Source organism: Ceratotherium simum, chromosome 37 (assembly GCF_057802395.1).
Source record: "Ceratotherium simum simum isolate JZ-2026a chromosome 37, ASM5780239v1, whole genome shotgun sequence".
Classification (NCBI taxonomy): Eukaryota; Metazoa; Chordata; class Mammalia; order Perissodactyla; family Rhinocerotidae; genus Ceratotherium; species Ceratotherium simum.
In genome coordinates, this window is record NC_141936.1 from 27683568 (window position 1) to 27971925 (window position 288358).

A 288358-nucleotide genomic window follows, 5' to 3' on the forward strand; every position below is an offset into this window, starting at 1 on the left:
TCCTAAAATTTACATGGAAGAACAAAAGACCCCGAATAGCTAAAGAAATCCTGAGAAAAAAGAACAAAGCTGGAGGTATCACACTCCCTGATTTCAAAATATACTACAAAGCTATAGTAACCAAAACAGCATGGTACTGGCACAAAAACAGACACACAGATCAATGGAATAGAATCGAAAGCCCAGAAATAAACCCACACATCTATGGACAGCTAATCTTTGACAAAAGAGCCAAGAACATACAATGGGGAAAAGAAAGTCTCTTCAACAAATGGTGTTGGGAAAACTGGATAACCATATGCAAAAAAATGAAAGTAGACCCTTACCTTACACCATACACAAAAATTAACTCCAAATGGATTAAAGACTTGAATGTAAGACCTGAAACTGTGAAACTTCTGGAAGAAAACATAGGCAGTATGCTCTTCGACATCAGTCTTAGCAACATCTTCTCAAACACCACGTCTGACCGGGCAAGAGAAACAATAGAAAAAATAAACAAATGGGACTACATCAAACTAAAAAGCTTCTGCACAGCAAAGGAAACCATCAACAAAACGAAAAGAGAACCTAACAATTGGGAGAAGATATTTGCAAACCATACTTCTGATAAGGGCTTAATCTCCAAAATATATAAAGAACTCATGCATCTTACCAACAAAAAAACTACCAACCCAATTAAAAAATGGGCAAAGGACCTGAACAGACATTTCTCCAAAGAAGATATACAGATGGCCAACAGACACATGAAAAGATGTTCAAAATCATTAACTATCAGGGAAATGCAAATCAAAACTACAATGAGATATCATCTGACACCCGTCAGAATGGCTATAATTAACAAGACAGGAAACAACATGTGTTGGAGAGGATGTGGAGAGAAGGGAACTCTCATACACTGCTGGTGGGAGTGCAAACTGGTCCAGCCACTATGGAAAACAGTATGGAGATTCCTCAAAAAATCAAGGATAGAACTACCATATGATCCAGCTATTCCACTGTTGGGTATTTATCCAAAGAACTTGAAAACACCAATTTGTAAAGGTACATGCACCCATGTGTTCATTGCAGCGTTATTCACAATAACCAAGACTTGGAAGTAACCTAAGTGCCCATCAAGGGACGAATGGATAAAGAAGCTGTGGTATATATACACAATGGAATACTACTCAGCCATAAGAAACGATGAAATCCAGCCATTTGTGACATCGTGGATGGACATTGACGGTATAATGCAAAGTGAAATAAGTCAGAGGGAGAAGGTCAAATACCGCATGATTTCCTTCATTAAGTAGTAGATAATAACAACAATAAACAAACACATAGGGACAGAGATTGGATTGGTGGTTACCAGAGGGGAAGGGGGGAGGGAGGAGGGTGAAAGAGATAATTCGGCACATGTGTGTGGTGATGGGTTGTAATTAGTATTTTGGTGGTGAACATGATGTAATCTATGCAGAAATAGAAGTACAATGATGTACACCTCAAATTTTTACAATGTTATAAACCAATGTTACGGCAATAAACAAAAAATTAAAAAAAAAAAAAAAGAAAATCAAGGTTTGGTCATAAACACAGTAACTAACCAACATGAATACAGAGACAAAAGTAATAAAATAATGTAGGGCATTTTTAATAATAAGGTGTACACTATGCAATAAAGATCTTACTGCTATGAAGATGTTTGTACTGAATAGAGTGTTGAAATTCAAACCCAAAATCTATAAGAAAAATAAAAGGAATACACAAAAACAAATAACTTTGCCTATCTCTCACAATGATATATCAAGTGAACAAAATAAATAAATATTAAGCACCATGCATTCCTTGTTTGTACATGTTCTTGGAAATTCAAATATATTCACCATATGTAAAGTCACCAAAAAATTTCCATTAAAATTTTAAAAGTACAAGTATTGCAGACAATGTGACTTTTTCACTATGCAATAAGACTAGAAAGTAATAACAAAACTCAAAAACAGTTAAAATCAAAACACCTGGAACTGTAGTGCTTTTTATTGAAGAATTATTAGATTAAAAATCAGGACTCAAATTCCAGATTACTTAGGAAATAACTAAACTGAAAACAATGGCAATAAGCATCTCTAAGATTCAGATAAAATGGTGGCTTAAACTAGTATTAGCTTTGAAAACATATTATTTATAAAGAAAGAATAAAAATAAATTAATAGAGCAATCAACAAATGATGTTATAAACAAAATATAACAATTAACTAAGAAAATTGGAGGAAGTAATTAGTCAAGTGAATAGCAGAAATCAATGACAGAAAAAAGGAACATAAATAAATCTAGGCAGGTTAATTTTGTGGGGGAGGAGGAAATAATGATAGGATACATAAACTGTTAGTTAATGAAGAAATAAAGGATGGGGCAGCACAAATATACAAAAGAAGGATAATAATGAGGATGCAATCACATGAAACATTTTTTAAAATATGGAGGTACATTGCTTAACTCTACACAAATATACTTTAAAGCTTAAATTAAATGAATGATTTTTCTAAAAAAAAAAATAATGTTCTAAAAATAACCCAAAAAGACATAGACAATCTAAACAGAACAATTACTTTAAATTATTTTCAAAAGCCATCCTCTTCTCAACAAAAAGCGTTGGTTCTGGACAACTTCACAGTGCATTGACACCATGTCTTTAATTTTTAAAGCCCTAGTATATCAGAGATATTAAACCAGACTAAGATAAAACAGAAACACTACAAGTTAATCTCATTTATTAATATGGATATAAAAATTCTAAATACAATAAGAGGAAATGGGTATTTTCTTAACATCATTGTGCTTAATGGAAAAAGCCTAGAACATCACCTTAAGATTAGAAACAGAACAAATATATCAGCTATCATTGCTATTGTTTATAAATATTTTGGAAGAACTAGATACAAGAAAGATGAGTGAAAAAAATTGAACAGAAAGGGAAAAAATAATTATTTGCAGATGAAATCTTAAAACACTCAGGAGAAATAACTGAAAAATAGCTATAAACAATAAAAGACTTCAGTCAGATGGCTGGATACAAAATCAATATATGAAAATAATAGCCTCAATATATGCAAACAAAAGTCTATTGGAGGATATAATCAAAGAGAATATGTCCTTTAAAAAAGTGATTGTGAAAAAATCACATGACTAGGAATAAACTAGAGAAAAGTACAAGATCTTTATGTAGAAAACCTTAAAGTGTTACTTTAAGTTTTGGGAAAGACCCAAAGAAGATTGGAATAAATGGATAGTAATCCTTGTTCTTGGATGTCAAACCTCTGTGAATTAATTTATAAATTTAAGGTGACCCCAGTAATTAAAAAACAAGCAGAACAGTGGAGAAAGGATAGTCTTTTCAATGAGCAAGGCTGGGGAAGCGATAAACCTTACCTCCTAATTCATACCATATGAGCAAACAAATTCTAGATGGATTGCAAATATAAATCTGAAAGAGAAAACTATAAAGTTTCTAAACTTAAAACATACGCAAATACATCATCACATTTGGGAAGGCAAAAATTTCTGAAATGGTGTACTAAATGCCCTGATCAAAAAGTAAAACACTATTAAATTTAACAGTTTAAATTTAAAAAGATTTATCAAAATACACCATAACAATTCTGAAAACAGCAAACCACGGCATGGGAGAAATTTGTAATACGTACACTCACACACATATTCAACTGTATTCAACAAGGGGCTCAAATCCAGAATATATACAGCACTCCTATAAACCAGTAAGAAAAAGGAAGATGACCCAATAGAGAACAGGTAAAACTCTTGAACAAGCAGTTCACAGTAAAGAATGTCCACATGACCAGGTAATGTATGAAAAACTGTTCAGCATCATTAATCATCACAGAAGTCCAGATCTAAACCATGCTGCAATATCACCACACATCCACCAGAATATCTAAGATACTACAAAAAATACAAACAAAAACAAACAAACAGTAAAACAGACACATTTTAGTGAGAGTGTGGAGCAAGTGAAACTCATTTACTGCTAGTGGAGTGTACATTGGTAAAACAAATTTGCAAACCCATTTGGCAGTATCTACTAAAGATGACCATATATGCATACTTTCTGACTCAGCAATTCTCCTTCCAGATAAATGCGCAACATAAATAAACACGTTTATCTGCCAAAAGACACGTACTAGGATGTTCATAGCAACATTATTCAGAATGGCCAAAAAGCAGCAACAATTCAAATGTCCATCAATAGCAGAATGGATAAATAAGGGACGGTATATTTCCACAATAGACTATGATTCAACAATGAGAATGAACAATCTATAGCTACACACAACAGCATGGATGAATATTATAAATATATTTTTGAGCCAAAGAAGCCAGACACAAAAGAATTCACGTGTATGATTTTGTTTATATGAAGTCAAAGCAGTCACGACTGATCTATGGCGCTAGAAGCAGGATAAGGGTTACCCTTGTGAGAAGGTAGAGACTGAAAGGGGCCTCTGTGGAGCTCGTAGTGTCCTGTCTCTTGGTCTGGGTGACGATTACGTGTGTATGTTCATTTTGTGAGAGCTTGTCAAGATGTATATTTATGATACGTACACTTTTCTATACATGAGTTATACTTCAAAAACAAAGTTTACTGAAGCAAACTTTTAGAACAAGATAAAGTAAACTTTACCTAGAAAAACTAACAACGTGAATTACCCAGGCGATAATGAAAGTTGAAGAAAAATGAGAATGGACCAGCCTTTCATTAAATCCTATTTCAGGGGCCATCCCTTGGTTTAGCAGTTAAGTGCACGAGCTCCGCTACTGGCGGCCGGTTGGACCCTGGGCCCACACTGATGCACCGCTTGTCCAGCCATGCTGAGGCCGCGTCCCACATGCAGCAACTAGAAAGATGTGCAACTATGACATACAACTACCTACTGGAGCTTTGGGGAGAAAAAGGGGGAAAAAAAGGAGGATTGGCAATAGATGTTAGCTTAGGGCCGGTCTTCCTCAGCAAGAGGAGGAGGATTGGCATGCTGTTAGCTCAGGGCTGATCTTCCTCACACACACAAAAAAAGTCATATTTCAGAGTTGCAGTAATTAAAGGCATGACAGTATAAACTGGTCATTGTCTATTTCCCCTCCAGATCCACTAACTGCATTTCGCTACCCTGCTCTGTGCCCCTAGGAGACTGAAACCCTGTGGAGTTATCACCAGACAGACTTCTGATTGGGTTCAACAATGGTGGGCACTAGCAGGAGATTGGAGGAAAGGAGGAGTAAGAAGTCAGGTAATTTTTCCCTCAGCCCCGCTCCTTCTGTGCCAGGACTGTAATTTCGGAAGTAGTCACATTTCTCTATGGCCACATATCCCTTTGTTCCAGGTATTTCCATGGCTGCTGTCTTCCCTAAGTTCCCTGTCTTGTCTCTTCAGGCCTATGGGTGGTAAAGCCTTCCCATTGTTTCTCCTCCCTGAAGGCTTCACTATTGCTTGTGGGTTTCCTTAACTTTGTCCACTCTTCTGTAAAGAGTGTCTTTCAGTAATCTCTTCAAATAACCCTTTGAGTGTATCATCTGTTTCCTACAGCAGTCCTGACCGATACACATTATCAATGTGAATAGAAATATAGCTCTCATGAACAGACAAATAGCTTGTTGGAACAGATAAGGAAGTCCAGAGACTTACAGAAATTTAGTATACGATAAATGTAGTAAACATATTAGTTGGGGAAATATGAACTATTCAATAAATAGTGTTGGGGTCTCTAGATAAACTTCTAGAAAAAGAGAATGTTGGTTACCTCCTTCAGTCTTAAATCTCCAAATGGATCAAAGACATAAATATTGAAAAAACAAAACTTGATACCATTAAATAATATAGTAAAACATGGGCTTTTCATAAATAGTAATCTCAGATAAACAAAATCTTTTAAGTGTATACAAAACCCGTACCATATACGAATTCAACAACTTAAAAATAGACTGTCCCTTCTTAACAGAGAAATAAATAAAAATCCACCACAGACAAACTCGAAAGTGAAATAACAACAAAACAACAAAATCAAAATGGGAAAAATAGGAGCTGACCCAGTGGTGTAGTGGTTAAGTTCACATGCTCTTCTTAAGCAGCCCAGGGTTCGTGGGGTCAGATCCCGGGTGTGGATCTACACACTGCTTATCAGGCCATGCTGTGGTGGTGACCCACATACAAAATAAAGGAAGATTGGCACAGATGTTAACTCAGGGACAATCTTCCTCAAGCAAAAAGAGGAAGATTGGTAATGGATGTTAGCTCAGGGCCAATCTTCCTCACCAAAAAAAAAGAGAGAGAGAGAGAAAAAAAAATAATTGAGATTTAAATAAAGGACAAAGGCATAACTTCTTCTGTATAGTAAAACTTCTGCAAGTTAAATTTTTTAAATGAGCATAGGACACAAAATTGCTCATCAAAAAGGAAAATAAGTTATAAATCAACATTACCTCAATAAAAATAAATCAATAAAGGAAAATATTCATATAAATATTTTCATCAAGAGGTGGTCTCTTTCTCCACTTCTTAATCTGGGTTTGGCCATGTGACGGGTTTGACCAATGGGATGCTAGCAAACGTGATGCCTGCAGAAGCTGAAAACATGCTTAAACATTGGGGCTTCTGGTTTTTGGTGCTTTTGGAACCTGGTCACCACGTGAAAAAACACAGGCTAGCCTGCAAGCTGCAGGAATCTCATGGTTCTGTCGCTTCCACTGGCCCATCAACCTCTAAGCATGAGAGTCAAGTCATCCAGGACCAAAGAGTGACCAGCTAACTGCAGTCACATGGAGAAATGAGGCAAAACCAGCAGAAGCACCCAGCTGAGCCTATCCCACAGTCAACCTACAGAATCATGATTATTGTTCTATCCATTGATTTGGAGGATGGCTTTTACACAGCAAAGACTAACTGATACAAATGGAAAACTTACAGGGAAAAATTTATCAATATCTATCAAAATTTGAAATGCACACTCACTTTGATCCAGCAACACAATTCATGGGAAATTATTCTACACACACACCCACACAGGTGTGGGCTATACTCACGCATGTACAAGGATATCATTACCATAGTGTTTGTGATAACAATATATTAAAAATAACCTGCAAGTTTATCAATATAGGAATAATTAAACATAACATGGCTTGTTTATATGGTGGTATTTAATGAAATCAGTAAAAAGAATGGGGTAATTCAATGTACAGCTATGGAACAATATCTAAAATATATTCTTAAGTGAAAATAGCAAGGAGTAGGACATGCATTAATGGGGGTTTAAAAAGTTTGTTGTAGGGGCTGGCCTGGTGGTTTAGTGGTTAAGTTCACGTGCTCTGCTTCGCCGGCCAAGGGTTCTGAGGTTCAGATCCTGGGCGTGGACCTAGGCACTGCTCATCAAGCCTTTTTTTGGCAGCACCCCTTATACAAAAAAGAGGAAGATAGGGACAGATGTTAGCTCAGGGCTGATCTTCCTCACCAAAACAAAAAAAAAATGTGTGTTGTAGAGGGTTTTGGAAGATGGCAGTATAGGAGTATCCTGAGCTCCCCTCTTCCCATGGACACAACGAACCTACAAATACATGTGGAACAAATTCATCTAAGAAAGATCTGGAAACTGGAGTAAAAAGAACCTCCACAGCAAGGGACAGCACAGAGAGGGATGGAAGAAGCAAAGATACAGTCTTGCTGAGGAGAAAGCCACACCCTAGCCACAGTGTTTCTCAAAGATGTGGAATTTTTCCTGAAGGAGCAGGAGATTCAAACTCCACATTAAGCATTCCAGCCCTTGGATCCAACGCAAGAGAGATAAGACTTCAAAACACCTGGCTTTGAAAAACAACGGGGAATATACTCAGAAAAACTATAGAACTTCAGGGAAAGGAAACCTGCTCTTAAAGGGCCCACATGAAGACTCACATGACCCAGAAACCAGCACAAAAACACCAGATAGAAAAGTACACAGTCCAATGTTAAAAAAGACTCACTTACTAAGATTGGAGTCCATTCCAGAGAGGCAGGAGGTAGCTGGACCCCCCAGTCCCCTAGGGACTGAGAAACTGACGCCAGCCATTTTTGTGACTTAGTTCAGCCATGCTGACACAGATGCTGGCAGGCAACATTTTGGAATCTTTCCTCTAGCCTGTTAGTGCAGGGGGCTGCCCTGCCCACGATAGCACCTGAGGCAATCAGGCGCAGGCAAGCATCACATGCAGCCCACCCCAGAGACCTGCCCCACCTACCCAGTGAGCCTGCAACACACTTGCACCACAGGACATCACAACCAGCCACACAAGGGATCCATCTCACCCACCAGCACACCTGAGGTGGTTGCACACTCCCAGGCCACAAAGCTAGCCCATGCCAAGGGCCTGCCTTGCCCACCAGTGTGGCCAAGGCATCTGTGAACTTCTAGGTTGCATAGCCAACCTGTGCTGGAGACCTGCCTCATCCAAGAGTGAGGTAGCAATAGCCATGGGGCATGAAGCCAGCTACACCAGGGGCCTGCCCTTCCCACCAGCATGCCCAAGGCAGTCAAGCACCAGTGGGCCATGCAACCAAGCACACCAGGGTTCTATAGCAGTTGCATATCCCAAGGCCTAGCAACTGGCCACACCAGGAGCCTGACCCTCCCACTAGTGAGCTTGCAGCAGTTGTGTGCCACTGGACTTGCAACCAGCTACACAAGGGGTCTGATCCACTACCAGCAAATGCACAGTAGTTTTATGCCACCAGGCCTCACAGTCAGCCATGCCAGGGGTCTATCCTGCCCAGTAACATGCACACAACAGCCACACGTGGCCAGGCCTCACAACCAGCTGGCCTGGGGTCCATCTATACCTACCCATGTGGCCACAGAAATAGCAGCCCATACAGAGGACACCCCTAGAGCATTTGGCATGGGTGACAAGAGGGGAGCATGATGCTGGGCCCTATAAGACATCTTCTATATAGAGCCACATTTCCAAGATCAGGAGATGTAGCTGCTCTACCTAATACACAGAAATAAGTACACAGAAGTAGGCAAAATGAGGAGACAGAGGAATATGCTTCAAATAAATGAACAGGACAAATCCTTAGGAAAAGAACTAAACAAAACAGAGATAAACAATCTATCCGATAAAAAGTACAAAGTAATAGTCATAAGGATGCTCACTGAACTGGGGAGAAGAACAGATGAACACAGTGAGAACTTTAACAAAGAATAAGAAAATATAAAAAGGAACCAATCAGAGTTGAAGAACACAATAATGGAAATGAAAAATTCACTAGAGAGAATCAACAGCAGAATAGATGACACAGAAGAATGGATCAATGATTTGGAGAAAAGAGTAGAGGGAATCATCCAAGCTGAACAGAAAAAAGAAAAAAGAATTAAAAAGAATGAGGACAGTTTAAGGGACCTCTGGAATAATATCAAGCATACTAACATTAACATTATAGGTGTCCCAGAAGGAAAAGAGAGAGACAAAGGAGCAGAGAATCTATTTGAAGAAATAATCACTGAAAACTTGCTTAACCTGGGGAAGGAATCAGACATCCAGGCATAGGAAGCACAGACAGTACCAAACAAGATTAACCCAAACAGGCTCACACTAAGCCATATAATTAAAATGTCAAGAATTAAAGATAAAGAGAGAATCTTAAAAGCTTCAAGAGAAAAGCAACAAGTTACATACAAGGGAAACCCCATAGGGCTATCAGCTGAATTTTCAGCAGAAACCTTACAATTTAGAAGAGAATGACACAGAATTCTGTAGTCCAAGTCACCAATAGTATGATATTGAAATAGATATTGAGTTTTTTGGCTTTGATGGAATTAGAAATGTTCCATATAGAGATGGAACTCTGGTTATTATATCCAGAGCAGAGAAGAAACATTAGCAAATTTTTTAATCAAAATAATATTTACATTTCTTTTGTGAAATATTCATTTCTCTGCTTCAAACAAGATGGATTACTTTCATTAAAGTCATTAATGCCCATGGAAATAAAAAGAAGAAGGGAGTGGCACAATATATTCAAAGTACTGAAAGGAAAAAACCTACAACCAAGAATGCTCTATCTGGCAAAGTTATCATTCAGGGTGGAAGGAGAGATAAAGAATTTTCCAGATAAGCAAAAACTAAAGGAGTTCATCACTGCTAAACTGACCTTACAAGAAACATTAAAGGGACTTCTTTAAGTGTAAAAGAAAAGGCCACAAATAGAAATAAGAAAATTATCAAAGAAAAAATATCACTGATAAAGGCAAACATACAGTAAAAGCAGTGAATCAACCACCTATAAAGCTAGTATGAAGGTCAAAAAACAAAAGTACTAAAACCATCTATATTTAGAATAAGAGTTTAAGGGATACACACAATTAAAAGAGGTAAAATATGATGTAAAACACATAAAATGTGGGAGGCAAGGGTAAAAGAGGAGAGCTTTCAGTATGAGGTCAAATGTAAGAGACCATCAACTTAATATAGGTTGTTATATACATAGGTTGTTATACATGAACCTCATGGTAACCAGAAACCAGAAACCTACAGTAAATACACAAAAAATAAAGAGAAAGAAATGAAAACATAACACTAAAGAAAGTCATCAAACCACAAGGGAAGACAGTAAGAGAAGAAGAAAGGAACAGAGAACTACAAAAACATCCAGAAAGAAAGGAACAAAATGACAATAAGTAAGTACCTGTCAATAAATTCTTTAAATGTAAATGGACTAAGTACTCCAATTAAAAGACATAAAGTGGCTGAATGGATAAAAAATCATGACCCATATAAATGCTGCCTACCAGAGACACACTTCAGGGTTAAAGATACTCACAGATTGAAAGTGAAGTTATGGAAAAAGATATTCCATGCAAGTGAAAACAAAAATAAAGCTAGGATAGCAATACTTATATCAGACAAAATAGACTTTAAAACAAAAACTGTGACAAGGGACAATGAAGGGCATTACATAATAATAAAGGGAACTATCCAACAAGAGGACATAACACTTGTAAATATCTATGTGCCAATATAGGAGCACCTAAATACATAAAGCAAATATTAACAGACACAAGAGGAGAAATTGACAGGAACTCAATAATAGTACAGGACTTTAATACTCCACTTACCTCAACAAACAGATTATCCAGACAGAAGATCAACAAGGAAACATTGGCCTTAAATGACACATTAGACCAGATGGACTTAATAGATATACACAGAACATTCCATCCAAAAATTGCAAAATACACATGCTTTTCAAATACACATGGAACATTCTCCAGGATGTTAATCACACGTTAGGCCTCAAAACAGGTCTCAATAAATTTAAGAAGACTGAAACAATATCAAGCATCTTTTCCAACCACCACAGTATGAAACTAGAAGTCAACCTCAAAAAGAAAACTGGAAAAGTCACAAATATGTGGATATTAAACAAAACGCCACTGAACAACTACTGGGTCAATGGAGAAATCAAAAAATACCTGGATACAAATGAAAATGAAAACACAACATAACAAAATCTATAGGATACAGCAAAAATGGTACTAAGAAGGAAGTTTACAACAATACAGGCCTACATGGAGAAACTAGAAAAATCTTAAATAAACAATCTAACATTACACCTAGAGGAACTAGAAAAAGAAAAACAAACAAAGGCCAATATCAGTAGAAGGAAGGAAATAATAAAAATCAGAGCAGAAATAAATAAGACTGATAAGACAATAGAGAAGAAGATCAAGGAAACTAAGAGATGGTTCTTTGAAAAGGGAAGTAAAATTGACAAACTTTTAGCTAGACTCACTAAGAAAAATAGAAAGAAGTTTCAAATAAATAATATCAGAAACAAAAGAGAAGAAATTACAACAGATACCACAGGAATACAAAGGATTATAAGAGAATACTATGAAGAGCTATATGCCAACAAATTGGATAATCTAAAAGAAATGGATAAATTCTTAGACTCATACAACCTTCCAAAACTGAATCAAGAAGAAATAAAGAATCTGAATAGACCAATCAGTAGTAAGGAGATAGAAACTATACTCAAAAACCTCCTAAAAAACAAAAGTCCAGGACCCGACAGCTTCCTTGGTGAATTCTACAAAACATTCAAAGAAGATTTAATATCTATCCTTCTTACATTCTTCCAAAAATTTGAAGAGGAGGGAATGCTTCTTAATTCATTTTATGAGGCCAACTTGCCCTGATGACAAAAACAGACAAGGACAACACAAAAAAAGAAAATTACAGGCTAATATCACTGATGAACATAGATGCAAAAATCCTTAAGAAAATATTAGCAAATTGAATACAACAACACATTAAAAGGATACACCAAAATCAAGTGGGATTTATTCCAGGGATGCAAGGATGGTTTTATATCCACAAATCAATCAATGTGATACACCACATTAACAAAATGAAGAATAAAAATCACGTGATCGTCTCAATAGATGCAAAGAAAGCATTCAAGAATTTATGATAAATTTCCACCCATTTATGATAAAAACTGAATAAAATGGCTGTAGAAGGAAAATATCTCAGTATAACAAAGGCCATATATGACAAACCCACAGCTAATATGATACTCAACAGTGGAAAACTGAAAGCTGTCCCTCTAAGGACAAGACAAGGATGCCCGTTTTCACTCTTATTCAACATACTATTGGAAGTCCTAGCCAGAGCAAGTAAGCAAGAAAAAGAAATAAAAGGGATCCAAATTGGAAAGGAAGAAGTAAAACTGTCAGTATTTGCAGATGACAATTTAATATGTATAAAACTCTAAAAACATCTGCAAAAAAAAAAACTATTAGGAATAATAAACAAATACGGTCAAGTTGCAGGACACAAAGTCAACATACAAAAATCAGTTGCATTTCTATACACTAACAGCAAAATAGCAGAAAGAGAAAATAAAGAATACAATCCCATTTACAATCATAACAAAAAGAATTAAATACCTAGGAATAAATTTAACCAAGGAGGTGAAAGACCTGCACACTGAAACTTTAAAACATTGTTGAAAGAAATTGAAGAAGACACAAAGAAATGGAAAGATATTCCATGCTCATGGATTAGAAGAATTAACATAGTTAAAATGTCCATACTACATAAAGCAATCTACATATTCAATGTAATCCCTATCAAAATCCCAATGACATTTTTCACAGAAAGAATAAAGAATCCTAAAACTTATATGGAACAAGAAAAGACTGAATAATCACAGCAATTCTGAGAAAAAAACGCAAAGCTGAAGGCATGACACTCTCTAATTTCAAAGCATACTAGAAAGCTATAGTAATTGAAACAGCATGGTACTGGCAGAAAAACAGACGTACAGATCAATGGAACAGAACTGAGAGCCCAGAAATAAACCCATACATTTATTGACAGCTGATTTTTGACAAAGGAGCCAAGAACATACAATGGAAGCAAAGTCTCTTCAATAAATGGTGTTGGGAAAACTGGACAGCCATGTGCAAAAGAATGAAAGTAGACCACTATCTTACACCATACACAAAAATTAACTCAAAATAGATTAAAGACTTGAATGTAAGACCTGAAACAATAAAACTCCTAGAAGTAATCATATACCGTAGACTTTTTGACACTGGTCTTAGTAGTATGTTTTTGAATATGTCTCCTGAGGCAAGGAAAGCAAAAGAAAAGATAAACAAATGGGATTACATCAAACTAAAAAGCTTCTGTATGGCAAAAGAAACCATCGACAAAACAAAAAGACAACTTACCAATTGGGAGAAGATATCTGCCAATCATATATCCAAAAAAGGGTTAATACCCAAAATATATAAAGAACTCATACAACTCAACAACAACAAAAATAACCCAATTAATATATGAGCAGAGGATCTGAATAGACATTTTTCCAATGAAGATATACAGATGGACAACAGGAACATGAAAATATGTTCAACATCGCTAATTATTAGGAAAATGCAAATCAAAACCACTATGAGATGTCTCCTCACACCCATCAGACTGGCTATTACTAAAAAGACAAGAAATAACAAATATTGGAGAGGATGTGAAGAAAAGGGAACTCTGGTACACTGCTGGTGGAAATGTAAATTGGCCCAGCCACTACGGAAAACAGTATTAAGATTCCTCAAAAAATTAAAAATAGAACTACCATATCATCAAGTATTCTACTTCTGGGTATTTATCCAAGCAACATGAAAATACTAATTGGAAAAGCTATAGGCACCCCTATGTTCACTGCAGCGTTATTCATAATAGACAAGACTTGGAAAGAACCTAAGTGTCTGTCAATGGATGAATGGATGAAGAAGATGCAGTATATATATACAATGGAATAATAGCCATAAAAGATGAAATCCCGCCATTTGTGACAGCATGGATGGACGTTGAGGTTATTAATGCTAAGCAAAAAAAACAGATGGAGAAAGACAAATACCATATGATTTCACACATATGTGGAAGATAAAACAACAACAACTAACAAACACATAGATTTAGAGAATAGATTGGTGGTTACCAGAGGGAAAGAGGAGTTGGGGGAGGGCAAAAGGGGTAAAGGGACACATGTGTACATTGGCTAGACTTTTGATGGTGAACACGATGTAGTCTATACAGAAGTGGAAATGTAATGATGTACACCTGAAATTTATGCAATGTTATAAACCAATGTTACCTCAACAAAAAAGAAAAAAAAAAGTCTACCTTTGAATATTTTCATGAAAGTAGCTGCTCTGGAGAGGAGAAACGACTATCTGGAAGACAGTTGTGGGAGGATTACACATTTTTTCATTATAGGTTCTGTTTACATTTTGAATTATGCACTGTGTGCATAACTTTCTTATCCTAAAAGTAAATTAATTAATTTTTAAAATCACAATGTTTTGTTTAAAACAATATCTTCCCATTGCTCTCGGGATATAATGTAAATTCTATTGTTGCCTGGCCTGATCTTCCTCTCAACCGGCTTGGTGAGGCTGTCAACAGCTTGAGTCCTCTTATTTGTTGAAAACATTTGGCTAGACTAGAATAATTATTTAACTCTTAATCCTAAGGCAACTGTCCTCTATCAAGATGGCCCAAGTCTCCAGGTTATAGAAAGCAGACTTCTCTACTGGCTGACCTGGCTGGTGAGAAAAGTCAGTCTTTCCCCCACCCTAAGGAAAAGACCAAAGCGTGGGGGTGGGGGGAATGTCTGTATATACTGATCATGTGTTTTATTGTCATCAACTAAGAGTGGTCTCAGTGGATAACTGATCCTGTCACCTAATTACTGTCAGAAGGTATGGCTTAATAATACCTACTCAAAAGCTTTAATAATCATTTGGCAGACTTCCTAAGCTTAATTGGCTTATAGTTAACAACTCAATATCATAGGTTAATTCATTTAGTTATCTAGGGGTATATTTTTGTAACCAGTTTATCTTGGAAATGTACCAGAAAATGTCTTTGATTAATATTAGGCATTCTGTCATTGCCTTATTAATATTTTTATGGCCACCATGAATAATTGGGAACACCTGCTTTGACTTTTTTTTCAGAATAAAATTATTATGACCGTATTATATAGTTCTCTGGCATAAAGTTTTGGGAAGTTGAACGCCCCTTTATTCATTTGTTGGAATAGACCTGACACTAAAAAATACTTTGGAATCATATGGCTTGTCAAATATTCTACCTAAATTCAGATAGCAATTAGAGGTGAAGAACAGCTCTGATCTTAATTAAATTTCTGTTTTCTAGAGTTTGCCTGAGAAGATATTATCAAATTATCTGATGTTTATTTTTTTTTAATTGTTTAACAAGAAATATAACTCAAAGAGGATTTTAGTTACCCATTTTCCAGATATTCCAAATCATATAACCTGTTTCCCATTGCCCTTAGAATAAAATTCACACGTATTACCATTGGGTACCATGGTTGTTTCTAATTTCATCTAAACTCCTCTTCCTCTCATTCCTTGTAGTCCATCCATATCAACTTTCTTGTCATCTCTCAACTCACCAAGATTGTTTCTTCCTTGGGGACCTTGCAATTGCTGTTTTCTATGCCTGTAATATCTTCCCTCCTAATCTTGTCCTGAGTGGCTCCTTCTTGTCATTTAAATGTGCCTCAACTACCATCTTTCAGAGAGTCCTTCCTCATCCTCCTAGTTATTCTCCATCATATAATTCTGTTATGTCATCTTCATATCACTTATCACTATTTGAAATGAGTTTAGTGATTTGTTAGTTTATTTTCCTAACAGTATGTCACCTCTGAGACCTTATCCATCTCATTCACCAGTCTGTCTCCAGTGCTTAGAACAGTGTCCAGCACTAGCAAGTGCTCAATAGTTTAAATATTTCTTCACAGAATAAGAAAAAGAATAAATACATGAATAAAGCAAGATTATCAGGGTAGTGACCTGCATCGAGGGACAAGTAGCCATAAAATCTATCTTTTATATTATATAAACAGTTTTGAGGCTTTAATCCACTATATCCCACAACATTCCTCTACATGATTTATAGGAGATATTTTATCTTGCATATTTATGCATGAGAGCAACTGGCAACTTGTGTGCTCTGGTCTGGGCTCATAAGTCTCTTGTACCCTATTTTGTTTCTGTCCCTGGCTACCAAGAAACACAAGACCAAATCTGAGACCCATTTCCAAAAGCCAGATAGAAATTTATGGTGCACATTTGGAGTCCTGAAGTCACCCTCTAGAGTCATTCATAGTATCATTTTTTTCTCTTAATGTTAATGTTGTACTGTATGCATGTCTATAAGTTGTCTCAAATTCTATTTGGAATGATACAAGTTAAAAAAATAACAAATATATAAAATATGCATGTCCGTTCAATGTTGGTAGGTGGCCTAGGTAGGGAACCCCTCCTCTCCAAATACTTCAAGTGCCTACTCTCCTCACAACTAGGGTGGATCTTAAAGTCCATTGGTAACAATTCAGCATTGGTCAAATACTCTCTTATAGTGTGTTCTCATTGTTTCATAACTATATCCTATAAAGTTTTAAGTTCTTGTATATGTTCTCCTCAGCACCTAGAATAGTACCTGCCACATAATAGGTGTTCGATAGACCTTTATTAGATTAATGAATGAGCAAATGGCTTAATATGTCATGTGGATCAATGAAGGGGTAAAATTGTTTTTAAAACCTCTAAAAAAGAACAAAATCAGTTCAGTCTTCCTAATGTTCTGAAATCATACCTATCAAAGCAATGGGAAATTAGGGAATTTTTGTCTAATAGCTTTCCTACAAGAACAAAGAAAGTATTGATCACGTTCAACTACACAAATATTAAGAGACAGTCTATACCATGCCTTCAGGATACAGAATTTTACCAGACACAGATTCGTCAGCTATACAATGCTTTTGTATTGATTCCAAAGTGCTTTTTAGATGAACTTTGAAAACCGTTTGCTGAGTGTGGGATTTTGTAGGCTTGGGGTTGTCAATAAATGTGTTTTGCTATAATTAATAACTCTGTGTTCTTGCACCTGTGGGGAAGATGAAGCATCTTTCTGATTTCATGTTCAGCAATAAACATGAGCAACTGCCTGCATGATTCCTCTTTTGATTCCAGCTGCCAACAGCTTGGAATGTTTCGAGTCCGGCAAACTCTACATTCCCTCATTAGCTGGTCTCCCTATTTATTTTTCTGCCTAAGTGGGTAGAGAAGTCATTTTGTTTAGCTCATTTGGATCTGTTGAGAAAGATACCAGCAAATCAACACCTGTCACTTTTCAGTAAATCCTAAGAGGAACTGGGGCTTTGTAGCAGATTTGGTTTGGCAGGAAACAGAATACTTGAGGATTGCTGTAAATGACTAGATTCTACGAATCTGCCATCACCTCCATTAAAGTGGAGAATGAGCATTGGTCTATTACGGATGTAATTAATCCAAATCACTTATAAGACAATAAAATTTAATTGTGGTTTCTTAAAATCTAAGAACCCACCAATTATTGTTAATGGGCTTTTTCTTGATCGTAGCTAGTGAGTTAAATTTTTTGAGGCTATTTTTCCAACAGTTAATTTTTTAATACCATTTTATTCTTAGTTAAGTAGCTTTGGTATAACATTGCTTTGTAGTGGTAGATCAAATATATCCCTTGACTTCATTTATTTCCTATATTTTGGAAAACAATTAGTTAAGAAGTAAATTCCTGGATGTGTCTTTATATAACTGGCATTCTCTGCACCTTAGAGAACTTCTATCTTTATTATCTGTTAAGAGAAGTGTTTCCCTCTCATCTCTGAGCAGCTGGATATCTGTCTCTACATTGATTTTTAGGTACCTCTGTGCTTGAGAGTACAAATATGGCAAAACGTTTCAAAATTCGTTCTGATTTTGTCAGATCCTGTAGTGGGTCAACTGTTGTGAGACCTTTATCCCCTGAAAGTGTATTAACAAGGACATTACGGATTTAATGATCCTTTTATCCACAAAGGGTTAAGCTGTCCCTAGAAATCAGCAGTTTATTCTTAAAAAGTAATTATAAAAACTACTATTAATTGAATTTTTGCTATATGCCAGGTACTTTTCCATAGCAGCCTACATGGATTATCTTATTTATCTGCACTACAGTTCTATAAACTAGGTACCATTACTGCTCTTTCTTTACCAATGTGGAAACTGAAGTAAAAGGAGTTTAGACGGCTTGTCCAAGGTCATGCAGCAAGTCAGTGGTGCAGATGGATTTTAAATCCAAGAAATCAGGATTTTAACCATTATACTCCAGTACTCTTAGCTGACTAGAGGGTAGAAGAGCATGTACACATACATGTGCACTCATTACTTTGAAGCCTATCATGTACTTACTGTTGCAAAGCGCTGTGGTTGATACCATAACAGCTCACATGCGTGTCTACTACATGTAGGTGTCTCTTTGGTAGGTCATGTCCAAAGAATTGGTTACTGCTAAGCAGACACAGTCTGTTCCTAGTCCTTCCTATGCAACTGCTTCAGAACTTCCTGCCTGTCTCTTTTCTAAACCTCATCCAAATAGATTCTTCCAGCAAAGATTCTCTGTTTCTCTTTTGAGTCAGTCAAAATTACTATTATTACAGACCTCGACCCCAGTTGACATTAAAGTACCACCTAGCCCTCAACAGCAAAATATTATTTTGTTCTGTGGGAGACCTAGGGATCTCTTCAAACAGAAAAATGTTGTTTGGTGCCACTGATGAGGTTTGCACTGTAAATGGTGTTTACAGCCATGTTGGTGACTGTGCACAGAAATCTTCAGACTTTTGGATCAACTGAAATTATTTGTAAGTTATCTAATCGGAGTTAGGGGTGTGTGGTTAATTATAATATGTCTGTAAATTCTTTGCTACTCCTCTGATTGAGAGGTGGAGTTTAATTCCTCTATCCTTGCATCTGAGCTGGCCTTAGTGATGTATTTGAACAATTTTGATGCAGAGTAAGTGACATTCTGGGAACTGCAAGGATAGGTCATAAGAAGACTTGCAGCTCTCACTTAGGTCTTTCAAAATGTTTATTCTGGGGGAAGCCAACTGCCATGTAAGAAGTTCAACTACCCTGAGACCATGTTGAAGAGGCCAGATGTAGGCACTCTGGTCAATAGTGTCAGCTGGACCCAGGCTTCCCCAGGCACTATACATGTGAAGTCCATTTTGGACCTTCAAAACCAGCCCAGCTACCATCCAACTACACAAAATGACCTCAACCAATGTCACAAAAGCAGAAGAATCATACAGCCAAGTCTAGGCCAAATTTCTCACCTACATAATTATGGGATGTAATAGAATAGTTGTGTCAAGACACAAGGTTTGGGGGTAGTTTGTGATGCAGCAATGGATAACCACAAGAGAATCAAACCTGACATTCTGATTTTATCATCACACAATCCTGCAGTCCCAGGCCCTCAAAAAGTCACTTCACACTTTAAGCCACATTTCACTTCCATATGAAGGTCCACCTAAATAAGCATGGACGTCTGACTCCCCCTGTAACTGGCCCCTCAGAGTGCATCTCCAGTGTATTCAGGAATGAGTCCATGCAAGCTGGCTGCTCTCCTGGAAGACTCCTTTATCCTCTGGGTCCATTGAAAGGCTACCAGCTCCGACAGCTTCTTGACTGTAACTCAAGTCTTCATCAACATCTTTGCAAGGACCCAAATATCAGTTCACGTGACCAAAGAGGTATTCAGACAACAACCAGCTCTGCCTTCCTCTGCTTGTCCCTTTCTCCTATCCTCTTCTCTCAGCTCTTTGATCTCCCCTTCGCTGTTGTTCACTCTCTCCCCTGCAACTCCATGTCTTTCCCAGACCTACTGCTTCTCTGCATCTCCTCCCTTCACCTCTACATGACCTTGGGAGATCAGTTTACCTCTCTTCACATCTGTAAATTATGCATGCTGTGAGTATTAAAATGAAATCACATAATTTAAATGCTAGCATAGCACAGGACACAGAGTCAGTGCTCAAAATATATTCACTGTTATTAATATCATTACTGTTACCTTTCAGCCTAAAGCAATAGTGGTCCTGCCAGTCAACTTTTACCAATAAATACCAACTCATACCAGTAAATACCAGACTCATACCTGTCTGACTACCAACTACAACATGCCATCACTCCTTCCTATGAAAATATAAATTCTATTTGGGCTCATTCTGGACCATCTCCACCATAATCAAAACCTTCAAATCAAAGTGACCACACTGCCCAGAAAATCACAGATGTCATAGTGTGAAGAAGTATAATGTCCAATCCCATCATACAAAGAAATTGTCCGCCAACCATCACTGAGGCCGTTCCAGAAATCCAAATTTGTGCAACTAAATTACTCTTTATAATTTTATGGTTCTGTTCAATATAATTATATTATTTCTAACAGATATATCAAACATTTTAAATTGGGTTAATCTGATTTTGCAGAATATTAAATGTGGCTATCTTAGTCCAACTAGTATAATATGGTACTGAAATACATTTTCTTATATATTAAATAAGAGAAACAATAATTTGCAATTTTGTCTTCCTAGAACACTCTTTTATTCAGGGATTTCTAAACATTTTAGCATTGATCAATTTCATTTTTACATTGCTAAGAGGTCAGTGATAACTATTAGAACTTCCCTTTTTAGGGTTCTTTATTTCCCAGAACATAATAGATATTTAATAAGATATGTACTTACTGGTAACCAATCTCTTTCCATTCTTTACAGCTGAATATACAACTGCTACTAGACATCTCTATTTGAGTGTTCCATAACAATTATAACAACAATAATAATCGCTAACACTTAGCACTTACTCTCTATCCAGCACTATTTGAAGTGCCTAATTTACATTTTTTAATCTTCACTACAACCCTATGAATAGGTATTATTATTTCCATTTTGCAGAGGAAAATGAAGTATGAATAATTTAAATAACATACTCAAGATCACACAAGCTACTGAGTGTCAAAGCCTGGATTCAAACCTAAGAAGACTGGTTCCAGAGTCTGACTTTTTTTTTTTTTTTTTAAGTTTCTGTTCTTTTTAATAATGCCATAAACCCATGTGAACAGATCTGGCTTTTAACCACTGATTATGTGCCATTTCCATTCTGTGTCTCATGTACACCTGAAACTCATGTGCCTAAAACAGAATTTATCATTTTCAACCATAAACCTGCTCTAATTCCTGGGTGCTCTGGTGCTGAAAATCATCACATGACCTCTTATCCATTTCCCCAGGCTCCACATTATTCCTCAGATTGGTTTCTCTTTCCTACTCTAGTCCAAGTGACTCTCTCTCTTTCCTGGGTCATCATAATGATTAGCCTCCCAACTAGTCTCTCTGCCTCCAATCCTGGTTCATTCAATCCATTCTCCATTCTGTTGCCAAACTGAGTTTTCCCAAAATGCAAAAGTAACTATGTCACCTTCTACCTTAACACATGTCAACAGCTTTCTATTATCCTTAGCAAAGTGTTCATACTCCTTAACATGGCTTACAGGGCTCTGACAATTTGGAGTGCTATTTCCCCAGCCTCACTATCAACACTGCATGCTCGATGCTCTAGTCCTACTCAGCTTCCTCCAATTCTTCAGACGCAGTGTGTTTTCCTTGCCTTGGGGTCTTCACGCACACTGTGTCCACTGTGCGTACACACTACAGAACACACCAAACTTCTTCACCGGGCAAATTCTTACTTATCCCTTGGTTTCATCTTAGATTTTAGTTCCTTTTGGAAGCCTGATCTGCCCGTGGCATGTGTTCATATAGCCCCTAAACATCCCTCCCTACAGCATTAATCAAGTTCTATTATAAAAGTGTTTTTTTAACTCTCTGCATTCACCACTAAACTATAAACTTCATAAATCCAAAACTGCTCTATCTTAAAGTAGCTACTCAATAAATATTTGTGAAATTAATGAATAAAGTTTGACACAAAAAGGCTAGAGAAAAGTGATACAGAGATATACAAGAAGCTACACACTTCTGAATTAAATTGTCTATTTTCTACCAAAGATAGATTTGCATGAATATTCTGAAATATTCTATTATAAGAAATTAAAAAGAAGTAAAAGGAGGGCCAACCCCAGTGGCCTATTGGTTATGTTTGGCACACTCCACGTCGGTGGCCTGGGTTTGGCTCCTGGGTGCAGACCTACACCACTCATCTGTCAGTGGCCATGCTGTGGTGGTGGCTCACATACAAAGAAAAAGAGGAAGATTGGCATCAGATGTTAGCTCAGGGTGAATCTTCCTCAGCCAAAAAAAAAAAAAAAAATAAGAAGTAAAAGGAATGGTAAGTGGACATGATAAAACTACAATGGAGAAAGAAATAAATAAAATAAAGAATACATAAAATATAACTTTCACAGGTCGATAAACACATGCTTATTTAATATCACGGGCATGGAGATATACACAAGCATTCATAAGATTACTGACAGGATAACTAACATTGAAGATAATTCTATTGATCCATGATAGTCTTGAAGAGAAAGCAGATTGAAGATTTGGGAAAGTTAATGTTTATCAGTGTTTCCTTTACAGACTGCTCTAGCCTCCTGAATACATGAAGAGCACAGTTAAGGCAGGAAGCCATGTGAACTGGATCGAGGTCCCTGCAGCCAAGAGAGGAGAGAGAAAACTGTAACTGAAAGGGAGGACAGAACATAATCATCCTGATCAAACACTTCTCACCACAATGATGTTTTAGAATCAAAATTTTGTGGATTCAATAGTTTTGAACACCTACTATTATTTAGGTTTTGAGAATACAACAATCAATAAGATGAATATGTCCCTACCTTCCGTAGACCTGTACAAGTACCAGAAACTCATGATTGGTTCTCAGCTCTAGGTTTTAGCTTGATGAAAAGGGATGCTGAGATGATCTGGAATTATTTATAGTGGGGGTAACCTTAATGGATCAATCAAAATCATCATTGGTTAAAACCAATCCCATCATATGGACATTAATACAGGTACAGTAACCAAAGAACCTGTGCGCTTCATGTACTTCTGAGAATATCAGTTTGTAATCAACCTCCCAGAGAGATTAGCATGGCAGAACTCAAGTAGGGTAAGCCAGGGACCATCCTCTGATGAGCCAGTCTACAAAGTATCATCTGTTTGCAATCAGAAGCCCCTGAGGCCCCCAGATCCACAGATTTCAACAGAACTGGGCACTAGAGTCAGTGAGTGACTTCTGAGGCAACAGGACTTCACACGGTACCCCAAGGCAGGTAATGATAGATTTAGCACAAGCTGGTTTTTTTCCTCTGGAGGCCTCCAATGTTGGGAAAATAAATTCAGTATTGCCTAATCTTCTTCTGATACAATGAATAAAGTGTGAGCCTAGTTTACATCAAATACTTATGCCTCATGGTTTTAAAAATCTCTATAAACTCCTACTCACTCACATTTTAACTGCAACAACACCATTTTTCGCCTGCAGCTCCCTATATATTTTAATTATGAGTGGGAAAGAAAGTATATCAAACCTGGCAAATGATACGACATTAAGTCCTCAATTTAACAAGAAAACATTTTTAAAAAGGATCCATATGTAAATCCTCTTGAATGGAGAGATTAAAATAAATGTTACAGTCTAATGAAATTATTCCATATAAATTTCATTTACAGCATTCTATGTAGAAATTTGTAAAGAGCTGTGAAAAACATTCAGCAGAATATTTCTGTTATGCTAAAGACCTCGAAGCTCTGTCATATTTCATCCTTCAGGATCTTGCATAGACCCATGGAAGAAAGGTTATGAAAGAGATTCCTGAATGCCCTTAAATTTCAGAAAGAAAAATATAGTCATCTAGACACTGGCTATTAGAATGTATCTTTTTGTTTTTCTTTTTTGTTCTTTTTTTTTTTGGTTAGGAAGATCAGCCCTGAGCTAACATCCATGCCAATCCTCCTCTTTTTTTGCTGAGGAAGACCGGCTCTGAGCTAACATCTATTGCCAATCCTCCTCCTTTTTTTCCCCAAAGCCCCAGTAGAGAGTTGTATGTCATAGCTGCACATCCTTCTAGTTGCTGTATGTGGGATGCGGCCTCAGCATGGCCGGAGAAGCGGTGTGTCCGTGCGTGCCCAGGATCCGAACCCGGGCAGCCAGTAGCTGAGCGTGTGCATTTAACTGCTAAGCCACGGGGCCGGCCCCTAGAATGTATCTTTATTAATAAAATACATACTTTTTTCCAAGTTATTTCTCTCCTTTAACAACATTTTTTGAGCTTATTGGATTCTCTCCCCTTGCTACATGTTGATACCTTGTCTGTCTTCATCATGGCTGCCAACAGCACTAAGCTTTGCAGAGGAAATTGTGATTTGGGGACACAAGCATCTTTGACTTTTTGTGAGACTGCTGGTGTTGCTTACTTGGGTAACAAAAGCACTTCTCTGTGGTTTGTGTGTTTCTTCTAGGGAACACCTTAAAAAAGTAATTAGCCAGACTGGTAGTTTCAGGAGAGAGAAAGTGGACCTTTATTGCTACCAAAAAAGCCTATTTTTTGTTTTGGTCAACAATCAATAATTTTCTTTGTGGATACAAGTCCCTTATAAAATGAAAGTTGTAAAGACTCAAAAAATTATCTTTAAGCAACAAGATGCATGCACAAATGGTGCTAATTTTGACCTGCTGAGGTTTTTTTTCTATTACTGCATTGATCTCAACAGCTGTAGGTACTTAAATTCTCTTTCTGGAACCCTTGTACCCTACATTATGCACAAGAGAAGAAGTAGGGACAATTATAACCAATTTTTCACAAAGCCCGGGGAGCCACTCAGGAGGAGCACAGACATTCTTCCTCCTGCCACATTACCTTCACAGTCACCAATTGCAACAGCTTCTCATAAAATAGCACAGTAATATTCATTAGGAAAAATAGAATTTTTATATATAAGAAAAAAAGGAAAAGAAATGGTAAGAGAAAGAAGAGAAAGAAAGTTGAGCTAGTCTTTTTCAAGCTAAGGGTATCTCAAATTACATGTAATGAAAGGTCTTTGTGGATTTGATTGGGTGTGTGTGAGCATTTATGGCACCTGTGCCTGTGGGAGGGCTGTACCAGCAGCCAAATGGTAACACTGGTGTGTAATTACAAAGCACTTAACTGCATTCAGCTATGGTTTGTTTCTCTGATAATTTCCACTTTCATTGTTCAAGAGGCTGTGGCCACCGTAGAAGCTGAGGTTCAAGTACCTACAGCTGTTGAGATAAGTGAATGTTGTAACTGTTTTTAAAAGTTTTCAGTAGGAACACTGCTTAAGAGGAAGTTTGACAGTAGTACAGTAAAAATATTCTCCTTACCTTTCCAAAGCCGTAAAATCCTAAATCTATAAATGGATCATTCTTTATTCCTCTTCATTTCACCAGCTGGCTGAGCTCCCTTTCACGCCAGCCAGTAGAGCCAGGCCTCCTCATATGCTATTAAATTCTCGGTATGGAGAAAGCTACTTCGATTTACTATTCAGCTCTACAGACATAGCCCCCTCTGTGTCTGCACTTGTAATATATAACAGATTCAGAGGTTTTAAAATGTGTTAACCTGTTTGTATGAAAGAATAAAAATGCCCCAAGAGGACAAAGCCTTGCCAAATCCTAACACAAATCTGATTCTATTTTCTTGCGTTTCCCTCCTCCAACCAAAGCTCTTGAATGCATTATTCATTTGTGTTTAAGTCTTCTTGAAGTTTGGAATATTAGAAGATAGGTAACAAAAACAAAAACTACTGTTAATTCCATTTTCAGCACCATGGAGAGAGTGTATCTTGTCTTCTGTTTACCAAAGACCCTTTATTTCATCAACAAAAATACAGAGTATATTTAGAAACAATGCTGATTATTATTACTCTTCTCATTTTTCTGTATTTTTACAAATAGCCTGTTCAAATTAATATAAACATTGAGAATCTTTATTAAATTCCCACAGTATAAAACTTAACTATTACTTCAAACTTTTGGTACTTGCAGCAAACAATTGTTTCAAACTATGAGTTATATTTCTAAATTGGTCATGAGCAGCCTGCTTATTTTTGGTAAAAGCGTACTTTCTCTTCCTCTATGTGTGTGTATGTATGTGTTTAAATAGAGAGATAGATGATAGATGGATGATAGATGATAGATGACGACGATGATGATGATGAAGATTAGATAGATGATGATGATGATAGATAGATAGATAGATAGATAGGTAGATAGATAGATAGATAGATGGTAAATAATAGAGCAAACAATAATAAATCAAACGGGGTAAAATATTACCAGTAGGTAAATCTGGGTAAAGAGTGTACTATTTTTATTTTTGCACTTTTCTTAAGTCCAAAATTATTTCCCCATTAAAAGTTTAAAACCTCCATGTGGTTTAAGTACACACAACTAAGAATCCAGTCTCAACTTCTGTCCATAGCCCTTTCTCTCCACACATACCCTGAGCTCCAATCATACCAAACTACTTGCAATTTCCTCAAATGAATGCCCTTAACCTCTAGTCTACCTGGGGAGCTATAACACCCTGTTTGAGAGAACACATGAAGCCATCTCCCCAGAAAAGCCTTTCCTTAAGTTCTTCAGGCAAGTTAAGTACTTTCTTCACTGTGAGAAATGATTTTTTACATGTCTGTCTTCCATTAGAATATGATATAAAAAAACGAGACTGCATTTTGTGTGACCTTAGGCACGTTACTTAACTTCTATATGCCTCAGTTTATTATATGGAGATGACAGCACCTGTTCATAGGGATATTGAGAAGATTAAATGGGTTAACTCATGTAAAGTACTCAGAACTGCTTGAGGAATAGCAGGTGATCCTAATGTTAGTTATTAAGATGATGCTGGTGGTGTGATGGTGATAAGAAGCATGGTATCAGAAAAATACTAGAATAAGAAGAGTAGGAGGGGTCATGGTATATCCCACACCAAACATTGCAGAAACTCATTAAATATTTTCAGGTGAATGGATAGATGATCAGGGAGTATATTATTATAACATTGCAGGGAAGAAGTAATGACAGTATCAACCACAGTTGTAATAAGGAAGAGAGGAGAAAAAGAATTTAAAAAGCCTTCGCGTAGATCTATAGCGAGTGGTAATCCCTTGATTGTGGTGTGAAAGAGAAGGTATAAAAGCTATCACATCACCATTATCTTAGGACTTTCACAAAGCCACACTTCAGTGGTATTCTTGGGATATGGTATCACCAAGGCCATTGGCACCATCTATCTCCATCAGACAACGTGGATCATCAGCCTCTGACTGGGTTCAGGTACTTTTCTCCATGTTATGCAAGGTATTTGTTTAAAGGTGTACTTTATAAATGTGTAGCAATCTTTAGTCAGTATGTGGTTGTAGCTATATATTTGAAAGGATCCAGATCAAAGGTGTTATATAACCACATAACCACGTGATAAATCTTTTAATGAGACTTATGAACAAGGGGGGACAAGAAAAAAGGAGAAAAATGTTAACAGCCTTGGCTTCAGTATTTTTAATATTAATTTGCTCATACCCTGTATGGATTTATATAGAAAAAGAAAAAGTGGTATAATCCTGGCCCAAAACTCTGTTTCATCAGAGAAGTGAACTGATTTTGTATATCAACGTAAAAATAAATAAATAAATGCAAGAATACAACTGTACTGCCTCTTCACGGTAGTTTATTTAAAAGTTCACAATTAGAGCACTTGTAATAACATAAAAAGTTTAAAAGCAACAAAGGCTGTCATGTAGGAAGGACTTTTCTTGTATGCAGAAGGAATGGGGCCCTTGTGCTTAAAATACATGGAACTCATAGTGCAGTGTGGGACTCATAGATCAACAGAATCCATAATCCGAAGGGAATGAGCAGAACGTCCAAGTTATTCCAAAGCTGGGGGACAGGATGGCCAATAAATCTGAAGATTTCACTTGGCTCAGGTTAAAATCCAAAGAAAAACAAGAACAAAACCACCTCAGCAGTATCTACCATTTGCTGACATACTCCAAAACACAAAACTGCAAACCTGTGTCCTTTAAAGAAACCCATTCTTCAAGATCTCTGTCACACTTCTCAAATTCAGTACTGCGGGAAGGAATAATGATATTCCTGGATGAGCCAGATAGAATGATTATTAAAAAGAAGGAATACACCAACATCACATGGAGGGGTTCATAAATTAAATCCATATTTCGTTTTAACAAATTTTTATAGTGTTCTGCCTTTGAAAGTGTCCTGAGTGTGGCAGATTCTACTTAAAAACAATGACAATAGTATCAGTAAAGTTGATATAGAAAGAGTTCAGAAGACGGTGCAGCAACTTTGTCTACCTTGATCATTGTTAATCAGCAGCACAAAATGTTAGCTGCAAATAAGCACATAGGGAAGCTTAGCCCACCAAAAGTAAGGCGTTAGGAAATGGATGAATGCTCAGGAAGAACAAGTCACCTAGGTTTTAAAAAAAGTGACTGACAACAATTTAACTGTGAAAGGAAAGAATATTAAGGCATAACTAAGTAAACTGAAATAAAGTTTGGTAGCAATATTCATCTCTCGGAAAGAAAGTTGGGAATTAGTTCCTTTATTCCAGTTGATTTAAGCATGGAGCTGGGGTGTCGACGTCCCTACGCGACTTTGCCAACACCGTACTGCCTGTAGTGGAAAAGACTCTTGGAGTCCACATCGCGAGATTTCCACACAGCTTCAGCAAAAAGTTTGGTCACCTGAAAATAGAAGGGCAGGAATATTAGCAACCCACATGACATGAAAGTGAATGTTTAATTAAGCAGGAGTGAACAGTCACAGCTTCTGCTCCCAATTTTCAAAAGGGCATGGGATAAAAGACACAAAAATTTTTATTTGATAGGGACTTTCTCGTATATCTCAGATGTCACTATGGGGTTTAATCCCCCAGAGGGATTAAAATTGACTAAGGGAAAAGAATATGATGGGCAGAAAGTTAATGAGTCTCAAAAAACTGTTCCTCTCCCTGTGATAAATCTGGTGGGTCACGTCCAAGTGGAACTGAACATCCCTCAGCCATCATTTTCTGTGAATTGGACAAGTACTTGCGCTATATCTGGCTTGTCAATTATCATTAACCTGTTGCTTTTCTGTGGGGCTTTTCATTCAGAAACTATGGGATAAAAGTTTGTTTTTTTTATTCCATGCCACACCACACTTTTTATTTCAAGGAAAATTGTAGGGGTAATGAGAGAACCATGGCTATCCCTGGCTTTTGATTATCTCAATTGCTTGATCACCAACTGTCCCAGGCCATGACCTACCATAATAGCATCATTACTTTAGATTCTATTTAGAAATTCTTCTCCATTCTGAATGTGACAAGAAGGAGAGAAGAGAGATGTGCACATATTGATGAACACTCTTAAGGGAGACACAGAAATAAAAACCCTCACGCAGGCTATATTTGAGGAAGAGAACGTACTTGGAAGTTAGTGAGGAGAGCAATTCCGCTGTCAACAGCTGTCCTCCGAATCACATAATTATCGTGGACAAACTTAGTGTTGCTATTGGGGAGGTTAATCACCAGGTCAATACTGCCATCTCTAATCAATCTGGAAGAATAAACAAAATAAACGAAAGTTTGCAGGTGACGATGTATATTTTATAATTAGTACCAGCGTAAATTACTCTCAACCATTCAAGTCAATGCCATACTGAGCTGACTGCCGCCTGCCTCCTCTATTCCTAAGTGGATATTCAAATTACACTCATTTGGGGGTATCATTTTTTTATTGTGTTCTTGAAAGAATTCTGGTGAAAGTCTAACTAATTGAATGGAAAGTTTTGTTTTCTCTTTAAAATTTTATCTATCCATAATAAGAATTGATAATTTGATAGATATTTACTTATTTTACAAGGAGGGGATTCCTCCAGCATCAAAGGCCATTCTATCTCCATACTCCCACTCCCAGATAAGCTTTACTTCACTGCCTGCTTCCCAGTGCCTTTCAGCGGGTATGAGAATGCAGGTCACTTGATTTTGAATTAAACTATTTCTCATTCTGTTGCTGCGCTGCCACACACTCCAGGAGACATTTAAATGTCAAAAGCATGAACTAGTGCTAATTATTGTTTTACAAAGCCCCAAGCAAGGGGCTTATAGCATCGTTGGAAGTCTACTAAGGTCTGAACAATTTGCCTTTCTTTTATTAATTTGATCGTGATTTATAGGTTACCTTCTGAAGAGCCCTAATAGTATACTGCATAGAATTTGGTATGACTTCATATTTAATAGGCTGTAATATCCTGGAGTAACAGAGAATTATCTTCTATGTACCCACGCCACATAGTTCAGTAAGTGTTGATGTAAGCATGTTCCTGAAGGCTCACATAGTGTGCTGAAATAATATGTCTGACAAAATCTAATGAAGACTTAGTCTAAGGCGTAACAGCCAACCTGATCAAAGAATGGTAAATTAGGTAATTCAATGGATGACATTATCATAGCACGCACCATAGTCTCCTGCTTGTAGCAAGTGCTCAATAAATTGACTAATTCATTAATGCACAACCTCAGTGCATTAATGCGGTGGTCAATCTTATACTTGATATACATGTTTAGTACATACAATGTTAGTTTAATGTGAACTATAGAGAGCTGCATTACATCCTTCGTGTCCGTGATTCTCATCACTGAGATCTTGGTGTCCATCAGGAAAGCACTCTTACTAGGAAATATTTTGAAAGAGGCTACATATCACTATGTACATATATGGCATTGTCTGTTCTATAGTAATAGCAAAGTTCACGGGAATGAAACCTCACTATCATCCACAAATTTACTCACTTTAAATTGGTTCACTAAGAGGACTTTTAGAAGACTTGAGTAGGTTAAGGCGAGGTATTCATATCATCTTAGCTCCCAGGGTTAACCCTCTATCTATTTTGTTATCTCAGAAAAGAGTCCACCAGTTCTTACTTTCTGATGGGAGAGAGGCTGGGATTCTGTCCTTCTTGAGATGGCCATGCCACTGGGGTGGCAGGGACGTTGTTGGCGTTGAGCCAGTCTGACGTGGCTTCCGTGGCAAAGAGCTGCATTTAAAATGGATAAGTCGGTTACTGTATCATAGGGAAGGCTTTCATGGAGCAAAGAAGCCTACTGGGACACACGTGTCATTTAAAACATAAAATAGAAGAAACAGGTGAATATGAGATGCAATATGATGCCATGAACAGAGATTTGGATTCAGTATCCAGAGTCACGCATATTTTAAATATTTTTAACATATTTGCAGTAAGGAAAAATTTAATAACCTCAATTATAAATGCTTCTGTAAAGGAGAAAAACTAAAGAATTATTCATGGCTCAGAATTCATCACTATCAGGTCAAGAAAGCCCATGACAATAATTTTGTTTTACTGAACTAGGCTTTGTGTGGAGGTATTCACCGCAAAGAAGTTTTGCCTCTAACTGTAATAGCTGGAAACCATGACTTCATATGGAAACAGGGAAAAAAAAGGGGAAAATATATAGAAATGCATTGTAACTTTGTCCAAATGCTGCATAAGCTAAACTTTCTAAGTGTTTAGCTGGCAACTTCCATGAGTTTGTGGAAATTTTATTAAAACTAGTCTTTCCCATTATTTTATTTATTGAAGTTTTGAAATTACCCAGTTAGTTATACCTTTCAGGTTGAAAGGATATATTTTGAACAATTTCATTCTCTAAGATTCTCCAATATTCTCCTTTGTCGATAGATTTCAATGCTGACAGAAAACAATTTGGAAAAAAATTAATATAACCCACCTTGAAACCTTCATTGTATAATTGTTCAGCCACACCAAGGAATCTTGGACGGAATGAGTGCTGAAATCAAAGGAATTTTACAAAATTCACTTTCTAGATATACATGCTCTTTATTTAGTCTTATGCAATACGGTATGGTCACATATCACCATAAAAGGCGATGCCATATGTTGCCAGGGGCCTTATATTCAAAGATGATAAGTTTTATCCTTTTATCTTCCTATAGTGAGTATGAGTTCTTAGTTATTTTCCAACATAGGTGAAATTCCATCCACATTATCTTGCTCTCTACTGTCTTACTTTTTCCCCTGTCCTCAAACGCCCTCACTCCCTATTTAATCCACTTAGTCTCTGTCCGTAGATTCATATGTACCCAGTTCTGCACTCCTCTCCTGGCCAAGGAGAATTTAAAGACACCCAGGTTAGGAGTCAACACCTAGTCAGCCTGGCTGGGTGTTTTGCCTGTTCAACCTCCTCTAATTGCTCAGTTCTAACTTTGCACTGCCCTTCAGTAACTAGGCCCTGTCCTCGTAGCTCACACACTGCTCCCTGAAATAAGTCACTCATTTGGAACTCAGTTTCGCATTTACTCTAAGGCAATGGAAGGTTGTGGTTGAAAGAATGGGCTCTGGAGTCACCAAGTTGTATTTCAAATCCTTGCTTTACCATTCACCAGTAGTGTGCGCTTAGAAAAATGAGTGTCTTTGAGTCTCCATTTCTTCATTTTTAAAACAGCAATGAGGATAATAGTGTATCTACTTCTTGAGGCTCCACAATAAAATGCGTGACCTTGAGCAACTTAACCTCTCTGTGACACCCTTTCCTCACCTATTAAATGGGAATAGTAACAGTATCCGCATCCTAGGGTCCTTGTGAGTATTCAAAGAGCTAGTTTATAAGTAAGCACTACTTAAGTGTTAGTACAGTAACTTAGCACAATTACTGGTCCATTCTATAGTTCTCATTAAATGTTAATTGTTAATCTTTGGCCAAGGTTAATATTGGCCAAGGTTAATGCATCTTTACCTCAAATTACAAAATTCACTTTCTAGATACACATGCTTTGTATTTAGTCTTATGCAACACGAGATTCTCGCATATCATCATAGAAGGCAATGCCATACATTGCCAGAGACTAGATTCCTGCCTCTGCACCCTAGTTTCCAAGCCTGGGTTCCTCTACTGGCTGTCACTCTTACAATACAAACCAACTTCCTCCTCACATATATTTTATTTCCAGACAGGCTTTCCTAATGTTCCATCTCACTGTTCAGATATTCTCTTAGAGTCCATCGCTATGACCTTCCTAGAACCCCAGCTGGATGCATCTAGCTTCCGAGTCCTGCCCTCCCTGAACTCCTGCACGTTACCATCAGGAGTCCCCAGTTCTGAACATACCTCCCTCCTGTGAGCAAAAGCCAGTATTTGCAAGACAGTGGTCAAGGTGAAAGAAAACAAAGCTAAATGGCCTACCCTAAGATCAACCCTTGACCCTATCCTCATTAACATGAGCATCTGAGTACCTGAGCTAAACAGACTATGCAAAATCACACGAAGTTAAAAACATACCCATTTTTCTTTAAATGAGGACATTTTGGCTGTTTTCTCTTGTAAAAAAATTTGTAAACAGATAACATAACTTGGTAACTCTAGTAAATGTTTTGTAATCTATTTAGAAACCGTATTAGTAATGGTGGAAAAACAAATCATGGATACGATCTTATTGCAGAGTTTCAGAGAAACCAAGAATTGTGATAACAAAACACATCAAGATCCTTGCACAATTTTGATAATGTTCAGCCCATAAAACCTCCTAATATTTTTTTGCAGAGGATTTCTGAGAACAGATCTAAATCCTAGGAAAAGATTCCAAAGACTGTGGTCAAATATAAAATTCTTTCAGATTCTGGCCCTCTCAATCCCAGAACTGCAGTTTTATGAGAGGAAACTATTGGCAAATAGAAAAGATAAATGCAGCTGGATGAATCCCAGCTAAGGCAGGCTCAGGGGTTATTCATGGCAGTCTTCTAGAACACAAATTGTAACCATGCCCAAGAGTAGCTTTCCATTCCCGCTTAGCACCCAACAGGAAGAAATGCATTTGGATGCAAGAAGCTCATGGCTAGACATAAACAATAAAATTTTTAAAGTAAGTATAAAAATAAGACAGTAACTCTTAGTGACATTAGTGCAATTTAATGAGGTCTTTGGCAGTCTCTTTAAGAATAAGTTACGCAGAAGAATAGGACAATTGTTCAAGTTTGATTCTGCTTGGAAAGCAGGTGGCTGAATTAGATGCCATTTTAGGTTTTCTTCATGTTTTAAGGTTCCTTGACATTCAGCAAATATACATGAAATATTCTAAATGAACTTCTGAATTTTGTCAAACCCGCCTAATATCTAACTTTATATCGTGACCTTCTGCTAAACATGGAACAGACTTAAGTAAGCACCAAAGCATGTTTAGAAGGTCAACACAAAGGTGTCCAACAAACACTTATTGACTAGTTGATACATGAACCATGTACTGAATGAACTGTTCTCAATCTCTTAAATTTTCTCCCAGCAAAACTCACTGATACTACATGGCTATGTGATAACCTAATGTTGAACCAGTTTTCTAAAATACCATTTCACAAATACAGCGGTTCGCAAAATGTGGTCCCCTGGGGAATCGGTATCACCTGGGAATTTGTTTAAAATGTAAAATTTGGGCCCCATGCCAGATCTTTGAAATCAGGAACTCTGGGAGTAGATTCCCATAATCTGCATTTTAACAAATGCTCCAGGTGATTCTGATGCACAATTAAGTTTAGAAATAGGAGGAACCTCCTTCCCTCACTTTGTAATTTGAGGTGAAGATGCATTAACCTTGGCCAAAGTCACAATGAAAAATGTGGAGGGAGGAGCACTAGAATGTAACTTTTTTCTTTGCCATTTTAAAGTAAAATAAGTCAGCAAGTCCTCTAAGACCTGAAGACACTAGTCAGAACCTCATTATGGAGCTGTTTCAGCCCCAAGTGGAAAAGATAAATATCTGACATGACAGTATTGGCAGTTCCCAGCCAGGGAAACACTCTGCCTCTGGTCTGGGGTGTTGGCTTTCATAGCCACATTATAAACTTCTATCAAACATGTATTGAACACTTGTGACACACAAAACAGCCTCTCTACAAAAAGAAATTACAGCTGTCAGCTTGCGTCTGAGTAGCCCCAGACTTAATAGCTGATTGAAAATACCTGGGCAAGGAACCATTTGTTACCAAAGGTGAAAAGTACAAGCTGATTTATTTCCTGGAAAATGTTTATAAGGAAGAAAATCCTTTAAAAATGAAAAATATATATATTTCCTCCAATTATCATTTTCACATTAATCCAACTTCTGGCTGCAGAACAGAAAGCCAAGGTAACATTGTGTGATGCCTGCGGACTCCACGGGGATGTCTGGATTGGCAACTCTATGCTTGTTCCTAATGACTCCACATTGAAGATAAAAGGTTACTCATGTCACTTGGAGTTGTCTTTTTCAAATAAAATGCTTGCTTTGTGTTTCTGAGCAACGCTGAGGCGCAGATGTCAGGATGGCGCTCGCCACTCCACAAGCACCACTGAATAGCCCAATCAGAGGGGAAAACAGTGAGCACTCTTGATCGACTCCGGAGTAAATCATTTATTGTTAAAAGGTGTTCCAGAAAACTTCACAACGAGCCAGATTGCCTACTCAGAGCAACCAAAAATAAATCCTGATGGGATGAAAGGAGACTGGAAACATTGCAGGAAAGTCAAAGATAACTTTGTTGCCATATAAACCTGCATTATGCCTTTCTTTTATTAGGATATATGCCGAAGGAAAGTAGAGACACGGTGCATGTAATAGTTAAGTTGACAAGGATCCTTTGACAAAATCTAAATCTTTATTTTTTTCCCTAAGTTCTAGTTATACAAGGTTAATGTTATGAATATTTCAAACTTCCCAGGTACTTTGGCCCATAGGATTTAATTTGGGGAGGGCAGAAACAGAGGGTATGTGTATAAAGGAGTAGAATGGGAAAGAGAAGAGAAATAAAAAGTTAGGAAGACTACAATATAACCAATGAGCACACACGTGCACACACACATGTACACACACACACTGTTTACTAAATGTTGAGAAGTGGCTAATACTTGCTAGTAATAAATTACTATTTAAAATATGTGTGAAACAACCAACAAAAGAAAACATGTTTCCTGGCTCAGAGTTTCTTTTACCTCTCCTCCATATTTCTTTTTTCTCGCAATTTTCTCTCACGACCTGTTGTGAAAAATTGAGCTAAGGTATCTTCATTAAATTCTTCTACTCATAGCAGGCAGCTGGATCAGGATGGGGAGACGAAGAGAAGACCTTTACCTCAAATCAGTGGGGTAGATGTTGACCATTCTCCCCATTTATATACGTAGGAATAATAAGGCAAGTTAACTCAATAGTGCTGGCTGCCTCTGCTCTTCTGCGAGTGAATTCTACACAGCCTCACACTATATGAATGATGATCTTAAGAAATCAAAAACCAATTGTGGACTTTCTTAGGACTTCATAACATCACTCAACTAAACGCCTTCCTTTCTATTTACTGGCACTAACTCCCATTTATATACAGTCATGCGCTGAACAACAATATTTTGGACAAGGTGGACCACATATACAACGGTGGTCCTGTAGGACTAGGACCATATAGCCTAGGTATGCAGCAGGCTGTACCATCTAGGTTTGTGTAAGTGCACCCTATGATCACACAGCCACAAAATCACTTAAGGACATGTTTCTCAGAACGCGTCCCTGTCGTTAAGCGACACATGACTGTATTAGCAGTACTACTTGAGGTACTTTTCAGTTCTGACTTTCTATGTTCGAAAGAGTCTATATAAATTTTTCTGATCAAGTGGAATCATGTTAAATAAAATGATAAAAAATACACTGTATCCTGAAATATAGAACGCTAATTACTTTATCCACAGTTGCTATGAATGTTGGGTAAAAGGTTGAGATTAGATTTGGTCTCATTCTACCTAAGAAGATGTCAAGTGAGTTTTATAGCTTTTACCTCACCAGTTAGTATATTCTGTTATATTGTTCAGTTACACTTATGACTACACATTTTTAAAAATCACTACAAATGAAAATCCTCCATATAGTAATGGTGAGACTATACATTAACTGTTGATGATGGAAGCTTTTCCTTTCTTCCCACATAAAGTAGGTCAGAAAATGATTCTTGTCAATTGTGGAGGCTTAGAGACCTGCTGATCAATTTTACCACATCTGTAAATATTTTATTAAATATGTCTTTAAGTATACTTTTTTTTAACTTTGTAATTAAAATACATATATATTTAAATCCCTAACACTATGTACTGATACACCAAAAAAGTTCTTTACAATAACTCGCATAATTGCTGGAAGATTGATTTCTTTAAAAAAAATACATTTAAAGGTAGAACTTCAATGGATAGAACCTCACTGTTTTAAGAAAGCTCTTTTTTCCCTATAAAACTCTTTTTTTCCTAAAAGCAAAAATTCTCTTCACCAATGCCAATATCACACAAATACTTCATAGGGATCAAATTAATTTTTGCTTCACATTTCCCTGCAGCACTAGAACCAAACAAAGCACAATTTTATATATCACTGCCTCCTTAAACTGATATTTTGAAATGTTAGCACTATTATGATTAGTTGTGAAGATGGGGACTAAGGGCATGGTCTCCTCTGAATGTCCCCAGGTCTCACATTAAACTTTAAGCTATAACTGGAAGTTGGGCAAATACTCTCATACTTGTGACTTAATAATACTTAATACCCATTTATAACATGATGAGTCTCTCATATGGTGTGATCTGTCTCTAAACTGCCATTAAGCTTCGCAATTGCAAGTCATCTTGTTAGCCTCTGCTCTGACTGCTCACCATCGCCCTTCTGGCACCTTTATGAAGTAAAATCCCAAGTTCCTCTTTGCAGAAACTTCTCCAAAGCCACTACCCGTCTCCAGAGCCTAATTTGTTGATATTAAGACACCCTAATGAGACAGTATCTGTAATAATCACCCACTGCCTTGAGAATACCTGGTACTGTTCTAATTATATTTTTATTGATTTTTATGTAAACATGCAGAGTTTGAGTTTATTAATAAAGTACAACAGGGGTCATATATAAGACCATCTATTGCTTTTATAGGATCTAAGAATTTCTATACTCAAATGAACATGAATGACCAGTTGGGAAGCATCTAGTATTTTTTTCAGAAAATTTATAAACAGAGCAGTTTGTACATTCTTGCAATAATTATTCCAAGGAGTAATAGAAGTTTCCTAGCTACCATTTGGCCCTAAGATTTACATTTGACTTGCAATATTAAACCAATAGTGCCCTTGTCGTTGTACGAAAATATTCACTTTTAATTATTTCACCCTGTTTTGACCTAGAACCTTTAATTATTTCACCCTGTTTTGGACCTTACTGAATAATAATACTTGAAGAACATCCACATTACACTGTGGGATATACTGACTTTCTTAAGCCCATTAAGTCACTGCCCTTCAAGAACTTTCAATTAGTTGCAGAGTGTCAGGCTAAGAAAATTTCTCAAATAATGCCCCTGTCTTCAACTTTGAATCTTTGACATATTGTAGAAATTGAAATGTGAATGAATGAATGAATATGAGGAAGAAAGGAACAGAGGTCAGGAGGGGATAATATGACTTCAGGTTGGGACATGCTGGGTTTGAGAGATCCAAAGGGAGGTATCCAGCAGATTGTTGGAAATATGAGATGGCAGAGGATGAAGATTTAAAGGTGATCATTACAGGTAGGACAGTGGATACTGTAGACGTGGATGAGCTGGCAAAGGGGAAAGTCAAGAGAAAGAGACAGACAGAGACAGAGACAGAGACAGAGAGAGAGACTCAACCTTATGGAAAGCCCATATTCAGGGGCTAAGGAGGAAAATCTAAGAGCTAAACATATAGAAAAAACATAAGCAAGGAAGAGAAGACATTCTTTTTTAAGGTTCCCTAAATCCCCTTCAGAAAAATTACTCCTTCACTAGAGACTTTCTCTTTCTGTTTTTTTATTTATTCACTTATTTGTATCGGCTGCTGCAATGGAAAAGGCAAAAATCAGAGTATATACAGAGAACAAATGTCCATTCTTTCTATAAACTGCTGTTTTCTTTGGTGGAACTTAAGACAAATCTCCCGACTTCTCTAACACAATTAAGGTCCCTCTCCCAGCCTCTCCCAGCATGTGCCTGCAGGCATACACACTACCACACACCACTTACCTGGATTCCAATCAGGATGCCTTTCTGGGGCATCTTAAATCCTGTGGAAAGCATTGCTTTTAGGAAAGCTGTATGAATATCTTCACCAAAGCAAGCCACCTGTTTAGAACAAATGAAAAAAATAAAATAAAAGGAAGCAAATAACAGTCAACCGCTCTTACCAAAAAACATACAAATGGAAAGCACTTTACTCATAGACTCCTTTGCTGGATTTTATTGAGTTGCCCAAAGACCATGCAATTTGAATCCAGGGATTAAAAGGCTGGCCAGGGCAGATGAATCTTATGTTTTTAATTAAGCATAATGAATGCAAAAGCAATTCTTTCTCTATCCAACAACACTCCATGGAGCCACATAACTGGATTCTATTGTGAGTTATTTGGATACAAATCACAGCTTCTGGTCCATAATGTGGTGAGTTACCAAATGTTAATATGACTTAATGTTTAAATAACAGTACAAGTCCCAAATGCTATGCAGCAGAGCATAAATTCTCGGGTCAGCAGCACAAACGCATAACTGCTGACAACCGGTTAGGAGTAATTTCATACAGCTTATGAGAAAGCCTTCTGAGAAATTCATGGATTTCTAATTCCTCCATATTTTCATATTTCGACAACACCAATCCACGAAAATCTCAAAGGAGCTTGTTTTTTGTTTATCATTTTCACAAAATGAACCAAATGAACCAAAATACCCTGTTACTAATCCTGAACACCATAGCCATATGCAAAAAACAATTTCAAACTAACATATAATGTTAGGATATGCAGAAGCTTTACCTATTGTAATTGTGCTACAATATACATGCGAGTCAAATGGCCACCATAACTATAGGACAAGTGGTATATCTGAGCACACTGGGAGTAGATTCTGCCATGCACATCATCATCTGGCACAGATACAGAACCACCATTATAGTAAGAAACGCTGAAGGCTAAATTCATTCTTTAAGCAAATGACTCCCTTACTGTGAAAGGAAAGTTCTCATGACTATGACCTTCAGTCGATCACCAGCACATGCTGCTTTTCATTCCATAGCGAACATTTTCTTTGGTCAAGTACTGGCCAACTAACTTACATAATGTCAACCTAAGTTAAGGGGACCCAAATTCTACTGAAAGAACCTAGGCAATCTCATCACATGTGCAGATACAACACATATAAGAGGCTTCAGTAGTTTTCTACAAAACATAGGAAGTAGGTAGATATTCCAGGACAGATTAGGACTAACATCCCCACCCCACCAGTAGGAAAATAAAACGCCACTTCCTAGATCATAAGCTAAAGGTTTATTCAATCCCACAAGAAGGCATTTGACAACTGAAAATGTCTCTTTGAAGCACAACTGAGATTTCACTAAGTTAGAATTATTATCCTGATTTCAGTTATAAAATAGACACTGCAACACCACACTTGGTGACACTTGGAAATATTACTCTAACAATGGAGGAAGAATTCTCTCTCTTTATACTTCGGAAACAGATACAACCAGGGGGAGCTGAATTTCTAATTCCTCCATATTTTCATATCTCGACAACACCAATAATGTATGTCTGGAGAAAGAATGGACATTGGCACTAAAAATAAATTTTCCACACTAAAGAAAACAGCAGGAAGGAAAACAGATCTCTCCCTGATCTGAATCCTGGACCAACTGAAAATAGCCCTACTGCCGAGTGACCATGGGATCAAGAAGAAGCTACGGAGAATCTCCCTAAACAGCCGAGAAATGTAACATAGGTCCCTCGTTTTAAACTTAGGTTTTCTCACCTATTAAACTAAAAGAAGCAACAAAGAGGCTCAAAGGAAGCAAGCATCAGTCCAAATACAAACACGATAGTCATTTATTCTTCAACGCCTGCCTGTCTGTCTCGCTTGGCTTCTCATCACAGATCTTTCTTGTAACCAGGCAACCATATACAGCATCACGTATCTGCTGCAATTAAATATTTTCCCCTTTCAGGTTTCCCTTAATACCAAGAGGAAACAGTGATGCCTCCCAGCCTGATGTTGCCATTTCCGTGTGCACTGACGAGAATCTGAAGGTTGTATCTGGTAAGTCTGTCAAGGGCCAGGTGATTCATAAAATGTCCTGACACTGACATGTAGGGAACTTTCTAGAATCTGACAGCTCTCTACAGAAATACATTTCACATTCTTGAAGAAACCTTCAGCTGACAGAGTCCCAACACAAGTGAAGAGGGACATCCAGTGGCCAGCTCCATTATAGTTTTTAGATGATCCCCAGGAGGTTAAAAGTTGCTTTGAAAGTGGTTCTAGGATTCTGCATATATCTGCAGATTCTACAATATTTAGGTACATGATCTCTCTAACACTGTGCATTCATTCTACATATTGCTAATAAAAATCCAAGGATCTAATTTCATATTAGCAAGTGGGGCAGTTGGGGGCAGTGGAGGAAGCGCCGTGACAGAGAGACCTGAGAACCTTAAAATAAAAAGAAATACCCAGAAAATATTTACTTAGATGTCTAGAGAAATATTTGAAAGATGTTCCAAATGTAGTGTGGAAATGAATTAGGAACACATGTATTATATTCACGTTGAAATATAAGTGGGAATGTAGACTCTGGTCCACAAAAGTAAAAGATTTTTCTTCAGTTCAAAATTCTTAAGCCCTTTCAGACTTGCTCCAATAGCAGAAGTTTGTGTCCCCCTTACTACTTATTAACTTACTTATATTACTATAGTCAGGTCTTAAAACCATAGATTTCAAACTAAATGAAAATGTTCATGGATCATTAACTAGTTACCTCTCCAGTGGAAGCCATTTCACATCGCAGAATGGGGTCAGCATCCCTCAACCGGGGCCAGGAAAACATTGGAGCCTGTCAGAAATAACAGGGAGAAAAAATGTGAGAGAAAGATATGAAAGGAATAAGAGAGGATAAATATATTTAGTGAATCATCTCTCATAGGATTCATTTAGCCTTGGTGGACACGTAAAAATAATCTCTTCGGTTCAAACATCTGACTTGAAAAATATCTTTACAACTCTGTTCCAAGAATTTCTTGAGCTGTTGGCCAAAAACTTGGGTTAAATAATCACAAATTATTTCTGTAAATAGGGGCCCTGTGACCAGTCTAGGCTAGTGTTTCTAATCTGGCCTACACATATTCTTATTGGAGGGATTTCAAACGAAGTCTACTGGGCATTGGTCTCCCCAAACACAGTGTTCAAACACATTTTTTTCTTGGTAGGCTTTTGAAACATTCCTCTCCTTGTTCTGATCATTTGAACTTCCAACAAGCCATCTTGCCAAAAATGTCTGTCTGGAAGCTGACTTCTGAGACATTAAATTGCTGTTGACACCTCTTAAAAGCTTTGATAAAGATTTTGCTTGGAAACATTTTTGCCCAGAATTTTCATATGAACTAGAACATAGATAGGAGTGCTTCTTTTTCATTTATTTTATTAGTGCAACTCACTAAGAACAAAATTCTTGTTTCTTGCATAGATCCATTTATCTAGTCTAGACGATTCCTCCTTGATTCCAAGTTATCATGGGAATTCTGGCTGGGGTCATTTCACTGGGGCTTCTTAGTCGAATTATTATATATACCTGCAATCCAATTTCTCTATACTCTCATCTCTTGATATCCACCCACCTAACTAGGGCTATATTAACATTGACTATGAATAAGTAATTTGAAGAAAAAGTCAAGATTTATATGCAATGATAACTAGGAACGAAGTAAACTAGAAGACACAGTGCATTTTGAAAAATGCATATCTATCCATCAATATTGTTTTAGTTGGAAATTGCTTCATACACGTATGTGTGTGTATATTCCTGTGTCTATGAACAAAAAAACATGAGTTTGAAATTCATGTATAGAATCTCCAGCATAAAAATATTTTTCAGGGCTTTCTATTTGTTGGTCCCAAACAAAAAAGTCCTACGGATATATATTCCCACTGAAATCTTTAACACTTTATGTTGTGTCATAGTCTCCAGGAATAAAATGCCACCCTCCCCCAACATAAAAAGTGACATTCCATCTCAGGGCACTACAAAATCCAAGGCATCCTAAATTATTAACTTAAGTAAGATTAATAAATATATTTTGATTTATAGCTTCAACTGAAAGCTTCCACTGTAAAAGTCAGAAGTCAGAGTCTCAGCTGTAACACGATCATGGTTGAAGTCACTAGTACCCATAGGAAGGGAAATTTTTTGAAGGCATTCAAAACATGTAAATGTCACATAAATATATCACACAATATAAATTAACTTCATTGTGTGATTCATCTAAAAAATTCAAATATATTTATATAATATCTTACTAATCCTCATGCCTGTCCAGTGACGTAGTGAGAGGTCATAATTATAAATACTCTGTTCGTGGGCATAGTGAGGCAGCTAGAAGAGCAAAATCACTTTATTATTAAGGTATTATTAGAAATATACATAGATACAGGAAATTAGTGGACAAACCTTACATTTTCCTGGTCATTCTTCATAAAGCTGCCATCAGTTTTATCACCCTCACAGCACCATTGTAAACAGCAACTGCTATCTCAACTTTTCAAGTAGAAAAGTTATGCCACTGAAGAAAATAGAAACTAAGCAAAGACGGCCTAGGTAATAAGAATTTAACCAACACCACAGAGTAAACTTTTACAAGATTCATGCATCCTGAAGTCTTGGTACAATTCAAAAGGGGCATAATTCAAGCCTTATCCTAACAAAATATTTCCAGAATTTCTGTTTACCGACTAAACTAGCACCATCACGCATCAGCTGCCTACACGTGGTTTATAACTCACTCAGCTAGTTGGTTTTGAAGTTAAGTAATTCTAAATTATTTTTTTTAATTTTTGAAATGCACAATAGTCTACATAAAGTCACCTGTAGTGCAAGTGCATTGCAGAATTCAAAGGAAACATGAATCTCTAGTCCAGCACCTTAGTTAGAAGGTTCATAAAGCAGCAAGATTATTTTTGATGAAAAATTATTCCTTTAATTTACTTGGAATTTACAAAATGGCTAACAGATTTCTGAACACGTTACCTTAATTGCAACATAGTCAGCAGGGATTATGGGATGCTCCAATGTTGGAAGAGGTTTCTCATCAACGTTCTCTCCAATCATCACCTTGGTGGCCACATCAATGAAGTCGACCCCCAGTGTTTTGGAAACAAATGGGAAGGATCGAGAAGCTCTCAGGTTACATTCAATCACCTGGAGAGAGCGCAAAATTCGAAAGGAGAGAAAAGATGGTAAGAGCCAAGGACAATAATGTTAATCTTCTCCCTGCCACTTGGTGTCCAGCTGTGATTGACTGGGGACCAGCTCTTGTTTGGCCAGGCTCTCCCTTCTCTCCCCACTGCTTGCACCTTCGCTAACTGGTTTCCTTTCAGTCAGTATCTTTAAACTCTGACTTTCTTCCATCCCCTTGCCACAATTCCATCCCCATGAACTGCTGACAGATTTATTCTAATGCAGAGCTCAGATAATGCCTGCATTGCATGTCCATTGGCCATCAGATTGAAGGTTAGCCCGTGAAGGCCTTCCACCCTCTGCCTCAATACACCTTCTCTTGTATCATTTCTTGGCCCCAATCTTACTTTCCAATTTACCTTCCACTATTTCCATGGAAAAAATGATCTTGCTAAACTGAACTCGTCACAATCTCCCAAAATGTGCTGAATTTTCTCGTAGATGTTCTATCTATGTGCAGCGTCCTTCCCAACTTCCTTTACTTGTCAAAATCCCAGCCATTCTTTAAGATCCAGCTCAAAATGCAAAATCTACCTTGAAGTCTTTCGCGATCCACTCCAAACCAGGCAGAGGACACTCAAATACATGCTCATGCACACACACACACACACACACACACACACACACACATACACACACTGGCAAACATGCTCTGTTCTATGACTCCAATACCATTTTATTTGCACATCCCTTCTATTATAATCTACCATATGTTATACTTATCTACAAATTCATCTTCTTCCCAGTCCTCACTAAATTAAAGATCTTTGCACGCAGACACGGCGCATGCATCTTTGTAGTCACCACGTGACTTTGCATAGTAGGTGCTGAATCAATATTGGTTACTCATTAGTTACATTAAATAGACTAAATTAAGACTAATCTAGTTGATTTAACTTTTTTTTTTTTTTGGTATATGGTATCCAAAAAGCTTTCTTCTCTGGGTCAAGAGTAAAGTAGAACTTCAGTGCACGTAATTTATGACTATTCTACACATTCAGATTACTTTTTGACAGTCACTGTATCCATCTACACTATACTGGAGAAGGCAGACAGTGATCTTTCCAGGGGTCAGAGTGCTTTACAAAGCTGTGCCTGACACACCAGTGCCCCCAGGACCCTGTGCCTTCAGACACAACAGGCATTATATGCTGTGTAACACACCACCCTCATACACGACCAGCCGCCAGTGCCTCAGTGGTTCTATGGTTATGTTCACAGAGAAGATGACCAGAGAGATGCAAACCAACACAACCTAACACAGCAGTGGTGTCCCCTCCATCACCTTGGCATTTCTTACCAAGACATCGTTTCCTCTGACAAGAAACTGGACATTGAATGGGCCAGAGATGGCAAAAGCCTTTGCAATCTTTCGTGTAGCATCCTTCACCTAGGTCAAAAGGACAATGACATAATGCTAAGCAGTACACCTTAGTTAAAAAACAAGGAAAAAAGGTACAGCACCCTAAATTTAGATTTCTCTTTACAGAGAGCTACATCTTCATTAATAATAATAATAGAGCCACTATTAGGCTTCTATTAACAAAATAATATATACTAAATATTCACAAGATAGTAGGGAAAAGAACAAATAATGTTATAGGATTATCTCTCTGCTGCATGCCCCTATCTACCTACAATTATATACTCTGGTTTTACTTTGAGGGCTAAATGGAATTCTCTTGATCCAGTTGCTTCAGCATCAGAAACTGTAGTCTGAACTCTACGTCAATCTGATGACCTACCTGCTGAGGTGCAGGCCCTGAGATTATAAGGTATTGCAAAGAGACCAGAGAGATTTCTTTTATGTTGCTTTTCTGTTGCCCTGGCCTCTACAAGGGTAGATATTATGGTCAGAAGGAAATTGTGTTTCCTTGCTGGGAGGCTCTGCTTGTCACACATAGGAATTCTCGTATCCTATAACCAGAGTCAGAAGTACCCACGCCAAGAGAGGGCACTGACTGCAAGAAGCAAGAGCTCCTCATTCACTACCCTTACCAGAGTGGTTCAGCAACTTAATTGGTTATAAAAGGAAGTAGCGTCCACGACACTTTGAGTGCTGAGAGATTTGGAAAAATCTGGGTTCTTCAGTTCATTTATCCTGCCATAAGAAACTGAAGTGCACTTGAAATCCAAGGATATTGTTCTTTTATGCTGCTGGTATTACAGAGCATCCTGCTACCATCACACTCTAGAACGAAGTAAGACTTTCAGAATCCAGCCCAATGTACAGCCAGACAGGCAGGCCTGCCTAGATGCTGGTGGCAGGATTATTGGAAAGTCTCACTAAAAAAGCCAAGCCTAATATACCTGAAGACTAAAGGAACACCCAAAACAACTTAAGATGAGAGTTTCTAAGAATACACCTAGCAGTGCCTACTGAGTGTGGAGGCAGAGGCATCGTTCTTGGGAGAATCGTTAAAGCAGCGGTTCTAAAAGAGGGGTCAGGGGGCCGGGCCGGTGGCGCAAGCGGTTAAGTGCGCATGTTCCACTGCGGCAGCCCAGGGTTCGCTGGTTCGGATCCCGGGTGCTCACCGATGCATCGCTTGGCAAGCCATGCTGTGGTGGCGTCCCATATAAAGTGGAGGAAGATGGGCACGGATGTTAGCCCACGGCCAGTCTTCCTCAGCAAAAAGAGGAGGATTGGCAGATGTTAGCTCAGGGCCGATCTTGAAAGAAAGAAAGAGAGAGAGAAAGAGAGAAAGAGTGGTCAAAAGAGACATATCAGAAAGCGATGGCGTGAGGTGAGGTTAGGGGTGGACAGTGAAAGCATCGGTTCCAGAAGGTTCCTGCATGACTGCTGTACACCTGTTTCTAACTGAGAGATATGGCTTTACATCCTGCTCACTTGTAAGCGGCTCTCAAACATTGGAATCCTCAGCAGCCATAGTTCTCCAAATGTGGTCCCCAGACCAGCAGCAACAGCATCACCTGGGGACTTGCTAAAAATGCAAATTCTGGGGCCTCACTCAGAAGTACAGAATCAGAAACTGGGGCTGAGTCCAGCCATCTGTGTTTTAATCAGTCCTCTAGGTGGTTATGATGCACACTGAAGCTGGAGAACCAAAGCACTAGTATCCAACCTCATGAGCCCTAAAGGGCAGTGAAGGAAATTATCTTTAAAATACCCAGCCTAATCAGAGCAAGGAAGTGCCCCTCATAACCAAATCGACCTGGGGCATGTCCTACACTGCTATCTAGTTAAAATAAATGTTTTAATCTTTGCTTTTTCCCCTTCCACTTTTATTTATAAATGATGACCTTTTCAATGGCTCCTTGGCTGATGGTTTGCGTGGGCAGCATCAAAGTAGCATCTCCCGAGTGGACGCCTGCGTCTTCCACGTGTTCAGAGATGGCATGGGAGATAACCTGGCCAAAAGAAGATTTTAGAAAGATTGTCAGGGGAAAGATTCAATGACAATTCAATTCTAACGTGTGCCTCGAGCACTGAGAGGTTCCTTTGCTAAGTCCCTGTTGAGTGTCCTTTGCAGTCCCTAACTGCACACATAGACTTAGTAAGCTTCCCTGTGCAGGGACAGGCTGCCTATAGAGGCAGTTAGAGTGGCTGAGAGCTTACCTCCCTCTTCCATTGATCAAAATGGGTAGAAATAATAGGAAAAGAGGACAAGTAAACCAACTCATATCGACTTTTAAGAACAGATAGGAAACTAAAGCGTTTGGGAGGCACTGGGAGTCTCTTTATCTTTTCCTTCAGGGTTAAGTTTTAGACACTGGAAAAGAAATGAACATGTGAGAGGTGAATATCTAGCTAGAAAAATGTCATAACTTAGTGGACCAGAAAGAAGACTTGAGATCTAAAGATCAAGAGATCTTTAAACCAAAATTTGAGAGAAGAGGGAAGCAAGAGGAAAATATTCTTGTCTTCTTTTAGAGGTAAGAAAACTAGGGTAAGAAAAATATAAGAATAAATAACCCATGTACTTGTGATTACTATGTGGCCAAGTTAGGATTCTGAACCTTATTGTCGGATTCCAAAGTTTATGATCTCAAACACTATAACCTGAATGTTAATAACGTGTGTGTCTTTAGGAAATGATAAAGTTGAGAATGGGGGAGAATAATTGGGTGAGTGTAAAAGACTTAAATAAATTCCAGAGGAGATTTCCTTATCAGATTTGTAGAGGACTTAAAGCAGAGTGACATCTGAGTCTCAGTCCTCCTGCTGTCACTTACGAGCTCTGTGACCTGGGCAGGGTACTTTATCTGCTTAGCCTTGGTTTCTGATAAGATGGGAATAACAATGCCATCTGTCTCGTAGAATGTTTGGAAAGATAAAGGAGAAGACACATATAGTGTCTGGCATGATATTTAGCACATAGAAAGCACTCAAGTTTTTTTATAGTGTCTAGAAATGAGGAGGCAATGGTCCCACTGACCTCTGAAAAAATCATAATATATCTGAAGTGCTACGTCCATTTCTGAGGGTGACTATTTAAAAATTATGTGAATAACCTGGAACATTTCCAAAAGGTGATGGTTGATGTCTGAGAGAAGCTTAGGCAAGAGCATGTCCTAGCAACCCGGGGCCAGCTCAGGCCGGCAGACCAGCACAACTCTCCCAGGACACAGTGGGAAAACACGGGGGCATCTCTGGGCCTGTCTTACTTGCTCTGCTGACACGTTGGTCTGGTCACATTCTTCTTATCTTATATCTCAGTCTCAAATACTTAACATATTGAAAAGGGGAAGGGAAGCCAACTTTCATTCCAGAGAAGAAATATATGAGATGTCCAAAAAAAAAACCTCCAAAAAACAAAATATAAATATATATACCTATAATATTACAACAGAAAACAGATGACCACATTCCAGGGATGCTGTGAAAAAAACTCTCATCCTTGGGGGTGAGGGGTTGAAATAAATTATTTCTAAGGGTGTTTCAATTCAAGGTTATATGATTCTGTGGTAAGAAGTCATCATTACTATATATTAATATATTTTGTAAACAATCCTACTTTAAACTGTTTATCTGGAAGACAAAAAAAGAAAGAAAAAAGATTTAACATCTTCAATAGTGTTCTGAAGTATCTGCAAAGTAGAAGATGAAGGAAAACTTTTTACTTTTTCTTAAAGCAAATAAAATGACATAGACTCACTAAAACATAACTTCATATATTTCAAGATAAACACAAATGCCTTATTAGCACAGCTAGCAAACTAAAGGAAAGCGATCTTCACATTTTCATTTCTCCCTGGAGTTGGAGGCAATCATTGTATTCGTAATATAAGATGTGATATGGTAAGCCAATTTTATCTTATTATCCTTATCCACCCTACTCTGTTTAGTTTCGCCTTTATTAACCTGACAAAAAAGGGGAGGGTGGAAAATGAAGAGAGAAGAAAAACTAGGGATTCAATTAGGAACTTCAGAAAGAAAAGTATTGGATGTTTTTATAATATCCATTGAAACATAAAAGGAAGCTCACAGACAAAAGAAAATGAGAGAGAAAATCTATTCAAAAAGAACGATGAGTACAGGATGATAATTAATTGTGAATATCATCAAAGAGAAATTCTAACAGTATGAAACACAAGAAATATGACACCCATGACACATCAACCGAATTGTCCGTGAATTTGAAAATTTCTTTGAACAGCTTGTCCACTATTATTAGAAACCTGTTTTGTAGAAATCATGAACTGTAATCTGCGTTATGTTTCAAAATCGCCAAGAAAGAATTTTTTGCGGGGAAGGCAGAGATCGGGGGACGGGGATAAAACACTTACTCTTCCGTCCTTGCCGACGGCGTCCATTTCTACTTCCCGGGCCCCCTCGATAAATTTCGTCAGCACCACTGGGTGTTCCTGCCACCAAGGAAAACAGAAGGACAGAAACCTTAGCTGAAATTGCATGTACAGTATCAAGGAAATCATGTGCCTATAAATACCAGGGCAATACTTGCAAAAAACTTAATGCTAAACGTACTACACAAACTTATTAGCCAATTTGTTTTGTAAGAACAAGGTCCTTCTCTGCTTACGGTGAGGCAGAAGGTCTTACTCCAATTTCTAGTCTTCAGTGAACACGAGTTTAGAAATTTCAATTATAGACTTCTAGGTGAGTTGGAGTAAAGAGGGGTCTCAAGAGGGGGTGGAATGTGGGTTCCTTCTCTGTTTTCAAAATCATGAATCCTTTCTATCTAGAAATATATATTATTATTGGTTTCGGTTCTTTCTCTCTTCTTACACGTATCTTTTCCAAGCACTGCAGTTTCCTAAATCAGTTCTCCACAGGAGAATGGGGAAAAAACGTACAAGGAGAGTAGCACTCTGTTTCAGTCTTATTAGGCAAAAGACAGAATCCTTTCCCTGGAATTGACATGCCTTAAACCACATGGAGGACGACATTTGCAACTGCAAAATCAAACATTTTTCTTTATGAATCTTAAAACGCCCTCAGCTGTTTCAGACCCCTTGTCATTCTTGAGGTGTTTCCCATACTCAGTTCCTCCATGACAGTGTCGTGATTCCCCCCACAACTGAGCACTAGTTGTGTTTTCCAGACGAAACGAAGAGCTTGAGTGAGGAGCTCCGGGTGTAGGTATCTCCTCTCCTCTGTGGCCTGGGCACCAGCAAGCTGCACCACGTGCTGTTGTCTTACAGACCCTGCCTTCACCTGTCCGCATGCCTCTCCTGACCCTGCCTTCCCCTGTCCGCGTGCCTCTCCTGACCCTGCCTTCACCCGTCCGCGTGCCTCTCCTGACCCTGCCTTCACCTGTCCGCGTGCCTCTCCTGACCCTGCCTTCACCTGTCCGCGTGCCTCTCCTGACCCTGCCTTCACCTCTCCGCGTGCCTCTCCTGAGCCTGCCTTCACCTCTCCGCGTGCCTCTCCTGACACTGCCTTCCCCTGTCCGCGTGCCTCTCCTGACCCTGCCTTCCCCTGTCCGCATGCCTCTCCTGACCCTGCCTTCACCTGTCTGCATGCCTCTCCTCCTGGTAAGCACTCCACCTCGCCTTCTCAGCTTCATCTTTCCAGTCTCAACTCATCCTTCAAGGCCTAGCTCCAACCCACCCCCTCCCTGAAGCCTTCTCTGAACATCCTTGTCCTCTGAACACAAACCCCTTCTGGCCACTGTCATGGATTCATCATCTTCTATGTATGTGTCAAGCTTAATATATCTTATCTCCTTTAACAGAACACTTTAAATAGAATGGAATTTTGCAGAAAATTCAAAATAACCAATGTTTTATGCTATAAGTAAGCTTCTCTCTTCTTAATATTTATTATTAAATAAGGCAAATTTCCACACTTCCTTTTCATCAAAAGCCTAATACACTAATACACAATACACAACTGTAATGATAATGGTATAACCTCAAAAAAGACCAAGCTTCTCAGCTGTCTTGGTCAGCTTCTCCAGCCCCACCTGAGTGATTTATTGAGGGAGCTAGAACAGCAGGAGGAGGCAGCAGGAAAGAGCTATTAAGTTTGTGGTCTCAGTGGAGACTGGATTCAGCCTTACCCCACCAGGAGCTCTGGAGCGTGAACTGCAGCACAGGGTAGGTCCCATCTTGAGGAAAGGTTTGTCCAGGGTTTGGAGGGTGGTGTGAGTTGAAGGCCCCTGCCTCCTGTTTGACGAGTCTCCCTTTGGAGGCTCCACTACGTTTTCCCGCTTCTTTCTCAGGTTCCTTCACGGTTCTTTCTTCTCTGTTTAGCCCTTAAATGCCAATATTCCTCTCATTTCTGTCTTAACTGTTCCTTTTCCTCTGCGCTCTCTCCTCAGTGACCGTTTCCAATCTCAAAGCTTCAGTTAAAATGATATGCTCTGTACTTCCAAATCTACACTTGCATCTCGATCTCTAGCCGCGATCCTGACACTCAATTCCGAATCTATATCACCCTCTGCTTTCAAAGCATTCCCGCTTAGACTCGTCACAGGTACCTCATATGGAAAAGGTCAAACATTAACTATATTATTTCACCCTCTGAAATTTCTCCTTCTCCAGTGTTTTCTATTTCAATAAATGGCACCACCATCTATCCAGTCGTCCAAGGCAGATACTCAGGAGTCACATCTTATCCTCTTTCACCCTCTACCCCCATCCATTCACTATTCCCTTCAGTGCATAGCCTCAATATTTCTAGAATGCATGCACTTCTCTCCATCTTTACTATCATTTCTCTGACCCAGGGCATTGTCATCTCTACCCTGAGCTACAGCAACAGCTCCCTACCCTCTTTCCGTGAATTTAGTCTTGCCCCAGAATTCACTCTCTCTACTACAGCAGAGTGATCCTTTTAAAATAGAAAATATGACGAAAATCCAAACTCATTATAACGATGGACAAGGTCCTCTCTATCTGCTTCCTGTCTAGCCTGTCTACTTCTCCATCGTCATTATAATCAACACTCCCCACCATGTTTGGTATCCTAGCATATGCCGGATGCTTTATCAGTTTCTAGAAACTCTAGAGCACTTTCTAGTGCTCTCTCTCATGTGGAGGCCTTTACACATGCTGGTCTTTCTTTCTACTCACACACACGATGTGAACTTTTCATCCAATTAACTCTGAATCAACCATTTTAAATCAATTTAAGAGGCCCTTCTTAAGTGACTGGACCCTGGACCCCAATACTTTTTGTGTGTGTGTGTGTGTGTGAGGAAGATTGGCCCTGAGCTAACATCTGTGCTGATCTCCCTCTATTTTGTATGTGGGTCACCACCACAGCATGGCTTGGTGAGTGGTGTAGATGCATGCCTGGGATCCAAACCCACAAATCCTATGCTGCTGAAGTGGAGTGTACCAAACTTAACCACTATGCCACCTGGTCAGCCCTGAACCCCAATACTTTTATACTCTCCCTCAGCATCCTGTATTTTCTCTATTGCAATGCTCATCATACATATTTAATTGTAATTATTTGATGTCTGACGTCCCTGGCAGAGAGAGTCCTCTGTGAGAGCAGAGACTACATCTATCTCTTCATGAGTGTAACCCTGACACTGAGAACAATGTCATTATACAGCAGGTGCCAAATATGAATAAATATATAAATGGATGAATGATTTATGGGGCTGGTGTCATTCAAGATTCATGGAATTGAGTATCCCAGATTCTCCTATAATTTGATGAGCAGACGTGAACCAGAAAATAATCAATCAGAACATCTCTACTATAAAGCTTTGGGTCTGTATGGGTTCTAGCCATACGCCAGCAGACAAAAATATCTTCAAAGATATTCTACCAAGGGGGCTGGCCCAGTGGCGTAGTGGTTAAGTTCACGCACTCTGCTTTGGCGGCCTGGGGTTCAGATCCCAGGCGCTCACCGACGCACTGCTCGTCAAGCCATGCTGTGGCAGGCGTTCCAGATATAAGGAAGATGGGCATGGATGTTAGCCCAGGGCCAATCTTCCTCAGCAAAAAGAGGAGGATTGGCAATGGATGTTAGCCCTGGGCTGATCTTCCTCACCAAAATATATACATATATTCTACCAAGTAGAGGCCCTGTGAGATCCAGGGTTCCAGGCAGAAAAGAGGACACCTGGCTCATCATTCACATGAGACCAGCTGGGTCTAGCTGCTGGTTTCTCAAAGGGGAGAGTGGCAGGAGCCCTGGCAGGAAATAAGATAGAGAGGGCAGTCAGCGTCCCACTCCACAGCACGGTAACGAAAACTGGCCCATTGGCGAGTTCCCTCCTCAGTTATCTGACTTCCACACCAAAGTGAATTCAAAAATCCACTTGGTGTTCTTTTTTTCAGACTCTTTGCCTCTTCTCCCTCTTTATCCTTATCCACTCTCTTCACTGACCAAATTTCTTTGGGGAGAAACTACCACACAGAAGGGAGGTCCCAGCTTCACGTGGGCAGGAATAATCCACGCTCTTTATTCCTCTTTGAAATGCCTCTGATTTCACTCCTCAACTCCCTCTAAATTCCACTTACCTAACATCAAGCTCTTCTCTCTCTCTCTCTTTTTTTAAGCCCAACTAGCTTTTGAAAGCTTTTAAAAGGAAAACATTACTTTCATCCTTTACAGTACATGGGCTGCAGATCAATAACCCCACCGGGGAAATCTTAAATGGATCACACTGAGGTAACGCCAAAGAAGGAAGTAAAAGCTGGGGGCAGTGGAGAGAGGCGGCTGAGTCACCACAAAATTATAAACATTTTTATTAACCGACAAATGGAATGTGCCAAAACGGAAAAAAATCAATAGGTCAGCGAGGGGATTTACTATTAAAGTTACAGGGTTGACTGAGGCGGTCTCTCCAGGTGCAAGAATTAGAAATCAGGAAAGCCTTCCCTGGTTCACGATGAGCATGGGTGGTCAGCCCTCGAGGCTGGGAATCCCACGGATAAATTGGCCAGCATCTAACTCATAAACAGACAAGGATGCTCCCCCAGCCTTGCTCCTGGGATCTAAAATCACATCAGTCTCTGTTGTGCTGATCGAATACGCACTTGTCTCCCTCTTCTTCCACTAACCCTGAGGATCTAAATATAATTAAATGCATTTGAGTTTTCTCAGTCCCATATGTAGGAGACTAGTGGGTAGAAGACAAAAGGAAAACCGTCCTAACAACGTGTGAAAAGAAAAACAACATATGAAATAAGGCAGCAATTAACAGAAGAGGTGAAAGTCACCAGGAGGAAATCGGATGCTACCTGAGAGACTCTAGTGGCTTCCTCTAGGAATTTCTTCATCTCATCCTCAGAGAATACCACATTCATGGCAGATCCACTGGGAAGGGAGGGGGTAAAAATAAAAGGTCAGTTTCTCTTACCACTTCAGAAATAAAGCATGTCAGACTTGATTACCTCTCAGAACAGTTCCAAGCAACCTCTAGTTCTAGTCTGGGCCAAGTAAGAAGGTGCCTTTTTCTAAATTTAGACTTGACTCCATTTAATCAACAGGACAATCAAGCAGACCAATACATTGCCTGAGTTGGGGATGAGGTACAGGGTGAGACCTGTGATATTGCCCAAAGAGAACCTCGGTAGCTCCAGAGATGGCACGTCAAGAAGGTTTGTCCTTCCTGGTTTACTGTGTAAACTCGACTGGTTCCAGGTAATTCTTAAACCTTGACAGGATGGATCCCAGGAGCTGCTTTCCTTAACCCTGTTTCTTCAGAGTTCCTTACCAACAGCTGGTCTTAACCCGTGGGCTCCCTGTCAAAGCAGCTCCTTCTGCTGCCTTAACCAGGTTACAAAAGAATCCATTGTTTTTTAGTAACGTGTGCAAATATAATGTACGGTATCTGAAATGTATTCAACTGTGTCCGCCTTTCTAAATACTAGAGAAAGAATGCTATCTGAAGTCAATTTACTCTGAATTTTGAGATTTTCAAAGTGGAATGGGAGGGGAGAAAGAAAGAGCTGGAAGGAATAAGCTAAGGGGAAGAAATAAGAAAAATATTACTTTCCACTTCCTATTAAAAAGTAGTATTTTCTTTGCCTTTTCTACTCTATTACAAATTTCTGCATAAAGAGCTTTCAATTTCTTCATCTATTTCATACAGAAAGGCTAAGGCAATAATGTGGATAAGTCACAGTATAGGAAACTGGAACACAGATACAGATAGATCGCAGAGATGAGAAAAGAAAAGGAACAGTCGAAGCTGCTTTCTGCAATCATCCCTTAAATGTCTGTGTGTTGTTTAAATTAACTCACATCAATACCCCAAAGAAGTATGCAGTATCATCAGACTGTGGTTTACACAAAATGTCATTCAAATAAAAAGGAAAGTTTTTCACCTCATTTGAAATTTTTCATTCTTTTAAAGGATCCCATCTCGAATTCCATTTACACTTTCAAATTGTGCACAGCAAGTTGTGTTTCTCTTATTATCCCCTGTTCAGTGAAGGAGTTCCTTACATGGGGTAACTTCTGAAGAGAGTAAGTAATAATTCACAACTTCTCCTCTGATGATAGAACTTAGTTTCAAAGTTTAATATAAAAAATCCTCACTGTCCACGTCCCTTACCATTATTACTCATCGATTAAAAAATGTGATCTCAAAAACTCAAACAAAGCCACCATCAGAACGAGCGGAACAGCAGTCGCAGATGAGCTATCACTTCTGGGTAATTAGAGAACAGATGCTGGTGAAAGGTATCCCACGGTTGCTTTGTTTTGTTTTTGTTTTTTGGTTTTTTTAATTATCCTCTTCTCCAACATAAAACTATCCTCCCTCACTTTGGCCAGGAGATGCCTTAAGCCACGTTTCTAATATGCAGGACTGCAATCTCTTCATCCTGAAGGAAGAGTGTTAAACTGAGGGACCGTGCACAGGTCCGCGATCCGGCAGTGTTGGTTTGGGGATCTTGATGGATTTACAAATTACTACACATCAAAGCCTAGTGCTATTAGCATGAAGCATGCAGTTCTCTCTCTCCTGATTTGTAAGTCACTGTTCTGGAAAACAACATATTACCTCAAAACATAGGAAGGTCTCAACAAGCAGGGGTAGCCCACAGACTTCGCAAATTCCAATGCCTCATTCTAATTAATAGAAATGACAAAAAAAAGTATGAATAGTTTAAAAGATTCAATAAAAACGTGGAACGGTATCATTAGAACAAGTGGTAACCCAACTCCTTTTATTCTTTCTCTCAAAAGACACCATTAAAATGTAAATTGGACATCGAAATACATAAAATGCCTAGTTTCTAATTCTAAATATCAAATCTAGTTCAAAAATAGTTTGAATTTCTTTTCATTGTCTGAATCTTAACGAGAATACTATCAGTTAATAACCAGTGTTTAACTGCAATCATGGAAATACAGCAACTTTAAAGTAAATTCACTAAGTGTAGTGCATTCTATCGGCCCTGTAGTTAACATCTGCAGTAGTTAACACTCAGGTTATGACTCTTCAAAAGTGAATATTAAAAACAGACAGGTGTTTCTCTCCTTACCAAAGTGTTAACAGCTTTCCATGGTGCCTGAGACACCTTCAGCTCATCCAAGACAGCGGAGAACATGGAGCGATCCTCAGCCCTGTCGATCTGCAGAGGGCTTGTGCCCATGATCTTGACACCATTCTTGTAGAGAGGAACTGCCAGGTTGTTGGGAATCTGGCCCCCGACTGATATGATGCAGCCACCGCATGCCTGGAAAAGACATCTTCAGCATCAGCCATGGGGTAACTTCATCATGAATGAACAACTTTGCTAATACTGTCTTCATTTCATTACTGAAAATGCTTAACATGACAGTGATAGTTTCATTTCTCCCACCAATGGGTAACATTAAGTTATGCCACAAAGAGATAAATGGACTTAGTTCTGAGTTTCCAGGCACTTACATGCTAAAATCTATCTAACATTCCATACAACTACACACGATCACCAAGTAACACTTCCACACGACTACATAAATGTGCAACATTCACATGTGGCAATTAGAAAAAGGATATCAAGACAACGAATGTTTACATCATGTACTCTACACTATAATAAGTTCATTCTTGGACTACTGTTGTGATTTCCTAAATGGACGCAGATCTCTCCTAACACTCACCTCTTCTGTTCCCCCACAGCCCAGCCCTTCACATTCAGATAAATCATCCTACAAGATTGCCTCACCAAGTTACTCCTATACTCAGAGTTCTGCAAAGGTTTTCTTTGCTGAAAGGATAAAGTGTAAACTCATTACCATTAGGGCAGTGAAGACTTTCCAATCTTACCCACCGTCCCTCCTCTCAGCCCCAAGACTACTCTACTCACTGTCCCCAACTAGGTACATTCCCCTTGGCGAGCTTCCTGCACCACTCAACCTTCCCCTGCCACTGTTTTCTGTCTCCTCCTCTCCTATCCTTTGTCTAAACTCCCCCCACCCCTAAACTAAAGTCCAGTCTAAATCCTACCTCCCGTTTGACTTCCTCTCTCCTTTATTGCCATCTGGCCACCTGTCTACAGTACCCAATAACTGAATTTAGTTCTATTTTCTCACTATTTGCCTTCAAGCAGTCTCTGGATCTCTAACCTTCATCTCTTATTAGCAGTCAGAATTTCAAGAGTAAAAAAAAAAAAGAAGGCCATCAAATCTCAAATTTTCTCAAGACTGGTGTTACAGTGGTGAGGGAGAGCCAATGTGGGATGGCGGGGAACTGGATTTGAAGTTAAAAGTCCCTTCTCATCTTGATTCCCTCGTGAAAGCCCCCTTGAGGTTCAGTCTTCTTGTCTGTAAAGTTAGGATAATATATCTTCCTGCTTCACAAGGTCACTATATAGATTAAATAAGATAATAAACATTAAAGGTCTTATACATTATAAGTGTGTAAATAAGACATCATTATAAATACTAGAAAATATTCTAATATCTGATATGCCATTGACCTTAGCATAATTTGTGTTTGCCCTAATGCCCTACTAATGAATATTAGAATTGCTGAAGTAATAGATATGTGTCAAATGTATTTCAGCATTGTTCAAAATCATTCTGAAATACTGCTCTTAGCAGGGATGAAGCTAATTTCTCTCTGCTGAGAGAAACGATAGTCCCCCTAAGTAAACGTCCTGCCTTAAGTGCTTAAATGCATTGTAAACAGTATTGAAAAGAACAGTCCACAGTTCTTCATGTTTATAAGTGCACTTACGCTACTTTTATCTTCATTTTTATATTCAATATACATTTTTTCTGAAGCTTTAAGAATTATTCTCTTTAATAATATTTTTATTGCTTATTATTTTTAGTTTATTAGCAGTGTTAATAGTTTAGAGGCTTAAAAACTAATTCTTCAATTAAATGAAAACAAAAAGTCTCATGTGAAAGAAGACTTCAAAATAACTTCTAAAATTAAGGGAGAAGTAGCAACCTACGAGCAAAAATTGAACTCGGACTAAACAGGAGCTTAAAGTTGAATAAAAAGGCTTCAATTAATAAATATACCAATATTTTTCAAAGTAGCTCTATGAAATTGATTTTTGTTTTTCAAGAAATTGACTTGCAAAACAATATAACTGCTACTGTTTATTAAGGATGTTACTACACGGCCTAGACCATCTTTTCTGACCTTCATAGCATCCCTCTGAGGCAGTTATTACTCTGCCCATTTTACAGCTAAAGAAACTGAGGCTCAGTGGAGGGGAAATGATGTGCCCACATTTCTTATCTAATAAACACAGAGCCAGTACTTGAACTCAATTCTACATATTGTAAAGCTGAGATGCTTAACTAACATACCAAATCTTTGAATCTTAAGCTTACTCTCTTTTTCTGGCTGGTTTCAAAGGTGGCTAATGCTAGAGGAGAGGAGAAGAGTTATTTCTAAAACATTCTTTCTGAAAAGTAGTAGATAGAAAAACTTTGACTGCAAAACCCTATCCTCATCATTGACTTCCAGAAATAAAGATCATCATTGGGAAGATAAATCCCACTCACAAGGATGTTTTAGAGAAATAGTGTGATGATATAGTGTAGATTTTGCCCAAATAGCAAAGGAATCCAGGAAAAGAGAACATGTTTGTAGGATAAAGTTAACATAGGACAGTTTCGTGGAGGAATTCTATCTTAAACTGGCACCAACTCCAAGCCCAGAACTTGTAGGAACTTAGGAAAGGGAACCTGACATCCCACACAGGAAAATTATCATCGTTGTCATAATCACTTACTCCTAAATACTTTCAAGTAATTTACTGAAATAAAATATTCTAAAATTCAGATATTGTTTCACGGATTTCTAAAATCTTTAGGCCTAGAATAATTCCATTAAGTCCCCAAAGTTCTGCTGATCTTACCTAGATATAGTTTGTACCTTTTTACCCAGCTTAGGTTTCTATGTTTTTAAACCTGGTATCACTAAGCTAACGTAACTCCACACAAGAATATTTCTTTTGTTTTTGTTTTTCTTTTGTGAAGAATATTTCTGAAACAATATCCAAGCTGAAATCATACCACAAATAAAGGAATTAAAAGAAAATACTTCAAACATTTTTGAGAATATCTTAAGTTCTCTTAGACTCTAATCACTTTGGACAGTTCTTATGTTTATGGACAAGTTAAATGCTGTATTGTAGATAAAGCAATGTGATAAAATTTGTCTTGCTAACAGAAATAGCATTTACTTCATTACAAACTGGCCCTGAGTTTTGCTATTTTATGTATTGTCTGCAACTTACAAACTCTGCTCTTTATACATCTGCCAAGGAGAATGATCATGTTTTATATTTTAGTAAAACATATTTTACACTTTAGGCAGAACCTTAGCATTATTTTTAATTACAGTTAAACCAAATGCTAGGAATGAGCCCCAATTCTAGTTCAGAGTCAAGCATTCTTGGATGGGTTTTACCTTCCACTAATTAATGTCTGTCACTCATTCATTGGTTTAACTCAAGCTGTGTTACAGAGGTACCATTGTCTACATATACATACAATATTAGTTGTTAAAAATACAATAATTAAATAGTTAATAAGAGTATATTTTTATGGGATATTATCCAATAAAGTACTCACTGTAAAAGCAAGAAAAATTATTTAAAAAGGACTCAAACCAGACAGAGACATCATAAGGTGTCAGACATGTGGCCTGGTATTTTTAGACTCAATCTGTTTTTTAATGAACAAATACGAAAAGAACTGAGGAATGGGTCCTACATGAGGCTTGAATGTAGAAGAAAACTAATGTTATTTGTTTACATAACTTTTCAAACCATGAGTCTCTAACTAATTTGAGAACATCTTTTCCCTCATAAAGAGTGTCCTAAGCAAAACTGTGAACTAGCAAAATACCATCTATCAAAGCCTTGTAGATGGCTGACCCAATGTCTCACTTTCTTGACCCTTCTCCATACTCACACATCAAAAATAAACAAACACTTTCTATTAAAAAAATAAGAAGAAGTGGGAAGGAGACTTCAGCATCCTACCATCCCCTCACACTCAGCCTCTGATCAAGATCCTCCAGAGCAGCCTGCCTCACTCACGGGCTCGTTACTTCTCTGACATCCCCTCAACGTTTCTTCAAAGGTGCTTCCGTGATGCCATGAAAACAGCCTCGGTCCTGGACTAGACCAAGAGACCTGGACCAGGAGAGCCATCACACTTTCTATCACCCCATGTAGCTACGTATCCGTGGGGATGCCTATTGCCCTTCTAAGTGACTCAAATGTGTGCTTTTGAATTAGTTTAGACGTGCTTCCAATTTTCTGCAATTTACCACTGAACGCCTCAGCGCCTTCAGCATCACTTGGGGCACCCAAGGTCGGATAAGGGCAGCCACCTGAAGGTCGAGGTACACCCATCACAAGAGACAAGGGAGCCTATGGATCCCGCTGTGAGGAGATACACAAGCACTTCATAAAAGGAAACACACACACGTATATGTACACGTGTGTATGGTGTGTGTGTATGATATGTAACATTTCCTATAGGATACATCAATGGAATATTGTTGTCATGTTCTCCAACAGAACATTTAAAATATATAGTAGCCCTATAAATGCCTATTAGCTTCAAAGAAGGCCAATTTATTTCTTTCCATCATCCTGAATTCAGTTATAATAAAAGGAATCATTAATATCCATGTGTAACTGCATCCAAAGGCAGTCATAGAGGTTTTTAATCTTTCCTTAAAGTATTTCACGAGGAAACAATTAATTGTGTGTAAATGCCTGCTGTTACTGCTTGTAATGCTTGTTAATATTTTTAAATCAATTACATAATTTTTCACATATTTATGTCCGGAGTCCCAGTTTTATATTAATAAATAAAATAAAGGAGTCCCTACTTGAAGGTAGGGACCTGGTTTTATAGCTCTCTATCCTGCTGAAGATGGTATTTAAAGGTGTTCAAGTGATATTTGTAGAACGTACTTGTTTTGATGCCAACCTACGTATCTGAAATGAGTATTAACAAATCATTAGAAAAACCATGTCAGAGATAGAACTAAAAATTGTGTATATTCTACCTAGTGGTTCAGTGTCATTATATTAAAAGATTAGTAAGCCAGACCAAAATAAACAACTATGGTGATATATCTATCCTAAATTTATCCATTCTTTTTTTTAAATGGTTAAATTGTTTTTTTTTTTTTTTTTGCTGAGGAAGATTCACCCTGAGCTAACATCCATTGCCAATCTTCCTCTTTTTTCGCTTGAGGAAGATTAGCCCTGAGCTAACATCTGTGCCAATCTTTGGTATCTCTGTTTTGTATGTGGGTCACCACCACAGCATGGCCGACGAGTTGTATAGGTCCACACCTGGGATGTGAACATGCGAACGCAGGCCACCAAAGCAGAGTACACCAAACTTAACCACTAGGCCACGGGCCTGGTCCCTATTCTTCTTTACAATAACAAAATCATCACATTGTTCAACCACAAATCTCCTGTCCCTTCACACTGCCTACATGCAGCACACTTTTACACTCACGTGATTCATTAACAAAAAAAGATGAAGTACAGAGAAGTTAAGTAATTTGCACAAGTCAACGAGTTCTCAAGTGGAAACCAGAATTTAAGCATTGTGGCTCCAGTTCAGCATCTTTTTTCTAAGTGACCATATTTTACACCTCTGGATGGTTCTCTGCTGTAGGGAGTTAACCGCAATCACACCAAAAGGCACAACTGCTGGACGTCACGCTGAAATTTTCCAGTAGTTCTTTCTGTTTTTTTTTTTCTTCATGAGGAAGATCAGCCCTGAGCTAACATCCGTTGCCAATGCTCCACTTTTTGCAGAGGAAGACTGGCCCTGGACTAACATCTGTGCCCATCTTCCTCTACTTTATATGTGGGACGCCTGACACAGCATGGCCTGACAAGCAGCGCGTGGGTCCGCGCCCGGGATCCAAACCTGCGAACCCTCGGCCGCCAAAGCGGAGCATGTGAACCCAGCCACTATGCCACTGGGCCAGCCCCCAGTAGTTATTTCTTTAATTGCAAAGATAATTTAATTTTTTCTACAGATGTAAGTAACCTACGATCATACGACTCCACAGTGAAGACATACTCAGTAATGTTGGAGTAGAGATGGAGGGGCAAATGTGAGAGAGGCTATTATAAAGGCACCAAATCATTCATTCATATCATTCATAAATTGAAGACTAACGGCTTCATCTGATAGCACCAAGAATTAACCAGTCCTTTATGAACAACTGACTTCTCTCCTCTGGGAACCGTTCATCACTGAACCGAAGCAGCACAGGACCTAGAGGGAGGCTGCTTACTGTATGTCTAGATGGCCAAGTAAATCATTCTGCAAAATGTTTGTCGGGGTTCTTGTGCCAGTTGATATGTGTCTGGCACACGTTACCAAGAAGAGTTTTCAGTCTAGCTGGAAAGCTTAGAGAGAAAAAGTGAATTTTATATGAAAAATAATCACTCTGTGGCAGGGCCTTGAGATTCTAATGCTGGGGTAATTTTTTTAGAGTTTCACGGCAAAATTAGACAATGGAAGACACCAGCAGCTCTTTCTCCTAAGGGGAATTAGAATATAAATCTATATACATGAATACACATATATAAAGTGTGCACAGTATATATTTTTCTTCTTGTTTTTCTCTCTCTTTTTTTTACCTCCTGATGGTAGATGTCTAGGATTCTCTCCAAAGACAACTCTTCAAAGTACAGTTTGTCACACTCATCAAAGTCTGTGCTCACGGTCTCAGGGTTGCAATTCACCACCACCGTCTTCTTGCCAAGCTGACGCAGCGTGCGGATACTGGAGACGGCACACCAATCAAACTCCACACTACTGCCTGCAGAGAACGCAAGATTGGGGAAGGGGTAAGAGAAGCGCGGTGTTACAACACAAAGAAAGGCAGAAATACATTGCCAGTCAGTCCAAGCCCAGGAAGCTAATGCACTTTCAACTCAATTTGTGTCTGTGTCTGTGTGTGTGTGTGTGTGTGTGGAAGACTGGCTCTGGGCTAACATGTGTGCCCATCTTCCTCCACTCCATATGGGACACCTGCTACAGCATGGCTTGACAAGTGGTGTGTAGGTCCGTGCCTGGGAGCCAAACCTGCAAACCCCGGGCTGCTGAAGCAGAACACGCGAACTTAATCGCTATGCCACCAGGCTGGCCCTCAACTCAATTTTTAAAACTCCAAAATATAAATTTCAGATCAATTATGCATACTATAATGAGAGTAATAAAAACAGGGGCTAATTAAACAACAATGACATGTTGGCTTGTTATATGCTAAGCTCTGCAATAGGTAATCTCCATATTTGAAGCATTCAGAACCTCAAAGTTATTATAAAGGGAGATAATTGTAATGATTAAAAAAAATGATAACCCTCCCTTACTGAAAAGAAACTCAAAGTGAACACACGGACCTCAGGACGTGAAAGGCGTTAAGCCGGTGATCAGAACACTGGAGCTCTGGTTTCAGTCCTTTCACTTACCCTGCTATCTGAGGACTAAACCCAATAATCCATCCTTGAGGTGCCCTGCAGCTCTGACATGTCTTGATTGATTGGAAAGTCCTGTCCTTTTCAAGCATATCCTTTTCAGCTTGGCAAGGCCACTCCACGCAGAGTGAGTGACCTTCTAGGAAGTAATTTGAAGTGTAATAATGGCCTAAATGCCTCAAAATATCACCTCTACTGGGATGTCATAGACCTTAAACTTCTGAGATTTGTACTAATTCTTTGCACTAAGACATTGTCTCCTAAAAATTCTTGCCAGAAGAGTAAGTTATTCAAATATAGTAGCATGCTAATTCTCATTACCAATTAAGCATACACTTGATTATCAGCTAGGCTAGTTAGTCTTCCCTGGGCCCTAAAGTAATGAAGAATTATTGCATAAATTAAGTGAAATCTGAAGAGGAAGGAAGACAAGTCTAGAGAGGGTATGTCCTGGTGAAGATGTTCAGGCCATTTAGCCATAAGGTAACTCAGGTGGGAAAAATATAAACACTTTTGGCCTACTTCAAGATTTGACCAAAGACTGGTAAACCAGTGTATCCTGAAGCACTCAGTTAACTGTAAAAACTAAAATAAACTACGCTTAAACTAACAGAGTAAGACTATATACATTTAAATCATATATTTCATCATCTCAATATTAATGAATGTTAATTGGAGACTAAATGCTAAATACACTTGTTGAGAAATATCATTGTCTATTTAAACATATACATTGTAACTGTAATAGATCTTGATTCATTATTAAATATCTAATTTTAAGTGGCCGGGGGAAATGTAACAATTTCTGGTGAGAATATTTTAATTAAATTACATAATGTTCTGCCTATGCACCAATGAGAAAAGCTCTCTGCATTTGATGTCAACAGGAGTCACATGTTAGGTCAGAAATTGTATTCACAAATGCAGTTTCTGGCTGATGTACAATGTTCTGGAGCAAATATAGATCTTTGTGAACAACTATGCTGGAAGGGAAAAAGTCAAGGTGTAATTCATTCCCCAACCCCAATGAGAGGCTCGATGTAGTTCATGAGGATACAAATGATAAAGGGGTGACATGATGAAATGAGAGGAGATGGAATTTGTGTTGAGACCTGCATTTGAGTCCCACTTTTACCACCTAATAGCTGTATAAGTTTGGGCTTCATCTCTCTGAACCTCAAGTTTCCAAATTTGCAAAATATTTAGTATAACAGCATCTATTTTACATAGTTCTCTGAATAGTGGAATTAATGTTCATGAGAAGTCCTATGTAAATACGTGATCACTTTACCAATGTGATAAGGACCACAGCCCAGCACCATCATTCCATGGTCATCAAAGTCGATATCATGCTCCTGAGGGGAAAAGAAAAAACACAGAAGATGTGGAAATTATTATGTAATTCTTCCCTCTAATTAAACTATGTGTCCTGTCTTTGGGTGTGTCTTTCTCATTCTTTCTCTCATTGACATGCATCCTCTCTTAGTCTCTGGGAACCCATAAGTATAAAGTGTTATATAAGTTCTACTTATTCATAAAAAAATAAGTTCAATATTTTTTCATTAAATAGTCATGAGAATACAGCATAATTGTGTGTTCATGTAACCATTGTCCTTATCATCTTTTCACTTGTGTGATTTCATCACTTTAACGCAGTTCTTGAAAGACTGAGTACAGAAATCCATCACATCTGACCCACATGATGTCACTTTTATCACCAAGATCATTAGGTAACCAAAGACACAAAATACATACATCCTCTCATGTAGATCATTTACTAAATGTGGAGCTTTCTGCATATGCCAGTTTGGCAGTTCCTACCTGACCATTGTAGGTAACATAGAGGTAGTTTGTTACTGACGGGTATTCTGCAGCCAGTGTATCAATCTGCAAGAGAAAACAAATAAATAAATAGGGATGTTACTCCCTTTGTCATAATTTTTTTCAAGAAGATTGTAGATTTTTTTGTGCTGCATTCATATTTTTTTAATGTCTATTACTGTCAAATATAAAGACAATAAAAGCATATGTACAATCCAATTGGTTTCTCATTCTGAAAATGAGAGGGGGCATAAAACAATGAAATAATCTAGCTATCACTTGAGCAATAAAAGACAACACACATCCCTGAGCATCGCTGGATCATTACAATAGCATCTCTCATGAACACGACCAAGTCAGTGGTCATATAGTCGACTGATTACCAGGAAAACTTACCCAGACAGCTATCTAAAGCAGCTGCATATAAAATCTACAACCAGAGCAAAGTGACCTACATGTAAGGATGTCTTTGGTTTGCAAATTAATGCACAGGACTTAAGTTCCCTATGGCACTGAGCAATGGGATGACACAAAGACCATAAAGCATGGAGAAGAGAGGAAGGGGACAAGATCTCACTGAACATATTTGGAAAAAGTAAATCAATTCAGCTCTCAAGGGCTGGGAGCCCAGCTTAGTGAGCAAGAATTCAGGGCCAACAGGGCAAGCTAGTGTAAGGCAGGTGAGAAGGGAGAGAGAGAATAATTGCTGAATAGAAAAAATTCAACGTCAAGCCTGAGACCTAAGAGTATGCATGTGCCCCTGAGCACACAGGGAAAAGTCAATGATTTTAAAGGACAAAAACCAGCAGGTGGTACTTTAAGCCAAGACATCTCTTCTACTAAAGGCCAAAAAAAAAAAAAAAATTCACAATGGTACACCTAGGAAAGTTCTTGTATGATTGTCACGAATACTAGACGAGCTCATTACACCCAACCCTATCACAATGAATACCAAATGAACCATAATGATGGGGCACTTAAAATAAAGTATCACCCTGTAACAAGTTAGTGCTAAAAGAGATAACTATTCTTTTCAAGAGGGTCAGCCATCACGTGAGGGTATTTTAAGTCCTTCTATTACACTAAGGACTTCTCTTACTACAGATGTATTTGCACACAGGTCAAAAAGGAGAGGAGAGGTCATTTTGATTTTTTTTTTCATCTAGGCCAAGAAAATCATGTAGTCACTCTTACCTTTACAACCCAGCGCCCTTTATCCTTTCCCTTTTAAGCATAAATCAATCCTGTACCGAATTAAATGGGTGACATCATAGGCATTGACCAGACAAGTGGAGTCACTTTGGAATTCCACCCCTCATTTTATTGACAATGGCTCTGAGCTGGTGCCTACACTTCACCCAAGGAATCCTCGGAAAAAAGAGAAACTCCTTTACCTGTTTAACCCAAGGGTGGATGTTTTTCTTTAACCTCAGCTCCCTTGTCTGGGCCTCCGTCAGCCCAAGGCATTTTGAAATCTGCTTGTCTGAGAATCCAATTTCCTTTGCCTTTTTCAGGGTTTCTTCTGTAATGGACTCACTAGGATTTAAAGAAAAAGAGAGATTTAAGTTTAGACCAAACAGAATACAAAGCAGCTAATTATTCAATTTCAAAGACACCAAAGGCTCCTTATTTTCCATCTGCAACATGTTTACATCTCCTGTCTTTTAAAAATAAATAAATAACCTACCAAATCTTCTAGCCTCAATGAAGTCTACTTTTTGCTGGCCTTCTCAAACATGTGGTTTCCTACTTTCATATCCTACGCACCCTGTTGTCTTCTTATTTCCTGAAAAATGGCTTCTGCATCTACCGTCCTCATGAATTTGCTCTTTCAAAAATAAGCAGGGACCTCCCTCTTACTAAATCCAAGAACCCTTTCTCAATGTTCATCTCCTCAACCTGTCCCCATATAACACGTTTGATGTTCTATTCTTTAAAAAGATATCTTCTTCTGGCTTCTAGTAAATTGCTTCTCATCCTACTTTATTACTCACAGCAACCATTTACTATTTTTCCCCCAAGGCTCTATCCTCTGTTACTTGCTTTCATCTGGCTATCTTCACTCCCTCTCTAAATGTAGCCACTGTGGTTGGCTCAAGGAGCATACCTAGTTGATAATTCCCAAATCCGTAGCCCCTTCTCCAATGTCTGACCTTGTGCTCCACGTCTTTATGTATACGAGCTTTAAGAATCATCTTCACCTGGGCATCCCAACATTGCATCAGACTGGATATCCTCTCCATCAACTGCCTCTATTTACTGATATCACATACCCGGCTACGTTGAGAGGATAGTTTTGTGGTTTTATGATTATTTGCCACTCCAGCTAGATTTCCCCATGCTCATTCCCACGGTATAGACTGTATTCTTGTTGTTTCTCTCACCTGGAGTGTCTCTGACATTCCTTTTGCCTACCAACTGCTCCCCAACTCCCAGCTACCCTTCAAATGTCAACGACAGTCAAGCATCATCAAAACCGTCCCAGTCTGCCCTCACCCACACTGATCTTCCTGGGCTCTTAACTGACTCTTTCATGTGGAGCCAGAGGCATAGTTGGAACCCTACTGTTTAGCATGTCATCATCACCTGATATTTTTAATGTTTCTTAGCTTTTACTCACCAACTAGACTTTTCGTCCTGCTAGATTCAAGTTCCACGAGGGCAAAGACTACAGTCGGCTCATTTACTAGATCGTTCCCAAAGCCGAGCACACTGTCTGGCCCACAGATAGCATTCAACAAATATTTATTAAATGAATGAAGGAAACTGTAACTCTGTAGCTTCTTTATTTCATAGAAAAGACAAAGAAGTTATTGAAATCAGCTTCTAACTAGAATTCAAAATGCACACAAAAATAATTTGTAAAGGGTCAAGCTACAGAAGAATAAGATATTACTGTAAAAGCACCTTAATCAAATACCTGTGGGCCAGCTATTTCAAGTCAAGCTATTTTAATAGTCAATACAATAAAATCCAGTTATAACAGTTTGATAGGCAATAAAATGAAATTAAAATATGTGTGTTGTCAGAAGATCTAATGATAAATAATTTTCATTGTAATTTTGTTAATAGAATACAGTTAAATCTATTGAATTTTGTTCATTCTATTCTTTAATCCTCTTTATTTAATTAATTCATAGTCTGAGTTTAGAGAAGAGAGAATCAAGCTGGTGTATTTAATAGCAATGTCTCTGGCTTTTTGGTATCAGTATTATTTTGGATTTTTCCAACTATAGCTCTTCCTAGTCAATTCACTTTTTCTATTGCACCTAAATTCCCTTCTGTCTCTCAAATCAATTTTTTTTTATTTCTCCCAATGAATTTAATTTCTTCTTTTTTATTCCCACTTTGAATTTTTAATCTTCCCAAGAATTTGACAAGCATTCTCCCAGAGCAACACATTTTCCTGTCAAATTTTTTAACACATAGTATTATGTGTTAAAACTATTTAACTAAATACTATTAGTCATTTGCTATATATGCCAAGCACTGTGCTACATGCTCTAGAACTATGCTGTCCAATATGGTAGCCACTAGCCACACATAACTATTTAAATTTAAATGTTAATTAATTAAAATTTTTTTTAATTAAAATTTTAGATCCACAGTCACACTAACCGCATTTCAAGTGTTCAATAGCCACATACGGCTAGTGGCTACTGTATTAGATGGTGCTGATTATAGAATATTTTATCATTACAAAAATTTCTACTCGATGGTACTGCTTAAGAAGATACAAAACAATACTTGAGACAATGGAATGATCGAGAGTGATTCAAAACATTTTATGGAGAGATAAGCTATGTGGTGCAAAGTGAGGTCAGAGGAAAGAGATAATAATGTGAGTGGCTGTAGCTGAGAAATACTACAGCAGTAGAGAGAAGAGAACAGAGCCATAAAGAAAGTTCAGCTTTACATAGATGAAGGACTTGATGGATGTACTAGAGGCAAGGGCAAGTACCTTTGCAATAATTTGAGGGCAGCAATGGGCCTGGCAGGTATCGGAAATATACTGAAGATTTGTAGCGTAAGCAGTTAGCAGGAAATTTTGGGTGGTGAAAGTGGAACAACATTCAATATCATTCTTTCACTAGTGTTTTAACACTTAGCGAATATGTGCTGTGTATCAAGCTCTGTGCTACCTATTTTAATGATGGAGAAGTAAAATATCAAATGTCTACATTCAAGGTCAGAGCATATTAGGAGGCAAACAAACGGCCATAGAAGTGCCTACACCATGAGAGGTGCTACGAGAGAAATGTATGCAACGGGAGGCTGTGCTCAGAGGAAACGCTCCAGATTCCACCGGGGAAGTCTGGAGAGGCTTTACCCAGGAGGTGACTGCCGAGCTTCTGAGGGCTTTTGTTTTTTTTTGTTTTTTTGTTTTTTTTAAAGATTTTATTTATTTATTTTCCCCCCAAAGCCCCAGTAGATAGTTGTATGTCGTAGTTGCACATCCATTCTAGTTGCTGTATGTGGGACGCGGCCTCAGCATGGCCGGAGAAGTGGTGCGTCGGTGCTCGCCCGGGATCCGAACCCGGGCCGCCAACAGCGGAGCGCGCGCACTCAACCGCCAAGCCACGGGGCCGGCCCTTCTGAGGGCTTTTGAAACACCCAAGTTTACGGTTGCCTTTAGTTTTGCAAAAAAAAAATTTGAGAAAAAAGCAGAGGAGGGATTTTTTTGTTATTATTGCTATTTGTTTTAGAAACGTATATTCCACTTTCCTTGCCAAGACTATGTTCCTAAACCAATTGTTCATTTCTTAATGTGCAAGTGTGCATTCAGCCTCAAAGTGAAAGTGCTTGACAAATAAGCTGTATTTCTAAATTAGAACTCTGGATGATGTTCTTTTTAACTAAATATCTTTAATCATGAGTTTCACAGAATATCTCAAACCATATTAAAGTATACGTGCGTAGGAAAAAGCTACACATTTTCTCTGTGATCTGCGATTTTATTAAAAACATAGGTGTGAAGCTTGAGTTAGGTGGAGGAGTACTGTGCATATAACATTGAGCCAATCTTACCCATAGATTTTTCTAGCTACTTGCTCGAACATTTCCCATCATTGTGGAACAGCAGTAAAAGAAAAGACAAGCAAAGAATAAATAGATCTTCAATAAGACATTTCTTTATTATTGCAAAAACTACCTGGAGCAAACCCATATATGTTATTATATCGACAACCACACTAACTTAATTGACTAAAATCCAAACCCTGAACAACAGAGGTCCGGACACACTTAAGAAACATGCCTTGAAAAGAACCATCACACCTATAATTATGACTATGGACTGGCATAAATGCAAGTTCTTCCAGCCCAAAGATAACCAGAAGTAATGTATTTATTTTTAGCTCTTTGGGTCATGTTTTTCTATTTGTTTTTTGGTGGGTTGTTTTTTGCCTTGAATGATTTATTTTTACTTCTTCTTATATGGAGTATCAGTCAGTTCTTCAAAGGTTGCTATGTTGTTTTAAATGGCAATTATATATAATGGTATTAAACAAACAGAAAAAGAAACCATTTAGATTTCTCATATTTCTATTAGGAATGAAATAAATTTGCATTTGTTTTGTCCACATTTAGCAATGCGGTCTTTTCTATTCCTGAAATACGCATAATTCCTCTTATTCTGTTCCACGAAAAGAGTCCAAGAGAGCATATAAAGACATCTCCAGCAAATATACCGTCTTCCTCCTCCACCCACCAAATAAAATTGGACTCTTACCAACAAACAAATAAAAAAAAAAAAAGAAAGAAAAAGGAAGGCTGATTGATAGAATTGGCCTTGTGCATAAAACAGTAAAGTGAATTAATTTTGTGCTCAGCTCTGGTGGCAAAAAATAGCTATCTGTCACTAAGACTAACTCAGTAGTTTCTGCTCCCCATAGTATCTCCACCCCAGAGACTTTTTCATTATTTAACGGGGGTGCCTGAGAAAAGCAGCAGTAAAAACAAAACAATGAATCAAGAGTGACAGAATTTCAGAATGGGGGTGGAAACTGTTCCTGCCTAGGCGCCTCCTCAAATCACACCAGGTGAGAGATCTGAAACAGATGCATCAAGCTAGACCTGCAGGGGGCGTGGTTTAAGCTCACAAGCTGACGCTCAGAATATTTTCTTGGTGAGCCAAACACTGCTTTAACTCTTGCGCAATGTTCAAATAACCAGATCAATAGCAGGATATATTTTTAAACGCCTTGAAAATTAGGGTGTATTAAATTGAAATGGCGTATGAATACACTCATGTTCATCTCTCTTAATTTGAATGCAAATATTGGGTAGGTATGCTCATATAAAGTTCGAAGTGACGTATCTTCTATAGTTTTTCATTCATAGTCTCTCTGGTTGTTAATTTCTACTCTTTAGACATGTTTATGAAATACTAGTGCAAAACACTTTGCAACCCTCCTCATCGAGAAAAACAGAGGTTGATTCTAACCCACTGCAGCAATTACAGAGACACAGACAGGTGAGATCCCTTCCCACATTCATGCTGCCCTAATTCTGTGGGGTACCCCTACAAACCAAACAGGGAGCAGGTTGCCTCTCTCTCTATTTCCCTCATTCGCTCTCTCTGCTGCTTCTGCACAACACGAGACTGGCTGGCATGTCATTACACACAGAAGAAAATTGACTTCATTCCCTACTTATTCTGATACAAAATTTTATTTTGAGTCCCATTATAATAAAATAAAAGAAGTGACAGTTTGAAGACACGATTCATTAGCTTTGAGCCGGTGATTTAGATAAGGTTAAATCTCTTCAGAGTCAAATACAAGATGAATAATCTTAAGTGATCATAAAGCTCAGTTAACAACATGGAGATTCAGACACATGCTCCTCATCTTTATCTGTCCATACGGGGCTGCCCTCCATTTTGTCTGCCAAAAAGAACTTCCATCAGAGTGAGATTTTTTCAAATCAAGCTAAGTTAAAGCTTATTTTGGGGACAGAGCCATAATATTTCTATTTTTCCAAAGGAAAATGAAAACCTTAATTTGGAACAAACTCAAAACAGAATAATTACTAAAAGAAATATAAACACTGAATTTGTAATTCAAAACTGCTTTTGAAGCCCCAGTAGGGAATGCTCCATTTATGTTATATTCTAAATCAAGGGAGCATTACACCAAGTGAGAAATGCGATAGCTGAATGGAGCGTATTGCACTAAAGCACGCAGTTTTAAAATATGTATAATAAATACATTATCCTTCTGTTATTTGATTTGTATTTGTGTGTACTAGTATGTTGAAGTTTGTCTTTACTCCTTTGAATATGAACACATTAAATCTATATTTCAGAGCTGTCCTCTAAAATATGCTATCTGTACAACTTGTCTTTCTCCTACCAGCTTTCCTGGCTTTCCGAGTTCAAGGGCAGACTCTTCAGAGGTTACACTTTCGTCATCGCATAATAGCATCTAAACCATAAAACAAAGAAACACCAAACAGCTGTGAGGCTGGCCTTTTCACAGTCTTCAGTTTCTCTCTACTTAGCAGCACAAAATGACAGTCTGAAATTTGAGAGGAGGAAAAACGTCTTAAAAACAGACTATCAGACTTTTCCACACTCTGCCCTAATCTTCTAACGGTGAGACAGCGCGGCTCAGCTTCTACTGCAGGAAGTCTCTAGGGTGCCCTCTGGTTTTATAGACAATGCCATCCTTTCTCCTCTCTCTCTTCGACTTCCAAGGTAGATTTTGTTGTTGTTTAAAATTCTACCCTGTCCTCTGAAACTTCTTCCACTCACACTTAGTCTTCAATAATAAATGATAAAAGGAAATGGAATCAATTCCCCTTGATGAGGAAATTTTCACCTGGCGTGGAGGAGCTGGGGAAATCTGTTAAGCGACTGGAGGAATGCCTGCAGCATCGCAATTACCAGGGGAGCCGGCACACTTCACACAGGCCTCTCTTCCACTTGACTGGCTTTTATCTGATCCCCCAACTCACAAGTAATACTAAACAAATTTCCCTCCAGATTGCACAAGCTCTAATGTGAAAATGAGCACTCCACTTGGCCTACAACTACGGGATGGGCTTGCAATTTTATTATCTTCTTTTTAAAAATTCCCCAAAAGGCAGATGCTGGGAAAACACCAGGCCTGATGCTCAGTAACAACCACACCTGCTTTACTAAGAAAAGAGGACTGAGTGAGACGCATGTTCTCTGCCCGAGACCCCTCACCAGCTCTCCCTGGAGTTTGCACGGCTTCGCTGATTCTTTTGGGCATTTCACAGGTTCAAGACCATGCCCCAATCACAATAATGCAATCAGTGGAGAAGTTATTTGTCTTCTCATTTTTTCTTTCAAGGATACAGGTTGTTACCTCTTTCCTTAAGAGAAATACAAAAGATATTTTTCAAAAGCAGCAGGAGTGTTTAGAAAAGCAAAGGATAAAACACAGGATATTGGGTAAATACTACTATTTTCTCTTAATTTTTGAGAGCACCATGCCTTGTTTCTGTACAGCAATGAGGTCCTTGGAGGAACTGAAGAAAACCTTGATCTTTATTGCTCATACACAGGACAAGCAATACCTCGATCCAATGATCATGTGAAAGCACGCCATCACAAAAATTATCTGTTAGGACCTGGTTCCACTCAGCACTATCACAATAATGCTGTAACATCACAAGTGTTGACTTTAAAGGGATGGCACACTTAAAATATATTTCACCTTAAAGGCTATTAACAAAAACAAATCAAAACGAAGAAGGAAACTTTATGAGAAATCGATACTGTAGATATTTTTAAGTAGGCAATTTTTAATGTCTAAATACTACGTTCATTTTTTACCAATCTTTAGTGATCCAAATAATCCAGAAATATTGCAACATTACTTTCAATCTAGTAAGGCCACTTATATACTATTGATTATAACATCATAATTATATTCAACAACTACCAAGTAAAAATCATGGGGAAAATAACCTAATATAGATTAAGCTAACTACAATTTTTGAGCCTTAATAAATCACATTTTGTATCTCAGTGATTCTTAATTGAAAATGCCGTGAGTCTCTCTTTCTCTGCCCTGGATTTGGTAACAATGAAAAACAAAACAACGAATCACAACAGTCACGTCTGTTAGTGTATAAGAAAGGATTCTGTTATACTCTGCCACATTCAAAAAAGCATGCTTCTATTAATCAAATATCTTTCACCTGATCAGACTGAACTAAAGGGCAAAGTCCATGCTATGGAATATTGCTTCTGCTATTTCTGATTACTAAATTTATTTATAATTTTAAATCCATTCAATGTATTCTTTCCCCAAAATTAAGAGAATGTATTAAGTAAGGAAAATCCTGGGTTTTCCCATGAATGTAGGTGTATTATATGTCCAGAATTTAAATCCAACAGACAAAAATATACTACATGATGCCTCAGTAGAAAAACTGAGATTGAATGAGCATTCTTTGATGTTTTAAAATCTGTTTTACAAATAAGTTTATTTGGAAGTCCTATATTTTAAAATCTCTCCATCATCTCTGTTTAAAGCAAGCCATGCTTCCAGAGTAGTTTTCCAAATGTCACATACGTTGTCCCAAGCAACAAATGTATAACTTTCAATATTTAACTTTCTTTGACTTCTAGAAGTCACTTATTTAGAATATTTAGAATCTTATTAAAATAAATTACTTAACTGAAGTCTCTCTACTGATAACTACTGCATAGATTTTTTTATTGCTAAATATAAAATATATAGGAATAATTTGGGACCAAATTTTTCTAGTTCTTGATTGAGAAAATGTAAGCCTTTTCTAGAAAGAGGGAAAATGTGAAGCCATTTCTAGGATGATGTGGAAAAGGTCTAGAATTAAGTTTCTGGTGACATGTCACATTAGATCTATGTTAATTTGAAGATTACCACCTACATGGAAATCAAACATCTTTATCACAGAGAGTTTATCAGAAGAAGACATATAAATGTGCATTAATACCCACGATAGCAAAAATTCTCATCTACTTCATACTAATGACTATATACTCAAGAACAAATTGAGTAGCTCACTCTTCAAGCTGCCTAGAGCAAAGGGTAGTCAATTAAATCAGTCAGTCCCTTGACTAAAGAGTAGGTGGTGCAATAGGGTATGAGGCAGTATGCGCAGTATCTACATGGCCATGTTGATGTTGATGTGACGGCCATTACATTATCACCTTTATATTTACACAGGCAAATAGTGCCTACCTGCTGACTTCAACCTCAGAGAGGTGAATAGCACTGGTGGGATCTAGAGTCAGGCTCCAACTACGCTGCGAACAAAACCTCACCGATCAGATGAGATGGTAAACGTGTAAAGCGTTTAGGACAACGCCAAGCAGACAATAAGTGCTTCATAAATGCAAATGCCAGAGGATGAGGAGAAGGGAAGGAGCAAGCACAGGAGAGGAGGAAGAGGAAGAGGAGTTAAGCGGGACAAAACTGGCAGGTCACCTACACGTGGCCCCAGCACCTCAGTTCTCCTCAGTCTCTTTGCTCTCCTCTGTAGCACACCTGTACCCATCCCTGGAGGTGGTGAGGGCCGTCAGACTGTACTCCCTGCAGCTCACAGCTGATTTGCTGGACAGAATGTGCACCAGGCATTTACTCTGCTGTGGGCAGGCATGGTCCCCACCTTACGCTCCTCGGGGTGGACATAACGGCTTCATCTCCAGGGCAGACGCGGGGGCTCTGTGCCCCCATGAAGGCATCTCAGGTGTGAACGAGCAGGGGAAAGAATTCTGGGGGGTCAGTGAGTAATTATCTAGCTTCCTCAGTTCAGGCAGCCTGTTTTGCCTAAATTTAACTTCCATTGTACACTTCAAAAGTTTTTTACTGATACCTGTATTAACATGGGAGATAAGGTATTTGCATTTTATTTAAAGAAAAAATATATTTGTATGTATGCATGTACATATACAGTCTTTTATTATAAATACTGTGAAATTTTAAAAGAAAATCCTCATCCTAGCTCTCCATACCCTGGAAAATTCTGTTTATGTCTTTTAAAGGTGACCCACCAGGGCTTTCTCACGCCGGCCGCGGTGTTTTCCTCACAAGGGTCCTAGAGAAGGGCACAGCTCTTACAATGCTTTGGCGCTAAGTGGGGTTAACAATTCAGGCAGGAAAACACACAGCTCACGACTTGACAGCTGAGGAGGACCTGATCTCCAGCTATCTGATTTACAAGTCAGATTTCTGCAAAGAAGCTTCTGAAAAGGGTTAGTGACTAGAAGGCAGAAGCCCTGGGCTAGACCCCTGCTTTCCTCTGACTGGGGTGACATGAAGTATGATACACACCTGAGTGTGACTCAGTTTCACCATCCACAAAAATAGAACAGTGATATTTTCTACCTGTATTGTAACAGAAGTGCACTTTAGAGTCACCAGAGAAATATAGATCTCTGTGTTATAAACACCATGAGTACATATGTTTTGCCTTAACCTTCTTTACTGGTTAATTAAAGCAGAGCCTTCAATACAGCTGTAAATATTTATGAATATTTCTCAGAAAAACTTTTCAGAAAATTTGCAATTCTGAAAACTCAGATAGATTTTTTTTAATCAAAACTATACAAATTTTGGCTTGTTCTCAACAGGTAATAGAGATTTTATAAAGTCCACATAAGTATTATGATGTTTACAGTGTATATACATATACGTATGTATATACATATATATACAGTGTATAGACATATACAGAGTATATGTTTACGTATACTGCCCTTTTATTAGAAAATAGTTCATTCAGTGCCTTCCTAGCTAATTAGTAGACATATAAGCACTTCAAAAAAGGAAAACCTAGAGATGCTGATTTACAGCACCAACACAGAGCGAGTTTATGTCTTTTATGACACATTTTTCAATTAATAATTTTGTGGGTCCCTTTTAGCAACCAGGAATTATAATGCATTTTCCTCCAGTCCAATTTCCCTTCTTTGCCTTGACTAAGAAATTCTGATTTTCACTTTCTACCAAGAATATCTCTTCATTTATTTAATGGGCATATTATCATACAAACATTATTGAGTGTTTACTCTGCGTAAGGCACTATATGCCTATTTCCAAGGAAATACATGGTAAATAAAGAATTGGAAGCCATCCGTATCTGCATCAGACCTGATGCTATGTCTTAGAATGGTGAGCTCTATTCTACACCACACAGATCAGCAAAAGCCCTTGAGAAAAGCTTATAGTAAAAGTATATGAAGACCTATGGTATTTGGAATTTACAACTTAATTGGAGGATGTTACTAGCATATATGTAATAATTACAGAACCATGAAGTGAAACTGTGTGGCTCCAACTGTTACACACGTTGAACAAATAGGTGGATAATAGCCAACCTAATTTCTGTTCATAGACTTAATTTCTTTACAGTAAGATTCTCATTTTTATGAAACATAGCAGAAACATAACAAAATAAGAGCAAACATGATATGTCACTTCCTAAGTAGAATTCATACATGTACATACTTCCTCTTTCTCATCATACATCTGGTCCTCAGTCTAGCTTCTACCGCCATCATCAAATTTGGTGGACTTGCTCAATTCTCTCCCTCTGCTCTCCTTAAACCATGCGATATTGTTGCAAGTGTCTTCCTATCTTGTTTATTTTGTTTTACATTCTCTCTTCCCTGGGCTCCATGACATTGGGATATTGAAGGAAAGAAAGCTGTCCTTAGATGCTGAAAGGCCTAAACTCAAATCTTGGCTCCATATGTACTACCTGTGAGACTTTGGAAAGGTTTCTTAGATGTTATGAGCCGTTGTTTCTTCTATAAAATATGGGGTAGGGATACATTCTAGGAGCTCAAATTGAGACTTATATGAGATCACATATGCAAAGGTCTTAGAGTTTTTGTTTTTAACTGCCATTCAACTTTCATGGCTTTGTGTTTCTGCCTGGTATGTCCATTAAAAGCATCCTGTCTTGTGTATGGTTATGTGTGTGTGTGTGTGTATATATATATATATAGATTACAAACCTACTGAAGGCAGGATAATGACTAACAACTATTCATCCACAAATGACATTGGAGCTGGTATGATGCCTTGCACATAGTAGGTACCCTATAAAAATTAATGACTGAATACACGAACAAATACCATTTGGTTTAAGAGCTCCTAATAAAGAGAAATACCATCAAGTAAACACATGACTCATCATGCTGATATCAGAGACACTGACATAGGGATAATCTATTAATTATTGTCTATTAATAGAAACATACATACAAATTCTGAGTATATGTCATTTTAAATCAACTTAAGGCATTTGGAACTATTGAACATATAATAATCAATATACAGAAAATATGTAATATAAAATTCATTTTATGAGTGATCTGAATATCACTCTGAAACATTTTAAGTAAAATACTCATATTGCTCATATCAGAATCATAAGTACTCTCTCACACTTTCAAAATGCACAATTATTTGTCAAAACTATGAAAACACTATTTAAATAATAAATTCTATGAGAGTTCTCAGAACACTAAATATTTGATGTAAAATTTTACATTATACCTGATTCAATAAATCATTAGCTAAAAAATTTAATGTAAGCCTATCAAATCTATGATATCACCTAAAATATACTATCTTATCACATGGAACACAGAAACAAATTAAAAAATAAAATGTGTTTTTGGCATTAGTTCACAGAGGCATGGAAATTCCCACAGTAATACTCCTCTTTTACAGAGAAAAAATATCTTTTTATGTAAGCTCCAATTTTTAGTATTCATGGAAAGGTTTATTAGATAAGTGGTTTAAGGTATGAAGACTAAAACCATAGAATGGTAATATGTACTAACTGATTGAATTATTTCCTCTAGAGTTCATTACTTCACACACAATATATTATATATTCATCTAGCTGCATGGCTGCCTAATGAAGGAAGAAAGGAGGTTTTTGTTTTTTGGTTGTTTTAACTAGGGTGAAACTGAGACTTAGAAACAGAGTGTGAGTTGGTAGTGAGGTCAGAGGACATGACCCATTTTCTGCAATTCAAATCAATGCATTCCACTGATGTGTCCAACCACCTCCATTCCCATTCTACATTCAAAATAATAAATACCCACATACTTTGTGTATATGTGAATGTCCACAGACTAGAGTGGGGAAAACAATAATTGGTATCACAAACATATATCATGGTAAAGTATCATAAAAATTATAACACATGATTATATGCTATATATATTATATATAAGAAAACATATTTTTCTTTCCCTATATTACTTCTATATTTAATACATTTTAAGGCTAAAGTTGTTCATTGTTAATTTTTTTCTACCAGAAAGTATAAATTATCATCAAAAGTCAAGTACTAACCCTTCTCTTTCTTATATCTAAGTTTTAACAACTTTTAGGTGACCCTTTCCCCCCGAAACCTTCAATCAAATATAAGCACAAAATGTTCCTGTCTGGTTTTGTCATGCCTCGTGAGCAAGTTAAATAAAAAGTCAATAGAAACTAACATGTGTAGGAGAGGACGTTCGGAGGGAGAGTTCCAGCTAAGGTGACACCTGCATTAATACATCTGCCAGAAGTTTGTGGCTGCAGGGAAACAGCCAGCTTTACGGAACTCAATTTAGCACTTGAATGCCCAAGTAAAACGCACCGGGCTCACCCTAGATGATTTTCCTGAGCAACAGGCACACCTATGATCTGTCAGCACTCACCAACGGACGCAGTTTACCACACCGAACATAGGATATTCAGATGAACATTAGGCCCTTCAAAAGTGGACTTTACTTTTTTTTACTGCATTGACGATAGCAGTAATTGGCAGTGAAAGGGGAAGAGAATGTTAATATTATCAGAATTAAAATAGTAAAAAAATCCCACGAAACTTATAGAATGTGGGACAAAAGCAATTTCTGGATAGTTTGCACATTAATCCATAGTGAATTAAGTTTATATCAACAATTAGTAGAGAAATAGACACAAATCTTGGCTTCCTATACTTATATGGTATAAACTCTATCAAAATGGTCATATCCCCTACTTTTGAACATCTAAAGTGTATGAAAACAGATTCCTTTTGAACAGCCATCTACAATGTTACTAACGTAAATAGCAGCATTGTGCAAAAAGAAGCAGAGAGCAGAATGGACCATTCCAAGAAAATTGCTCAAATTGAATGAAATGCGGAAGAACAAAGTCACAAGTGGTGGAAACCTTCCATTTGGTGATTTGACATGGTACAGCACAAGCAGAGGCTGGCTGTCTGCCTTAAGCTAATCACTTGAAGGAAGGATTCAAAACCTAACTCAACTTAGTTTTAGCCAGTGAAAGAGCAAAACTGTACAATTTAGGCAGGTATAATAAAATCCTTGAGCTAGATATGTCAGTCAGAAATAGCCAATAACCCAAAAATCAAAGTAAGGAAATAAAAAAATAAAGAGTTACAGGCAGAAGATAAGCAGATGATCAAAGCTAGTATTTAGAAATGTCACATTTTTTTCTTGCCTGTTCATGTTTCATTTTTAAGTATCATGATTGTCTTTCAGTCTAAAATTGCTAATCCAACTTGATATTATAAATAAAAGTGTTTGGGGTGTAATGTCCTGAAATAGTTCCAGCTCACAAACAAGCCTTATCACAGGTGACTTCCCTCCTTACTTATAGGAAAATGGGTACAGCTAAAAGGTCCTTGTACCTGTGCTTGTCTATTAATTACTAATATCATTGAAACTTTTACCATATGTGCTGGTTCTGCGTTCACAGGACTGTCATCCCTTTATTGACTATATTACTATACTTATTATATAAGTCTTATTTCCTCCAGATGTTATATAATTCACCTTTCCATGCCCTAAACATACATACATGCATATACATGTGTGTATACATGTATGTGCATATACATATGTGTGTATCCACATACATATACGTGAATATACAAGGGTGTGGACATACGTATACAAACACATATATAGCAGAGTAGTTAAACATCAAACATCTTAGACTCTGGAGTCCTGCTCAGGTTTGATGAAATTCTGTCATTTATCAGCACATAACATCAAGGAAGCTGCTAAATATCTCCGGGCTTCAGTTTACTATCTATAAAATCAAGATAATTACTGACTTCCTTAGGTTGTGGTAAAAATCAAATGAAATAATGTGTTTAGAACAGTGCCTGATGTGTAGTCAGCAAATTTGATGATTCTCATCTCACCCTTGGAAGGCATTCAGAATTGTTTGATTGAATCAAAATTCAAGTCTCTGTATTAACAGAGTTCTAAATCCATTTTTTTATTATTTTAGGAAATCAGCTATATCAGGAGAACCTAGTTGATGAAGACATTTGACATATTTATCTATTTGATTTATGGTACCTACACTTCCACCCTCCAGGCCAGATTTATTTGCATGACAAAAATTGAATCTGTGTACTAATGGAGGAAAGGATTACAGGTGAGATTTTTGTAATTTTTAATAGATCAAAATAAGCATATTTTTCTTCTAGTGAGTATTTATAGAAATGCTATATGGGAGGAGCATTATGTATGAAAGACTTGATGTTGGTAAGATGAGTGAGTGTGGGAGAAACAGAAATGCTAAAGTCTAGATAGATCAGTAGTGAAGGGCAATGGATAGAATTTATGCAAAGATTGCAATTTCACTAAAAATTCTGACAGACAACTTTTCTTAAACTTGCAAAGTGATCTGGTAACGTGAAGTTAATAGATCAAACATCTAAATCCCAGTGCATACGCATATCAGGCATTGGAATCGTACATGAAATCCTACACTGGAATCCTGCAACTCGCATCACGTTGAGTAAAGAGAAACTTTTCAAAACCTAAAGAAATCCACTGTAAAATATGTTATCACTGTAGGTCGATTAAGGCCACTACACCAGGGGCCGGCTCCGTGGCTTAGCGGTTAAGTGCGCGCGCTCTGATGCTGGCGGCCTGGGTTCGGATCCCGGGAGCGCCCCGAGGCACCACTTCTCCGTCCAACGTGAGGCCGAGTCCCACGTACAGCAACTAGAAGGATGTGAACCTATGACATACAACTGTCTGCTGGGGCTTTGGGGGGAAAAAAACTGAATAAATAAAATCTTTAAAAAAAAAAAAAAAAAAAAAAAAAAAAGGCCACTACACCAGCTTATAAATTTGGGGAACTGCCTAGAACAGTCAACTTTTCTAGCACGCCCTTGGGCAGCAATAAAGAATTTAAGAGGAAAAGGGGAAAGTCACTGAACTCAAGTGGAGAGGAGAAATTTTTTGCTGAAGCTGTCTGAATAATGGTTTTCACCTAAGCTGGTAAAAATGGATATTGTTCTGGAAGTCCCACGAGGGTTGCCATTACTATGCTCATATATTGGAGACCGAAAATTGAGTTCTGGTGGGAGCAAGCCCTCAGAGGCAGGATGCTGAGTTGATTGTTCTAACACCCGTCTGACTTGTCTCATCACCCTGAAGAAGGATGGGATTTCATACATCATCCTCAGCATGATACACGTTTATCTCCACCCTTCAAGGAAGGGATTTCTTCCTATAATTTCCACTTTCTCACAGATATGGAAAACCCATCAGTTATTTCCATAACGCCAACCTTGTTACAATCGTTATTTTGTTTTCCCCTTTCCAGCCTGTGGACATTCACACATATACTACATATGTGGGTATATTCAATTTGGGAGTCAAATTCTAGACTTCACTTCATGTATGTAAGTATAAGTCAAAGACTGGCCATCAATTTGAGTGATATTCTCATCCTCTACCAGGAATGTGTTCATTGGATTTTCGAAGAATTTTAGCATGATTAACAACAGTAGAGTGGGAATTTTTGTTCATTAGCATAATGGAGTGCTATTGATCTTTTGATAAGAATAGGATTTCACTAGCTATCATTGCTTCCTTTAAAAAAATAGGTCTCATATTAAAATAAGTGACAATGCATCATAAGGAAAATTAAGAAATGATACACTGCAAAATATATAAGCAAATGCAAATTGCCACTCTGAAAATAAGTCTTCAAATGCATATATCTAAAATCACAAAATACTCTTCATTATAACAAGTAGCATTTTCATTTTCAGGGGGAAAGAAGGAAAACCTTCTTGGGCACTCATCATGTGCTAGGAGTCCTTTACACTTACATCATTTAAGCTTCACAACAAAACTATAAAGTAGACATTAGCAGGAAGAATGTGAGGCTAGAGGTGGGGGAGGTAACACGCCCACGATTCACAGTGGGAAGGACCACACACCCATCTGTCTGAGGGACTCCACGGCCTGTGCTCTTTCCAATGCACAAGGAACCAGGTAAAAGTTAACCCACATCTAGCATTCTACATTTTATCCTCTCCTTAAGTTTCTCCTTTTCTCCCAATCGAGATCCCCATTGCCTATTTTCTTAGGGACCTATAAGAAAAGTGCAAAGGGAGCTGAGGACATTAGCACCAGAGACATGTTGAGGCAAGAGAACTGGGGGTCCTCTCAAATCACACCAAATAAATAGCTTCTTCCTGGGCCTATCCCTGAAGCCAGCCTTTCCAACACTGGAGCAGTTGACATCTTTAAACAAAGTGAACTACAAATAAACACAAGTGAAAAAGAACTGATGTTCGTAACCTTTCTCCAACCTGGCAATATATAATTCAGCCACATAATGCCAACTGTTAATAGACAGCCACTGTTACTGCCGGAGCAGTATACGCCTTGATGACTAAGCCTCCCTGGATACTTAGAGGCTGAGAAAAAGCAGAAGACGTTATAAACCAGGCTCATGGTGAAGATAATCAAAACAGGACAAGAAAACTCAAGTCCTACACACTTACATCCCATCAGCTGCCATATTCTCTCAACTTCAGACTTCTAGCTGTCACAGAATGATTGAGACAGGTGCCTTCAGTGGCCATGTATTCTTATTCTATTTATCTAACACCTCTAAATAACAATCATTATTGAATTGCTATGTGTGCATCTACGGCACTCCCCCAAAAATGAATTAAAGTATCACTCAGATCATAATGAGCTGAGAGCTTAGGTTTCCTAACACCAAGGATCATCTGTTGAGTTCTTGAAACAAGAGATAATTGTAAATATAATTTTTTAGAATCTTTTAAATTATTAAAAGCTTTATTTAAGAAGTGTTTAATGTAGATCATTATGAACAATAGAAAATATCTCTATTTACAAATATACTTATGCCAGAAAATGGAGACCGAAAGTGTCAAATTATCAGCAAATAAATGCAAAAGGATGTGGAAGTCAAAAGGATAAGTGATCTATAACAGTGACTCATTCTAATCCTCCAGGGATCTTTATCATTATCAGTATACACTTATTTCTGCTTAGCTAGAATCTCAACCTGCCTTCTGGTTGTAGCAAAAACTATTCAATTAAAACATTGAATTTGTCCAAAAATCAGAATGTATATCAAGTGGAAATTTAAATCACAATAACATCTGCTGTATTTCACCCCAGGTCTCTTCCACTGCTACAATTGGCATACAGTAAGTTTCTAGCACCCTCATGCAGCTTAATTGGAGCAGTTTCATAGGCATTTGAAATCAGTTGTCTGAAACTGAAAATAGTGGAACAGACTATAATTCAATGTGGAAGTTCTGCTGAAATCATAAAGCAAGAAAGGAAACTTCAAGTCAGCAAAATTCTAAGATGGATGTATAATGCTCGATTCTTAACTTCTTCGCTATCTACCGTTCATTTTGTGTGATCACGAGAAAGAATGAATTATACACAACTAGAGCTGGTCTCATTTTTGGCATATTGGGATCCCCAGTTTTCAAAACCAAGCATTTTCTGGGGGCAATTGTTGAATAGATGAAAAAGAACTTCATTTTGCTCAGAAAAAAAGCAAGTGTTTTTAGTGCCTAGTTTGTGTGTATCTTACTTAGGTAAACACAGCAACCCAATTATATGTTGCAGTTGCTAAATAGTTGAGAAATCAGGCCTTTGAGATCTTCCACTGTCCTCAACAACATTTTTAGTGATTAATTTTTCTAGATTTTCTCAAATCACTTGAGAACAATTTATATAAACAGAATTTTTCCCTCTCTAAACATATGCCCGGGCTTGTAGGTGAGATTTCTCTTCAACCGTAGTGTATTTCAGAGTGTATTTTCTTAAAGGGGAGAAGCTAAAGAGGATTATACTGTCTTCCTTAAATTGGTAAAAAATGCTTCTCTTATCAAAGATATGTGTTTAAAACTTCTCTGTGATTTCATAAACCTGAGGTACCCCAACAAATGGTCTTCTCACAAAAAATTTAAAAAGTAGATTTTAAAGCACTGACATTATCTGAATATTCTGAACATGAAATGAAATCTTAAAATAATTGGCCATGAAGGAGATAAAAATGTAAATTAGTGAGAGGTAAAGAGCCTATTAACAGAAACGTGAAGGTGGCTGATTTGTACGCCGGACAGGAAGTCCCAGTGTTAAAAACATCAGTAGAATGCAAGAGGCATACACTTGCTCATCAACATACAGCAGTGTAGGTTGATGTCAATGTAGGTTGATATTAAAAAACAAAAACAGACTTTATAACTCAGACAATGTATAGAAAACAGGAATAGCACTCAGTTATTGATTAATAAATTTAAACCTAGGTAAGGTTTGGTAATTAAATAGTACATGAATTCACAAACGTACACCCATTCTCATAAATTCAAAAGACCTAACAAAAACATCACTGTGTTTGATGGCAAGGATGGGGGTAGAAGACAGTTCAAAATATTAATATAAACCTTTCAAAAGGTAAACATCTAAAACTGCCATTTCTCCTGGCTATGGCTACTGCTTTCAACCTTGGCACTATTTACCTCATTGAAGAATAATTTTGGCCAAATGCTTACGAGCAAAAGGAAGACTATTCAAAAACTGTGAAGAAGATATCTGGAGTAAATCAGAGTAATACTGGCTTACCTGTTGAGCCCTTTCAGCGTCTTTTCCATGTTTAAAATGTCCCGCATCTTATACAAGAACCATTTGTCAATGGATGTGAGCTTCATAATCTCATCAAGAGATATGTTGTCTTCCAAGGCCTGCCAAAAGGAGAGGAGAGACTGTCTTGGGCAAACATTTTATAACTGTCTTATTTGGTTGACAACATAGCATCCATCCCTTGCCATGTTATTCAGAGAGCCTGAGGCTACAGACTGAGATATGAAACATGAAGCTGATATCATATCATTGACGTTTCTCCCGATAAACCTGCAGATACTGTCAACTCTATCCACAATGGCATACAGAGCAGGTCCCATGAGTTGATCAGAGCAGTGTGTGCTCAGAAAAATCCCCCTAACAGGCTCTTTATTTGACTGTTAGCAATTACATCCCAAATTTGGTACATCTCTTTGGAATTAAGGAGAATCTCTTAAAACAAGAGTTAAGCCAAATTGGTAAGAAAATCTAGAATCATTATAATGATCATTTGACTTGTATTTTGGATAATTACCCTTGAGCAAATAGCATATTTTTATCACTTCATTCCACAATCACACAAACTAGTCAGTGAAAATTTATGGATCAAATCTGGCTGGGTGTTATTTCTCCAGACTATTTCCTCACAGAAGACTTCAAACAAAAAATTATTTTGAATAAGTTACTATGACTTTTGCGCTAAGACAAGCATTTTACAAAATCCTAATATATTCCAAAATGATGTAGCAGTAACTTCAGTTTTGAAAGACAGCCCAGCCTTTTTCTCAAGCTTACTTTAGCAATTTCTCAAAAGTAAAATTATAAGTACAGGTCATTAGGCTGAGTAGAAAAAGCAAATGAAAGAAGAGACAAACTCTCAAAACCAAACCACCATTTTCAAAAGATGTCCATTCTTATTTTTTACCATTTTTAGATCTATATTGATACCCAATTAAACATAACAATCGGATAATATTCCAAAACAACATATTTTAGAATGGCATACTATATTTTTACATCCCATTGAGAAATATATGTGACTAGTAACTCTGTTGTTACATTTCAACCTAGGGAGCTTAATTTTCTTAAAACTTTTTTTTTTTTTTTTTTCGCTAAGGAATATTTGCCCTGAGGTAACATCAGTTGCCAGTCTTCCTCTTTTTGCTGAGGAAGATTCACCCTGAGCTAACATCTGTGCCCATCCTCCTCTATTTTGTATATACGTTGTCACCACAGCATGGCCGCTGATGAGTGGTGTAGGTCTGCGCCTGGGAACTGAACCCAGGCTGCCAAACTGGAGCATGCCACACTTAACCACTAGGCCACAGGGCTGGCCCAATTTTCTTAGAACTTTTACTTATTTCTAGTATCAGAGACCATGATTATAAGTGTTGAGATATAGCATATAATTCTGTTGACTAGAACAAGATGACATCCAATGGGAATACTCAAAGGCATGTTCATTTCATAATCAATTTATGTTTCTTTTGTTTCATTCTCCCTGTAATCATAGACAGGTTCCCAAGGACTTGATATTCTGCCTTATTTTCCAAGTGATTAAAGGCACAATTAGCTGTTGGCCATCAGCACTGTGAGGGGGGTAGAACCTTAAGTTAGCGACTCTTTTGACAGACCAGAGGAAGTTTTCACACAATCGCACATGATAATCACCCTGTGGCTGATGGAGGACCTAGAATCCTGTAGCCATTTCACTGCAAGGAAGGACAACTAGTCACATCCACAGTTTGGAAAGAAAGCAAGATCCTGCCAGTTTCAGGACTTTGTCTTCAAGCATTGCAGCCCTGCCACGTCACACAGCTGTAATGAAGTTCATAATGACCCCAAACAAGTTTGAGGCTACTCTAATGTTCTCCAGATCAAAAATAATGCCCTGTGTTCTCCCCAAATCAAAAGAGGTGATGATCCAGTCATCCTGAAATAAGTCTGCTGGAAAAATCACACCTCAGAGCAAGTTGCCCTTTTCTGAGAATCATGAAAGCCAGCGAAGATTTACACACTGCCTTCATTCTTCTTCCCCTTCAGCCCTCCTCAGTCCTTACACTCTCTGTCAAAAGCACTAAGCTCCTGGTTGCTGTGGAAATGAAGAGTAATGATGACCTCTGACAAACAGAAATCAGTGCCTTCCCCGGGCACTCTGGCAGACAATCATTTATACCTCAGACCTGCACTTCTTGATCCTACATAGGGTGCTCTGTGCGAGAAAGAACCTCCACATGTTTTCCCTGAATTCTCATCCTCCATAAATCTGTTAAAAAGGAATGAGAGATTTGCTTGACTTTTACAGCCTTGCTGGCAACTTGGAAATACTTCCCTTTTTCATCCGCCTCAAAATGGCAGAAGCACGATAACTAGACTTACGGAAAAAATCCATTTCCTGCCTTTTGTCTGGAAAAAAATTATATGTATATAAACATACACACACACACACTTGAATGTGATAGATTGCTTTTTAAACAAAAGACTGAAACAGGAACAATGAAGAAGGTGAAGTGGCTTTCTAGAATAACCTCTCATCGGTACTATCCACCACTACCATTCTCTATTACCTGGAAACTCAACATTGAGAAATGTCCGTCAAAAGATACTAGTACCTCCCAGAATTTCAATGGAAATTAAATATCCTGCATTTAGAAACTATAAAGGGGAGGAGAGTGTACATTATGTGCAATGAAGGAAGCATTCCCTCTCCTCCTTTGCCTCTCTGCCAGACTCTCAACATATGGGCATAAAGTTGCAGTGAGTTCAGAATCACCGATAGCATTTTTCTGTTGCAACAAAGGCAAATTACAAAGACGTATTCCCTCTTTAAAGATAAAATTCATATTTTCATCAACTCATCCCACATGCACACACAAAATGGTCAGCGGGGCTTTGAGGCTCCAGGGTGGTTTGGTACTGTTGGAGGATTAATGACTAAGCTTCCTTAAATGTTGAAAAGCCATTCCGGGATTTCTGACCAGACAGATCCCAGCTGCCCAATTCACCTTTTATAACATCAGATGAGTTGAAACTTCAAAACTCTAAGCATAGTCAACACAAAAGGAGATTAACATGACATTTAATTTGCATAAAAGGGAATTAGTGGGTGGAAGTGAGAAATGTGAGGCTTGTTTGTTCTAAAAGTAAGACCAATAAAATAATTACATAGAAAAGCCTATAATCATGGAAGTTCTGTATGGTCTGTTGCTGTTCTTGTTGTTTAAACACAGAAAAGAAGAAAATTAAAGATTATTCTAGAGTCTTAGAGTCTAAATGATACTATATTATGCATCTTCCTTTCTAAAACATGATTTTATACATTTTCAAGGAGCAAGTAATGAGAGTCATGGAAATGACAAGTCAATATAAGCAAATCTACTTAAGAGTATTGACGTTATATATACCAAAGGGGAGGAACATTTTATCTATGTGATCATCCTTAAAAACTGCAATGTGTCCAGACTTAAAGTCAAATAAAAAATGGTCATTTTTCATTAACTATAGAATAAGCTGATGAAATCCACAGAAGTCTCCAGGTTAATACTATTGAAGAGCCTTAAAAACTTTCCACAAATCTCTGAATTCAAGACCATTTTGTAATTCAGTTTTACTTTAAAGTCCAGCTGACTGTATTCTGAAAAAAATAGTAGCTCTGGGCCCCTTGTCACATATTACCTTGGCAATGGCATAGATGCGAGTGCTGGATGCGTCGGCCAGCTCTCTCCTGAGATCTAGGCTGGATGGCCATTCCTTGTTCATTGGGAGACGGGAAGTGAAACCATCTATGGACGGGTGACACATCCGTAAGGCCTTCTGGAAACACTCCTCAAAGGTGCGACCGATAGCCATGACCTGTAACACACGTTTAAGAGCTCCTAGTTAAAGAAAGAGCTTACATATTTTTAGTTTGTAACAGAACTAGGAATGGAATACTTTTCAGAAAGGACTTAAAAACAAGACATCTATCAGAAGAATACCACTCAAATTTAGGTGCCGTTATTTTTCTTCCTCTCCTTTTCTCCGTGGTTTATGTATAATGAGTCTCCAACATTGGGTTAGTCTTTTACCACGCTGGGAATTTAGCTGTATTTGCTGAAAGTGTTGAGTAGAATCACCTGGACCTGCTCTGGACCACAGCATTAAGATAAGGAATCTGTGGCCAGAGCATATGGACTCTTCCTTACTAAGATCTTCCTTTTGTGCCGAAGTCCTTTAGAATAGAAAGCAAGTGAAGAGAAACCACGAAAACAGACTATTTCTAAATGGGTAACAGTCAGTATCCAAGACAGGTTGGCTTCCTTTATAGCTAAGCATTAATATTAATAGAACCTTGAGACTCATAACAAATACCGACAGGTTCAAATTTTGAAGGTAGGCGGAGACTAAATTCCCCACGACAAATGCAATGTGTCTTCCCGCAATCTTTGCAGCTGATTGTACACTAATCAATTAGAAAAACCATATGGTTTCTAGTTTGGACAAGTTACCAGTCAGAACTAAAATTAAATTGACCTTGAAGCCAACCCAGTTATTTTCAGTGGATAAACACTGTCTTTGAAACTTTCTATGGAATAATAGATTGCTATGCATTTTTAGTCTCCAATTTAAAATAATAGGCATAATGCTGCCTTCAGTAAAATTCCATGATTCCTCAAATAGACCCTGAATTCCCATTAATGTCAGTTTAGTAATCTTTATGTCAATTGTGCGACAAGATACATATTCAAAGATCACTAAAGCCAAACAGATAACCTTTTCACACTGCTCCAAATTTAATTAGCAATAAGGGGAAATTCTCAAGGTCAGGGATAAACAAAATGTTAGCGCAATTCAGATATGCAATTTGTGAGGCACAGTGGTGTTTCAGGAGTTAGAGAATATGTTCATAGGCTTGCTAGCCTAGGCATGGGAGAGACTGCCAGAAATAAAACATTTTATGGTACTATAAAATTAAGAAAATATTTTTAGAATATTTAATAAAATTTGTATTACATTTAATTTGTATTAAATTTGTATTAAATTAAATACATTTAATTTGTATTAAATTTGTATTTAAAAGTTAGCCCTAAAGTAATTAGTTCTATAAGTAACTCTACATAAATTTTTATTATTTTTGAGTACACTGTTTTTGTTGTTAGTAGTGTAGAGTTGATTCTGACTCCTAGCAACCCTGTGCACAGCAGAGCAAAACCCTGCCCGGTCTTTTTGCACCATCCTCTCACCTTCCAGGTGCTCTATCAGACAATTCTCTGCTGCTATTAATAGGATTTTCATGGCTAATTTTTTTGGAAATGGGTGGCCAGATCCTTCTTCCTAGTCTTTCTAGTCTGGAAGCTCTGCTGAAGCCTGTCCACCATGGGTGACTCTGCTGGTATTTGAAATCCCAGTGGCATAACTTTCAGCAACACGCACCCACCACAGTATGACAACCGACAGACAGGTGGTGTAGTTCCCTGACCTGGAAATGAACCCAAGCCATGCGGTGAGAGCACCAAATCTTTACCACTAGACCACCAGGGCTGGGTAAATACACTGTACATAATGGTATATGGAATACACTTAATAAAAGAGAAGTATGCATATATATATAATAACAAAGGAATACATAGCTTTGTTTGCTTAAAATTTGTGCTATTTAATACCTTATGTTATTAAAATTCACATTCATTAGGTGAGAATTTTACCATTTTTAAGTAGAATAAGTATCATGGCTTTTCTTGACCCTATTCCACTGCATTCTCATAGCACCTGTATTTAAATACAGTATTTTAACTTTTACCACAGTTTAATTCCTATTATATTAGGTTCTGTTTATAGATTCTGAATGTACCCACTGCACATAATGTGTCACAGTTATCTTCATCTTACACACTGTTTTATCCACCTAACGTCTTACATGTAGTAAGAACTCAGGAAATGTTTACTAACCTAGGTTGAACTAAATGCAAGGTGTTAAATATTCACTGACAACAAAAATCCCTCACATAACAAGCCCTAAATGAAAACATTACAAAACTATCTCATATTCTTTGGCCTACAAATTTTACTGTGAAGATTATGAAAAGGACGCTTCCCATGAAATGTAAACTGAATAACAGTTGTTTATTTGGCAGAACCACTACGAACAAAATTTTTCATGGCATTTGAATCCTAATTCTGTTGTTCACCTTGAAGCATGATAGAAAAAATAAGATTTAAAACAACTATGACGGAGGTAAAACTACTACTTGGTGTTTTACAATCAGTAGGACATTTTAATTTAAAACGTCACATTGTTCCTTACCTGTCATTACTTTAAAACCTTCCATTAATATCTTGGAAACTAAGGAAACCAAAATAGTAATAATTCTGACTCTCCTGTGTGAATCTGATTGATATTAAAATTGATTGTAAACTTTTTTTTTCTTTTTCTCTGCATTGGTGATGGTTTTAAGTTGTATTTCCTGTGATTAGTGGCATGCATTTCTGAAGTGGCTAGTCTGAGTTTAGGTTACCATCTGTGTCAGGGGACAAATGAAGGTCAATATAGAACAATATGTCCTAAATAGTTTTTTGCTCTGTACTCTAACCAGCTTAGATACCTAGACATAGAGACTAAGAGCATTTACACTGGCCATATAGAGATAAAGATGAGATAAAGTAAGATAGATGATTAGATAGATAGATAGATAGATAGATAGATAGATAGATGATAGAGAGAGAGATAGATGATTAGATAGATAGATAGATGATAGATAGATAGATGATTAGATAGATAGATAGATGATAGATAGATAGATGATAGATAGTTAGATACATAGATAGATGATGGATAGATAGATAGATAGATAGATAGATAGATAGATAGATAGATAGATAGGTAGATAGATAGATGGATGATAGAGAGACAGATGATAGATATTGAGGTTCATGCATACCACTGGTACTCAAAAATTCTACCCATAAACAATGACAATAATACTGGTGAAATACACTCATTGGGTGTGTGCTATGAATCTATCTTAAAAGACATCACTAAACATTTACATACATTAATCCAAAACCTTATGAGAACTCCACAAGGTCGGTATTATCCTCTCCATTTTTCAGATGGAGAACCTGAGGCTCAGTGTCTTCCATGAGTGCCTTTAGCTAAAAAGTGACAACAATAACATCAAGAGTCAAACCCAAGTTCATCTAGTTCCAAGGTTCATGCTCTCTCCACTAAGCCAAGCCTCCTGGATGCAAAAACGAATAAGCTCCTTGGTGAGGGATGCGAGAGAGTGAATCTCAGAGGCAAGGATCTGAATTCCTTTCTTTCCTCCCGCACAGAGGAGCAGAGCATCTTTGAATATGGAATAATCAAAATCTAACTTTAATTTCAAATTTAAAATAGAACATTATGAAAAATCAAAAAGTGATAAAAGCTTAGAACATTTCAGTATAATAAAAAAGGGCTTAATATTCCACTGTGCTCTTCACCATTTAAAATTTTAGAGCTGGAAGGGCCATGACAGATTTTCTAGCCCAGCTCCTTTCTTTTATGGACATGGAAAGTGAGGTACACAGAGGTTAAAGCCACAATTTTCATGAATGGACTAAAGTTGAATTCTTAACCTCAGTTCAGTGGTCCTTTTGGTACACCATGCTGTCTTTTATATGATTTTATTTTCTTGATTTGGTTATAAAACACATTATAACTCAGTTATGTATACATTAATATGTATTTTTGTATATGTGTATATATTATATACCCACATATATGGCCTCTCCTTTTGAATAGAAGCTCTTAGAATCCATTAAATGGTCATGTAACAAATGCCTTATGTTAACAGTCAGAGAGATGTTGAAACATGAGGGAGAAAATGAAATTCCTATGTCCTCCATTCAAGAACCCAGTATCCAGGCAACCTTATGATTTTCAGTGATGTTAAGAATTTGACAAAATAACTGAGAACAACATTGAAATAGAAGAATAAACCAGAGACTCACCTCTCCTACACTTTTCATAGAGCTACCAATTCGGCTAGATGTTCCATGAAAACGATCAAGATCCCAGCGAGGAATCTTGGTCACCATGTAATCCAGGCTGGGTTCAAAGCAGGCTGATGTCTTCCCTGATACAACGTTCTGGATTTCTGGAAGTGGGATCCCCAGGGCAATCTTTGCAGCAATGAATGCCAATGGGTAACTACAAAGGAGGAGACAAATTTATTTTTTTTTCTTTCAGCAATAAGTATTAAAAACAGCGCAAAACACGAATTGGTCTTTCTTAGAAATTTTGGTAGCAGTCCACATCATGGTATAAAACACACCTTATTTGAATATTTAATAGCCATTTATAAAATAATATGAGTCACGATAAAATATAGAGACACCAATCACAAAAGAATTCACTCGCTACGCCTGACATGCAGAGCTAAAACTCCCAACCTTCGCTTCTTCAATCCAAAATCAATAGCTTCCTTGAGAAATAAAGTGCTCACTTGTGAATAAGCTCCACTAAGATAAAAATCTGCAAAATATACTTTTGAAAAAATATATACATGTTTGCACCTAGGAAGACAGTGGAGTTAGCTGGTACTATGGAGTATGTAATGGTCAGAAAATGTAGTCACGGCAAGTTTGGATCCTTGTTCTGTGTTCAAATTATCTTTGAACTTCAGGCTCCCTACAAAACTAACACTCTAGGAACTGGAAATCCTCCTCTGGCATTCAGTTTTGGTAACTGTATTTGAGAAAATAATTCATAGAGCTGTAGAATTACATATGAGTCTTCTAGTACAACTCTCCCATCTAAAGATGAGGAAACTGATAGAGACAATAAGCGATGTGTCCACATAGTCAATAGAAGAACCAGAAGGAAACTCAAGTGTCCTGACTCTTGCTTAGAGCAACACACCTTCCACCACTACCTGCAGCACAGTGTAGCTACATTAAAAAATCTTTAGAGGTAAATAGTTTGTTCGTTTAAATGTCATGTGATTTAAATGCCAGATGCTAAATATATTAATAGAAACAAAAGGTATTAATTAATTTTCCCTCCAATTATGCTTACTAGCAGTTGTTAAATGGATAGTAAATTATTTATTTGTTTACAATATTCACCTATAGAGTAACCCTACATTGTTTGGTCTTATGGAGTTTTGCTAAAATAAAATAATGTGTATTGAATGCTTGGGTCAAGAGAACTATATTGTTTGTCTGCGATTTGTTATACACTTGAAGAGGCCAGTTGAGGACTAAAATTAAGGATTAATTTGCACTTTTTAACAACATCTGCAAAGCGCAATTAAGAAGCAGATTTTTCACAGCCTGCATTGACCACCCAGATTTTGATTAGTTTATGATTAGCCAGCAAACAAAGCCAGCTAGCAACACCATTTGCCACAATCTGGCAGCAAGCTCATTAATAATCATGTCCTTAGGGTTCTAAATGATTTGGAGCCAGCACACAGAAATGGGGACTATATAGTTTGTAAACGCAGCACAGTCTTCCACTAGCTGTCTACTCTATCCGTGAAGAATTTTCCCACTCTGACTGTGAAGAATCTGCACACCGGTGGTCAATCGTTCTGGTCTTACCCAGTGGCCTTCGAGGCCAGGGCAGAGCTTCGGGACAGTCTGGCGTTCACTTCAATGATGCAGTATTCCATTGAGGTAGGGTGAAGGGCAAACTGAATGTTGCATTCGCCCACAATGCCCAAGTGGCGAACGACATTGATTGAAGAACGTCTCAACATCTGAAACTCTGCGTTGGAGAGCGTCTGGGCAGGGGCTACAACCACTGAATCACCTGGACATCCAAGAAGCACTCATTATTAGAGAGTATAGCTAAATAATCAACTTTAGTGACTTAATCTATTTGCATGATACAAGACACAGAACAGCGTAAGGGTTTGTTAGGAAAAGAATTACCTTAAGATAATACATATTACACACTTCGGGTGTTATCCACTCTGATGCTTGTTTTGCCCATATTACTTTGACATGCTATTTACAAAAGCCCTCTAACCTTTCCCAAGCTCATCTAGCTATCAAGGCTTCAGTCATCTACCTACTGGATCAACATTAACATCTTCAATTTCCCTTCTCTTCATCTCACATTCTTTCTCTCTCAAGTCCTTCCTTCCGTGAAATACCATCTCCTCTCCACCCACACTGGTTCATCCATCTGTCTTCTATCTTTCACCCCTTCCCATCTTCTCACTCCTCTCCAATCACAGCCCCTTGAATCTTCAATCACCTGGTCCTTAGTCACCATCCCTTCTGCCTACAAACATGCTCAGATCTCTACCAGCTCAAGAAGCCCCTCTCCCAACATCACCAGACAATCACAAGAACTAGCTCTCTCATTCTTTACAAGACTAAACTTCTTGAAAGTTTACCAGTTCTGCTTATCACTCATTGCCACATGATTCCCTTCAATATGGCTCACATAACCAACTTTGCATTGAAACTGTCCTCTTGAACATTCAAAAAGCCACACTAAATCTTCATTCTTGACCGTTCATACATCTAATACAGCCCAAACCAAAGCTTTTATAAAGTATTTTCTTGGATTGGCCTACTTGGTACTATACTAACCTGGTTTCCTTCCTATCACTCCCTTCGTTTTCATCAGCACAAATCCTTTCTCTTCCCTCTTCCCTGGAAATCTGTTTCCAAGATTCAGTCCTATCCTCTTTCTTTCTCTGCCTATGCCCTTGAACACTTCTTAGTCTATGCTGCCAGCTTCAGTTATTTCCTTTATACTAATGGCTTCCCATGACTTTGTATCAACTTCTTTATTTTAATCTCTTTTTATTAAATTCCAGTTCCACATTCTTAACCCTCTTCTTGAGAGTTCTGCCCACACCTCAAATTTAGCATTTCTAAATTCTAAGTCACCATCTTTGCCCTCTAGTCTAACTAGTTTCCCTTCCTGAGAAACCTATTTCTGTTACGTGTGGCTATTTTCTCTTTCACTTGGTGACTAACACCCCATTCTGCTTGAAGACTTCCTAAATTCACTCCTTACTTCTCAACACCAAGTCCTATAGATTTTACCTTCACTATATTGCTTGTATTTGACCCTTCCTCAAATGAAATCAAGATAATAATACCTGCCTGACTTCATAGGTTTTTTGTGAAGACCAGATTAAATGTGAGAATATTTTCAATACTGCACAATGCTATGTATGTGTAAAATTTTATCACTACTCTGTCAGCTAATAAAGAAAAGAACTTCATAAAGACTGCTATGGGCCATCAGAGACATGAACTGAAGTCATTACTACAATTCTTGAACATTCTCTGCATACCTGTATGAACGCCCATGGCATCAACGTTTTCCATGCTACAGACGGTGACACAGTTGTCATCAGCATCGCGGACCACTTCAAATTCTATTTCTTTCCAACCTGTCACTGACCTCTCGACCAGAATCTGGTTGGTCATAGCAAAGGCCTGGAGATGGGTGACAAAAGATATCAAAGAATCAGGAAAGGCACTTTAAAAAAGGTTTAAACATGGATATTTGGCAGAATTTCCTGGCCTAAATCCTGGTCAGCATCAAAGTCTCAGCCTAGTGCCCATCCTCCCCTACGCTCCGAAGGCACGATGTGTCAGGAAATCAGTGAGGTACCAGGAATAGCATCGCACAGTGAATATGCTTGATTTGCATTATTGAGGCTTGCCATTCAAAGTGCTGATATGACATTAAATCAAACTAATTTAGGAAAAAGAGAAAATAATTGAGCAATCAGGCAGAGAGAAATGAAATTATTTCAGCAGCTCAGCTTCTGTGAAACCAGAAAATGTGATAAGTGCGAATAAATATGGAAAAATAAGTCTAAAGACTCTGGCTTTCTCTAAAATAGCTGAGGGTGCTTTGTATAGTGACACACACAATAAAAGTCAGTGGATGTTGATGAGGAGAAGAAAGGAGATGATGATGGTTGTAAACAGTTAGCCAAGATGGCATACGAAACTGGGGAATTAGAAGAATCATATGCAACTATTATTATGGTTAATCACTGCCTAAGTGCTTAAATACTCTGAGTCATATATCATGTATGCCTAATTAAACAGATATGAATTAGTACAATTGTCATTTCATATTTACTGAGTACCCACCAGTGGGGAGAATACTGAACCCAAAATATGAAAGAGGCAATCTCTGACCTTAGGACATTTAGTGGCTGAAAATCCAAGACAGAAATGTCCCTTTGTCTCATAATATATTTGATTTTCGATGGCGGTAAAAGGAAGAGAAAGCAATTGGGGAAAGTAGTTTCAATTTTTTCAAATTATTAGCAGGCAGTATAATAAAACAATAACTCACTGTGAGTTTTTATGTAATGTCTCAACACTAATTTTTTTCACCTCAGTCAACACTGCAGGCTCTAGCTTGTGAAACTGAAAAATAACACATTTGTCCCCACAGCTGCCCGTGATGAGAGTTTCCAAGTGGGTAGGAAATTCTGCAACCAGTGTTAACAATTTAACAGTGATTAATTTGTCGTTAGGATTGCCTGCTAAAAGAAGAAATCTGGGAAACGAAGGGCGTGAATTAGGGGAAGCATGTTGCATTCTAATGGAGTAGATAGGATATCTGGGCACAAGGACGACGAAGAGCATCTTCTCCTGATGCCTCATCTTCCTGTTTTTCTTTCAAGTCTCAGATTTTATACAAAAGATTAACTTAGGGACCTGGAGGAGTTAATGCAGCTTCTAATGGTACTAAATATAATCTCAAGAGGTGCTTAGGATATAATGATACAAGTAATTATTCTCAAGGGAAAAGCCAGGTTTTTCAACAAAGAAAACCATTCAACAGCTATTGATTATTTTAGAGGAATGTAAATAAAAACTATCCCATTCCAAACTTGTCTTCATTGTAAATGTTTTTAGACAATTCAGTATTCAGAATGGTTTTATATACTGCACAAAATATGTTTTTAGTAGACAACATGTACATATTGGGGCCGTTCCCATGGGGTAGTGGTTAAGTTCGGCACATTCTGCTTCGGTGGCCTGGGTTCACAAGTTTGGATCCCAGCAGCAGAACTACACCACTTCTCAGCCACTCTCTGGTGGTGACCCACATATAAAGTAGAGGAAGATTTGCACAGATGTTAGCTCAGGGCTACTCTTTCTTAGCAAAAAATAATAATAATAATAATAAGTACATATTGTCACTATTGGCAGTAATAATGAGATTGCTAATAACAAAAACAGTGAGACACCTAATATGCTAGAGGAAAAAAAGAATCTTACACTTCCATAAACATGTTTTTTCTTTAAATACACAATTCAGAAGTCCAGAGTGGAAACAAGAAACATTTATATTAGATATGTTTCCCTTTTTTGGGTTTGTTTTGACAACTTGAGAAAAACTAAATCCAAGTCGTTGACATGTAAGTTTGTCATCATAGTTTTTCACATGTATTTAATTTTATTAATCTGTTCTCAAAATCCTATGTCAACAATTCAAGGGCCTCATTTTGTTTTACTCCAAAAAGTAAGTAATGATAAAGCTATAAGCTGTGCTTGTGCTGTTTACTCAGAACTCCCCAAAACAGCCCTCACAATAACTCTCAGATTCACCTCCACGACTGCATGTAAGTGATACGGGCGTCTCGGCTGCACACGCATCCACTGATTCAACAAGCAATTATCAACCCCCAGTGTCACCAGGCACTGTTCTATTCTGCGGGAATAGAGTGTGAGCAAAACTCTCTGCTTTCATGGAGGATGTTTTCTGTGTTAATCTCTAATTTATTTTTTGGAGCATATCTTAATTTTCCCAAGGTTTTCCCTTTAACACTTAAGAAAAGAAGTATTCAGTAATAAGTTAAAGGGATTTTGATAGAAAATAAATTATAAACACTCAAATCTCACTTTTGCCTATGTGTGGGGCGGTTGGCAGAGAGCTCACTCATTTATGTTACTGGGAGGTTTATACTGTATATAATTAATTCACCGAATTTGAGGTAAAGCTAAGCTACTCAATGTGTTTTGTTTCACTTATTGGTTGTCATCCATGTCATATTATTTCAAAAAATAATGGAAAAATGCGACACTATATTCCAGGGTTTTTTAACCACTAAAATACTTTAACATTATGGGTATTTTGGAGCAGATTTTGAAGCAGAGGGAAATGGAACCAGATTGACTTCATCGCACTGAAATCAATAGACAGGACAAAAAAGATGGGCTTTTAGGCAGAGCAACCATCAGTTTACCCGGGACTGTCTGGATTAACGCTGTGTTCCAGTGTAAATCATTGCACCGAATTTCCCTTTCAAAGGTGTCATTTCTTGGACTACACTTTTAGAGAACACGGCAGTGATTTAATGAATAGAGAAAAGCTCGTTTCTCACCTCTATAACTTTCTCTAATTGAAAGGGAATATCAAGTCAGTTTTCTTGGTTGGTAAGAATTCGGTCTATGAACATACATACCTTCGTGCTGAGGTCTAGTAAGGTCTCCTTATCAGGACAGAGGCCTGAGCCCAAGCCACCCAGGGCGTAGGCAGAGCGGATCATCACGGGGTAGCCAATGGAGTCTGCCGCCTTCAGCGCATCCTCGATCTGTCAACAAGAACAAGGACTTGAAGCTTTAAACACTGACACAGTAGCAGAAAAGACATACCAAGAGAGTCTGGCAATTCAGGCAAATCAGTTTATTCGGGGAGCATGACTATGAAAATGTTCTACTATCCCTTCATCTCCTTCTGAAAAACAAGTGAGGTTTTACAAATTTAAGTGAAATTCTAGGATTTTTTTAACATACAGTAAAGGCTCTTTTTCATCCCTTTGTGGTAAATTTTATTTTGCCATGTAAAAAAGAAAACGATGGCCAAAGCTGAAGTAATCATTATTAATTTGAGAGTGGAAGCCATAGCGAATTTTTAAATTCAGTTTCAAAGTCTTCACCTCTTAATGAAACAAAGTTTCCCACTGCTGAAACTAACTTGGTGTGACTGCAATAAGCCATTAGGAATACTATACAGAAAGAGATTTTTCATTTTTCCAGTTCAGTCAGAGAGTAATCCCAGAAGCTTGGAATTTTTCTTTTTTTCTTTTAAACTTACAGACTACAACATATGGTGGCTATATTTTTCTGTCATGGAATATTATTACACTACCAATGGGAATGTAATTACACCTTTCCCATATGCCTGTTTCTCGTCCTGAGGAAGCAAGGACATAATTAAATCTGGCAACGAAAGAATAAATGTACGGCAGAAGCTTTCCAAATATTCAGCAGAGCTATCCTGGGATGATTCCTGATTGACAGCTGTGTAACATGGTTCGCACTTGATGGCATTCTTTTCTGAAACATACATAGCCCATTTTTAGCTGTCCCATCAGTACTTGCCTTACCCCTAAGTATCTGCCAATTTCCACAATGGCACAGTTGCATCACAAACTGCCTCGAGCACCCCCACTCCACTGACTATATGCCTGAGATCAGGAATCAAGTCAGAGGCAAAAACGGATGTACAGCAAGCTTACTTTTTCCTGGTGCCTGGTAATCGCCTATCAATAGGCATAGGATAGGATGGGAAATAATTAACAGAAACGCAAAATAATCTGTCCTCCTTAAACATCTAAGCCACAGGTTTCTCAGTCATAATCTCACCGATTAGATCCAATGGCCTTTTTTCTAGATAATTTCATTTCTAAATGTTTACTCCATTCTAACAGGAAAATTTAAATCCAATCATTTCCCATTTGCAGGTGATTCACACATACAAGATGTGTGACTGATCACAGGACGAAGGTAAAAATTACTTTGGCTCTGCCAGTTGGTGTGGTTCTTAGTTTTAATTCAGGGGATTTGAGATTCAGTGGCATTTCAATCACTGATAAACCACTTCATCTCTGGGCTTATGCTTCTCTTCATAAAATAAAATATTAATACCTACCCCTAACATTTCAGCATTGAACGCTGCAATTAATACACGATGTCTCTGAGGTACTAACACATTTCTGGAAGAACATATATGTGAGAATAATTTTAACCATCATTTTTAGGCACGACAAATCATTCTCCCTATAATGCAAGACAAATAATGGCCTTGCTTCTCCAGAACAAAGGTTCCTTACCGATTCTACTGCAAAGCTGGGAGCAATCTTTTCATTAATCTCATTTAGTTTGTCCGAGAACAACTGCCTGTCTTCTGTGGCCATAATGGATTCCACCGAGGTCCCCAGAACTTTCACACCATACTCCTTGAGCACGCCTCTCCTGAATAGCTCCACTCCTACAGAAGAGCCAGAGATAATCAGCCTTTAAAATCTCAAACTCTTATGTCTTCTTTAATACAACTGTTTCTAAAAAAATCTTAAAATTAACTCCAAGGGGACAACACAGTCCACAATAGAATTGCACGTATGGTCAATAAAAATTTTGGAAAAAAAATTCTGAAGACATTACACAAAATATTTGCTGATATTACTATTACTTATATTACCATCTTCTCCAAATGATTTTTACTATCCTCCTTAATAAGAATCATAGGATTACAGTGAGCCTTAAGATTTTAATGTATATCCTTTCCTTCTAAGGTCCATTCCTATGAGACTCTCTTATTCAAATAATCCCAGTGATATGGATATCTATCTGGGTTAAAAATCATCAAAATTGGGGGCTGGCCCAGTGGCACAGTGGTTAAGTCTGCACGCTGCACTTCAGTGGCCCAGGGTTTGTGGGTTTGGATCCTGGGCACGGACCTACACACTGCTCATCAGGCCATGCTGTGGCAGCGTCCCATATACAAAACAGAGGAAGACTGGCACAAATGTTAGCTCAGGGACAATCATCCTCAAGCAAAAAGGGGAATATTGACAACAGATGTTAGCTCAGGGCCAATCTTCCTTACCAAAGAAAAAAAAATCATCAAAATTATTCGTGTTTCCACAACTTGCCATCTAACTTTGGCTAAGTCTTTTATATTTGACATACAAATTACATCACCACTGGTTACCCCAAATAGCTAACAAGATTCGCATTTATGATGTAGTTCCAAAGGTTTGAGGCATTTTAAAGGAGACAGAGCATTGGACTCTGCAGATGTATGCAGCTGTGGTAGAGCGACTGATCTGTTATCATGCAAATATACGTGAAAATCCAATGCTACAGAGCCGACACATAAGAGCACAGAGCACTTAATCAATGTGAATTCTCATTTTTCATTCATAATAGTTCTCAGGGCTTCAGTGGTAACCGAGGAAAGCAAGATCCTGGGATGGAGGAGAAGGACCCAAGAAAACTACATGGCCACCCTGGAGCATTAAAGAAAAAGGTTTCTTTTGGTCCCTCAGCTGGTCTGTGAAATAAACAAGTAATATTCATCATATGACGTTTCTGGGTGGCTGTTTGCTCACTGCTTCCTCACACATTAGAGGGGAACTTTTATGAACACACAGGACACAACTGCGAGACGGGATCAAAGGAGAAATATTATGCATAAGTGTATAGGCCAAAACTCGGCAATTAGACTTAAACCAACTCACCACAGTTCAGAGCTGTCTGGCCACCCATGCCTAGAATTAACCCATCTGGCCGTTCCGCCTTGATGACCTCTGTGACAAACTGAGGGGTGATGGGGAGGAAGTAGACGGTGTCTGCCTGTTTCAGGCCCACCTCGTTGGTCTGCACTGACGCAATATTTGGGTTCATCAAAACGGTCTTGACATTTTCTTCCTGAAAGAAACAGAATATATCCAGAATCTGAATATATGGTCAAAAGAAGAGAATGGCCATATTCAAATGAAGGGTATTATTGGGTAACAAAGGTTTCGGGTTATTCTGTGGGCTGTAGAGATAAGTAACAGTACTAGTGGATGGGAGTCAAACAGACACAACATTTGGTGAGAAGGAAGAAATTGCTTGAAAATACAACTATCCCAAAAGAACTGGCTGCCTCGTGAGACTCACCCTGAATTCCTCGCCACGGGAGGTATCAAGCAAAGCTGGAGATGATTTCTATTAGAATTTGACTAGATGTCCACCATACTACTGAACTTTACACAGCTCAATCAACCTTAAAAGAATAAAATATTCTAAAATTTTTTAAATTAATAAAATATAAAATGAAACTAAAGGCAATGTTAAAGCTGCTTTCCTTTCTAATGTTTATCACACATCTCTGAGTGTATGTTTAAAATGCAGGATAACGTGCTCCCTTCTTGCTGGAAGCACTGAGAGTCTTCTGTTGGTTTCCATTTTTTTAGATTTTCATGCCTGTGCGTTAACAAAAAGCATTATACAACTGTTTATACACATTACATAAAAAGAAAATGACCATATGGCAAAAAAGTAAAATAAATATTTGCGTGTGTGTGTGTGTGAAGGTATGCACAGCCTTACCTTGTTCCTGACATCTGGAGAGACCTCCAGAACAATGCTTCATGTAGGCTACTAAGGATAATAGCTTTATAAACCAGGATGAGGGATGACACTCAGCAAGATAATTATTATGAAATATGGCCACATGGTTCTTATCATTTTACCTATTAGCATGTCAATTTTGAACTCTTCTAAAATGTCAACAAAATATTCGGATGAAAGTATAGAAATCATCCTTGAAAGCCCTACATATCCTTGGAGGAGGATCTGAATGAAAAATTAAATATATTTCACACTACTTTAAATTCAAGTAGTGCCTTAAAACTTGTAATGTACTTTTTCACTAATTTGTCTGATTTTTATACCCAGACTATGAGAGAAATTTCTACCTTACAGATGAAGAAATTGAGGTTCAATAAGGTTATATGACTTATTCATAAGGGGATCGTATAGGGGATTAGTGCCAAAATTAGGCCTCAAATCCAAGTCTTGTTACTCAGGTCCTATGTCCTTCCCTCAATGTGAGTCATCTGTCAACATTTTAAAGAATTGTTTTAAAGGAGTATGATGAACAAAATATTGAATAGATACATACAGATAAGCAAATGCATTTAAAATATGGGTTGGAATTAAATACAGTCCAAACTGAGAACACATCCTCAACAGAAGTTATAGAAGATCTTGCTACCATAGATAAATACCAACAGACTTAAGCATATTTATAAGTATTTTCCTGAATGTGCTGTACAATAAATATGGCTATTTTTCTAAATCACATTATATAGGAAAATGTCCCATAAATGCATGTGATGAGCATCCATTCATTTTAAAACTTAGAAATAATTTCAAGCCATTTTAATAAATTTTGCATCATTTTTTTCTAATGTAATTCTAGCTGCAGAACATGAACAATCTAATTCTTTTTAAATATTTAGTTCATAAATTCATCTCTTTTCACCTCCTAATTAATCACAATACTATATCTAATAATTTGTATTCTTCGGTTAAAATATATAACTTCACCTACTTGGATGTAAAGCACATGAAAAATACAAGCTATGAAAATATTAATTCTTTATAAAACTACCAAATAAGACAAAAAAAATGTATGCTTGTTAAATGTATTCTAAACCCTGATCACATTTAGATTGTGTTCTAACCAATCTAAACCACTGGACATCTGCTAATTATCTAAAGATAAATTGAATCATAATGCAATGAAGTAGAGCATGCTTTGAAACTGTGTCTGAAATAACATGTGTATGTGTACACCCATGCGTGTATGGAGAAGAGAAGTAAATCGAAACAAATGGGAAGAAGACGAAGGGGCTGTGTTCCACCTATTTTCAACAGACATCTGTCAGGTGAAAATCTTTGTATGTAGAATACTGAATAAAACAAAAAGAGAAAAATTTTGGCCAACTGTCTCCTGCATTTTGTCCCGGTCTCCTGCTGCCTTCCCTACATTGCTCTCTCCTAGCCAGGTCTCAGATGAATGGTTTTACACTGCAGAGCCCAAGGCAAGGTCAGAGAGAGCTCACGTTGCCTCTGGATGGCCTGATTATCACCAAAATGGGGACTATCCAGGGAAAAAAAGGACACCAAAGAGAAGACAGTTAGGTCTTCAATAGAAATACCTTGCAGGTACAGTGGAATTTTTCTAAAGGTTTCTTTTAGTATGATGAGGGTTGGAGAGATCTCGAGAGACTTTGAAGAAGCAGGGAGAGTGTTCTTCCCAACTTGGGTATCAAATCCTCTTTTCCACTTGAAAATCCAGCCATACCATCCTGGTAGGTCATCCAGTCCAAGTCACAGATGGGGGAATTGGGTCCCTAGTGACAGGCAATAACTTGTAAAGCTTGAACAAAAGGCATTGTTGCCTTTGCTCCCCCAATTGGATCTTCTCTTTTCAACCACAGAGATGCCTAAAGCATCCTGTAAAACATGTGAGGATGCCCAAATTCCCTCTTTCACACAAAAGACAGGTAGATTTTAAAAACTCACCACCTCAAAAGGAATGAGCAACATCTATAAATGTGGCTTTGTATGTTCTCGATATAAATAGGTGAAAACATAGACGATTTTGGAAACCAATCTAACCGTCGTAATTTGCAGATGTGCACCTTTGAGAAAGTTAAAAATCTCGTCTGTGATCAAACTTTCTGTAACGTAAGATGTGTAAGGAACAGTTAAGGAAATTAATTATAGTGACTTTGAAAAGAGGTATTGTCATAAATCTAAATTATAAAATACTAATTAGACTCATTACAGGGAGTGTATTAATTCTAGCGAAGATCATATTCTCTCACCTTCATGGCTTTTACAGCTTGCGATCCCGAGTAATCAAATTCACCTGCCTGACCAATGGACAGACCTCCCGATCCTAGGATAAGGACTTTGGAAACCTGTAAGCAATAAGAAAATGGCATTGCTTTTATTATTAAGATGGGGACCTGAGACATTTTCAAGAGTGGGGAAGACAAATTATATTGTCTGGGTTTATGTGGTGATTTAAAGTACAATATTGTGAAAAATATAATATATGAGTAAAAAGACTGACAATTTAAACATCTCTAATTTTAAAGCAATTTCCAAAGATCATGAAGTTTTTTTCTCTTAAGCAAAAATTTTTGGAAGAGGTCTACATTTTATTTAAACATATATAAATATCTAAAAATAACTATATAAATAGATATGTAAATATATACATCAATGTAAATATATACATCTATACATGTGTGTGCATATATATTATTTTGTAGATAAGAATCTCCTTAAAATTTAATTGACTAAATTAAATATTCCATGGGTTTCCTCTGGACAAAGGATCAGCATAAATACAAAGGAACCCCAACACCTTCCTAACTGGTGAAGACAAAACTCAGGAGGTGAGGGGACATGGTACACCTTCATATTTGCATTTCGCTTTTACAGTTCAGTGCCAGAAATGTTTACAGAAAATACAATAAGAAAAGATCATGTCTCGGCAACATACTGAAATTTGTACAAATTGTGTATATGATGTAAAGCAAGTAATGATACGGCTTATTGTTGAGCCACAGCCGCCAAGCCCTTCAGAGGAGAAAGACGTTCTTAGTCACTGCAACAGACAGGGACTTGGGAAACTTGGCTGCTTCAACAAAAGTTATTGGGCACCTGCTATATGCAAGGCACTGGCGAATCCCAAATTACACCTTGTCCCTCACCATTTATAAAAAGAAAAGCATCTGAAGAACATGAGTTGATTTCTGAGAAAAACACTGTATAGTATATGGCTTCTTTAGCTACCAAAAACCCACTTTGATTCCACACTGAGTGGCTGGATTACCTCCAATCTCTCCATCTCAGGAAAACAGGTTGCCATGGGAATCCTCAAAACAGACCATCTAACTCAACTCATCGTTTCATGTAAACATATAAATCAATTATTTTTATTTATAAAAAGAATTGATATGTATATCTATATACTTGAAAATACACATACACCCGTCTAAATTTTATATAATAATGGTGTGCATACGTGTGTGGCTTAACTATGAAGGAAATGGGTAGAAACCTTATCATATTAACATATATACTCAAACAAATAAGGTTTCAAGTCTTATGCTATATTAATTCTTATTCATTTGCTCTTAGAGGTAAAATAACATTATTCCATGCATGATGTCAAATAATAATTCTTCTTTGTTGTTGTAAGTACCATCAAGTCGATTCTGACTCCTTGTGCCCCTGTGTACAGCAAAGTGGAGCTCTGTCCCATCTTTTTGCGCCATCCTCGCACCTTCTGGCGCTCTATCAGACTATCCTCTGCTACTGTTCATAGGGGTTTTCATGGCCAATTTTTTGGAAGTGGGTGGCCAGGTCCTTCTTCCTAGTCTATCCTAGTCTGGAAGCTCCTCTGAAACCTGCCCACCATGGGTGACCCTGCTGATATTTGAAACACCAGTGGCATAGCTTTCAGCATCACAGCCACACGCAGCTGCCACAGTGTGACTATCCACAGACGGGTGGTGTGGATCCCTGACTGCGAAACAAACCAAGGCTGCAGTGGTGAGAGCACCAGATCTTAACCACCAGACCACCAATTCTATCATTGACAGTGATTCTGTAGTCTGAACTGCATCTCAAGCATACATAAGGCTATGGTTTGTTAAGTAATGTAAAATATATACATTATAAACTAAGTTAAACATAATTCTTTGTTAAATTGTTTTATCACAAATATTCCAGAAGAAGTAAACTTTAAAAGATATGATTTTAGGTCAAAACATGAAAATTCCAATGACTATCATCAAGAACAGACCAAACAATTAGATGCTAAAATGATGGATGATTACAGTACTACCAGTCATCTTTCATAGACATTAAAATGGTTTACATAATGCACTTAAAACAAATCATCATATGATAGAGAAAATCCAAACTACATAAACCAAAAAGAAGCCCACATCGACTGACCTCAACTCGAGATGCAACTAGTCCCGGCTTCGGTAGAACTGATGTAATGGTGGTACCTTTCCCCTTCTTAATCAGTGAGAAGAAGGAATCAAACAGGTACTAGAAAAAATAAAATCAGCTAGTTAGAATTTTTAAAACTCATAAAGTTATCACATAAAATACAGTATGCCCGGTTAAATTTGAACTTTAGATAAGCAACTAATAATGTTTTAGGATACGTATTCCTAGGCAGTATTTGTTTTTTGGTTTTTTGCCAAATCTGGCAACACTATTTACTTCTATAAGAATCAGATCAAATAAACACTTCTAACTGCTCCCTTCAAATCCTATCAAAAGAAAGTCTCTAGCAGACAATGAATGTTTCGGATAATGTCTTCTGAGAATGTCAAGTTTTCAACCCCTTAATTATGAATCTTATTCTTCTTCTAAATAAAATTTAGTTATACAAAAAGAAAATGAAGCTATTTTACTTATGCCTCCTAAAATTAGAAATAACTGGATTTTAAAAATTTCTGTCAGCTCTAAAAATATCTCTAAAGATTATTCTTAAACTTTACCAATGAATTTACTTCTGTTGTAGCATTAGACATGACAAATTTCAACAAAGATATTCATTTTGCAACTATTTGGCAGGACAAAAAAAGTATTAAGTGATACTGGATATTACATTCCTTAATTTCAATGTTCCTAATCTGAAGTACTAATATAAGCCAGTAATTTAAATTTTAAATTTAAAAAAGTATTTAGCATCCATTAAGCATACGTGTATGTAACTAAGTTTTATTTATGAGTTTCATCGTGGTTAGGTAATGTTATACTGACTTTGGCTATTAAGAATCATTATTTCCTAATAATGTTAAAACAAGAACAAAATACAAATATCTGAAAAGGCAATTCAGGGATGAGGAAGTAAAGTTTACAGAGGGAAAATTCTTATTCTCCACCTTGTTGTACCAAGTGTCTCTTCTGAGAGCATCTGCTGACAAGGAAGAGTTGTCAGCATTACTCCTGGAGGCCCTAGGGTGTGGGAGAGGAAGAACCACGCCAGACTTCCCAGACTTTTCTGAGTGTCACCTCAAGCTCTTGTTTGGAAAGATGTCCTTAGCATTGAACCAATAGCTCGAATTAAAAAGCAAAAATATTTAAATTAAAAATAAAACTCCTCCAAGCAGTTCTTACTGTTCTTTTCTGATGCCATCTGACTCATATGCATGTGCATGGAGGCCCTCTCCTCTCCCCTCCCCATCCCCTACCATTCCTCCTTCTCCTCTGTTTATCCTCTTCGCGGCTACACAACCAGTTGCCATAAGGATTTTTGTAAAGTCACAGATGGGGGATTAAAATTTCATTTCAGTTAAGAGCACGAGAAAGCAAGAGGGAATTCATTTGCATAGTACAACAATTGTAAATTTCAGAACTAAATATATTAGAATAATAATGATTTAAATAAAAATAGCATCACATCAGGTTTCTTAAGGGGTTTCCCGCTTTAAATTTTTAAAAAGATAGACATTTCCTCCATGATGTTCATGGGGAAATTTTAATAGAAAATGTGTCTTATCAAAGCACTCTTCTTGAGGATGTTCTGTACAGGATAATCCAGGGTGATTATTTTAGTTTCTTGAGCATTCACATAAATACATTTCTGATTTTTTTTTTTTTAAAACAATGTAAGCATATAATAGGCCTCATCTTCTGACATACCTCAGTGTCTGTTGGCCCCGGGCTGACCTCTGGGTGGAACTGTACCCCGAAGAAAGGTTTGCTCTCATGCATAATCCCCTAAAGGAGTGGGAAATGGAAAGAAGTTTCTTCTGTTATAATCCCCAGACTACATATTATTCAGTGGACAATAAAGTTCAAATTAAAAAACTGAGTTAAATGCTTAAGAACATTCTCAGAATTAACAGTACTATTAAGTAACATAATTGGAGATCTTACAGACAGACATATCAGACCATTTGGTAAAAACAGAAAATACACCAATGAAGACTCACTAGAATGTGAGTCCCTTAATAAAAACAGCTGATTTGGTCTCTAGCCTTTGGGGCCACTCTAGGCTCTGTTCAGAGCAAACTCAAATCCTCTTCTTATCTCCAACTCCTTAGTTACTTCTCCATGGGTCTTCTCAAAGGCTACTTCAGTGCTAAGTGAGTCCCAGAGACCCCCATAGACTAGGCCCAAACAGATCTGGATCAATTGCTCATCAACAATGTGTAAGACAGGCATTGATTAATGACTCAAAGAGTAGATCTGAATGAGTCAACTGATGAGAGAATAAGACAGAGAGAAATTATATTTTTTAAAGCAGAAGGCTATGGGGAATAACCTATAAAAAGACTTCTTCCAGACGTGCCCCAAAAAAGCCCACATAAACAAGGGAAAGATGTCTATATAACAGAGTATTAAAAACCCCACATTTTTCGTCACCAACTGAACAGGTTTATTGAGAGCACTCACCTCATTTGTTTGATCATTGACATTCACAAAAAGTGGTTTCCAGCCAGCAGGGAGGGTGTTGTCCAGGGCATAGCCATGATTCTGAGCAGTAATGAAAGCCTGTCTGTTTGTGATGTTCAAAACAGGCTGATTCTGCCCTCTGGAGAGCAGAGGGGAACAAGAAGAGGGAAAAGGAACGGTGAAGAGAAGAATATGAACGCATTAGTTGTAAAATTGTGAACGAGAAAGAACTATTAAAATTGAGACGTTTCAACAGCTTCATGAAAATTACTCTGTAAGAAAAGTCACAGATTGTTAATCCCAATAATTTTAGCAACAAAAATCAATTCAGGATGCTTTGTTGTGTGTTAAATATCAGGTCTATTAAACTTCTATAATCGGTTTTAGAAAAGGAGGAATTGCACTCGTAACAAAAAGTTGAGTTGCTCACTAGCTTAACAGAGACAGACAAACATAAGCGACTATTTTAAGAAGCCACAGTAATTTTAAAGCCAGAGGAGAGTTCTTCAGGGACAACAAAGAGATGACCAGTCATCCCTGAGTCATTTTGAATTATACATATATATACACATATATATACTCATATACATTTATATACATATATATATGTGGAGGGTAGGCTGTGAGGAAACCTCCATGTTGAATAAATTAACACCATTTGGGGTGAAGGAGTAAACCCACTAAGAGGATCTGAAGATTTCTTGGTTCTTTAATCACACTAGGGTCTTACAACATCATCAGTACTCTGAAATCAAGCTTCAAATCAAACAATTTCCCTTGGAATATCATTTCATTGAGTATTATAACTTCAATTTATGCCAAGGGAAGGAAAATAACTTTAAAACTACAGCAAGGTTATCGTTAGAGAAGGCTGCCTTTCAAAATTGCAGTAAAAGAGGTATCAGGTAGTCAGACATCTGTGAACCGTGTAATAGTATGGTATCTACTTATTCTGAAGAAAATGGCTTGTAAGTTCTCTAAGTCTTCTGGGTTTACTAGCGGTATGTCGGAGCCAGTTTGGACTGTAGACAAAAGCACAACGGCCTTACCTGTTGGCCATGGGCATCTTGTAGGTTTGGGCACCAGCGGCCAATCCTGTTATCAAATTTCCTGTACTGATGCCAAACAGCGGCTCCTTGCGATCACTCTCCAAAACCTAAATTGGAGAGAATTTTTATTAACCCGGAAGTACAGTCCCAAAAAGTACTGCCTCTGAAGGAATAAAAATGAAGTATCCTGTTCTTTCTTGATTAACAAGGTAAAGAGAATAGTAATTGAACAAAAAGTTAAACTACCAACAAGGCCATGACTGACAAATTTGTAGCGTTAGAATTCAGTAAAATGTACTTAACATTCAGACTAAACTAAATCTAATTTAATATTTCTTTAGAAACTTGAAGGTCTTATAGGTCCTAAGGTCGTGGTGAGGAACCTGAGTCGTCATCTTACAGCTGTACAGAAAGACGCATTTGGAGACTGGACTCCAGCTCTCTTAACTTGAGACACAGTCCCAGCTACTCTGCCTGAAGAAACACTCTTTCCTCTCTCTTCTCATTGGTTCCTTCTATACAGTATCTGTGCTGACTTTGTCTCAGAGGTCACTAACAAGCGTACTAGAGAAGGCCTGAATAAATAAAATCTGTTAGCCTTTTCAGCAGTACAGAGCAGACACCCGCCGCCTCACACACAGAGATGCTACCCCAGGTTCACTGCACCTTTTTGACGTTCTGAATTAGTGGCTGTGCAAGAGCTGGGTTCCCAGGCCCTCCAGCAATTAAAAGTCCATCATACTCCATGTTGGTGAAATCGTAATTCCAGGGAACTACATGCACTTCAGCTCCTCTCTGGAAAAGACGCGAGAATGATCAATTTAATAACATTTCTCTTTGCTATAGTGTAATTTTGCTAGACCTACTCTTGACTCTCCCTGAAGAGGAGAGGAAAATAGTACACGATTCAAGTAATCAATGCTGAGCAAAAAATTCTTTGGTGGCTCATTGTATTTTGTGTAATGTAAATGCAGCCAATGGTCAATAGAAAGGGGAGGAAAAACACTATTAAATTTTGATCCTGAAAAGATAGGGAATGCCCTTTCCTGCACCTTAAGAGCTTTCAGAGCCTAAAGGCTTCACGACTGAGCACACAGGAGCAGAGGTATCTTCACTAGCTATGCGAGAGAGAGCTGCAGAAAAGATAAATCCATTTTCTGCAAAATTTAAGTTGGTCCACCTCTCACCTTTTTCAATTTTGCCTTTTTTTGTCTGACCAAATTTTGTGTGTGTGTGTGAGGAAGATTAGCCCTGAGCTAACATCTGTTGCCAATCCTCCTCTTTTTGCTGAAGAAGATTGGCCCTGGGATAACATCCGTGCCCATCTTCCTCTACTTTATATGAGATGCGCCACAGCATGGCTTGACAAGCGGTGTGTCGGTGCGCGCCCGGGATCCGAAACTGTGAACCCCGGGCCGCTGAAGTGGAACGCGAAAACTTAACTGCTATACCACTGGGCCAGCCCCTGAGCAAATTTTAATCGACATTTTTCCTAGGATTTTCTTATATTATCTATAGCATGTATATTCTGATAGAAAAATTAGAACACTTTTATATAAAAGTGGATAGGAGTAAGTCTTTCATGGTTTCTCTAGAAGCATTTCCTGAGACAAGGGTTTGAGAACAAGAAGTTTATTTGGAAGGATTTCCAAGAAACACCAGTAGGAAGCATCACTTTGAGACACCCGATAAAGTATGCATGATCAAGCAGTTACCACTATGGATGACCACAGCTTCGGCCCACTGGGTGACTCTGAGAGCCAGTGTAGAATATCCACCTTAAAGACAGCCTAGCCATGGGGCAAAGGAGCTGGGGTATTTATACACTGACCCTCTCTAGTCATTGGTTGGGGCTGCCATGGGGATCATTGATTCATTTCCTGCCTGCCAACAGGCTCCAACCAACCAAAGAGAGACCTCAAGCAATGACATGCAGATGCTTGCAACCAGAAGATGAGCAAAATGCCTTAAAATGGTAAAACAAGAGAGAGATATGGATAGGCCTCCACAGCATTTGCTGCTGAAGAGTCCACGCACATTTCATTCATAAAATTGACCAGAATTTGAAATCATGATTGGATATTGTTGACATTCTCTAACAAAGAAAGGTGAATTGAAGAATTTCCCTATGCCCATACTAATTTGATGTTATGCAAATATATCTCTGTGTGTGTGTGTGTGTGTGTGTGTGTGTGTGTGTGTGTGTGTGAAACAGAGACATAGACAGAGAGATAGAGAGAGAGAGAGAATGTGAGAGGAGGGAGAAGGAGAAATTCCAAAAAAAAATATTTCAGAAAACATTGTAGGGAGGCGGAGTCACGATGGCGGCGTAGGCAGACTCTGAACTCACCTCCTCCCGTGGACACATCCAATTTACAACTACTCGTGGAAAAATTACCCCTGAGACAGAACTGAAAACTGGATGAGAGGAACTCCTGCAACAACGGACAATTCTAACTGAGGTAGAAGAGGCAGAGACTCCCTTCCGGAGAGGAAAAACGCCGCCTTCACAAGCCGCCAGCTTCACGGCCGCCGGGAGCAGCTCACAGGTACGCAGCCTCCCTGGAGGCGCGGGGCCCTGAGCCGGGGAGCGCCCCCGCTGTGGGCATTTTGTGGACCCAGCACAATCGACACCAGCGGCATAATATCTGACTGTGCCTGCTACTAAAGCATTGGGGAGCACCCCCAGAAAACCCGGTTCACAAAGAAACTAAAACTGGCTCTTAAAGGGCCCGCGCACAAACTCACCCGTTCCAGAAAGCATCCTAAAGTCACCAGAAAGAAAGGTGCACAGTGCTGGGGTGAAAAGAGACTCACCTAATAGGCCCTGAGTGCATCTCGGTGAGGGGTGAGACCTCTCCAGGGACTGGGACATTGGCGGCGGCCATTGTTGTGGCCTGGTGTGGGCGTGCTGACACAGACGCCATTGGAGTTCTCCCTGAGGCCTGCTAGCCCAGGGTCTGCTCCACCCGCTAGAGCACCGATTTAATCCAGCTCAGCCAGGGCAGGCAGCCCACCCTAGAGACTGGCCCCACCCAACAACAAGCCCTCAGGCATCTTGTGGGCCTGCATAGATTGGTGACTGGATTCTCTGCAGCCTGGCAACTGAGCTGACTTGAGTGGGGCAGGGTGTGCACAAGGAGCGGGTGGAGAGTGTGGGGCGGTGGCAGAGTGTGTGGGGCTCCCGCCGTGGAGAGACTGGGTCCGCTTGGGGGTCGGGGCGCTCACACGGGGCAGGACTGTGTTGACTGTGTGTGTGGACCTGTGGGCAACAGGGCTTGTCAGCTGCAGAAGACTTGTGCTTCTCAAAGACCCACAAAGGAGGTTTGCCCCACCTTCCAAAGCCTGAAACAATTGGGTGCTCCTGTGCCTGAGGCCAGCCCCACCCAGCTGCAATTCTCAGAGAGCTGACAAGAGACCTAATAGGCTAGAGGCTTACGGCAATTGTAAGGCCCTGAGCCTAACAACCTGCCACACTGGGGGCCTACTCAGTTAAAAGAAATACTGCAACACAAATGTGGTATTAGAACTTACAGCCAACTGTGCTGGGGCTCCCCACACCTGATAAAGAGACTGAAGGGCCCACAACAACTACAAACAGCTGAGCATTACAACAGCCGGCCAGGAGCATAACTCAGCCTCCCTGGGCGCCTATAGGGAGAGCTAACAGGCCACAATAGAAGGACACACGTAGCCCACATAGGGGTCACCCCTGGAACATTGAGAACTGAGGGAAGCACACTGGAAACCTCCTAAGGCATCACTTACATAAGGTCACCTATCCAAGAGCAGGAGACGTAGCTGACCTACCTAATACGTAGACACAAGCACAGGGAAAGAGGCAAAATGAGGAGGCAAAAGAATACATTCCAAGTAAGGGAACAGGACAAAACCCCAGAAAAGGAACTAAGTGAAACAGAAATGAGCAACCTACCCGACAGAGAGTTCAAAATAAGAGTGTTAAGGATGCTCACTGATCTGGGGAGAAGAATAGATGAACTCAGTGAGAATGTCAACAGAGAAATGGAAGATATAAAAAAGAACCAATCAGAAATGAAGAATACAATACTGGAAATGAAAAATTCATTAGAGGGACTCAAAAGCAGAGTAGAGGATACAGAAGAACGGATCTGTGAGCTGGAAGAAAGACTAGAAGAAATTACCCAAGGTGAACAGGTAAAAGAGAAAAGAATTAAAAAGACTGAGGACAGTCTAAGGGACCTCTGGGACAACATCAAGTGCACTAACATCCGTGTTATAGGTGTCCCGGAAGGAGAAGAGTGAGACAAGGGGGCAGAGAATCTATTTCAAGAAATAATAGATGAAAACTTCCCTAACCTAAGGAAGGAAACAGACATCCAGGTACAGGAATCACAGAGAGCCCCAAACAAGATAAACCCAAAGAGGCCCACACCAAGACACATCATAATCAAAATGTCCAGAATTAAAGATAAAGAGAGAATCCTAAAAGCCACAAGAGAATGTCAAGTTACATACAAAGGAAACCTCATAAGGCTATCAGCTGACTTCTCAGCAGAAACCTTACAGGCTAGAAGAGAATGGCACGATATACTTAAAGTGTTAAAAGAAAAAAACTTACAGCCAAGAATACTCTACCCAGCAAGGTTATCATTCAAAATGGAAGGAGAGATCAAAATTTTCCCAGACAAACAAAAATTAAAGGAGTTTGTCACCAAGAAACCAGTGCTACAAGAAATGTTAAAGGGACTGATTTAAGGGGAAAAGAGAAGACCACAAATAGGAAAAATTATCTATTTCCATGATAAGAGGGCAATGGCTACAAATGCACAAAAAAGAGGTTAGACATGATATCAAAAACATAAAATGAGGGAGGAGGGGAGTTAAAGAGTACAGCTTTCAGACAGAGGTCAAACTAAAGTGACCATCAATTCTGTATAGAAGAAGAAAGGAACAGAGAAGGACTACTCAAACATTGAGGAAAAAGAAAAAGTTAAAAAATGGCAGTAAGTACATACCTATCAATAGCTACTTTAAACGTCAATGGACTAAATGCTCCAATTAAAAGGCATAGGGTGGCTAACTGGATAAAAAAACAAGACCCATATATATGCTGCATACAAGAGACACACTTCAGACCTAAAGACACTCACAAACTGAAAGTGAAGGGATGGAAAAAGATACTCCATGCAAATGGCAATGAAAAGAAAGCTGGGGTAGCAGTACTCATATCAGACAAAATAGACTTTAAAACAAAAACTGTAAAAAGAGACAAAGAAGGGCATTACATAATGATCAAGGGAACAATCCAACAAGAGGATATAACACTTGTAAATATCTACGCACCCAATGTAGGTGCACCTAAATATATAAAGCAATTATTAACAGACATAAAAACAGAAATAGACAGTAACACAATAATAGTAGAGGACTTTAACACTCCACTTACACCAACGGATAGATCATCCAAACAGAAGATCAATAAGGAAACATTGGCCTTAAACGACACACTAGAACAGATGGACCTAGTAGATATATACAGAGCATTCCATCCAAAAACCGAAGAATACACGTTCTTTTCAAATGCACATGGAACACTGTCCAGGATTGATCACATATTAGGCCACAAAACAAGTCTCCATAAACTTAAGAAGATTGAAATAATACCAAGCATCTTTTCTGACCACAATGCTATGAAACTAGAAATCAACTATAGGAAGAAAATCAGAAAAGCCACAAATACATGGAGATTAAACAAAATGCTACTGAACAACGACTGGGTTAACGAAGAAATCAAAGAAGAAATCAAAAAATACCTGGAGACAAATGAAAACGAAAATACGACATGCCAGAATTTATGGGATACAGCAAAAGCGGTTCTAAGAGAGAAGTTTATAGCGATACAGGCCTATCTCAACAAAAAAGAAAAATCTCAAATAAACAATCTAACAATGAACCTAAAGGAACTAGAAAAAGAAGAACAAACAAAGCCCAAAATCAGTAGAAGAAGGGAAATCATAAAAATCAGAGCAGAAATTAATGAAATAGAGACCAAAAAAACAATAGAAAAAATTAATAAAACCAAGAGCTGGTTCTTTGAAAAGATCAACAAAATTGACAAACCTTTAGCTAGACTCACCAAGAAAAAAAGAGAGAAGGCACAAATAAGTAAAATCAGAAATGAGAGAGGAGAGGTTACAACAGACACCTCAGAAATACAAAAGATTATAAGACAATACTATGAAAAGCTATATACCAACCAATTCGACAATCTGGAAGAAATGGATAAATTCTTAGAATCATACAACCTTCCAAAACTGGATCAAGAAGAAGTAGAGAATTTGAATAGACCAATCACCAGTAAGGAGATCGAAACAGTAATCACAAACCTCCCCAAAAATAAAAGTCCAGGACCAGATGGCTTCCCTGGTGAATTCTACCAAACATACAAAGAAGACTTAATACCTATCCTTCTCAAACTCTTCCAAAAAATTGAGGAAGGGGGGAAGCTCCCTAACTCATTCTACGAAGCTGACATTACCCTGATACCAAAACCAGACAAGGACAACACAAAAAAAGAAAATTACAGTCCAATATCACTGATGAACATCGATGCAAAAATCCTCAACAAAATACTAGCAAATCGCATACAACAATATGTTAAAAAGATTATACACCATGATCAAGTGGGATTTATTCCAGGGATGCAGGGATGGTTTAACATTTGCAAATCAATCAACGTAATACACCACATTAATAAAATGAAGAATAAAAATCAAATGATCATCTCAATAGATGCAGAGAAAGCATTTGACAAGATCCAGCATCCATTTATGATAAAAACTCTCAATAAAATGGGTATAGAAGGAAAGTATCTCAACATAATAAAGACCATATATGAGAAACCCACAGCTAATATCATCCTCAATGGTGAAAAACTGAAAGCCATCCCTCTAAGAACAGGAACCAGACAAGGATGCCCACTGTCACCACTCCTATTTAACATAGTACTGGAAGTCCTAGCCAGAGCAATCAGGCAAGAGAAAGAAATAAAAGGGATCCAAATTGGAAAGGAAGAAGTGAAACTGTCACTATTTGCAGATGACATGATTTTATATATAGAAAACCCTAAAGAATCCACCAGAAAACTTTTAGAAGTAATAAACGAATATGGTAAAGTTGCAGGATACAAAATCAACATACAAAAATCAGTTGCATTTCTGTACACTAACAACGAAGTAGCAGAAAGAGAAATTAAGAATACCATCCCATTTACAATTGCAACAAAAAGAATAAAATACCTAGGAATAAACTTAACCAAAGAGGTGAAAGATCTGTACACCGAAAACTATAAAACATTTCTGAAAGAAATTGAAGAAGTCACAAAGAAATGGAAAGATATTCCGTGCTCTTGGATTGGAAGAATTAACATAGTTAAGATGTCCATACTTCCTAAAGCCATCTATAGATTCAATGCAATCCCTATCAAAGTTCCAACAACATTTTTCACAGAAATAGAACAAAGAATCCTAAAATTTATATGGAACAACAAAAGACCCCGAATAGCTAAAGGAATCCTGAGAAAAAAGAACAAAGCTGGAGGTATCACACTCCCTGATTTCAAAATATACTACAAAGCTATAGTAACCAAAACAGCATGGTACTGGCACAAAAACAGACACACAGATCAATGGAATAGAATCGAAAGCCCAGAAATAAACCCACACATCTATGGACAGCTAATCTTTGACAAAAGAGCCAAGAACATACAATGGGGAAAAGAAAGTCTCTTCAACAAATGGTGTTGGGAAAACTGGATAGCCACATGCAAAAAAATGAAAGTAGACCCTAACCTTACACCATACACAAAAATTAACTCCAAATGGATTAAAGACTTGAATGTAAGAACTGAAACTATGAAACTTCTAGAAGAAAACATAGGCAGTACGCTCTTCGACATCTGTCTTAGCAACATCTTTTCAAACACCACATCTGACCGGGCAAGAGAAACAATAGAAAAAATAAACAAATGGGACTACATCAAACTAAAAAGCTTCTGCACAGCAAAGGAAACCATCAACAAAACGAAAAGACAACCTAACAATTGGGAGAAGATATTTGCAAACCATACATCTGATAAGGGCTTAATCTCCAAAATATATAAAGAACTCATGCATCTCAACAACAAAAAAACTACCAACCCAATTAAAAAATGGGCAAAAGACCTGAACAGACATTTCTCCAAAGAAGATATACAGATGGCCAACAGACACATGAAAAGATGTTCAAAATCACTAACTATCAGGGAAATGCAAATCAAAACTACAATGAGATATCACCTCACGCCCGTCAGAATGGCTATAATTAACAAGACAGGAAACAACATGTGTTGGAGAGGATGTGGAGAGAAGGGAACTCTCATACACTGCTGGTGGGAGTGCAAACTGGTGCAGCCACTATGGAAAACAGTATGGAGATGCCTCAAAAAAGCAAGGATAGAACTACCATATGATCCAGCTATTCCACTGTTGGGTATTTATCCAAAGAACTTGAAAACACCAATTTGCAAAGGTACATGCACCCCTGTGTTCGTTGCAGCGTTATTCACAATAGCCAAGACTTGGAAGCAACCTAAGTGCCCATCAAGGGATGAATGGATAAAGAAGATGTGGTATATATACACAATGGAATACTACTCAGCCATAAGAAACAATGAAATCCAGCCATTTGTGATAACGTGGATGGACATTGAGGGTATAATGCAAAGTGAAATAAGTCAGAGGGAGAAGGCCAAATACCGTATGATTTCCTTCATTAAGTAGTAGATAATAACAACAATAAACAAACACATAGGGACAGAGATTGGATTGGTGGTTACCAGAAGGGAAGGGGGGAGGGAGGAGGGTGAAAGGGATAATTCGGTACATGTGTGTGGTGATGGGTTGTAATTAGTATTTTGGTGGTGAACATGATGTAATCTATGCAGAAATATAAGTACAATGATGTACACCTGAAATTTTTACAATGTTATAAACCAATGTTACTGCAATAAACAAAAAAATTTAAAATAAAATAAAATAAAAAAAAAAAACATTGTAATAATAGTTACATTGTTCTTAAGGATTTTTAAGGTTTAATTTTAATTGGTGTCTAAGAGTTGATATAAAGCAATGTGAAAGTTTGTACTACATCAGGGCACGGCCCCTGCAAACATGTGGTACATGATAAATGTAGCCCAATGGAGGAGTTCTCCATCTAACTCTAGCTTTTTGGTCATCTCTAAACCCCAAGAAAGTGAACGTGACATGGCTCAGAATGTCAGTCAACAAGTGAGAAGAACAGTCATCATTTTCCTGTCTGTTTTTACGGCTTTTGAGGGTTTTATTTTTAAACATAGTAGTCTGCATCTCTAATTTTAACAGGGATAGATGTGTTATTTTGTAGATCAAAGGCAGCAAGAAAAGAGTAGATCCCCTGACATTTCGAGAGAATGCACAAGCTTTCTCTGTAACAGATAGAGGAAATCAGCTTAACACTAATGATCAATATAACAAACCCTCACCCTTGAGAGGGAACAAATTACTCACCTTTACGAGTAGGCGGATCACATTGTTTTTAATCCCACAGTCCACAACCACCACTTTGGTGGGGTTTCCTTTTCCGTACACCTTGACATCCTGCCATTTTAAAAACCAGAGAGTGAGAGGGAAGTTCCAACCATGAGCAACACACCGGCATCATCAAGACATCTGAGGAAGCTTCGCTCTTGGATTGGTAACAGATTGAGTGCCAACTACTAGAGAGTCATTGCAGTTAACAATCAATGTGTAAGAAAGGCACAGCAAGTGCCACAAACAGGATCTTTTTTATGAGAAAAAAGTACTTTGCTGTTTTATATAGAATGTTGATTACAGTAATAACAATGATCCCTAAGAAACTGTTTGCTTCCATAGTTAACAACCATCTTTCCCATGTTTTGCCTCATTAACAACCAGCAGCAATGGAATTTTCAAGTATTATTGCCCGATTCTGCACTAGACAGATGGGTAATAGATACATCATGCTTTAAATACCACTCGATCCTCAACTTGCAATAAAGTTTGGACTGAGTAGAGCTGTTGTGCAATAGGCTGATGCAGTGGGGCTAATGGGTGAAGTCAGTACATGAATCAGAGGAACTGCTAAGCTAGTGTGGACCCTGGTCCCTTCAGGTTACTGTGCAATCGTTTGTATTTAAATGGTAGACTTCATAAAAGGATCCCAGAGCATACTATAATCGTTACCTACGTCTTAAGCACTGCTTGGAGTCAGATCCATCTTCAGAGGCATTTATCCAAGAAGCAGTTCCCCAAAGTCATAAATGAGAAATAATAGAAATACAGAGAGAGAAAGCCCAGAGGGCTGGGCGCCCACACTGACTCCAGCTGTGAGAGTTAGCTCGCACGTTCTGAATTTAGGATGATTTCACAGTTTGCAAAAGGCCTTAGATGAAAGTTGAAATCTGGATATTTGAAAGAACATTTTACTTTAACTGAAATGTCTACCTCCCCACAATTTCTACAGAATATGAAATCATAATCCTTAAACTGCACTTGAGGAAAAAATATAAAAAGAGTTTATCATCATATTTTTTCTCCCGCTGACAATTCTAGAGAAAAATACCCCAGTCCTTCCATGATCTGGGAGAATTACTGCTGAACTGATCAATGAATGGTACAGATAATCTGTCTCATCAGATAATTTGAAAAAGTATAAATTTATTCTTGACTTCAGGCTTCTGATACAAAATAAAGCAATATTACCATCTAGTTGTAGCTGCATCAAATTGCAATTACAAGACGATGAATTAGTTTATCAAACACATCCAAAAAGAATTCACAGAATAAATATAATCTGATACAAATATACATTTTATCACAGCTAAAATGAAATTATTTAATTGTGCCGGCATTAAGAAACAGCCAACTTTCACCATTGCAATCTCTCCCTTGGTTTAATGTAGATATAAACTTCAGATAGGCTCTTTTTTGTTGGTTTCTACACAGACACATTATATACTCTCCACACAGAAAGACAGAAGTTAAGCAAGACCTCCCAGACCCTTGAATATATGAATTTTCATTAAGACTGTCCAAGAAAGGAATATATTGTACAGTGTTTTTAATCTTATTTGACCACAGAATTTTTTTAATGTGAATTTCCACAGGCCAATGTTCGTCACATTTGGAAAATGCTAGACTAGATCCCCAAGGTAGTTCTCAATTCTAAAATTCTATCATTCTAAAAGGAAAAATAGCCCTCTCTCATGCTGTGTCTCAAACTAAATCAGTTCACAAGAAAATGTGAAGAAACAAATACAGAGAAAGTATTCCACGTCATTTGAATGGACAAATTTCAGAATAAAAAAGCAAGTGAATATTGCACATGGCATGATCAAATTCCAAATGTATAAACAATTATATATCTAAATTAAAATTCACTTTCTGGGGCCAGCCCGGTGGCGCAAGCGGTTAAGTGCGTGCACTCCGCTGCAGCGGCCCGGGGTTCACCAGTTTGGATCCTGGGCACGCACCAACGCACTGCTTGGCAAGCCATGCTGTGGCGGCGTCCCATATAAAGTGGAGGAAGATGGGCACGGATGTTAGCCCAGGGCCAGTCTTCCTCAGCAAAAAAAAAACAAAAGAGGAGGATTGGCAGATGTTAGCACAGGGCTGGTCGCCTCACAAAATAAATAAATAAACAAAACAAAATAAAATTCACTTTCTTTAACAGCTCATATTTCCTATGCTTCAACATGATGTGAATGCATTTCCGCACCCAACGCGAGCATCAAGACTCGGTGCTGATTCCCAGGGACCCAAAATCCTCATCCTCTGTTTCCATGTGGCAGGAGTAGAAACACCTAATAATATCAACGTGTGTTTTTTTCTGAGGCTGACATGCTACTAATCAGGCTATTTTCATTCTTTTAATAACACTTTCTTAAAAAAAAAAATGCCCAGGTGCACCAAAGTTCTCACAGCTGGAACTCTTCTTCATGAAATATTGTTCTGACTGGGGCCAGATCTCAACATGAACCATTTCACACATGAAAAGGTGTCGGTGAGTATGGGGGGGGCATCCTTTCTAAAGACCCTCAATGGGAAGGTTTTGCCACAGCAGGGAATAGAGAACTCCACACAATGAGAGTCAGTTTTCTAGTGCATTCACCCACTATCTCATCATGCATTTTACTGCTTCTGATTAGAAATCCTTGAATCTTCACTTTGCAAATTTAAGACAGATGGCGTAAAACTATGTAAACTTATTTGAATATTACATATGATAGTGTGACCAGGGTTACTAATAATTATTATTGCTAATATGTTGGAAGGCAGTATGAGAGGATGTTTAAAAGGTGGACACTGAAGCAAAGCTTTCTAGGTATAAATCTTGGTAGCTGTTCGCCCTGGGGGAGAAGAGCATAGCCATCTCTCCCATAGTGAAAATAAACCTCGAGGTGGAGCCAGCCAACAGCAATGGCTTCAAAAGAGTTTCCATAAGCCTGAATTCTCCACATTTAAAGCACAATGGTAACCAAAAACATACTCCTAGGAAAAGAAAACTGTTTTGTCTCCTATTTTATGCAGTAAAAACAGACAATAGCAGTCAGCTCTTTACATTTCAACTGCATCCAAAACTTTTCTTTAAAAACAATTTCATAGCAACATCCCATTGGCATCTCAAGTTCCTACTGAAATCATCACTGTGCTCACTCAATCTCGCTGAAATTCCTGAGAAAATAGGGTGATCTATCTGGTCACATCCAGCACCCCCTTCTCCCATCTGTCCAAGCCACCTGGCTGCCTCTTCTCCAGCTGTTGCTGCCCAGGTCAGGCTCTCCCGGCTTTAGTTACAATAACCTTCTAGTTACCTGCTCTGTTATCCATTCTGCTTTGCTACAAAATGATGCTGAATGAGTTGCCAACCATCTCCAGTTTTGTTGGTCTAGCCAACGATACGAAGCCGTTTAGATGTGGCTTCTCCACTGGTCTTTAGCCAAATGTATGCATCTTTGGTTCAGCCACACCGCACAACTCCTCAAACACGCTGTGTTGTTTCATGCCTCTGTGCCTCTCAACATTCGCCATTTTTTCTGCCTGAGACGCAGTGCACCTAGTTTTCCATCTACCTAACTATGTGCCCTTTGTCTCAGAACAAGCCTGACTCCTCTGCAGAGCCTTCCCTGATCCACCTATCTTTTTCCATGCTACCCCATGCGTTCCCCTGTGGCACCCTGTGTAAGTTCCAAGGATAGCATTTATCACAGGATTCTGTCCACGGCGATTACCTGTTTGCCTCCCCCATGAGGCTCTCATGGTCCCCAAGGACAGAGACGGTAGCCCAAGAGACTCACACCTACATTAATAGCTATTCAATCAAAACAGACATCTTTCTAAGATGTATTCTATACTTTCTTGTAAATATACACTAAACATATCTCATCTTGGGGTGGCACAGTCATCATTATAAACGTCCATTTTTGAACTGAGCTATAATATAATAAATCCTCAGTATGTGAAGGACTCCTCTTCCCTGTATACAATGACCCCAGACTCCGATTACCAAGTCTGATTCTATAAAGAGCTCCTGACCCTCTGGCAGGCTGTTGGCTCTGACCCCTGACCATCACTAGGCCTATCTTTGGCAATTCATTGGCTCCTTTATTTGACACTGTTAAAGCCTTGATCTGGGGAATCAGAAAAAAAAAAAAAAGTTAAAATAATACTAAACAGTCTCTAAATCAGGCCATGAAGGTTTCCCTGTGAGTAAAAGTTACTAACTTTAAATGCACTGATTTGTAATATATATTTTGGCTGCTTTGAGACCCTTTCCTCCCTGAACTCTGTTGCTTCTGGAAGATGACCTCTGCCTAAATGAGGATTCTGATATTACAAGAAACGGAGGTCTAAAGAGAATAAAATAAAACTACAAAACATGAAGGAAAATCTCTCACCTTGGTTGAAACCTCAGCAATCAAATTCCGCTTATTTGGATCCACAAAATCCACAGACTGACCTTCAAATTCAATCTTCCCGAGCATGGTACCCTATCAAATTCAAAAATTAGACAGTTAGAAAGGAGCAACAGTGGAGGTGCTGACAGGATAAATTCCCAGGGACCTAAACCACTACTCTGGGATTTAGAGGTCTTCATAACTACTCACAGCCATCAGCAGATGGGTTTCATCTTCCCAGCCTGGAAGGATGAAGTAATTTGCACGGTACATTTTGGGAAACAATCTGGGAAGTACAATTACTTCTTTTAAGGCTGAGGCAGTCACCTGGACTAAGCAAAGTCAAAGGCATCAGAATTCAGGTCTCCAGGTTCCAGACTGTTGCAAACTGGAGTACCTAGGGTACCTATCCCTTAGTGCATATGACCTAAAGATGTTTCACAGGAAACGTGAACAAAACAATCTATTGAAAAGAAAAGAAATCTAAAAATTGCAGAAAATTGAAAAGAATGGTTTCCTTTGAAACTCATCTCTTAGGGCAAGAAGTCACTTGGGAGTGAGAGAGGGTAGAAAGTTCCAGCACGTCATTCAAACACGACTGTTATTTCAGTGCAATTATTAAAACCAGAGTGCTACCTCACACTCTTGGAAAAATAGCTAAAAACCACCTTTCAATTCCATGCTGGATTATTACATTTCATGGTAGTCTCTACTTTCCTATATAATCCAAATTACAAAATCCCCTGACTATCTTTATGGATTCCTAATTTTGAAATTTGTTTTTTGATTCTCATTCCCTTTTTCTTAAAGCATGCTGAATGAAACACAGTCTTACTTTCAAACTAAGATTAATAGAACTGAATGTGACAATATACATTTTTAATATGAACCAGCATCACTCATAATCAAATATAATAGGCAATACCCCTATTTTGTCTGTGTTAATCTATTCAGTCAAATATTGAAAACCGAACTGCCTCTGATAAAAGGAGGGTTCATCTTAAACTAACACACCACATGAAGAACCCAGTATGGTCTTGCAAAGCATTTTCCCAAATTATTAGACCTGACTATATTCTATTCAACCTGCCAATTCTGCACCTAAATTGGATTTCCCAATTTTATACCCTTCCCATTCTAGTAGCATCATTATTCTTGACGGTTCCCACAACATCACTGGGCTAAGAAAACACAAGAATCTACTTGGGATGTATGATCTCACTAACATCTATTCTCAGGAAAATCCAAGAGGAGGGAATAAAACCAGAGGGGGAGTGGAAGGATCTAGAAGGGTCACATAAACCCTCACTGTCTTCCTTCTGGTCATGGCTACATGGTCATGCTCTTATTTTCACAGCTGTTCTTTCTTTCTGTTTACAGAGATCCTGTGTCAATATATAGTCTAACAAAGACTCGACAACAGATTTCCTTGAGGAATCTATTTCACTCTGAAATGGTATCATTTTTTTTCCTTTTTTTATGTAATATAGTTCGATGAGAAAACTTTAGTGGCATTTGGGGAATTTAGTTAACATTAGCGAGGTAAAGCTTCTTTCTGGTCTGGGATATGAAGTTTTCATGTAGAAAAAGAAAACAGTGTCCACCTTTTATAACAAGAAGGAAGCAGATGGTGATGAGATATTCTCAAAGGAGGGGTCAGGTGTTTGACCAATCAGATATGAAAGCAAAGATAAACCTTCCTTTTATCACCTTGGTCATTGGTGAAGCCTCAAGAAGGACTCTATAATGGAGGCAACACCTGCAGGGCTCGTGTGACACACTCATGAAATATAAGTCACTAACCTCACAGACGTCCTCCAAGGGGACTACACAAATAACAGCGGCAAGGCTGTACACTTCCTGGTTTGCATTTTTCAGCTTGTAGGTATCCAATTTAGGCAAAATTGTCATGCACCTAGTTACCTTCTCCATGTGTTTCACTAATCTTGTCACATGAGCTGAATTCTAAAGGCTTGACATGTTGGGATGGTGAACACAGAGAGGGCACTCAGTAAACTGCTGCCTGGCGAATTAATCTCCAGCCCATTCAATAACAAACATCCCAATCAAGTATTCAGCCTTGAAAATCACATCAGAAAGAGTAAAACAAGATGACAGAGACCCAAACGGCAGAAACTGGTCAGATTCATTTTTTTATATACTAATGGATTCCTCGAGCACTGAGGGAAAAAAAATATATACATATATGTGTGTGTGTGTGTGTGTGTGTGTGTATGTGTGTGTGTGTGTGTGAAGAAACATAGATTTGGCTAAAGATGATCATACCTTATCCCGAATTATTTTAGTCAGCATTCTTGTATCCACTCCATAAATCGCAGGGACCTATAAGAAAAGAAATTGTAGTGACAGTGAAATTGGAGGAAATTAGATCCAGCATATTGTTTTCAAGTTACAGACTTAGCATCATCTATCTTCTTGAGCAGTAAATAATTTCCCTACTCCTTTTCTCTGACCCAGGTGACTGTGTTGTCAGAACACGGTAAATCGCTGTTCTGGTTGGGCACAGGACTCTTAATACCCGGGCCCTTCCTGAGATTAAAAAGTGAGAACTTCTGAACATCAATCTTCTGCTACAGTTTTGTTGCTTTTAACCCGGGATGTTAAATAAGTTATGTGTGTGTATATATATATATATTTTTTTTTTTAAATAATGGAATTTGTGAACTTCAGAAGCAAAGATGTAAATAATATGCAAATCCACATTTTGAGCCAAATGTTCCTGGCACATAGTAGGCAGACATTTTTCAGAAAGCTTGTTAAGCAGTCATGCTGTAATAAAGTATACCCTCCCTATTAGTCAATCAGGCAACACCACATTTGTTTTAGTTTCTTTGACTAGGTTGGATAGAGACAGATACCGTATAATGAAAGAACAATGAGTTAGGGATCAGAAAAACAGGTTCTAACTTCTTTTCTTGCCCCAATTATCTGAGTGATGTTTGAGCAAGGTGTTTTCCTCACTGTACACAGAAGGAGGTGAACTGGTCATTATCTCAGACTCTCTTCTACTCTATGTGTCTGTGATCATGGAAGAAGATTCCAAGCACATTTTAAAAACAAACTAACAATCCATGGATTAAGCTTCTATTTAAACTATTAGTTCTGACACGGAGCACCTATAATATCAGGTGTGTAAACAACCCAAAGGGAACATTAGGAGGGGAGAGGGAGTCTCCTGAATGGCCATTACAAAAATTAGCTGTCTGGGTAATGGAGGTAACTCAGATAATGGTTCGGAAGAAAATAATAAAGACCTGGGAGATGATATAGATGCCTTCTCTCTTTTAAAAGTCAGAAAGAATGAGACCCAAGAAGATGAGATCAAGATTTTTTGATCTATCAGAAAGAGGCAACGTTTAGCCCCAATTGGTAGATGCTCATTGGAGAGACAGAGCTTTCTCAGAATAATATTCTGTCAATTACAGGCCAGCAGCTATTCAACAAAAGGCAGCTACAGCCACACTGGAGATGAAGCTAATACAGCAGGTCCATCGACGTGAAGTCAGTCTGACATTCAAACCAGAGAATCCTCTTTATTTGATTAGAAAATAATCCTTAAAGTAAGGAAAGTATAGGACAAGGTTTATAACCTTTTCCATTTATTACTTCAAATGAGATTATATCTAATTATATGTCACAGAGTCATAATGTTTAAGCCGGAAGAGACTTAATGGCAATCTGTTATTCTCATTAAGAATTAAAATGTGGGAAGTATGGTATGATTCCATGACCTGTGCAAAGTCACCCAGCTAGTGAACAGCAGAGCTGGTGCTGGAACCCAGGACAGAAGTCCCGTATCCAGAGCCTGGATAAAAGGGGAGGGGGAAGTTAAGCTGCTCCAGAGGATAGAAAATTCTAAAATTTTCTCTAACCCCTTTCGCAGATGAGAAACGCTAGAGTGTGTATGAGCGCCACCTAGTGGATAAACTGAAACAATGTGGTCGCGTGTTCAGAAGAGAAGGAGCCCGGACAGCTCAGTCTGTAGGAACAGTGGAATCGCCCTCTGAAACAGAGAGATCCCAAACTGCATGCTCTGCCTCGTCTGCTTGGCCCTTTTCAATTCCATACACCTTCCCCACTTCCCACAGACCCCGCAGTAGTGGGGTGATGCTGGATGCCCTCTCTTATTTCTCACCTTTTCTTCCTGTAGCCATTGCCCCAGACTCTTGGTAGCCAGCCAGTGGTGGTAGTCATCGCTATAATTCAGCACCAGCAGCCCCGCAACCTGGAAAGACAGGCCGTCGTTATAAAGGGGTGGCCGCAAAACGTTATCCAACTCTTGTGACTTAAGAGTGAGTCAGTTTGCATTTTTTTAAAAAAAAAGCTTTATTATATCCACTGATAGAGGCTTAAGGTTTTGAGACAAGAAAAAAAAGATCAACACTTTTCTCTTAAAATATATAATTATTACGTTAATTATCACGTGGAGGAACAGCCTTACCTGGTTTGCCAAATCCTGAAACTAAGTGAGGTCCTCCTCTCTGGCACCCTGTATTTTTCCTCTACAGCATTTATCTATAATCTAATTTATAATTACTGTTTAATGTACATGAATAATAAAATAATTTTTTAATCTACATTCAAAGGAGGCTGAGAAATTTGGGAAAATTGTGACCAATAGAGCTAAACTAAGTGATCACTCCAAGTCATTCAAAAATGGAGTGGTGAATTTGGAGTGTAAATTTTTCAATTGTTTATATGGCCCACATTCCTAAGATAGTATCCAAATTGACCTTGAATAGGAAATTCTAATGTGTTCACTTTTAGACTGGCATATAAACTCTCTTTTATTCATCTCCCAAAAAGGATAAGGTTAAAAGGTAAATAGTTGATACAGAGTTGATTACCAAAATCCTTTTAAAAGATGATTCATGACCAATTTCTTGTAGCATAGTTATTTGGACTTATAACAACATTTTTCCAAATGAAGCCAAGTTTCATCCAAGGCATTAAAACAAATCCAACGTGCACTGAGAAATGACTCAAAATACTGTCATGATAAAGATTATTTTCAGACACCTCGGATTGAGGTTGAGAACGTGAATTTAGTAGTTTATACTACAGTACTGAGGGAGAAACTTCGCCCAGCCTAGATTCTTAAAATGAATCAACTATACCCCCTCAAATTGAGGCTTTTTAAATAGTTGTCACGGGTACTACCTTAATTCCATCAGACTCCAAGTATTTGCTAAGTCCAAGTTCATCCAGTGCAGCAGTGTCAGGGACACCTCCGTTCCCAATAATAGGATTGGCCATGGCGAGAATCTGTCCCCTGTAGGCGGGGTCAGTGAGAGCTTCTGGGTACCTGGGTAAAGACGACAAAAAATTACCAACCAAAAAATGTATAAAACTGCAATCTACATCCATGCTCTTAATTATTGAACCCTTGAAAATTAGAGAACATGAGATTAAAATCCTACAAGCCTGTCTCTTGATTTTAGCAAACCTGGGGAAATTTGACAATAGAATATGGAAATTTATCTCACGATATGATAAGAATAGAAAAACTGACTCAAGTAGTAAAGCACATTCTCATATAATTTTCATTCCCTCAGTTTCTTAAATGTTTTGATTCCTTAAAAAAATTACTTCAGGGCCGGCCCCGTGGCTTAGCGGTTAAGTGCTCGCGCTCCGCTACTGGCAGCCCAGGTTCAGATCCCGGGCGCGCACCGACGCATGGCTTCTCCGGCCATGCTGAGGCCACGTCCCACGTACAGCGACTGGAAGGATGTGCAACAATGACATACAACTATCTACAGGGGCTTTGGGGAAAAAAAGGAGGAGGATTGGCAATAGATGTTAGCTCAGAGCTGGTCTTCCTCAGCAAAAAGAGGAGGATTAGTATGGATGTTAGCTCGGGGCTGAACTTCCTCACAAATAAAAATTAAAAAAAAATCTAAAACACTGAAAAAAAAATTACTTCAGAGGGTGTTAATTTTTAAGATATTGCTCTATACAAAGTTTGCAAATACCCTGAAAATGCCCCCAGCCTACGAGTGAGTCCAAACTGATATTTACTGTTGAGGGTGGTGACTTCACCAACATATTAACTGTCAAAATTGTAAAGATTTTTTAAAGTCTTTTAGGATACTGACAAGTATCCTGATTATGTCAGTGGTGGTTGCATGGGTGTACACGTTTACTAAAATTTTTTGAACATTTAAAACACTGCATTAATTTCTGTAAAAGAAATACTTAATAAAGTTGATTTCTTTAATTATTTTTTTACTGAGTCAACAGTGGTTTATAACATTACATAAATTTCGGGTGTACATCATTATATTTCAGTTTCTGTGTAGACTACATCATGTTCACCACCCAATGTGCCCTTTTACTCCTTCAATCAAAAGTTGATTTTAAAAATATTTTAGTTTTAGAAAGAGGGATATTTTTGAGAGTTATTATCAACAGAAAAAAAATCAATTCCAGAAAAATTGCCTGAAACATTTTTGACTTTTAAATTAAAAGATTCCAAACAATTATTTTAAAGTACTGATATGGAATTAGGGAGAAATGCAGGAGGGCTTTATTTTAAAGTTTGGAGAGGGAAAAGATAAGAATACAGGTATTCTTATTTTTATTATATATATATTTATTATATGCATATTTATTACATATATTATATATTATACACATGTTTATTGTATATACAAATTATACACAAAATTCTTAATAAGAAACATTATTCCCATAAACACCAGGAGCTCTCTATGGCTATTCCATGCATTGGAATACATTGCAATGTGGTTTTTTTCCTTCTTGTTACATTTTCACTTTCTGCAGAAAGTGTTAGACCAACCCTTTCTTGTGGATTACTACTGAAAGTGAATTTAGGTGCTGAGGGGACAGAATCCACAACCTTGAAACCAACAAAGATCTGCTCAGGTGGTAGTCAACATAAATTCCTCAACCCCATCCAGACTCTCTCCTCCCAGAACCACCTTTGTCAACAGAATACTTAGTCTTTCAGCTCAGCAAGCCCCACGGTGACTGAGATGCTGTGATATTTATCCACACCTCCACCAGCTAATTTCTCAGATGCCTCTCACCTGTCAGGAGCTGATAATTTTTTAACCAAGGTTACGCACAATATAAAGGCATTTCTTGAAGATGAAAAACAAAATAACCCCCTTAATTATCAACCATCTTCTGAGCCACGCAATGAATGAAAGCAGCATTTCTCAATGAAAAATAGGGTCTGTAGACTAATCTTATTAATGAATGCCTTTTTCCACATCAAAAAACATCTTTAATTAATTTAATTTTATTTTCCTTTCTTCTTTCTCTCCATAAAAGAACTGGCTGTTCCCTTTAAACATATGTTTACAATACTCTCTCCAGTAAATGAATAAACACAGCTTGTCCTCAAGAACTGCAGTGTTGGGAGAAAATTAATCCATCAGGCCCTGTTTGACTTTTGTGATGTGACAAGATTTATTACCCGTAATCTATCACAGAGAAGAAAACTCCAGTGCCCTCCATCATTCCGATCTATATTAAACAGTTGTTTGTTGGCAGGTATATTAACACAGCTAGTAATTAGTGCTGTCGAAAAGCTTAAATAATTGCCTGGTAAAGCAAAACTTTGCAAACAGGTTTCCTGCACTGTAATTTAATGGTCTCACCAGTGGAACTATTTTTAAAACCATCTAATATTCTTCATTTCAAACAGAGAGCCAAGAGTTTAGAGAAGAATGTACATTAATAATATAATGGAAGTTTGGTAAATCAATATCTTCAATGTCAGTTAACCCAGTGTCTCTTTGTCTTTATAAGGCTAACTAAATTTGCCTAAAGAATTTATCAAACATTTTATAGTTTAGACTATTGAATCTCTAATGGAAGCCATCTAGTCATCCTTTTAAGACTCATAATTTTTTTAAATCGCCAACTGTAAATTACTATCGAATCCAGTCCCCTCGCTTTTTGTATATAGAAACTAGGATTCAGAGAGGTTAAATGATTTTCTCAATATCACATGATCAGTTATCCTTAGAGCTGAGACCAGAATGTCAGTCTCCTGGTTCCCAAATGAACAAACATTTGTTGGCTAGATAAGAAGAGCTATCTGATCTCTGTAGCAGCTCTTCTCTTCATTGCTGTACATCTATTAGCAGATCTTAAATACTAAGTTGAGTCCCAATTGATAAATTTTGAAAATATCAAATGTACGTACCTGCTCTCCCATTTATTACTTTAGGACAGTAAATGTATGTGTTACTTCACCTTTCTTGTTAGAGTGCAAAATTATGTGAAATACCTAAGGACTTTCTTAGCTCCTTAAAGTAGTTCATATTAGATGTGCAAAGTTGATTCTTAACTTCACTAATGGAATGGCACTAGAGTGTGCTACCCGTTCTTTTCCCTGCTCCAATTTTCACCTTAATCAGATCCACATCTCTCCTTACAGAAGCCATTTGATAATCTCACGTAACCTGTGTGCTTGCACTCTAAGTTTCTAGAATTAATTTTCTTCTGTGTTTTCAGGGGAACACCAGTGTCTGTGTTCTCTTTCATTTACAGCAGCAGAGAGGACTTTGTGTCTTTGCGTCTTTTCAGGGATGGCTGGAGTAGGCTACGTACAGACACGGTGCAAATTCAGGACAATATGTAGTCTTACGATGATGCGGCGACTTCAACTTCCCACTGTGAGCAAGATCATGCAGTTATTCCTCTACACTGAGGAAGAACAAAGCCTCGGAATAGAAGCATCACTCACCCTCCCAGGCCAGTATTAAAAACCACTTCACCAGCAACGGAGATTGGATGGCCGAAGGAGTAACCTTTCATCTTGGTTCCATCTTCCAGGACGATGTGCGCTGTCTGTGCCTAGGGAAAGAAATTCGTGAATCTTAGCAGAATACAAAATAGGAAGCACAACCAGTTGAAAAAAAAATCCAAAGGTAGAATACACAAACTTATTAATTCAATGCACAGCATATTTGATGAAATCACGCTGCCTGGGTTTGGAGCTGCTCTCCTGTTGTCACTTTTCTTCAAAGGCATGGCTTTTGTCACTGGTGGGTGTTTTGTTTTGCTTGAAAGAGGAACTGAAGCATGTGGATACATTGTCTGTTCTAAGTCTACTTGTAGAGTTATTGACAATCCAGAAACACTTCAATTTAGCTGAAATGCTATGTGTCTATCTTTTCCCCCTTAATATTCCCAAGCTTTGCTCAAATATGGCTTTAAGGGCAGTTCAAGAGCTTGCAAAAATGTGGTACCATACAGCTCATCATCTCTCTGAGGTTTAGAGCCAGAAGGAATCTTCAAGCTTATCTATCAAATTGTGTTCCACAGAGCCCTGGCCTTTGATGGAGTGGTCCCAAGGGCTGCCCCCTCCACACCAACTTTATGGTCATAAAGAAGTGGAAACTTTATCACTCTATTAATACTGATACAAAAACAAGCACTGTGGAATATCTAAAAATATACCATATTTTGCTTTTAGTAGAGTTACTCATACCCACGTCTGGTTCTCTCTTTAGACTACAAGGCATTCTGAATATGATTACTTAACCATACTAATCTTTGAACCAGCTTCTATAAAATTCTTGACTAAGAAGAGGGACAATTAGAGAAACTTATCTAAGAAGCAGGCATCATCCACTCCTCAAAAATACTGTAAATTCTCTTGTTGAAACAACTTAGGTCTAACTCTAAATTTCCATAAAATTCAAGGGTGAGAGAAACAAGTTAAACCACACTTTGGGGCACAAAACCTAGACTCTGTCAGAAATTCTATAGGACAAAATAATTAGAACATAATAAACTGTAAAGAAAAAATCTTTGCAATAATTGAGGAAATTTGGATAATAAATTGATATTTATTATAGTTGGTGTTATATTTTTAAAGATTTAAGATGGCATTGTGGTTATATTTTTAAGAGTCATTATTTCAAAGCTATACACTGAAATACATAAGGGTAAAATAGTATGATATCTGAGATTTGCTTCAAAATAAGCAGGGGTTATGAGGAATGGGTAGGGATATAGAGGAAACCAATCTGGCCATGAGCTGACGTTCTTGAAGTAGGGAGATCATTGCACTGTTCTCTCTGCCAGGGTTAAGTGCAGCCATTAAAGATAGAAACATACTAATTCTCTGCTTTCCTTCCCTTACATTTTTAGGACTGGGCGCACAGTGTCTAAGCCTTTTGTATCCTGCCGCCCCCCTCCACTCTCACACACACACACACACGCACGCTAACCTTGTATACACCAGGAGCTCAATAAGTGATTTCTTTCTAGATCTCTTCAAAAGTACTCTGTGCTCTGTGTTTCTGTGCTCCTCTAGCTTTATACCGTGCACTCAGCTTTTCAAGTGCTGAAGTGAAAAACCTCGTTATTTTTCTAGAGTAATCTCTGCAAAAATACGATGCCTCCTTTGGGTGCAAAGTACACAAGACTCTTGACACTGGAATGAGCGCCCTTCAGTGTAAAATACTGTTTGATTATCTTGAAACCAATATACCACGTTCCCAAATACAGTTTACATGTGAGTGTGCATACACATTGACTTATATTTACACACAAAACTATTTTAGTATTTCCTATTAAATTGATACATTTAAGATACACCTCTCAACAGGTGAGTTTATTTTTTTTTTAATTAGAGGTAGAACGCATGGATTTCAAGTTTGTATTTCCGAGAAACATCGGATACAGTGCTGTACTACACATTTTGTATGTGTCTTTGTGAGTGTGTGTCGATGGGCAGAGTTAGCCAAAAGAATGTTGACCTTTACTTGGCTTATCAAATAATCTTTGAGGTAAAGTTTTGTTTTATCTATAGCCTTGGAACCAGTGTTGGAGATCTCAAGCTTGACACTTAGTCTTTAAATAGTTATGGTTTATCTTCTCAGCCGCTAACTGAAGAAGCTTTTGGAATTATTCAGCGCAAAGCAAATCACGGTAAGTAATTAATGTAAGATGAGCGATGACAACATTTCCTGGGCAGAGATCAGTTTCACACACAAGTTCTGAGTTCTGCTTCTGTACCCAGCAAATCACTTTTGCATGTCGCATCTTCTAACAACATGATTTTCTTATTTTACATTTTATTTTAATTTGTCAACTATTGTTTATTTATAATTCAACACAGAGGTTGATGACTTTAGGAAGTAAGTGCAATAACGTTCAGTGTATTTCCAGAGATTACTACCAGCTAATCAAATGTCTATGGTGATGGTTCTCAGTGGGAGTATGTTTATCGGGAAAATTCCCCAGGTATCTCTGACATGTTTCACTAGGTGAAAACCTTTGGTCCGAGCAATGGAAATTTACTGTCAGAAAATATTTTCTACAGAAAATATTATTTCCTGTTCTTGAGGAAGTCATGTGTAACCTACATGCTTCCACAAAATGGAAGGAAGGAAGGAAACGTTTTCTTAAATAACATGTAACTTTGTTAGAACCTAAAATAACTGTACTTAGGTGGCAAAACGTGTGTGAACTGCAAATTTCAATTATTTTCTATATACCAGTTTATCTACCCTACTCTGAGGCATACCTGCCTAAAATATCACCTGTTTATATTTTACTTTTTCTTTTCTCCATCCTCATTTAAGAATTTCAAATTGTCTGATTTTTTGGGTTAGCACCATCTAATTATTTTAAAGAAAGGTAAAAATTAACATAAGCAAATCTGACTCTTGTTAGCCTGTTCCTACAATTCTATTTGATATTTTTCTTCCTGTCTCCATGGAACTAGTTTTCTACTTTGCTTTCCATCTTTTAAAGACAGATTAGAGGAGACATTTACTGTTGCCTGAAATAGTCCCTGATATTGTGTTCAATATGTCTCTTTGCTCCTTTAATTATATTTTTGGTTCTTTTTGGCAGCTTTTATAGATCTTCCAATCCTCTTTGCCACCACACGTTATATTGTTTCAAGGATTCCATTTATTGCCTATAGTATCCTTTATATTCCACTTAACTACATCGACCTCCGATGAGTTTAAAACGCTGAGTGCCGATTGACTATCTGTGAATTGATGGAGGAACTCTGAACAAAGAGCTGCTATTTGGCCTCCCCTCTTCTATCTAACATTCCTCAAATGCTATTTCATCACAACGAGTCCAAAAGAAATCACCTTGTTACCATCGTTAAGATTTTTAGTAGCCTTAGTCCTAGCAGAAAGTCCACAGGCTAGGAATTAGACTATCACATTATATGATAATTTAGGTGCCGACTGCCAGAGCGCTTTGGTACTTTGAATGCTGAAGGTACAAAGGAAACCTTAATGAAGTCTGTACACTCACAGGATGTCAGAAATAGTAACTGAAGGATCTATAAATAGGAGTTCTACAAAATACATGACCTCTGTCTTGGCATGGTCCCTACGTGTTTAATGAAAATGTATGTGCCAATAAGACAGTTTAGACCTTCAAGTCACAACATCATTAAGCTCCTACTATTTGCCAAGTACCATGCAAGGCTCTGGAAATACATGGATAAATGCCCCAAGTTCCCCCATTTGGTAAAGGGCTAGATATGCTAAAATAGAAGAAACCTCGAGAAGGTTATCACTGAAGCATCTAGAGATACAAAGATATCATCCTTTCCTTTGGGAGATTGCTCTTTAATAAAAGAATTTACCCTTTCTTTCCCATTCATGCTTTAAGTAATAAAAATAAACATTTTAAAAAGGAAATTCATGTCAAATTTTGAATTTAAAGTCCAAAATTTAAAGATTCCTTCAAGTCTTTGCTCAAATGTCATCCATCTTCTTGGCAAGATTGACCCGTCTACTTAAAATTACAATATGCCCCCCATGCCAGCCCTCTGTCTCCTTAGTCTGCCCTTTCTTCATAGCACTCATCGCCTTCTAACATATCATCCAGTGTCGTATTTAAGATATCTGTCTTATCCCACTCAAAAGTGAACTTCACGTGGGCAGAGTATTGGGTCTGCTTCATTCACTGGTGTACCCACCTCCAGCGCCAACATCAGTGCCTGGCACAGAGCAGACAATCATTTAATTTTTGTTGGATGAATACAGAATCATTGAGTGTCAGTCTGAAGAAAATAACATAAAAATACACTGAAAAACATTATTATACACTCAGTTTTTTGTTTGTTCTAGATATGAATTTTAAAATAACCAAATACCTGTTTTGAATTGCCATTTCATTATGTTTAACTAACAGTTCCTTTCTGCAATATCTTAAATTTAGTCTCATAATGTTGGAGATATTATGGTGGGAAAAAGATGTGAATGGCATTGAGGGAGAAAGGGGCGAAAAAGAGAAAGATCAATGGGTGGTTACACCGGGATTTGCATATTGAGTATGCTGTTCATGAGTGTTCAATTCATATTATGCAGCATTAAGAAAAATATCATGGTAATTCAAAACAAAAGTTTCATTTATATCAATTTACTAGGTATTTCACATGAAAGAGGCCAACAGTGCTTGAATTACTATAATAAGCTGTTTCATTCCTTATTTCACTTTGCAAATACAGACAAACAATGAGAAAGCTCTCCTTACCCAGTGTATTCTAAAATATAGGAGTATGGGAAGAAAATCTTGTATTCTTCTATTTAGTTTTAGAATAGCTTATATAAGCAAATCTTGAAGAAAAATTATTTTACATTTATCATATTATGCTCACATATTTTTGCCATAGTACATTCAAGTAAAAGGTCTAAGTTGAATTCAAATAGATCAAAAGTTATTTTGAACACTGAAAGCTATTTACTTTTTTCTTTCTTTTTTTTTTTTTTTTGGTGAGGAAGATTAGCCCTGAGCTAACTTCCGCTGCCAATCCTCCTCTTTTTGCTGAGGAAGATTGGTCCTGGGCTAACATCTGCGCCCATCTTCCTCTATTTTATACGTGGGACGCCTGCCATAGCATGGCTTGATAAGCGGTGCGTATGTCCACGCCTGGGATCCGAACCTGCGAACCCCGAGCTGCCGAAGCAGAACATGCGAACTTAACCACTACACCACCAGGCCAGTGCCCAAAGCTACTTACTTTTTAATCACCAAAATTAGCTGAAAAACAGGTACTATAATTCACCTTGCTCAATTTGAAATTTGAGTCTAACTTGCTGCTGCCCACCTCTTATAGGGCAATAAAAGCAAGCAACAAGTCTAAGGTGAGTCTAATCTGACTCCCTCTTGGTGGAATTGAGAAGGATTTTAGGCTGCTTTGCTCTCACTAGACCTGGAGAACAACTGTTCTCTTTCCAAACTACAAATACTTAGATGAGCATTATTCATAGATGGCTACTTTGGTTTATTTCCTTTGCTTTTTCTTTTTTTCCTTGACCTGGGATAAACAGGCTCAATTCTGTTAATATGTTCTTACAGCTCTTCATTTTACTTTTCCCCCTCTGGATCTTTCACTAATATTCCAACAAATTTCTTAGTAAAACCTTCATGTAAATTAAATTCCAGGTGTGACAGGATCCACTTAGTGGACTAATTTTAATTGAGTACTCATTTTCATCATAGTATAATTCTTCATCACTAATTAAATGCATATAAAATTATAAGAATATTCTTCAAATCTCAAGATCACAGCCAATAAAAAACTCTAACTCTTAATTCATTATCTAATTTAGATTTAAGTGCCTCAAAGTCAAAGGACTAGTTAGATGTTGTTTTTACCTTTTATTCATATTGACTCAACCAAATGGACAATAAAATGCTGAACTATAACAAAAAGGTTTCGGGTTGTATCTAGTCTTTGGGTTGAACAAATTGAACAAATTCAGGTTATATTCCAGTCTGTAAATGGTCTTCAGCTTAGCAGTTAAGAGATATTTAAACTGCTTTTATTAATGAAATGTAAATCAATCCTTTTTTTCTACTCAATGTTATTTATCAACCCAAATATACACAGTCCACTAAAGGTAACAAGGAGAAAAACTTTACCACAGGGGCAGCAGAACATGAAGCTTCTATCTGGAAATCTCATTTCAATGAGGCATTGTTTTTGGCAAATGCTTAGATCACAGATATTGAGAGAGAAAACAACTATCCATTTGGAAATATATGTATATATATAACTCTATTCCCTAAATAACTATTACCCAAATTTGCTTATATACTCATAATCTAAATTGGAAACCAGTTCAGAAAGATATTTTAGGATAAGAGTAGGATATAATTTTCCATTCAACCTCGGGAGGAATTATTTTAAGTACAGAGAGGGCAGACTTCTGGAGAAAAGCAGCAAGAGCAGATGCTTTGGAGAAAGAAAAACATTCATGGACCACAGCCAATCACTTCTACCCTGCCCCATCCAGTCCACGCATAGCCCTATCCATTAGGGACTGTTTGAAATTGGGCTCTGGGGAATGGGAGGGAAGAAGAGGGAGTATAAATGAGGTTGGGCTGGAGAGGGCAATTCTGATCATCTCGTCCACCTTTGGCCCTCTGGCTTTCTCATTCCCTGCCATACCCTGCCTGGTAAAACATGGATGTCACTAGTTTTTTGGTTTGTTTCTTCATTTATTTGCTTAGTTTTGGTTTTAGTTTTATACTCTTGATCAATTATTTTGTGTTAAAGGTCAATTCTGCAGATGTCTTTGGAGACTTTGTCAGAAAAACAAGCCTCGAAGAGCTACGAGGCTTAATGACTTAGGTATGCCCAAGATCTTACCCTCATTCCTTCTCTCTCTCCTTTCACCCAGCCACCACCCCACTGATCATCTTTGTACATTAGCCAAACAAGCAGTGAAAGACTTGTCCCTTCCAAAATTAAGGTTAAACAAAATTGGCATTTATAATGTACTGCCCTATGTCCAAGTATATGACTAATTTCTCCAATAAGATTATAGGCAACACAAGACGACGTCAAGGACAGAGACCCTGCCCAGCATCGGGCACATAGTGGGTGATGGGGAAGCCATTTTACTCTCTCTGAATTCAGACCTTGGTCCATAAAGTTAACTTTCATGGACTTTGGAAAGGCTGTTTAATGCCTGGTCCACAAGGGAGAGGTAACAGGAGCGATTGATGACTCTGGGAAATGGAATTGAGCAAAACTGGCTCAGCCCTTCTTAACTCTCTTTTCAAAGAAATCTGTTCTCAGTGGTACATCAGGGCCGGAGACATGCAGTTGTTACTGAATACATTCGACTCAGGGACTGCAAGTTCTAAGCTAGTTTGGTTACAGATCTAGGCAATGTTTCCCAAATAGCTTTAACAGTAATAAAGCTAATATTCAGATCTCTATCTGTTTGAATACTATGTCTTATTTCTCAATTGATTTTAAATTTAGAGGTTGAGGAGAAGATGTGATTCATTATCACCCCTCAAATCCTACCAGCAGTAGATACCCAGCAAATACTGATTGGTTCAATGAATGAATGAATGAATGACTGGCTACCAGGGGCCAAAGATGCTGCGTAATTTTACTTCTATTTCTTTGGGACATAACTGGCTTGCAATTTGCAATCCTGCCCTGCTCCAGCCATATTTTAAATATTCTTAGGCTCTGCTCACAAGGGTGAGAGGCAATGGGCAATTTATAGCTATATGTAATTCTGTCTGATTTGTTTCCTGGGAAACAAGGTAAGGGAATAAAGAACACCTGCTCCAGTAGTATTTTCTCTCGCATATCCCACGAAGTGGAGATGGAAGTGGGTACAGCAATTCCTTTTCATAAAGCCATTACACCATAATTAAGCTTTATTCACTTTAGTAAAATTACTTTAGTCAGATAGTCTACTAACTGTTTAGCAGAGTACTGCTAGATGATTAAATAATGAATTCAGTAAAAGAGGGAAAGTTACGACAGAAAAAAATATAAGCGTATGCTCTCCTTTCCCACACCCATCTTCCCCATTATTTCTTTTAGTACTGAAAATATTAAACATTTATTTTTCACTTTATATTTGATATAATTTTTACTCTTAACCACATTTTAAGTTCTTAATTCATTTGTTTTATTTTGGGTCGAACTCTTTTCTAAAACGTAGATTTCTAGTTCGATATTTTTCTAATAGCAGTTAGTCTTACAAATCTTTCAAAATCAAAGACGTTAAGTCTAATCGTAAGATATTGGAGTTTCAGTCTCTCTCTCTTTGGCATCTTTTCCTAGCGTCTCTTGGGAGTGACAACTTTCAAATCACATGTGGTCCTACAGGCTAGACAACAAAGTTACTTAAATAGTTAGCTACTTAAATAGAATTAAAAATAATTCCACATGCATCGATGAGAATGCAAAATGGTGCAGCCAACATGGAAAACAGTATGGAGATTCCTCAAAAAAAATAAAACTGAGACTACCATATGATCCAGCAATCCTACTTCTAGATATTTATCCAAAGAATTGAAATCAGGATCTCAAAGAGATATTCACACTCCAATGCTTACTGAAGCACTATTCACGACAGCCAAGATGTGGAAACAACTTAAATGTCCATCAACGGATGAATGGGTAAAGAAAATGTGGCATATACATAGAGTGGAATATCACTCAGTTTTAAAAAAGGAAGGAAATCCTGCCACATATGACAATATGGATGAACCTTGAGGACATTATGCCAAGTGAAATAAGCCAGTCACAGAAGGACAAATACTGCATGATTTCACTTATATGAGGTGTTTAAAATGGTTAAACTCATAGAATCAGAGAGAATCGTAGTTGCCAGGGACTAGGGAAAGGGGAAAATAGGGAGTTGCTAATCAACAGACATAAAGTCTCATTTGTTCAAGATGAATAAATTCCAGTGATCTGCTCTACAACATTGTCCCTATAGTTAACAAGATTGTATTGTACACTTAAAATTTGTTGAGAGTGGATCTCATGTTGTGTTCTTACCACAATAAAATAGCTCCACCTTGTCACATATTATCCAATAATTCATAATGACGAGTAATAACATAAATAGTCATCTATTTGTTTCTAGAATTAACTCACATTACATCAAATTTTAGCCCCAAGAGAAAACCCCCATTATCACTTACTATTGCCTCCTAATTGTACCCCTCCCTTCAATCCCTCCCTGATTCTACCCATCCTACACTATGCAGTTAAGGCCATCTTCCTTAAACATTTTTTAGATGACACTAATCTTTAAACTCCTCAATTAACATTCAAAGTCCCTTCACTTGGCCCAGCCTCTGTACGTAATCCCTTACTATGGGACTCTCCACCTCTCTATGTCAGTTCTTTATGCATAAATATCTTCCTCTTTCCCTGTTTACATCCTGCTTCTCCTTCCTAATCCTGATTATGATATGCCCTCAAAGATCCCCCAAGTCGGGATTAACTACCGAATTTCTTGCGTTCTCACTGCATTCAGTGTGCACCATCTGTGTGTTACCTTGTATTCTAATTGCTTAAGTTTTGCTTCCACCCTACTAGACTGTGACTTCTGGAACAGAAAGCCCAATGCCTGATCCAACTTTGCATCCTCACAGAAGTCGTTCACACAGTAATGTGGTCACTGCATACGTGGTGAACGCATAGAAATACGGGCCATCGTGTGAGGTTAGGATGCTGTTCATATGCTGACACCATGGTGTTTCAAAACAATACTTTGATGCCCACTGGCTTCTAGTTTTTGTTTTCTGTGGGTTTTTTGGGGTTTTTTTTTTTTTTTTGGTTTTTTGCTAATTTTTACCTTCTCCTCTTGAAAGCAAGAACAGATATCCCACACAGGTATAGTTCATACTAAAGGATGGAAGACAAAAGTGAAGAATGAATTGCAGCTGGGTGACAACCGTTGCCGAATAAGCACCCCCAGGTTTCCATACCATCTAGGTGTTGTGCAGCCAGTGTCTTCAGAAGAAGAGTCTAGAAGATGACTTATCATCTTCATTCCTTGGGTTTCCTAATGAACTGTTTCCATTATTAATATTAATAATTATCTTAGGTTAACAAAAATCTAATCCTCCATCCTGGGAAAAAGGAATAAAATTGGATTGAGCATGCATAACCCAATCATTCTCTTTTCTCCCTTTACTTTTCATCCTCAGTGGTAAATTTATTTCTTTTAATTCACTGATGAAGTCTCATACTTATAATTACATTAATTAATTACGTCTCTATACCAAATTCCCAAATAGTTTACAACTAATAATTAGCCCATTTTTATCCCTCTCTAAAAAAACTGAGGCTGCTATATTTTATTGGTATTGTTGCTGAGGTTTACATATAGTGCTGTTACATACTTGTCACTCAGTAAATATTTGTATAATTAATTTTGAGAATAGTGACTAAAGAAAACATGTATACTTCAGTTTTTCTCTAGTTTGAGGCCATATGTTAAAGCACCTCCCATTTTGTATTTTTTTGTTTTTTGTTTTTTTAATTCTGGAATAATCCTTGTATTTGAAAAAAAATAAAACATTAACATTTCTTAAGTATGCCTGATAGAAGTAGATTGACCCATCACTGTCTTATTTCTACCCTTTGGCTTTTCTTTAATGAGACCCTGTTAAGACATAAACTAGATTGCATACATAATTATCTATGCTTATTAAATTCTAAAGCAGTTGCACAAATAAATTGTGTATATAGATTTGAATGATAAATTCCTTCTGTTCTGAGAAAAATATCTTATTTCAAATAGAATCATGAAACTATATTGGAAAAATATGTTTAAGAGCACGTTGCCTTTACTGAGAACTCCACCCTGATCCCCTCCTTAAGATGTCATTAGTAATAGATAACACGAATGTGCTGGACACTGTCTCTAAAGCTATCAATGGATTTTCTCCTCTAATCCTCCCCAAAAACACTGAGGTAGGTAAGATTCAGCTCTCCATTTTACAGTTGAGCTAACTGAGGCTTATAGTAGTCAAAATCATTCCACTAGTAAATGGAGGAGTAGTGGTTTCTGAACCTAATCAGTATGACTTGGAATCCACAATCCTCCACCACTCTACCATATTCTTTCCCTTGGAGCCAACATGTAGAAAATTTCAGCATACATTGAGTTATGTATTACCCCTTTTACTTTTTCTAAGCTTAGTTATATTTCTGCTTTCCCCTTTTTTAAATGGAGATAAAAAGCAATCCAATTGTGAACTCTACTTAAGTTTATTTCTAAGAACTTTAATTCAAAACTGCCATGGATAAGCTGCAACATGCCCAGGTCAACCAAGAATCACCTATCTGTACATCTGTAAACTGTCAGAGTGGAACGTCAAGTCATTGATTATATCCTGTAGTTTGAGGAGAACCAACAAGTTTTGAGAACTTTTCACATTGACTCCAGGTCCTTGAGTTCTCAAGCTCTCAAGACTGTTAGGACCACAAATGCTATGGAGGAGATGCACCTCTCGGCTCCCCTCCAGGAAGGACCTGCTGCCCTGCCCCGAGGATTGAGGTGGGTGGACAGTCACCAGCTATCGGTCCCTTCAGAGTCCACCTCCGCTGCAGAGGGCGGCCCTGCCTCATGCCCCTCCTGGAGTAGCCCATGCCCACACTGGTGACCGAGCCCAGCAGGGACATAAAGGCCCAGGCCCAACACAGAAAACTCCAGTAGGCAAGAGCTCCCTATCAGGTTGACTGAGGCTTTGTCACACCTGTATCACAGTTTACTTCCTCTCTGCCCAGTCCCGTTTCCTGAACCTCCCCTCCACCGAAGTTGATCTCATAAATATCTACTCCCCGGACACCATCTCAGTGTCTGCTTCCAGAGAACCCAACTCATGATAGACGCTTAAACCAAATGAATCTGGATAAGAATCCAAAGGCTTCGGAGAGCCTCAAGAAAGGAAGTTCTGCTGTTTATGGGGTTTCCACCTCAGAAACTACTCGCTAGAACACTGCAGGACATGTGAATGGTTTCCTTTCTTCACGTATCCCTAAGACATAAGAATTAGCCCAAACTTCAAGCGAATTTGACACAGCACCTAGAGGTCAGTCAAAGTCCTTAGGCCAAAGCTGAGGGCACCCCCAAGTTGTTCAATGTTCAAGAGTGGACATTCACTTTTTGGGGGCCACTAAGCACAAGTTCAGCACGCAACTGCCTAAAATAAAATTCACACACACACACCCATCCAGAGGGAGAAAGCAATTTCTCTATACCTTCTAAAAAGCTCTTGATTGACCTTGAGCCAACGTTTAAATTGTATCTGCAAATATTAACATTATCTCCACCTCTTCAGAATTATATTTTTCTCCCATTCATGTAATTATATTTGCAAAACATAAAAACCAGCCCTGCAGCCGAAAGAAATAAGCCAAGGGTCTGTAATCAATATGGATAGTAAGGCAAGTGCACAAAAACTAGTCTATCCTCATAGTGTGGCTTCTTTTAGCCTGGAGCATACAGATATTGTGGATCTGGGAGCCAGTCAGGTTATAAAATAAGTAGTCAAAAATTGTGTTTCCTGGTGACTTTACATGATTTTGAGGATTAAAGATTGAAATTCATAGTCTCCATGTCCTAGTAATACTAAATGTTACTTTTGTTTGCAAATTTATAGGAGGAACATCAATAAGATTGTAGCTTTTCCCACACATAATATTTAAATGGGCTAAAACTGAATTTTCCTGTCTATATGCCATTACTCCATTTTTAATCTTTTATTTTATAATTTTATTTTTCACTAAATTACACAAATATCTATATGATCCCTATTTTTATATTACTTTTCAAATGGGCATTTTAACAAACTGGGTAATCTTTGGATATTGTGCTTTCTGGTATTTGTAAAACCTGGGGATTCTTTCACAAATCCTAAATAATTTTTGATGCGAATACATGTTTGTGAAGAGGGTTGTATATAAGTAGAAATTCCAATAAATTCTCTATTTATTTGTTAGTTTGCTGTGGATGTTGATATTGTTATTTTATCACGTCTTAAAATATTTTATTTTTTCAATGACACTTCAAGAATGTGATACTGCGAGTAGATCTGACATTTTCTCTAAACATCTCTCTCTTTAGGGCTGAAATTTTTCCTTAAAATTAAAATTCATTGTAAACCAACATTGATGGGTCTGTTTTTATTTCCCAGTAAGATGATTGATTAACTTTGTGGGACCACAAATGAATGACCAGAATTTTACACTCTAATTCAGTTTGAGATCAGGTTTAAAAGGGTAGATGTTTTAAAGCATTTCTAGGTAAGAACAATGCAGCAACTATTAATGGAAGTCACACAGCTAAATTTCCCTTCCAAAAGCTTTGAAAGTGTGTCCCTGGTGCTACGCTGAATTGATTTAGAGAGCTCAGTCCTAGGAAGTCACAGTCAAAATTCAAACATAATCTATAATTTAACCTATAAAAGTTTTGAAATGGCCTCATCTTTACTGCTATTGTTAGTCTTTTCCTTTGCAGTCAGTGTTATGTTATTAAAAATCATCCTCTCGTTCATTTATGGTTCCACCTCACAGCATCACTCTGGGCTAATTTTGAGAATATTGATTCTCTACTTTGAACCAGTTTTCTTTGGATCCTTTGGTTCAAGATGCCAGAAACAAGTCAAAAGGAGACTTTTCTTGCAGTCTAAAATTGCTTACGGTGAACACCTACCTCGTTAGACTTCTGCATACGAGGAGCTTACAGGACTACACGAGAAAGAATCAAATCGAAAATTGAAGAACAGCATGTTTTGTTACAAACACATGACAATATTTTGATTGAAGTGGAAGAAATACGTCAACTAAACAGCATTACCCTAAAATATTATATTTATAAGATTACTTATGGGCACATAAACAAAGAATCCTTATTGATTCTTTGATTTAGACAACCTCAAATGCAACCCAAAAAAAAGGGAAAAAGGAAAGGAAAAGAAAAGAAAAATCTGTTCTGTATTGAGATAAAGTGCAGTACATAAACAGACTCTTGAGTAAGCAATAAAATTACATCAGCAGAAACTACTTAGAGCATTCTGAAGCCAGGTTAAACAACAATAATGGCTTCAGATATATCAGCACAATAACAAAAAGCCAAATTAAAAAGATCCATGTGGGGCCGGCCCGGTGGCGTAGTGGTTAAGTTCACACACTCTCCTTCAGCGGCCTGGGGTTCGCAGGTTGGGATCCCGGGCATGGACCAACACACTGCTTATCAGGCCATGCTGTGTCAGGTGTCCCACATATAAAGTAGAGGAAGATGGGCATGGATGTTAGCCCAGGGCCAGTCTTCCTCAGCAAAGAAGAGGAGGATTGGCAACAGGTGTTAGCTCAGGGCTAATCTTCCTCACCAAAAGAAAAAATAAAAAAGATCCATGTGGGATTTGAGGCCTAATTAAAATTCTAACCAGATTTGCTACATATATGTTTCACATTGTATACAAAAAAACAAACATCCATGTGTCCTCACATTTACTACATCACTTACCCATCTGTGAAATGGGAAGAACAGCATTGTTTCCTCCCCTAGGTGTGAGAAGCCACCAGTAAAATGTTCTGTGTGTAAAGCCTCAAGCCAATTTGCAATAAGTTCCATGAAAGATTTGAATATAAAACATTACAGCTACAATAATGCCCTTAAGCTAGTAGTGGAAATGAAAATGATTTACTCTGGGAATCTGACTGTATCGCTGTTAAATAATTTGTCTATGTAAATTATTTGCATATCAGAAAGAGCAGAAGCCCCATGTGTTTATTTCCATTTTCACCAAGGCCTAAAGTGATATAATATATTTAATTTCTGTCTTAGCTGATGTTTCTTAACTATTAGTTCACATCGGCACTCATCCTCTTAGGAATAAAATAAATCTGAACCACGCTTTGGAAAGCAGGAAGCTTAAAGCCAGACTTTATTTCAGTTTATTATTGCATAGATAATATGGTAAAAAATCTTGAAGTGTTCTTTATTGGTAAATGAAATCTTATTTTTCATTCTTGGAGTTACATTATCAAAATATGGATACTTGAAATTCAGAATTACAGCACAATTTGCTATGTCTAGAATATTTAATGAGACTTCTCTGCAGTTACAATGCCCGACACTTCAGGGTTTCCAAGTACTGTAACAGCAGTAATCAATTAAGCCTTACGACACCCTAAGTTAATAGCCTTACAACATTCTAAGTTAATATTAAGTCATCTGCCTTTGGTTAAACATAAGCCAATGTTGGGGAAAAAAATCACAAGGTTAATTTACTTGAATACTTCTATGTTCTGGAAATTTATAAACAAATGAGTCAAATTCATAAGTAATTTTTATTCTAGTTAAGTTTCTCATTATAAATAAAATATAGCATTTAGAAAAATTGCATTACAAAATACATTCATAAAGTGTAGATTTATTAACAAGCACTTAATGGGCATCTGCTATGTGGTAAATTGTTCCGAATCTGGGAGGGCTCTCCAATATTGTAAGCTAATTTTTAGTTTATAGCAATAAAGTAATATGGTCTTATATTTAGGTCTACATCACAGAAGAAACTTATTCAATAAAATACTTAGTGATATAGCAATCCTATTGATTCACTTGTAGAAACTTCACATTAGCCAATAATCTCCCCATGAAATTTAAAAGATGAATATATGGCATTTATTAAGTTGAATAAAAAGAAAAAGAATAGAGGAGCCTTGAAAATATTTTCATGATTTGAATTCATTTAGACCAGATGAAGAAAATCCAGCATAAGCTAGAGATTGCTAGGGCTGAGGAGTCCAACACCAAGTCTGACCCTGGCCCATGTAGCTTCCTTCATCCTTGGTCATTGTAAAGACCCTAGGTAATACTGGTCAGTCACATCAAGGACATTCAGTCTTGCACAGCAAATTCCTGAAGCTTTGAATTGAACTCTGGTCTGACCATCGCTTAGGAGATATTGAAACTCTACTACACCTCCAACCTTTGGTACAAGTGGGAAATATGGAGAAAGTCTCATGCAGATGTGAGAGCAGAGGAGTGTTCTCTATTTCCACAGCAGTAGGACCTAAATTGGCCTTTAAACCATCAGTAAGTCTGGCTAAGCGGGGTCAAATAGAAACTCAAGGTGCCATCAGCAGGAGAGAGTATCCTGAGACCAAGACACATGCCAGTTTTCTCTGCATTCCCCCAACCAGAAATCTTAGCTTCTGGCCCAGGGCTGGGGCTAGAGTGAAGTGAGTGAGGAGACTAGGGCGCAAGGTCAAAGGATCCACCATGGCCCTGGTAGTGAGAGCCTCCTCCAATGTCGCACCTTGAGTGTCTCGCTCGCCCCACCTAGTCTAGGCCCTGTTCAACTATAGCTTTTTTAAAGTTTTTATGGCAAGAAGCTCAAAAGATCAAGGCACCATTAATGACAAACAAATGAGTCTATACTTTAGAAAGGGGGATATAAAAAGTGGAGTACACAAACAAAAATGTTCAAAAGAGAGGCCACCTCCCAGTTAAAGAAATATTGTCCACCAATAACATATAAAGGTGCTGATCATCCAAACTAATCCTGCAACTGCTCATTTGGGATTGGAGCATAACTTATTATTTCAGAAATTTGGATTATCATGGATGAAATGCAGCCCTAAATCATATATCTATGTAGTAAAATTCTAATACAATAGTTATTCTTGAAATCGTGCAATAACCCTACCCAACCCCACCTCTAATTCATACCAAGAGGCTGCAATATATATAATAGTGAACTCTATTTCCTGTAAATGTCTTCAACGCTACTACAATATAAGTAAATGATTCTAATTGTAGGAAGTTTTGTAGTTGCCAATTTCTAATCAAATGACAACAGCTCCTCAAGATTGAGCTAAATAATTACTTTTATGTTAGAATCAGAATGTAGTATCTTACAAAATGGAAACTTTTCAGAGGGAATAATGATTTCTGGGGCTCCTTTATATCTGAAGTCCCAGAAAGAAGGACAGTAGGACTGTTGGGCCTGGCTTAATTGTCACACAAGTCACCATTTTTAAAAATGATTCATGTTAGAAACAGTACTTACTAAACCCTTTCATATTCACAGGGAACTTAACCTTTTCAACTTAATATCTTTGATTTCCAAATTCATTTGTAAGTGAAAATAAAACTATTTTATCCTTAGTGACTTTCCAAGACTTGTGAACCCAGAATTTTTAAATCTGTATGTTTCTTGAAGTCAGAGACTCTTGACTTACTATCCACTGATTATTCTCGCTCTATTCATTACTCCCAGAGTAGGAGTTTCATGTTCATTTGTTAATTAATTAGTTAATTAATTAAATAGCATATTAGGATGTACATCCTGACTTTTGGAATTGAATTCACCATAGTGAAAAAAAGATTATTTGCCTCGTAGTCCTTGAGTCTAACTCATTACAGTGATTTGTCACATAAGGATGTTTCAGTGAACGATGGACTGCATATACAACAGTGGTCTCATAAGATTAGTACCCCCCAGCCCAGGTGTGTAGTAGGCTATACCTTTTAGGTTTGTGTAAGTTCGCTCTATGATATTCACACAAGGACAAAATCGTCTGACGACGCATTTCTCAGAACATATGCTTGTCGTTAAATGACGCATGACTGTATAAGAAATATCTTCATAGAGATAGGTTTAATATTAAGGCAAAGGTGAAAAAAATCATCATTATAAATATTTCAGAATTTTTATCAGACATCTTGTCATTGTTATAATTTGTAGTCCATGAAAAACATGAAGAAACTCTGATCTAACTCTCTACTAAGTCCTTCTACTAAAATGTATAGAACAGAATTTTTTTAAGTACTCAGTTTTTGCTTTTAAGGTATTTCATAGATTTTTAAGCATTGATCATGTGTGTTGATCACACAATCCTTTGCATAAGTTAAGAATCATTTCCGCACTACAGATAACAAAATTTAGGTTCGGGGAGAATGTGTGACCTGACCAAGTTCATGGCATAATAAATGCATAGGACGGGTTGGAATCCAGATCTTTTTATTCCGTCCAGTGTGTTTTCCACTACACAGCTACGACTGGCTGAATGTAATAGTGAGCACTGAACATTTTTAATGCTAATAGAAAAAGATTATGGTCTCTAAAACGTTCATATTTTATGGTGGTTGATCACATGTGTCCTTGATATCAAATTCCTTTAAAATGTAGAGCACCTTGAAATTCTTTCCTCTTCCCTATGAGTGAAATACAGCTATGTCTATTGGTAAGGTATGCTCTCTAAATATTAGCCACAAGCAAACACACAAGGAAGGGGCACATGAAAAGACAAGTGCGTCACCGATGTCGTCAAACCCACTTTCTCCATCTGGTGCCAAGTGGAAAGGAAAAGTGACCCCCAAAGACACTGAAAAGACAACCAGTTTACAAGGCAGTGCTTATAGATCTGGTCACAGGGTATCTTCCACAATCCATTCACTGCCTATAACCAGCTATAATGCTACTAACCTTTAGTGACTGTTCTCACTGCCCTTCACTAACCATTATGTAACTACATCCTAATCATGTAACTATCTTTAAAATATGATGCTCATCTAAAAAGAGTAAACTTGGATATATCTTTCTAAGAGAGTTGAGTCTTCTTCCTGAAGGCCAGAAGAAAAGTAGGTAGAAGACTGTTTCAAAATAAGTGAAGAATAACACAAGTCCCCTTGGACCGCTGTATAGAATTTTAATTCACTAGCGTGAAGTTCAAGATCTTCTATTTTTCATACCTAGCATTCCTCCAAAACTCTGGCCAGAAATGATTGAATGTGAGTAATGGCATTTATACCATGAAATGATGGCTTATTCTTCCTACAAATTTGTCATTCTTAGCTGAGAACTTTGGCAGACCCTTAAAACAGATCTGCCACAGGAGCTAGAAGAACCACTGTCACAGTAATCCATCCACATAATTAAACCATTTTGTTGTGGTTGCATAGAACACTTATTACGATCATGGAGAATTGGCTTCTAATCTCAGTCACATCTATGCCATTCTAAGTAGTCATCAATTTCTCTGTTTCTTGTTTCTGTTGGAGAAACCCCTATCCCCATCTACCTATTTTTGTGAGAAAAAGAAGATATTCCAAGGGACACAACTTTGAAGTCTTAGAAGATACATTTAACTCTAGGTGCTATTGTTTTCATTACTATTTATTTTCTCTGAAGTGATATATGAGTACCCTTGATATGTACTAACACTAAACTGAAATCAAATATTCACTCTCATAGTTTATCTCTAGTCACTATATCTTTAATGATGTTTTAGCACATACCTTCTTTAAGGCTCTCTTTTTACAATTAAACTGAATCCAAGAAAATGATTGTTCCTGGGTTTCTTAATTTAAAATGGTAGTTCCTTATGCTTTCTCTTGAGATCTTGAGTTCTCTCTCTCTCTCTCTTTCTCTCTCTCCCTCTCACTCTCTCTCTTTCTCTCTTTCCCTTCCCTCACTCCTCACCTCCTGTCCCTTTCTGTGTCTCTCTCTCTTCCTTTCCTTTTATTCTTATTCCTCTCCCACTCCTGTCAGTGGAGGCCATGAGAATCCATGGGTATTGCTTAGCCCTGTAGATGTCACTCAAGGCTACAGTCATATTGAATCCTGACGTGAGCAACCTAAGCAGTAAAGCTGTGGAAGCTTTTGGAGGATTTTGTAGTCAACCCAATGAGCACACAAAGTACAAGCAGAGCACTCAAGACTATTAGAATCTATTTTCACATCAACAGACAGAGGTTGTTTGGGGTTTTTTTTTTAATTCACTTTTTACAACTCTAACTACTACAGAAGCAATATATTTAAAGCTACTGTGATTACTTAAACTTTATATTCATTAAGATGATTCTCATTGGCAAAGTTCCCATGGAATAATTTCAGACTTCTCTGGTAATAAATGTCTTCATAAAGTTATAGGAAGGAACAGGAGTTCCTACTGGAATTTCATAATTCAATTGTGGGGGCAGGGCAAGAGCACATAATGCTTGCTTCCTGGACCTGCTCCTCAGTTATAGATACCCTCAGAGGGACAGAATCATTGGCTGTTGATTGCCTCAGTGTCTGAGTCTGCTAAAAAAAAATAATGAATTCGGCCTTCTAAAAGAAGGGCTAAGAGGAAAAAGGAAAAAGCAAAGGCAATGTCTACACGATGATCTGCAAATGTCAAAATTAGGCAGATCTTGTCCTTCCAAAAATTTTCCCCAAAAAGTGATATTTCAAAAGAGAAAACTTTTCAGTGAGTCGACACAGAACACAGGCTTAACATACCACCTCCTGTGATGTGGCTCGTGCACAGAGAAGCTACTCCATGTTTGAACCCAGCTAGCGAGCAATAGTGTCTGGGCACAGACAAAGCCCTGAAAGTCTTTAAAAATATTTGCTTTCTAAACAGAAAACTTACATCTTACATGTTCACAGGAATTGTAACCCTTCTTTATGCTGGGTAAAAATTGCCATAATTTTACCCAAAGCAGATAAAAATGAGCATTTGCTAAATCAGTAAGTTCTAGAGTGAAGCAAATATTAATAAATTAGCAGTTCAGAACTACGTTCAAATCTGAATTTGCTTTGCAAGTGACACCTTTGCTTCGTGCTGAACTACATTGCATAGGATTTTATCAGAAACAACGAATACAGGAATGTTACCTTGACAGAAAGAAGCCTGACGCCGGGTCTTGAAAATCTCCATTGATGGTGTGCAGTCGCCTTGGTAAAGCCAAAACCGGTCTTCAGGGTCTTCACCACTTTGCAAGCTGTCAAAATCCTCGTCATATTGAAGATGTTGACTTGTGACTAAAATTAAATGAAATTATGTATATGTTATGAGAATCTTGTTATAAGACTTTTTATTTAATGTGAAAGAAAGCTGGGGAGAGGATGTGCAGTCACAGGTTTAAGGCTGACTGCACAGCGATCTTTGGATTTCCATTCATTCTGTCATTAAATTTCTTCAGCCAGAGCTCCTCCCTCTGTCAGCCCCTCCTCCCAAGATAATGTCCAGAGATGTTCCATGGATGTGAAATACAAATTGCAACACATCAAACACAACCTTCTCTTGCTGAGATAATGTTGGTGTTGGAGAAAACCAGTCACCCATCAAAGGAATTGCTTATGCAGCTGAGTAGAATGACATAGACACAGTTGACAACGCTAAGAATTCCACTTACCCTAAAGATAGCAACTTTCTAATAATGCCAAGGAGCAAAGGCTTTATTTGTATTAGATGTGACGCCTAATTTGCCTCAAAAGAGATTGTGAATTCCCAAAGAAACCTGAAGACTTGCCGTTTTCTGCTTGGAAAAAGACAATGGAAGCCATACATAGTAAAAAGCACATCGGAATAAACTTTTCTCCACAAATATAGAGTAAACCTAACTATACTGTTTTTCGAGTTGATAAAGTACATTACATTCTTACTATTGCTTTGTTCTGGGTTTCAAATTTTAAATCAATCAGTAATATTAAATAAAACACAGCTGGAGCAATGTAGCCCATTGTACCCCTCTTAAGTGTTAAAATTGTAAGAAGTACATGAAACAACGACAAACATTGATTTTAATATAAGGACTATTGTTAAGTCAAGATTTTTTTTAGTTTTTAAAATGTTACATATAAAATTCTCAAAATTTGAGCATTCTTGTTTCAACCTGAGTTGAAATTGACTCACTTAACCCTTCAATCTCATGTTGAATCAGGCAGCCGATGGGTCTCATTGGCTGGTGGAAGGTAGACCCAAGCACTCAGCATTATCCTTTGATATCCTTGCAAAGGAGGCGAAGAATATAGACTCCCTCCTAGGGCTTCCCATAATGGAAAAGATGACATGGAATGTCATAGAGACTGTAAACTTCACTGACAAGGGATGAGTGCTAGAATAGGGCTGGGGAGTGAGGATGGGTTGCTTTTTTTTTTAAAGAAGGAACAAATTTTAAGCTCAATCTTCTTCTGTCTTATTGAGTGTATTCATGTATAAACATTCTCTAAGGCCAAACTACTTCACGGTTCCTGGAGATAGAAAGCTGAACCAAACAGTCTCAATCTAGTGTATATAAGTAATTAACAAAATAAGTAATGTTATGGTAGGATGTCCAAGTGCAATGGAAAAATAGATAGATGATAGATATAGATAGATGAATAGATAGTTGATAGATGATTGATAGATAGATGATACATGGATGATGATGATAGATTATAGATAGATAGATAATACATAGTTGATAGATAGATACATAGATAGATAGATAATAGATATAGATAGATGGATAGATAGATGATACATGGATGATGATGATAGATGATAGATGATAGATAGATAGATAGATGATACATAGATAGACAGACAGATAGATAGATAGATAGATAGATAGATAGATGATACATAGTTGATAGATAGATAGATAGATAGATAGATAGATAGATAGATAGATAGATGATAGATATAGATAGATGGATAGATAGATGATACATAGTTGATAGATAGATAGATAGATAGATAGATAGATAGATAGATGATAGATATAGATAGATGGATAGATAGATGATACATAGTTGATAGATAGATAGATAGATAGATAGATAGATAGATAGATGATAGATATAGATAGATGGAGAGATAGATGATACATAGTTGATTGATAGATAGATAGATAGATGATAGATATAGATAGATGGATAGATAGATGATACATGGATGATGATGATAGATAGATTATAGATAATACATAGTTGATAGATGATAGATAGATAGATGATAGACAGATGATTGATACATAGATGATAACAGATAGATGATAGATAGATAGGTAGGTAGGTAGATATAAGAAAATATCAACTCTGCTTGTGCTCGTCCAATAAAATTTAAGTATGGGATTATGTCGAACACAGTATCTTGAAAGATGCACAAGAGTATACCCAATAGATGGAGGAGGAGAAGGGATGGCATGAGAAACACACACAAACCCATGAAATCATATGGTATACTAAAGAAAAGAAAGTTGGAACGTTCTGATAAAGCCTAGATCCAGGGTGGGAAAGTGAACAGGAGCCGTATCATGGAAGACTTTGTGTGCCTCAAAATGGCTGGTGTTAATCCATAAATAGTGTCCATAGTAGTCATGGCAGTGCTTTGAACAAGAAATAAAGGTGAAATTTGTGTGAAAGAAAGATTATGAAAAATGAATTGGAGGAGGATAAAACTGGCAGAAGGAAAATTCCCAACTTAGAGAATGTAGGACTTAGAAACAGTACTTATTGTTTAGTCCAACACTAGGTAAGGCCTTGGTCTCACCCCACGGAAAAATTTTTAAGATGAAAAATAAATTTAAATCAGTCATGGTCCCGCTACTCATGCAGTGAACATCGTAGTGTATTTCCTCCCTTCATTCCCTGAGTTTCGATTAAATACAACAGTTTGGGTACCGAGGAGTCCAGAGCTTGAGCAAAGAAAAGACATTAGTAAGTGACTTCATCACCATTTATAACAGTTGACCAAAAAGCATGATGAACTAAACATGGTTTTCCAGAGAGATGTCAACAATTCTAGGATACAATTCCATGACTCTAGAGTCTAAAGAAAAAATGTGGCCCTGAGAGTTGTAATGGGCTTTCATTTTTGTCAGTAAAAGATCCTGGATGCAGGCTGCCGTCCATGTTTCTAGTCACTATAATGAAATGGGAAGGAGCAGCAGATCGGGACATATTGGTTAAATATTCTGAATTAGAGACAGAAAATTCATCCATCATGATTCCACAGTCATCTTGGCAATTGGAAAGGCTAATAAGTAAAACAGTGAGTAGTTTCAGATTTGAGTGTTCGAGATAAACCGAAATCAATAACCAAACTGGAAAAAAAAATTATTATGTTGGTGAGGGATGTTACATTAGGACAGATCAAAGGGGTGAGGTGATGAGTTGATTGGTAGTGAACATTAAAGTCAGACATGAAAAATTTAGCAGAAATATTACACTCTTATGAAAAACATTTTTGAAAGCACTATAAAAGGAAGTGTTTTTGACTTTGGAATGATTTTTTCTCCAATCATCCTTACAGGGTCTTCCCCTCAAGTAAGTGTCTGCACACAGCTAAAGCAGGGTGACAGGCGTGCACACACGTGCACGCAGCGGGTTGGGGAGTCTGTGCATTTGAAATGTGTTTTGCCTGAGCCAAGTCATTCAGGATCCTCTAATCTTGTAAGTCATTCACTCAAAAAAGCAAAATATTTTGTATGAATTTAGCCCTTCTTTTCTATTGATACAAGTATCATAGTCATCACTAGGCTACTTTCCTCTGTACAATCCCAAGCAGACAATTAAAAATTATTAAAACTAAACAGTCCTCAATTTTGATGGAGTAAGTAACATTCTAGCACTTTTTTATCTAATGCTGAGAAGGTATTTTATTTCTTCCATAAATTGGAAGCACTTAATGTGATGAACTTGTCGTTGGGATATCTGGTATTGAAAATAGTACTACAGGGCCGGCCCCGTGGCTTAGCAGTTGAGTGTGCGCGCTCTGCTGCTGGCGGCCCGGGTTCAGACCCCGGGCGCTCACCAACGCACCTCTTCTCCGGCCATGCTGAGGCCGCGTCCCACATACAGCAACTGGAAGGATGTGCAGCTATGACATGCGACTGTCTACTGGGGCTTTGGGGGGAAAAATTAATTAATTAATTTTTTTAAAAAATAGAAAATGGTACTACATAAAGTACTAAATGGCATTTATTTTCATTTGATTATTTAAATAAATTTGGAAAATTCCAAAAAATAGATAATAGCCCACCTTCCAAATACAACCTCTGTTACTATTTTAGTGTATCTTCTTCTAGCATTTATTTCTATACATTCATCATAATTTTAAAAACTATGATAAACTTTCGTTATGCTTTTGTGAGGTAATATTATGTTAAAAGTATGTTCGATGTTGTTACATGTTCTTTTAAAATCTTAATTGAAATGACTGCCAAATATTCCACTTTCATTGCTTCTATTGTCGCTACAGTGCATGTCAATATTGCCATTTTTGATCAATATTGCCAAATTTCTTTCCAAAGAGAGTGTATCCATGTACACACCAATTACAATACATTAGTGTCCCTTTCAATACAACCTCACCAACATTAGACATTATATTTTTTTTTTTTGAGGAAGATCGGCCCTGAGCTAACATCTGCCAATCCCCCTCTTCTTGCTGAGGAAGACTGGCCGTGGGCTAACATCCGTGCCCATCTTCCTCCACTTTATATGGGACGCTGCCACAGCATGGCTTGCCAAGTGGTGCGGCGGTGCACGCCTGGGATCCGAACCTGCGAACCCCGGGCTGCCGCAGTGGAGCGCGCACACTTAACCCCTTGTGCCACTGGGCCTGCCCTAGACATTATCTTTTATTTGCTTATTTGAGCACAGAAAATGGTATCATATTTTTATTTATTTATTTATTTATTTTTTTCTGAGGAAGACTGGCTCTTAGCTAACGTCCATTGCCAATCCTCCTCTTTTGGCTGAGGAAGATCAGCCCTGAGTTAACATCTGTGCCCATCCTCCTCTATTTTGTATGTGGGATGGCACCACAGCACGGCTTGCTGAGTGGTGTGTAGGTCCGCACCTGGGATCAGAACCTTCGAACCCTGGGCCCCCAAAGCAGAGCATGCGAACTTAACCACTACGTCACCGGGTCAGCCCCAGTATTTTGTTTTCACTTAAATTTTAAATTAGTAGTGAGGTTGAACCCTTCCATACGCTTTTAATTAGTAGTATTTCTTCTTTTCTACATCTTTTTCTTCCCGCTACTCAATTCGTATTAAAAATCAAGAAAACTTCTGAAAAAGAAACAAAGCAGCCTGTATTTGTACTAATTTTGAGTGTCTTCTTCATTTGGATGATTCCTTGACATAAGGGGAAGCTTGCAACCAACTTGGAAAAATGAGACCAGCTCATTTTGGAGAATAAAGGCCTCAGGTTTTAGAATAAAGAGAAAATAATGGTGTTAGTAATTCCTTCTTGAAGGGTATAGAAACTGCTAACTGCCTTTTTGAATTGTGTCTCGCTTGGTAATGAATCAGAGACAACTCTAAGAAAGTGATGCGTCTGTCAAAAAGTCTTTACTCTAGCAAGCACGCAAGAGGTGCTGCTGGAAAAATGCTTGAATGAATGAATGGATTCCTGTGTATTGAGTTCCTGCCTGATCAACGATGCTTATTTAAGCAGAAACAGAATTATGCCAGATGAACTTAAGAGGAAAGAAAGACATTTAGAAATAGGAAAAGAGAACTGTCAATTAAGAATTCTACGAAAGGCTATTTTGAAGAAATAAATTTAAAGCAAGAAGCAAGGTCTGGAGAGCAAATAAATTCAGCGTAAAAGAAGATGAAGCAACCTCCAAAAGAAGAAAGTTCTGTTTTGTATGTAAGCAGGGTTGCGTGAAAATAGAATATAAAAGGTAGAAGTGATTATTATGGTCCAATTCTGATTTTTATTAGCCTAATATAACAAGGAGCAGTGTCACAAGTGAGGATATGGACAAAAAAGGCGACTCTTGAATGGAACGTGGTGTGGATCTGCACCCACATAAAGACATGTACTTTCCCCTCTCATGGAAACAGGGATGAACGGGTAGAAGGATTCTCCAAATAAAGTGTGATCAGGGAGAAGAGTTATCAATCACGACAATAGACAGATATTAGGTTGTTAGATGATGGAGTTTTAATAACCAGAGGTCCTGGGAAGTCCAATCAAGTAAGACACATTCATGAAGGTCCAGTTGGCACTTGGAGGGCTAGAAAGTGAGGAACCAATCTTTACGAATGCGCTTATCAGTCTCACATGTGATAACATAAATGTTGGAGGGACACACGGCAAGGTGAGAAACGAAGCTGGAGAGGAGACCTTGTAAAAATGGTTTCATGCATTAAAATCCAAGGCACACGTGATTTATGTTCTAGGATAATAAGAGGCCATCTTTATAAGACCCCATTTGAAAAGACCTTAAAGAGAACAGGTTAGTGGGTACAAGCAGCAAGCATTTATAAAGAATAAATCTTGTCGTACTGATTTCTGCCTTAAAAAATAAGAGACATTATTACTGGACTAAGTGGAAATGTTAGGTGCAATCTACCTCAACTCAAGAGCACTGAGTATATCTTCTAGACCATCATTAGCTGGAAAATGTAGAAATGTAAGAGGGCAGAGTGAATTAACTGGTGAGTAAACCAAGCTTGTTATGTATCTGTGGGATGAGAAGAACAGTGCGGACAATGCCTTAGAAGGTTGACTCAGCGAATTCAAGCCAAGTCAAACACAAACAGAGTAAAGTACAGGCAAAGTGCGTCAAGTGTAAGTCAGTCCAAAAAGGGGGAAGAAAAACAAGCTTCAAATATGAGTTGTGGAGAAGTGATTATAAGGAAATAGGCCAAAAAGCGCATGTCGCAGCAATAAAGTACAGAAGCTGCCTAAAGTTAGTCTCAGTGAGCTGCAGTCGTTAAAGCCATACCTAGAAAGCAGAATTTAGAGTGGAATTTACTAGAAGGAACTCAAAGGTCACTAGAAAGTTAAATATAGAATAAATTAGAATACTAAAACCAGACTTTTGACCATGAGATAACTGTTAAATTTAAAATCTTGTCATGTAAGATTCCTAATCAAAATCTTTCAACATTCCTAAAAGTCCAATAACAAAAAAAAGAGGTAATTCTTGGGTAATAAATAAGAAAGATCCTACAATAGAAGTTAAAATATTAGAATTTACAACCATAATATATTAACATATATTAGAGCTATAGATAATAGATAGGTAGATAAATAGATAGAAAGATAGATAGACAGACAGACAGATAGATATACACCACTTGCTATTCTGCCAGTAAGCGCAAATAGGTATTTAAATAAATCAATTTTAATGGCTCCTATAGTGATAAATATGATCCCTTCCTAAAGTTGAGGTATTTGCCGTTTGGTGATCACCTACATAGCGCCAGCCGCTGAGCGAGGCATTTGGTATGTCTTATTTGCTGATCTTAAGAGCAATCTCTGAACTGAACATAGCTAATACTATTCCTGTTTCACAGATAAAGATGGTAAGTGAGTCCCAGAGAGTTAAGTCACTTGCCCAAAATCTCACAGCTAAGTTACAAAGCCAAGATGAGAACTCAACTCTTAACCAGCGTCCATCCTCTTTCCAGCATGTCAATCATATCTGGGAAAAACAGAGGCAACAACATGAAATAACTTAGAAGGAGTAGGCTGGTTAAGATCCAATTTCATAGGAAGAATATGTGATTGTAGAGGTAGCAATGCTCAGAAATATTGTGATATTACTGGACATGAGTAAGATGTAACTTCTATAAAAATAAAATAATGAGAGAGAAGAAATAATCTATAACTTCTCTGCTTTAATATTGTTTAAAATTAAAATAATATAAGAAATAAAGATGGTACTATAGAAATAAAATCACAAATTTTTTCCAGTAGTCTACTTAGTAGAATTAATTGGCCTGGGACCCACACTTCTAGCTAACTACCTGATTTGGCTGGACTTATCTAAAATAGCAAGGCATATTTTATATTTTTCTATCTTACATCCTGTTGCTTGAAGTAACTTATTCCAGAATCTGCATAATTTAATGCCATTGAATTTTCATGATTGCTGATAAATAAAGTCTAGAGTTGCTAAAAGAATAACCAATTCAAGAAGTATTTATTGAGTACTTTCTATATATCAGACATCGTATATCAGGAAACAGGATTGTTTTCTACTAAAAGATGCTGTGTACGAGATTGCAAAACTTTTTAAATGTATTGCCTACATTCTCATTAGACAAACAGAGAATATAAAAAATTATGTAGATAGTTTCATAGAACTGAAGGGAATCTTTAAAATCATCTTTTCCGATTCCTTTGTTTAATAGATATAAGAAACTGATATCTAAATAAGCCAAATTCATCTCATTATTTTTGAGTTATTTAGTACTAGATCTAAAGCTTTTAGTAGAAATGACTGTATAAGCATAAGTTCTGAATAATTAATACATTTCAAATAGAAATAATTTTGTAAACGACGGAACAATTGGTGAAAGAAACTAACAATTACATAAATCAAACTCTACACTTGATGTTGGCCTAAGCATCTTCTTAAAATTTGGCCTAAACATACCTACAACATAAATTTCATAAAATAAAAAGACCAAATCATTAAGCAATTGTCATTCTAAAGAGTAAAATGTTTCAAAAAAATTTAACCCATCATCAGCCTTTTTTGCACAATGATTATCATTGCAGCAAAACATTCTAATGCAACAAAAATCTTCTAAGGTACTGAACGGAATGAACGGCTGTGAAGGGCTTATTTTCTTAACTTTGGTAAGAGTAAACACAAATGATTTTGCAAGGCTCGAATGAACAACCCTGGCCATGAGGAGGGGTTACCTGTGATAATCCAGGCAGTGTGCTAGGAAAGTACTGGACCCTCTTTAAATTAAACATATTTGAGGGTAACAAAAAAAGCAAGTTGTGCAATGAGTCTTGAAGTCACAGGCTTCATGAAGTAAGGGGCAGCAGGTTACATGGGAATGACGCAGAAGACTTTTCTTTTTTTTTAACTAAAAAACAGGTCACTCAGGCACATTCCTACTCCACCCCTTTTTATAATACATTTGTTATATTAAATCTGATTTCTTCCACGGCCTCCTCTTTTCAGGGGAAGTTGGTCCAGGAAGATGTATTTGCCCTCCTAACAATCAGACCACTACTCCCATAATCAGTAAAGGTCCATCTTCCTAAAATATTATTGCAAAGTCTCGTGAATGGACCAGACAGCTATTTCTTCCTCCAGATTTGGAGATTTCTGAGTTGTCATTGAAAAGCAAGGTGCCTGTCTTATTTTATCAAAGTTAAAATTTTTTGGAGAAAACTAATATTCTAAAGGGAAAAAAAGAAAAACAAGAAGGAGATGGAGAAGACGAGGAAGAAGAGGAGGAAAAAGGAAAAGAAGCCAACATCCTCATCCATGAATTCTACAAACTGCTAACAAGCAAAAGTGTCTACTTGGATTTCAACTCCTGATGCTTCCCCGGGTGTTGAAGAATTAAATGTTTTATTCTGGTATTGTTTATTTCAAGTCATTTACTTTTAACCTATACTTGACCTTGTCAAGATCATCCTCAGCTGATAGGAAGAGGAAAATGTGTAACGTTTTTGCTAATTCAACTTGGATAAGGGAATTGATTATTCCAAGAGAACATTGTTGAAAACTTTGTGGGCTGAACAAGCAAAGGATTGAGCGTTAGAAAGTTGAGAACTGTGTCAAGATTTCAAAAGTTTGTTTTTAAAAGTTAATTGACTGGGATTAGAAGTTGAGGTCAAGCAATAATAATAAAAATCCTACAAAAAGAACGATTAGACATATTGTAAAAAGTAAGACAAATGAAAAAAATGAAGTTGCATAATGGAAGAAGTCTTAGTACAACGTTCATTATTTTGGATAGTACACCATATATAATTTGGAAAAAAAGTGTCGTCAGGATAGAATAATATTTGTACTAAAAATGGTGACTCTATTCCTCAAATTTTTAAAGACCGTGACTCAAAAAGTCACTTGTCCATAAATGTATATTTTTCTCCCATTAATTATCAGGATTAGTTAGTACTTGATTCATTAATCAATATTTACCTATTTTAACAAAATATAGATAGATACACGGTTTTGAGGGACATAGGTTGGTGGTAAAATATTGCTACTCACAACACAAGCCAAAGATTCTCTCAAAAATATATCTAGTTCTTCTCCAAATTCACAAATAGACAGAATTGCACATCCTCTAGATAAACTGATTGTGTGATAAACCTTTAAATTAAAAAAAGGTCTTTTATTAGGACACAATTTTTTCCTTATTTTTCTATTCATTTAAGTTTCAAAGATTTAAAACCTAATGAAAGCTACTGAAACCTTCAGTTAAAGGTCTTTCAGGAGTGTAGTTTAATTTCCCCGTTCACATGCAAATCAGAGCACCTATGAGCCAATGAGCATTCTGCAACCACTATGTGAAAAGAATTGCTATCCACTAGACTACATAGTGCTCATGTTACTTCTGTCTTTAACATACGGGGTAAGAAAAATAAATTTCCTTATTGTGAAGGTATCCCAATACTTATCTTGATAAAACTTAAAAGCAAACTGAAACATTACAGTAAACTGAGAAAACAGAATACAAATTTGAGAATAAACTTTTTTAATAACCCAAAACTAAAGTCCTGAATTGTCTGCATTTTCGCAAATTGTCTTCGCAGTGAACTCTCGGCTTAGAGGCCAGAATCAATTTCGATGAAAATCAGTCTTTTAAAGAGGAAGTGCTTTTTTAAAATAATTTTTACATTTAAACAAAAGTTGTTTATCATATTAACTGACAAAAAATCGGCAAATATGTATATTGAAGGCCATCATTTTTTTTCAGCTGTTATTTTCAGGCGTTGGAGTTCTAGGTAGACACAATGATGTGGGGCAGGGATGGTAACAGGCCAAGATGGCTCATTAACACTGAAGGTAGGACATACAGCTATTTCACAATGATGCTATAAGGAATCAAGGCATAGTCCCACCCAAATCTAAAAGAAAATAATAATAACACTGAAGGCCAAGCCTAACTCCTGGCAGAGACTAGAGCCATTCAATAGCAGGGTCCAGTTCTACCGTTATGTTCTTTTGCCACCCTTCCGTTAACGGCCGCTGGCTAGAATCCAAAGTGTCTTAACAATCCCCATCTCTGCCTGCTTTTTTCTCTTCTCTTCCTCATCCTGCCACACAAATTTCACCAGAGAAAATTCAGAAGGGGTACAAGGAACAAGAAAAGAGAAGAGTCACAGGAGGAAGGTGGGATTATAGAACAATACATTGAAAAGACGTAGATGAATTTCACAATGGCTTGACACATTGCCGACAGCGTCAAAGACCACACAACTTCTGCCTACTGAAGTTTCGTCTTCATAAAATGGAGCTGATAAAGAAAGCGATGAGGAATAATTAATGAAACAGATTGTGAATCATTTAGCCAACATAAATGATGCAATATTTTACCTGATGAAGAAATTTGAGGCTGAACATTGGTTAGATTGATTTTCTCAATTTGTATATCCTGTCAATCCTTCAAAGCCATGTGAAATCGTACTTTCGTTGTGAAATTTATTTCTTCTCATTTGTACCATACAGTTAAGACGCTATTTACAGACTCTTACTTCATCCACTGATATTTTTCTGATTAAAATCATTAAATAGCTCCACACTGCTTATTGACTACAGTACAAAGCTAGAAATACAATATATGCACTTTTCCACAGCTTTAGGCTCTGTATGCCTCATTCATGTTATGCAATCCTAAATTAGTTATGCAAAACTAAATTAGTTTCTTCATTGTCTCTGTTTTCTATCAACAAATTGGAAATAGTAGTGACTGTGACCTCTCATGGGCCATAAGTGATCAATAATTCTCTAATTCCTTCTTTCAACATTTATTGAAGACCTTTTATGTGCCAAGATGGTGCTGAATCCTAGAATAGAATTAAGATTCAAACACAAACTTGACCACTAAAAGCTCCCTCTTGAAAAGCCTTTCAGGTTTATTCTTAAAAAGAGACATGACCTGTATTTTCTACTCTCAAAATTGAACAATAAAGAATAACAAAAAGAACTGAAGACCTAAGAAACATGAGACCCAAGCAGAACAGGCCAAATCAATATTCCTTTCCAGGAGCTCTTCCAAGACGAAATGTGATCACCTGTTAATGCACTTCACAAAGTAAACAGCCCTCATGTCATCTTTCATAGCCCAAAGGAGCTGACCTACACCCTAGGAGCTGCTTCAGACCCAACAACTTCTCAAGAGAACAAAAAGAATCACACTTCTTCACCATCCAACTTTGGCAAATGGGTCTAGTGACCAACACTGAACAAATTAGCTAGAGTAGAATTGTAAATATCCCCTGCATATGTGACTACAAAGACAAGGGATGAACCATGAAATCTCAATTAATTTCTTTAAAACAACCAAATGCTTTCTGAAAACACATGAAAGATAGAGAAATTCATGACAAAATGCATTTAGATTAATGAATTTAGATTAATATCAAATGCTATAAGCACATAAGGTATAATATAAAACACAGTAAGCTTTAAAATAAATAAAACCCCTAACACCCATGAAATTGTAAATCTACGGCTACCATCACACCCAAAATCACAGAGAGAAAAGTAAAGGCTCATGCCAAATTTATATTAGTTACAAGGGTTTAAAACTCAAGAATAGTACAATTTCACAAGAACTCCTCACCAGAATCGAATAAATTATTCAGCTCACGACTGTTCCTTCTTTTCCAAATCTTGAGTAGGAGAAGCTAAGAAAAGATGAGCCACATCAAAATCAGAGGAAACAATCTTTTGACTGTTAAAGCTTATGCACAGGGAGGCTGGAAACAGGATTGCCATGTCCAGACCCAAGTTAGCAAGGTCCTTTTTTAAGGAGATTAATCTTTTTCTTCAGGTTTGAAAAGCCTGTGCTGTGTCTAGGAAAATAACTACTCCACTACCTTGATACTTGACGCCGTGTTCCTTCCAGACCTAAGATAAAACACTTTTTCTTATCTCCTCTGAAGAAAAGACACAGCTCCAAAGTCCAGGTGACAGGTTACGTTCTAATACCAATAGAATTAGAGCCCTTGACTGATCATGTGACTCAGAATTAGTATGGGGGCAAAAAAAAAAATGTGCCAGAACTTTAACTCAACAAAATATTCTCCAAATTAACATATTTCCTCAGTAAATACATGTCCTAAATATCTTAGTAAATTTCAAGATGAAATATGACAACCATTCTTTTACACACATAATGGATGACACTTCAAAACGGCACACCACGCTTTGAATTAAAAAGCAAAAATATGCTCCAGATTTTATCTGCAATTATATTTCAAGCTTGAAGTAATATTTTACTTCAAGGAATATCTATACACTCAAACTAGAGTGAGGAAAATTCTAATTAAAGCCGGTTGAAAATAATTTATGGCTTTAAAAATATTTTAAATAATATTTACATACACGAATGCTATAGAGAGATTTAAGTAAAATGTTACACAAATGTTTCCCTAGAAGGACTCAAAGATCCTGGTTCCTATTAATCTTCCTTTGATATATTTAAGTCTTAGCAATCAGCTGAATTAGGATTTTTAATATTAAATGTATAAACCACTCTTCAAATGAGGATGAACAACATAGCTGTGCGTTTATTCTCGAAACCCCAGAACAGAGCTTTGACATAAATTCATTCTATCGCAGTGGCTGAGTTATTCAACCTTCGTCTGCCTCATTTTCTCATAAGAAATTGAGAAAGATTAATGATCACGAAAAAAGAGTTCTTGGCCTAAACTTGTATCTCACGTAACTTGCTACGTGCAGAGGAGGAATATTTACAGTAACACATTTCAGAAGGAAGTTTCTAGTTACACAAACCTACTGATGTGAATTTATTCCCAATATATTTTCTTTAATTACTAAGTATGCAACATGCTTAACTAGCCAAGAAGTAGAGGCAAATTCTATCCTTGGCTCTGTTGTAAATTCGTTCTATCCTTAGCCAAGTCAATTAACCTTTCTATATCCCCGTTTCTCTAAAAACTGGACAAGTCAATGCCACATAAATGGTAGGGATGTGTAAGAGTTAATGAGACAATATCTATCAAACACCATGATCTCAGAAGACAGCACAAAAGGACACCAATTTGATTAAACATCAAGTGGCCCTGTATTGACAGCCTTAGTAGAATTGCTAAGGGATAACTCGAAAAAAGGGAGTGTTTCCTGATTCCCCTGATTTTGTAGGTCTGATTTGGTCATCATTCATCCATTCATTTATTTATTCATTCAACAAGTTGAGCATCTTCTGCTACATACCAGATAGTCCATCAGCCAATGGTGAAATGAACTGACATGCTTCCCACCCTCAGGGTACCGGGTAGGAGATGTTACGACTACGAACGAATCGGGCCTTTCAGTGTGTTAGGACAGCTTAGTCATCAATCACATGATATATGATTACAAATTATATTACAATATATAATTACAACTCTGCATGGAAAAAGCAGGGTATTTAGCTAGAAAATAAGAGTAGGGGACAAAATTTAGATTGGATGGTTAGGGGCAGTCTCTCTGAGGAAGTGATATTTAAGCTGAGTTGTAAATGATATGTATTAATAAAATGAGTGACACGAGAGGAAAAGCCAGGGAGACACCATTCGTGAAGGCTTTGAGTTGGGAATTGATGAACCTTCCAGGAACTGGTTGATGGGACAAGAGGATGGCGAACAAGGGAAGACTGTCACCAGGAGATAGTTGACTGATAGTCAGACTCCAGATCCTACAGGGGTTGGTAGGACATGTTAGGATATAGATTTGTCATTTATAGACAAAAGGAAGCCATCGAAGGATTTTAACATGATGTCAGTCTGCTCGGGGTGCTAAAATAAATACTACAGACTAGGTGGCTTAAACAAGAAACATTTATTTCTCACAGTTCTGGAGGCTGGGAATTCCAAGATCAGGGTGCTCGCATGCTCAGGTTCTGTGAGATCCCTCTTCCTGGTTTCCTCACATTGCAGAGAGAGAGAGAGAGAGGAAGCAAGCTCTCTCTCTCACATTAGTGTCTCTTTTTATAAAGACACTAACCCCATCCTGAGGGCTCCATCCTCATGACCTAATTACCTCCCAAGGGCCCCATCTCCAAATACCATCACACTGAGGATTAGAGTTTTAATACATGAATTGGGGAGAGGGGCATAAACATTCAGTCTACAGCACATAACAAGTGAAATTATTTTATTTATGTTATAATAAGATCAGACTGACTGCTGTAGATTGCATGCGAGGTGAGTCCATGTAGGAAGCTAACTGCGGTAGACCTGTCAGGGTGCCCTGCCCAGGTCCCCTTGACGGGGCCAGCATACCCATCCTCTAGCCGCTGTGAGGGTTGGCTGCTGATCAGCCACATCTGACACCTTTTCCAGAGAATCGCCCTGGTTGACCAGTGTCGCCTTGCTCCATGCCAGGGTCATGAAAGGCCAAACTCCTTTCCCTCAGGAGCGGGCAACTCCACGTGATTTGTGCTGCAGACCCCTCCCCTGTGGGTCAGGCCAAGGCCAGAAGTTACTTGAGACCACATATTTAATGTTATTTAAGTGGTGGAGGGAGAAGTCAGATGGAAGTGGATAAAGAGTGAAAGGGACGTAAAGAAGTGGAGACAACCGCGGAAGAAAAGCAGGTGCAAATAATAGAAGCTGGATGAGAATGTGAAGCAAGGAAGGGTTTTATTTGCGGGGTTTTTAAAAAAGGAAGGTGACGAGGGCATACTTGCAGTTGATGAAACTCCTCTTTCTGAACGGGGGGGGGGGGGGGAGAATTAGCATGAAAGAAGGAGCGTAACCAAAAAGTGAAGACTTTGAGAAAGAGAGTCGGGATGGAACGTAGAGAGCTTGGAGAGAACTGGTTTACGATAGGCGGGGGACACCACTGTAACAGCAGGGCGATAGGAGTAGATGCATGAAATAGCCCCTCTCTAGCTGAAGGTTTGTTGGTTTGGTAGTGTGAAGATGAGAGCGAGGCCACTTGATGGTTCCTACTTGATAAAGAAGTAGGAGGTATGGTTTTCAACTGAGGATGGGAAGGTTTAAGATAGTTCCTGTGAAGAGTAAGATCATGCTCTCATTAGAGAACCACAGCAGGAGATACCGTAGTATTGGATTCCCATTTGAGGTTTGTGATTATGAATTTATAGTGACCCCAGGAATCTCCATGTATGTGGTTTTCTCCAGCCATGTTCAAATACATGGGTGCAGGCCTAGAGATGGAGACTTGTTCACCAAAGGTTTGAGTTTTGCCAGTTCAGTTAGAGAGAAATAGGGGCATGGAAGTTCAGGGTATCTCCAAAGAAATTATTATAACAGTAGACCCTAGACTCTAAGCTAGGCAAGAAAGGATGTTCAGAAAACTGTTAACCGTGGGAATACTTGAGTATAGCAAGTCAAAGAATAAGAAAAGGGGTACACAGGAAGAGGGATTTTTGAAATTTGGAGATGATGCAATTTCTAGTAAAGAGAAGTCTAAAAGTGGCCACAGGAGTTGGCAGCTGAATTTGAAGTTGAGTCGTAGGAGTGGGACGGTTTACTAAAATTGAGTTTCATCATACCATTTGGTTCATGCAACTCTGGTGCTCTGTGGTCAACTCACATCTGCCAAATAACATGAATTCTCTTTACAAAAATAATTAATCATCATTACATTACAAAACCATCTGGATAAGTAAACTGTACTAAACGAAACACGAATATTTTCCCGTTTTCCCTTTGGGGAGGTCTACAACTTCACATCTCAAAAATAATTTAAGTAAAGTTCTAAGAACTTTTTGTTGTTTTTTAGGGGTTAATAGTACTAATGTGGCCTTGGACTTCTCTAAGTCAGCGCAACTGATCAATCAGCATTTCACTGATTGCTTAACTCCTCCTCCTCTACATAGGAGGGGGAAAGAGTCCTTGCAAAATGTGTTTGTTCTGTTTGTTATTCTGGACAAAGCCGATAACGAGTTGCAGCTGCTGTACAGCGTGTACTGCTAGCCTGAGGCCATTGCTTTAACTTACAGAGAGAAGGGGAGCAACCAGGACCGGCCTCAGGCTGAAGCGGGTGCTGTAAACAGGACAGCCCTCTCCAGCAACAGTATGTGCGTTTCATTATCCAACAATTTGTTCTGAGAGGACAGTTTGATCAGCTAGGCAAGAGGCTCAGAAAGAGATTTTTAAATATCATGACTCAGCTGAAAGAGTTCTGTTTTCTGACCTCAGGAATTCGCTTTTGTCAGTCTCAATAAAGACGCTTGTAATAGTAGGTGATGCAACTCTGAAGGCGTGTGTCCCTCTGGACACGGTGCCCCCCTGATGATTAGAGTCTCCGGGCTACGCCTCGGGTCTCACACTTCCTAGTGCTAAAGCTGCTGGCAGATCCACCCCTTCATTTAGCTGGGTTTTGTTCTTCTCTGCCTGTGGAGCTAATGATCGTGAGTCCAAAAGATGTGAGGTCAACTATTTGCCCTTGACCTGTAAATAGATGTTTAAACTGAGCTAAGGCAATAGCATCATTTGTCCATGATTTGTGATATCATTTTCTATTTTATCATGGATTATTAAGTCGGACATGAGCAAAACAATAGTAGTTGATATTATAAGGATTAACCCAAAATAGAGACCGATTTCTGGGACGGAGGGATAAAATAGTAGGGTTCTTATGCTTTACTAGAAAAGGTTCCAAAATTGGGCACTTAGTATCTGTGTGACTTGGAGCGAGTTGCTTTAACTCTTGGGATCTTCATATATAAAATGGGAATAGGAATACCTGCTCTGCAGGATTGTTGGGAGAATTTCAGCAGGATAAGTTATGTAAAATGTCGGCACTGTTGAGTTAAGGATACTCTCTGTCACTCATAGTTGAGTGTAATTGGCCTAGTCACTTCTTAGCACAATTTGTCACTATACAGTAAAACATATAAAATATGCATATTCTATGGCAATTACATTTTCTCATTATGTAACCTAAAGAAATACTAAAACATGCACAGAATGATATAGATAGATGGATAATCATTGCAGCAGAAATGAACCAGAGGGAATAATATTAAATATATTAACGTTCTTTTCTCTTTCGAAATTCTTTTTACTGACTTTCACCACATACACACCCCATTTGCTTTGGGGGTAGATTAGAATTATTATAGCAGGAATACAAAGAGGAAAAAAGTTAATATTTATCTTGTAGCATTCCAATGGTGTTTTGCAGTAAGACAATAGTCCTAAAAAATAAGATGTATTTTGAAATCCTTGAATTCCTATTAATTTATCAGACCTAGCCTAGAGGACTCAGATTACATAGCATTCTTTCATATTACGAAGAGGCCAACCCTTCCTATTATAATTACTGGGCATTGAGGCAGGAGGTAGAAGACAGAAGGAGGAAATGGCATAGGGGAAGCAGACAACCCAAAGCCCACCACTTCCAGGCTGAGGGGTGGTGGAAAGAAGAATGGAAACTCAGTGGGAACAAAGTCAGATCAGGATCCCTTTTTCTCACCCCCGCCCCTGGCCCTTCATCCAGGTCCACTCTTCAAGGAAGTAAAGTCATCATGGAGCAGAAATGACAGCAGCAGGCCAGCAGACGCCTGAACCTGAGACAGAGCTCACGGCACTCCATGAATGGAAACTGGGGACACAGAACAACCCAAGTCCTCGCTGTGGCAACACAGAGGCTCTGATAGGACCGGAGGAGTTAAGAGGCCTGGTGTTAAGATCAAAACAGCACAGTGCAGGCAGATCATTTCACACAAGGGACTAATGGCTAAAGCCAGTATCACCCCAAAGAGCAGATAGGACCTAACACCACAGCAGGGACCAGCACAGAGAGCAGATGAGCGATATCAGCAAGGATCCAGAGGACACCGCATGGGTCCGTACACGCCCCCTTCCTATCTCCACCATCAAATCACACGAGCCAGACAACCAGATGCCATCTTGAAGACGAACAGGTGAGCAGATGGAACTCGGAAAACTGAGCATTTATGTGGGTCAACCAATGTGGGTCAACTCTGTGGGACAGAGTTCCCCAAAGGCAATACAAGGAAACTGAGGCACTAAAGTTAAGTTGTCTCCTCAAGGTTCCCCTACTAATTAGTGATGAAGCCTAGACAGAAAGATCTCTAAGGCATACTGGTGAGTGACAAAGGCAACTCACAGAACAAGACTTGCAGTATACCAGTAATAAAACACATACATTCACAAACCAGCACCATACAACTGTTGTCTATAAATGACTGGCAAAAGGTTTGAAAGGATATTATCAAATTGGTAATGATATTCTTGTCTGGTAGCGGGAAGAGTTTTTCCACAGGGAGGAGTGTTGTCAAAGAAGACTTTGCCTTATCCATAATTGACAATACAGCATTGTACAACTCAGGTTGCTAAAAATTGATAATATATATGATACTAAAAATAGTGGTCTGAGACTATGATGATAAGTAATATTTTTTTATTTTCTACTTATCGCAGTATTGCCATATTACCGAAAATTATAAGAAAATGCAAGCATATGTATTGGATGGTGTCGAAAGTTAATAAATTGCACATTGTTCATCCCACCATCCCCCTTGATGTCAGTGGACTGGTTTTTAATCATGCAATATTAATAAAATAGGCATCAATTGTGTTCTCTCAATAACACCAATAAACAAAAATAGTTACTCAAGACAAGATCATTTCTGTTGAAAAATAAAAGAATGAGAAGTAAATTATTGAAATTAAAATGCATATCTTTACTTAAATACATAAGGATATCTCATTTTAATATATTGAAGAAGTTTAGCCTCTATAAAATTATGTTTTCCTGATTTTTTTCAAAGACCAATTGAACGCTTACTCTGGGCTATATTGTACAATCTATAATATGCAAAAATAGAACATTTCAAATACGGCATCATTATGTACATATATGCACAAATATGGAAAGAAATAAAGATACAGCTTTATTATAATAGGACATACAGGCCCCTGTAAAGTTTATAATGGCCTTTAAAACTTCAATAGCATATTAGGACAAGATAGGAAATCTGAAAATGGCACCTTATTAAATTGGAAGGTAATTTCATTATATAATTATACAATCTCTATTCTTATTTCAAATCCTGCCACAAGCAAACAAAAATGGCTACTCTAGAAAAGATGGTGAATGATGCTGCCCTCCCCCAGGCCAGGAGGATCGAAGAACCCATCTTCCACGGGAAGAGGATCCATGGCTAAGTACTGTTCTTCCAGCCTGAAAAGACTGGCAGGGCTACAGAGCAGTGTGCAGAGGAAACAGCACATGTTCTGCTGGCTAACGGACTGCTTTAGCGTCTGTGCAAGTCAGCCTAAGTACAAGCACATCATCTGTCAACAGGCCCTGATGCATCACATCACCACTGATCCTAAAAGGATCACTGCTGTCTTATAGTATTCATATAAAATGACACACTGTTCAGGGAAATGTGGTAGCTTACTACAAATCGATGGTATAAGATGTCCACCTTGAAGTCAGGGTATCATCTTTGATTAAGACTGCGGTTGAACAGCAGTTGAATGCACCTACAGAAGACCCGGGTGGGTCACTACTCAATACTCTGGAGGGCTGTTTGGACAGGTGTTATGTACGTGTGGCAGGCCCTCCGCTGGAGGAGAGTGGCAGTTCCGTGCTAGAGCAAACTCGCCATCATGTACACGAGGTCTTTACCAACCCCATACCTATTACTCCAACCAAACTGAATTAGGCAATTGTCATCTCTTTCAGAATACACAGCAAACACAAAAGAAAACAGAAAGAAAAATATTCACATGGAAAGAATTTTACCAATTATAATTGCTTTTTTCCTTTTCCCTTATCACTAGCCCTTCTCACCACTCATTGGTTTGAAAATTAACCCCTTACCAATATACTGTACCTGAACCTGGGGTGATTTGAGGAAATACAAATCCAAATCTGATAATTCACAATATATGATACACCTCTGCAGCTTATCAGCATTTCAAAGTACAAGAGTTTAAGAAATTCCTGTGAAAATGCATCTGGTGTCATTAAGGAAGGGAATGGTGAACTTTATATCTTTCTGAGTTTCTGGTGTGTTCATGAATATGATATAAATTTACACAGAATTTCAACTGCTGATATTTCTACCTCTTGAAACAGTGAGATCCCCTGTTAATTCTACGTGGGCCTTTTCTTTTCATGTTTATTTATCTTGTACTATTTAACTTTGGTTTTAGAAGTAATCTAAAAATTACTCAAGGTTTCCATCCAATAACTCATTCTTATGTTCTTTCTCCCTTACTCCCATTTCTCTCTTAATGGACATAAGATCTATCAGGCAATTTAAATTCTTCTCTACAAAGATGTTTTGACAGCAGATACCTGCAGTTGTATCTGTAGTTCCAGGGTTCTTTCAAGACCTACAGGCTCATTTTGGATTGTCAATCCACTGGACTTATATCTAGAGAACCACCTAAGTGCTATTTAATCAGAATGGTTTTTTTTAACTGTCCAGAGAAAACTTTGAGATTATTAGAAACTAGAGAACTGATTTTCTTTTAAATTTAAAAATTGTATATAATTTTTTAAATCGTATACACACAAAATCCTTTTGTAAGAAATTAATTTCCACATAATAGATTCAGGATGGACTTAGCTTCATGTGTGTGTGATAAGTCTGAAATGGACTTAAACTGGAAATGGCAGGGTAATGTCAATGTTAGAAATTTAGATAAGAAGTTACAGACCTGGGTTTGAATCCCAGCTTTGTCACTTACTAGCTGAGTGAACCTGGACATAATCTCTTTAAATCTGCTTTCTCATCTGAAAAATGAAAAATCATAATAGCGCCTCCCTCATAGTGAGTGCCCATTTTAGATGGTCTATCGATGGGCAGCAATCTGATTTGGGGGGGCAGGGATTAAGCTGCAGTTGCATAGAACTTGACCCAATGATGAGGAAGTTTCAGTGTCATCAAAGAATGGAGAAAGAGAAGGAGGAGAGACTGAACTTCTGTTTTTAAGTGCACGCAGTAAAAATAGAAAGTGGTATAGCTGGGATGCTATTTTTGAAATATTAACTGATGCATTTTCTTCCCCAGGAGCCCTCGTGATTCCTGCTCTACCCAATGAATCACACAACAGCATTCCCGACTTCCAGGAGAGGACAGATAGAGCAGAGAACCGAAAGGTCATTCCTCAGCTTTGATATTCAGATCCGGCTTTGTTAAAGCCAGTAACTGAGATAACAGTCTGAAAAGCAAGGCTCTCAGGTATTATTGTGAGAAAATGGATTTGTGGGATCCAATGAGCCGGAGCTTAAATGACTCAGCATAATATTTATAGTATAAAACTTAAAGTGGGGATAAAACATGAGGCTTTCCCAACACTAAAAGGTAGATGAAGCCTTTAAGGGCAGGTGGTTGAGGGAGGGAAGAAGGCAACGAGCCAGATGAGTCTTACAGAGGTTATATAGCATGCTGCTGCACGGGTGGATGCCCAACCTGCTCTCTACCTACCCACCCACCCCACTACAGTAGAAGAGCAATTAAAACACCCAGAGCAGAGATGCAAATGCTTTGTTTCTCAAAGCATAGCCAGGGAACACTGCAAGCTCTTAGGAAAATCTCCCCTTTAGCATGGCACCAAAGCAACATGGCATAAGGGCCACCACAATGGCTGCAGAAGGCTCTAGACAGATGAGCCGGAGGAAGCCTGGCAAGTGCCACAGAGTCCACTTTCTACACAAAAAGAAGCCATGAGTTCTTGAACATCTCTAAGGAAAAGCAAGGAAACGCTCAGAGGGCCGGTGGCCTGCAGAGAGCCAGAGTCAGGGCATGGGGTATAGAGTCTGGACTCCAGACCAGAAGCTTAGCCAGGCCCGAGTCTGTCAGCACCAGATGTTGCACACGGGGCCCAAGGGCCAGAACAGACCTGCCATACATCAGTGGAAGCCAGCAAGGACCAGAGAAGATCCAGGAAACAAGCCACTCCTCTCCCAATGCCAGAATGGCCTGTAAGCCACACAGCAACTTAGATCACCTCTAGAGACAACTTAAGAAGGGGCCAGAAAGGTAGCCTCAGAATTTGACTGAATAAACTGGAAGTAACTGAACTAGGTTGAAGTGGCAAGAGTAACTGCTTTCAGCCAATTGAGCAAATAGGGACGTGAGCCAAGTTAGGTTCAGTAATAGACAAACAATTTCGTTTCTGTCCACCTGAGTTATCACTGTACATTTTAAACCCATATAATGTCTTATCAATTACATTATTTCCATGTAAAGCAGATCCACTGTGACCTCTTGGAAACTTACTGCCTCTTTCTTCTAAGACACATTCGAGTTAACAAAAGCATGCAATCAATGCTGTGTACTGAAGTCAATTACTGCCACAGCAGAATAATCCTGGAAACCTACAAATCTGACCGGCAGCAATATATATTAATGGATTTGGGTAATTGTTACAAGAGTGGACAGTCATTTATCTTTCCAGAATGAGTTTGCATTGAGCGGAAGAAAGATGAAGTGATTATGTACAGTCCCTCCTCCTTCAAAGGTGCCCTTCATACTTTTCCCAGCACAAGTGAAGGGGAACAGCTGAAGGGGGCAGCGGATCCATCAATCACCGAGGGGCTGGCTGGCCATGAGCCTAAGCCACGTGTGCCTCTGCGGGCAGCCCCTCTGCAGACAGCCTCTTTGCCATTGAAACACTGGTTGTTTCCCCACGGGATATTCTAACGCTTCTTTGGAGAAGCTGTGACGGCGGCAGCCCGGTGCTAACTCATCAGAACACGTGGCACACACATCCGGCACAGCCCTACCGCTCACACTGCACGCGGGCTCCTCAAGGAGCAGCCGACAAAGGGCAGCTAAGGACACCAGCGTGATTCAACCGTCCACATTCTGATTAAACCAGGCAGAGGGAGTTCCAGCGGTTGGTTCCCCTGCTCCCCAACGGCTTTCCTTTGAAGAGAAGGAGGAACAAAGGATCATTGTTGATTTCTCTGAAATGAACTTGTTCCCATGGTGTTTATTAATGATCATTTGACTCATCCCCCGGGGTAAGCCACTGTCTGCATGGTCGCTCACGTTCCTTTCGGAAATAGATACAGAGGCCATCCAAGAAGCCACGGAATTGCAAAGTTAGGAAATACTGTGTATGATTCCTTTCCAGAAAATTGACGAATTTTTATGGTTTTTGAAAGCCGACTACATAGCCTGTTACCACTACTTCCCGCCCTGGGAATCTAGACACGCACAGCTTCAGCTGGTGGTGTACGCCAGGAATCTCATTCTCTGGGGAGGCTGTGACTGAGGACACAGACTCGGGAGCCCGACTGCCCGGTCCAGTTCCTGCTCCCCCACTTACCAAATGTGTGAGCTTCTCCGTGCCCCCGCTTCCTGTTTGTGTAATTGGAATAACGACATTACCTCTCTCATAGGGCCCCAATGAGAATTAAATGAGTGGTTTGTAGAGAGAGTGCTTACAACCGTATCTAGCATATAAGTGCCATAGAAGTGTTAGCTACTATTTACCGTTGTTGTTATTTCTGCAATCTCAAGATACTCTGCTTATGAGAACTTTCAGTTTTCCAAACCTCTGACCTAAAGTTAAGCCTTCAGACACCAGAAATCCTTTCATCCTCAGGGTGGTCTTTCAGTCCACAGGACTCCAGCCATTTGACATGGTGGAGGGGTGACAATGGCAGGCCTTGTCAGCTGCTAGCTCTCCGTCCTTCATGGTCACACTGCTCTCCAGGAGCGTCTCACACCGGGAAAGCCACTTTCTTCCCTTCTCCCCACTGCCCTTGCCCCCTAGACGTAGCTCTTCTCTACTTTCCTCAACTTCCTGGTACCTCACTCTCATGGTGGGCCCACTTTAGCTTGATAATAACAGATTGGTTCATCTTCTTGACCACCTGTTTAACCCAGAGGACCTAGTCAACCCCAGTCAAAGACTATGCTCTTTAAGGCTGAGTACTGCGTCCTATCAAAAAAAACCCCACAAAATCTTCCTGTTTGGACTGTAGTCAGGTTAGTAGAACTGCTTACCAAGTATAAGGCACCATGTGTAGGAACGATTTTATTAGTACTAAACTCATTGGTAAACATGTATTTTTATTTAGAAATAGCTATCTCCTAGAACAAAGTTTTAGATAAATAACTTCAAACTAAACTTAAGCAATTTAATTTATTTTTTATGGCACAACAGTGTTTATGTAATTACCCTTTCACACCCAATAACACTAAATAGTATATAAAGATACACATCTCTTAAGGACATATATCAAGCAGTTTAATTTAGTAGAACAATTCAGAATTCTGAGCCTCAGAGTATATACCACTATATGAAAATCTGAAGCATCTGGTTATCTTTTTCTAACCCAGCAAAGTTCAATTTAAAAAGCTATTGCTTATGCACAAATCTCCCTCTCTAGTCATATCCTAGTCCTAACAGGAAACAGTGGAAAGACTGAAAAACCTACACCTAAAGACTATTTCAAAACAAGAGAGGAATTCAGAATTTAGGACTGCTAAGTAGAAAGCCATTCATTTAGCACTTTATCGGGTTCTCTCTCCATTCTTCAGAATAAATTTTAATCTAATACTTTCCAAGTAACATATTCCCCTCCCAAATGACTCTAAGGTCAAAGACTCATTAACCTTTTCTCTTTAAATTTGGCAATGATACAGACCTTGTTGCCTTATTTTGAAGTTTGGAGCTGCCTTATAACCCTCCAAAATTAATTAAACATTTTTCTAAATTGCCTTGTAGTCCTTTATGATCTAGTCGAGACTAATGAGATACTTCAACTTTCACCCCAGGGCCTAAATGAAAACGCTGATGCAGAAATGTAGGGTTAATCAGAGACCTAACTAGGAAGATTACCAGAGAACTACGGGATTTTCAGAGTTAACAAAACCCTGCACCCTTGGAAGAGAGCATCAGGTGAACCAATCAGAAATCCTCGCTCTCCTCACTCACTAAGGAACCTTGAGCTGCTAACTTAATGTGCAACCGTACTTTTTTCCAGCAATTAAATAGGGAAAACAATATTCAGGGTCTTCATCTCACGAGAACAAGGCAGTCTAGAAAGCCACATACTGCACAGAGGAACAGAAAAATGGGATTATAACTGTCCATCTGGACTTAAATCTTAGCATTCAGAACATCCCATAACATGGCTAAAGTTTCACCTTATATCAAGGCCAAATTAAAATCTTGTTCCCAAATCCTTTTTGTAGTGGATTATAAGCAATTTAAGCCAACCATCTGTTCAGAGAACATTCTACTAGAAACTCCTCCCCATAAACGACCTTTTTTTCTGCTGCTCAATGTTACCAGAAATTCTCTAATGTTTTTTGTCTTTTCTCATTCATCAGGCCAAGTAAAACAGAGCTTGGAGGCATAACCTCCTCAAATTTGAACAAATACTTGAATGCAAAGCTTTGGGTTGGATTGCCTCATTAAAATGTTCCCAATTGATTACTTTTATTGTTCAGTTTTTCAGTAGGCATGGAATGATAAGTACCAAAGAAATAGAAATCCTGAAATAACTGGAAAATCACTGGACAATTGAGAGACCATTACACAATGCTCAACAGAAACCACAGGAGCTAACGGCAGGCAGAAAGTTCTGTTCAAAATTACAAACTGAACATAGAATTATCTGTTCTGCAGAGTTCATACTTTTCTTCCTGTCTTTGCCTGCCATGGCTAAAATTAATTCCCTGGGGCTTTCAGCCCTGAGGCCATAATCTTTCAACTTGCATACAAGTCGCTCCTTCTCTCATCATTTTTCCTGTATCAGAAACCAGAAATTTTAAGTCATGTCCTGGAGAATGTTCAAGCTTTGTAGTTTTATTCAACTGGTGACATGGTAAGAGTTTTTAGGACAATATTACCAGTTATTTTTCAAAATGCATATGTAAGACAAATAACAATATAGATAAAAAAAGTCATTCTCTCTCTCGTGAACTTTTTCCTGATGTTGACTAACAGTTACTCCCCAAGCTTATTGTGCGTAACAACTGCAAAGAATGATTGTTAAAAATGCAGATTCTTGGGCCACACGCCAGATCTACCCAATCTGGATTGCTACAGCCGGAACTCGGAGCTGCATTTTTAACAAGCACCCCAGCTGATTCCAAAGAGGGTGGCTGTCAGCTACACACACACCAGAACTAGAATGTGAATGGAGGTTGGGATAAAAACAAGTAATGAGGCAGTGTTGGTGATGCTGCAGGAAGATTCTGGAACATGGCTTAACTGCTGACTTTACCATTACCACTCACGACTACTACCTTAGTTAACTATAATCTTCCTCAGCCTGTGTTTCCTCATCTGAGGAATGAAAATACTAACACCTACCTCCCAGCACTATTGTAAGGATGTGTGTAGAGTACTGAAAACACTCAAGGGAAGATGGCCGCTATAAATCAGCTGCCCTGTAACTGAACACCCCTCACAGCAGGCCAGAACTAAAGATCTTTGCTTCAGGAACTGTGATGTTTATCCTTACGTCTTTCGTGTGTATACCCAAGACAACTGTCTCAGAAGTGGGAGGCAACAGTGGTCACAAACGCAGCTTCTAGAGTTAAACCATCTGAATGTAAATATTAATGCCAGCACTTATTTGAGCAAATTAAGTAACATTCATGTGCCTTTGTTTCCTCTGGAAAATCAGCATAAAGAGTACCTATCTCTTGTAAAATGGTTGGCAGAGTTCTAGTCAAAACTCAATTGTGTTGCTATTGTTGCAACATATGAAAGAGGATTTGATGGAGAAGAGTGAATAATTTTATTTTATAGGTGAAGATAGAAGAAAAAATGATGCAAATTACTTTATTAAGGATCAACGACATTTAGAAAAGCAAATTGTTGGCACTGTCCACAAACACGATTCCAGATCAGAGGAGTCTAATCCATTTAAAGAGTCCAATAACTCCACCCACCGAAAATTATATTTCACGTAATACAACAATCCATTCTGTACAGGAATTTGATAATTTTGCCCAACTTTTAGACAAGTGACTTCATGTCTTTATGCAGGTTGCTAAATTGTCCTCATTATCAACCCTCCTATCATGGAAATAATTATAAAGTTGTAACCTTTACCAAGATATAATAATATTGCACTTTTAATAAAATGTTTACAGTCTACAAATTTTTTAAAAATTAAGAGCTTAAAATCCCTAAAATTTATTATAGGAAACTTGAAATCCATAGGAAGAGAAGACTTAGCTGATGAAAAGATCTGAAAAGGCTTTTGAGTGAAAATGTCTAACATAATATTATGCGTCTATATCTCAAGTTAAAATAGAAGAGAGTTGAACTGGCATGGAACAATGAATGGGCAATAAAATGGGGATAGAATAAATGCAGTTAAGATGAAACCAAATAAAATCTATATTTTATCCATCCCCATCCGTCTCCACAATACTGTCATGTATCATCAGCGTGTCAAACCTAGTTTTTACTTCCAATGTGAAGAAAGACATTCTGTCTCTTGCTGCTGGTGGAAGTATGAATTAACTAGTGGAGATTAAGCAAAAATATTCTGGAGTGCTATCTTTCCAGATTTTTTTCTTTTTTTTTTTTTTTCAGAATCAATGGAAAGCTCTGGCTAAAACGTCTCTCATTGTTTTCTCTCAAGATGCTGATGTTTACAGCATAAGCATCTGTAATGCAATAAACCCAACAACCAATAGAGCTAATGACAAAATCCTTCCCTAGTCGTATCAGCCTGAGTGGAGGAAATAAATGGCATAGATGGACTCTCTGGTCATTGAAAAAGGTAGCCTCTAAAATAGGTTTATTCTGGCAGAGTCTTAAAAAATGAAGATGAAATTTTGAACTTGTTCAAGGAGAAAATGTAAATTTCTTAGCACTCCGTTCTTTTCTCTCTAGACTTCAATTCAATGTAATGTCACAATGACATCTTTTATACCTCCTAAGTGCTAAGCCTTAGGAGATTAAGGCACGGTTCCTATGCTCAAGGAAAGGAGAAGAGCCAGAGATGTACAAAATTAACTCCAGGGCAAATTAACAAATTGCCCATTCTGTTTTCACGGCTATGCCAACACCTAGCTTTGTATTTCCAGTCCTATCTTCACTATAATTTCCTTTAAAAATCTTAGCTTAAACTTCTCACCATCATGATAAGTTCAAATATGCATAAAGCCAAACATGTAATAATTCCTCCCCGTACCAAGAAAAAGTACTCTACGTTCCAAATTTTCTCATACCATCACTATTTTCCCAATCACCCAGGCTCTAAAAGTTAACATTTTCTTTGATTCATCCTTTTCTCTCCTGTCCCATATTCAGTGAGCCACCACGTCCTGTCAAATTTTTCTAAGGAATTTACCCCATAACAATATTTTCCCCTGAATTCCTGCTACTAACTGCAACTTATTTCAGATTCCCTTGACCTTTTATCTACTATCAGAAATACGTAGAATGACAGAGATCTGCCTCATTCACACTCATGAACTTGGAACTAAATGAAGATGAACTTAGGAGACATGGCTGGAACAGCCTCGCAAGGTCCACCACTGAAGTCCCCAGGTCGACTCTGTTCCTGCCTCTCCTGAGGCACTAGAGTTTGGCTCATCCTTTCCTCCTTTGAGCTACCTTGGTGTATTTCCAGTAAGTTACATTTTTTTTAACTTATTGATTTCTGTTACTTGCAACCAGAAGAACCCGAACCAGTACAAAAGGAAATAAGATTGAGAGTTAAATGATTTAAATCAAAAGATAATAAGAAGAGATCTAGTATGTCCCCCAGATCTATAATATTTTGCTAAAGCTTAATTGGTATTTTTGAAACAAATAAAGAAATTGTGAATGTTAAGTGGAAGCCAGTGTTGAAATATTTTTTTACAGGGCCTAAATAGTGTGTCCATCAAAGGGATGGCTATTGGGTCCCTAAAAAGCTTCCTGTTTTTCTGCTGTGGCTAAAAATGTCTTATCTGATTACATGTCAACCTAGATAAACCATGCCTGAAGATCATCACCTCCCTTTGGTTCCTTTTATATGCCCACTAAACAATCTACTATGACTTCAAGTCCCCTCATACCTCGACCCTGGCAACAGGGTGACTGGTGTTGAGTATGGAAGCACTTTAAAGGGCTAGCCCCTGTTTTAAGTGAACAATATCTCTGTGCATCTGATTACTGTGAGTCTCTGACCAAGAGTCAAATCATGTCTTAGAGGACTAATAAAGTCTAACTTATGGTCCAAAGATGCTAAGGAATATAACCTTAACTTCCATGAATTAACAAGGAAAGTATCAGTCTCTGAGCTCTTGATGGAACCTTGTCATTGTCTCCTATCCCCCACTCCCACTCTGCTGCATCAAATTTCAACATCTGTATAACTGTCTCCACCCCCGCAAAAAATCAATGCTCATTCCTTCATTTTTGAGTCTTTTTTTATCTGTCAAGCATTATGTTAGGTAACGAAGATATAAATGGGCACAAAAGATGGACAATAACTGGTTTATTCATAACTAATAATTTATTAACATTATGCTAGTGAATGTAACAAAGAACAAATAGAAGATTCTATTGGGATATATAGGAAGGTGACTTATCCTAGTCAGGGGTATCAGGGAGTGCTTCCCTGAGGAAATAACATTAAAGATGAGACCTGAAATATGGCCCCCATGCCTCCCTCCAAACCTTTTTTCCCACTACTGCCAGACTAATCTTTGATAGAGGTTTTACCACTTCTCCTATGTTCAAAATCTCTGCCTGCTAAGAAAATAATTAAACTGGGGAAACTTATCTTTGGACCCACTAGACTAGGTGATTCCCAAGGTCCCTTATAGATCTAAAGATTCTATGATTATCTTTCAGTATGTGTGTAACATTACATATTATGGGAGGCCTGCAATTAGCTGGATGTCCCTGGTACATAAGAAAAGTAAGTTACAAGGAAATGTGCATGGTTATTCCATTTTTAGGAAAATCAACAACAACTAAGTATAGGTGTTTGTGTTTGTATATGGTTGCATGAGCATAGAGAAATATGTGGAGGGAAACACATCACGTTATTAACGCTGATCTCTTGAGGGGAAGAAAGAAGGTAGGAGGAAACAAAGAAGAAGAAATTACTGTCGAATAACGGAAAAATGGCATGGTTTCATTTTAAGTAAAAATTCAAATGTAAATATTTCATCTATACTATTTTTGCAAATCTATAAAAATTGAAAATAGTAGAGATTTTGGTCTCTTCCAAATAGAAGTATCATGGAGAAATGACAGTATTGATTGACTAGGTGACAAGGTTGTACCAATTTGTATCACCAGATTCTGTTTTCATTTCAACACTATGCTTGCAGTTAAGTAATGTTTAAGCTTTTGATTTTAACTCACAAAAGCATCTACCCAGCTTCAAAGGCTCTCTTTAATCTAGCTTCATCCTCTCTCTTCAATCAATTTCCCACCACTTCCCAAATGCATCCACCCAGCACTTTTTATCAGCAACCTTCAGCTTTATGGCTTTTGTGATAGATTTCAGGGTGTGTGGGGACGCGGGGAGAGAGAAAGATTTCTTGAATTCTGCTATGGGGCAGGCACCGTGCTGGGTACTTTACAGTCATGAATCCATGTGATCCTTGCAATAACACAAAAATGGAGGTACTGCCACCTTCTGCCTTTTACAGATGAGGACACTGGGTTAAGTCACTTTCTCGAGTTGAAAACTTTCTGCCAAATGGGCAGAACTTGAGTTTTCACATAGGAGAGCCTAACTGTAAAACTCCTCCTTTACCCACTAGGCTTTGTCTTCCACTGGCCTCTCCCTGCTCATCTCCCATGAGAGCCCCAATGGGCCCTTCACTCTAGTCGTGTGCATCATATGGGACGAGCATTTCAACCTCAGTTCACTCTTTCTCTCACCCATTCTCCCCTTCCCAATCTTCTCCTCCTCCTCCTCCTTCTCCTCCTCCCTTGCCTCCTCCTCCTCCTCCTCCCTCTCCTTCTTCCTCTTGCTTTCCCTCTTTCTCTCTCCATTTTACTTTGTTTGGAATGTACTGCTCCTACTCTATCTGTACATTAAGCAAACTCCTATTTGCTCCCTAAGACTCAGCCCAATTATCCTCTCTTTCTGCAAACCATCCATGGCACAGCATCTCCAAACCAGACTCAAGAGCCTCCTCTGTGCTCCCATAATGCCTATTTTTATACCTCTATTGTGGCACTTATCACTGCCAAAATTATTTTATTATGTAGGCACTACCCTGCTAAACAACTCTCCTCCCCCTGACTGTGAGTCATTGTCAGGCAGAAACTGTAATAAGTTATTCTTTGTAATTCCAGAGCCCCATACAGACCAGGGACAGAGCAAAAAGTAAATGCATCCTGATTGAATAACTAAATGAATCGTTCCCTAGAATTCAGTTTACAAATCCAAGTTTATTTAGAGAGGACAAGTCAATGAACAAGACAGAATAAACATGATAGTTTGACCTCTATTCTTAGAAGATAGCACAGGCTCTCAGATAAGTTAACTGTCTGAGGGAGGTTTTGCTTCATCAGAATAAGTAGCTGGAGAGTACCAAGTTTCAGAGAAATTATATATACTTACAGACACTAAATTTTTCATGGTGCACCTATAGAAACTGAATCCTAACTCAGGGATGTCCAGCCATATCAAAAATTCCCTTGAGCCTGCTGTGGCACCAATGCTGGGATAGTGAGCATTCCAACAGTGACCACGTGGACAAGTGACTAATGGCAACAGAAGCCTCCTTGGCTCTTATCCGTACAGGGAAGGAAAACCTCTAATAAAAATTAGGTTTAATTTCCTGCCAGCCCAGTGGATGAGACTGAGGGTTGAATTTAGGTTAATAAACAGAGAAAAAGAAATGTGATACTTCTTACAAAACCAATTTAGTATAGTTAGGATTACTGGGTTCCAAGCAACACAAAACTCAATAACTTAAACAAGAAACATTGAAGATTTTGCACAGAAGGGACAAAGAATAAGGCTTTGAAACCAACAAGAATTAGTGAAGCTCCAAAGTTCTAGGTAGCAAGAAGCAATGACATTTGTCAGAGTGCCATCTTTGAGCTGAATTCCCTCCAGGAATTTTCAGTCCTTTCGTTACTCGGTCTGACAGACTGTCTGATTGGTCCAGCAGGATCAAGTGTCCACCAACTGGCTAAGGTAGATGGGACTAACTTGAGGGACAGCCTTACCAAGACTCCAATCAAAGGAGGATGACAAGTTTCCCATAAAAATATTGGTGTGCAGTTACCAGGAAATAAGAAAACAGATGAATGGAATTGGGGGCAGCAAAAATGACATATTCACTACAGATTCATACCCCTACTTTTCACAGTTTAGAATGTAAGCTCCATGGAGACAGGAGTATTTATTGGTGTTGTTCTTCAGTGTATCCTCATCACTAGAATATCACCTAGCTCATAGTAAGCATTCAATATATATGAGTTAAATTAATTTTAGACCTTGTTTCTAAATAAATTACCCTTTGATTCTACTAGCTAGTTACCTGGTCCAAGAAGGAAAAATACAGAAAGTAGGTAAATTTTGAGTAAAAGCAAAAGTTTAAAACAAATCAAAGCTTAGGCAGACTTTAATTGAGAACTCTGGATGGACAGAGACCTTCTGAAGATTCCAGAGGCTTATGAAAGACAAATAGCTAGTGCATGTTGTGGGACAAGGCATAGGGAAAATGAAGGAAGGGAAGTAATACTCATTAAGCAGCTACCTTCTGACAGCTGTTGTGGTAGGCACTTTTACATACGCTGTCTCACTAAATATGGTGTACCAAAACCTCAGGAAATACACGAATCGTAATGACTACTGCAGGATGAAACTTTATTTACTTCATAATTGTGTGTACGCTGGTGGTCTAGTGGTTAAAATTCAGTGCTTTCAAGGCTGTAGCCTGGGTTCGTTTCTGGGTCATGGAGCCACACCATCCGTCTGTTGGTTCTCGTACTGCGACAGCTGTGTGTGGCTGTGATGCTGAAAGCTAAGCCATCGGTATTTCAAATACCAGCAGGGTCACCCACGGTGGGCAGGTTTCAGCAGAGCTTCCAGACAGACAGACTGGGAAGAAGGACCTGGCCACCCACTCCTGAAAGAGTTGGCCATGGAAACCCTGTGAATAGCAGTGGAGCATTGTCTGATATAGCCCAGAAGGTGAGAGGATGGGTCAAAAAGCCGGGGCAGGGTTCTGCTCTGCTGTCCACAGGGTCACTAGGAGTCAGAGTCGACTGGACAGCACTAACAACAACAAAAAGAACCACAGAGACGAAAATCACGGGTTTCTCATGAGAGGTCTTTGGGGTGCTCTTCTTCTACGCGAGGCCTCGCCAATGACCATATGCTCTTTCTTTCTAATTATCTAAGATTGTGATGAGATCCAAGGACTCAAGGAGCAACACAACGTGTCTACTGTGATCTCTGCAGTGTTTTAGATCAAAACCGCTTCTACCACACAGATGAGGAAGTCCCTTGTTAGCTGAGCCAATAGCCCTCTCTGGTTGACAAAGGCAAAGACAAGGAACAAAAATTATTACTGCCCAAAATAAAGTTTTGTGATTCCAGAGTACCTTGCTCCCATTTTGGATTCAAAGTCTCTGGAACAAAAATCTAATTCTTTTGGTCCTCTTTCTTAATTATCATATCAGTCAGGTTTCTTAGTTATAAACAACAAAATCCATTCAGGTTAGTTTAAGCAGAAAAAGAATTTCTTGGGCCAGCCCCGTGGCTTAGCAGTTAAGTGCACGCGCTCCGCTACTGGCGGCCTGGGTTCGGATCCTGGGCGTGCACTGACGCACCGCTTCTCCGGCCATGCTGAGGCCGCGTCCCACATACAGCAACTAGAAGGATGTGCAACTACGACATACAACTAGCTACTGGGGCTTTGGGGAAAAAGAAATAAATAAATAAAATTATAAAAAAAGAAAAAGAATTTCTTGAAATGATACCACCCTTAGCTACACTAAAACATGCTCCATAAAATTTTAAGATGATAAATTGAACTTCAAAATTAAAAACATTGAACTTCAATGGTACCATTAAGAAAGTGAAAAATAAGACACAGACTGGAAGAAAATATTTGCAAGTCATATTATTGATAAAAGATTGTACCCAGAATATATTAAGAACAGTTACAGTTCAATAACAAGAAGACAAATAACCCAACTTAAAATGGATAAAAATATTTGTATAGATATTTCACCAAAGAAGATACAAATGACCAATAAGCACATGAAAAGATGCCCAATATCAGTAGTCACTAGGGAAATGCAAATTTAAACCACAATGAGATACCCACTTAATGCCTACTAGATAAACTATAATCAAAAAGATAGACAATAAGAAGCATTGACGAAAACACAGAGAAACAAAACTTTATATGTTGCTGGTGGGACTATAAAATGGTATAGCTGCTTTGAAATCAGTTTACCAGTTTCTTAAAAATTTAAACATAAATATACTATATGACCTAACAATTCCACTCCTAGGTATCTACTCAAGAGAAATGACATGAAAACACACGTCCACACAGAGACTTATACACAGATATTCACGGAAACATTATTAATGATAGCCAAAAAGTGGAAACAATCCAAATGTCCACCAATAGATAAACAAAATGTGATATATCCATACAAAGGGCTACTATTCAGTCATAAAAAAGAACTACTGATAAATGCTACCATGTGGATAAACCTCAAAAACCTCATCCTAACTAAAAGAAGCCAATGCAAACATTGTCTGATTCAATTTAGATAAAATGTCCAGAAAAGGCAATTCTATGAGACAGAATGTAGATTAGTAATTGTCTTGGCTGGGGATGGGAACAAAGATAATTGATTGCAAATGGTTATAAGATCATTTTCAATTGATGGAAATGTTCTAAAACTACATAGTCATGATGGTTGCAAACTCTGACAATTTACTGAAAATCATTGAATTGTACACTTAAAATGGGTGAATTTTATGATATACAAATTACAACTTAAGGCTCTTTGAAGACTTGCATTCTTGGCTAAGACAGAGCAAGAGGGACTAGATACACCACTTCACGTGAAACAATCAAAAAATCCCAAACAGTATATATGAAACAACTGCTTTTCAAGACTCAGGAAAGATGCAGTCAAGATCGGGGTCCCAGACAGACTGGATACAGATGAGGTGAGCCCTGTGATTGTCCCCCGCTTACTGTCTTGAAGACTTTTCAGGCTTTGGCTCAGGGAAAGGGGACTGAGGTGGAGTCCAGTGGGCCCCCTGACTTTGAGGACACGAAGTTGAGAGTCTGAGGAAACAAAGCAGCCGGAGTTCTCAGTATGGAGTATCAGAGAAGAGTGAGCTACAGAGCCTCAAAGGGTCTCCCTCAAGTATTCAGCATTTGCATGTGAAGAAATTCCCAAGGCCAGGCAAAGAACCGTCTGAAAAGATGAAAAGAGACAGCCAGACTAAAAAAACCTCATAATTCATGGGGCGTCAGGTAGAGTCATTTGGGTAGAGTTGCTTCAATAATGGGGAATAATTAGCCCTCGACTAAATATAAAACTGGTTCCACCTGAGAAATCCTAAGAGCAAGATCCAAAAGGGTCAAACTGTTGCCAAGTAACTTTACTGTTAGAACAAAGCTCGGGAATACTCACAGGAATACAAAAATCTCCAGCACCCAATGAGGTAAAATCACAATGTCTGACATCCAATCAAAAATTACCAGGCATACAAAGAAGCAGGAAAATATGACCCATAATGTGAAGAAAAATGAATCAATCAAAATTCACCCAGAACTGACACAGACGTTAGAATTAGCAGCAAAGAAATTAAAGCAGTTACTATAACTCTGTTTCATATGTTCAAACAGTTAAGTAAAGGCATGAGAGATATTTAAAAAAACAAAAATTGAACTTACGGAAATGAAAACTAGAATGTCTGATATGAAAAATCCACTAGATGAGACTAACAGCAAACTAGATATTGCAAAAGAAAAGATCAATGAACTCAAAGACACAGCAATAGAAACCCTCTAAAATGAAACACAGAAAGAAAAAAGAATTTTTTTAACAAACAAAGCATTGGTGAGCTGTTGGACAATTTTTAGTGGTCTAATGTATAATAATTGGAGTCCCCAAAGGAGAGGAACAAGGGGACAGAGAAATATTTGAGAAATGATGGTTGAAATTTTCTAAATTTGATAAAACCTACAAACCCATAGATCAAACAAGCTCAATGATCCTCAAACAAGAAACAAAGAAAACTGCACCAAGAAACATCATAATCAAATTTCTCAAAACCAGTGATAAAGAGAAAAATCTTCAAAACAGCCACAGAAAAAAAGGAAGCTTTATGTAGAAAGGAACAAGGATAAGGATGAGAACTTATTTCTTCTGGGAAACAATGCAAGAAAAACAATCTGTCAACGTAGAATTCTATAACAAGACAATCTTTCAAAAAAATTAGTCATTAGGGAAATACAAATTATAATTTCAATGAGATGCCACTACATACTTATAAGAATGGCCAAAATAAACGAGACTGGCCACACCAAATGTCGGTGAGGCTTTGGAAGGACTGGAACTCATATACACTGCTGGCGGGAACGTAAAATATTACAACCGCTTTGGTAAACAGTTTGGAGAGTTTCATAAACAGCTTAACATACACTTACCACAGGAGCCACTTATTCCATTCCTTGGAATTTACCCAAGAGGAATGAAAACACATGTCCATAAAAAGATTTGCACATTAATGTTCTTAGTAGATTTCTTTTGTAATAGCCAAAATCTGGAAACAAACCCAAATACCCTGATATTCATATGGGTGAGTGAATAAAGAAATTACAGTCTATCCATATAATAGAACACTACTCAGCAATGAAAGGACATGAACTATCAATACAATAACATGTTTGGTGAAAGAAGCTAGACAAAAAAAGAATTTATACTGTACGCTTCCATTTGTATAAAATTCTAGAAACACAAATGAATCTATAGTGACTGACACAGATCAGGAATTATCTAGGGACAGGGAGAATTGGTGGGAAAGAGGAATTACAAAAGGGCATGAGGAAATTTTGGGGGGTGATGGATATATTCATTGTCTTGATTGTGGTAACAGTTTTACAGATGTATATCTATGTAAAAATAGGTCAAAATTAAACACTTTATAAGCGTAGTTTATTGGGTGTCACTTTTATCTCAATAAAGCTGTTGAAGATAGATAGATAACAGATAGATAGATAGATAGATAGATAGATAGATAGATAGATAGATAGATAAATTTACCTAGATAGATAAATTTAGCCAAAATCAATACCAAAGCATATATCATCATCTAGTCCATTCTAGAACTAGGATACAAGAATAAATCAGAAAATCAGAAATTTGATAAAATATAAATAAGTAAATAAATAAAGACAATTTGTGGTTCTCAGAACTGTTTCGAGATACATAACAACAAGCATATGTGGGGCCAGCCCTGTGGCGTAGCAGTTAAGTTTACGCATTCTGCTTCATCAGCGCAGGGTTCACCTGTTCAGATCCTGGGCACGGACCTACTCACCACTCATCAAGCCATGCTGAGGCGGCATCCCACATAGAAGAGCTACAACTCCACAACTATGACACACAACTATGTACTGGGGCTTTAGGGAGAAAAAAGAAAAAAGAGGAAGATTGGCAACAGATGTTAGCACAGGGCCAATCTTCCTCAAAAGAAAGAAAAAAAATAAAAATTAAAAAAAAAAAACAATAAGCCTATGGATGTGCCTCCAGGAACATGGCAGAGATGGGCTGACGAGGAAACCACAGCTGCCATTGCTGCATCTGAGCACCGCATGCTGGAACTCATCTCTGACGATATTACTACAACCACCAGAACCAACGCCACTTTCCTAAGGAAGTTTTCTAAAAATCACTGCTCCTTCCTAATCCCAAATACCTCTGCCAACAACCATAGAAATGAAAGCTCCATTGATGCCTCATGCTGCCCACTTTTGAGCTGAAATCTCACTCAGGTTCATCCTATTGGTGAGGCCTGGGTCACGTGTCTGTATCCAGCTGCATGCAAGGCTAGGAATTTGAGCACAGCATCCACGTGGGGCAGGAAATCCTCATGACGTATTAGTTTCTCCATGGACAGAAAGGCCATTTGGATGACAATGGGCAGCTACAAATAATGATGGATGGCCACTACAGTTGTTATTCAGAATTAGACCCACGCCAAACTACTAACATTTCCTGAAACATTACTTTCTAGGAAATGAAATTTTGTAAATTTCAATACTTTAAACTTCAGATAGAACACTTCACTTAATTTAATGTTTATAAGTGATGCTAGAGAGGAGGATGATACAGTCCTACTTTCAGAATGGCATCAAAAGAATACGCAATATATTAGGAATAACTTAGATTCATGTAGTCTTTACATTTTTGAGAGATTTTCACATAACTTGCCTGTAATTTCAAGAAGCAGTGTTCACACCTTGGGCAAAACGCAATCAGGTCTCCCAAAATTGAATTAAAGTATTAAATAGCAAGTCTTCCTGATGAAGCAGAATTAACAATTAATGATGTAGAAAAAATGGAGTAGATATACACAGCACAAGAAACACCTTGGCACAACTTGATAAATACATTTAATATTCTCCAGAAACTGATCGAGAAACTCAATCAAGAAAGTATTCGGATTTTGCAAGACCACTTAGGAGAGAAAATCTTCTTGACTGTGGTCGATTCTCTTATAATGGTGAGAGAAGAAAAGGACCTAAAGATGTTTTCAAGGTTTGAGTATGGAATTAACAGAGAAAAAGAACATAATAGGAGCAAATTTGGAGGGAAAGTTAATGAGTTAAATTTGGCAAATGTTAGATTTGAAGGGCCCATGGGTCATCCACATGGAAAGGTTCAGCAATCAGAAGTTTTGGTCTGAAATTTAGGAATCATGGAATCATTACTTTCAGTTCTCAACCTTTATTTTGTTTGAATCTTGTAATAATGAGAATTAGGTTCAAAAAAAAAAGAAATAGTCAAAATTTAAACAAGATAGAAACATGGTTCTCTCTCATATCCATTGAATCCAGGAGTTGGGCTGCTATGAGGCTCTACAGAACAGGGACCCAGCTCCTTTTCTTATATGGCTTCCTTTCCCAAAATTATCTCATGGTCCAGAAGGGTTGCTGAAGCTTCAGCCGTCAAATCTGTATTCCAATCAACAGAAAAGGGAAAGAAAGAAAAAGAGCATGCCCTCTGCCTTTAAAGACACTTCCCATAAAATCACATATCCCTTCCATCTTCATCCCCATTGGCCAGAACTTAGTCAATGACCACAGCTCTCCATAAGAATGGCTGGGAAATACAGTCTTTATTCTCACTACCCATGTACTTAGCTAAAAATCATGGCTTCTTTTACTCAGGAAAAGGAAGAGAACAAGTAGTGGGTGATAATTAGCATTTAGCATATAGACCTTGGAAAAATGGCTCTAACAGTACTATTTGTCCCACCGAAGAAAGCAAGTGGCAACATCATGTGAAGCCAGTCGAACTTGTAAAACAGAAAATCATTCACAATCTTTGGTACCTTCACAATTAGTGACCAATTATTCATGAGTACATAGAGCCACATTGATGGCAATTAAACCATCATAGCACAACCATCCAAGGTCACCAGTCACGAATCACTTTTTATAGGAGCAAATGAAAAAGTCTCAGGCACATGGATAGCAAATATAACATCCTGGATCTGATAGATAATCAGGATATGAAATTATAAATGATGGATGGTAGTGATCAAAAATACAACACTCATTTTGGATAACCAAGTGGTTACCCAAAATGCAGGAGAGCCAGAATGAGTTTCAACAAATAAAACTATTTAAGACAGCGTTCTAAGAACTGTATGCTATTCTGTATCACATATTTCTCTAGGAAAAACTCAAAAGCTATATGCTGCTGTTAGACACCAAAAAAATGGAAAGAAATTTGGAAGAAACATCAATGAGAAAGAAAAAAGGCTAAACCGTGTAAATGGAATAGCTACTATCATTTTTCCTTGCCATCACCTTGACAGTAAAAGGTTCGCAGGGAAGCCCCTGATTTATGGCCCTTCCAGGCAGTCACTGCTGAACAAAGCTACATTGATTTCCCAGGATCCGAGGTGGGGCAGTTCAAGGCCCCCGACAACTGCAACTCACACGTCTATTGGCTGAATATCTACGAATTGGACCTGACTCAAACTAAACTCATGAATGGGGCTCCTCTCGGCCTACCTATCTTATCGAGGACAGATAGAAACCTTTACCTTACCATAAGTCACACTCGTGAGTGCAGCCTGGACTTCTGACCCATCTCTGTGCTGGCTCTCTGGTTTGGAGACCTTAAGACTCTCTTTAAAGATTATGCACCAATAAACTGTATTAATCTTTGATATAGCTGCACCTTTAACTGCTGAGAACAGTATTATTACAGCAAGAAGACGAGGTGAAAGGAATTAGGTAAAAAAGATCAATGCGTTCATTCCTGGGTTTTCCTTAGGTCAGTGTCATTAATAAAGCAAGACTAAAAATTCCTTCATAAAATATTTCCTCTTTCACAGAACATTATAGGGCAAATATGTAGAGAAATAAAGTAGGGACATAGGAAAGAGTAGACCAAAACTTGTTGTCAATGGACATATAATAATCTATGCATGAAGGGAAAGAAGAGAGAGATTAAAAGAGCAGTAGAAAGAAAGAGAGCTAATGTTTTTTTCTTTTTTTTTTTTTTTGAGGAAGATCAGCCCTGAGCTAACATCCATGCCAAACTTCCTCTTTTTGCTGAAGGAAGACCGGCCTTGAGCTAACATCTATTGCCAATCCTCCTCCTTTTTTTTTCCCCCCCTTTTTCTCCCCAAAGCCCCAGTAGATAATTGTACGTCATAGTTGCACATTCTGCTAGTTGCTGTATGTGGGACGCCACCTCAGCATGGCCGGACCAGCGGTGCGTTGGTGGGTGCCCGGGATCCAAACCCGGGCCGCCAGTAGTGGAGCGTGCACACTTAACTGCTAAGTCACGGGGCCGGCCCCGAGAGCTAATGGTTTAATAAATAACTGATAAAGAGGAAGAAAAGTCTGACACCAAAGAAGTGGTAAAGAAAGGAATTGACAATATATTGTAGAAACAAAGAAAAGTGGAAGTCTAAACTGTACAGGTGAGGTGTGTCATTTAAGGGCTTTCTGGAGGAGGTGGCTGAGCTGAGTTTTGAGGGACAAGTAGGAGTCAGTAGAGAGAAGAGCATGTGTGAAGATAGAAAGGTGTGACATAGCAACCCATGTGAGGAACTGTGTGCAAGAGGGGGAGACGGGGGTCAAGGCAGGGTGGGAGCCAGGGTTCGACTAGTCAAGGCAGAGCTAGCATTTTCCTGACAGCTCTAGGGAACTGCTGAAGGAGCTTACGCAGAGAAGTAACATGATCAGATAAGCATTTTAGAAAAACCACTAAAGAGAAGGACACACAGGAATGTGGCCAAAGAGGAGACAGAAGGACAATAATACAGAGGAGAAGTGACCAGATCTTGAACTTAAAGACACTGAGAAAGACTAAAAGAAGGTAGACTCAAGAGGCATTAGGAGATAGAAACTGGGCCTTGTAGACGGACTGGATGAGGGGGTGAGCCGTGTAAGATGATACCATCCATACTTCAGGCTTGAGCAACTCAGTGGCCGGTTTTGTCATTTCTGAAGTATGTTTTCCGGGAGAATGAAGAGGGCTAGGTGAAAGATGGTGAGTTCAGTTTTGATAATGTTCAATTTGAACTGCCTATGGATCATCAGGAGGTGTCAGGAGGCAATTGATTGTGAATCTGAAACTCAGCATAATTCATGCTAAGTGACTCACAGAATAAAACCTAGAGAAATTTAGAGAAAGTGCCCATCAAGGGACGAATGGATAAGGAAGATGTGGTATATATATACACAATGGAATACTACTCAGCCATAAGAAACGATGAAATCCAGCCATTTGTGACAATATGGATAGACATTGAGGGTATTATGCAAAGTGAAATAAGTCAAAGGGAGAAGGTCAAATACCGTATGATCTCACTCATTAAGTAGTAGATAATAACAACAATAAACAAACACATAGAGACAGAGATTGGATTGGTGGTTACCAGAGGGGAAGTGGGGAGGGAGGAGGGCAAAAGGGATAATTTGGCACATGTGTGTGGTGTTGGATTGTAATTAGTATTTGGGTGGTGAACATGATGTAATCTATGCAGAAATAGAAGTATAATGATGTACACCTGAAATTTATACAATGTTATAAACCAATGTTACTGCAATAAACAAAAAATTTAAAAATAAACAAAATAAAATAAAAAATAAATAAAGAATTATACTGATGTGAATAAATTTGTTGAGAATCATCAAAACCACAATATATAAATGAAAAAAATAATACTTACAAGGTATTACTTATGCCCCAAACTGTATGAGCTATCAATCAGTCTTGAGTTTAGTCTGTGGTCCTTCCTCACTAAGGAACTGGCATTGACCCTCACCCAGTGTGACTCGGGGTAGCAGCCTCTCTGAAAGCCGGTCTTTGTTGTTCCAGGTGTGCACCACATTACCCTCGTCCCGTTAGGTTTGACCAGCACTGTGATGTCAGCTTATTTCTAAGCCTGGGCTTTGCTTGCGGAGTCGTGCAAGTCTGAATGCTGAGTCTTGCGTCGTCAGCTCCCATGGATGTCTGCACGGCGATGCTGGCTCTTGGATTCTTCTGTTGAGATGATCATTCTTCAATAGCGAGGGCTGTGTTCTCTTTTTAGTGACGACGGTTTCTTCGTGACATGTCTATTAAATGTAATAGACGATATAAACATGTCTATTAAAGAGATTTCAGTGGCGAGAGTTTCTTCCTTCTAGATTCCCCAGTCGCAACATTATTAATGCCCCTGGAAGTCGCTCATTCAGAAAACTATTCCTGTCTGCTCTGTTCATGCCCAAAATTACATGAATTACACTAAGAACACCCTCTTCTAGGCTGAGTCGTGGCGTCTTTCCTCTCAATTTCTGTCGACCTAAAGGAGCTAGTGTACGGCCGGTGGGGAAAGGCTCCCAAAAGCCATCTGTTCGAGTTCTAGGTATATGGGTCCCCATCTTCTGCCCCCTCAGGTGACGCAGCAGTGAGTCAGCAAAAAACAAAGATCACGCTCCCAACTGCTTGTTTCCTAGACTCACTTAGGATTGTGTAGACAGACTGCGCACTGCCAATCACTGTTAAGAAGTGCTTTTCTCTCCTCTTGATTGCCTCACCAGTAAGAAGCGAGAATGCACGTGGGTCCTCCAGAATGGGGGAAAGCTGGGTTTGGAGCATCTGTCCAATCTTCCCGCAAAGTTAAATATAGCTACATAGACAAGGAAGATGCCTTTCCTAATGACTATCCAGTTGGAGATTCGAACCCTTATTTCTGTAGGACTCCAGTACCTTTAGAACCTGGACGTCGAGTCAAGACAGCATGGTCTCTGGCGTCGGATTCCCCAGGCTCAGAGCTGGGCTCAGCTTCTTGGCAGCTGTGTGGCGTTGAGCAATTTACTTCACCCTGCTTTAGCTCAGCTTCCAAATCTGTAAAATCGGGAGAAGAATAAAACCTAGGTCGTGATGTTGATGTGAGAATTAAATGATACGATGTTATCGAGTGTTTATAACAGTGCCTGGCATACAGTAAGCACTGAATAAATGTTAGCTATTAATTTAAAGAAAGATTTTTTCTTGTATTTTTGATTTGTTTTTTGCATTGCTTGGTTGGTTGGTTGTTTTCTTTTTTAATGAAGATTGGTAGCCAGTGCTGCCAGATGGAAACCAGGGAAGGGTAAACAGCAAGGGGTCTTCACGCATGGACACACACCAGGCCCTGCTCCACCGTTCCAGGCAGTGACCCATCAGTATCTGTCACTCAGGGAAGAAGGAAGCACAGTGGCATATCCCGGCACCCAGAGCATAGCATCTCCCTGCACGACAAGCAGCTAGGCTGGAACAAAGCCAGGGGAGGAATGCATTCTCTTTGGAAAAGAAAAATCACAGCATGTCTTCCTACTTTGACAGCCCAGGGAAAAGAGGCAGCTACACAGAATAGTGCCACACGTGCACTTTGAGGTCTTCCAAGGAAAGGCAGCCGAGAAGCAACACCCGATGACTGTGCAAAATCCCTACTTACGTGTTCACCCAGAGCTTCGACCCTCACCCGGAATGTGCTGTAAAAAGGAGAGGATTTTGACTGTTGTTCCCTGATAAGGCATAAAATTCTTTCTTTCTTCCTGGATCTGGCTCGTGCTGCTGCAGCTGTAACAGAAGAAGTCCTCTGAATAAGAATGCTCCCATCGTAACCTGCATATGTTCACCCCTCTAAGAATGCTGTGTGTGAACCCTTTTTAGATTCCCGAAATTTTTATCAACCACAAAGGTAGCAAAATACAATTTAACCCGTCATTAATTGTTATAAGCAGATTATAAACAGTGGTTAGAGGTAGAAACTGAGAAAAGGGGAGAAAGAAAGGAAAAGAGAGGCCATCGACAGAGAGAGAGAAATACAGAGAAGAGGGAAGGAGCACACACCATTTAAGAAGAAAAATGGGAGCTAATATTTATGCAGGGGTTCACTTTCTCTCTCCCTTCAGACGATAGAACGTTTATTTAATGAGTCTCTCTCTCTCACTTGTCAAGCAAAACAGCTGCACCTTCTGGGCCTCTGTCTCAGGGAAGGAACTGAAGTGTCTGGTCCCCACAAAGCTTCCTAAGTTGGTATCTCAAGTATATTGCACAGGGAAAGCAAAAATCCCAAACACACTAACCAGAGTCTCCTCCATCCCAAGAGTTGCCTGCGCCATCTAGTGGCAGCATGTAAGATAACCTCCAAGAGGTTATCGATGGAATCGCTGGAGCTTCTGACCTTACTTTCTGCGGGTAGAAAGACCTCAACTACCCACCCAGTCACAGGATGTCAGTGCTGGGAGAGACCCTAGCGAGACCAACGGTCTCGACTCTGGCTGCGCAAGAGAATCACACGGAGAGCTTTTAAAAAATACATCAGTACTTGACTCTTGCGCCCAAATACTTATTGAAATAAAAAATTATTTTCTTCAAATAAAATGAATCGGAATTTCTGGGAGTCAAGGGAATTGGTATTTTTTAAAAGCTCTCCAGGTCGCTTAAGGTGAATCCAGCCTTGAGACTCTCTGAGCTAATCCAAGCCCTCCATGTTTTAACGTGTAGGAAGGAGGAAGGAGCTACCTTCTCTTTCAGTTGCCAGAGGAGCAGAGATGGGGACCAAGGCCCTCACCCAAACTGAGGTCTTGTTAGACAAGGTGAAAGTCGGGATACTGCAGCGGGTCAGGGCAGGAGGGAGGCAGGAAGCCCATCCCGACGGGAACTGTGACTACCTTTATAGCTGCTCTCTGCTTCTCTCCTTTTTCTCTCCCCTGTCCTGAAATATGCCCCCAAAATGTTCAAACTACATATGCAAGCTGTATTCATTTGAAAAGACGCTTTTACAATAAAAAAGTGTAAACCTCCAAAAATAAATAGAATGTGGGTATTTTTTGGCATTTTTATTACATTTTACATATTATATTTATTAAACACTTTTTGTGTGGGTGAGGAAGATTGGCCCTGGGCTAACATCTGTGCCCATCTTCCTCCACTTTATATGGGACGGTGCCACAGCGTGGCTTGACAGGTGGTGTGTTGGTCTGCGCCCGGGATCTGAACCTGTGAACCCCATGCCACCTAAGCAGAGCACGTGAACCTAACCACTGCACCACCAGGCCAGCCCCTAAACTTCTTTTTAACAACTTCTATATGCACAAATTTTACTGGCATTAGGAGGTATAAAGATGAATTCTTCTTTATTTATACCTAGCCTCACTTCAAAAGACGTTAGGAACAAAAGTAGATATAAAACAGTAATTTTTAAAAACTTGAAATCAGAGTGAAAGGTAATGAGGACCATATAGTAAGATAAAATCAGGAAGAGTTAGCACACAGGAATATATTCCTTACTTAGATCTTACACAAATTCTGCTGAGCTATTAGAGCTAATAAAAAAGAGGGGAAGATATGATCAGTTACAAGATTCCCATTTCCCGTTTGATAAAAACAGACCAGTTGCTCGGAATAACAGTAGTTTTCTTTGACAGGAAATACACAAGGTAAATAAATAACACAGAGTTATTAGATGGAGATAAGTGCCATGAAGGCAAATATAGCAGAAGAAGGATAGGAGTTGAGCATTAATAGGGTGCAGGGAAGATGTTGAGGCTCCGAGCTGTGCAGCTGTCTGCACAGTAAGTTTATTTCTTGCTCACGTGAAGCCCTGTGCAGGTCGACGTGATGATTCTGATCCGTATGGTGATTCAGGGCACCGGGCCTTTTCCGTCTTGTGGCCTCGCCCTCCCCCAGTTCCTCAGGGTTCTTCTCTCCATTCAGCTGGAGAATGCGGAAAGAGAAAGAGGGTAGGGAGGGCACATACTCCTCCACCTGCTGGGACAGGTGCCATCCCCTCTCATTCCAATGGTGAGAACCAGCAGATGGCTCCATCTGGATGGGGCAGGGCTGGGGAATGCAGACAAGTGGTATGCCCAAGAGGAAGGGAAGAATGTACACACAGATGAGCAATAGCAGTTCCCGCCACAACCACGCGGGAAGCTACTGCAATAATCCAGAGGGAAGATTATGCTGATCAGGATCAGGGTGATGGCTGTAGAGCTGGTGAAAAGTGAAAGGATTCCGGATACACCCTGAGTTAGAGCTGACAAGGGTTACTGAGGAATTGGATGTTAAGTGTGACAGAACCAAAGGGATCAAGGTCAAAGCCAAGGTGGACGAGCACAGGCAATCCCTGAGAGGACTCGATTTGCCTGAGTCAATTCCTACGTGGGCTTTTACTTGGGGCCAGAGGAGGAGGAAGGTTTTGTTCAAGGACACCTGGGAACAGAGGCAGGAAATATCGATAACAAGACGGTGGCTCTTCTTGGGCCAGGAGGTTCTTCTGAAAGACGGATGGAGGACTTGTTTCCACAAAGGGCTCTGGTGACGGAGACATACACAGTTTTCTTAAATCCCTCAAATAGCGAAATGTCGAATGGGAAAGTTGAGCATTCTCTCATGCAAATCATGGTGCCCAGGGGGCAGCAGCTGCCATAGACACTTCTGGTGCATTGGCAGTGCCCTGCTGGGCTGAACTTTTCTGGTGAGGAACGTATGTAAGACGTACTCCAAGAAATACTTGGTATAGGGGACAGGCATTTTGGTAATGACGAGGATCTGAATTTCTGAGAAATAATGAAAATATTTTGTATTCTTCACCAATTTGCCCTCATTTAGCAGGAAGGAAGGAAGGAAGGAAAGAGGGAAGGAAGGAAAGAAGGAAGGAAGGAAGGAAGGAAAGAAGGAAGGAAGGAGGGAGGGAAGGAAGGAGGGAAGAAAGGAAGGGGGAGAGAGGGTGTAAGAATGAACTTGTGGTACCTTATTCCCCCATAACACACACACTGACTCACACATATACCCACACTCACCCATGCACACACCCACTTACACACACAAACTCACTACACACACGTGCTCACACATACCTCTAGCAAGTAGTGAATTCTGAGCTCCATAACGAAGAAGAGAGATGTAGCAAATAGAAAACAAAGAAAATGAAAGTTGCCCCCACGCTAGACGCTTTTCTTCATATATTTTGCTTCCAAAAGTCTAAGCCCATTTTGGGGACGGGGATATGAAAGAAGATTCTCCTGAAGAGATTAAATATGCAAGCCAGAAAGGTGAAGATAGAAGGATTTTTCCTGGATTAAACGAGATTTTCCTCAACTGGAAGGGGCAGGCGGGAAGAAAGCGCAGTGTGGCTAGAGGGGCGGAGATGGAGGGTGTACAGATCGTTTTTCATTAAAATCTTGATATTTTGTTCATCACGGATTTTTTTGCATTAATTTAGATTTCTTAAATTTTGCATTAAAATATGATTTATGTGGTGCCTGAGCCCCGTGGCACCCCCTTAGTCCCAGTCCTAACGCCTGATGAAGCACGTCACAGATTGACGCCAGGGCTCCCAGCACGCCACACCACTGGACCCAAAGTGCCATCTAGTGGGATGATGGACACCCCGTGGTAACTGCAGTGGACAGACGGCCTACAAATAAACAGGCTCCTCTGATGCCCAAAATTTTGCACTGCGTGTGAACTTTGAACTACGGGGTTAAGACAACCGTAAGAAAGAAGGAGGTTGATAGCGAAACTGAGGTTAGGAATAAAAAATGAGGTACAGTTCTGGTTTTTGCCCTTTTGAGTTCATAGACTGATATTCGCATCTATTTTACCAATAATTCTCAACCCTGGCAGCGTATGGGCATCACCTGGAGTGCTTTTAATATATACCGAAGGTGGAGCCCCACCCCAGGGGTTCTGATTTAATCGGGATGTTTTAAAAGCTCCCAGGTTACTCCAACAAGCAGCCAGGCTGAGAGCATGGCCTGCGCCATCGGAGGTCAGAGGTGCACGACCTGTGCGCTCTGACGGTTAAGCCTAGCAGAGGCTCAGCCAAACGCAGCCTCCCCACTGTTTTCTCTCCCTCCCCTCTTATGTGACTTCAGAACAAATCTCAGGGAACACTGCAGTGAAGTATAAAACACAACTGACCTCACCACAAAAAGTTAGAGAGCTCGGGAACAAAGTGAAAACCAATTTAAAAGAGTCCCTTCACCTAAAGCCCATAGGGTGTCAATTCTTTAAAAAGTGTGTTTGCATCTGTGCAATCAATTTCTCAAGATGCCAAGGCCATTTTATAGTTAGAGAGAAGTTAGGAAATAAAGAAAACACAGAATAAAATGGCACGCAACTGATTTTAGTTCTTTCTTATGAAATTAATTTTTTGTCATAGCTTAACTGTTTTCTCTATGCAGCATACCCTGCGCCTTTACCTCTTAAAGCCAAGAGTAAAGCACACCTCTCTACTCTGTGTTGACACGGGCCTGGTTTAGACAAGGTTAACTCTGGTTTTCAAGGTGTTTATAGTCTCATAGACCGTTGGTAGCCCAGCGTTCAGCATCATGGCGCCATGACGGATGTCCCTGAAATAGCTTGTGAACCAGGCTACAACTTCAGACAGCTTTATTAACCCATCTGTTCACTCATATGAATGAAATCATTCCTCCGCAAACTACAAATGGCTATCAGCTCAATGACAGCGCTGCAAATGAGATGTTCAACTTGAAAGAGCATTTGCCTGCCTCCAGGGAGATGTTTCTGCCAGGATAAGTAGAACCAAGAGCAAACTGAGAAAGAAGGACTTCCTCTGCTTGCTGAATAAAACCTACAACCAGCTGATGAGTGAGCGAGAGAAAGAGTTAACCAGAAGGTGACGGAAAGGTATCGTAAGGGTCAAAAATATCCTTCTACCTATCTACCCAGGCACCAAAGAACCCCAAAATCTGTCATTGGCACTGGATTTCTTTGGATGATATAGCGCCATCTACCTGTAGACTATGTAAATATACATACTTATACATCCATGTAAAGGCTAAGGCATTGGCCCTAGGAACTACGTCTAACTGAATTGTTCATATCACTCAGAAACACTGAGCACCTGACTTGGAGAAAGATTATGCAGAAAGGATGGTGAATGGGACAGAAAAAAAAAAACACTTTACTACTCTATAATTTGATCTAGGATTCACCCAGCCTGTGTCCTTACCACAGTCTTCTGCTGACCCCACTCCATTCACCTCCAGTGAAGCCACCAGTCTGCCCTCTATTTGAAAACCTATTTGAACACCATCTTGGGGAAGCAAATGATGAAAGATGACTTGGAAACCCAACAGAGAAGGCATTCTTCATCTTGAACCCACAGAGTGGGGTCCATGAACTTAAATCGAATTTAAAGGATAAATAGAATTTAAAGGATCCATGAACGTAAATAGAAAAAAAAATTAAATTACATCATTCATTTTCACTAACATCTAACTAAAATTTAGTATTTCATTTAAATACAAATGCAGGTACCAAACCACAGCAGGATCAGCAGTATCTGTAATTTTGTCTCAGAGAGAATTTATTGATATTTTTACTTCTCATTGCAGTTTTTGCAGATATCTTAAAAAACTGCACATGTCATTAATTTAGATTTATGATGATTGTTAGGCCGCCATTAGATTCTGTTATTTAATGTGTAATAAGAAGCACACATATTACTATACCACAATTTTTAAATTATGTTGATAACTGTATTTCAATGTGATGTGTTTTCTTGGAATCCTGTGTATTTTATACTGTGTGTTTAAAAACACTATTCTGAGGAGGAGTGAAAGGCTTCACCCGACTACCAAAACAGTCACAACACAAAAAAGTTAAAAAAAAAAATGTGAAATAGAGAACTATCTCCTTTCATTGTAGTTACTGGTAATTAGATTTTGGGGTACTCTTACTACGTATCCCAAGATATATAATCCTAAAATTCATATCAGCAAGGCAGGTAAGAAACAAAATATCCTGGACCAAGTTCTTTGTGACCAGTGGCCCTCTGGGCTTCCTAGTGGAGGACAGAAGGCACACATACTCTATGCTTCATCCAAATAACACATTAAAAGTTATTTTCTGCAGATCATCAAACTTCAGTGATATGAAATGCTTTCACTTGCATTTTTTAAACAAGAAAAGAAATTGTCCACTACCCATTCACCGTAGCTGTCCTATTTCTGACTGCTGCAGTGACTTGCTGGAGGACTAGGGCAGTTAACTTAACCTTTTGGAACTTCTAGTTCTCTGTATGTAAAAAGCGTAAAGCTGTGGATCATTAACTACAGAACTACGTCTAAAGGTTCTCCAGCCATCAAATACTGCTGTTGCTTATAACACATTTAGAGACTTCCGAATGATGAATGTTATAGAATTCCAGAGGGATAATGAAGCCTGATTCCTGGCGATTGGTATATCGGTTTGGCCTCAACCTAAATTCGCAGCAGCCTCCTTTGTGGCCTTCAGCCCTGCCAGCAGGTCTTGGTTACCTGCTGCTCCCCATACCACAGTGCTGGGTACTGCCAACAGCTCAGCCGCACTCTGATGAGCTTTGTCACTTCCACCCTCAAGTCTCCATGCAGGCCCTGCTAAGAAGAAGGAAGAACTGAGAGAGTGGATAATACGAGTATTCCTCAGGTTAACAGGCTTGAGGGAAGGCCTGGCCCTCCAACAGAAGATGCTCCCAGAGGAGAGAGGCATCCGCAGCTCCCTGGTGCTGACAAATCTGCTCAAGGTGACCTCGCATCTCTTTCCAGGAGGGAATCATTGGAGACTTGATGCCCTAACGGTGGTGGCAAGGTAGTAATCGCCCATTGTCACGGTACGGTCAGATCACCAGGGAGAATTAAACGAACCCACAGATATCAAATGCACACTTGTACAACCAGTGCAATTCAAATACACCCAACATTTAAATCATTCCTGTGGGAACTCAAGACAGGCAGTAATTACATCACCCAAAGAAACAAAACACTCTCTTCCAACCAATTAAAGTCATTCAAGTCAATTATTCAAACAGTCCTGCCAGTACACAATTCAAACATTCACATCAAAAGAATTTGTTTATAAACTGACTAATCCAGAAATTAGCTCCCTGGAAACATTATAAATTGTCCCAGTCCAGGGCACCACTAGCCCTCAAGGGAATTTTCCAGCTTTGCTCCCATATTCTGCATCTTATAGATGAGGAATACAGGGACCTTGGAGTTTGAAGGAACTTCTCTGAGACAAGAGACTTCTGAAGCAGAAACAGGACTAGACTCCCAAGCTAGGGCTCTGTGGACAATGTTCTTATTTCACACACACAGACGAAGTGTCAACTTAGCTTTCTGAGAATTACATTAGCAAACCAACAAGTTCATCAGGTAAACGTGTAAAGTGTGGCCCAAATTTTAGATGATGGTTCAATGGTACAGAAACAGAACAATCCCACTTTCAATTTTCCAGGGAATCCAGCTTTTGTTACTCACAGCCATGGCTCATCATTGAAGGAAGAGAGCTTCTCTTCTTGTTTTTGATATATCCTGTCACCGCTAATTAGGCCAATAAGCACCCTTCTTCATAACCCCACTACCTTCCACAAGCATCCTGGAACCCCCTCTCTACGGACATGATCCACTTAACTCCACAACCAGATCCCCAGGAGCTCAAGTGGCAGCGGGTAAGTTTAGATGTTAACATGCCTCTTTTTTAAGTTTTCAATTCTGCAATCAAAATGCTGTTGTAAAATCACTTAGGACATAATTTATTTATTACAGTCATATGCATGTATTTGATGCAAAATTATTTCGTACAACCTATGCTGAGATGGATCTACTTAGGTCACATAAATCCACAAAGAGAAGCACACCATGGCTGTGAGGAGAGGAAAGGGGGGATTATGCACAATTATAATCTATACTGGGGACAGTTTGCGGTCAGAGGTAAGTCTATAAACATAAGGCATACCCTGGTAATCTTTGAGAATATCACTACAAGAGACAAGGCTCCAGCTCTAAGAGTTCTCCTAAGTGCTATCCTGAGGGCAGAACAATGCTGATATGCTGATGACATAACACGGAGAGCACTGATAACAGCTGAATCACTCTTCAACAGAAGCAAGGTTGTGTATAGTTTCTTTCTTCCTTCTTTTCTTCCCTTCTTCCTTTCATCCTTTCTTGTTTTTTATTTTCCTTCCTTTTTTTCTTTCTTTTTCTTTCTTTCCTCGTTTTTTCCTTCCTTCCTTCCTTCCTTTCATTCTAATGACAGTTTGAGGAAAAGCAAGTATGACTGAGGTCCTGCAACTGGTTTATGGCTCTGTCTCCTCATTTTATGATTTTTGGCTTAAACTAGATTTCCATATCCTTGATTGCGCCTTACAAAATATTTATTAACTTGCTCCGGTGACCTCTGAATTGGAAATGTCAAAGTGCTAGCAGACCGATGTGCCAGGGAAGGGAAGTTTCTCTCCTACTCACAGATGACAGTGGAGCAGCCCTGTCTCTGGATGGCTCCACTGCTGTCAAGTCAACATGCAGGAGGAAAGCATTCATTCCTAAGATATGTCAGTGCCAACCACATCCACCTGTCCTGTACCCAACCAGAGACTCGGTCCCTCCTCTGGAAAGTCCTGCAGCCAGAAATTCAAAACAAAGTCATCAGCAGTTGAACGCCTCACTCCTCAAGTCAAACTAACTCCCCAGAGGTAAGGAGTATCAGTTGGGAGAGAGAAGGGAGGACCCCTTTCCCTTTAAACCCTGGGGTGTATATTCTTCAGTCCTAAAAGGTAAGTAAAGATTTCCTTCTGCAGGGCTGTTTGCACTGATCTAGGCCTCAGAGATAAGATTCCCCATCACCCACAAATTTGCAGTGTAGACCAAATAATCTTTCCAATGTTAAAATAATACGTAATTTTCTTACTAAGCTCTCCAATGAACAAATTGTAATAATCCTTAATAATCTATTGCATCTTCAATTTCCCAGCTTTGTGTGAAAGTAAGGATTAGAGGGATATTCATGAAAACTATGAATCTGCAGTCCACTAAGCCTTCTCTTAGCTTTGCCAGAAAAATCTCAGTAAACCTACTTGGGGAAAAATGTTCACTTTTTTTTCTATAGGACATAAAAAATTAACATTTCTACCATTTTTCTGGCTATGAGATGCAATTAGAAATTTAAAAAAAGTAAAAGGGATGGGGAGTGGGAAATGGGATATAGGCAGAGCGGCAAACGAATTTTTAACCCACAATTCCCAAAGGAAAACACGACTTTCCCAAGAGAGAACTTTCAGTTATTGCCCAAAAGATGGGTGGAATTTGCACAGTCACTGATAAAACCATTGGTTTATTTCTGCTCACAATGGAAAGCGATGGTACCTGTACACAGAACAATCACTACCACAGCAGGCGCAGCAGGCATGGATAGAGGGAATAGGCAGCATGCCAGCAAGGAGACGGTTGGAAACCCACAATCTGTCAGGCCCTGGAAGGGAAATGTGGTCATGAGCATTCAGCCTGCAATCAGAAACAGAGCTTTGATGGTACGGGTCTGAATGAGAATCACGGGCCCAGACATATGTCGTCATCCTTCCTCACTTTTCAAATAGAAAAGATATTTTCGCTCCAACTATGGCACTGGAGACATTATAATAACACTTTGTGTTGACAACTGGCTGGTCTCCCAGCTAAACCAGAGGAGGTGTGTCTTTTCCTCCAACACGGAGGGAAAGTTACACCCATGATCTAACAGACAGCATGATTCAGTCCTGATTTTTTCTTTTCTTTTTCTTTCCTCTCTTTCAACCTTGGAGGATAGCCAATTTGTGCAGCTAAAAAAGAATAATGCAAGCAAGCCAAAGAAAAAGGTTGTAGAGCAAATCAGATACTTAATAAAGAAAGGAAAAGGCCATTTCAATGCAGATTCAATTAGTTTCAAGTCTGAAGGTTTCCCGCAGGTCCCAGCACAGGCCTGTGAGTTATACTGAGTGAGGTTCAGATGCCCTTTTTTTAAAGAACTAGGTCATATCCCTACGGTGCCTGACTCAGGCAGGAAAACTGATTTAGTGGCCTAATTCCATTCTCAAAATTGGAAACTCCAGTGCTGCACTGGCGCCTTCTGGGCATTTTCCTGACATTTCACTGAGGCTAAACTATTCTCCATTTGGCTTTTTACAAATTGATACGTGTAGCTGGGAGCACAAACATGTGTAAAGGTAAATTTACTATCCAAACACTTGAATGAGGAAAGACAAAGTGGGGGAAAAAGAAAACTAAAAAAGAGGAATCAGACTTAGCTTTAAAGAAAGAAAAAGGGCTCCACCATGTACGAAACAACACCTGAAATAATCTTAGACATAAAGACAGCACGTCATTCAGAGAACGCCCATGCCAAGGGGTGGCTTGGAGGAACCTTAGTGTAATTTCTATCAACCTCCTCATCCCTCATTCCTTACTACTCACAATGGATGCTTTCTCTGTCTTATGTAACATGTTTTCCAAATGCAGGTTCAGACAAGCCCATTCTGTTCTCCACTCCCTGAGACAGCCTGAGCCACTCCCATGTCTAAGTTACTGAGCTGTCACAAAATTCAGATGACTCAGATTTAATCTGTTCTATATCAGGGTCCATCTGTCACTTGTACCAGCTAGTCGTAAGACACCAGAGTGCAAATCCCCCTACTGAATATCCAAATGGCTGAGGTCTGAGGGCAGGAGAGAGGTGACAACAGGCTGGCAGGGAAGAAGCTGGGGGCAGTGGGAGGGTTACATCTAGAGCCACATGAAAGGCAAGCAGAGAGGCACATTATTCCACAGATCCTTCTAAGAAAGTGACGTATAGATTCTTTAAGGAAACAAGAGCGTAGAAGGTGAAGAATATTCTTGAGCTAGACTTTATTTCCAGAAATTGTAACTAGGGACAAAGATGTGCTTCAGTTTTTTCTGTGTGTTTGGGGCAGGATTCATGCACAGAGTAAGGATTTAAAGTAAGCCAGAACAGCCACCGGTCCTGTTTGAGGCTTGGTCCCTGCGACTCTGACACAGAGACTTGCACGTCAGAGGGTCTTGTGGAGTGCCCTCCTGAATGAGGGCTGTGGAGAGGCGAGGAGGCACGTGGAGCAGATGGAGAAGCTGACCACAGTGCAGCTGCAAAGAAGCCCTGCCCGTCCCATAGGGAGCTCTGGATCTCAGATGTCCCTTCAGTGTCCCCGATTGGAGCAAGGGTTCTGGACACTTGTACTCCCCAAAAATGACCAATCATTAGATGCTCTTCAAAGACACTGTTAAGAAAATAAAAAGACAAGTTACAGCCCGGGAGAAAAACATTTACAAATCACATATCTGATAAAGGACTTGTGCTCAGCAGATATAAAGAACTGTCAAAGCTATTAAGAAAACAAACACCCTAATAAAAAGAGGGGCACAGGATTTAAACAGGCATATCATCAAAAAAGATAAATGGTTTTCAAATAAGCATATGAAAAGATTTTCAAGAGTGTTAGTGACTAAGGAAATTAAAACCACAAGGAGATACTACTACAAATCCACTAGGATGGCTAAAATTAAAAGGACTGAACACGCCAAGTGTCGGCCAGTACGTGAGGGAACTGGAACTCTCATACACTGCTGGTGGGAATGTGAAATGGTACAACCATTTTGGTAAACAGTTTATTAATTTCTTAAAGTTAAACATACACTTAATATACTACCCAGCCATTCCACTGGTATTTACTCAAGAGAAATGAAAGCGTACATCCGTACAAAGACTTGTACACGTTACTAGTACCTCTGTGTGTAATAGCCAATAACTGGAAATAACCCAAATGTTCATCCGCAGGTGAATGGAGAAGCAAATTGTGTATGTCTACAGAATGGAATACAACTGAACGGTAAAAAGAAATGAACTATTGATACCTGCAATATGAATAAATCTCAAAATAATTATGCTGAGTGATAAAAAAGGAGGAGCACATAATATATTATTCTATTTATATAAAATTCTAGAAAACAGTAATTCTAGTCTGCAATGATCACCTCTTGCTCACCTTTACTTAGCTCATTGCTCTACTTCCTTCCAGACTCAGCTCAGATACCACCCGCCAGGACCCTCCCCGACGGCCAGGGCTGGGTCAGGTACCCGCTATGAGTTCCCACAGTTTCCTGCACATCCTACAGCAGAACGTTTATGTATATCGTAATCATCTGTTTACCTGTTCATCTTCTAACCAGACTGAGAGATACTTTAGATCAGAAACCACACCTTTTATTTTTGTATTCCCAAAACCTGGAACACAACAGGCGCTTCAGAAACATCCTCGTGAAACACTCACTGGAAAAACGAGTAAATGAGACAATGAATAAACAAAAGAACCAACAAATGAATCAGAGAGTATAATTTGAAGGTATTTCAGATGCCCAACCCTTACATATCCAGGCAGGGCCAGACTTGTGTATAAACAAAATATGTGGAAACAGACATAATGTGAATTTCACAGACGAATATAAAAGGTTTGTCTCTCACCATATACATCTGCATTATTTGAACTCTACCCTTAAATATTCAGAGCAAGAGAAACACAGGTTTGGAGCAGGAGGGATAAGTTAGGAATTTATGATGGAGGGTGGATTACGAGGAGGTCTGAGTAGCCAAGAGACAGCACTGGAGCCTTGATGTCAGCGGGGGAGGGAGGGGGGAAAAGTCTTGAGGGCTGGAGGCTTCTGGGTGGAGGAAGGGGGATAATGTGTGGTTCAGCATACCGGCCCTCGAGTCAGAGGTCTGGGGTCACCACTTGCCCAATGGTGGCCCTGGAAAAGTGACAACATTACACGTGATTTTCCTCACGTGTAAAAGCAGGATATTAATAGTAGTGGCTACTCGTGAGACTGTTCCAGGGACCCAAGGACATAACTCAAGTAAAGTGTTTGACACACAGCCAAGGCCAGAAAACAGTAGATGCTGCTACTAGGAAGGGGCTGTGGACCAATCTCCCCTTCTTGGCCCTTTTGTGGTTCTGCCGACAACACCAGATGCTCTGGAAGGTTTATGAGCCTTTACACACAAAGTGACAGCAAACCCCCGGTCCCCTCAGCACTGCTCTGCCTGGCCCCTGGCTTTATTAAAGAGCTCTCAGTCAGGCCCTGAGATGAAAAGGTGTGAAGCAGAATCATGCTGCTTGAAGAGCATCAAGTTAAAGTTTTAAAACTTGGCAAGGACTTGTCCTGACTAGTTGTTCTCCACCTTGCTCAAACATGTTGAAACTTGTGGTTGAGAGGTATTTAGGTTAGATCTAAGAAAGAACTCCTGTAAATACGAGGATATTAGAAACCCTAATCGACTGCCAAAAGAAGTTATGACTGCTCCTTTTCTGGAAGGATCTCAGATGAAACATCTACCTGTAAGTTCAGGGTATATTAGGTTAGCATGCACAGACACCTCTCTCCTTCTTTTCTTTCTTCTTCCTCCCTCCCTCCCTCCCTTCTTTCCTTCCTCCCTTCTTTCTTCCTTCTTTTCTTTCTTTCTAACAGTAGCCCAGGAAATACTTTAGGAACCTCAGTGCATCAAACATAAAATGGAGGGTATGATAACTTACCGAATTTCTGTCTACTTGTTACCACGTAAGCACCATGGATTTTGTATTCAAGATCTTCTCTCTCTCTCTCTCTCTCACCAGCATTTCTCAAACTTTAGTCTGCAAAAGAATCATATGAAGAAACTTGTTTCTAAAAAATGCAGACCCAGCCCAACCTTCCTGAATCAAATCTCTGGCAGTGAAGTCTGAGAATCTGTATTTTGAATAAGCTCCCGAGGGGCACAACGTATGAGAATTACTGCCCTAGAACTAGAAGTTACCCTGGGAAAGTGTTGTATAACTGTGGATTTCACATCCTTTCACTCAGAGGGGCAAGAAATTAGCCTGAGAATTTGTTTTCGTGTTTTGTGTGTGTGTCCTGTTTATTTATTGTATTGAGGTCACGTTGGTTTATAACACATAACCTTCAGGTGTACATCACGGTATTCTGACTTCTGTATAGACTGCATCACGTTCACCACTGGAAGTCTAGTGCCATCTGTCACCGTAGCCTGAGGATTTGATCCTGGCTTTCTGAGCCAGCTCCGAGAGCAGCCCTGGACCCAGGCTTTGAGGCTCAGCCCCGGTGTTGTGACGACGGCAAAGGAGCCAGCTCCTCCCGCAGCGACAGTGCTGGCACTTGCAGCCCTTTCCTCTGCACCCCAGCCACCAGCTGACCAGTAACGTGGTCAGTACCAGATGCTCCTAGGGGGCAGCGGCAGGGTGAACCCGCTGGATTCTTGACGCTCCCTTCTAGGTCTGTAAGTTATACTGCCAAATCCTCGGTGCCCTGAAGTGGCAGCTTCTCCCGCCTCCTATCATAAAGTATAATCCACTCACATAGCTACTCACCCACACCTCTGAACTCTCGCCTCTTACGGCAGGTAGAAAGGAAAAAGTAAGTGCAAATAACGTGGCTACCAGGCAACTCGGAAAACTCTGAAGTTTCTCCTTCAAACGATTGAAAAGTACCTGCCGTGAGGCGATTGTGAAGCTTAAAAGAGGGACTACAGGGGCCAGAGGGTCTCTCTGTTGGTCACCTTCCCTGCCAGGAGTAGACTGCCCGACATGCCAGGAGGGCACCTCAGAGTGGGACAATGATCTCCAGGCTTCCGTAAGACAGCGTCTCGCTCCACAGGTGAGCTTCGCGTGGCAGAGAGGGGATGGAAGCACACGTGACCACCTGAACAATGATTCCTTGTGGCGAGAAGGCTGCTCTGGTAAGAAATCCTATAACAGACGCTTCCCATCTCTACCTTCATCATGTATCTTAAGCATATAGAGAAATGCGGACCTGCGTAACTTTAACAACACCACATAAGTACATATTTTCAACAATAAAGAGGAAAGCCTCTTTTGCATTTTGCTGGTAAGGACATGGACTAACACTGTTGATCAAGATCCCTCTCAAACGTTAAGTGTAGAGAGGAAAAAAACAGTTTAAACGTTTATACAGTTTTACCAACTTTCTGTACTCACAGTCTTCCCGAGGAAACCTCCCGAGGAAACCCCAGCACATCTGTGCTTCACAGAATGGCAGCTCTCACTCAGCAGGTGCATTTAGAGAAGGGGATCTGTCAGCACACTAATGACACTCCTGCTGTGGGAGGGAGGAGACGCTGCCAGCACCACGGGCAGTACTATCCCCGGGAGATTAAGAGTGTGCCGCGTGGTGCACCTCTGCTCACGCTCTGGTTTCCTCCACTGGCAGCAGCTCCTGTCAATCCATGAACTCTGCACTATGAACGAAACAGAAAAATGACTTCAGTATCACATGGTCCCAGCTGGATGTCAAACCAACAGCACGATGACAGTAAACTCCAGCATAGAGAACTCTCACTGTACACTCCTTGGAGCTGAAAAGCAAACAGGTACTCTCCACAAAAGATGTGACACTTAGGAGAAAAGGGAAAAAACTAAAAGGTATTTGCCTGATTTTGTGCATGTGTGTTTTGTTGTGTTTTTGTTTTTGAGAGAGGGGAGAACTTTCTAGAAAAAAGAAAGACTATGGAGTCTTATGATCTGTCTTCTACCATGGGTCAATGACCCAGTTGAAGAAGGTTCAAGGGAATATGTAGGAGGAAGCAGAGAAGGCATGTTTGCTAGGGGACCAGAGGCAAAGGGAAGACCACAGAAACTGAAGAATGTTGACCCTCTGATAGTAGGCATGTGGTGTCAGTTACTAGAACTTCCATTGTGCACTGGGGACCACTAACTGTCCATCAGTCAGTCCCCCGCTTCCTTCATTGTGGCTGAGCACACAGCACTCACTCAGCAAGACCTCATTTCTCAGCCTCCCAGGCACCTGGAGCGGCCTGTGACTCAGTTCTCACTGGTGCATCGTGTGGGAAGTGATGGGCCCCACTTCCAGGTCTGGGGCTGACGGCGTTGGATGCGCCCTCCTCTGTGTCTTCCGATCCTCCCACACAGACGTGCCTGCGACCTGCAGGGACCTTGCCGACAAGGGTCACACACCAGGAGAGGGAAGAACAACGAGATGGAAGGAATCTGTGATCCTGAACAGCCACACGGAGCAAAGCTAACCCGAAATAAGAGAAAAATAAATTTCTATTCATTTCAGCGATTGTGTTTTTAAGCCTCTTTGTAGCTGTAACTTAGCTTTCGCTCTGACTAATACACATTATAACATTTTGAAATTAAAGCCTTAGACTAGAGCTAAAGAGCGCTCAAATGATACTTGTTTTCTCTGTTTAATATAGACCTTCCCAGATTTCTAGAGGTATTCTGTTTTAAAGGCAATAATACAATGATTGTTTCCTGAGAGTTCACACAAGACAGATTCCCAAATTAAGAGAAGGAACATTATAATATTTTTCAAAAAAAAAACATTCTAAATTTATTAAAAGTGGAATGGTCCTCGAAAAATCATCAACAATCAAACTGTATTATGTGTTCAGTCACCATAACCACAAGTGAAAACGTAGGTACTCTTATGGGGGGCATTGCATCCCCCCCAGTTCTTATGTTGAAGTCCCAGTTCCCAGGACCTCAGTGTGTGGCTGTATCTGGAGACATAGGTTCTTTAGGAGGTAATTAAGGTGAAATGATGTCATTAGGGTGGCCCTAATCCAATACGACTAGTGTCCTTATAAGAAGAGGAGACTCGGATACAAACACACACAAAGAGAAGACCAAGTGAAGACACGGGGAGAAGACGGCCATGTGCAAGATAAGGAGAGGCTTCAGAAGAAACCAACCCTGCAGACATATTGACCTTGGACGTCTAGCCTTCAGAACTGTGAGACAATAATTTCTGTTGTTTAAGCCACTCAGTCTGTGGTACTTTGTTATGGCAGCCCTAGAAAACTAACGCAGGTACTAAATGTCAAGCATTTTTCTCTGGATCCAGAACCAAGGAGGAATTCTTTGGGATGGCTCTCTAACAAAACAAACAAACAAAAGAAATGAGTTCTATATGATTTCCAGTAATTCAAATCTTTGGGTTTTTCCAATGAACAAAGAGAGGATTTGTTCTGCTCTGACTATATTTGAACTTTCACAACAATTCTACACCCTTCCCCAAATAAGTTTGGATCCAATCCTTATGCTGTTTTCAAAAGTGAACCCCAGATAGATTAAAGACCTAAATGTAAAAAGTAAAAAGCTAATAAAATGTTGGACATCATCTTTGCAGCCTACAAGTGGATAAAGACTTTTTGAACGTGAAGTTAAATCCTCAAGTCACAATGTCAAAATTGGATGGGCTTAACTTTATCAAAATGAGAAATTGTGTTTCAACAAAGGACCCCCTAAAAAAAGTTAACACACTAAAGATACCGGCAACATATAAAGACAAAGGAGATTAATATGTAGGATATCTTCTCCCTGCCCTACAAAAAAAACAAAAACAAAAAACAACTCCTGCAAATCAACAAGAAAATAATGCAATACCCAACAGGAAAATGGGCGAAGGATATGAACAGGTAAATCTCAGGTAAAGACTGGGTGTCTAAGGAGCATATGAGGAAAAGCTCAACACCATTAGCAACTGAAGACCTGAAAGTCTAAACATCAACGAGTTTCCATGTTGTCCATTAGAATTGCAAAAACTAGAAGGCTAGATAATATCAAGTGTTGGAGAGGACGTGGGAAGGACAAAAACTATTAGACCCTGTTGGAGGGAATACAAACTAGTCCAGTAGTTCTGGAAATCGATCTAACAGTGCCGGGGCAATTGAGTACGAGAACGTCCTACGATCTGGCAATCCACTTCTGGGGCTATGCCTCAGGAGGACTCACACCCAGATCCACTGAGAACACGTGCCTGGATACTCCTGGCTGTATTACTTGTGATGGGGAAGTTAAAAACAATGCCCATCCTCAGGGGAAAGGATAAGTAAAATGAGATAGAGACGTATTATGAAAATATTATACAATTATCTAAAACAACAAACTGTATACAGAGCAATACAAGTAGATCTAAAATACAAGTTGTTGAGTATTTACAGCACTATTCCACTTTTAAAAATATATATCTACACAATCTATGCTATATTTTCCAAAGGATGTATAAATTAGACATATTGTGGTGATCGCCTTCTGGAGGAGAGAAATGGGTGGCAAATGGGGATTAAGGGAAAAAAACAAAATAGAATAGGGTTTTGCAAGCACGGATGATGCTGTTCTAAAAATCGAGGAGTAAAATTAGCTCAATTCTGCACCTGAGATTTAAACACACACACACACACTCTGTCTCTCTCTCTAGCTCTCTACCTCCCTGAGTTTCTCCTGAATTCCTTCCAGCAATTTATTCTAGCAAACCATATCTGCAGGGGGAACATTGGAATAAAACCATCTAATCTTACTAAACTTTTCTGGTTACACTGTCTCAGTGGTTCCCAAACAGGGGGAGTTTTGCCCCCCCCACCCCACCCCAAAGACATTTGGCCTCTGGCATGTCTGGAAACATTTTCGGTGGTCACCACTTGGCAGTGGGGTGCTGCTGGCATCGAGTGGGTAGGGGCCAGGGATGCTGCTAAACGTCCTACAATGAACAGGACAGCCCCCACCACAGAGAAGCATCCCCCCAAAATTTCAACATGAGACGGAGAGCCCCCACACCACCTCACTGCATTATCCAGTCGCTTCTCCCGTCTTCTCCTCTTTCCCCACTTCCTTCTCTCCTCCCCTCTTTCCCTCCCACCTTCTTCCCTTTCTGCTCAAGCACCATCTGCTGTCCCACGATGCCTCACTCCCTTTAGCAGTCATTGGATCTGCTTAAATACCATACTGATTTTAACAGTTCACCTAAAGACTGAGACTGGGATAAACTGAGAGTAAGCCTTTAATAATTAAAGAAAAGTAATTGACAAAATGCCTCTCATTCCTTTCTCTCTTGTGGGTTGCTCCTCTGCACACCCATCTATTACAACAGGAAGGGTGTCCAATTTCAGATCACTGAGGCCTCTACAAAGTCTCCGGGGAACTTGGTGAAGGAGGTAAATGTCCCAGGAGGACAGCGGTTTACAGGAACAAACAGAAGAGGCAGGGGATCAGAAGTCGGGGGCCGCGGACCCAGGGGCACAGACTGGGCATGGTGGGCCTGGGGAGGGGACTGGGCCCTGACAGCCCCAGCCTTGGGGGAGGCCTCTCCCTGCAACCAGAGGGAGAGAGAGACCAGAGAGACTCCTGACAGTTAAGACTCCAAACTCTCCCAGCCACAGGACGGGCCTGCTGTGTCCCAGGTGCGATTCAAGTCTAAGTGAAAGGAAAACTGTTCAGATGACGGAGACAAACGCGGAAAGTGCAAGTCGGCGACGCCCTGTTGAACTCAGTTATTTTTTTAAAGGGCTTGGGTATCAGAGTATTGCAGTCCAGTTTAGGCTAAGGAGCAGATTAAATAAAGTTCTTCAGAGATGTAATTTGTGTTCTCATGTGTTTTCCCTGAAGTCCTATCAATTTCCGTTTGCTAGCTTGTCCCTTGAGAGCCTTGGAGGTTAAATTATCGTAAATTATCTCCGCAGGACACCTTTTCCCCTCTTCTTGCTGCTGCTAATGGTGGTGGTGGTGTTTTGTTTCGTTTCCGTTTTTTAAGAAATGAAGGAAAAAATTGGCAATTCTCTGGAGACGCATTCTCCTCCCAAATTTTATTCAGTCCCAGTAGTAGGAATGAGTATGTTCAGATCTCAAGCAGTAGTCTTTCTTCTCCAGGTAAAAAATTTCTAATTCTTACGAATCATCTGGTCTTGAATTCGTTTTATTATTATTTTTTTTTAATTTAAAAGACAACAAAATAGGAAATATGGGGCAATCTGTGCATTATTCTTTTTTTTATTATTATTATTTGTGAGGAAGATCAGCCCTGAGCTAAGTTCCATGCCAATCCTCCTCTTTTTACCAAAGGAAGACTGGCTCTGAGCTGACGTCTGCAGCCACTGCTGATTCTCCTCCTTTGTCTTATCCCTTTTTCTCCCCAAAGCCCCAGTATATAGCTGTACATCCTTCTAGTCGCTGTATGTGGGCCGCCTCAGCAGAGCTCGACAAACAGAGCATCCGTCCGCGCGTGGGATCCGAACCCCAGGCCGCCAGCAGCAGAGCGCGTGCACTTAACCGCTAAGCCACGGCGGCGCGCTCTTCTGAGGTACATCCCCACCCCAGCCACCCGGGAATTAAACCGCCCAGCGGTGCGCATGCTCCGTTAGCCATCACGCGCCTGTCTCCTTAACAAACTGACGGCGCGGAGGGGCGGGGCTCGGAGCGCGTGGGTTCTGATTGGTCCGCCGGCAGGAAGTGGGCGGGGACAGTGCCGTCATCCGGGCCGCGGGGTGAGAGGCCGCGGGTTCGGAGCGCGGACCGGCGGCTGCAGCGGGTCGCGGGCGTGGGGCGCGGACCGCACGACGGGCCTCCTTCTCCGCGGGGCGCTCGGGGCCCGGGCCGCCTTCTCGCGGAGCTGCCGCGCCCCGCCCGCCGCGCCGCGGTGCGCCCGGGGTCCACTCGGACCGCCGAGCCCGCGCGGGGGCCCGGAGCTGGGAGGCGGGCGCCGGCCGCCGGGCCGAGGCCCGGGCCTCACCCTGGGTTCTGTTCTGCCCCTGTTCTGCAGGCTCGCTTGCGGCGACATGGCTCAGAGGGCCTTCCCGAACCCTTATGCCGATTATAACAAGTCCCTGGCCGAGGGCTACTTTGACTCTGCCGGGAGGGTGAGTTTGGGGTGTCTCTGCCCGCACCCCGCCTCCGACCCCTGTGCGGGAGGGAGCTCGGTTTAGCCTGCAAGAAAGGGACGAGCATCCCCTTGAAAAAATACTTAATTAGAGGGGAAATATATAAAATACCGTAAGCGTACAAAATGCACGTTAGAATATGCAGTTTGAGCTCTAGCGTGTGAATTTCTATAAGGAGTCGTTGATGTTATTAATATGAATAATTGAAATGACCTCGGTCGGTGATAAATTATAGAAAAGGGCGGATATGCCGTTTGTGGGGTGACTTTGCATTTTGCGCCCACGCCGGGGGGCTTTGCAGAGAGGCGAGGAGTCCTGGCGGTGCTGCCCGCGGCCGCGGTGCTTAGCACTGTGCACGGTGCGGGCGGGGTCGCCGGGGTCAGCTCGAACGTGCGGTCAAGGCGCCTTGACCCCCACGGTGCCGAGCGTGGGGCGCAGGCCTGCGGTGCCGGCCGCCGTTGCTCCTCTGCAGGCGGCTCTGCAGCAGAGGACAGCGGGGCACGGGGCTGGGTGACCTCAGCGCCCTGCAGAGGAGGCGGGGCCACAGCCAGGCCGGTGGCTCAGGCCCCTGGGGTGAGCATGGTGAGGAGGGACACGGTTCTCCTAAGACCGCCCGGTGAGAGATCTCAGCGTTAGGTTGGAAGAGGGGTCCCTCTAAGGGCACGCACATTTTTGTGTGATTTTCCCGGTTTGCTTCTTCTAAGCTCATCAGTCGCGTGACAAGCGTTCCACGAGTGACACGGCGGCCTGAGAGATCCCCTGCGTGCCCGGGGCACTGGACGTGGCCCTGTGGCTTCTTCCCTAGAAGGCCCGTCACCTGGGTGAACTGGGGTGGGTGGTGCAGGGGGACCGAGAAGAGCTGTAGGGTGGAGGCTGCCCGAGTGTGTGCAGCGTTAGTCACTGATGCCGAACCCAGAATTGCACTGCCAAGCGAAGCTCCTTGTCGTCGTCTTGAGGCCGTAGGGACCTGCGCTCTGCCCGGCCTGCGGATCCTGAGCTGGGGTGTGTGTCTCGTCTTGTCGGAGGACAGGCCGCTCCGTGCTGGCCGGGCAGAGAGAGCATGAGGACGGTCCTGACGACAGGAGCCTCCGGTAACGTGCAGCTCGCTGTTTAGGCTGCTTATAAACTAAATGCGTTTTACAAATTCAGCTCTCTTTCTAAGGGAGAAAAAAAGATATTCATGAATTTAAACTCTGGCCCAAAATGAGAATGTAATTCATTGCCTAACACACGGTCTTTGGACCAATTCCAGAAAGACACTAGCGTACCAGTTCTAAAATAGTTTAGCGTTAAACACCAAGAACCAGACCCTGGAGCTCTGTCCTCCTTAATTTGTTAACACGGAGATTGCAGTAAGGAACCGGTCTGTTTTCTGGCATCTATCAGGAAAAGGGGCTGTTAGAGACCTCCAATTATGGCTCAGTTGGAGTCGTTCTGTGGTCCGCCACAAGCCGGGAGTACTCTCGGGCGGTCACCTTTATTCACGCCGTCGTGTGCCACACAGAAGGTGCCCTCCCCTCCTGCGGCTGAGGGGCTCTCGTTACTCGTGGTCTCTTCAAGGAAGGCCAGGCAGGGTGATGAATGACGCAGGATCTGTGAGCAGAGGGTGGCGTTCTCGTGAGACACACTCTTCCCTCTCGTTGAGATCGATGGGCCTTTTGTGTTAATACTGAAGTATGTTTTATCTCGCTGAATGTATTTTCAAGACTGGTTGAAATCTGACCCTCTTGGCAGGAATTGTGAAATGGTGGGAGTGTGTCCGTCAAACTGTTTCTTCTTCAGAGTGAGACACGGGGTCACGGTGGTAACTAATCCAGAGATGGTCGAGAGTCTGATTTGCATTGTCAGAGATGCTCTTCAGAAGTAAAACTTAATGTCTTTTACTATTATTATTAGTAATTCTGATGCTGCCTTCTTACTTTTTTCAGTGTTAAGATGCCCTTTTTAAAAAATGAGATGACGATGCTAACAGCTGGTAGTGAGGATTGTTTCTACAGTCCTCACGTGGTGCCACACAGTGCTGGTGCCCTTGCAGTGTCCCCAGCATCCTCGTGAGACTTTGCTGCTCTGTGAGATCCAAGCTGGGAACCACGGCAGAGCCCTGACATCACTGAGGGGACGTTAAGGTGGCCTTGTGAGGCACTTCATGGTTCAGTGTAGGCAGAACTTCCACAGTGTTTTCCAGTCGCCCTTAGGACAGATAACAGTGATCGTGTGGGCCTCGCGGTTTGCCCACGTCTGTGGCCTCCACGTGGACGGCAGGGACCGCCGCCCAGCCGTAGAGGGCTCACATTCCACGTCCAGCTTACTGCTCGTGACAGACCCTCGGGCTGCTTGAGACAGTCCAAGTGTCAGCATTTACATCCCTGAGACGCCCCGTCTCGTTTGGTCCTCGCGGCACCCTGTGAAGTTGCTGGGCAGGTGTCGTCCCGACTCCAGAGGTGACTGGAGCGGAACGAGGTTGAGAGCTGAGCGAGATCGCTCGGCCGATAGCGGGTGAGGACGTGGCCAGGCGCGCCCCGAGCCGTGTGTGGGCCTCCCCGCTCTGCCAGCTCTGGCGGGCCGGGCGTCTGTGCCAGGTCTGGTGTTCTGCCCACTCGGCCTGAGGCTCCTGAGCTCCCTGAGTTTGTTTGGCTTTTCTTATGCTACTTCTACAGTTTTTAAAAAATGTTAATGCATTTTTTATAAATGGATTTTTATAAATGCTTATCCTCATTTTTTAGATAACCAAAGCCAAAGCGTATTTCTTTAGGGAATTAACATTGCTGCTGCTTGAATACTAAAAATCCAGTGGCTTGAAAACAGCAAACATCTTCTGATTTGTGCTTAATTCGATAAAATGACTTTTATTATAATAAAAAATATTGGTTTGAATAACAGATGATCCCTATTCGTTGGAAATCACTGTGAGCAGTTTTAGCATTGGTGGTCTATTTTAGTATTTAATTAAAAATTTTATGTAAAATATTTAAGTTACAACAAAAACATTTCCTGCCTTGAGTAGGAAAACACAGTAGTACTTTCAAGTTTTGTCAATTTTTTGTTTAAGAATAGAATAATTGTCCTGTTCTCCTGGGCGGAACAGCGTGGCCTGAGTGGACGCGAAGTCCCTCCTGTCCCTGACGGCCTGTGGTCCAGGAAGCTGAGAGGCTCGTCTTTTTTCACCTTTGTTTTCCCTTTACTATCCACAGCTGACTCCCGAGTTCTCACAGCGCTTGAACAACAAGATTCGAGAGCTTCTTCAGCAAATGGAGAGAGGCCTGAAGTCGGCAGACCCCCGGGACGGCACGGCCTACACGGGCTGGACAGGTGGGAAGTGCTGAGCGGGAGCGGGCGTCTGACCGCGGCGCACCCTGCAGTGCTTCCGGGAGGAGGCTGCGCTCTCCGCCCAGCCTGGGTGTCCTCTGGGTTTCCACAGTGCTGAATTTAGGGCGGGGCAGGCATGTTCACGGAATGCACGTCTGACACAGACTTGGATGGCTCCTGTGCTTGCCGGGGCAACACTGATGTTGTGCATTACAGAGCTAACTTGGAGATGGAATCTCAGTGGGAGGACTTGGAAGGAGTCCCAAAAGACAGTGTGTAAAACAGAGGCAAGGAGGATTTATCCCCAGGAAGCAGAACACACCCGGAAGTGTCATTGTCAAGAAGTTACCGCGTAACAGGGACCCACACAGGAACACAGGACGGAGTCCAGACTCCGTGAACCCGTCTTTCCAGATGCTGACTGCTGGTTGGTTTGCGTCCACTGTTTGCCAGTCGTTGAGGGGCTGCAGGAAGGTTGGGAAGAAGTGGCACACTGGTGTCAAAAGGGGTGAGAGAGAAACCAAACTGAAGAAGGGGGGTTGGAGAGCTGCAGTGTGCTTGCTGATGTAGAGATCCTGTCTCTTCCTAGACGGCTTCCTAGACGGCTGTACGATCTGGAAGAAGGCAGTTGAGAGGCGCAGGGCTTTCCAGTTCCTCTGACAAGTGGACAAGGAGGAACAGGGTTCCAGCTTAAGGAGTTGGAATTTGATTTCAAGGCGATAGCGCTTGTCATAAAAGTGCAGGTTCCCGGGCCCCGCAGCAGAGATCCTGGTTTGGGGTCTGGAGCAGGGCCCAGGAACCTGCATTTTGCCGGCCTCCCCTCAGCGGTCCTGCTGCAGATGGTCATCTGTGGGCTGCCCTTGAGAGCTTTGTTATGACAGCAGTTGAAAAGCAGTCCTCTGTCAGCAAAAGCAAGTGATTCTGTGTGTGCTTCAGAGGGCGGGCGGGCAGATAAAATCTGAGTGAAATTATCATCTCTCAGGGGCATTCAAGGTCAGTGTTTTATAAAATAAGAAGAATGGCCTAGAGAGTGTTGGGCTGTCTCTTACAGTGTAGTTTTATGATTTTTGTGGATTTTAGAAGCTTAACACAAGAAATGTTAAGAGGAGGATAAAATGAGAGTACTTTGCGTCAGGAGGGGAGTTACAGCAACAGGTGTCGCTTGCTGAGTGTCTGCTGTGCTGCAGGTGGTGGTAACTGGTAGATTAACTTCAGTGATGAGCATTACTGGTCTTAAATTAGGAGCATGTGAACAAAGGATCAGTACACTGCACGGTTATCTTCAGCTGTCTCTTGATTTCCATGTTGTAATAAGGCACAGACTTAAAGATCTTTTCCTCATATATTTGGGGTTTCTATTATTGTGTTATTCCTGGCAAAAAAGCAGACTGAGACAGATGGATAGATTTACTTCTGTAACCGATTACAAAAGAATGACTTAAATCTCCACCTCGCGGTTGAGGTGAGCTTATGTGATTGCATCTTATTAGGTACCGTGCTTGAGGGGGAAAAGGAGTGGAGATTGGTTTCCAGTTTGAATTAAGTTTGATGGTGATAGGAAGAGCCGTCAGCCAGCCCCCTCTGTTGCCAGGGCTAGCGGAGAAACTAAAAGTTATGCTTTCCTTGGAAATAGAAATTTCCTCCAAAGTAAAAGGCAAGGTTGTCTGAATTTTTCGGCATATGGGGTTCCCGGCGTCCTCTGCTTTGAATTGCCCACATCCTTCAACTTTTTATCCGTAAGTGTCTATGATGCTGCTTGCTGGCTCCAGGAAGCAGCTTCAATGGCGAGTGTCTGAGGCAAGGTGGCAGACCAAGCAGTTTAGGATGTCTGTAGTTGCTGGCTGTTTATGATGCAGCATAAAATCTTCCAGATGAATTTGCTAATGGCTTTCAAGGCAAGGTTCCTAATGTCTCCTAATTGAGCACTGTTAAAAAGCCATTATTCCCACATAAAATGGACTGTCTCCTGCAGTGTTTTGGGAGGTAGAGTGCTTTCCTGTGCTGGCATTCAGACAGTCTGAACAGCACAGAACTCTGAGTTGCAGACACTAAAGCTGGTTTGACCACAGCACATCAGGGTCAGTACCTTCTCCTCCCGCGTGTTCTGTCCTACCGGTGTCCTCTGTCATAGCTGCAACGTTATCACCAAAACGCACGTTCACAAACGCTACCACAATAAAAACACTTGGTGTGTGTCAAAGCAGTGTTTACATAATTACGTACAGACTTGTCTGTTACCGTGTGTGCCCCCATGTTATCTTTCAAAAGTGATGCTTTGTGGAAGACGGGGATTATATTTCCTTAACTTTATTCAGCACCAAATTTAGGGTCATATTTTTATAAATATTAATTTATTGTTTGCTCTTGTTGCTAACTTGTCCAAAATTATATTACTTTAGGAAACGCTAGTTCATTGTAGAAAATCTTTAAAACTTTATTTCTCTCTTCAGCATTGATATTTATTGAGCATTTGTCAGTTTACAGTGAAAGCTTTTGCAGGTTATCGTCATGTTATTCATTACATAGTTTATATGAGAAACTGTGTGATACAATTAATTAGAACTTTACTGTCTAGTTTTAAGTTTCGTTCCCTGGTAGAAGTTTGATCTGATAGTTCATTCTGATTCAGATAGGATTAGGGTTTGGAAAAGGAGTAGGTTCAGCTGAATATATCCAAAAGAATCAAAATTCCAGTGGCTTCACTAAGAGAGAAGTTTATTTTTCTCTCGTGTAAAAGAAGGCCAGAGGCAGGCAGTGGAGGGCTGATACAGTGGTCTCAGGGTGCCACTAGGAACCCAGGCTCCTTTCTGCTCCGTTCTCCCTCAGCCACTAGCTTCTGCCTCTTGGCCAGATGGCTGCTGAACATCCAGCCATTGCATCAGCTTTTCAGGAAGACGGGAAGACTTGCTGGAAGTCCCACTCAGCATTTCGTTTCTACTTACTTTGTGTTGGCTGGAACATAGGCACATGGTCGTACTGTTAGCAGGGAGGGGGGTTAAATATAGTCTGTTAGCTGGGGTTCTGTTACTAAAGGAAAGAGGAGAGTGGATTTTGGGGTAAGACCCACCAATCTCTGCTATAAGTTCTGTTTAACAGGAAGAATGGTCCATTTCTTTTTTCCTATGTTTGCACAAGGCATTTGGACAGTGAGCCTCAATTTTTCCTTCTGTAAAACGATCTCCAACTTCTATCCACTTTTTGGGAATTTTTGTGTATAAAATATTTCTAAATTTGCTAAACAATATTTTGCATGCTCTGTATTTCTAGGAAAACTCATATTTGGATTTTGATTCAAAACATGTTTATTCATTTTGAATTGTTTTTCTTCCTTTCAATAAGTAATAGTCTTTTCCTACAGCCTGCCACGGAAAGTAGTGTAGGAATGCCACATCATAAATAATGTTTCTGAAGGTAAGTGTAACAAATCTAGAAAGAGACTGAGACTGATTCTAGACTTAACACGGACTCGTGAATGTTCTCAGCCTGATGAGATGGCTCTCGGCGTCCCCTGTCCCCTTCCCCTCAAGCTCTTGTTTGCTTGTCCCAGGATGACGAAGTCTTGATTTGTTTGTACCTGCATCAGTCCACAGTAAACCCCAGGGTCACATGTCTGTGTCGCTAGCTCGTGACTCTCAAGAAAGCGACAGGCGAGGCTGCCTGGCTTCCTAGTGCTGCAGTCGTGCTGTGCCTGGATGTGTCTCCGTGGCTCGCTTGACCTTGAAAATGAGTTCTGATGAAGAGAGGACACGCCCCTGTGTTTTTAATGTTACGTGTGTACTTAAAACTGAAAAACTGGACTTGCACCATTTTTTCCCATTTTCTGTCTTTTCAGCAAAAATTGAGACTGATGGTGATAGGGTACTTATTAGAATTTCTGCTGGAGCGCCTCAGTGTTATATGTGCTTCAGAAAACACTGTGTGCATAATGCTTTATTGGTAAGGGTGATGTGTATTGGTTTAGATAGAAATTTAAAAGAAGCAAATTACTGCTTTAGAAAATACACTCACTTTACAAACTATTTTACAACGGAAACATCTTGGCTTTTATTTTAAGATGGAAACAGAGCATACACTACATCGATGAGGGTGGTTAACACAGGCTTTGGTAGGACGCAGGCATCATTGTCACCAGTGCCCTCCTGTTCACGCCCAGGGGTGTCACAGCGCAGTTTTGTAAGCGTGTCCCTGCCTTGGAGGTAAAATGCCTTCGCCCTAGGAAAGAAAGGAGGGAAGAGTTTGAAAAACCTGCAGCTGTCTCAGGTTGGCAAATGAGGCAGTTGTTACCACAAGTCCCTCTGGACTGTCTCTGCTTATCCAGGAATCAAGTGTTGTGAATAATCAATTTTTCAGGCAGTAATTGAGAGTTAACCAATTATTACCATACATTAATGTTCAAAAACAAGAATTCAGTACTTCAGGAGTGAAATATACTGAATAAATTTTTGTTCCCAAGGATGTGAGGATCATCAGTATGTACTTTTGTGATCATCTGACCGTTGAAGGACGGGAGTAAAGATTAAAGCAGGATTCCTGTCACTAGGATTGACGTTTGACTGACGGGAGCCAGCGTGTGTGCATGTACGCCAGTAACTAATGTTCTTGCCGGGCTTCGTTCTAGGTGCTCTGCATTAATGAACTAGTCTAAAGCTCAGAACGGCTCCTGGCATGGATGCTGTTCACACCCCCGTTTCACAGGTGGGAGAACTGAGGCAAAGCGGGCCTGAGTCTCCATTCAGAGTTACAGAGCTGGCAAGTGACACAGTCGGGATTCAACCCAGCAAGCCTGGCGTCAGAGCCCTGCTGTGTACCCTGAGAGGGAGGGAAGGGGTGTATGTGTACGTTTGTGCGTGCACGTGTGTGCGTGTGCATTTACTCTCCACTTCTGCCTTTGAGTTTGCTCTGTACACTTTCTAAGTGAAGATCTACCCATAAGCTGTAAGGTGGAGTAATTTGAGCCATGATGATACTCGTGCTGTACAAACTTTTTAGAAATGGCTAATGACTGGTCAGTTTTAAGTGTTTTAGAAAAAAATCAGAATAAGCACTGATAAACGTGAAAGGAATTTGGAAGGAAAGAGGGAAACAGGGCTTGTTAGACAGGGAAGGGTACTTACTATTTAAAAGTCTGTAGGAAAAAGTTATTTGGAATTGGACGTAAAGTAAACCCTGGAAGATTTGTGGGAGTTTACAGCTATAAAAGTGAAACGTCCAGCGTTGTTCTATGGAAAGTGTTTTTCCCCTTCCTAACCCTGAATTAATATATTCAGTGTGGTTTCAGGATAGAATGTTAACTGGGCCAGAACAGAAGCTGTTGCTCATGATTGCTTGTATTTGAAAAGGCCTGTTGAGGGTCTTCTCGTGTGACGTATCCTCCACAGTCTGCAGTCAGTCCACAGCTCCTGCAGCTGTTACTAAGCGATGTTCTAAAGGAGCAGCCTCGGTTCACTTCACCCAAATCCTTCCTTACAGAATTCAGTACGTTGAAGAGTCATGCATCACGATATTGGTGTATGGCACGTGCCAGGAATAAGCGCTGGGTTGTTGGTTTTCAGCCTTAATCCTTTCCTGGTGGGTTCACAAGAGTCCTTTACAGCAGGTGCTCCCAGCTGGGGACGCCTGGCTCTTCGGGTGCCCCCTCAGGAACCGCTCTGTGTGTCTGTGCACGTAGCAGCAGGCGGCACAGAGGCCCCCAAGGTCACACCTGATGGCCAGCTCCACGTGGTGCTAGGTGGGGGCCAGGGATCCGTGGGGACGCACGAGAGAGTGTTAGCCCACATTTCGTTGGGCTGCTCTGGGTTTCCTTCCAGGTAGATTGTGGGTTCTAGAGGGGAGAAGATGTTAAAGTGCCTTAGAAAATGGGAAGCACGGCACACTGGTGAGGGATTGTTGTTATAAAGGATTCAAGGAGCAGATGAAACATTCTTACATTAGAAATGAGCATTTAGTAGAAACGACTGCTTCCCTTGCAGATAACATAGTAGGAAAGTTACGTAAACCCAAGGGATGGCAGATGTCACCAGTGTCTTTGAAGAGAGAGTGAGGGAGGGTTGGCCAGCCCTCACTCAATTTCATTTTCCCTGCTCTTAACTGTAATGATTCCTAAGGGGAATGATGTTCAGCTCACACTTTAAAAAAAAAATACACACAAGACTCTGGGGGCTTTAGTTCTCAAAGACATGACCCCGTCTTCTGTAACCCACTCACAAAGTTAATGAGGCTAATATGGGCATGTATTTCCTCTTTTCAAGTATTAGGTAACATTTCAAATAGAGGATATGCAGCCTAATCCCTGGAGTAATATTAACTGGCGCTCTAAGTGAAAGTCATCAAAGTGTTGCAGGATGCTGTTCCTCTGATCTGCTGAATGCGTAGCCTTTGAGCTGTAGCGTGTGGGTCTCAGTTTCTGCTGATACCAGACTTATTAGAAAGGAACCACTCTGGCCAGGTGTCTTGTCTTTGCAATTCGATCTCCTCATTAAGTTGCTCTTCATCAGAGCCAGTATTTCCATGTCTAATCTGAGCCCTGAGCAAGGGTCCTTCACCTTCACAAGAAGCCCCTCTGCCTCCCAGCCCGAGTGGTGGTCCAAGCAGCGGGAATCCAGGGCAGGGTCCACTCTGGGTTTGTAGGAGCCCGTCGCAGTGACCACTAGGTGGATGGAGGCACCAGGGGTGCCTGCACTTATGTGGTGTTGATGTCACTGTACTGTCGGTGATTTTAAGCTGCTAAGATTAAGCTGCTAAGACACGGGCTGAAACAGCTGCAGGCTGTAGATGCCGCAGCGTGCTTGGGTGCAGCACAGAGAGCAGGATCAGAGTGTTTGCAGATCAGGAGAAATGGCAGGAGGGAAAGAAAGAAGACGGATCTAAAGCAATTTGATTTTTACAGACAGCACGACGAGGCTGGGGCCGTGTCTTGTTTTCATTCCCGTAACTTCAGCAGTTAACACAGTGCTGGGTCTGTAGCTGGTGCTGAATAAATGTTTGTTGAATGAATGAATGAGTGAATGGAGAGTGTCCTGCCATTACTACTCTAGCTACCACCTCTGCAGACTAAAAACAATAACTGAAAACTAGGTGGAAGGGGAAAGAGTGGGAATTCAACTCATTTCGTATGTGTTAGGATGTGAACGAGTCAATAACGTCTCTTCCCCTACAGCCTCTGACCCAGTTGAGGAATGAACTCAGAAATTAGGGCTCGTAATTTCCCTTTATGATGGTGAAGCTGGATGAAGAGCAGACCGTGTAGACCTGGACGTAAAGGGGGCTTCCTCCTTCCTGCCCCCTGATTTGAGCTTCCTCCCCAGACTCAGAGCCTCTGACAGCCCAAGGTGTGGACGCCACACGAGAAGCAGGAGAGAGGAGAGAGAGCCTGAGGCCGGGGAAGACGCGCAGGAAGTTCAGGAGAGACGCCACATGGCACATATGTGGGAATAACTCTCAGCCCCCGCAGTCATGGGAGCCAGTGAGCAGGAGAGAGGCAGGAAAAGGGAAGAGGGAGACTGGTTCCCTCTGCTTTCTGTCCCTTAGGCCAGGCATCAGAGGTGACTCAGAGCCGCTCGTTCGGCACCCTTTGAGGTTTTCGTTGGGCATTTGGGGCTGGATATTTATTGAGTTGCTGGCGACTGAGGACTGTTGTCATAATACCATGATTCACAGTAACTGTGGAGAAGGTGCTGTTACTTCCGTTTACAGATAAAAGTGCTCGGGCACAGAGAGGTTTAGTAAATGGGTTAAGGTCACACAGCTGGGAAGTGGCAGAGCCAGGCGTCAGTCCCAGACGGTGATTCCTGAGCCCGTGCTCTCAGTGACGGCCATGCTGAAGGACTTGTCACCTGTGATGGTGGTCTGAATAAAGGACTGGGAGCGCATCCCAGATGGACGGTTATGGAGCAGTACACACAGGGCACTGAGGGAAGTGGGAGGAGAGTGGTGTTTCCTTTTTGATTTTAATCTGTTTTCCTTTGGACAGTGCACTCAGGGAATAGATAAAGGAGAAGAGAAGGTGCGTCTTCAGAGTGCTCCCTTGCCTCTTCACTTCCTTTTCCTCTCCTTTGTCTGGGGCAGTATGATTAAATGAAGGGGGTGGGGTGACAACTGGTTCCCCCCCAGGTCACCTGTGTAAAGGTCCCGGAGGATTTGGACGGCCAGCGGCTCTCTGTGCTCAGCTTTACTCAGACGGCCGAGTGGACGGGCTGGGCAGGGCAGTGTGTACACCGGACTTGGTGGCGAGCGCCACACACAGTGACTGCGGTGACGGAGTGGGGGTCCTGCCCTGAGACAAGTAGGATTGTGCTGAAGAAACGGAAACGCACGCGCTCACTCACGGTTGAGAAACAGTTAGAAAACAACGAGTTAGAAAGTACCAACCCGATGTACAAAGACAGGATCTTACTGTATGGGGCTAATGAGAGAAAACTTTCACCTCCTGTATTTTCATAAATAGGAAGGGGAAAAAACATAGTGATTGATGAGCTGTTAAAGTTTCACCTAGGGAATGGTTTATTTGAAACAGGTGGGAACAGCCAGCACCCTCGTTCAGGGTGCGCCTGTCTGCGCATCCCTGAGAACTGTCAAGACCCATCTGGGTGTGCGCTGAGCCCGTCCGGTGACTCCACAGTGTCATGATCTGAGTGTGGTCCTCCCACGAGAGCACATGTGGGGCCTTGAAAAGCCCCTGGCCTGCAGGGAAATGGTTTGCAGAGCTGTAGCACCATGGCACGGTCTTTACATCAGTGCAGGCGGGTTGTAAAACAGACGAGTAATGACAAGGAGTCATCTCCAAATGCAGAATGACAGAGGAGCGTCTGGGGGCTCACGCATCTGTGCAGGTTTTTATCGTCTCCGTGTACATCTGAGACACAGCAGGGTCTTGATTGGTCATGATGAATAGGACTAATGATCTCGCAGAAATTCAAAGGCTTCGTATTAATCACTTCTCAACAGCTGGCTATATTTATAGCACCACTGGGGATGAGCAGCTGAGTCAGGGAATTGCAGGGTTAGAAGTGTCCCTAGGCAGCTCACCCTCCCTTCCCGGAGCAGGAGCTGCAGAGGAAGCAGAGTAGAAAAGTCTGGTTCAGAGTTTCCATGCTGAAAGTCAGACGATGCCTGTTACAGCAGAATTTTGTTTGGTCTTCACAGTAGATGTTTTTTTCTTTCAAGTGAATTAGTTGTCAACATTTGAAAAACGAGAGGTTTCTGGGATGCACTGTGAGACAGGGCCAGACTCCCTGAGCTCCTTACCCAGAACGTCTGTCCCTGTTCAGAGTAGTGTGGCCCCAGAACCTTCTGCAGGGACGGGAATGCCCCTGTGCTGTCCGCTACGGCAGCTGCTAGCCACATGCGGCTCTTGAGCATTTGAAACGTGGCTAGTGTGGCTGAGAAACCGAATTTTAAATTCCGTTTACTTTTAATTCACTTAATTTTCTGCAGATACTTGTGTTTAGCAGCTGTCTGTTGGACACTGCAGTTCTGGGCAACCAGACAGGCTCAGGAGTTCTCAGGTCAAAGTGATGGTTGTCTGGGTGTCTTGTGGCTCTCAGAGCACAGCAGAGGTGACAAGTAGGTTCTTGGGTTTTTGGTTTTTTCAATCAAAAGCAGCTCCCACTGCACTGGATTGCTGAGTCTTCTGGGCCAGCTGCTCCTGAAGCTCGTCGGGGAATCAGTGACTGCTTCGGGTGACGTTCCTCGAACATTTGGAGGACGTTGGTCCACCGTTTCCTCCGTCAACTCCAGACTCGTAGATCCAGCCGCCGCCTGGCCTTTCCATCTGGGTGTCGGATGAAATCTCAGACCTGAGCTGGCCCAGGTTCGGCCCCTTCTGTCTCGCCTTCCCACTCCCGGGCCCCACGTTGGATGCTTCTAGTGCTCACCTGTGTCTGGCGCTCCTCTGCTGCTGGGATCCTGGAAGGGTTCGACCTCTCAGCCTCGCTGTGGTTGGTGAGGCTGCCTGTTCTGATCGGGGGCTGTGGGTGGAGGTGGTGTGTGTCACTCCCACGCAGGTGCCGTTGCGACGCCCTGCCGTGCGCTCCACACGGTCCATGTCTGGAGCCATTTCCCCCGTAAAGTACTGCTGTTCAGTCCCGTCTTGGAGGACCTGGGCTAACACATAGGGCCAAATTTATCTTTGAAAAATGCTGTTTTTCAATACTACTCTTCTATATAAACCAGCAGTGTATTAGCCTCAAATCTAGGTTTCTGTGTCTGGGTTTTAACGGTTTGTGCCCCAAGGAGTAGAGCCTCATGAACCAGGCCGTCCCCAGCCTTCCGTCCGCGGGAGTTTGCTCAGGTGGTTCCGCCTCCTGGGCCTGCCCTGCACGCTTGCTGCGTTTCCACCTCCCGCACGTGAGGCTTTCAGTCCACACCCACCCATGCTCCTCTTCTTAGCCGTGTTTCTCCCCTGGAATGGAGGGGGGTCTCTGCCCACGTCCGCCTCTTCTTTCTCCACCAAGTCAGTCTCCCAGAGCGTGGATAACTAAAGAATTAACAGCTACTTCTGAGAAGATCACTGACTTCACGTGCGTGATTCTAAAAGGCACTTCGTTGATTGATTGTTACTGATGGTACTTAACTGTATCTGGACTTGCATGTATCATCGAGGTGATATGCCTGTAACAACTTTCCTGTACTCTGTGGGAAGTGAAGTAAGACCATCCAGAGAAGGAATAATCTCTGGTTCCTGAGGGGAAGTACTCATTCCTTAACAGAAGTAGGATTTTGTCCCATATACTTTATTGATCACCTTCAGTGACTTTAGGATTAATGGGAAATAATAAGTTAGATTTTGCTTTACTCATTTCTCAGCATATCTCTTTTCATAGGGATTACTTTCTCTTCTAAAATATGTCAATATGTTTAAGTCATATATGAGCAAATTGAACAAGATAGTAAAATTCAGATCAAAAAGCATTAGTTTTCACAGCTTATGACAGTAGTTATCATGGAGTGGGCCAGCTAAGAAATAGAAGAATATTTAACTTAAATTTTATATCAGTGAATATGTCAAAAATTATCCAGATTCAAAAAAAAGAAGGGGGGCTTTCATTTAAAAAAATAATAATTTTAAAATCTAAAACAATATGGAGCAGATTTTTATAATTAAATGCACTCAAAATGTGTAAGTCTTTTCTGGTCTGGAAGAAAAGGTAAAAGGGTAGAAGAAAGAGGCAAATCTCCATTATTCTGCTTTTTGCTTAGCAAACAGTATCAAAGAAAATTTTATATGCTACTCAAATTTAAGCCCAAGAATACTCTTAATTAAGTAGCACATTCTGTGATGAAGAAGAAAACATTAGAAAGATTAAACTCCGTACACGCGTCATCCTGTGTGGGCCTCGTGACCAGTTTTGACGGTTGTTACCCTGGAGGCCAGTAGGAATGTTCTTCCTCATTACGTCACGTGCGCTTTAGAGAACGGAATTGTGTTTGGGGTGGGCTCATGAATGGACACCACCCATCTTCCCGCCGACTTGGCCCTCCCCTGGAGGAGTGTGACGTCTCGGTGGAGGGCACCGTTGCCCACCTGCTGTTGGAGCTGAGCGTCGGGGCGTCCTCGGGCCATCTCCCCGTCGGTCATTCCCCACCAGGTTCTGGACAGATCTTTCCAGCTCAGTCTCGCTTCACGTCTACGGCAGCCTTCTCGGGTCCATGCTCCTGCAGAGTCCTTCTGACTGCTCGTCCTGCATCCTGCCCTGCACACTCTTCCACACCTGCCAGTGCAGTTACAGTGCACTTGTGAAAGCACAGATCTGAGGGTGCTCTTCCCGTGCTTAAAATGGTGCTTTTCAAGTTAAAAAAACCCACAGTCCTGAACTGGCTTATGAGACTCTTTGTGATCTAGCTTCTGCCTACCTCTCCAGCTTTGGAAAGAGCTGTACTCTTTAGGATTAGGCTTACTAGGATGTGGGGATACACCTGAAATAACAGTGGCTTTAACACGACAGAATTTGTCTCTTGTGTATGCAGGCAATCCAGGGACTGGTGCGGCAGCCTCACAGTCCGCTGGGATCTGAGTTTCTTTGATCTTGATGCCTACCATTCTCATCACAGAGCTGCCACCTCATGATCTAAGATGGCTGCTTCAGCTGCACCATCACATCTGCATTCCCGCCAGGAGGAAAGTGGAAAGGGAGAGAAATGGCAAGTCCCCTCCCTTCAAGAACATTTTCCATAGCTGCCCCCATTATGCCCACTGTGTCCCATTGGTCAGATCTTAGTCCCATGGCCATACCCAGCTGCAAAGATTGTTATGGGCAGCCATGTGCCTAGCTAAAATCCAGAGCATTGTTGTTGAGGGAAAAAGAAGATACACTTTTGGGGGCCACTTGGCAGTATATCACAAGAGCTAAATCCTCATCTTCCAGAGTCAAGTGTGAGCCAGAAATGTCCGATGTGGAAAATCAAGAGATAGCACATAGCGTATTGTTAGAAATATGGAGGCAAATACCAGAGAAAATGGCTAAGATTATTGAAAGTGGTTATCTCTGGGAGGCAGGAAGAGAGTGGGGCGGTGGGCTGGTGTTTTGCATATTATGCCTTGTACTAAGTCCTATTTGACTTTTTTCATGAAGAACACATCTATTTTTAAAAATTACATTTGAAAAGAGTTTTTCAAACCTAGACTGAGGCCAGGCCTGTGAGTGTGTAAGGACTGGGTGCATTTCCCTGCAGAGCCCTTGGGGTTGTGTCTTTATTTCCCACCTTGCCAGCTGTCGCCCGCTCTCAGTATTTACACAGAGGTGATGCTGTGTGCACGAGTATTGTCAAAGGTTGGAGCATCATAAGGATCGGGTTCAAGACGCTCGGCCACAGGTGGTTCCCCTGTTTTTTCTCTTATTAAGTTAGGGTACCTGGAGTATAAAACATTGATGAGGCATTCAATGCCCTTGACTTAGCACTTTGTCTTATTTCCCGACCTGGACTGGTTTATGATAAGCCCGCCCAGGAAATTTGTCTCGCTGGCAGCAGCTCTCCCTGGAAGCCCTTCCCATCCATGGGCGTTTGCGGCAGGGCCCTGCAGAGCGGCTTCATCAGAGCACGCAGACGCTGAGGCCCCAGCGAGAGGAAGGAGAGAAGCAGAAGCTGAGGTGTGGAATCCCAGACGCTGGAAAGATAATTCTCTGCTGATCAAAGAGAGGAAAACAGAATTTGTCGTCTAGATGACATATTGTGAGACTGCTCGATTCCCTGTTTTTCATGAGAAATACATCAAACCTTACTCTTGCAAACCTTAATGGGTTTTGTTTGTTACATATTTGGGCCAAGAGGAGTTGTTGGTAACGAGAGACAGGTCTGAACAGGAAACAGTGCGGGGGGCTTGTGTTCAATCACTGCTTGTTTCCTCCTCACTCAGCCCATCGTCGTCGGGCTCTGGTGCTTACGAACCTTAGTGAGGGGAGCAGGCCGCGCTGGGACGGGGCACAGCGAGCGGGTGGCAGTTCAAGCGGAGCACTTGCAGGGGCCTGGTTTGGGTGGAGATGACGCCGGTGAAGGGCCGGGTTCTAGAAGAAGCGCTTGACACTGAGCAGTTGTGAGGAGATTGTTTTTCTTACCCGCGTACGTGGTTTTGTCCACTCGCGTCTACAGACCTTAGGCGTTGGTACGTCTGGGCGTCAGCTCGTGGAACTGCTGACACCACGCCACTTTGAGAGAACAGGCAAGGTTATTAGCTTTGGCAGGAAATGAAAATTTGGCCTTAACATATATGTGAAATTGAATTGTCTGCAGCTCAAAGCTCTGGAGATTACCCATGCAAAATGAGCAAAGCGTCTGAATGTAAAATTGTCCTCAGTACAGTGAAAAGTAATCTTGCAGTCTGCATTTTTACTGCATTGCACTCCGTGAAGAGATGGGCTCTATTAATTCAGACTTAAACAGAGGCTCTGCGTCTTCTGAAAATGGTAAATGAGACGGAAAATGGACTTTAAGGGGAGAGATGGGTTTCTGGAAATGCTGCGGGCGGCCAGGCTCCTGCTCCGCGTCTCTGAGTCGGCCCCGAGACCAGTCGGCTCAGGGGACGCGCTCTGCAGTGATAGGCATGCTGAATGAGGACGTGCGGACAGCCTGCAGTTGCGCACTTGGGCTGTAAGGGAGGGATAAGAAGCCATCGAGTCAGGCCCAAATCGAAAGCATTGCCAGCTTTTACAGGGTAGTTCCTAAAGTGGCTGGGTGCTCGCCAGAGGAAGAAATTAAGGAATTGAATTTATTTTCTCAGATCTCAAATAGCTTAATTGTTTTATAATCCCTGCCTGGAATAATACTGGGGGAGGGGATTCGGTTACTCTACCTACCTTCTCGTGTGAAAAATTATCTTCTATATAAAGAGAAATTGAGTTTTTCATTCCCTAGTCTTTGAATTTCTTTAGCTCACAAGAACAAACAATTCTTGTTCATTATCAATTAAATAAATAATTTTGTTAAATAAATAGATGACATTTATTTGGAACCATAGTTTGATGACATATCATTAAACCATCAGGAAGAATACTTTAGCACAACAGCCAGCGTGCAACAAGCACTAATAATGAACTTGGGTTTAGCGTTGCTGTTATGTAGAGTTGTGGTGACGGGGAAACAGGACGGTGTTGGCCTATATCCAGTTCTTAGAGCTGCTTGGTAACAGGGCTGAGTCTAGAACCAGGTCACCTGAACTGCCAGATGATTTGCCTGTTGCAGCTGATCAAAAGCCAGCGCTGCTGAGCCGGCAGCGCACCGGGGTGATGGGGTCAGCTGCCCTTCCTCAGCGTTACGGTGTTTCCTTTGTGCCTTGCAGGCATCGCTGTGCTCTACCTGCACCTCTACGACGTGTTCGGGGACCCCGGCTACCTGCAGATGGCGCACGGCTACGTGAAGCAGAGTCTGAACTGCTTGAGCAAGCGTTCCATCACCTTCCTCTGCGGGGACGCGGGCCCCCTGGCGGTGGCCGCAGTGCTGTACCACAAGATGAGCAATGAGAAGCAGGCCGAGGACTGCATCACCCGGTAATCGTGTTTCTTTGTGAGGATCGTTATTTGGACGTAGTTATGCATTACTTCTGTGTGTGTCAGCAGAAGAGCGTTCGAGTGAGTGCTTTTCTCTCAGCCAGCCCTGGTGGTCTAGTGGCTAAGATCCGCTGCTCCCACCCCTGCGGCCTGGGTTTGTTTCCCGGTCAGGGAACCACACAACCGTCTGTCTATTGGTTGTCACACTGTGGCAGCTGCGTGTGGCTGTGATGCTGAAAGCTATGCCACCAGGGTTTCAAACACCAGCAGGGTCACCATGGTGGACAGGCCTCAGCAGAGCCTCCAGACTAGACAGACTAGAAGAAGGACTGGCCACCCCCTCCTGAAAAAATTGGCCCTGAAAACCCTGTGAATAGCAGCGGGGCATTGTCTGATAGAGCACCGGAAGGGGAGAGGCTGGCGCAAAAAGACCAGGCAGGCTTCTGCTCTGCTGTCCACAGGGTCTCTAGGAGTCAGAATGAACTCGATGGACCTAACAATAAACTTTTCTCTCATCCGTAAGTCTTAGTACTGCCATTTGATCAGTTCTCACGTTATTCCTATGATGTAGTTAAGGAACAACCATTATAATCCCTATTTTATTACAAGATGTAATGACGTGGATATGTTCCGGATCAAGCATCAGTTCAGTAACAAAAGTGATCAGAAGCCTAATCAAGTGATACTAATCCAAGGCTACCCAAGATCAGTAATTCGAGGAAATGCAGGTCACTTCTTGCAGTGGGCCGAGGGGCCTCCCAGGGGACACAGACTGATTCGCAACTGCATACCTCTGGGGCAAATGGTGTGCAAGCCCTGATTTCCATTTTTAGTATAAATCAGGGCAGCCCACTGGAAGCTTGAATTATGAAGAGTTACTCAACTTCTGTACTAGTAAACTGTAGTTATTGCTTTCCTAGCGTTTATGGAACACTGAGAATTCTACTGAGAAATCTGGCTGCCACGCAGCCCTGCGTGCAGTGCTGCTAGGCTCCCACTGAGCGCGCTACACGCAGAGAGTTGCGATTCCAGCAAAGGTCGTTTTGTTGTGTAATAGACTTTACTCTTTAGAGCAGTTTTCAGTTGACAGCAAAGTGAGAGGAAGGTACAGAATTTCCCATACGCCCCCTGCCCCCACACAGGCACAGCCTCCCCACCATCAGCATCGCCCACCAGAGTGGAGTGCTTGTCACAGTCAGTGACCCTGCACTGACATGTCCTCATCACCCAGAGTCCATAGTGTACCTGGGTGCTGTACACTGTGGGTTTGGACAAATGTGTAGTGACATGTATCCATCATTGCTAGTGTCACACAGCAGGTTCACTGCGCTACGAATCCTCAGTGTCTGCCCATTCATCCCTCTTCCCTCCTGCTTGACCCTTGACGATCAGAGATCTTTTTAGTGTCTCCAGTTTTGTCTTTTCCAGAATGTCATATGGTTGGAATCATACAGTCGTGGCCTTTTCAGATCGGCTTCTTTCACTTAGTAAGATGCAGTTAAGGTTCCTCCATATCTTGTCTTGACTTGAAAGTTCTTTTCCTTTTAGTGCTGAATTATGTTGCATTGTCTGAATGGACCAGTTTATTCATCCATTTACCTACTGAAGGACATCTTAGTTGCTTTCAAGATGTGGCAATTATGAATAAAGCTGCTGTAAACATCCACGTGCAGGTTTTTGTCTGGACATAAGTTTCCAGCTCCTTTGGGTAAATACCAAGGAGCATGATTGCTGGATTGTATGGTAAGAGTATGTTTAGTTTTACAAGAAACTTGCAGAGTGGCTGCACCATTTTGCACTCCCTCCAGCAGTGAGGAGAGTTCCTGCTGCTCCACATCCTCATCAGCATTTGGTGTTGTCAGTGTTGCGGAGTTTGGCCATTCTAATAGGTGTGTGGTGGTGTCTCACTGTTGTTTCAATTTGCATTTCCCTGATGACATAGGATGTGGAGCATCTTTTCTTATGCTTCCTTGCCATATCTTCTCTGGCGAGGTGTCTGTAAAGGTCTTTAGCTCATTTCTTAATGGGGTCCAGCAACATTTCAGTCAGTGATCGTCCCGGAGTTGACCATGGTTTTGATTCCCACCACTCCTTCTTGTGTATCACTGTTAGAAGAGCGTTATCATCTCTGATTTCGTTTGGTGAGGATCCCTGGGTTAATCTAACACTTTGCTCCACCTGTAATGCTCTGTGAATCCTTATATTAAATCATTCCCTGAATTGGCATATCCTCAGAATACCTTTTTTTATACATGCCTATGCTACATCTATCAGAGGTTAGAAATTATATAGTGCAACTTAAAAACAAAAAATGTGTTACTCGTGTGTCTAGAGGAAAAAACTGTGAACACTCCACTCGAGGGCTGGGAATTATTTAGTATAAAACCTGTCAGTAAGCTTGATCAAAATGGCACGTGAAACAAAGCAGTGATTGGCCCAAGTTTAATTAACATGTTCCTTCCATACTAATTAACCTGCATAAGACCAGCCAACACAAAAACGGTTCCATACCATCTGAATTTGAAACACAGAAACTGCTTTTCTGGTTTTCCGCATAGCCAGTTTAAAGCTGTTAGCCACACACGTGCTTTACAGGTTCACAAGAGAAGTCGCCTTCAGTGAATCACTCTAAGTATCACAAAAATAAGTTGTCATGGTCCCAATATTTGATATATAATGCCAGCTTTTCTCAATATATGTACAGCCAGAGAGTAATAGTTTGCTATGTGAGGCATGCTAATAAGTGTTAAATGGAAACAGGATTTGTGTATTCAGACAGATTGGGAAACACTATTTAAGGTTAAACGTGCACCTTTCCTGGCTGCTCAGTCTTCAGCGGCTCTGAAGGGAACCAGCTACTCTAGGGATCAGAATTGGCCAAACTCATCTTGGGGACAATGCCTTTTCCTAATGACATCTTAGGGCCTCTTGTTCTAAGAAATACTCTTTGGAGAATAGTACCAGTAGATGTTAATATTGGTTTATTATAAAACACTCTTGAGAGAAAGCTAAAATTTCTTTTTGTTTTGATACCTTGGTAATAAAGGTGTTTTTGTTATTTATACCTTTTTTAAAATTTTATGACATTTCAACAATCTTTTATTTATAGCCAGGAGACTTGTTAAGGTTAAAAATATAGAACGTGACAGGATGGCCCGGTGGCGCAGTGGTTAAGTTCACACACTCCTCTTCGGTGGCCCGGGGTTGGCAGGTTTGAATCTCAGGCGTGGACCTACGCACCGCTCATCAAGCCATGCTGCGGTGGCGTCCCACATACAAAATTGAGGAAGATGGGCACAGATGTTAGCCTAGGGCCAATCTTTCTCACACACACACAAAATATATATATATATATAGAATGTGAATGTGTGATAGGAATATATGCTGTTAGTGGCTGCAGCTTTGATTTTGCAGATTTCTGGAGTTCATGGCCGAACAGAAAGGAAAAAGAATTATCTGTAAATTACTTTCATGTCTCCTCCCTTTTAAGAGAAGAATCTATAAGTCTTTTCAATTCAATTTCAGGAAATCCAAAGTGATTTGCTGTCGTCAGTGATTTGTTTTGCTTCTCACCAACCGCTCTTCCTCGAGTCCCAGCCCTTCTGAGATGTCGCAGCTGCTCGGACCCTCTGTGCGGCGTCTGTGTTGTAACCCTCTGCGAGCGTTGTGTTCCAGCTTACCTTTCCCACATCTTTTTAATGTAATGGGCTTCCAGAGTCATAATTTGGAGTTTTAGAGACCAAAAGGGCCTTTGGGATCATCAAGTCTAATCCTTAGACAAAGAAACTGAAATCCAAAGAAATCAGTGTTTCCCTAAGGTAGAGCTTCTTACCTTGGGGCCCTGGGAATCTTAGGGTTTCCAGAGGTATAGAAAACCCCCAAATTGTGTTCAGTGTGGAGAGAGCATTTATACTTTTCCTGGAGGGGTCTGTGACTCCCCAAAAGGAGCCTGTGTATGTGCACACATGTGTGCATGCATATGTGCATGTGTGCACACGTGTCTGTGCACATGTGTGTTGTGCACACGTGTGTGCATATGTGTGTGCGTGTGTGCCTCTGTGCGAGTGTGTGTGTGGCGTTTGTGTTCACATTGTCCTGCACGTGCTGAGGAGGTGGGCAGATGAACAGCGCTGGTTGGTTCTGGTGCCTGGTGTACCTGCGCCCGTGTCCACCCTCTCTCCCACAGAGCCGTCGGTGCCCCCACACAGGGAGGGCGTTGCCTCGTTTGTGCCACTTACGTGGCTGACCTGCCGTGCAGTGCTTTGGGGCCGGTACTGGGAGTGATGGAGAGCTTTGGCTCTCTGGGCAGGAAACGTCGGCCCTCTCTCTCTTTTGTAGTGTGAGGAGTAGGAAAAGGACTTCTTTTTTAAAAGTTACGAACCTTTTGGTGATACAGGCAAAAGCTCCCCAGCCACACCCTGGGGAGGTCTTGCTGGGGGTGGAGAGAGCCGTCCTGTTTGCACGTCCTCGTTCTCCCATGAGTGACATGTCCGTGACATGTCTCCTCTCGGGGGGTTGCTTTAATGTCAACAATCAAAACAGATAAATGGAGCTGCACGGTGTGCTTCTGGGTTTGAGTTCCTGAAAACACATAAAATAATCGTTACGATTTGTAAATGCAGTCCTTTCTTCATTGTATCTTGAGAATGTAACATGTAAGACATGCCAGGTCCTGCCTTTGGTGGTCACCAGAGCCAACGAATGAGTGTTAATGACTCGAATTCAAATCCAGAAAAAAAACGGAATACTTCCTTTTTTACCCTAAACTGCAAAATATTGTTTTAACGAGATGCTCTGAGCAATACTTTGTTTTCAAGTGTTAGAAAGATATTTGCTACCTACTTTGAATTTCCCCAACGCAGATGAGCTTGGCTGCAAAATAACTGGAATGTTAATTAAATATCGCCACCTCGTGGTGGTGCAGGTCACAGCGCTGGCAGATACAGGACTGTTTCCTGATCCCGTGGTCCAAACCTGTGGTCTTTAGATGAGAGTCTAAAGCGTAATTGTTCTGAGAAACTTCCACAGAACAGTGTCTGGTTAAACATTCACGGTAGTTTCTCTTGTTGAATAGTGCTCCCAGTCTCCTTTGCAAAAGTGAATCAAAAGTGCTTTTTTATATCTAAATTCTATACAATTTGCTACGTTATATTGAAACTTGATGATAAATTTTTACCACAACTCGGAAACATTTATTCTGTTCACTACAACAGTTGAGTTTGTGTCTAGTAAACAGATTTTATTTTCTTAAGGTCTCTATGTTACTGAGCTGCCAGTTCTGGTGTGAAAAACACAGACTTTTTCTTAATAAACATTTTTAAGTTCTTTAAAACTGTTAGGGATGTGTGTGTGTGTGTGTGTGAGATACTGAAATAGAAAACAGAATGGTTCTTAATTCTGCCGGCGAGATGTCCCTGTTGGCGTGGGGAAAAGGTCACGCAAGGTGTCACAAGGAAATGGAAAGCTGCCTCTGAGCACCATGTCCCTGTTCCCGAGGTGACCGCCGTCCCGCTGCGTTTATGCCCGTGTCTGTAGAGGAAAAACGCAGGCGCCGTCACGTGCGCACTCCACTAGCTGACTGACTGAGGTGCCTCCGTTGCTGAGGTCGTGGGGGAAAGTCTGCAACCAGCCCTGCTCTTCCCAGCCCTCTCCTGGGGAGCAGGTTCCTTTCCGGATGCTTCCGTAGCTTCTTGTCAGTCACCGTTTCGTAGCTGTCAGCCCCTCGCAGTCACTAGAATCATGTCATTCTGGTTATTAAACCTCGTCCTCTTGGTTTTACATGTGAGTGCCCCCGCCCTCTCCGTAGGCTGTGGGGGGTGCACGGGGTGGGGGTTGTTCTCTCTCCCTTCAGAGCCAGGACTCTGGTCACCGCACCTGTCCTGGTGGTGGCAGTGGTCAGGTTCTTGTTTTCTGGTTTGTTTTGTTGTCTGTGGATGTCTGTGGCTGTGTCCGCCCTCAGCCGTCACCTCACCACTGAGTACGTTACAGTGACCAAGTTCTGCCGAATGTGCACACGTCTGTTAGGAGGAAGATACACACACACAAGCAGTCCTTCTTGTGGCTGGGAGAAAGCCACCTTGTCCTCGGCACCTCTTGGATCTTACCCGTCAAGCGGTGGTAGGGCCGGTACCGTCTCCCAGACCTCCCGCCCATCGTCACCACGTGGTCCCCCGCGGACAAGCCCTGTCCTGACACTCCTGCTGCTCTCGCTGGCAAACCCTCCCTCTGTGCAGGTGTTCATAAGTTGCCTGAAGCGCCCAGTGCCTCTGCCTGTGGGTCCCTGTGAGAGAACTTCACGTGGAGCCTGTCACCAGGGTGTGGTCCTGGGCACTTCAACTGCCGGCCAGCCGTTCCTAGTGTAGACCAGTCAGACAGGACACGTGCACAGGCACCGTCTACACGTGACTGCTGTAGGAGTGAGTTCCCACCCAGACGACTTAGTGAGCGAGTTTTACAGTCAACAATGGCTTTGTCGTCAGGTGGCTTATGACACGAAACATGGCGTTTAGTCTCTGTAATTGCTAATGTCCTTTCATTACTGCTCTTTTCCCGAAATCCCTGACTCTGCCTTCATACTTTTCCAGGATGCTAATGTCATTTTGTCAAGTTTCACCAAAAATTAAATTGTTTTAATAACTTAAACAGTGTCACATTGAATTTATAGGATAATTTAGGGTTGAGTTGTGCTTTCAAAATGTCGTGTGATAAAAATCTGAAATAGCAGGGACGGTTTTCCCACCTATCATATTTGCTTCCCCTCCCCCCAAAAGGAAAAAGGTTCATTCTCAGAGTTCAGACTGCAAATCTGGTCTCTCTCCTGAGCTCTTCTCCCTCTGTGCTCTCCGCCGGCTTCTGCTTCCCGGGGCTCCCCTTCTTGGTCCTCTGGAAAGAAATCGGGCTTTGGGTACCCCGCTCTGCACTCCCCACGACTGTGCCTGCCTGTGGGGCCAGGTGACCGGAAGGCCGGGAGGAGAAGTGAAGCGATGGGGGCTCCCCCACGCTCCTGGGACCGCAGCTCCTCTGATCCGTGAGGAAGGGCCCCTCCCTCAGAGTTTTCTCCCGTGGGCTCCTGTCCCCTTCGCATCTGCTGCCACCGTGACATCGCTCGTGGCCTGGAGTGCAAGAGAACAAAGGAACAAGGGAAATAAAGGAAAATGAGTGCTTTACTCGCTCTCTCTGATAGTAGGAGTTCCTTTCCATTGCTTCTGGAGACAGAGCTAAAGGCTTCGTCTGGGGCTCTCTCTTAGCCCCTCGGTGCCCGCTGCCAGGTTTGGGGCTGCACCAGAGGGGAAACGTGGTGGGCTCACCACTGGGTGGGTGGAACTTCAATTCTGGTTTTCTTCCCCGTTCCACCTGCCACCGTTCACTGTTCAGAGTCCTCAAATAGCCACGTCCTGCGTTCTTTCCAGGTTTGGAGCTGCGTTTACTGGGAGAGGCGAGGTGGACTTTGCTTTCTGCACCTCACCTGGAACCAAAACCCAAAATAGCTTTTTTTGAGAAGCTGAACTGAGTATCTCAATAGGGAACTAATAAATTATAGTACACCCACTCAGTGGAATACTACGCAGCTATGATAAAGAAGGAGACCACTCGGTGTGTGCTGGTATAGAATGGACGTCAGGATGTGTCGTTAAATAGCAAGCCACAGAACCTTTGGGGAGATATCTTTATAAACGTGTATCTGCTTATAAGTACATAAAATAATTCTAGGACAGGTTATTTCTGAAAAGAAGGGCTGGAAGCTGGGGGGCTGGGGAGACAGGGAGGCTGACACCTGGGTGCCGTTCGCGTGTGTTGTTGACTGTGGTAGGTGAGGCCGCTGTGCAGACACTCTGAGTAGGCCTGATGGCACGCGTAAGAAATCAGTCAAGGAAGGAGATCACTGGGGCACCGCGGGCGTTGCATTTGGCGGAAATAGAGGGCTCTTGAGTGTGAACTTGGTCCTTTCTCCAGGCCAGATGCTGCAATAGCCAGCACTTCTCACCTCGCACCCCGGCTGCTGATGGGGCACGTATCCACAGGACACTGGGGAGGCTCCAGGTGGCCTCAGCCGGACACGTGGAGTCCTCCATTCTTAGACTTTCTTGTTTGTCGGTTCTGTTGTGAACTGAAGAGAAGAAATTTAGTTGAGGGTTAATCTTTGAACCCTGACTACCCTTTCTGGTCTGGCCCAGCCCACTTAATATTGAAAATGTAATAATATATAATAATTTATAATGTATAAATATATTAAAATAGTTACATTTTATATATTATATTATAATATATTAAATTATTATTATATATTTTAAATATTTTATATATATATATTTGTGTGCATGTATTTTCTAAATGTACCATTTTTAAGTATATACCACTATCCGATCCCTTTGAAATTATCTCAGGCATGTATTTTTATTCCCAGGCTGATTCACCTAAATAAGATTGATCCCCACGCTCCAAATGAAATGCTCTATGGACGGATGGGCTACATCTATGCGCTTCTCTTTGTGAACAAGAACTTTGGAGTGGAAAAGATTCCTCAAAGCCATATTCAGCAGGTACCACGTTTTTGTTCTTTTCGGAGTCTTTTTAGCATCTACTTACTTTCTGCCTAAACCGTTGGTTTTGTTTCTCTAGTTAGCACGTCTCAAGGTGTGTCTTGGCCTCTGAAGGTCAGGCGTGGTCAGAGACCAGCAGCTTCACGCTGAGTGCTGCTGGGAGCTCTGAGGGGTGACTGGAATGAGGGCCCAGCCTGCCCCGTGTGAGGGTGTAGACCCCACAGAAGGAGATGAGGCCAGATTCCACCTCCCAGGCGCAGCCGTCTTCTTTGGCGCCTGAAGGAGTTTCTGCTTCCCTTTGACAAGTGAGTTCTTGTCAGCTGTAGTGAAAAGAGTTCAAGACGCTCCATATTCTCCCTCTTTTAGGCAGAATACAGTCACCCCGCTTCTCTGAGTGCAGAATCAAACTGTGCCCGTCCACGCCGTGAGATGGTGTCTGATTCGCCGTGTTCCCTGGTTCCTCTTAGCAAAAAGTTCCTTACCTCCACCAGGAAGGCTTTATTCCGATTCTCTCGTTATTTTGGTCTGTTTTCTCCCTGTAGATTTGTGAAACAGTCTTAACCTCTGGAGAAAACCTAGCTAGAAAGAGAAACTTCACAGCGAAGACTCCACTGATGTACGAATGGTACCAGGAGTACTACGTGGGGGCTGCCCACGGCCTGGCAGGGATCTACTACTTCCTGATGCAGGTGAGAGGCGCTGGTGCTGAGGCCGTGCGTGTGCTTCCGGCTGTGCCGTCAGGGTGGGGACGAGGCGCCCAGCTCTGTTTCCTGGTTCTCTGGACCCCGCGTCCCTCTCCCTGTGGTGCCCTGGCCTACACAACAGGGTGTTTGCCGAGGTGCGTTCTGAAGTGCATAAACAGAAGGCCCGTGCCTTGAGATGCTGTTTGATCTGTGAGTGACCGTCCTCGCCCATGTGGTGCCATGTGTGTGGACTAGTGTTTCAGCTGTACCTCTGCACAAAGTGCCCTCTGCTCCTCTCGTCTCTTCCAGCAGATGCCTTGAATTAAGACTGTTATCCCACATTATAGGGCACCACCCACTGAAACAAATTCCAGGAGTACAAACAAAATCAGTAGAAAACAAATGAGCGTTTGTAGCCCGAGGTTCCCTTAAACAACAAGGCTAAGGAACCTTTTCTGTGGATTCTGTGTAACTTACCTGAAAAATAGCTGGATGTGCCCAACAGTTGTTCAGATCTACTGCCATTGGGGGACATCAGCCAAAGTCGATAGACTGAGGACAGGTGGGATGCCTTCAGCAAGCGTGACCAGGAAGGGAGGTTGGAAGAGGACTTCTCATGAGAGCATCATTTCCTGGGGCTTATTTAGCAATCTTGAAGGAGAAATTGACACTTTTGAATAAGAATCTGTGGCACAAGAAGGCCACGTAAGGCTCCAGGTGCTGACTGGTCGCCTCGTCCTCGTCTGCTCTGGCAGCTGGATGGAGTCCAGAACCTCCTAGAGACTTCCACTTCCTTTTGGTCATGTTTTCTGGCTGCTTTAAAACCCATCCCTGAGGCTTGGGAAGGTCTGTTTGCTCCAGCAGAACTGACGATTCCTGTTCTCGTTCTCAGCCCAGCCTTCAGGTGAGCCACGGGAAGTTACACAGTTTGGTGAAGCCCAGCGTGGACTACGTCTGCCAGCTGAAATTCCCGTCCGGCAATTACCCTCCGTGTGTGGACGATACGCGAGATCTGCTGGTCCACTGGTGCCACGGCTCCCCGGGGGTGATCTACATGCTCATCCAGGCCTATAAGGTGCTGTGAATTGTCTCGGTTTAGAAATAAACTGGAAAACATAACATAAAATTCTGTAATTTGGCGTTAGTTTTACGTATGATCCTTAAAGGAACAATAGATAAATCACTTGTCTGACCTAAGATCACATTGCTAAGTGGATTATAATTCATTCTCATTCGTTCAGTATCTGTCGTACTATAGCAGACATTATTTCATAGGACAGGAGACTGCTTCACTGACGGGTAGAGCAGCAGTGGCAGAGACAATTAAAAGTAGGAAGAACCCTCCTTGTGCACTGCTGGGGGGAATGTAAAGTGGTACAGCTGCTGTAGAGAACAGTTTGGCAGTTCCTCAAAAAATTAAACACAGAATTAACATATGATCCAGCAATTCCACTCCTAGGTATATACCCAAAAGAATTTTTAAAAATGAATCAAACAGGTGCTTGTACACCAGTGTTCCATAGCAGCGTTATTCACAGTAGCCAGAAGGTGAAAACAATCCAGGTGTCCGTCAGCAGAAGAGTGGATAGACCAAATGTGGTATATACGTACAGTGGAATATTGTTCAGCCGTAAACAAAGAATGAACTTCTGCTCCACACTACAATATACATGAACCTCAAAAACATTATGCCAAGTGAAATAAGCCAGGCACGAAAGGACCAATACTGTATGATTCCACTTAGGTGACGTGATGGTTAGTATGCGGTGTCTAGAATGGGCAAATTCAGAGACAGAAAGTAGAATAGACATTACCCGGGGCTGATGCTGGGGGCAGGGGAATGGGGAATCTCACTTAATGGGTACAGAGTTTCTGTTTGGGATGATGAAAACATTTTGGAAATAGGTACTGGAGATGGTTATACAACATTGTGAATGTGCTTAGTGCCACTGAATTGTACACTTTAGATGATTAAAATGGTAACTTTTATATATATTGTACCATCATAAAAAAGTGCAAATATCTTCTAAAAAGCATGCTGTGGCGAGCTGTAATCAAGGAAAAGAGGGTTTTTATTTGAGAAAAAAAAAAAGTGAACCAAGATATATATCTATGTCTTTGGTGCCAGATCTACAAATCACAAATCTGCAGACTATAAAGAGGCAGTGGCCTCTCATAGTCTAAACAAACTTTTAGTATATCAAGTTTTCCTCTCGGAAAATTAGGTATAATGGAAAAACTTTTAAAACTGCCTTATTCTATTTTTGAGGACACTTAGTTTGCAATGAGATAGTAAAAACGGCTACTCAGAGTATTTCTCAAGTCTTTGATCAAGATTAGGAAGCTGCAGAAGAGGTGTGTCTGCTTTTCTGGCACAGTATAGTGTTTTATATCAGATCAGTTTTTTAACGAGTTTTATAAGCAGGTTCTTCTCCAGTATGTGAAGAAACGTCCTAATAGTGAAGGGCGTCGTTGTTGCCTAAGAAGGTAGCGTGTGTTCTTGGAAAGTGAATAATGGTAGCAGCAAGATTCAAGTAAAATAATGTTGCTTCACTGATAACACGCATGCACACAAACACACGTGCACGTGAGACAGACTGCAGATAAGGTCACGCCCAGGTACATAAAAACAGAAGCAAGCTAGTGAGTTGTTGTAATTCGTCCCCACCGGTACAACACACCTCTCTGGCTCTACATCCCTGACTTTCCTTGCCAAGCCCCCTACTCTCTCCCTTACCCCGTCTCCCTCCTTTCCTGTCAGGAAGGAATGTCAGTAGAAGTTTCTTTTGCGTCCCTTCCAATGGCACTGTGTCCCCCGGCTCCGCAGGTGTTCAGAGAGGAGCAGTATCTCAACGACGCCTATCAGTGTGCCGACCTGATCTGGCAGCACGGGCTGCTGAAGAAGGGCTACGGGCTGTGCCACGGCACCGCGGGCAACGCCTACGCCTTCCTGGCGCTGTTCAACCTCACGCAGGACGTGAAGTACCTGTACAGGGCCTGTAAGGTAGGAGGCCGAGCCGCCAGAGAGAAGCACCGCCTCCCGGGAGGTTGTAGAAAGGGCTCCAGTTCATCTGATTTAATTCATTTATTTTTTAACCGTGAGTCTGTAGAGCAAACCCAGTTACTTAAGAAAACCTTCAAAAACCATTCAGTGGAATTAGCTTCCTTTTAAAAGAACATGATTCTACTCAACAGCGTTTATGGGGGAAAAAGAGAGATGTAGGGTGGTTTTGCTCCTTCCTTTCTTCTTTGATAACCTTGGAGATACGTGGCTCAGACGTATCATTCTATTCCTCCCGCACTTGGTACTCTCTTTCAGACCACGTGTTTGTCTGCATTAACCCCTTTTCTCTGCCTTGAAGATAGTTTTTGACTTTTCAGAGTAGTTCTTAGAGATGATCTCTATCAATTTATGGGGTCTCTGGAAGAAATCACTGCAGTGGTTTAACTGGCTCTCATTTTCAGTTCGCTGAATGGTGCCTGGATTACGGAGAACACGGATGCAGAACACCGGACACCCCCTTCTCCCTCTTTGAAGGTATTTTTCACACATTACGTATTTGCCTGAGAATATCAGCATCTGCTTCTCTTCCTGGTAATTAGTGTATTTGAATTTGAGCTTTATCGACAAATTAATTTTATAGTCATTTCTTAAAATGAATTCTTGGGGCCAGCCTGGTGGCGCAAGCAGTTAAGTGCACGCACTCCACTGCGGTGGCCCGGGGTTCGCCGGTTCAGATCCCGGGCACGCACCGACGCAGCGATTGTCAAGCCATGCTGTGGCGGTATCCCGTATAAAGTGGAGGAAGATGGGCACGGATGTTAGCCCAGGGCCAGTCTTCCTCAGCAAAAAAGAGGAGGATTGGCAGATGTTAGCTCAGGGCCAGTCTTCCTCAGCAAAAAAAGGAGGATTGGCAGATGTTACCTCAGGGCTGATCTTCCTCAAAAAAAACAAAAAAAGACTTCTTTCTTTACTAATATGACAACTCAATATTAAAAATCAATTAGCACATGGACCACCACAGATCTAATACTCGTAGTCATAGTGGTGGCTGCCATTTATGGAGCCAGGCACATGCTGAGCATTTGCAGATGCCGTCATAACTCATCTCAGCAGAAACACACAGACATTATTACGCTCACGTCACAGACGAGAAGACCGAGGCTGACAGGTAAGTGCCCCACCGTGCCGTGGTGAAGGAGCTCACAGGCGCTGAGTGGCAGGGCTGGCCGTGAACTCGTCTGGCTCCTCTCTCCCTCCCGTCTTCCACCAGGATGAAGAGGCTGAGCCCCTCACTGGTGGTCTTCTCTAATGCTGAACTGCAGCAAATATGAATAAAGACAGTTGCCCGCTTCATTTAAATCATTGCCGTTAGTGTCGTAATGTTGATGCTACAGAATGAACCACTCCACAAGACGGGGTCGCTGGTGTGGTAACTTCTGCTCTTTCTCTTCCTTCAGGAATGGCTGGAACGATATACTTCCTGGCTGACCTGCTGGTGCCCACGAAGGCCAGGTTCCCTGCGTTTGAGCTGTGAAAGGAAAGCTTGCCCCTGCAGTCACTGCATGACCCTGTCTGCATAGCAAGCCTGGGCCAAGTGCTTCGTCGCTTTTCAAGGCAATAGAGAGTCAAACTGTGCACTTGATTTAGTGGGTTTCTTTTCAGAATTTGTCTTTAGTTCAGTTCCTTTTCTTTGTCATTTACTTTAAAAATATCCAAGGAAATCTTTTAACTTCAGTTTCTTCCTAGAAGGAGGTTGGATGATATGTACAGTATTTTGAGGGCATATGTGTATGTATTTCAGAACTTGGAGGAAATCTTGTTCTTATTTAAGCTTATGAATGTAACTGGCTGTTACTGCTCTAAAAATGTTTAAAAGAAACTAAATGTAGATAAACAAAGATAAATATATGATTATTGTTGGACTTTGCCCTCCACCTCTGCTCTTTAGTATTTTGTCTCAGACAGGACAGATGGTTTTTATGACCCTGCTTTTCTCTGGTGGTGGATTATGAGAGGGGACAAAAATATAAATATATGTTTCCAGGACAGAAATTGCGAGAGCTGCAAACTGGGCAAGGGACCTAAATACCGTTTTTCAAGTTCCCAATGCTCATTTAAACTAGAGATAAACATACTGGCAAATTTGCCTCTTTTTGTTTGTAGAGAATCCAGGCTCTGTAAGCCAGTATTGTTATCAAAAACTTCTAAAATGCAATGGTCGTTGTGAAAATTCTGACTTGAAGGTTAGTTCAAGATAAGCTAACAAAAATAGATTATTGTTTTCTTTAAAATAAGCCAGTGTATTTTGGAACTATTTACTTACATTTGTTTGTTCTCTAGAATTAGTATAAGCTCCGGAAGGAGTTTTCTGTGTGACTGTGTCATGACCCGGGATTGCGGTCCACACGTCCAACTGACCTTCTAAACTTTGACTAGTGTTTACTTACTGTGCAGTGACTCTGCTTGAGTGCTGGCTGTTTGGGACAAGCCATAAGGTATTTGCCTTCCCGTCAACCTGTCTGGACGTTGGTCTTTTCACTAAATCGTACAGCGCTCTACTTCTGTTTACAAAGGGGGGGGAGGGTGCTAGACAGCCAATAGCTAGAACCGAAGCACTCAGCTTTTGATGTTTGTTTAGGAGGTGTTAGCCAGTGATTGTGCTTAGAGCAAATAGAGCCTGTCTCTGCGTATCCTCGGCTTACCGCTCGTCCCTGTCTGAGCCCTCGGGTCGGGGTTGCATGGTGGATGAGGACTCTCTGACGGATGTTTTCACTCATCGGCTCCCATTCCACCTCCTTCCATTTCTGCCTTTCCAGGCTTCTTTGGTATTTTCTATATGTTTCGACTGATTTTAGAACGTTTCGCAGCTTTAAAAAACAGTGTCTAAGCAGTTTAAATGTGCCTACTTCACTGCTCTCTCAGTCACAATAACATGCTATTTTTATCTGAACTTTGAAACAAATCCCCACTGAGTGTATGTTGGTTCCTGCAGGTAGTGGTCCCCTATTATTTTCCATTTAGCACCAAAATAGCTAATATTATTGGAAATTGTCTGACCCTTTAAAGGCTACTGACAATAGGATCTGAGCAACAGCCCACTGCTCAATCTCTAGATTAGCTTCCTGCTCTGTGACTTGTGCTTGTCAGGACAACCTCGTGCCTCTCAGGTTTCCCATGTGCTGCTGGTGAGCCGCGTACGGGCTGTCCTTTGCCGTGGACGTTCAGAGCCACGGTGTCAGCATTCACGGTGCAGCTCATCTGCTGTGGGCTGGGTGTCCACCTTGAAAGAGTAAAGCCCGTTTGGTTTAGTTACATGTCTTGCTCTACTGTACCTGTACTGTTAGCTGCTGTAGTTACTAACCAAGGGAAAAGGAGCAAAAACACACTCTTAGCCAGAGGAGGCTTGATCACAGTGCTTCTCCAAACATCTTGGTTAATTTAGCCCCAGGAAGACTTCAGTGCAGGGAGGAGAACATTTTGAATAAGATTCTTGCTAATATTTGGATTGCAATTGAGCTACTGTCATCCATTAACAAATTTGTCAATACAAACACAATTCAAATTTCATGTTCTTTAGCTTTTTAGGACTTATTAAAATTAAACTGGCAGGATTTTATATTTGTGCCATTGTTTGTTTTATTTATACTTAAGAGCTAAGAAAGTTTGATGGGATTTTAAACTCAGCTGAAGGCTGTGAAATTAAGACCGTACCCTAACACCGTGGTGGAAACTGAAAGAACCTTTTACACCAGCTTTCTTAGTTTTACAAGGAAGAGGCATCATTTCAGTTCTATTCCTGTTACATCATTTTTCCCTCAGATATTTTTCTTTTTGGTAAAAACTTTCCCAAAAGTTGCTTTCCAGAAAACTCAACAGTGTCTCTTATCTGCATTGCAAAGACTAGGTAGTACAACCTCAAAAGCTTTTGAGGAGTGTTCATTTGTCCTGTCGTGTGCTCCTGTTCCTTGGTGATGAGAGTGGCAGTAGTTAAGTTTTCATCATGTAAAAACGTGAACGTCACCACCACCTCTGTCCATCCCACTGGGCTTTGGTCTCATCTGAGTTGTCCGTCTTTGACCCTGAGGGTCATTTGGCCCCGTTTCCGTCTTTGATGTCACTTCCAATCATTTGGCACCAGAAGCCTTCATGGCGGGTGGAATTCTAGGTAAAAATGGATCCAAGGCCGTTTTCTCTCCTTATTACCGCCCGCCCACGGAACTGCATCGAGAGACGTGCTCTGCCCCTGTGTCCTCGGGTTAACCTGTGTCTGATCTCACGATGCCCTGCCTCCTGCTCGCTGATTCTGAAACACACAATGTGAAGAGTGAACAGTTATCTGTCTGCCTTTGGCTCCTAGACCTCGTCTGTGGTCCTTTATTGCTCACACTGAATTCTGATTCCACTTCTGCTTGCCCTGAATAGATCAGAGCACCCGTTTCTGTGTTGCGAGGCTGTAGAAGAACCGTTTCTGTCATGTAGAGAGAAAACAAGGTGCTGGGAAGATTCAAGGAACCCACCCCAAGCTGTATTGCCATGTATCGGAAAGGGCTGGGATCGTGTGTACTATGTTCTGTAAAGGATTTGACTTGCTGGTTCTCAATAAAATGTTGTTGGGACTATATATTGTCATGTGCTTTTGGTTTGCTTTGGTTTAAACTTAAGAAATATTTTCCTTCAATGGTAAATGATGGCTTTTTCTCTATACACATTCCCTAGGGTTCATTCCTGACTTTTTCTTCATTGTTGGGTCAAACAAGATTTGCAGTACTTTCTGAAAACAGAAATTTATTAGAAGAAAATATTTTTAAATCTGATCGTTATGAAATTAGAGGAATCTAGTAGGCTTCAAGCAGAGCAGTGTATTAACCATCCTACACTTAGGAGATTCCACCCTGTGGTTAATAACTAAAGGCCCAATTCTGGAAATTGATTTCCCTGCTGACCAGTTCTGAAAGGAATTCGGAAGAGAGGAGGAGATTAACTGAGGCGTAATTATGAAGTGTACACGCAGAGGTCGAGAAGGAGTTCTGCTGAATCGCCTGGTGGAACTTGGTGCCGCTTATCTTCATGACACGACTACGTGGTGTCACTTAGCACAACAGAGATTTGCCAAATTATAAAATACTGTTTTCATCCCCGAATTACATTTTGTCCTGGGTACATATGGTTAAAATGCCCTTCATACCCCTAGTCTGTTGTTTGAGGACTCATGACACTAAGGGTAGATGCTCGGGTATTTTTATTTCTCTCCTTTGATTGGGTGAAGGTGTAGATGGTGGCGTCACAGCTTTAGACGTGGGCAGTGAGGCGTGAAGGGGACGCTGCCTCACAGGGGCCACCCAGAGACTCCACTGTGAGGCTGGGGGTCCCACCCACTGCCCCGGAGTCCGTGTCCCGGGGAGGGACCTGGCAGCACTGCCCTCTGTCCACCCCTCCCCCTGGCTCGTCTTCCTCCCGGAAGAAAAACAGCGACAGGCGCATTACGTTGAACCACGGCTGGAATCTCATGAACAAACAGCACTTGAAGAAGTAACTCGTCTCCTGCAACTTACCCATAGTAGTTTGGTTTATGTTTTCCTAACTTTTCATTAGAAAAGACCTGTGCCTCCTTCTCCTCATGCTCTCTGAATAGAATAACAATTTTTGTGTCATTTCTTTGTCCCAAGTTAGTTCCCACCGGGGATTCAGTGTCATTAAAAGTCTTGTGTATTGTCTGCTCTTATAAGCATCATCGAAAGTGAAAAAAACCTACAAGTCAGTCCCTGATCATTTTCTTTCTCATTGTTTCCCCTCCAAACTCGTCGTCTTCCTTCTGAAGCTGCGGGTCAATTAACCAAGTGAGAACACTGGCTTTCTTACAGTGGAGAACATACTGGCTTCATTGTCCCATTGTGTAAACTGTCGAAACACTGTTTTCCAGGAGCCCTGTGCTAGTGCCTCCTCGGGGACTCGTTTGACAATTTTGTGAGTAATGGGAGAAAGCAGCAAACACACTCAGCCAAGAAGTGAAGTAACGAGGAAGAGAAATGGATCTTAGCAGGAACGCTGCTCCCAGTCGACCAGTTTAATTTCACATTTCTACACTATGTTAGCTTTTCATCCACATGCAAATTACAGCCGTGGTGACATGAAATCTGCTCCTGTTCACAAGCATATTTCCTGGGTGTTCTGTCCTAGGAATTGATGGAGTTTAGATGACTCACATAACTGATGCACTTTCTACCATTTATGCAGTGAATGGGCAGCGTGTTCTATCTTTTACAAGTTCTCATCTGCCCAATTAAAAATTGAGTTGCATTCACATTTCTTTGAAATATATTAAAAGACGCTCTGTAGGTCTGGCTTTGGTGGCCTTTTGTTTCCTTGAAAAAGCCAAATTTATCATCTTTCCTACCTCTCCCTCTGTCAAGTTGCCCCTTCAGCTGGATGTCCTAATTCGGTTAATGGTGTTACTGACTACCTGGGTGCTCAAGCCAACAAAGGTGCATTAACATTCTCCGACTGTTGGTTCTCAAAGTGCAGTCGCTGGACCAGCAACATTAATTAGCATACCTGCAACTGGTCAGAAATGTAAGTTCTAGGGCCCAACCAAGACCCACTAAGTCAGAAACTCTGGTGGTGGACCCAGCAATCTGCGTTCACAGCCCCAGGGGATTCTGATCACAGTCAAGTTTGAGAACCATGAAATTGAAAAATAGCGAGGTTGACATTACATGTTCTGTAGACATTCAATTTAAAATATGGTGTTTTCAATTTTCTGTTTTCTAGTTGTATTTTAGAATACACACACATATTTGTGGGCCCGTGAAAAATTCCTAGGCCCAAGGCACTATGTATTGCCTAGTGGACAAAAACATAGAGCACTGGTTTATACCCTCCGCAAAGATGCTCTTGGAACAATGGACAGAGCGCAGTCGTCATGCTGCTGAAAGAGGAGGCACTCTGGATAGAATACTTGCTGAAAAATGTTTAGATATCTGTCTTCCCCAACCAGACCCCCTGCCTCTTGCGAGAGGGGCCCGGTCCAGGTGCTGGACCCACGGTGTATAGACCGCGTGTGACACACAGAGGGTGCTCGGAAAATGTGCCTGAAACCACCAAACTGAAATGTGGTTCAACCGGCTAGAGAAATGGACTTAGAACCCTTTGCTTAGGTTTATTACGTGCTGGTTAATGACCTTATGTTTAATGTATTATGTTTAATGTATGTTTTATGTATTAATGACCTTTCTGTTTCGTTCGGTAAACTTTGCTTGATTGGTTTGGTTAGTAGTAACCATCTAGTTAGTAGAACCTGAGCGTTAATGAGCTGGTGATATAACGAAAAACAGATTTTGTCCAGCAGGTGTCAGTAGAGCTCAGTTTAATAATTTCAGTCGTTAATGAACTTGAAAAATTAATGAATGTAGGGCCGGCCCGTGGCTTAGCGGTTGAGCGCTCGCGCTCCGCTGCTGGCGGCCTGGGTTCGGATCCCGGGCGCGCGCCAACGCACCGCTTCTCCGGCCATGCTGAGGCCGCGTCCCACATACAGCAACTAGAAGGATGTGCAGCTGTGACATACAACTATCTACTGGGGCTTTGGGGGAAAAAATAAATAAATAAAATTAAAAAAAAAAAAAAAACAACTATTTAAAAAAAAAAAAAATTAATTAATGTGCCGGGAGGGAAAATGCACCCAGAATAGCATTTCTCTGTTGACATTAAGTCGGCATAACCATTCAGGCACGTTGAAACGCTGCAAGGATCGACTTCAGAACAGGGCTTCGTGGTAAACATCTCCCACTTCGAAGTTCAAGGCAGTTTAAACCGGACATTAGGTTATTGTTAACTAGAGCCAAAATTGTGAGATGCGGGAGCACAGGGCTGGGTATATAAGATTACTCAAATGTGGACTATGATGCCGGTTGAAACTGTTTTCTGAAGACCAGAACTTTATTTCCCTTTACCAATTGCTTGGGCCTCTCTTCTTTCTCGAGAGTAACATTAAACCATACTTTTATACTTTTAGAAATACGGAGGCCTTTCCATGGCTTCACATTTAAAAGGAGAGAGGGCAAGGTAACAGGGAGCCCAGAGTGTTGTTTTTTTTTTTAATTGAAGGAAAATTCACTTAAAAATCACCAAACCCAAGGTGTTTCGAAAGACTAATGAAACCGTCACACTGGAAAATTATTATAATTATCAGTAGTATTGTTAGGTTGTTCCTAGCTCTGAATGTCTAATTTGTTTATACCTAAGAAAAGTTAGATCTTTCTAGTAAGCCTTAACATGCATATCTTTAGCAGAGTGTTCTGGAATCTGGCCTTGTATCTTTTGGCCTCTGACTGTCTCTCCAGCCTCCAGGGTTCTCTCTGCACTCAAACCACACCTTCCGTTCAGTGCTTGAAGGCAGAGACATGAAATCCCACCAGAGGACCTCGGTGGGATTGCCTGGAGGTCTCCCGGGGCTCCGCAGGGGTAGGGCAGGGGTGTGGAGAGAAGGTGGATTCAGATGCCTTCGGGGGTCCTGACACAGTAACTGGGGCAGGTCTGTTGTAATCGAGTGGCTGTTATGGTAGCTATCCCCACTTCTATTGGCTTATTCCCAGCCAAAAGTAGATGAAATGGCTCTTTGGCTGCTCAGTCCCCTCCAGCACACACACACACACACACACGCACACACACACACTCACACACAGTCTCAAACTCTGAGCTCTGGCACAGTCTTCTTCAGATCCTCCACGCTCTCCCATCCACAGTCCTGCCAAGCCTCAAATTGCCCCCAGGGTCCCTAATGTACCACTCACAATGGACAGGTGCTTTTATAAAAATCACCTTCCTCTGCAGCAGCCATTTACTGTACTTTTAAATTACCACGTCTTAATGGGGAGAAAGGAAATTTGTATTCTCAGCAATATTAGAGGATCAAAAAAGACAAGAAGCAACTGACTTTTATTAATAACTGTGCTGGAAAGCGGCAAGGCGACATCTGGAATACTTATTAGCCATTTGGCGTGCTGTCCGTCTCCGTGGATGAGATTTAACATGACAAGCTCTGTCAGAAGGGAGTAAGCTCCATGCAGTTCAATTAGAATGATTAGGGTCATTTGGACAGAGGAAGTTTAATTTGTATGGATCTGGAAATTTTGTGCAAACTGGAATACCTAAGTATTTAATCTTCCCTGAAGCTCAATTTAAAATTGAAAGAGACCATTGCCTAGGTCTATAATGAGATGAGACATATTAGAAATTAATTTAACTATTACTGCAGGGTGAGCACGTAGTCCAAGAAATCAAAGGATGTTTCACTTGCAGTTTGTACACAATAATAGACGAAAACGTTCTGCTACAACTCATTAACCATTCTGTGATTTGATGAACTCCTTAAATGGAGACTTGAGCATCCAAAGGGAACTTGAATTTTTTCTACTGCTTTTTAAAAATTCTCCTACTAAACGTATGTTGTATAGTAAATGTCAACAGAATTCAATCCTAACCTTACCCTCTACAGTGGGGGCGCTTAACCATTCTGGTGTCATGACTCTCTAACAGTCTGTTGAAGGCTATGGATCCCTTCTCAGAATAATGTTTTAAACATATAAAATAAAATACATAAGATTTTTGTTTTAAATATGTAAATAATACTTTAATATGTAGGATTACAAAGGAAGTCAACTATATTGAAATATAGATATCAAAGTAGTTTTAAATGTGTGTAGAATATGTGCTTTTTATTAGCACATCTAACAACAAAAGCTAGTGGTGTATGTAACTGCTATCATAATTTTGAAGTAATGATGAATAGAAATAACTGCTCTCATGTGGTATAAAAATATGGGTGATTTCTACCAATGATAAAGTCTCAGGTAGTGCAAATAAAACCGTGTTTGTTGTCTATATTCATAATTGAGGGAAATACTTCATTTCAGTTAGGACTTAGTGAAAATTAACACGTGATTGTTTTCCATCCATGGTCATAAACCAACAAATCTACTCAATGACCACCAAGGGCTGGTTAAGAACTCTGTTCGCAGCTAAGTAGACTAACGGTAGTCACTGTAGAGGCTGGCACGTGTTGACGGCAAAAAATAGGATGCAAAGGGGGACTGGCAATTCCTTAGTTAGCCGATGAACAGCCTGGGCAGACGTGAGGGCTGAATCACCCTCTTGATCTTGTCTTGATCGCAGCAGAATTGCTGCATCGCTGTCTCACTTCGTGTCGTGTTTTCAGACCACATAGGCCCGTCCCAGACTTCTGAGAGGACACTGATTCTAATTACCTGGTTTAAAGAACCGATCAGAGTCCCTGAGTCATTTGGCTAATTCCGTATCTTAGGCTACTCTCTTATTTGAAATATCCTTTTCACTGTAATGTAACTGTAGTAAACCAAGTGTTCTTATAAACTCTCTATTACCTTCTTTAGTGTAAAGAGCATAATACTTTCCTCAGAAAGGTCGTGTTTCATTCAACAACACTTCTTCAGTGCCTGTTCTCTGCTGATGCCGTGAGGGCTGGGTGCTGGGAGTGAAAGCTGAGTAAGACTCGGCACTGTCTGCCTTTAGAGAACTTGTGAACTATGGGAGCATCAAATGAGTCAACAGCTAAATCCAACACCAAGTTGCAATTCTCACAGTGAGTGTTACCAAGTACTATTGGACCACAGAAGAGGGACAATCCTTCTGTGGCTGGAGAAATAAGGAAGACTTCAGAGAGGAGAGCCAGGATGGTTGTCCACAAAATGTAGAAAAATGTGGGAGACAAGGAGCCATGGGCAGACCAGACAGGGGCATTAGCACATTCAGGAGCTGTGCAAAGGTGGGAAAGGGGATGGCATGTTTAAGGAAAAGGTGGAGAGGGGTGGGAGGAAGTTCAAGGACATAACTGTGAAAGGGTCTTGGGTTTCCTGTCAAGCAGTTTGGATATTATCTTGTTGGCCAGTGGTCATCCGAGCCAGTAGATTCAGCATCACCTGAGAACTTGTTGGATGTACACATTCTGAGACCCCATCCCAGACCTACTGACTCTGAAATCTGGGATGGAACCTCTCACTGTGTTTTAACAAGCTCTCCAGCTGATTCTGATTTACACTAAAGTTTGAGAACCACTGTTGTCAATATTAGGAAGCCATATCAACAAGGATGGGTTCAGAAAACCATCAAAATGTAGAAAAACCGTCCTCTTCTATCCTCAGCAGAGTGAACGATAAGGCTGGATTTGCAAATGGAAAGATTACTTTTGCATCCTGTGGAGGCTGGGGTGGAGAAAGGAAAGGCTTGAGGCAGGAAGACCATTAGGAGGCTGGACAATGTCCCAGGGAAGCCCTGGGCAGAAACAGAGCCAAGGACAGGCAGTGAGGGTGAGCAGAGGGGATGGACCTGTGAGAACGGACAGGTGGGGCCAGTTGGACACTGGTGATGAGGGAAGGAAAATGTCAAGGAAGACCCATTTTCCTAGCAAGTACCTGGAAACTCTTGCTTGGAAGTCCCTGTGGAGTGTGGCCAGAACTCACATTCCAGGTTCTTACAATTGCAGTTTAGAAGAGGAATACATAGGCCCACTGGTAGCGGCTGATAACACATGTATTGGAGTCATTTTAGGAAATAACCCATCCAGGACCCAGGATTTTATGAATAAAGAGAGGAAGGCACTAATCAAGACCTGATGTTGGGCTCCTTGTGGAAACAATTGATTCCGTGGCTGAGGATGCAGTGACACAAGACAAGCCTGGAACATCTTTTGATGCCACAAAGTAAAGAAATGCCCAAAAAAGGCTGAGGGAATGTTGAAAAGACACGGGAGCCAGTCTGAAGCAGCTCCTAAGGGCCAAGGCTAAAACAATTCAGCAAGAAAATAAACAATCGTGCTGGATTATGACCCAAGAGCACAACGTCACTTCTGTAGTATTCTTGCCAAAAATGCATAACCTCAATCCAATCATGGGAAAACATCAGGCAACACAAACTGAGAAACATTCTACAGAATACCTGAGCAGCACTCTTCAAAAGTATCACAGTTAAGAAAGTAAAAGACTGAGGGACTGTCACAAATAGGAAGAGATTAAGGAGACATGACGACTAAATGCAAGGTGGGATCCTGAATTGTGTCTGAAAACAAATAGATCAGTGGTGAAAATTTGGTGAAAAACTGGTAAAATTTAAATAAAGTCTGTAATTTAGTTAATAGTACTGTAGGAATGTTAATTTCCTGGTGTCAATAATTGTGCATTGTAAGGTGTTAATGTCAAGAGAAGGTGGGTGAAGACTATATGGGCACTAGACGTTCCATTTTTGCAAACTCTCTGTAAGTCTAAATTTATTTCAAAATTAAAATTTTAAATAAACAATTGTCATCATTTGAATCCTTTCGCTGGCCTGTGGCACTGTTCCAATTAGATGAACACCATTGGTAGCTCTTTTCTTGGCGGATCTAATGGCTACAGTACACTGATTTTCTGGTGACTGGGAGCCCTATCTTATGTGCCTTGATTCACTAAAGGACTTAGAGGCAGATTTACCTTGAAGCTTCATGAAATTTAAACTTCAGGGCTGCTCACTTGCACAGGCCCCATTGAGCACTAGGAGTTGCTGGGAGCTGTAGAATGTTCTATCCAGGAAGGGGGGAAGCCAGGTTTCAATCAGAGGCATTTCTATATAAGCAATTCTAGTAAATTGCCTAAAGAGAGCTCAGAAGAAAGGGACTTAAGTTTATAGGCCTCCAGTAATTGTTATCCTTTCTTTTCTCGTTCTAAATAAATTTCACTTTTGTACCTAAGTTTGAATTTATAATTGTCTTTTTTTTGTGTGTTTGGTGAGGAAGATTAGCCCTGAGCTACCATCTGTGCCTCTATTTTGTATGTGGGTCGCCACCACAGCACGGCTGACGAGTGGTGTAGGTCTGTGCCCGGGATCCAAACCTGTGAACCCCAGGCCGATATAGGAGAGTGCACCTAACTTAACTACTAGGCCACAGGGCTGGCCCCTATAATTGTCTTTTTGTAAAGAGGGTCCCCTAAGTCACATAAGATTCAGTTCCAACATACCTGGGTAAGCTTCTGTATCTAGCACAGATGCTCAATAAACATTTCAATAACTTACCAGAGAAACAATCCCCACTTCTGTAAAATGGACTTGATGGTAATGATGAGTCACCTAACACCAGAGTTGAAAGGGCTCGTTCAGGGAAGATTTTTACACAACAACAATTCTCTATACAGCTCCTTCATCTTTAAAGGTACTTTGACATTTACACTCATAGCATGTTAGCACTTTCAAGATCCTTAGAGATTCTCAGATGTTTCCTTTTGCAAATGAGAGAAGAGTCAGTCCCAAAGAGGCCAAGAAATTCAAGGACACACAGCTAGTGGCAGACTGATTGAGGTGGAGGGAGGGAGGCCTGCTGATTTCCAGGAAGGGTAGTCAGGATATCTATACACTGCCCTAGAACACAGTTTTCTATTTTTTTTTACTGGTAACTACTACCCCAGATCCTAGAACAGCAAAAGATAGCATTGCCCCTCTCTGTACCCTCTACAGCGACACAGCGCAATCTTAGGAGGCAACGATCAAACATGACGCTAACCTAGTACACGTTAACCAAACTCGACTCAGAACTCTTAAGTCTAAGCAGCCAGGCACCTGTTTTAAAAGAATACAGCGGGGCAGTCTAGGGTAGGAGTTGGGGTTGGGTTGGACTGGGGTTAGATGAATGTCCCAAGGGGCGGGGGAGTCTCCTCCAGGCAGGTATGTGCTCCGGGGAACACTTGACACCCGCAGACTTGTGCAGTGACGGCAGTCTGTCACCCTTTCACAGCGACTCCGGGCTGAAATGAAATCCCCCGTTAGTTCATCCCCCGTCAGTCTGGAGCCAAGCCTGGAAATAGCCCCACTGCTGCTTTCACGGCAGTTGGGACGGGAGCAAATGTTCTCCACGGCGGCGCCTGTCGGCTCTAATCGGGTAAATTAAGGAGTTAAGCATGTTTCTACCGTTTGGTTGAGTTTTATTTTAGTCTCCAAGTCCCTTTGCTCCCATTTCAAGGCCTGGCACTTTCTCGCGGGTGAAGCCCACGCTGCCTTAACCCTGAGGGAAGCTTCCTCAAGTAGAAGCGGCACATGCCACACCATCCTGAGGGACGCCCGGCATCCAGCAAACCAATTGTGCAGCTGCTCGGTAACATCACAGAGGCCGTGTCTTTGTCTTGACGCACTTAAAATCGTCTCCCTTCAAAAATACACTGACGAAGTCTTCCTAAGAGAGTACACTGGGTCACTTTCTAGAGTTACAGGGGTGTTTTTCCAGATCGAGATGTTGGGCAAACAGACTCTCTTTGTTTATAGAGACAGCATGAGGTTTAGAGTTAAAGAACAAACCTAACTTCATCTCCAAAGAAATCCACTACTCACAACACAGATTTTCTTCCACTGCAGTAGTATTTAGTTCAATTGTTACCCGGCTGATAGTCTACTGTTTTGACCTACACAACTGCAGTTTTATATGGTTCACATATATTTATGTATTATATGTGTATAAGTACATATTTGTATTTATATCTCCAGATAATTGGTTCAGCTCTCTCTTTTTACTTCCCCGTGTAGACACCTCGTGGAATTCCTAATAGCAAGAGAAATCCCATAACCACAGTCACCACAAATGACATTGTTCTGGGGGTCCCAAGAATCCTCTCCTATAGTTATAGTTGATCCAGATTCTCTTTGTAAGTTCATATATTGCCCTCAAAAATATAAAGAAAACATAGGCAGGTGAATAAGGAGTGAAAGAAAGCAATGCTGATTGCCATTAGCTTTGCCCTCCCCTTTTCCTACCTGCCTAACTAGCTGGAAACTGTGAACCAGAGCTAGTGACTGGAGAAAATCTACGCCAATCGAGTTATCTCACTAATGGTAAGTCCCTCTTCTATTTTATAGATGAGAAGTTTGCATTGGAGTAGCATTCACATTTCTAGCAGAAGAGTGGTATAAGGGCAGAAAAGATTTGAATCCTGGTTCCAATACTTACAAGTTGTGTGATTTGGGGCAAATTGCTTAACATTTCTGGGACTTCAGATTCCTCAAGTGTGAAACGGAGACAATGATACTGCTCTCCACTCTACAGGGTGCTTGTGAGGGTTGAACGAGATCATGTACATAAGGTGTCTCTCATGACACCTGGCTCCGAGGCTCCTAGTGGGCTCTCAATAAATTATACATTTTTTTCTTTTGAGAGCTGGGTGTTAAAGATGCAGACAGCTAGCTGTTGATCTTTTCTGGAAAGAGTGAGGAGAAGGAAGAGCTGGTAGTGCTTAGTCTTCTGTATTTATCCTCCTGTCTTTCAGTTTGCCCTTTCCCCATCCCACTTCTTCCTATCTTCCTTGGAGTGATGGCAAGAAATGACCATCCCCTGCTGCCATAGCAGTTTCCCGAGCTTTTGAATTTAAAGGGCTTGAGACCAAATATAAAACTTGGCAACAAACCTTGAACATCAGCTTTACCTGGAAATCATTCAACATGGCTTCCAAGGAGGCAGAGGAGGCCTTCTGAGATGTCGAGAGTGTTCTGCTTCTTGATCTGGGTGGCAGTAAAAATTCATCGTGCACTTCATGTAACTTACACCTCAATAAAAAAGTAAATTAGACAAATGACTTCCTTTCTTTGTATTTGCCTTGGAAACACATCTTCTCACGTCTTAAATTACTGAGGAAATGGATTTGTGTTAGAAACTCCAGGTTCTAATTCTTGCTGCCATTTATTAACAGAGTTAATATTTTTAAATGAATTGGGACAAAGATTTCAAAGATTAAGAAAGACATCATCAGGATGGGAATAGTGCTTCTCAGGCTTCCTATCTAGAGGGAAAACATCTGGTAGAGGACATGAAAATTTTGTAGGTAAATGAAGTGAAAATAGGAATTTCATTCTGCTGGTCAGTTTCACCCAGGACTCTCACTACACCCTGTCAACTATAAAGGTAAACGTTCACTTTTTATCCTCAGGACTTAGCGCAGTGGCAGGTACAGAGGGTCTCAAGAAGTTGGATGACCACACATCCCAGGAATGTCCTTATTTAGGCCTACTGTTCTGGCTTACTTATTAATTGTGCCCATTTTCACTATCAAAAGTGTCTCAGAAAATAAATTATATGGTCATCCTATCAAGCAGTGGTAGGGCTTGTTGTGCCTTGTCTCATCAATACTCTTCTTGGTATTGCGAAGTGGCTCAAGCCTCTCTGAGCTCCATGATCGTTTGGTCCTTTTGGTAGATATCAGCAGCCTCTAACAATGAGAGAGAGGTGAGAGCTCCACCTCCTTGTAATCTGGCTGCTGGGTTGGCATGTTATCTAGGAAAGCAAATCTCAGAATTCTGTTATTCATACACGCATCAATTGACCATCAGTCACGAAGCATCCACACAAGTGCACGCCTGTTCTGGGGACCATTGTGACCTCCAGCTCGCTGTCCTTCAGGCACTCGAATGAGCACCCTGCACAAAGTGGCATCTCAGGGCAGATATGATGGTGTGCTAATGGCAGCTCCTCAACTTCCTGTCAGGGCAGTCAACTGAGCTCCTGGTTGAGCTGTAGGGACCAGAAACAGATGGGTCCTAGGAATAGAGTGCTTTACAGAGAGTGTTGGGTTGTTGATGTCTCCATATTTATAGATCTTTTTCTAGAGGTACCTGTTCCGTATTTCTAGCTGATCCACATATTTTTAACACCACTCAATTCACCATCGGATAAGAACCCCTGATGTTCCTCATGCAGGTTAATGAACCCTCTAATGTAGGTTCAGAGAGCAACATTTGAATCACTTATTGTCTCTGGAGTGTGGACTCCAGAAGAGGGTTTCTCAAATGCTGAAGACCCACTGATGTAATGAGCATTCCTGCTCCTAGGGTATATATTAAAATATACAATATACACACTCTCTCTGTTTTAAAGTATTTAAAATTAAATTATAGACAATAGACTTGACATGTATTCTGCATTACATATTCAAATATTCAGCTTGGGCCACTGAACAGCAATAAAATTGACCCTCCGAGGATCCACACTGGCCTCCCACTCTCCCCTCCTCCATCTTTCCCCCCAGGAGCAGAAGCTCAGATATGAGCCTCGGGCAAAATGGTGTCTTAAGAGACATATACGTGAACCCTTGTACTGGGTCATAAAGACTTAGTGAAAAGGCACCAGGGCAAACACTTTCTAGAGAACTCGGTTCCTCTCGGAATTCTCCCTTATGTGGTGTTCTTTTTTTTTTTTTTTTGTGAGGAAGATCAGCCCTGAGCTAACATCCATGCTAATCCTCCTCTTTTTGCTGAGGAAGACCGGCTCTGAGCTAACATCTATTGCCTATCCTCCTCCATTTTTTTTTTCCCAAAGCCCCAGTAGATAGTTGTATGTCACAGTTGCACATCCTTCTAGTTGCTGTATGTGGGACGCGGCCTCAGCATGGCCAGAAAAGCAGTGCGTCGGTGCACGCCTGGGATCCGAACCCGGCCGCCAGTAGCAGAGTGTGAGCACTTAACCTCTAAGCTACTGGGCCGGCCCCTGTGGTATTCTTTGTACAACTCTCCTCTCTCTCCCTTGCAGCTGGTTGGTATGGTCGATGGGGCCTTTCAGATGTCAGACAAGGTCTGAATAGAACCAGATGAAGGGAAACTGAGGTTCAGGCCAGTTCTGTTTGGGGAGTTAAGGATGACTGCTTTTTCTGTATTTTTTCTTACCTCCTTCTCTAGCAATTAAAGGTCAGCTCCGAAGCCTCATAAAGAAGAAATAGAAGCAGGTCCTTTCCACCTGCATCAAATCTTGAGGTAAAAGAGTCATCAAACTCACACTGATCCACAAGTCAAGTCACGTGAAGGACCAGGAGAGCGTCAGACTCAGCTCTCCAGAGAGGGATAAGTTGTACCCGTGCCTGGAACTTTCTTCAGGGTTCCAGCAAGGGAGTCCACGACTGGTGGTGAAGATCCAGGTTTGCACCTGTGGCCTCGTGTTGTACCACACACGCCTTAGACACTCATCTCATCTCTGTCAATGATGAATAGTTCTTGCCACTTAAAATCTGTCTGAGCAAGAGTTCCAATGAAGGATAGAGGGAAAGAAATAAACTGGTATATCTGCTGATAAAATTCACCCTCAAACTTGCCAGGGCAAGTACAGAACATTACAAACTCTACAATTATATCACCACTGCATTTATTAAAACCATGACTAATGGGTGACACCAGCTTCCAAAAGATATTCCACTGAGATCAGGCAGTTAATAGCCTCCACACTGAAGCATGCTTAAATGATAAAATGCTAGATTTTTGAGCAATCTAGATTTCTAGCTGGAAAGTCATCTTGATTCCAGATGTTTTATTGCTATGAACATTCCCCAGCATTTTCTTGGATTGTTCCCTTCATCATTTTTATTCTGAACTGCTTAAGAGAAAAGAATCTTGTTCACATAATCTTGAGGACAGAGAACAAATAGACAGAAAAGAGAGTTCAGAAATATTCTGCTGATGTGCATTCTAATACCATAGCTTTGTCCCTTTCCCTTTGAATCTCGCACACAATTAATAAGACACGTTTTGGAACTAATTACACAAATACCAGTTTAAGCCTCATTGTTTTCTCCAGTAGTCCTCAATTAGATGCAATTGAAGTGTATTTGAAAGAGAGCTCTGCACTGCCTCCAAAGCTCTATTTGGAAGGAGAATATGCATGTCCAGAGAGTTCCACACTACATGTTAAATATTAATGCTTTCAAAGAGACCTTCAGATCTTTGCAAACATTTGTTATTAAATTTAGTTATTAAAAGCACTTTCTGAGAGGCCGGCCTGGTGGCGTAGCAGTTAAGTGCGCACGCTCTGCTGTGGCGGCCTGGGGTTCAGATCCCGGGCATGCACCGACGCACCGCTTGTCAAGCCATGCTGTGGCGGTGTCCCATATAAAGTGGAGGAAGATGGGCACGGATGTTAGCCCAGGGCCAGTCTTCCTCAGCAAAAAGGGGAGGATTGGTGACAGATGTTAGCTCAGGGCTGATCTTGCTCACAAAAAACAAAACAAAAAAAGAGCACTTTCTGGGTGTTTTAAGAATATTTAAATGATTAGGAGTGCACATCAATTCTTATTGCAAGTTATCTATATTGATTAGCAATATTTTATAAATAAACTGATATTTATATTTCAATTAAAGAGAAACCCTGCAACTGTTGGATATAGAATCATTATGAAATTAATTCAGAAAACACTAAGAATTCTTAATCAGAAACCTGTCAACAAGGGAAGAAGCAAAGATGAGGTGAGGCGTTTCTCACGAGCTGGCGTTTTCTCCTGGGTAGGAAACCCCCGGCCCCTCCTCTAATCGGAACTCATGCCTTGTTTATTCAACAAATATTTACTAAGCACTTCTGCCAGGTCTATCCAAGTTCTGACACCGACAATCCAGTTTGACAACAGCTTTACCAGACCCTGGAAACACTGGAGGCATTTCCTGAGTATCTGAATGACCCGGACCACCTCTGAGGGAAACTAGAGTCCCACCAAAAACATGACATTTTGAGTAAATTCTGCAGGATATATAGCAGCAAAAAAAAAGTAGAGAGGAAGGAACGTCAGTCACTGTCTATTACAGGCACAGGGGAAGCCAACCAGAAAGAAGATGAATTCTCTCCGGTCCCTGCCGTTCCCACCCAAATCCCCTCGATCAGAAGAGGAGATGAAGATGAGAGAAGAGGATGGAGCAATAACTGTGGGGAGAATCCCAATCTTGCCTGACTCTCCAGGTTGGTCTGGGAATCTAGGGTAGATGGGAACCCATGGACTTCCTACAACCCACATGTAAAGGCCGTATGGCTAGTTAATATTGTTAGAAATCTTGCTGTGAAATTTTCCTTTAAGGATGTGAGCTATCCAAATAAAATAAAGAATTTGAGAGGACGTGAGGAAACTTAGGGGTAATGGATATGTTCATGATATTGATTATGGTGACGGTTTCACAGATGCAGACATAGATATATGCAGATTAATAAATTGTGCACGTTAAGCAAGTTCAGTCTATTGTATATCAATTAAACCTCAATAAAGCTGTTAAAAAAGTAAACTAAAATAAATCAGATTAATAACATGAAAAAAAGAATTTGAGGAAGAGGAAGACATAAAATTAAATAAATTTTAGAATTATGCAAATAATTATTGTTAATGTTAAGAAATGATTTTTTTTTTAAGATTTTATTTATTTATTTTTCCTCCAAAGTCCCAGTAGATAGTTGTCTGTCATAGCTGCACATCCTTCTAGTTGCTGTATGTGAGACACGGCCTCAGCATGGCCGGAGGAGCGGTGCGTCGGTGCGCGCCCGGGATCCGAACCCAGGCCACCAGCAGTGGAGCGCGCGCACTTAACCACTAAGCCGCGGGGCCGGCCCTAGAAATGATTTTTGAAGGAGAAAATTCATAGTGGAAAACATGATGATTTGGATCTATAATTCCAGATTACATTAACAAATGCTAGGAAATGAGAAGGAGAAGGTAAATGTGTACTTAAGTGTTCAGCTTTCTCAGGGAAAAGACTGCAAACACTGCTTAACTGTTGAAGTTCACAGTGAAACGTATTTGTATCTTTCAAGTTATCCAACAGCAGGTGTAAAACTTCTAAGTAACTACCAAAAAGGGAAAAACTTAAATAAAGAAAATTTAATCAACTCTCAAAGACAGAAAGGTTTATGTACATTAGATACATTTTTGTATAAAATTATAGTGAGATGAAATATACAAAGTTGTTACTAGTGACACTAATCTCCCTTCTTTAGTGGGATTTTATTGGAAACACTTATGCTACTGGAAAGCACCACAACGTTGGCTTCTAGAATATTTTACAATCATGTCACTGAGCACAGGCACGTTCTGTGAATATTAATAGCCTGATTAAAGCTGTTCATCAGCGGTGACCTTCAAGCATACTAAGTACACTTTGCAAAGCTTGAATTTAGAGAAAGAGATCTTGTAACCCAGAGTCTCATTTTCTCTTTACAATATAAAAATGAGGGAACTGGAGGGAATAAGGAGGTTCTCGGCCTCTTCTGTGGACCATGCAATTAGTACTATATGTATTTTAATTTAACCGTAACCATCAACACACTTGGATATGATATTTCCCCAAAATGGAATCATTGGGGGATAACCTTCTGTATAGCATGGTGATTATACAACTGTAGTGATTGGGCCTTGAGATTTTAGCACAGGCGCAGAGAAATAGACCGAAAGACCACAGTATAAATTCCAGAAACAGATTCTCAGCTATACAGACACTTGTTGTTTCTTGGAAGTGTTATTACAAATCAGTAGGGGGGGAAAATGGACTGTTCAATACATAGTTTTGTGACATTTTATTATTCATATGTAAAAAAATTATCCCTTTGTTACATCATACTCAAAAATGTAGAAATGTAGAAGAACATATAGGAAGATATCTCAAAGAACTTGGATTAGGAAAAGATTTCTTAAAAAGCACAAGCTATAAAAGATTAATAAATTTGACAACATTAAAATTAAAAACCTGTGTATAATAATACATGAATAAAGAGATATGTCACAGACTGAGAGAAGATATTTACAAACCATATAAAAATTATTTATATTCAGGGGCAGGCCCCGTGGCGTAGGGGTTAAGTTCTCGCACTCCGCTGCTGGCAGCCCGGGTTCGGATCCCGGGCGTGCACCAACGCGCTGCTTATCAGGCCATGCTGTGGTGGCGTCCTACATAAAGTGGAGGAAGATGGGCATGGATGTTAGCTCAGGGCCAGTCTTCCTCAGCAAAAGAAGAGGAGGATTGGCATGGATGTTAGCTCAGGGCTGATCTTCCTCACAAAAAAATAAAAATAAATAAATAAAAATTATTTATATTCAGAATATGTAAGAGCTGGTTCAAAGGAATAAGAAAATGGCAAAAACACTAGTCATAAAATGGGAAAGGCTACATATAGGTCATTCACAAAAAGGTAATTCACAATTCACAAAAGGTAAATCTGAATGGCTAATAAGCATGCTATTAGCAAGGCTCAACCTCATTAATAATTAAAATGCTAATTAAGATAAGGATATTAATTTATACCCATTCAGATTGACATATATTTTAAAAGCCTGATTTTTTCAAGTTTTGGTGAGAACTTGTAGTTTCGGGGACTCTTAAACATGACAGGAATGTACAATAATGTTCCATCTTTGGAGATCAAGCCAACAATATCTAACAAAGTTGAAGATGCCTGTACCCTATAGACTGGCAAGTCTATTTTATAAAATTTAAAGAAACTCTTACAGGTATACAAGGATCCATATACAAGAATTCTCATTTCAGCATCCACAGAAGAATGGATAAATAAATGATGGTGCATTTGTACAGGGAAATATTATACAGTCATGACAAATGAATGAATTAGAGCAACATTTATCAGTACAGATAAATCTCAAAAACAACGATGAATGTATAAAGCAAGATGCAGAAGTATGTGTATAGTTTATGAAGAGTCCCTATATTTTTAGATGCATGAAATACTTTATAATATTTATAGGTAAGGAAATAGAATAAAAACTTTGATTATGAGTGCCAGGAAGCAGCCAACTGGTATCCCTTTTCAGCATGGCCCACAGCAGCTATTTTAAGCACAGAGTTAACTCAAAGTCTAAGATGGGTCTTAAGTTAACCAAAGTTTCCTGAGAGAGAATTTATATTACATGTGGTTATCTATTTAAAAAAAACAACAGAGTCACAATCTCTTTTCCCAAAATCGCTGGGGTCTAATAGCATTAAAAACAAGCAATGAAGGGGTTTCCATCATGTTGCTTTAAATCTGCAAAATACCCCAGCAGGTGAATCACAGCGCATCCGGGCACATCTGACCCGCCGGAGGCGCATGTGAAAGAGTTGAAGACAAAGTGCAAGAAAGGAAAAGAAGGCATCAGCTGGACTAACTGGAGACAGCTGACTGTACATAGTAGGGCTGCCAGATTTACCCAATAAAGATACCAGATGCTTAGTTAAGTTTACATTTCAGAATGAACAATAAATAATTTTCTAGTATAAATATATCCTAACACAAAGGTACTCTTGTAACTCAGAAATTCACCCTAAGCCTGAGAATTTCTGTTCGGAAGGAATGTGGAGTGGCAAAGAAAAAAACAAAGGAAGAAAGAGAAAACAGGGCTTGGCTGTGTCACAGACCCGAGTTTCAACTGCAGCTCTCTCGCTGTGTGACTCCAAGCCAAAGGCTTAACTTCTCTGAGCTCCATCTCCTCATTTCTTAAAGGAGGGTAATAATATTTATCTTACCTGAGCAACTGAAACAGCATGTGTGAGAACCTGGCTCACGGTAGTTACTCAATAAATCATTTTTAAACACCAACTTGACAATTACTGAATGCTTAATATGACAGTCCCTTCACTAGGTATTGGGGGCCATAAAGATGAGTAAGAAATATATCTTGTTTCAAAAAAGCTCGGGTTTTTTGTGGACGATATTGATAAACCACATAAGCAAACAGTCACAACCCAGCGTGGGAGGTTCTGTACCTAGTTGTGTGTCAGACGTCGTCAACCGCTGGATCAGAGACCCTCGGTGGACGTCCTCCACCCCTCTTCCTTCCATGCCCGCGCCCTCCCTCTGTGGCCCCCGTGGTCCAGCCCAGGGGGACATCCTTGCAGCCCATGCTCCCCCCCTGCCCCTGCGCCGTGTCCCCTCTCACGTCTCCTGGCACGTGTCACGTCCTTCAGGATCACATGCTTCAGCTCCTGCTGTTCCCTCCAGGCCTTCTTCTCACCTCCTTCTCAAAACCCAACCCAACTGTGGAGGTCTAACGCAAAAGGTGCTTCCCTGGCGGCGTCCCCGGCCTCTCCCTCCCCTGCCCCAGGACGCACCTTCACCCAGGCCATGGGGTGCAGGGTACACCTGAGGCTCCAGCTCGGCTCCCCTCTGCAGCGCTGGGGACACTCACTGGCGCTGCCTCTCCAAACGCGCCCAGGCTGTTATTTCTATGAATGCAAATAAACACTCATGACAAAATCCCTCCTCAGGCAAGTGCCTCAGGGGAAGGTTTGAATTCAATTGAGACATGAAAACTTGACACACATTTTTTGCATTAAGTGACCCAGAATTGGCAATACAGCAGACTCCAGAGTAGGCAAAGAGATAACTAGTATATGAGTATTGTGAACTAAAACAAAGAAAATTGAGAAGAAATATGTAAAGTGCAATGTTGTTTTTATAAAAATGTCATTATTATTGTTACATTATTACTGTATATGTTAGGTCGTGTATAGAAGAAATCTTGAAAAATATATGCTAAACTAGTATTGCTAGGAGTGGAATTACGGAAAATTTAATTTTTCTAAATTATAGACTTCTGCAGTATTTAAATGTTTTACAATGAGCAGGTGTTAGTTTTCTAAACAGAAAAAATAATAAACTTTTTAAAAATAAATTAATTAACCCAAGGAGTTAGTCATTGAGTCTTTTGCCCGTTACTGTTTTCATGTTAAAAACTTTACTTTTATTTAACATAAAAAATAAGACTTTTCCTTAAATAAATGAGTGGCAGTTATTCTATTTTTTTTAAGTCAAAAAAACACTTGCCATGCCTTTCTTCTCTTCTGTATTGGTGACCAAAGGAAACAGCAACCTTGTATCATGACGTCAGGACTCGTATAAAAGACTGTCACCGCAAAATAATTGGTAACTATTCGATAGATAAGAGAAATAAGGTGAGTTTGACTTGAGCCAGAGTGAGGGTTATAACCCGGGAAGGCCTTTTCCAGAAGGGAAGAAAGCGTTCCAGAGAAGCACAGTTTTCAGTCCAGTCTTATATCTTTTTAGAACAAAGAACATACATTAAACATGCCCAGGATACATTTTCAAAGATTCAGAAGTATTCAGTTGCACGTTAGCAGGTCAATGTGACGTCGGGAAAGGGACTAATACAGGCGATACCAGGAGGGCACAGGAGGGGAGTCTGCGTTCTCATCTTGGGAGAGTGTGTGTGTTCTTTACTTTAACGGTTAAGCAGATGTACAGTGTGTGTCTGCCAGGCCATTAGTCAGGCTTCTTTAGTCCAAGCTGAATCAGTTTGACTGAACCCGACTAGTTACCCCATATACCTCAATATGTGAGAATCTCTTGACAAGACAAAAAGAGTCAACCGAAATTATTCCCTGGATTTTTTCCCTGTCTTCGTTAGTCTGACATACTTAGGCACTTCAATTTTGGGTCCAGTCTTCTTCAATGTTAATTGAAAAAAATTTCTGCCATATTGAGTCAAGTGGAAGCCGTGAGGTGCAGTCTTGATTTAGCAGAGGGAGACGGGGAGCAGGTCCTTCATATTTTCCCGCCTCCCGTGGGAAGGTTAAGGAGAGCGTGATTCAACCTGAAGTGGTGTAAATATCCCGAGAGGAAGCCCATTTACCAGGAGTGACGTAGGGGACCTAACGGCTGTCTCGAAGCAAAAGCACAACTTCTGTGAACAGGTTTACTTACAGCAGCTGGGGGCAGAGGGCAGAGGCGCAGGCAGGGGCAGTGGGAAATGGAACAGGCTCCCTGAGCCGGCCAGGAAATTAAAATGGCCCCGGAACCATCATTCATCAAACGTTCTTCTCAGTACTTAAGGTACTGCTGAGAAAGTAAAACAGAAGCATATCTCATCTTGAAATGTCCTAGAATGTTCAGTGTTTAATTTTATCTGGGGAACCTCTTGATCTTGGGACATCTGTGAGGGAAGACCTTCCCCTTTCTAGATTCCCCCGGGGTTGGGGGGTGGGCGGGCGGGGACCGAATGACATGTGAGCTCAAACCAGACCTGAGATGAGCAGCAATCTGCATTCCTATCTAGGATTAGGGAGAATCAACGTTACAAAGACGTAGTTTCTTTCTACAAATGCTTGGGGATAAATAGAATAGAGATACAGGACTTTCAGTTTCTTTATTCCAGAAGTGTTATAGAATTGCTAGGTGATTTTAGTTCTCACAAGCATGAGTCTTTCACTGAGGATTCCTGTTATTCAACATTTCCTTCTTTTATTCATTTATTCATCCGTTTATTCAATGAATATATATTAAATGCTCACTACATCCAAAGCACTGCTAAGTCCTCATAATGCCACCTCACAGATGCTCAACACCCAAGAGCACCATTAACAGGTTTCTCCTCCTCACCAGAGGAGAGAATGGACATCCTCCTCCTCCCTTGCATTCTGGCTGCCAGCTCTCATTTCTGTCTGCATCTGGCCTGGCTCTGGGTGGCAATAACGTTTAACTAGTTACTTTTAATCTGCACGAAGTGATTCAACAGTGGTTAGGGCTATATGTGAATTAGGAGTCAATAAGTTTTGAATCCCACTTTCAAGATCTCTCATATAGAAAAAAATTTCCAACAATTTAATGCAGTGGTTCATAAACTTGACTGTACACCGAGAAGGTTCTTTAAAATCCTGATGCCCAGGCTGCCTCCACACTACATAAATCAGAATCTCTGGGAATGAGACCAAGCATCAGTGTTGTTTTCACAGCTCCCCAAGTGGTTCCAGTATGTTGTCAAGGGTGAGAACCAATGCTTAGTGAAACTCGGAACAACTACGTCCTTGCATCTGGGATGTATTTTTCTTTATTCCCCAGGTTTTTTGTTTGTTTTTGGTTTTGGTATTTTTGCTATGTTTCTGACAGCTAGGGTGCTGGAACTTTCACTCAGGGAATATTGGGGTGTCTTTTCTAAAGATCGCAGATGTTTAGATATATAGTCATGTGTTGCTTAACGATGGGGATGTGTTCAGAGAAATGTGTCGCTGAGTGATTTCATCGTTATGTGAACATCACAGAGTGTACTTACACAAATCTAGATGGAATAGCCAACCACACACCTAGGCTGTATGGTACTAATCTTATCCCTCCGATGTATATGTGGTCCGTCTTGACTGAAACATCGTTATGAGGAGCATAACTAATTATTAGAACTCAGAGTCGTGCAGCCATTCCAGGATAGCCAATGCCAAGCATCAAGCCCTGTATGTCTCCAACTAAGGGTAGAATATGAGGGAAATTCCAATGCACTTACAGAAACTTAATCTGCAAATCTCTAAGCACTTGCCTGGTGATAGAAGTGTAGCAACTACATCAAATACAGAAAAGTAGCAGCCCTCAGATTGCTCCAACATTCATCTCTTCCTCCCCTCCTTTTCCTGAACTCTCTTGCAACGCTAGAAAGGCAAACGGAAAGAGCAGAAGGCCAAATAACTGTTGAATGTTTATATTTTAAAGATTATTTAGAATATGGGGGGGGAAGCAGTTTAGAAATTCTTGAGAGACTAATTCTCCCTTTTATGAACCTAGATTTATTTCCTAGCGTCTTTATTTTCAATGCCCAAATTTTTATACCTAAATCAAACATTACAGCCAAGCAATACATTAGGCCAAAAATGACCTAATGCAACCGACTCACTTTCACAGATGAAGGTGAGGAAGGAATACACTTAATTTTACACAAAACAATCACCAGGATAAAAGGTGAAGTCGATGCTGGAAACAGCAGAGGTCCATATAAATAATATGCAAATGCCAGTAAAAAGTGTCACATTAATGTTGTTTGCACACAAGTTGAGCATTGTTATAACTCTACCCAATTCTCACCATCAAGCAACAAAGCTTATAGTTCTCAGAAGCCTTCAGCACTTCACTCAGATTTTTTGTGTGTGTATGTGAGGAAAATCAGTCCTGAGCTAACATCCGATGGTAATCACACTCTTTTTTTTTTTGCTGAGGAAGACTGGCCCTGGGCTAACATCTGTGTCCATCTTTCTCTACTTTATATGGGACTCCGCCACTGCATGGCTTGACAAGCGGTGTGTCAGTGCGCGCCCGGGATCCGAACCTGCGAACCCTGGGTCGCCACAGTGGAGTATGCGCACTTAACCGCTGCGCCACCGGGCAGGCCCCTAGATTTTTTTAAATTATGAAATATTCTGCAAAGTATAAATAATAAAACAAAAACCGATACACCTACAGTCTAGCATAAGAAATAAAACATTAAAACTACAATTAAATCCCTCTATTTACCCACCTCAGATCTCATTTCCCCTCCCTCCCTCTTACAAAGAAGATTTCCATACTAAATTTAAGGTTTGTCATTTTCATTAATATTATCGTTTATTCTGTCTGTTCAGGCCATAAACAATATATAATATTGGTTTGCATGTTTAAAGCTAAAAAATGGAATCATGTACTGTGTGCTTATACAACTTGCTTTTTATCTTATCCAGTGTAATCTTTGTGAGACTCATCTATGTTGATATATGTACTATTTTGTTCATTTTCCTTCTGTAGAATATTCCGTTGTATTAATTATATCAATATTTCATATTTTTAACAGTTTCGTTGTCATCCATTCATGTTTTTACCTTTTACGCTTTTCAATTTTTTCACTACAATGCTGCAGTGCACATATTTGTGCCCATGTGGTTGAGTATTCCTAGTATATATACCCAGGATGGGAATTACTGGACCATATACAATTTCAACTCTAGTAGATATTGTTAAAGTGGTCTACAAAGTAGTTATTCCATAAATGTACACTCCTACAAGCACTGGATGAGAGTCTGTAATTTTAATTTTCTGGCAGTGCTCTAGAAATTCTCTAGCAAAGCTTAGCCTCCAAATCACTTAAATGGGAATCGTAATGAACGGCATTCTTACGATATACAACATCACTTGATGCTCCATTGCTAACGTTGGATCTTACAGTCTCTGAACCTTTTAAGGAAAGATAATTTGTGTAAGTATTATTGGAGTGTGGATGTTTCTAAAATTCCAAAAGCATTTTACAAATAAGTAGAATATAAATTTAACGATAGTAGTTGGGTCCATAGGGATAACATTTATAGATTAGTTTTGTGATATTAGAATAATGATGAATTATGACTAAGGCAAGTAGATACAGGATTAAAAATAACCATTCTGTTTAGGCATTAAATTTAATGATTGGAATAAACTACACCAAATGCAAATAATTTTTTTTAAACCAGAGAAGAAGAAAGGGATAAAACTGCCCCTATGTGAAAGTGAAGGAATTGTCTGGTTTGTGTTGAATGGGTCTCAAGACTGATAGGCATCTACCCAGACTATGAAAGCTAAATGTTAACAGCATGTTTAATTCTTTTTGATTACAATCGACGTGTATTTCTGAAGGCTGGCAATTGAGTGTGTAAATCACAGCACAAAACCAGCCCTCAGGTTCAGGAAGGAGAAAACTCAGCCCTTTGTTTATTTTTTCATTCTCTCATTCAAAAAAAATTATATTTGTGGAGAACCTTCCATGTGTGTGTTATTTAGGCAGGCACAGTGATAGGCGTGAGGAGACCTCCGTGCACATAGAAATTGATATTAATAAGCACAAATGATACTGTTCTCCTGCATGCAGATCTCCTACGTGTCTCCTACGTGTCTCTGTGTCCTGAGACACCTGCCTATTGGAGGGTGGATGTTGCTACGGGCTGACTGAGGCAGAGAAACAGGAGGAAAAACCCCAGACACCAAAGGACACACCATGTTGGGATTTGTGGAAGCCAGCCTTCAACGTGACCTCCGATGATTATTGCCTCCTGGTATTCACACCCTGATGTAGCCCCCTCCCACTCTGAACAGGACTGACACGAGCAACAAATAGTATACGGAGAACGAAGGTGTGTGACTCCTGAGGCCAGGTCGTAAAAGACCCTGCCGCTTCAGCTGGCTCTCTTGGACCACTTGCGCTGGGGGAAGCCAGCTGCTGTTTTGTGAAGACCCTCAGGCAGCCAAACAGAAAAACTCATGTGGCAAGGAGCTGAACCCTCCTGTCAATATCCAGCCCCCATGAGCTAGCCACGTGCAGACCACCCTGGAAGGGTGTCCTCCAGCCCCAATCAAGTCTGCAGATGACTCCAGCCCCGGCCAACATCTTGATTACAACCTCATGAGAGTCTTGAGCCAGAACCACTCACTTAGCTGGTCTTGAGTTCCTAACCCATAGAAACTGTGTGAGATAACAAATGTTTATTGTTGTTTTGGGCTGTTAAGTTTTGACGCAATTTGTTAGGAAGCAAAAGATAACCAATACAGGGTTCAAAAGAGGAAATAACTCTCTTTCTTCCTTTCTCCAAAACTGTAATCAATGCTTCTCTTTACTTTTTTATTTAAAGAATTATAAGAGTCTCCCAGAGAGAAAAACATCTAAGACACTAGCCTCAGGAAAAACCTAGTATAGTAAAAAGAAAAATATATCACCCAAAATGAGTTTATTTATTCTCTTATTCAACAAATGTTTACTGAGCATACTATATGGCAGAGACTGTGCTAAGTTAGATAACTACCACTATACAGAAGATAGCCATGTATGCTACCTCGTGGAATTCACATTATAGCAAGAGAGATGCACAATAATCAAGTAAATAAATAACAAAATCCTTATAAATGCCATGAGTCCATCAGATGGAGTGTCACAGTATGGAATGGGAGAGTAGAATCTACTTTAGATACTGTGGTCGGCAAGGCCTCTCTGAGGAGATGACATCTAAGCTAAGACTTGAAGGATAGGGAAAAACAGTTATTGAAAGAAAGGTGGGAAGGGCAATCCAGGGAGAGAGAATAGCATATTCAAAGGTCCTGAGGTGCAAAGACACAATGAATGAACTGAAGAAGCCAGATTGACGAGTCTAAAGTGTGAGGAGGAGAGGAACATGGGATGAGATGGGATGATCCATTTTTCTTCAACTTTCTAGGAAAAATGGATCATCATGAGAGGCACACTATAAAAATAATTCCACTCACATACACTGCCTGCTGTAGATACTCCCTCTCCTTCATATCTAAAGAAATATAATCTGAGGGAAGAAATGGGATCAAACCACACATCAAACTTGAGCACTCAGAACCTGCCGATTCCTCACTTTTCAAGCTGCAAGCAAAGGTCTTTCTCCTTTTGTCAGGACATCTTCCGTTTCTGGACTTGCAGGATCAATGCACAGTCCTGTCTATGGTCTCTATACACCTACAATGGCAGAGTCCAGTCTTAAAGCTGGAGAAACATACAAGAATATGTACACATCTCAAAAGATGAAATTTGAGGGAAAACCTAGGGCATATTGGATTTAACAATTATTGGAGATGTAAGAAGGTCTAGTTGAAAAGTTTCTGGCGCTTCTCAGGGGATTATGTGATGGCTTTAGAGTTGGAAGCCCAAGTTTCCTGAGTGTTCAGACTTAAAATTCTGTCTCTGTGTAAGACCTTTCCGACTCTGTTTGCTGAAGAAAGAGTGTGAAATGCGAAGCCTCGAAGTCACACTGTAACACTGCGGGCTGGCCAGGCACTGAGGGACCTCGTGCTATTTATTTAGCCACGTCACGATGTCCTTTCCGATCCCACATTCATTCTTGCCTCTGGAAGACTACTGAAATGGGACTTGTGAGATATACAGTCTATTTCAACAAACAGCAATCGAATTCTTCCTTTACACATTCAGGGGAGGGAGAAAATCACCCTGCCAGCTGATACACAGCCTGTGGTGCACGGAAGCTACAAGAATCCTAACTGCCGAACGGACACGGAGGGGACTTTAATATCTGCAGTGGGATGTGTCAGAAGCAGCATCTTAGCATCTGAGGGGTGTAAACTGTTCATTTGAAAGAGCGCGGCAGGAACGGCCCCACGGGGCTCACCTCCAGGGCAGACAACGTTTTCACTCTGTAAAGAAGCCCACTTGATCAGAATCGATACCTGTGCTGGGCCTCGACTGCAAATAGTCCATTACAAGCCGAGGAAAGGGCCGTGGCCACTCCATTTTGCCTTATTCCCAGCTGTAATGGTCTCAACCTCCTCCATGTCAGAACAGCCCACACTCTTGCTATAAGAGAATGTATCACGCAATGAAAAAGCTAGGAATCTCACGTTGAAATTTACAATGAGAGGGGAACAGGTGTCTCACATTTTTGAAGCCTGGTGTTGGTTTATGGCGGGACAAGCGTGCCCTTTGTGCTGTTCTTGCCTTTAAACTCTCCCAAATGCACCTATTGTGGCTGCCGTCCCTAGAGAATGCCTAGCGTGCCGCAGTGTGGCCTCCTGGAGACACGGATCCTCTCTGGGCCCGAATTAGAAAACCTCGACCAGGACGAAAAGAAACAAATGCACCGTCAGCCTTGGGCTATTCCTGGCCCTGCGGTTGCTGCCCGTCCTCCAGAGGGAGAACCTCACGCATGCCGTCTGAAGCCCCCAACATAAGCTTGAAAACAGGGCCCCTCCATTCCTGTGATTTCATCCATATCATCCATTTTACTTTGGAGGGCGGTGTTACTTCTTTTCCTGATTGAATTTTTTATTAAAGTATAACATACATTCAGAAAAGTGCAAAAATCTTAAGTGCACGGCTTGATGAATGATTGCAAAGGGAACATATTCGTATAACCACTGGCCCCTTCACTCTCCATCACTAGCCCACCCTCCTCGCAGAGGTAGCCACCACCTGCCTTCTAATGCCAGCAGTTAGCGTCACTTGGTTTTGAACTTTATTTGAATGGCATCGTACAGAGACATTGTTTTTTTACCTCAGTTCTTTAACTCAACACTGTGTGATCCGCGCTATTCTATGTCCCCGTGGTTTGTTCAATTCTTGTTGCTGTGTAATATATCATCGTTTGAATGACGATACTTTACTAATCCTTTCTGCTGTTGATGGACATTTGAGTTGTTTCCAGTTTTGTGCTATATGAATAATGTTGCTAAGGATGTTTATGTACGTCTTCATGCACGTATGTAGATGTTTTCATAGGGCATACCTAGGAGTGGAATTACTGGCTTTTAAGATATGTGTATATTTAGAATTTCTTCTTAACATTTTTGTCCTGGAAGATACTTTGTACTTTATTTCCCAGAAAATTATCAACTCCCAAAAGCCTCTTCTGCGGGTTGTTTTGGAGCTACACTAAATACTGCGGGATGACAGTGGGCTGCAGAACAGTCATTGTCTTTGGGCACCTCCTCTGGAGGTCACCAGAGGCCTCCTGACCCAGGCTTTGCCCAGCCTGTGAGTGTCCCCCTCCCCCACAGCCCCCTTTCTTGTGGAAGCATCCACACCGTGTGCCCTCCTGTGCCCCCGTCTGGGATTTTCTGTCCCCTTCATACTCCCCTCTTGCCAGCATCACATACTACAGTATCAGAATTACACAATGAAGCAAGCTCTGAGCAATTTTAATCACTATAAATGTCCTTCCTTGAGAAACCCTACACCCCCACCGCCAAGGGAAGCAGCATGCTAACCATTTCCACGTGGCTCCCCATCTCCCTCAGACCACAGGGTTCCTGAGCACTGGCCCCGGCTTGCCCTGGATGTGGCCTGACCTCTAACAGGGTAACTCTAAGAGCAAAAGAAGAAAAATAATACCCATCTCCTTACGCAGGGATGGGATTTATTGAGTGTTAAAGAAATAATACTGGTCAAAAACTTAGTGATGAAAGGAGTATAAATATCCCAAAAAATCAATCATCTTATTATCCACTCCTGGTCTCTTAGCAAGCTTGCACAGACACCTACCTATTCTTAAGAGGGAAACAGTTTGAGAGGAAACATTTCAGAACACTGCTGGAGTATCTCACAATCCCCGGTTGGTAAGTTATTTATTTTTAACTGGAAATCTCTTCACACATCCCTGTTAGTCTTATATTCAGAACAGCTGATGACTATTTTCATCATAGTGATACTTTACATAATTAAAATTGCTTTTAAGCCACCACTTTTCCTTCCTTTCACTAAATACTGTCGAAGCCTTAATCTTTTCAGAATGGCTTCTAATAGTCAGTCTCTACTCACTGCCATTCTTCTCATTTGGCTATCCGAGTTCTTCCTAGCTTTCAAATTTTGGAGCTCCGAACTTGGGTCACTTAATTATAATTGGCCAAAACCAAAACCCATAACATTCTTTCATTTATTTGTTCATCCGTTCAATAAATAAATACTTGTTTTGAGCTTACTATGAGGTGGGAGCCTGAGATTCAGTGTAGAACCAGGGAGGTGAGTCCTTGATTGCATGGAGCTCACTT

General features: G+C 40.1%; 2 protein-coding genes across 4 annotated transcripts; one reads left to right on the plus strand and one right to left on the minus strand.

The window, feature by feature from the left end:
• Positions 1-28135: 28135 nt before the first annotated feature.
• Positions 28136-157691, minus strand: CPS1 (carbamoyl-phosphate synthase 1). 2 transcript variants are annotated; one of them, XM_004427511.3, is made up of 38 exons: positions 157551-157691; positions 136858-136967; positions 133299-133443; positions 132274-132363; positions 130404-130460; positions 128118-128210; positions 123709-123798; positions 114809-114937; positions 114143-114249; positions 113094-113232; positions 112338-112415; positions 110634-110732; positions 108485-108580; positions 105341-105530; positions 103931-104088; positions 102281-102409; positions 99137-99281; positions 97419-97629; positions 95826-96024; positions 91530-91706; positions 87858-87976; positions 68343-68484; positions 66949-67014; positions 66419-66482; positions 64288-64469; positions 57688-57882; positions 57204-57271; positions 55435-55510; positions 50554-50631; positions 48067-48174; positions 46106-46195; positions 44596-44766; positions 42334-42408; positions 39558-39656; positions 32245-32304; positions 31417-31529; positions 29920-30049; positions 28136-29194 (listed from the first exon to the last, which is right to left on the minus strand). In XM_004427511.3, the coding sequence occupies exons 1-38, from the start codon at positions 157674-157676 to the stop codon at positions 29096-29098; spliced, it is 4503 nt and encodes a 1500-aa protein (XP_004427568.1). In that variant the 5' UTR covers positions 157677-157691; the 3' UTR covers positions 28136-29095. The 2 variants fall into 2 exon arrangements, with proteins under 2 accessions (XP_004427568.1, XP_087281007.1); XM_087424881.1 differs by lacking the exons at positions 123709-123798; positions 128118-128210; positions 130404-130460; ... (2 more) ...; positions 136858-136967; positions 157551-157691 and adding an exon at positions 116960-117117.
• Positions 157692-223481: 65790 nt separating this feature from the next.
• Positions 223482-258925, plus strand: LANCL1 (LanC like glutathione S-transferase 1). 2 transcript variants are annotated; one of them, XM_087424882.1, is made up of 10 exons: positions 223501-223552; positions 223676-223772; positions 226985-227102; positions 241870-242077; positions 250482-250617; positions 251160-251306; positions 252193-252375; positions 254128-254304; positions 254766-254838; positions 255762-258925. In XM_087424882.1, the coding sequence occupies exons 2-10, from the start codon at positions 223692-223694 to the stop codon at positions 255836-255838; spliced, it is 1200 nt and encodes a 399-aa protein (XP_087281008.1). In that variant the 5' UTR covers positions 223501-223552; positions 223676-223691; the 3' UTR covers positions 255839-258925. The 2 variants fall into 2 exon arrangements, with proteins under 2 accessions (XP_087281009.1, XP_087281008.1); XM_087424883.1 differs by having other exon boundaries at positions 223482-223772.
• Positions 258926-288358: the final 29433 nt, after the last annotated feature.

Excerpts from the sequence above, each read along its gene's own strand:
- CPS1 (XM_004427511.3), bottom strand. The coding sequence starts at position 157,676 with ATGACGAGGATTTTGACAGCTTGCAAAGTGGTGAAGACCCTGAAGACC. Across the intron at positions 123,799-128,117 it reads TTGCTGAGGTTTCAACCAAG|GATGTCAAGGTGTACGGAAA; the intron begins GTGAGAGATTTT and ends TTAAAATGGCAG. Across the intron at positions 102,410-103,930 it reads CCAGCTTTGCAGTAGAATCG|ATCGAGGATGCGCTGAAGGC; the intron begins GTAAGGAACCTT and ends TCTTGTTGACAG.
- LANCL1 (XM_087424883.1), top strand. The coding sequence starts at position 223,692 with ATGGCTCAGAGGGCCTTCCCGAACCCTTATGCCGATTATAACAAGTCC. Across the intron at positions 227,103-241,869 it reads GGCCTACACGGGCTGGACAG|GCATCGCTGTGCTCTACCTG; the intron begins GTGGGAAGTGCT and ends TGTGCCTTGCAG. Across the intron at positions 254,839-255,761 it reads CCCCTTCTCCCTCTTTGAAG|GAATGGCTGGAACGATATAC; the intron begins GTATTTTTCACA and ends CTCTTCCTTCAG.